The sequence below is a fragment of the Lutra lutra genome, chromosome 7, assembly GCF_902655055.1.
Source record: "Lutra lutra chromosome 7, mLutLut1.2, whole genome shotgun sequence".
Classification (NCBI taxonomy): domain Eukaryota; kingdom Metazoa; phylum Chordata; class Mammalia; order Carnivora; family Mustelidae; genus Lutra; species Lutra lutra.
This window is the reverse complement of record NC_062284.1, coordinates 76,561,402-76,849,759: the sequence shown is the minus strand read 5'-3', so window position 1 is coordinate 76,849,759 and position 288,358 is coordinate 76,561,402. Positions and strand designations below refer to the sequence as shown.

Sequence of the window (288,358 nt, the reverse complement as noted above, 5' to 3'; positions counted from 1 at the left end):
TGTTCATCAAGGATATTGGTCTGTAGTTCTCTTTTTTGTTGGGATCCTTGTCTGGTTTTGGGATCAAGGTGATGCTGGCCTCAAAAAATGAGTTTGGAAGTTTTCCTTCTATTTCTATATTTTGGAACAGTTTCAGGAGAATAGGAATTAGTTCTTCTTTAAATGTTTGGTAGAATTCCCCCGGGAAGCCATCTGGCCCTGGGCTTTTGTTTGTTTGGAGATTTTCGATGACTGTTTCAATCTCCTTACTGGTTATGGGTCTGTTCAGGCTTTCTATTTCTTCCTGGTTCAGTTGTGGTAGTTTATATGTCTCTAGGAATGCATCCATTTCTTCCAGATTGTCAAATTTGTTGGCGTAGAGTTGCTCATAGTATGTTCTTATAATTGTCTGTATTTCTTTGGTGTTCGTTGTGATCTCTCCTCTTTCATTCATGATTTTATTGATTTGGGTCCTCTCTCTTTTCTTTTTGATAAGTCTGGCCAGGGGTTTATCAATCTTATTAATTCTTTCAAAGAACCAGCTCCTAGTTTCGTTGATTTGTTCTATTGTTTTTTGGTTTCTATTTCATTGATTTCTGCTCTGATCTTTATGATTTCTCTTCTCCTGCTGGGTTTAGGGTTTCTTTCTTGTTCTTTCTCCAGCTCCTTTAAGTGTAGGGTTAGGTTGTGTACCTGAGACCTTTCTTGTTTCTTGAGAAAGGCTTGTACCGCTATATATTTTCCTCTCAGGACTGCCTTTGTTGTGTCCCACAGATTCTGAACCGTTGTGTTTTCATTATCATTTGTTTCCATAAATTTTTTCAATTCTTCTTTAATTTCCTGGTTGACCCATTCATTCTTTAGAAGGATGCTGTTTAGTCTCCATGTATTTGGGTTCTTTCCAAATTTCCTCTTGTTATTGAGTTCTAGCTTTAGAGCATTATGGTCTGAAATACGCAGGGAATGATCCCAATCTTTTGATACCGGTTGAGACTTGATTTAGGACCAAGAATGTGATCTATTCTGGAGAATGTTCCATGTGCACTAGAGAAGAATGTGTATTCTGTTGCTTTGGGATGAAATGTTCTGAATATATCTGTGATGTCCATCTGGTCCAGTGTGTCATTTAAGGCCCGTGATTTCCTTGTTGATCTTTTGCTTGGATGATCTGTCCATTTCAGTGAGGGGAGTGTTAAATCCCCTACTATTATTGTATTCTTGTCGATGTGTTTCTTTGATTTTGTTATTAATTGGTTTATATAGTTGGCTGCTCCCACGTTAGGGGCATAGATATTTAAAATTGTTAGATCTTCTTGTTGGACAGTTCCTTTGAGTATGATATAGTGTCCTTCCTCATCTCTTATTATAGTCTTTGGCTTAAAATCTAATTGATCTGATAGAAGGATTGCCACTCCTGCTTTCTTTCTGATGTCCATTAGCATGGTAAATTCTTTTCCACCCCCTCACTTTAAACCTGGAGGTGTCTTCGGGTGTAAGATGAGTTTCTTGTAGGCAACATATAGATGGGTTTTGTTTTTTATCCATTCTGATACCCTGTGTCTTTTGATTGGGGCATTTAGCCCATTAACATTCAGGGTAAGTATTGAGAGATATGATTTAGTGCCATTGTATTGCCTGTAAGGTGACTGTTATTGTATATTGTCTCTGTTTCTTTCTGATCTACTACTTTGAGGGTCTCTCTTTGCTTAGAGGACCCCTTTCAATATTTCCTGTAGAGCTGGTTTGGTATTTGCAAATTCTTTCAGTTTTTGTTTGTCCTGGAAGCTTTTAATCTCTCCGTCTATTTTCAATGATAGCCTAGCTGGATATAGTATTCTTGGCTGCATGTTTTCTCATTTAGTACTCTGAATATATCATGCCACCTCTTTCTGGCCTGCCAGGTCTCTGTGGATAAGTCTGCTGCCAATCTAATATTTTTACCATTGTACGTTACAGACTTCTTTTCCCCGGGCTGCTTTCAGGATCTTTTCTTTGTCACTAAGACTTATCAATTTTACTATTAGGTGACGGGGTGTAGACCTATTCTTATTGATTTTGAGGGGGGTTCTCTGAACCTCCTGGATTTTGATGCTTGTTCCCTTTGCCATATTGGGGAAATTCTCTCCAATAATTCTCTCCAATATACCTTCTGCTCCCCTCTCTGTTTCCTCTTCTTCTGGAATCCCAATTATTCTAATGTTGTGTTGTCTTATGGTGTCACTTATCTCTCGAATTCTCCCCTCATGGTCCAGTAGCTGTTTGTCCCTCTTTTGCTCAGCTTCTTTATTCTCTGTCATTTGGTCTTCTATATCGCTAATTCTTTCTTCTGCCTCATTTATCCTAGCAGCGAGAGCCTCCATTTTTGATTGCACCTCATTAATAGCTTTTTTGATTTCAACTTGGTTAGATTTTAGTTCTTTTATTTCTCCAGAAAGGGCTTTTATATCTCCCGAGAGGGTTGCTTTAATATCTTCCATGCCTTTTTCAAGCCCGGCTAGAACCTTGAGAATCATCATTCTGAACTCTATATCTGACATATTACCAATGTCTGTATTGATTAGGTCCCTAGCCTTTGGTATTGCCTCTTGTTCTTTTTTTTTGTTGTGAATTTTTCCGCCTTGTCATTTTGTCCAGATAGAGTTTATGAAGGAGCAAGTAAAATACTAAAAGGGTGGCAACAACCCCAGGAAATATGCTTTAGCCAAATCAGAATAGATCCCAAATTGTGAGGGGGGAGAAAGGGACAAAAAGGGGTTCAAAAAAGAAAAAAAAAAGAAAGAAACTATTTTAAAAAAGAAAGCCAATAAAGAAAAAATATAAAAAGAGGAAAAAATATATATATATATTAGATAAACTATTTAAAAAACGTTAAAAAAGAAAACGGTAAAAGTTAAAAAAATTTAGCAGAAGAAGAGAAAAGAAAAAAAAATTGAAAAAGAAAAAAAAATTAAATTAACTGCAAGGCTAAAAAATCATGGGGAGAAAGCCATGAGTTCCGTGCTTTGCTTTCTTCTCCTCTAGAATTCCGCCGCTCTCCTTGGTATTGAAACTGCACTCCTTGGTAGGTGAACTTGGTCCTGGCTGGGTTTCCCGTAGATCTTCTGGGGGAGGGGCCTGTTGTAGTGATTCTCAAGTGTCTTTGCCCCAGGCGGAGTTGCACCTCCCTTACCCGGGGCCGGGCTGAGTAATCCGCTCGAGTTCGCTTTCGGGAGCTTTTGTTCCCTGAGCGCTTTCCGTAGAGTCTGGAGGGCGGGAATGAAGATGGCGGCCTCCCGGTCTCCGGCCCGGAGGAGCCGAGAGCCCGGGGTCCCACTCCTCAGTGCGCCCTCAGAACAGCGCCCAATGACTCCCGTCACCCTGGCCTCCGGCCGCGCTCCGAGCTGACCGAGCCTGCAACCGGTTCAAGGCAACCCCGAGCTGAGAGTCACTCCTCGGCTCTGTCTCTGTAGCGGGCTTCCCCGCTCCAATACCGGTAAGCTCTGCGACACTCAGACACCCCCGATCCTTCTGCGATCCTGCGGGACCTGAGGCCGCGCTGACCCCGCCTGGGCTTCACCCCAGTTAAGCCTCTGGAGCAATGTCCCTCAGCGGAACAGACTTTTAAAAGTCCTGATTTTGCTCCATTGCTCGGCCGCTCGCGGGGAGCCGGCCCCTCCCTCCGCGGTCTATCTTCCAGTCGCTTTGGATTCACTTCTCCGCCAGTCCTAGCTTTCAGATAGTGGTTGATTTTCTGTTTCTAGAATTGCTGTTCTTCTTCTCTTCAATCTCCCGTTGGATTTGTAGGTGTTTGCAATCTTTAGATAAGCTATTTAGCTGATCTCCCGCTACCCGAAGTAGTCTCAGCCTGCTACTTCTCCGCCATCTTGACTCCCTCCCCGAAAATTGTATTTTTATTGGGAAATCCAGACATAATTATTTCTTAAGATAATCTAAAACCTGATAATGAAGATGTCCAGTACATTAGCCAATCAGATGACATCAAGTACTTCAGAAAGCATTTTCTTGAGGGGTGCCCGGGTGGCTCAGTTGGTTAACCCACTGCCTTTGGCTCAGGTCATGATCCAGAGTAGTGGAATCAAGCCCTGCATAGGGCTCCTGCTCAGCAGGGAGCCTGCTTCTCCCTCTGCCAATCCCCCTTGTCCTCTGTCTCTCTCACTCTCTCTCTCAAATAAAATCTTTTTTTTTAAAGCATTTTCTTAAAAACAAAATGGGCTAACATTGTCCTTTATTATTAACTATACCCTCCTGTCAAGATGAACTCCTTTTTTTTAAAAATTTCTTTAAAGATTTTATTTATTTGACAGATAGAGATCACAAGTAGGCAGAGAGGCAGGCAGATTGAGAAAGGAGGAAGCAGGCTCCCTGCTGAGCAGAGAGCCTGATGTGGGGCCTGGGATCATAACCTGAGCAGAAAGCAGAGGCTTTAACCCACTGAGCCAACCAGGCACCCCAAGATGACCTCCTTTTTGCACTGGTCTGTTTAGATTTTTTTAAAAAAATTTTTCACTTTGAGGCTATAATCAGTCTGTAGAGCTCTGAATGATTATTTACATGACAAGTGACTATGGATTAGATTTCAAAGTATTAACAGTATATTTGCATTAAAAATATTCTCCACATAAATAAAATTATTTTAACCTTACTTCTGAGATGAAACCAAAGTGAAATATTAAATGATTACCATACATTCCATGGATAATTCAGGTTTATAAAATTTTGTTTTCCACAATTGGATATCCTGGAGGTATGGAAGTTTGCCCCAATTTTTTTTTTCCCAAATTAATTAACATTCCTTGCCTTGTCTGACAGTCCAGAACTCAACATTATAGTAAATATTTACACATTAACAAAACCCTCATCTTCTTTAAAATAGCTATTTCAGATGGAGTTCCCTAGAGTTTTTCTTTCATAGAAATGTTGATTGCAATAGGCTTCCGATAGTGTCTGCTCTGTTCAATTAGATCTGACTGAACAAGAGAAGATGTAAAGTAAAATTAACCTTAAATTCAATGATTTCCCAAAGATCTGAAGAATACTGCTCCTCATAAATGCCTCCAAAATACTAATTCATAACTTAAGAAAACAAAGTGTTAAGTTTGTTCCCAGTAGCATTTCCATATCCGACCTCAGTAAAATTATAAACTCAGATAGCTCAGTGGCATCTCAAGTTCCAACAATGTCACCACTAACACAGCTCACAAATACCTTCCAATATCTTTCCACCCTGACTTTCCTGCAGTGCATTAACTATTCATGTATGAATACGGTAATGAGGTTTGGTAAAGAGTTTGGCAGTGGAGGAAGAGAGGAGATTTTAAAAGGATAATGCCTCTCATTATGTACAGTCTTTTAAAGTGCTTTTGGTAACAATGAAATAAGAGAGAATACCAACTGCAATCAACTAGGAGCCCACACAGAGAGACTGAATTTACACATCCCAGTTATTCAAAAACTGAATTGAATTCAATATCTCTTGGGTCTGGGATCATAAATAACATCTGAAGAAGGATTTTTCCAGTATGGGGGAAGAACATTTTTTCTGTAAGTCCCTTACCTTGACCTTGCTATCCTAGGCCCCCAGCGGTTTGACTCATTTCTGTTTACCTGATTGCCACTGTTAAATGCATTTTGCTTTCATCTGTTTTCACTTCAACTTCTTTGGTTACCTGGATGCAACTCCTACATTCTAGCCTGTGCCTGCATTTCTATATTTACTCTCCTTTTGATCCTGATTTCATTGGTTGAAATATACATATTTCAATCCTGATTGAAATATAACTGATATTAAAATGTGTTTGCCTTCCTTGAGTATACAACAACTAATGGCAATAGGAAGAATACAGGGAGAAAGGCATCCTTCAATTAAACATTCTCTGTGGAGAGCCTAAAAATGATACTAATACTGCTAGACAATCAAAAGCTGTTTTATTGAGGGGTTGACTAATTATACCTAATTATTCAATTCTTTTATTATCTGAAACATTTCTATTTCTTTTTTTTTTTTCCTGGTATCTACCTTTTTACCATTTCACTAAGTTGAAACATTAACATTCCTTAAATCAGTATCAACAATCAGATTTAGAATTTGTGAATTTCAGTGATTTGTGCACCACTGTCAAATCAAGAGTCAATGTTCTCTGAAAAAAATACCTAAACTCTAGATAGTTCTAAAAGGTTTAAATATTTTATCATTCTAAAACTCTGGTTTTCAGGGGGTGTAGCAAGGAGAAAGGGTATGCCAACTTTTTCTGAAAAATAGTGGGGAGCCAATTTATCAATGCCAGTGGCTAAAATATTTCTTTAGCATGATTTCCTTTTGGATAATTTGTACATTACATTTTCCATTCACCTATCTTTATCCTTATATGTGTTATTGTTTCTGGATGTTATTATATAAAATATCTGTTTCAGTGACTATTTAAAATTCAGGGCCATAATAATCAAAAACAATTTAATCCTTTAGCATTTTAACATTTCACTACACAACAAGAATACACAGCATTGAAAAAATGAGGATATCATTTTTATCCTGTTTTAATCTTATATCTTATCTATTCTTGTATCTTAACTCAGTTTTTTCTTATAGTTTAAGCTATTTGAGTTTGGCTGCTTTGTTAGGCAGGATTTTTTTCCAAGCTTCCTTTTTCAGTTGTTTTCCAAAGGTGCAAAAATAATCCTGTCACAACAGAGAAGAAGAGCTTATAAAGATGCTTTTAAAAACCTTATCACCAGGAAACAGTGCACAGTGTATTGTATAATATAGTGTCTTAAAATACTTCTGCTTACCTCCTCATTGATGCTGCTACAATATTTACATAACACTGCTAACTAATTCTTCATTATGTAGATTATTTATCCTTTCTCTTGGAGGCTGTCTTCCCAGCAACATTTAATATTATCGAAGTGAGGCATTGTTTTTATTCCTACCTGTTTAGCTGCAGTGTATCGCTTCTTAATTCTGGGCTCCATTGGTGGGTCAGGATTCATGTTTATTGCTCCTTGGGGTAAGAAATGAAAAAGTAGGAGAAGGTTTGTGGCAGGACAGAGTCTTGGCTAGCCATCAAGGCAAGTTGTTTATGGCTGCAGGATGGGTTATTTCAGAACCAGAAAAAAATAAAGGAACAGTTGTGGTTCAGAGGAACAGTTATCCTGGGAGCAGAAAAGTAAAAGTGGAAGCTAATATTTTATAAAATATTTCAACAAAAAGACATTTTAAGTACAAGGTATCTCAGAGGCTAGGGAAAATTATTTGAAATATTAAGTATTTTTGAGACTTTTGTGTGGAATACATTTTCAAACCCTAGGCTAGATGTTTTTGTTAACATTTCATGTTGAAGAGCTGATTCACAACAGAAACAAACAAAAAAATCATATTTCCATGTGACCAAGGAGAACTCCAAGGCAAATAGAATGTAGGCACTTGGGTCTACCTAGTTTCAATCTGAAGGTCAATCCAGATGGACAAGGTCTCTTAAGTTCCCTCTTTAACACTTCAATACTCTGTAAAGCCTAGTTTCCCATTAATCTTGCCACACATGTGTCTACCATTACAGCACAGTGCCTCAGGCTGAGATCACCTGGCTTCCAACACAGTTATTAGTCCCACTCCACCAATAAGTCACCTCAGCAAGCAGCAACCAACAATGTCTTGGGTCATACCCACACCCTAATCTCCTCGAGCTTAAATACACTGCTTCTCAAATACAGTCCTTCTCCAGCAGCTAGGGAAATGAAACCTAGAGGTCATTTCCAAGCTAGGTTTTTCCATGTGATTTCTACCAGTTCCCAAAACAGCCCCAAAGGCAGATGTCTACACTCATAGAGTTGCTGAACTGCCTTAGAGTTGCTAGAAAGAAAAAAAATCCAGGTTAACATTTTTTTTTCTTAGTGGAAACAATAAACATCTAAATTTTAGAGGTTCTATAAACCTGTATAGTTTTATGTACTAAACCTAGCTGTGTATATATAAAGTAGCCATGCACCCTTTTTCTCACCAAGTCAAACAATAAAATCAGGATCATTCTGCCAAATAAATGCAGTAGTCCTTCCAAAACAAAATTCATATGGTCATTTAATGAGCAAATTAGACCTCTTAATATGTGTAGCTAAACATTAAAGTTACATGATAATTAAGGCATTGACTATATATTACTAGAGTATGACATTTCCCTGTTTCTTATAAAAATAAAAAAACAAATATTTATTGACTAGTAGAAAATGACACTGAAATGTGGGGTTTCACAAAGTCACCTCTCAGTAACACTATGAGTTGGATTTTACCCTCCCTTTAGACTGAGAAGAAAAACAGCTTCACAGAGAACAAGTGATTTCCCAAGGTTACTCAACCCCCTTAATGAGCTCTGATTCAGTTCTTCTATGTCCAGCCCCAGTATTATTTCCACTACTTGATGCTACAACTCTTTATTTGAAAATTTAATCATAAAGAATACTACATCATTAATCTACAAACATGTTTTCATTCCACCTTATAAAATATGCTGAGTACAAAATGCTGTCCTCTGTTAAACTGCATAACCTTGGCCAGGGCTAAGGTAATTCTGATCTACTGAAATAGACCTGATTAAAAACCTAGATCAGAATACAGAACTAAGAATTTGAAAAATATATGTACATTTTAAAGCTCATGGTAAGTTCTGTTTTCAGTGAGAATGTTTTTCAATGATTTGTAATGGGAGTTTTTCAAATTACTTATTATAATAAAAATACTTGATTGTGCTTAGTAACTGTACATAAGCATATTTTAAAGCATTTTAAGAGGATGAACATGATTTAAGACTCCTTATACTAATTTCTGCCTGATGTAGAGGACTTATAACAGATGCATTAAGGAGATTTAATGAACTTCACAAGGATAAAACTTACAACAGAGCACTTTCTTTAATGCTGAATTTTAACTCTTATACAACACTAGTTTAAAAGTACATTAATGAGCTTTAAAAAAAAATCTAAGTAGATTTAACATGTTTAGGGTTTTACTTTTTTGTCTATCCATAATGCAGAAGGGTGTGTTGTCTCATATGAAATTTTGTTGAACTGTAGATAAGTCATTTTTATGATCCTGTCAATAGCACTACATATTATATTAAGTGTGTTCAGTATGTGTTGAATAATAATTTTCACTTAGTTCCACAACTTATATGCAATACATTAACTTCTGAACCAAAGAATGGTATGCCAAAATGCTATTTGACAATGGAACATAACTGAATGACTACTATTCTGTTAAAAATAAAATTAATGAAAGGTACAGCCATTTCATAGCTACTATATTCATCTCTGCTGTTTGAGATTCTTAAGTGATTTAGGCTGTAATATAAATACAATACCTTTCATCCTTCCTCTGTGATCCCCAGTGGGCATTCATTGGCCTTTCCTCTACTTAATATTAAGCAATCTACCATTGCTTATAAAGATCAAGGTAGGATGAGAAATGAAAGAGAAAGAAAAAAAAAAAAAAAAGACAAGCTATGTTTTATAGTGTTTGGCTTTTTTTTTTTAAATACAGAGTTAATCATTTTCCATAACTATCAGTTACTCTAATTAGCAGGTCAATTATTTAACCATAGCCCCCCTTTTTATCCTTTAAATTCTCATACTAGCTTCTTGGCTACCTGAGACAATGGAAGTTTCAGGACTTGTGACTACCTTGGTCTTCCACTTATTTTTAGTTTAAAAATCCTTTTCAAAATTTTTGTTTGCTAACAACTCGGTTCAGATAGAGCCTACACTCCCTGTATAATCCAATAAAAACAGCTTATGTGTGTTTAAAGTGCTTTTATACATATTAATACTCTTACCAATACATTTGATCTTCCAAGTCCAGAAAAATATTTAGAAAGTTTATATAACTTACATAAGTGCCGTCCATTTAACCACAGTCCTGACTCTAGAACTCTACCTTCCAATGGGAAGAACCCTAGTAGAAACATACATTAATTAAAAAAAAAAAAAAAAAAAAAAAAAACCTTGGAACTGTAGAAAAACAAAAAGGAACAAATGTACAAATGGCTTAGAATTAAGAAACGTTCCCAAGGCTGGCTGCTGACTTCCAGGAAACAAATTCCTAAAGAGTTTAACAGTTGGGGCGCCTGGGTGGCTCAGTGGGTTAAAGCCTCTGCCTTTGGCTCGGGTCGTGGTCCCAGGGTCCTGGAATCGAGCCCCGCATAGGGCTCTCTGCTCAGCGGGGAGCCTGCTTCCTCCTCTCTCTCTGCCTGCCTCTCTGCCTACTTGTGATCTCTGTCAAACAAATAAATAAAATCTTTAAAAAAAAAAAAGAGTTTAACAGTTACCCTACTCAAATGGACAAATTAGTCTCTAAATATTCTGAGCCTTGACGTCTTACCTGTATAAGGAAAATAATACCTGATATAGCTAAATCTACTTCGGTGTGCTTCCATTTCATTAAATCCAGATCTTCCTGAGCAATATGGAATTCTATGTAGTTTTCTATTTAATTACTATCATAAAAATATTGTCTTTATGCCATCTGGAGGATAATGAACAAAATCCAGTCCAATTTTAGAACCATAATCAAAACCTGCATTATTGGAATAAGTTACATAAAATACGAAAAAAAAAGCAAAAACTTTGTTTTTAAGATGGCAAAAGAAGGGTGTCTGAGTGACTTGAGTTGTTAAGCGTATGCCTTCGGCTCAAGGTCGTGATCCCAGAGTCCTGGGATAGAGCCCTGCATCTGGTTCCCTGCTCAGCAGGATGCCTGCTTCTCCTTCTCCCATTCCTCCTGCTTGTGTTCCCTTTCTCCCTGTCTGTCAAATAAATAAATGAAATCTTAAAAAAAAAAAAAAAAGATGGCAAAAGAAATATATGAGGTTATTTCCATAAAGAATATGATTTTTAAATGAAGAAAAACTAGGATGAAGAGAGATATTCAGAAATACACTGACATAACAGATTTTAATGACAAAGATCTCTTTCTCTTTCTTTCTCTGTCCTCTAATTTTCCATAAGAACCCAGGAGCACAGAATTGATGATAACTCAAATCTCATGGCCACACTAATCAATGGGTTGTGAAAAGGAAAAAGATCATTGAACTCACCTATAAAAAAGAACAAATACAAAAGAGAGGAAAAAGGGGTATAACCAACAACAAATATGTAAGTAGCTAAGAAGTATAAGAGTGATTTTTAAAACATCAATAACAAGAATGCAGTGAGGCTTGCCAAAAATTCTAAAGACACAGAAAGTAGGGTTTTGAAGTTATGTTCAGAGAAAATGAACATGTTGCTTTAGAGTAACATTTTTATAATACATGACAAAGAAAAAGCTATACCACTCAACTTTTATTTTATTTCCATCTTCTCTGTCAAAGATAGCAAAAATAATGTTAGTGAGAGGAAACTGAAACCCAAGAAATATGACTGTGTAAGAAAGCAATTCTTTCCCTAAATGACTTTATGTCTTTTGTCCCAGGCAAATTATATCCCAGGTTAAAAAAGTTACTTTCAAATAAAATATACCATTGAACTATTTCTTGAGGCATTGTGAATAATCATAAAGAGATAACCACAATACTAAAGAAGGAAAAAAATGTTGTGATTTCTTTTTAAATTAAAAATTAAGGACTCAGCCATTAAAAAGGAATGAAATCTTGCCCATTTGCAACATGGAGGTATCTAGAGGGTATAATGCTAAATGAAGTGACTCGGAGAAAGACAAAGATAGGATTTCACTCAGATGTGGAACCTAAAAAACAAAACAAACAAAAAACCAGACTCAAATATAGTAAACTCGTGGTTCCTTGGGGGAGGTGGGTGGCAGGATTGGTCAAAGAGTGAAGGGGATTAAGAGTACACTTACCCTGATAACCACCGAGTAATGTATAGAACTGTTAAATTGTTATATTATACATCTGCAACTAATATAACATTGTGTGTTAATTATACTTGAATAAAAAAATAAGTCAAAAAATTTAAAAATGGAAAAAAATCAAAGAATTCTGTGCTTTACTGGAGAGTCTGAAATTAATTCCACAGAAAGATTCAGGAATTATTATTAAAATACGGTTTATGAACAATTGAAAACAAATGATCATTAGGAATTAACATGGGTTCACTAAACACAAATCATGCGTGTCTCATTTCATTTTTTTGTTGACAGATTTAGCCCATTTATTTACCAGGTGATTTCTGGACACATATTCCAATACAAGCAAATTATCAATTAGATATGACCTTAGATGATGTACTCATGAACAAGAGAAAGAAATTATTCAATTCCATTATAATTTGCTACTGGTTTGAATGGTTGCACTAGAAATACATTATACATAACAATCTGGATTGACATTTTTAGTAGAACAGGATTTTGTTTTAGGTTCCATTCTCATCAGATGTATCTGAGAAAAATATTACGTAAGACTGGATTAAACAGAGAATAGCAGTAGTGGCTAGAGGCCATGAGAATGTACCTCAAAGACTAACTACGGAAAGCCTAATAGACCGAGCACTTCTGATGCTGTGCTAAAATCCAACTGTGTGTTTGTGCTAAAGGTACATCTGCCAAGGGCTGCTCCCAATCAACCACTGAGCCTCGCAGAGATACTGAAGCAAGTCTGTCACTGGAAGTGGGACTCCCTGACAGGGATTTTGGCTCAAGGGCTCCCTAATGGCCTTGCTGAATCTTCCTTGTAATCCAGAATTAGATCTCCAATCATATTGAGGAAAAGACTACTTAGATCGGCACCAAGGTTATACACATAGATCACTGGATTTCAGGTCTTGGCTCCAAAAGAAAATTACAGTTGGAGCTCCAGATTCTAAATATGAGAGTTTGACATAATTCCAAGCTCTATTCAACGGAAAATGATAGTAAGACTATATATGTAACTTCCACAGAAATGAAGGGCATCAGTAGATTCAATGGGAAAGACAAAAGCTAATAAATGAGGGAAATTTCAACATCTTTGACACTGTATTAATCTAAAAGTAGTTCATGTTTCTTCAAAAGACATCAATTTATAAGTAAAATAGGATACATAAAAATAGTTTGGTACAGCTTTTGAGAAAACACACATGCCCACACACTCCAATGATTGAAAGAAACTAGCCTTCCTTTCTTCTGTCAGGAAATCTCAAGTTTCCCTTCCCCTTCCTCTCCTGTGTTGCATATAATGGATGGCTCCTTCTATTGAAGGCAACCCTTCTTAAATGTGTGTTAGTGTGGCTTACCATCTGATCTGTAGAGGTCTTTACCTTATTTTTTTTTTTTTAACCAATCTGGTGGAATGTGACTTTCCATTATGTTTTTAGGAAGGACCAAATGATGCTTTATTTTCTCATTCACGGATAGTCCTAGTGGGCTTGACCTGCCAGCTCTTGAGATATATGTCGATAGCCCTGAATGCAGTTTAAGCTCTCAGGCTAGGAGCCAGAAAACATAATAAAAAATATTTTCAAAAAAACTGCTCAGCAAGCATTTGAAATTGGAATTCAGGAGAAACCATGCCAATGGATATAGATTAAAGAATTATTTGCATTAAAATAATAACTGAAGAATCAGAAGAGATATATTTAATGAGGCAGGAAGTGTAAGAGAACACAGGGCCAAGACTGAATCTTAGAAAATGCCAGTGTAACTTAGGTTTGGGGACCTATTTGAGCTTCTCTACAGTACAGCCCTTAAACCTTCCCATGGTCCCTACTAGTTCTCTGTGTTCTTCATTTCCTTCCATCTTTGCAGAAGCTCCCACAGACTCAGCCTTCTCCATTTGGTAGTTTCCACCACCATACCAACTCTCAGGATTCTGTTCATGTCAGCTACACAGTAGCACAGTCTTCCCAACTTTCCTAATTTCCTTTGAAAATTATACGGACCCTTATCTTTCTTCTCGGAGTCTTTCTCAGTGGCCACTATAATAAACCACAAACACACACAGAAATATAAACAACTGTGCATGTGCACATATGCACACATAAGGGATATCAAAAATACAAAGGACAAGAAACACAAGCCATTAAATGCAGTTTTTAATCTTTAATTGAACAAGTAGGGGTAAATATGTGACTGATTATCTTCATTTAGCCCTTTTCTCATTTTTCCCAGAGATTAGAGCTCATTACACATTCCTTCTTGCTTCATTGTTTTGGTTTTTGAGGGTTTTTGTTGTTGTTGTTGTTGTTGTTTGGGTTTTTTTTGCGAGAGAGGGAAAGAGCATGCGCACAAACAGGGGAGAGGGGCAGAGAGAGAGAAGCAAGCTCCCCACTCAGCAGGGAACCCCAAGGATGTAGAGCTTGATCCCAGGACATGGGACTTGATCACAAGACCCTGGGATCATAACCTGAGCTGAGGGAGATGCTTAACTGAGACACCCAGGCACCCCACATGGTTTACCGTCTTAATTCCTCTTTAGGAGACACCATTTCAGAAGTTCTCTTATACTCAGCATAGTATTTTTCAAAGTCTTTTATCCATGATGCATATTAAGAAATACATTTTATATCATTGCCCAGCAAGCACATAGCTGAGTATGTATACATGTGTTTGAAATAATTCCTATCCTTACTGCAACAAATATTTTTTCTTCTACTTTTTGTTTCTTGTTATTGGTTGTTACTTGCTAAACTAATCTCATAGTCATCTACTAAACCTAAGAGTAGAGCCATGTTTTGAAAAATCCTGAGCCAAAGACCACAATCATGCTTGAAGATAAAATACATGGAGAAGTAAAAGTGTTTGTTCTCTTTGTCTCAAAGGGGTCAGGGGCACTTCCCCGGGCAGGCCTCATCCACAAGTCTTCTGCCCTGTTTAGTATTTTCATATATTTGTTTGTAACTGAGTCTATGAAAAAAGGGTTGAAACTTCTGGTAAGAGGTATTCCTAATTACAAGAACACAGGATGAGGCCACAGAATAATAGCCCTTCCTTCATATCTTTTCTCAAATGTCAGTTTCTCTATGAGGTCTTTCTTCTGTGGCCATTCCATCTAAAATCCAAAACTTTATAATGTGTATATTCCCATTCTCCTCCAATAGTTCTTTTTCCTTAGCAGTTGACACTATCTAATATTCTACACATTTAAAATACATACTTTACTTAATCTCACAAAACAAACTGAGGGTTGATGGGGGGAGGGGGGTTGAGAGGGGAGTGGGATTATGGACACTGGGGAGGGTATGTGCTATGGTGAGTGCTGTGAAGTGTGTAAACCTGGTGATTCACAGACCTGTACCCCTGGGGATAAAAATATATTATATGTTTATAAAAAATAAAATTAATAAAAAAAAATTTAAAAAAATAAAATACTTTATTTATGATCTGCTTCTCTAATACATTAGTAACTCTAGAGGGACAGATGCAAAGAACAAGAATTTTTTTTTTTTAATTTATTTATTTGTCAGAGAGAGAGCAGAAGCACAGAGGGCTGCAGGCAGAACAGGCAGATTGAGAAGCAGGCTCCCTCCTGAGCAGGGAGCACAATGTGGGACTCGATCCCAGGACCCTGGGATCATGACCTGAACCAAAGGCAGATGCTTAACCAACTGAGCCACCCAGGCGTCCCCAAGAATGTTTTTTTTGAGAAAAACTTAGAAGCAAAGAAAGAATAAAACAAACATTTTTCCTGAACTCTCAATTATCCAGGAGAGGTATGTCTAGGCCAGGTGTGGCTAGACTGCATACCCTATAGTAAACATGCAGAAGAGAGGAACCCTTATCCCCATAGTGCTCTATACGTTTACAGAGACAAGGAGAGAAAACAGCTTTGAATGTAACAATGGAAAATTCTGTTCAAGAAAGTAGCCTTCTAACTTTCTCTTAAAACCTACTAAACAGGGGCACCTGGGTGGCTCAGTGGGTTAAAGCCTCTGCTTTCGGCTCAGGTCATGATCTCAAGGTCCTGGGATCGAGTCCCGCATCGGGCTCTCTGCTCAGCGGAGAACCTGCTTCCTCCTCTATCTCTCTCTCTGCCTGCCTCTCTGCCTACTTGTGATCTCTCTCTGTGAAATAAATAAATAAAATCTTTAAAAAAAAAAAAAAAAAAACCGGGGCACCTGGGTGCTCAGTGGGTTAAGCCTCTGCCTTCAGCTCAGGTCGTGATCTCAGGGTCCTGGGATCGAGTCCCGCATCAGGCTCTCTGCTTGGCAGGGAGCCTGCCTCCTCCTCTCTCTCTGCCTGCCTCTCTGCCTACTTGTGATCTTGCTCTGTCAAATAAATAAATAAAATCTTTAAAAAAAAAAAAACCTACTAAACATTTTTTTTTTTAAAGATTATTTATTTATTTATTTGACAGAGAGAGAGATCACAAGTAGACGGAGAGGCAGGCAGAGAGAGAGAGAGAGAGGGAAGCAGGCTTCCTGCCGAGCAGAGAGCCCGATGTGGGACTCGATCCCAGGACCCTGAGATCATGACCTGAGCCGAAGGCAGCGGCTTAACCCACTGAGCCACCCAGGCGCCCCTACTAAACATTTCAAAGGAAAATTTTAAGGGAAAAGACACAATCAGACTTGCCTTTCAGAAAGTATACTTTATTATAGTATGAAGTTGGTCAGACTAGCTATTAGCAGTTCCTCTTGTCACTCTCTGTACCTTCTGAGAAACTGGCTAAGTCTTCTCTAGGTTAAGGAATATGGCTGGTCAAAACCTCAATAAATCTTAGGTAGTTCACAGAGACACTTGGCTCCATTTACTGTAAAGAATATGTGCTTGAGGGGCACCTGGGTGGCTCAGTGGGTTAAGGCCTCTGCCTTCGGCTCAGGTCATGATCCCAGAGTCCTGGGATCGAACCCCTCATCGGGCTCTCTGCTCCCCGGGGAGCCTGCTTCCTCCTCTCTCTCTGCCTTCTTCTCTCTCTGCCTGCCTCTCTGCCTACTTGTGATCTCTGTCTGTCAAATAAATAAATAAAATCTTAAAAAAAAAAAAAAAAAGAATATGTGCTTGAGTGTTGCCGATGCAGTCATTATGCACAAGACAGACAGAAAGAAAAAGGATTACAACATAATTTTGTTTACTTTACTCCAATTTTTAAAATTATAGTAGACAAATCAGGAAAACTACTTTTACCTTGTAACTCTAAGAAGACTAATCAAAAATGTTTGCTATTTGGTATAGTTTGTTTTTTACAGGATTTTAATACAATATGATTCCTTTCTACAAGGACTCTATTAAAACACCGAAAAACCTTTCCTTCTCTTACACCAATTAGGAATTTTATGAGAACCTTGAATTTCTTAAATCTTCTCATTTGTAGATCAGCACTATTCAATATAGAATGTGAGGCACAAGTATATATGTTGTTTAAGACTTTTGTATACTACATTAAAAAAGAAACAAGTAAAATTAATTTAATAATATATCTTATGCATGCTAACATATCTGAAATATATCAGCATGTAATAAACATAAATAACTAAATGAGATATTTTGTTTTTTTTAATAGTCTTTAAAATCTTCTGTGTATTTAATATCTATAGCACATCTCAATTCAGAATAGACACATTTTAAGTGTTCAATTTGTCTCATAATGCTTGTCATTACCATATTGGACAGACACATTTCTAGATCTTTTTTTGAGAGAAAACATTGATAAAACGAAAGCAGGAAAGCAACGTGTACTAAGTACCTACTGACAGCCAGACTATACCAGCAATTTTACATAGATTTAAAATTTAATACTCATAAGACCATGTGAGGTAGTTCTTAATATACTCACTTCAAATGAAAAAACTACCACTCAGGTTTAACAAATTTGTCGAAAGTCATCCAGCTTATAATAAGTCTATCTGGCCCCAAGATATCCTCAGGCCACTCTTTTTTCCTTTCTCAAAGCAGATTTCCCTACTAAACATTTTATTATTAATAAATACTTAAGCTAGAGTAATATTACCAAATGCCTAAATTGTTAACTATTAAGGCAGGGAAAGAGGAAACTGTATTCATCTTCTTTATTATTTCAAAGGAGCTACATACATTACCATTATATCATTCCAAAAATTTAATTTTGGATTCACTGATTTGTGTATTTCAAGATATGTTTCTCACAGAGATCATAAATTTGGAATCTCTAAAATGATATTTAAAGACGGTGCTTGTCAGCTTCAGTCATTATCAAATCAGTCCTTTTACAAACTGAACTTCTTGGTCTTGATTGTGAACGGCATGTGAATATGGTCTGACATGGCTGAAGAAAATATGTTTGTTCTGATTTGCTGTACATGAAAAATATTAATCTCACAACATGTAGGGCTATATTTACAAGGCATTGCAAATTGATGCTCTGCATATTTTGGTCACAGATAATTCTAACATAGCTGAATGTGAAATTGGCCATGCAGTATTAAGAAGAAAAAAGATAATTGTACTTATTTTGTTGTTTGAATTTGATATATACTACTAGTTAAGAATTGCTTTATTTTGATAACCTGTCACTGATTAAGAAAACAGAAGTTTTTATGAATTTATAAAATGTTCTATGCTCTGATTGAAAAACAAGAAAATAATTTCTTTCAAAAGTGTAAAATTCCAGATACTATTATTGTGAAAGAATAGATTTCAGAAAAAAGCTATTTTTGAAATAGAAATTGATTTAGTCCTACAGAAAAATGACACATGCATAAGAGATATAAAGATAATTTCATAAAAATATTCTATTTGAGGGGCGCCTGGGTGGCTCAGTGGGTTAAGCCGCTGCCTTCGGCTCAGGTCATGATCCCAGGTCCTGGGTTCAAGCCCCACATCGGGCTCTCTGCTCGGCGGGGAGCCTGCTTCCCTCTCTCTCTCTCTCTCTCTGCCTGCCTCTCCGTCTACTTGTGATCTCTCTCTGTCAAATAAATAAATAAAATCTTAAAAAAAAAATATTCTATTTGAAATATTTTTAAGTTCTATCTATGATTTTAGCAAAACTGAAATGTAGTATGTATGTGTGTGTATATATATATATGTGTGTGTGTGTATATATGTGTGTGTGAGTATACATATTAGATAGACAATTAAAATAAAAACCAAAAATAATGATCTTTACTTTTGATAACTTAATAAATCACTGACTAATGAAGAATTCATAAATTATTGGTGGACAGGAGTTCACTTTTTCTTGAAACACTACTGTCTTTGGTTTCTTTTTAAATTTTTGATTATTTAAATATTTTTTTTTTTTAGATTTTATTTATTTATTTGACAGAGAGAGATCACAAGCAGACCAAGAGGAAGGCAGAGAGAGAGAGAGAGAGAGGGAAGCAGGCTTCTTGCCGAGCAGAGAGCCCGATGTGGGACTCGATCCCAGGACCCTGAGATCATGACCTGAGCCAAAGGCAGCGGCTTAACCCACTGAGCCACCCAGGCGCCCCTTAAATATTTTCAATGTGTTGAGATAATGTTATCTCTAAACAGCATGGTTTATTGATAAGAATATAGGATTTAATCTGAAGCCCTGAATTTGAAATGATTTTTGGTTGTATACCAGTTTTTGTCATGAAAATTAGATAATACAGAATTCAACCACTATGTTTGTTTTACAAAAATGTGATTTTTTTCAAATCAAATCACAATGCAGATGAAAGTGTTTAAATATTATTTTGAAATTTCATTTACTTTGGTTTGTATTTATAAGAAAATCCTGATTCACACAGAAAATCAGTTTCTAAAAGCAACAGTTTTGAATGGCATGCCTTGCAAATTCATGACCCATTTGATCATAACTGATACACAAACATGAAAGAGGATTCCTAAGAAATTATATCAAAGTTCAATTATTACAAATTATAATATAATAATGGTTAAGAATATAACTTTTGAAGTCTGAAAGACCTGAGATTACAGTTCTGCCTCCTTCATATAATTATTGTTTGACCTTGACCTCTTTAAACCATTTTTTGAGCTGAAAATTAGACATACTAATCAGACCTACCCCATACGATATTAAGTAAGATGGTATTTACAAATGGATTAGTTTAAGTACGGCATATAATTAGAGTCATGTTAATTTTGAAAAACCATGGATAAATGGGCTCAAACAAATTTAAAGCTTCATAATGAAATACTCAGTTGTGTCATTTTTAAAAATTTGGTTAAATGCTAATTTTTTTAAAGTTTGCCCTCAAAATTTCAAAAAAATTTCTTCTTTCTATGGCAAGTGACTTAGAAAGTAATAAATGTCCTTATATTCACATACAGTATAAAAACAAGTAAATGGAGAGCTCTGAAATATTTTTTCTCTTGTCCAATTGAATTGTAAAGATTTCTATGTATGTCAGCCTATGAACTAGTCAAGTAACTCGTATGGACATTCCTGTAGTCTCTTAGCTTTATTTTCATACAATGTACTAATTGTATTTTCCTAGCTGCCTGTTAATCTAATACAATTGTTTCAATATAATAGAATGTCATTTAATAAGTTCATTCTTAGCATCAGATTCAAATTGTTTGCATACATTTTTTATAGCATTAAGCTGTTTCATTTATTCTGAAAGAATCTGAAAGCTTTGTTTTTATGCTTATTTTGTTTTGTTTCAAATAATGTAACTTGGCAGAGATTATAGAACTCTTTTCAAAATTTCACTGCATAAACACACTGAGGATTTGAGTAATTTTTATTGCCATAAAAATGAACCCCAACAAAAATAATTTTAACTTTCTTGTCATGTTTTTTCTTTAAATTTCTAGTGATTTTGTAGAAGAATTTCTGGAATAATGTTTTATATAATAGCATAATGTTAATAAAGTACACGTTATTTCATCTTAAACCAAATCAAACTCACCATTAGTTTCTTTCCTTTTTTTCAATTTTTTACCAATAGTTTTAGTTTCAAGAGCAATTATATTTTATTTGAAAAAAGGTAATAAATTTATGAAAGAATACAAAGATTATAACACTATCATAAACAAAGAAGAATCCAAAATTTAAAGTGCTAAAACTATTTTAACACTATGTGTATGAGTCAGAGTGCTCCAAAAAATGCAATTTATAGGATGATTTATAGACATGTGCAGTCAAATGCTCTACCACTGAGCTATACCCCCTGATTTATAGACATGTTGAGAAAAAGAGAGATCACAATGAACTGGCTCCATGTTTATGGAGACTGACAAGTTCAAGTGTCTACAGGGAAAACCAGCAAGCTCAGACTCAGAAGAGGGTACAGTATAGTTCCAGTGTGAAGGCAGGCAGGAGACCCAGGAAGAGTCTATGTATAAATCAGGCTTTCAATTAAAAGATGAGATCCCATTCACATTACATAGGATAATCTGCTTTCCTCAGTTGGCCCTTTTAAATGCAATCGCATCCAAAAACACCCTCACACAAACACTCAAGATAATGTTTGACCAAGTATCTGCGCACCCCATGGCCCAATCAAGTTGACAGAAGATTAAACATCACGCCATATTATACACAGAGTTTGTTATATCATTATTCACCAGTCCACAACAAAATATTACCCTATGATTTGATCCTGCACTCACAGATTTGCCTGATCCTCGCCTGGCATTAAATTGAGTGCAAAGACATACATACATGCTATAATAGTTTTCTCCCTTTCACAGTTTACAATTCTTGGCATGCAAAAGTCTGAAACTTTTTGGTACCAGTGTAGCATTAAATTATGTTGCAATGACTCAATGAAAAGTTTCAAATATATGCACAGAGATGACAAACAAGCTTTTTCTGATACACGTGAAAAATGAGTTAACCTGGCAAAGCAAGTTAACTGATGATCTCTCATGTTTTAAATTCAGCATACAACATCCTTGATAGATTGTACTCCTTTACTTTATAGTCAAAGTTATTTTCTATTAAATTTTTACTAACTTTCACAGAATCTGAGTCCTCTTTGTATTAATCCCTAGCAGCCATTTTTTGTTCTTATTTTTGGGTCACAGATCATTACTCTGAAAAAGTAGCACATTGAACATCAACTCTCTAAAGTTCTGTAAAACATCCATGAGCCCATCCGGAAAGGAAGAATTTTCCACTTAATTTTCTACTTAGTTTAGAATAAGCGTATTCTAAATTCTGGTAAGAATTTAAATAATCCTCCATTGACAGTTTGGGATTAAAAATAAGTACCTGTCTGGAATTCTTTCCTTTCTACCTATTTCCTGTTTTCCCTCCAGTAGTTGGGTTTCTGGGTATATTTGGTAAAATCATTGTGCCAAATCAACTGTTATACAGGAGCCCTCTCTGTCCCATAAATTTCCAGCTTCACACCCTATACTGGCAAGCAAAGTGCGTCTGGACATATATACATTTTGCCATTTTAGTGTCCTTCAAAAGCACATCAATAGAAACATTTTTTTTTTGTCTCCCTTTAGAACACAAATTATATTCTTACCTGCTCAGCGTATTTTTTGGCCTTTGATTCTTACCTACAGCGTGAGTGAAATTCAATGAGACCTCTGACCTAGAAGGTCTCACTGTATTTTACTTAGAAGCAAATCAATTTGACATCTAAACCCAGAAGAGTTTTTATCCCTGGGCACCTTGTATGTGTATGTATGCAAAATTCTATAGGTATATGCATGTATACACATTTTCCTGGGTAGAGTCTGTACCGTTCACTGAATCTTAACTATGTTCTTCATCCCAAATAGTAAAGCCCTGAACCATTAGGAAGAACCAAGGTTCACCAATTTCCTTTTGTATTATGGTTCTCCAGCATTCTCCAGTAAAACAGAAACTGTGTGTGTGTGTGTGTGTGTGTGTGTGTGTGTGTGTGTGTGTGTGTGTGTGTAAAAGAGTGAGTGAAAGAGGGATTTTAAGCAATTGGCTCATGCAATACAGAAGATAGTAAGTCTGAAATTCACAGGGCAGGCTATGAGGCTGGGAATTCTGGCAAGAGCTGACATTGCAATCATGAGTTCAAAGGTAGTCTTTTTCTTTGGGAGACCTCAGTCTTTTCCCTTAAAGCCTTCAACTGATTGGATAAAGCCCACCCACATTATAAGAGTGATTTGCTTTACTAAAAGTCTACTGATCTAAATGTTAATCAAATCTAAAAAATGCCTTCATAGCACATCTAAGCAGGCATTTGATTTAAAAAAAAAATTGGGTACCACGGCCTACTCAAGTTGACATATAAAATTAATCATGATACCTTTTATGCCCAAGGGCACCTTTCTGGACACTGTCTTTTGATAGTAGTATCCTGACTCACAATAAACATTCAATAAATATTAGCTTTGTATTTGCACATTTCAGCCTGCTCTTTGGCTTCAGATCTGCGAGGGGTCATCTACCATACCTTGGCTAAGAGTAGAATGGATTACAATTCTTTACCCGAACTGTCCTCCAAAAGCTTGTCTGAACCTCTTGACCTCTGTCCAAGAAGGATATCACACATGCTATAAAACCTGTTTCCTATTGTGTAATGTCAATAAGATGAACTACTCAAGTTGAGAGATAAGTAGACAGAAAAAGACAAACAAATAAAGATAGTCCATAATGAAAAACAGGAGTATAAGCAAAAAACAAAGAAACAAAATAAGGGGCAAATCCTTGCCTCTGTCCACCAAGTTACTCATTGATTTGCTTCCTGAAATAGGACAAAGTCATAGAACCATGAAGACCCAGCTTCCTAAAAAATTTACTGCCTAAATTTAAACTGGCTGATCACTGCTATTTAACAATTCTGTTTTTAATTTACTGTTTATTCCGTATGAAAATAATTCTTAAGGTCAGGAAGGAGATTAGGAGGAGAGAGATTACAGTTGAAACCATTTTCTTTAAGATGAATACATGCTATCTTTGGAGGACTTGCCCAACCTGGGGGAAATACTTGTAGTAATCACAGTTACAGGTAAGGGTACATCATATTCCTCAGAGATGATATGCTGATAAATGTTTGAGACTACTTTTGTAGAAGAATCATACAAGTGTTGGGTGCCCAGGTGGCTTAGCCAGTTAAGCGTCTGAATCTTGATTTTGGCTCAGGTCACGATTTCAGGGTCCCCAAGTTGGGCTCTGTGCCCAGTGCAGTCTGCTTGTTCCCCCCCACCACCATTTGGAATAGATTAAATAAAATTTAAAAATAAAAAATAATCATAAAAATGTTTGTAGTTGGAAAGGGCCTCCAAGTTCATGATGTCCAATCTCATCATTTAACAATGAAATTATGACGTCCCAGAGAAATTCAGTCTTGCCATTGTCACTCAGCTATAAGAGCTATTTCAAGCCTTTTCCATGTTTTTCAAGCTTCTTCTGGCTGCTATCCACTCCCTGTCCTTGTCTCCTGAAAAATCATCTTACAGTTTTCAAATTAGAACTACTATCTTCATTCTACCTTACCTCAGCTTTTTCTTGATATTCATTCTTTATCTTCCCTTACTCCTCAGAAAAAAACCTCTCCCTGTTCCTTGTCACAGCTAACCCCAATGAATAATCTTGGTCTTTCTCTCACCTCTCCACCCTCAAGACCTGAGAAGTTAAATATATGATCTGAGGATACCAGCACTTAAAACATCTTTTACTTATTTAAAGTTCTCTTTTCTGGTGTCTACTTTGATATTACTGAATCAGAATTTCTGAAATGAGGCCCAGAATTGTCATCTTTATCTAAATTCTCCAGATACTTCTTATGCACACTGAAGATTTGAGAAACATTGCTCTCTACTCTCTATTAATAATCACCTCTTTCTCTAACACATCCAGAAGCTTCCTCTTAACTGTCTTTGAAATGTGATGCTCATTCCTCAATATGGTCTACAAATTTCTCTCAGAGATTACTTATAACCCCCTAATGGGGCACTAAAATGACCTTTTCCCAATCTCTATTCTTCCTGACCTCTTTACAACATAAAAGAATATTCACATCGTAAAGCACTGAACTTCCGAAATTTCAAAAGTTGGCCAAAGACAAAGGAAAGAAAATATAACATAACCACATGATTTATGTTATTCCAGATGATGAACCTCTTCTACTCCAAAAGAGGAATCATATGGGCTATATCAAACCACCATGATCTCAGTAGGTCTCACGCAGTGTGAGCTACTTGCTCACTGAGGATAAGTCCAGTATTGAAAATTATCTTCTACAGGAAATGTGGTTTCTACATGAAATTCAACTATGTCTTATGGTGCTGGAAGGAAGGATCTATTTCAATTTGTGGAAGAAAATAATTACTTGTGTTGAATTTTTAGAGAAAAACTACGTGTCAACATCTAACATGACACTTATATGAAATAATTTTGACTTTATGTCATTTTCAACCTACGTCATGAAGAATTAAGTAGATACCATAGATAAGATAGAAATTCACTATATAACTAACTATACTCTTTATTAAACCATTTTATTCCTTAGCCTCAACAAGGTATTCTCATCGGGTTTTCTCAGTTCTTTCTTGGATATTCCTGATTCCTTTCCCTGAATATGAAGGCATGCTTAACCCCATCTTTCTTCCTTTTGCCTTCACTTTCTCTAGCTTCTTCCACTTCCACTTGTTCCAATTGTAGAACAAGGCCATCACTTAGTTTCTGAATTAACTCCAACCAAGGGTAGAAGTCTTCTAGTAGCACCAATTCCACTAACTTAAGTAGATTTAATGCATTATAGAAATGATCCCTGAAAGTATAGTCTTTTAAGTAGATTTTAAATAAAGTTCAAGTTCCTAGGTAATGGATTCAAGTGACAAATGTCATAAATGCCAAGATGCTGTGTTGCTACCCCAAGTTTCCTTGGTATCTTTGAGATCCATTACTTTTTTACTGGAGGATAAACTGCTAGTGCCTACATCATCTAGAAATGATAGAAAGTCTCTGTTCTCTCTTATGCTCACCTTGTCCATAGGTTTAAGTTTCTGCCTTGAACTTCACTTGGTGGGCTGATTTGTTGGTCTAAGCTCTCCATTAGACACTATAAGCTTCTCTAACTTGAAGTTCTGTCAAATACTAAAGCTGAGAAACTGACCAAATGGCTGGTGAGACAGACCAAAGTCTAGAGATAGAGTTCCAGTGGATCCAGATATGGAGACTATGGTAGCTGAAAGTAAAAGAAATGGAGGGGCAGGGAAACTTACAGAAAGCTCTTATTTTACAAGAGGTTAGCCTTGAAGGCATTTCTCATTTCAACACTACTACCCAATATTAGACTGAACTTTAATAGTAACTTTTACAATTTATGATATGTTCTCACTTTTATTCAGAAAAGCACACATTTCTATGTTTGAAAATGTCAAAGAATCACTATGAAATTAGTTCTAATCGGATCCTTGCCATTAGTGAAGTGTGAATTCAGCAGCATTCAGAGGAAATGGTCTTCTGAACATAAAAGTTAATCTATCATGCTAAAAGATCATTGAAAACACTATTTTATAAGCCAAATTGGTGGCAGCTATATTAACCAAAATATATTTGCAAAGGAAATTTTTAAGGAGTATAGCTTTATTTCTACTAGATGAAAGCGCATGTATGTCTCCACTCATACATAAGCAGAAAAAAATTACAGAATATTTTATAGTTGGGAAGGACTTAATTATGAAGGCTAGAACTTTTATTTTATAGGTAAAAATACCAAGGCTTAGCAAAGGCAGACTAAATAACAAATCTAACATCTAGTTACTGGCATTACCAACTTTAGACCTCTTCTCCAATGCTATTTCATTTATGCAACAGCTATCTGTTGAATACCTTCTCTGTGTTCTGGAACAATGATCAGTGGAAGGATCCTGTATACCAAAAGCCCACAGTGCAAGAGGAAAATCATAAATGCAAATAATACAAACAAAACAGCAACTCCTTCAGCCATGAATTACTATTCTCCCCATAATATTTAAATTAATTCACTTAAGCTCCTATCTTGTGTATGTTGGAAATCATAGCCTTCTTTCCCATCTATTGGCTTCTCAGAAAGTTTGTATTTCTCCCCCTGAACTTTTGCTGCAATTTCCTGCTTTTGATGAATTGTCATTTTTATGTTTCATCTTTCCCAAAGCACGCATAAATGCAAGATCTTCATATTTATCTTACTTTCTAAAAAGTTGGGAACAGTGAAAGGGTATTAAGTGAGAACTACAGTTGTTAGGATCTGTTGGTTGTAATCAATAAAAGAAAAAAATAAACTCAAATAGTACTAAACTATTCATTAATTCAATAAACAGTGTATTGATCAATAAAAGAAAAAAATAAACTCAAATAGTACTAAACTATTCATTAATTCAATAAACAGTGTATTGATCCAGACACTGGGGAATTAGTAATGAAAAAACAGTAAAAAAAATCCCTGTTCTTGGGGAGATTTTTCTTGGGGGACGAAGATAAGCCAGCAAATAAATAAATATGTATATGCAGTGATCACACTAGAGATAAATTAGAGGAGAAAAGGGCACAGGCATCGCTTATTTATTTATTTATTTTAGTTTATCTGTTAAATAGGGGAGTCAAGGAAGAACTCGTTGAAAGTGACATTTCAAGAGAAACTTGAAGGAACTGAGAAGCAAGCCATGGGAACATCTGAAAGACAGGAGTTTTAAGCAGAGGAAACAGCAACACAGAAACACTGAACATGGCAGGTTTGAAGAAAAATAAGGAAGACAGTGTGACAGACCAGGAAAGTAGTATATAAGTCTGGAATATAACTGAGGTCCATATCAGAAAGAGCTTCTTAGACCAATGAATGGACTTCGGCTCTTATAGATAGTGGAAGTTTATGACTGAAGACTGGCTTGGTTTAGCTTACAATTATCAAATATATGTTTACTGAATAGAGAAAAGGATGTCAAGAATAGAATCAGACAGGCATTTGGGAGGCATGGTTATAATGCAGGAGAGAGATAATGTGGATTTAGATTAGGGTAGTAGTAACAAAAATAATGAAATGGTGAGATTCTGGATATATTTTATGGAAAAGTTGACAAAATTTGCTAATGGATTACATGTGGGTTGTAAGAGGAAAAGGGGAATAAGTGGGAGGACAAAGGTGCCTTTTAACAAAATTACAAAAAAATAGTAAAATCAATAGAAAAATTAGCAACAGAATCAACATACAGAAATCTGTTTTCTCTATACACTGATAATGAACTATCACAAAAAGAAAACTAAGAAAACAATCCCATTTACAAATGCATCAAAAAGAATAAAATATCTAGGAATAAATTTAACCAAGGAGGTGAAAAACCTGTACTTTTAACACCTGTAAGACATTGTTGAAAAACTGAAGACAGCGCACCTGGGTGGCTCAGTCGTTAAGTATCTGCCTTCGGCTCATGTCATGATCCCAAGGTCCTGGGATGGAGCCCCATTTCGGGCTCCCTGCTCAGTGGAAAGCCTGCTTCTCCCTTTCCCACCCCGCCCCCGCTTGTATTCCTGCCTTGCTGTCTCTCTCTCTGTCAAATAAATAAAATCTTAAAAAAAAACATACTGAAGACAACACACTAGATGGAAAGACACACCATGCTCATGGATTGGGAGAATCCTGTTAAAATGTTCATACTACCCCAAATCTACAGATTCAATACAATATCTAGAACTAAAACAAACAATTCCCAAATTTGTATGAAACCACAAAAGACCCCAAACAGCCAAAGCAATCTTGAGAAAGATTAAAGCTACAGGTATCATATTCCTGGATTCCAAACTATAGCATAATGTATAATCATACTAATACCATAATAGTAATCAAATCAGTATAGTTCTGGCACAAAAAGAGACACATAGATCAATGGAACAGAATACGGAGCTCAGAAATAAACCTATAATTATATGGTCAATTAATCTGTAACAAAGGAGGAAAAAATATACAATGAGGAAAATACAGTCTCTTCAATAAATGGTGTTGGGAAAACTGGGTAGCTATACGCAAAAGAATGAAAGTGAACTACTTTCTTATACCATATACGAAAATAAATTTAAAATGAATTAACAACTTAAATCTAACACCTGAGGTCATAAAACTCCTAAAAGAAAATATAGGCAGTAAGCCCTTTGACATTGGCCTTACTGATATTTTTTGGATTTGTCTCCTCAGACAAAAACAACAAAAGCAAAAATAAATAAATGGGACTATATCAAACCAAAAAACCTTCACACAGCAAAGGAAACCATCAATAAAACAGGCAACCAACTAAATGGGAGAAGATATTTACCAATGACAGAGCCAAAAGGGGATTAACATCTAAATTACATAAAAAACTCCTAAAAGTCAATATCAAAATAAACAAACAAACAAAAAAATCTGAGTAAAAAAATGGGGAGAGAACCTGAAGAGACATTTTCCCAAAGAAGACATACAGATGACCAAGAAGCACATGAAGCACATGCTCGTCATCACTAATCATCAGGTAGATGCAAATCAAAGCTACAATGAAGTATCACCTTATACCTGTCAAAATGGGTATTATCAAAAAGACAAGAAATAACAAGTGTTGGCAAGGATGTAGACAAAAGGGAGCCCTCTTCACTGCTGGTTGGGATGACTGGGATAGCCACTGCAGAAAACAATATGGAGGTTCCTAAAAAAAATTAAAGACAGAACTACCAAATGATCCACCAATGCCACTGCTGAGTGTTTATCTGAAGAAAATAAAAACACTAATTTGAAAAGACATATGCATTCTCTATTCATCACAACATTATTTTCAATAGCCAAGACATGGAAACAACCTAAATATCCATCGATAGATGAACAGATAAAGAAGATATGGTATATATGCACAATGGAATATTATTCAGTCATAAAAAGAATGAAATCTTGCCATTTCTGACAACATGGATCAACCTAGAGGATATAATGCAAAGTGAAAGAAGTCAGAAAAAGACAAATACCGTACTTTTCTCATTTATGGAATCTAAAAAAACAAAAAACAAAACAAATGAATATACAAAACAAAACAGAAACAGACTGATAGATGCAGAAAACAAACTGATGGTTGCCAGAAGAGCAGTGAGGTAGGGGGATGGACGAAATAAGTGAAAGGTATGAAGAGCTACAATCTTCCAATTATAAAATAAATAAGACACACAGATGTAATATACAGCAGGGAATATAGTCAATAATATTGTAACAACTTTGCATGGTGACAGCTGGTAAATGCATTTACTATAGTGACCAATTCATAGTTCATATAAATATTGAATCACTATGCTGTACACTTGAAACTAATACAATATAGCATGTCAATTATTCAATCAAATAAATCAATTAATGAATAAATAAAATTAGTAATCCTATGGGAGTTTACTTGGAAGGTGTAGAATCAAGAGTTCAGTTTTATTCAATAAATGAGGTTCACTGGGTCATCTAACTAGAAATCTATACCAGAGGTTTGGAAGGCTTCAAGGTGAGTTTACATAGGTCATTTCATATTAGTGACTAAACCAAATCATCAAAGACTCATTTTTTTCTTTCCATTTTTCCATCTCTGTTATTCACAGTCACTGTCTCCCTAAGGATGACCTCCCATATGATCAAAGGATAACTGCCATCAGAAATTGGAACTATGTCTCCACATGCAGTAGGACAGGCAGGGCAATTCTGACAACTCAAAGACAAAAAGCCTTGAGGCGCTGCTGTATAGACCTTTCCTAAACGAACCCCCCTGCTCAGAAAAGTCCGTAAATGTTAACTGGATTAGGCCTACTTTACCTTTCAAACTAATCACCATCTAAATGGTATCATGGGATTACATGACTGTTTAGACCAATCTGCTGTCAGTATTAGAGTAAGAGGAAATCTTACCTAAATTACCTAAAATTACCTTAATCTTACCTAAAACCAAAGGGTTGCTACATAATCAAGGAAGAGTGGAAGAGATGTAAAGACAGGCACAATGCCCATTTTAAATTAACAAAAGAGCAAATGACTTAATATTAAATACTAGATGCAACCATTCTTACAAACCCTTTGGCAATTCCTATTCTGGGGAAATCTCACTGGCTGGGTTTTTGTTGTTGTTGTTGTTGCTGTTGTTTGGTTTTTGTTTGTTTTTTACCTAGGTTCCCCAAAACAAAGAGTCCAAAAATCTTTCTCGTATTTCCTCTTCATATAATTTCTCGGGCTCCCTAAACCCCTCTCCCTAGTGTTACCACCAGAATATTAAAAATCCCAATAACCTGTCACTTCATAATGTGAGAAATTAGTTTCATGCCAGTTGTGCATACATACCAATTCATCAAGGTGGCTGTTAAATGAAAGACTGTTCACTCCATGTATGAACTCCTTAGCACAACAGAAAAAATCTACAGAGGTTTTGAAAGTGGGTCTTTTCCTTTGAACACATGCAGGTTTTTATTTCATCCCCTATTAAGCTCTATGGGTGAGAGGAAGCGATATGGATCTTTTAAATAGATATGAATTGCCTTTAGAAAACAGAATTAACATAACAGATAGGATTATTTATGTGTGTTTATCTGAGAATTTATTGTATTTACTGTTTTAAATAGTTTACCCCTTTTTCACAATAATTATTCAGTGAATCAAGATCTCTAAGTAAGGTATGTACAAAGTGCTACAATAGCTAAGTAAAACGGGCATCTAATTCTGTCCAACATGGTGGTAAGAATGGGTATTAAGTATCTTTTAACAGTACTGAAGCTATACAGTTTCCAAAAGACAAACTGTATTCTAGAAAGATACTCCTAACAGTTACGGAGGAGCAATTAAGAGGATGATGAATAAAACGAGATGCCATACAGTCAGTTAGGAAGCTCCAACAACAGCCTAGTAAAGACAGAATAAGGAACTGGTCCACAACACTGACAGATTGGAAAGAGGCCCCAGTTCAAAGACAGCTCTGAAATTGAATTATTATTATGCTGTCTCCCTAATATTTCATATAAAACCCAGTATAGCAATATGGGGTGATAACTTTGGAAGCATAAAGACTGAATAAACAATGTGTTATTTTGCCACAATCTTTTGGAATTTGTTATTTTATCAATATTCTTTTTTTCCTTCATTAACAACACCTGAATTTTGCTTCTAGAGAAATACTCTTTTCCCATCAGATACAATCTGGTTAGAGAAATCAAGAGGATCTGTTTTCTTTTATTCTCCAGTTTAGACTAGTAAGATAGAGCTTCTCTGAAATTTGTGAGAGTGGGAGTGGAAAGGAAGGAATAATGATGATCAGCTGATGATGCAACACCTGATAAGACAGTCTATCTGTTGTTACTACTAGAATTCAAAAAGCTGCCCTGGTTCTGATGGTTTCGATTTTTCAGATTTTAAGTAAGATATCCTTGTATCCCCCTCCCTAGAAATTATTTTCTGCCTATGTAAGCTAGGATGACTTTCTTCTATTCCTTACAACAAAAGCAGTTAAAACAAAAGTATGGTAAAAACAAATAAGCCAAAACATAACAGGGCTAATAATCCCAACCCCCTAGTACTTGGTCCAGTAGCTTTTACACCATGCCATGCTGCCTTTCAATATTCAACAAGAGGAAATGTTCTTCAGACATAAAAAATATAGTACCTAATGGAAATGTATTCTTTAACTCCAGAATAAATTACAAAGAAGGATATAATAACCGATTTAGATCCCATGAGACAATGGCAAAGAACAAACTGGATATTACACATGCTAGGACTTTATGACAGCACATCCTATCTTAGCCATTTCTGGAAAGTATATAAAAGTACTCAGTAAATATAACATAGTCCTGGGGGTCTGGAAGTAATGAACCACATACCAAGTGCTTGAACCTTATCATCAAAACAATCTGAGAATTTCTGTACTCTCGTTGTTGCCGCTACTGCAAAATTCTATCTTGTGGTTTGCGGGGGAATTCAGGAACCTTCAATCAAGACTTTAAACTGGAAGTTTTGCAAATAATAAGAAGCCTAGTTGAATAAATTGAAAATCATCTTCTTGGTTCACTGAATGTGCAAGAATAAAATTCAGTGGAACCAGGAAGCTCCTTTCTGCTCAGTTTGCCCCCAATTTCAGGTGATGATCAAACTCCTGTGACCATACCTTGATCTTTCTGACTTTTCCAAGATGAAGGAATTCTCTAATTTATCTTATAAGTGGGAATATGGCTCTTCCACAGTAAAATTCAAGCTGAAATTTATAATACAAAGCTATTAGGAGGGGGGAAAAGAGGAATCAAAGAGAAATGAACCAACAGGCTGAACAATCCTGAAAGCTGACACATATCCGTGCTGAAAACATTGGCAGATTGCCAGAAAGTTCGGAGGAAGATATTCAAGTTTAGAAGAGCTAACTGGAATGAGAAAAGTAGAGAAAAATCACAACAAAATGGGTAAAGGGAAAAAAATGTAAAATAATCATAGTTCAATTCAAGAAGACACTGACAGTATCTCTGCATTAATAAGAAAAATACCAACAACAAAAAAGTAAAAGTTCTTCTTTTTCTGCTTGAAGAATTACTAAAAATGAAAATCTATTATAACTATGCAACAACACTGACGATTTATCTTATTTAGTAGACCGTGGTCTAATCAACAAGACAAATTAAGAATATTGGTAAATAAAGTATAATTTCCCTAAGCCTCGCCATATATACATTTGAAACTACAGGCCGTGACCTTCCATTGATCTATTCTTCAAAGTTCCACCGGTAGAGGTGACCCTTTTGTTTTTCCGTGTAAAGTCATGTCATTTAGATTCCAAACAAACTGCAGAAAGGGTGACCACAATTTAATTCGTCCACTCATGAGCTGGGAACCCAAAGTTCTGATAACTGCCAGCAGGAGCTACAGACAACGAGGGTCTGTGTTCTCTGGCTGTCACAGTTCGCTCACGGACCCGCGGGCCTGGCAAGCTCAACGCAGGCGCCCAGCACAAGTAGGACTCCGAGGGACCACCGAACAGTGGGTGGTCCCTCCCCTCAAAGCGAGGAAAACCCAGCGCCAATATGCAAAAGGAAAGTGAGAGCTAAAAACAAACCCAAGGAGAGGGGCAGTACAAACCTTCTCCGTGAGGTAGTCTCCACGTCAGTGCATGCCCCAAGAGCCCGCGCACTGGGCCTGAGTAGGCAAAACTGGCAAGGTTATTCGGCAGAGGCCGCAAGTGTCAGGACTCCTTGCGGCTGGAGTTGGCCTTGGCTTGGGTCTCGCTGTCCCCATATATTCTTCCAAGAGGTCCAAGCCCTCAGGGCTGTGGGGCACTCAGCGTTTACGAAGTACTTGTCCAGCATGATAGGCAGCTTTGCGCAGTCCCGCTCTGCATCTACCACAGTCGCCGGACTTGCTTCCGGGTCTGCGCATTCCCGGCCCTTGCCTTTGTTCTTTCCACTTCCGATACACCGAGGCATCCACCATGGTTCTGACAAGACGCTGGGCTCGATAAGGAGGGAAGTGACGCCCAGAAGGACAATCCTGGCGTTCTGGGTGGAGTTTCACCGCCCTGTCGGTGGCTCCCTGTTCTGAGCACCAACGGTGGAGGATGGAGGTGCAAATATCCTCCATCAGGTAAATGTTGGGGTGCCACATCTTGGTCAGGAACCAAAAGGTCGGAGGGGAGAAAAGGCAGTCGATGGGAAACTGGAGGCATGTCTTGAAGTAGCCACCGTCGTAGTTGATATTCCAGGGCCCAGAGGTGGCCACTTCTCAGCTGTACATCTTCAACCAAAAGGTCACCCAGAAACCCTCGACCTCCTGAAGGCCCTTGAAGCAGCTGTGCCTTCTGCGAGCTGGGCGCTAGCAGTCTTAGCAGAGAATTGCGTGTCTTAACAACGAACGCACGGTGTCGGGACAGCAGAGCAGCATTTCTAGATTTTTTTTCTTCGTACAGCTAATGTATTTGAAAATTTTTATTGTTACAGAATAAATAATTTGACAAGGGATTTTGAATTAGTTGTGAAAAGCATCGAACAAAAGATAGCATTTATACACAGTAGATTGACCTAATAGTATAAAAAGCGGAAGATGAAGGAAACGTCCTTGATGACCAACTGGAAAGCAATTTGATTCCCTATGTACTGAATTTTCTCCATCTGTGAAAGAGAATTCTGTTTGTATGTTGCTCATCTGGATGACCATCTATCTGTACAGAGGTGTAATGGTATGTTATAGATACAGCTTCACATTCTTTTGGCTTTCATTCCTTAAAACATTATTTTATAAGCTATGTAAAGTTACTTTAATAATTAAGCTATGTAAACTATAATACATATTCAGTTTATCGGTGCATTCAAAGTAGCAATAGTCTGAATGATCAAAATGGGATAGTAAAAATAACTTCTACATGAGAGAACTTTAAAAAAATTCTTAGTTTGAAAACCTGAACTGACATGTGTTTCTTTTGTTAGACATTTAGACTTCTTATGACCTAGTTCTAAATTTTTTGAACCTTTGCTTCAACGGCACATTTTTTTTTTTAAGATTTTATTTATTTATTTGACAGAGAGAGATCACAAGTAGACAGAGAGGCAGGCAGAGAGAGAGAGAGAGAGAGGGAAGCAGGCTTCTTGCTGAGCAGAGAGCCTGATGCGGGACTCGATCCCAGGACCCTGAGATCATGACCTGAGCCGAAGGCAGCAGCTTAACCCACTGAGCCACCCAGGCGCCCCCAACGGCACATTTTGAATTGATCTTCTTTTTAAAGCATACTTCTATTCCCAAATACTCTCTAACATTGTTCTATCATATAAATGAATCTGCACGCAGTACTTAATAACTACTATCATCTGTGTAAGCATATGTCAGCGATCAGAAAAATGTGGGGTAACTAGGATTTACCATCCCTGCCAATTATATTTCTACAAGATATTGATGCCCCATGCATCAAATCTATTCTTGTTGCATAAGAGGATCAATTTATTAGATAATTAAAATTATCTAATTTTAATTGAAAATTAGTTAGTTCCTTTGCAGTTTTTATTTTTATCATTGTTTGAAATGTGACATCTACTTAAGAAGATACTGTTTTAACATTTAGACCTATTTCTAACCTGGATAGAAAAGGTGTGATAAAATGGAGCAAAGTTCCTAGACTTAATTGAGCTTTTCCTGTTATAAAATATTAAAAAGACTACATTATTTTAATGACCAAAGCTTAATAAAGATACGTAACATTAAATATTTAAATAAATAACAACACCTTAATACCGCAGATACCTCCATCTGCAAGCAATCAGGGCTTAGTTCAACCATATAGGTGAGGAGACTCATTCAGGTGTTAGGGATTTCTCCTGGTCCATAATCATTCCATACTTTGGATTTATGAAGGAAAAACCTTTCACTAACTATAGGCTTATCAGAGAAATGCTTTTTTTTTTTTCCTCAGTTCTTCTAATGAATCCTATAGTAATTCCACCAAATGACGGTTTTCCAAGGTCGTAACAGAATATTGCAACATGTAAAATATGTGTTTTTTCAATGCTGTTTTTTTCCTCATTCATGGAATTACCTGAAACCATGCTTCTGTATATTTTTAATTCCGTCCCAAAAGCTCCTTCAATTTGCAGTTATTTAATAATTAGTTTACATTGAGAGGGTCGTCTTTTCTAAAATCTACAGTTGTATAACCAGATTGTCTTAAAGGTCCTTCACTAAATTGCCTGTGGGTCCCCTTTTTCCTTTTGATATGTTAAAATTACTCAAATTAGAAAGGATAGCTTGTTACACAGGTTTACAGACAAATACTCCAATAACCTGGGGTCTTATTAGCTGAGCAATACTGTTTGTGGAAAGCACCTACTTTTCCATTAATCCATGTGACTATGCAAGTCACTTAACGTCTATTGTTCTCATCTTCCTTCTTTTTTTTTTTTTAAAGATTTTATTTATTTGTCAGAGAGAGAGGAGAGCGAGTGAGCACAGGCAGACAGAATGGCAGGCAGAGGCAGAGGGAGAAGCAGGCTCCCCGCCAAGCAAGGAGCCCGATGTGGGACTCGATCCCAGGACGCTGGGATCATGACCTGAGCCGAAGGCAGCTGCTTAACCAACTGAGCCACCCAGGCGTCCCTCATCTTCCTTCTTTATATAGAAGTTGAACAAGATGGTCCTTTGGGTTATGTTAAGCTGTAACATTTTACTCTATTCTCCAAGAGCACAATTCTTGAATGCTGGAGGTATTCCTTTCCTAATCTTGCACCTACTATGTGTTAGGCTTTACAACAGATACCTTTTTCAAAATAGAGCTTATTTTTTAAAACAGTCTTAGATTTACAGTTAAAAAAAAAAAACTGAGATAATACAGAGTTTATTTTTACCCTGCATACAGTTTCATCATTAATACCTATATGACCATTGTAATTAAAGTTCATAGTTTATTCCAGTTTCCTTAGTTATTACCTTATATTCTTTTTCTGATCCAAGATCCCATCCAGGATACATGTATTTGAAGAATACATGTCAGGTAATTTGTGGGGTTTTTTTTCCCCCTTATAGCTAGACAGGGGTTGTGGATTTTAGCAAGGAAAACCATAGAGGTAAACTGCCATTTTATCACATCATATCAAGGAAACAAACTATCAACTTGATTTATAACCTAATACTGATGTTGATGTTGACCTTGATCACCTGGCTGAGGTAGTATTTGTCACGTTTTCTCATCCCATTATCCCCCCTTTCCATATTTTCTCCTTAGGAAAAAACTCACTATACATATCCCCCACTTAAGGAGTGGGGATTTATAGTCCTCCCTCCCCATGAAGGCAGCTTATCTACATAAGTTATTTATAATTCTTATACAAAGGATATTTGCCTCTTCTTTCCTATTTATTTATTTAATCATTTATATCATCATGGACTCATGGGAATTTATCTTATACTTTGGATTATAATATAATCCTATATTTATTTTATTGCTCAAATTTTTCCAGTTTTGGCCATTTGTAATTCTTTCAGTTGGCTCTTTTATCCTTTCAACATACCTTATCAATGTAGGTTTTTGTTTTGTGATTTTTGTTTTGAGCACTCCTTAGTTCAGGCTGCTACAATAAAGGCTACCATAGGCTAAGTAGCTTATAAACAACAGATATTTATTATTCACACTTCTCGAGGCTGGAAATCTAAGATCAGGGTACCAGCACTGTTGGGTTGTGGTGAGGAACCTCTTCTGGGTTGTAAACTGCCAAATTGTATTCTCACGTGGCAGAGAAAGATCGAGGGGGGTGCTGCTACCTCTCTTGCCTCTTTTTACAAGTGCACTAATCCCATTTATGAGGGCTTCACCCTCATGCCCTAATAACTTCCCAAAGTTAAATAACTTCCCAAACCTCTAAATACCATCACATTGAGGATTAGATTTCAAAATATAAATTTCGGAAGAGCACAAACATTCAGTCCATAACACTTCCTTACTTCCTAGTACTGCGTAATGCTCCAGACTCATATTAATTCCTGATCAGTCCTAAAATCAACCATTTATCCAAGAAGCCCTGGTTCCTCTTATTGGAGATAGTATAAGAAACCAAAATCTCGGTGCTAGATAATCCTTGTTGTTACTGGGGTGTGATTGTTTCTAGAACATCTCAATTGACAGATTAAGAAAATATAATTGTATATACTAATCTGTGTATATACACATATCTATAAATATTTCTGTATGTAGCCATTTATATCTATATTAAGCTAAACACGAGTTCATTCTGATGTTTCTGGTCTAATCTTTTACCACATGGATCATTCTTTTTATTTCTAACCTCCACTTAACAGTGAGAAACCTGGGGCGCCTGGGTGGCTCAGTGGTTTAAGCCTCTGCCTTCGGCTCAGGTCATGATCCCAGGGTCCTGGGATTGAGCCCTGCATCGGGCTCTCTGCTCAGCAGGGAGCCTACTTCCTCCTCTCTCTCTGCCTGCCTCTCTGCCTACTTCTGATTTCTCTCTGTCAAATAAATAAATAAAATCTTTAAAAAAAAAAAAAAAACAGTGAGAAACCTGACTTCCACCATCTTCTATTCATTTATTTAATTGTTCAATTTGAGTATATATATTATAGCTTTATCAGCATTGTTAATTCATACCTTCATGGAAAACAGCTAAAAGAACAGTTTTTTCCCTTAAGCATTACAGGCTCCACTCATTCCCAGCTATTACATTAGCACCTTTCCCCCACCTCCTTCTTAACGAAGTGTGTGTGTGTGTGTGTTTAATATATTTGTAATACAGTTAGTTTATTTCACCATAGTCTATTCCAATCTGGAATTCTCCAACCTTCTAGATAATTTTTAAAATATTTGCCTACATAAGGGTCACCTTGTGAAATAAAATTCTAAAGGTTTTTGACAGATGTTACTATTATGTATTCACCATTACAGTATCACACAGGATAATTTCAATCCCTCAAATAATAAACCATTTTTCACTTATTAGAACCTTCTCCCCACCTCCCAAACCTCCAGTAACAACTAGATTTTTAAAATTTGCTCTATATTTTAATCTTTATATGCCATTTTAGTAATGTCTTATAGTTGGAATCCTAATGTATGTAACCTTTCAGACTATCTTCTTTCACTTAGCAATATACATTTAAGGATGCTTCATGTCTTTACCTGGGTTGTTAGCTCATTTCCCTACCACCAAATAATATTCCATTGTATGGATGTACCACAATTTGTTTATCATTCACCTGTTGAAAGATAACTTTGTTGCTTCCAGTCTTTTATAATTATGAATAAACCTACTAAAAACACTTGAGGATTTTTTATGGACATAAGTTTTCAAATCAGTTAGGTAAATACTTAGTATTGGAACTGTTATATATAGCAAGACTATATTTAGCTTTGTTTAAAGAAAAAAAAAAACCTGCCAAAATGTCTTCGAAAGTGGGTGCACCATTTTACATTCCCACTAGCAATGAATGAGAGTTTCTGTTGCTCCATTTTCACAGTATTTAGTGTTGTCACCTCTTTGGATTTTGACCATTCTAATAGGTGTGTACTAGTATCTCATTGTATTTTTAATTTGCATTACTCTGATAACATATGAAATGGAACTACTTTTTTACATCTTATTTGCCATCGTATATATTCTTTGGTGAGGTATCCAAATCTTTTGCTCATTTTTAAAATGAGTTATTTGTTTTCTTTTGTTTGAGCTGTAAGAATTCGTTGTATATTTTGGATACCAGTCCTATCCCTCATATTCGGGGTAAGGAAGACTGTGTGGTATAGTTCATATGGATAAGACTTACAAAGTGAAGATCAAAGATAGATCTAAGTAAGGGTAGTGCTGGCAAGCATGATTCCAAAAGAGACAACAACCATCACAGAGATTTTTGTTCATGTAAGTTCATACAATCTCTTTCACTTTATATTACAAAAGAATGAAGCTGATGGAATAAAAAAGGTTAAAATTTAATTCTGAAAAACATCCTAATCTCTCATTCTACTATTTTGCTATTTCTCCCCACATTCAAACTTATATAGGGGCTGGGATACAGCACCAAAATTTACATGGCACATGTAAACTTAGAAACTGAAATAATATAAACATCATCTAAGTCTATAAACTTTATTTCAAAATCAATTTACATAATATGTAAACAAACAGGCTTTCAATCAAAGTTTAATCAACTTATTATTAAATATTAATATAAAACTGACATTCCCTTTAATTTATGTAACTACTGATCAAGAAAACCCTTAATTTACTTTATGGTTGCAAACCTCATTTGTCTTCTTCAAGTACGAGGATGATATTCCATAGACAAAAGTTATAAAAGTCAATTTTGGAACATAATTTTACCATTAAGCTTACCTCAACTAGAAAAAGTGCATTTTCAACCAATTAAACCTAAAATAATATAGGTTATTTTTAAAATTCATGTTAAAATTCATGTTAACCTTTTTAAAGATTTCAAATTCATTTAAAGATACTCTGACCCTATTATTTGGCAAAACAACAACAACAAAAAGCCTTTGAAATATTTAAACTAATATTATTTTCTGATATAAGCATACATATTTTTGTCTTAGAAATAACTACCACTAAGGTAGTTATAAGGTAACCAGTTATAAGGTAACAAGATAATTTATCATCCAAAGTACAGTTTGTGAGTAAGAAAGGACAGTAATAATGATAATAGTAGTAATGAGACAATGGGCATTAACTTTGTCTGGGCAAATATGGATAAAGGGCTAAGCCTAAACTCAATTTAAAAAATCTGAATCAGCGTTTCTTCAAGATGGCGGAGAAGTAGCAGGCTGAGACTACTTCGGGTAGCGGGAGATCAGCTAAATAGCTTATCTAAAGATTGCAAACACCTACAAATCCAACGGGAGATCGAAGAGAAGAAGAACAGCAACTCTAGAAACAGAAAATCAACCACTTTCTGCAAGGTAGGACTGGCGGAGAAGTGAATCCAAAGCGACTGGAAGATAGACCGCGGGGGGAGGGGCCGGCTCCCGGCGAGCGGCGGAACAACAGAGCACAAAATCAGGACTTTTAAAAGTCTGTTCCGCTGAGGGACATCGCTCCAGAGGCTTAACTGGGGTGAAGCCCAGGCGGGGTCAGCGCGGCCTCAAGTCCCGCAGGGTCGCAGAAGGATCGGGGGTGTCTGAGTGTCGCAGAGCTTACAGGTATTAGAACAGGGAAGCCGGCTACAGAGACAGAGCAGTGCAACTTCGCCTGGGGCAAAGACGCTTGAGAATCACTACAACAGGCCCCTCCCCCAGAAGATCAACGGGAAACCCAGCCAGGACCAAGTTCACCTACCAAGGAGTGCAGTTTCAATACCAAGGAGAGCGGCGGAATTCCAGAGGAGAAGAAAGCAAAGCATGGAACTCATGGCTTTCTCCCCATGATTTTTTAGCCTTGCAGTTAATTTAATTTTTTTTTCTTTTTCAATTTTTTTTTTCTTTTTCTCCTCTTCTGCTAAATTTTTTTAACTTTTACCGTTTTCTTTTTTAACGTTTTTTAAATAGTTTATCTAATATATATATATTTTTTCCTCTTTCTATATTTTTTCTTTATCGGCTTTCTTTTTTTTAATAGTTTTTTTTTTTCTTTCTGAACCCCTTTTTAGCCCCTTTCATCCCCTCACAATTTTGGATCTCTTCTGATTTGGCTAAAGCATATTTTCCTGGGGTTGTTGCCACCCTTTTAGGATTTTACTTGCTCCTTCATAAACTCTTATCTGGACAAAATGACAAGGCGGAAAAATTCACAACAAAAAAAAAGAACAAGAGGTAGTATCAAAGGCTAGGGACCTAATCAATACAGACATTGGTAATATGTCAGATATAGAGTTCAGAATGACGATTCTCAAGGTTCTAGCCAGGCTTGAAAAAGGCATGGAAGATATTAAAGCAACCCTCTCGGGAGATATAAAAGCCCTTTCTGGAGAAATAAAAGAACTAAAATCTAACCAAGTTGAAATCAAAAAAGCTATTAATGAGGTGCAATCAAAAATGGAGGCTCTCACTGCTAGGATAAATGAGGCAGAAGAAAGAATTAGCGATATAGAAGACCAAATGACAGAGAATAAAGAAGCTGAGCAAAAGAGGGACAAACAGCTACTGGACCACGAGGGGAGAATTCGAGAGATAAGTGACACCATAAGACGAAACAACATTAGAATAATTGGGATTCCAGAAGAAGAGGAAACAGAGAGGGGAGCAGAAGGTATATTGGAGAGAATTATTGGAGAGAATTTCCCCAATATGGCAAAGGGAACAAGCATCAAAATTCAAGAGGTTCAGAGAACCCCCCTCAAAATCAATAAGAATAGGTCCACACCCCGTCACCTAATAGTAAAATTGACAAGTCTTAGTGACAAAGAAAAGATCCTGAAAGCAGCCCGGGAAAAAAAGTCTGTAACGTACAATGGTAAAAATATTAGGTTGGCAGCAGACTTATCCACAGAGACCTGGCAGGCCAGAAAGAGCTGGCATGATATATTCAGAGTACTAAATGAGAAAAACATGCAGCCAAGAATACTATATCCAGCTAGGCTATCATTGAAAATAGAAGGAGAGATTAAAAGCTTCCAGGACAAACAAAAACTGAAAGAATTTGCAAATACCAAACCAGCTCTACAGGAAATATTAAAAGGGGTCCTCTAAGCAAAGAGAGACCCTAAAAGTAGTAGATCAGAAAGAAACAGAGACAATATACAATAACAGTCACCTTACAGGTAATACAATGGCACTAAATTCATATCTCTCAATACTTACCCTGAATGTTAATGGGCTAAATGCCCCAATCAAAAGACACAGGGTATCAGAATGGATCAAAAAACAAAACCCATCTATATGTTGCCTACAAGAAACTCATCTTAAACCCGAAGACACCTCCAGGTTTAAAGTGAGGGGGTGGAAAAGAATTTACCATGCTAATGGACATCAGAAGAAAGCAGGAGTGGCAATCCTTCTATCAGATCAATTAGATTTTAAGCCAAAGACTATAATAAGAGATGAGGAAGGACACTATATCATACTCAAAGGAACTGTCCAACAAGAAGATCTAACAATTTTAAATATCTATGCCCCTAACGTGGGAGCAGCCAACTATATAAACCAATTAATAACAAAATCAAAGAAACACATCGACAAGAATACAATAATAGTAGGGGATTTTAACACTCCCCTCACTGAAATGGACAGATCATCCAAGCAAAAGATCAACAAGGAAATCAAGGCCTTAAATGACACACTGGACCAGATGGACATCACAGATATATTCAGAACATTTCATCCCAAAGCAACAGAATACACATTCTTCTTTAGTGCACATGGAACATTCTCCAGAGTAGATCACATTCTTGATCCTAAATCAAGTCTCAACCGGTATCAAAAGATTGGGATCATTCCCTGCATATTTTCAGACCACAATGCTCTGAAGCTAGAACTCAATAACAAGAGGAAATTTGGAAAGAACCCAAATACATGGAGACTAAACAGCATCCTTCTAAAGAATGAATGGGTCAACCAGGAAATTAAAGAAGAATTGAAAAAATTTATGGAAACAAATGATAATGAAAACACAACAGTTCAGAATCTGTGGGACACAACAAAGGCAGTCCTGAGAGGAAAATATATAGCGGTACAAGCCTTTCTCAAGAAACAAGAAAGGTCTCAGGTACACAACCTAACCCTCCACCTAAAGGAGCTGGAGAAAGAACAAGAAAGAAACCCTAAAGCCAGCAGGAGAAGAGAAATCATAAAGATTAGAGCAGAAATCAATGAAATAGAAACCAAAAAAACAATAGAACAAATCAACGAAACTAGGAGCTGGTTCTTTGAAAGAATTAATAAGATTGATAAACCCCTGGCCAGACTTATCAAAAAGAAAAGAGAAAGGACCCAAATCAATAAAATCATGAATGAAAGAGGAGAGATCACAACGAACACCAAAGAAATACAGACAATTATAAGAACATACTATGAGCAACTCTACGCCAACAAATTTGACAATCTGGAAGAAATGGATGCATTCCTAGAGACATATAAACTACCACAACTGAACCAGGAAGAAATAGAAAGCCTGAACAGACCCATAACCAGTAAGGAGATTGAAACAGTCATCAAAAATCTCCAAACAAACAAAAGCCCAGGGCCAGACGGCTTCCCGGGGGAATTCTACCAAACATTTAAAGAAGAACTAATTCCTATTCTCCTGAAACTGTTCCAAAATATAGAAATAGAAGGAAAACTTCCAAACTCATTTTTTGAGGCCAGCATCACCTTGATCCCAAAACCAGACAAGGATCCCAACAAAAATGAGAACTACAGACCAATATCCTTGATGAACACAGATGCAAAAATTCTCGCCAAAATACTAGCCAATAGGATTCAACAGTACACTAAAAGGATTATTCACCACGACCAAGTGGGATTTATTCCAGGGCTGCAGGGTTGGTTCAACATCCGCAAATCAATCAATGTGATACAACACATTAATAAAAGAAAGAACAAGAACCATATGATACTCTCCATAGATGCTGAAAAAGCATTTGACAAAGTACAGCATCCCTTCCTGATCAAAACTCTTCAAAGTGTAGGGATAGACGGCACATACCTCAATATTATCAAAGCCATCTATGAAAAACCCACCGCAAGTATCATTCTCAATGGAGAAAAACTGAAAGCTTTTCCGCTAAGGTCAGGAACACGGCAGGGATGTCCGTTATCACCACTGCTATTCAACATAGTACTAGAAGTCCTAGCCTCAGCAATCAGACAACAAAAGGAAATTAAAGGCATCCAAATTGGCACAGAAGAAGTCAAACTCTCACTCTTTGCAGATGATTTGATACTATATGTGGAAAACCCAAAAGACTCCACTCCAAAACTGCTAGAACTTGTACAGGAATTCAGTCAAGTGTCAGGATATAAAATCAATGCACAGAAATCAGTTCCATTTCTCTACACCAACAACAAGACAGAAGAAAGAGAAATTAAGGAGTCCATCCCATTTACAATTGCACCCAAAACTATAAGATACCTAGGAACAAACCTAACCAAAGAGACTAAGAATCTATACTCAGAAAACTATAAAGTCCTCATGAAAGAAATTGAGGAAGACACAAAGAAATGGAAAAATGTTCCATGCTCCTGGATTGGAAGAATAAATATTGTGAAAATGTCTATGCTACCTAAAGCAATCTACACATTTAATGCAATTCCTATCAAAGTACCATCCATTTTTTCAAAGAAATGGAACAAATAATCCTAAAATTTATATGGAACCAGAAAAGATCTCGAATAGCCAAAGGAATATTGAAAAAGAAAGCCAAAGTTGGTGGCATCACAATTCCGGACTTCAAGCTCTATTACAAAGCTGTCATCATCAAGACAGCATGGTACTGGCACAAAAACAGACACATAGATCAATGGAACAGAATAGAGAGCCCAGAAATAGACCCTCAACTCTATGGTCAACTCATCTTCGACAAAGCAGGAAAGAATGTCCAATGGAAAAAAGACAGCCTCTTCAATAAATGGTATTGGGACAATTGGACAGCCACATGCAGAAAAATGAAATTGGATCATTTCCTTACACCACACAGGAAAATAGACTCAAAATGGATGAAGGATCTCAATGTGAGAAAGGAATCCATCAAAATCCTCGAGGAGAACACAGGCAGCAACCTCTTCGACCTCAGCCGCAGCAACATCTTCCTAGGAACATCACCAAAGGCAAGGGAAGCAAGGGCAATAATGAACTTTTGGGATTTTATCAAGATCAAAAGCTTTTGCACAGCAAAGGAAACAGTTAACAAAACCAAAAGAAAACTGACAGAATGGGAGAAGATATTTGCAAATGACATATCAGATAAAGGGCTAGTGTCCAAAATCTATAAAGAACTTAGCAAACTCAACACCCAAAGAACAAATAATCCAATCAAGAAATGGGCAGAGGACATGAACAGACATTTCTGCAAAGAAGGCATCCAGATGGCCAACAGACACATGAAAAAGTGCTCCATATCACTCGGCATCAGGGAAATACAAATCAAAACCACCATGAGATATCACCTCACACCAGTCAGAATGGCTAAAATTAACAAGTCAGGAAATGACAGATGCTGGCGAGGATGCGGAGAAAGGGGAACCCTCCTACACTGTTGGTGGGAATGCAAGCTGGTGCAACCACTCTGGAAAACAGCATGGAGGTTCCTCAAAATGTTGAAAATAGAACTACCCTATGATCCTGCAATTGCACTGCTGGGTATTTACCCTAAAGATACAAACGTAGTGATCCGAAGGGGCACGTGCATCCGAATGTTTATAGCAGCAATGTCCACAATAGCCAAACTATGGAAAGAACCTAGATGTCCATCTACAGACGAATGGATAAAGAAGATGTGGTATATATACACAATGGAATACTATGCAGCCATCAAAAGAAATGAAATCTTGCCATTTGCGACGATGTGGATGGAACTAGAGGGTATCATGCTTAGCGAAATAAGTCAATCGGAGAAAGACAACTATCATATGATCTCCCTGATATGAGGGAGAGGAGATGCAACATGGGGGGTTGAGGGGGTAGGTGAAGAGTAAATGAAACAAGATGGGATTGGGAGGGAGACAAACCATAAGTGACTCTTAATCTCACAAAACAAACTGAGGGTTGATGGGGGGAGGGGGTTGGGAGAGGGGGGTGTGTTTATGGATATCGGGGAGGGTATGTGCTATGGTGAGTGCTGTGAAGTGTGTAAACCTGGCGACTCGCAGACCTGTACCCCTGGGGATAAAAATATATGTTTATAAAGCTGTAAAAAAAAAAAAAAAAAAGAAAGGATGAATACCCAAGTTCTGTAGCAACATGGACGGGACTGGAAGAGATTATGCTGAGTGAAATAAGTCAAGCAGAGAGAGTCAATTATCATATGGTTTCACTTATTTGTGGAGCATAACAAATAGCATGGAGGACAAGGGGAGATGAAGAGGAGAAGGGAGTTGAGGGAAATTGGAAGGGGAGGTGAACCATGAGAGACTATGGACTCTGAAAAACGATCTGAGAATTTTGAAGGGGTGGGGGGTGGGAGGTTGGGGGCACCAGGTGGTGGGTATTGTAGAGGGCACGGATTGCATGGAGCACTGGGTGTGGGGCAAAAATAATGAATACTGTTATGCTGAAAAAATTAAAAAAAAATCTGAATCAAACATTAGCAAAAATACTCAAAAGTTTAAAAATACCTAATGTTAAATGGCACAAATATAATAATCTGTCATTGATAGTGAATACTTAAGAAGCAATTTATTTAACCAACTGCTGATATTCAGCTTAGTGTACCAATTAGACAATCAATTTAATTTTAGCTTGTTAATAAAAGGTAGGAGACTAAATATAAGATAGAAAAATTTTTGGTTTTTTTATGGAACTTTTTAAAACTATATTGAGGGGTGTCTGCCTGCTCAGTCAGTGCAGCATGTGACTCATGATCTCAGGGTCATGGATTCAAGTCCATATCAGGAGTACAATTTTTTAAAAAAAATAATAAATAAATAAATAGATAATTAAAAATATACTGAAAATCTTTTAAAATGCTTTCCTTCTCCAAACTTCCCCACCTAACAAGTTCCTTAAAAATCAGCATTAGGGCGCCTGGGTGGCTCAGTGGGTTAAGCCGCTGCCTTCGGCTCAGGTCATGATCTCAGAGTCCTGGGATCAAGTCCCGCATCGGGTTCTCTGCTCGGCAGAGATCCTGCTTCCCTCTCTCTCTCTCTCTGCCTGCCTCTCCATCTACTTGTGATCTCTGTCAAATAAATAAATAAAATCTTTAAAAAAAAATCAGCATTAAACATGATTTGCTTTTGTTTAAGGCCACATTTTTCAAAGTTGATTCAAAGCATATCAGACAGACTGTCAAACACTACTGGTTATGGCAGAACCCTAGGAACATGTCCTACTTTAGGGCTAAGACCTTTTGATACAGACATTTAACATTTGTTTTTCCTTTTATGGAAAGAAAATGAGATTAACAGACCATACTGCTTGCCTATTGTTTATAAGCAGGGGTAAGTCAAAGTACCTCTTTTCAGAAATAAGATAAATTTGAAAGAAGGAAGGAGAAAGAGCTATATTAGAAGATTTCTACTTAAACCTCCCATATTTATTTATTTATTAATATTTTTAAAGATTTTATTTATTTATTTTATTTTTATTTTTTTTAACTATTTTTTTAAAGATTTTATTTATTTATTTGTCAGAGAGAGAGAGAGAGAGAGCACAGGCAGACAGAGTGGCAGGCAGAGGCAGCGGGAGAAGCAGGCTCCTCACAGAACAAGGAGCCCGATGTGGGACTGGATCCCAGGACGCTGGGATCATGACCTGAGCCGAAGGCAGCTGCTTAACCAACTGAGCCACCCAGGTGTCCCTTATTTATTTATTTTAGACAGAGAGCACATGCATGCACAAGCAGGGAGAGGGGCAGAGGAAGAGGGAAAGAATCTCAAGTAAACTCTGTGCTGAGCAAGAAGCCTGACAGCAGCTCAGTCCCATGACCCTGAGATCAGACCTGAATCAAAACCAAGAGTTGGACGCTTAACATACTGAGCCACTCAGGCACCCCTATTTTCCAATTTTTTTAAGTAATCTTTACACCCAATGTGGGACTCAAACTCACAACCTCAAGATCGAGAGTTGCACGCTTTACTGACTGAGCTAGCCAGGTGTCCCTAAACCTCCTATATTTAGAAATCATGTCTGCTTGATTTCATAAAATGTGGGAGATACTTTCCCTTTTTATAGGAAATAAGGCAAAGGAATACTGATTTTCATAATAGATGCATGATAATCTGAGGATAGCAAGATAGAGATGTTACCAGTTAACAGAATCCAGAGGATGGAGCTGCAGGAGAAATTTTCCAGAGCGATGTAGCCCTCAATAGGGAAGAACAACTTGTATCTAGCAAGGAGAGAGCTGGGAAATGTTTTAATTAACTATTGCTGCATAACACAACACCCTAAAACTTAGTGGTTTAAAACAACTATTTTATTATTGTTCATATTTCCATGGTTTCACTGGATGGTTTTTCCAATCCACATGATGTCAGGAAGGGCTACAGTCATTTGGAAGTTCAACCGGGCTAGAAAGTCCAAGATGGCTCTTTCGCATAGTTTCCAGTTGGTAATGGCTATTAATAAGACACTCAGTTAGATTCATCCACCATAGTATTCTCCATCTGGCCTTTCCATATAGATATGGCTTCTCAAAACACGGCTACTGGATTTTAAGGGGTAGGTAGTAGAACCTACATGTCATAGGTTGAACTCTCCAGAAGAAGATTCTGAGAATTTTGGGGTACAGAATGTTTTGTTATTATTGATCCCGGGGGGGGGGATGTGGAAGTAGTGGGATTAGGCAAAGGAAAATATCCAACTGTGATGCAATTGGTTAACCATATGTAGCACATCAGAGCAAAATGTGTAGCCCTTTATACCCTCTCTTTGTTTAGTCTTCAGGATAGTCATGACCTCAGGTGAGGCAGGTCTCTACAGCTGAGATAGATGCTGAAGGAGCTACACTTGATGTCTGTCTGCTGTCTTCATTCCTCACTGCTGAATAGCAAGTTCCTCTCTAAAGTAGGATCTGAGTGGCTCATCTTAGATCTGTCATACTATCAGTCCTCTTAAAGCCTGGGCTTATAAGTCCCAAAACAGTAACTTTACCAATTTCATGGCCATTTGATTGATCAAAATTGGTTATAAGGGCAGCCCATATTCAAGGAAAGGGGAAATAAATTCCACCACTTGAATTAGGAATAAAATGCATATAGAAAGAAAGGAGGAATTTGGAAATGCACTCCAGATTCTGCCTTCTGACTGTAATAATTCATGTACAAAGTACACTTAACACCTCCCAATACTGCCACAAATTACCATTCCTTTATTGCATCAGCTCATAGACAAAACTCTTATCACCTATATCAGAAAAAAATGTAGATGAGGTAGACTCCTCAATCTTCTCAGGAGCACCTGTGAACTAAAAACTGAAACACCTACATAATCATCTGCCCCATACACTCCTAATGTACAACAATGAGGAAAGCACATGGTAGCCTACAATAGAAACCTTCATTCTAACAGTGTAAAACCTAAGGCATATAGCAGTTACTTGCCCAAAGCAATTCTGAAATATAGCAGGACACGTCACCATTTCCTCCATCTCCTGTGATAGAGAATGTTTTGGGTTTTGTTGTTGTTGTTGTTGTTGTTGTTTTAATGTTTCTTGATTAGGGACCATCTCTGCCCCCTGAGGATGGTTTTTCATGGCTATTCCTCCTGTCATACTTACTTTTCCATAAGAAGTGCAATGTGTTGCTGCTAAGTAATTTTCTTAGCTGTGTCCTATTCATATGAGATTAAAAACACTGAGGTCCCTTTCCATTTTCCATTTCCATTCTACATCTGTCCCTTTTAGTCTAAGCTCTTAAAATTTCCATTAAAATGTTTGGACTTCCTATGTACCTAACATATTTTATGATAGATTTTTAAAGAAATAATCCTGTCTACTTTGGATTTAAAATCAGAATGCTATAGGAATAACACCTTTAAGATACTTGAAAATCCTTTTTTCTAGCTGAATGGGCTTATGAAGCACTATCTGAAGATTCTTAAAAACTTTATTGTCTATCTGAGGTCAACAAGGCAAGCCCTTAAGATTCTCAAAAGCCCTATTGTCTAGGAAGGTCTAAGGGACAAATCCTTAATCTCTCTGAAGGTTAAACAGTCTTTCAACTGTACCATTGAACAGATCTTCATGCAGTGGCTGTTTTTCTGGCAGCACTCTGGACTTGATCTTTGTTCCTGGTTTTAATTTGCCCTGACAATCTCATATGGGCTGGAAAAGATGAATATGAGAATAATTTATGTTCTAACCCAGCAAATCCTTATTTGAAAGTCTTTCTTCTAGATCAGAGGTTGGTCATCTATGGCCCACAGGTCAAATACAAGCTGTCACCTACTTTGTCAATGAATTTTTTTGTTGTTGTTTGAGCACAATTACACCCATTCACTTAAAATTTTCTGGGTCCAGTATTGTGTTGTAACTGCAGAGTTAAGTAGTTGCTACAAATGCCATACAGCCTAAAAAGCCTAAAATATTTACTATCTGGCCCATTAAAGAAAATGTTTGCGGACTTATACTCTAGATACTGCTTGAAAATTAAATGGTTTCTTCTCTAATTCATTCCACCCCATTAATGGTCATGTATACCTGAAGAAATCAGTTGACTCTAACAACTTTCTGTCTGGAAACATTCTGAGCCAAATACACAAGGTCATTAGGTATATTTTCTCTCATATTACCACAATTGCAGCATTGTCAAACATTCTCCCTCTACAAAATAGGGCATAAATTCACCTTTGCTCCAGGCCAGATAGCAATTTCTGCACTGTCTTACAGCCTCCATTGACAATCTCTGTGACCTTTCTGACCCAAACCCACTACCTGGTCCCAAAGCCAATGCCACATGTTTTAGGCTTTTGTTACAGCAACACCTTACTTCTAGGTACCAATTTCTGTTTTGGTTATCTATTAACACAAAACAAACCATCCCAAAATTTAATGGCTTCAAATAACAACCATTTTATTATCTTTAATGATTGTATATGCTAACTTGGGTTAGATGGTTTCTTTTGCTCCTTAGGTCAGCTGGGGCTATAATCATCTGAGGGCTCAATTTAACCTATATGTCTAAGAAAGATGTATTAGTTATTTATTGTATGTAATCTATTACTCCAAAACTTATTATTTAAGATAATAAAAAAGTATATTGCACAGTTTTTGTGGGTCAGGAATCTGGGAGCAGCTTAGCTGGGTGGTTCTGATTCTGGGTGGTTCTGGGTGGTTGACTTGATTACAGTCAAGTTGTCGGCTGAATTGCAGTCATCTGAAGTCTGGTAGATCCACTTAAGTATTTGTAGGCAGGTTTCAGTTCCTCACCACAAAGGCCTCTCTTAGGCTGAAATGACAGCTGGCTTTTCCAACTGAGTGGTCTCTGAGAGGACTACCAATATGAAAAACACAGCGCAGTTTGTAATGTTGGAAATGACAGATCGCTTCTGTGATATTCAGTTGGGTCATATAAACCAGTACTGGTACAATGTGGGAGGGGTCTACATAAGAGTATGAATAACAGGAAAGCACCCTTATTGGGTGCCATCAGAGACTGGCTACCACAAAGATACACTCATATGGGTGTCAATTAGTGCCCAATATAACTAGAATGCCTTGGTTCTCATTTTTGTGATTCCTCCATCTATCTTGGGCTTCTCATACCATGGTCGCTGAGTTCCAGGAGGCAGCAAATAGAAGCTTCCAGTTCTCTTTGGTCTGAGTTTTGAAGTCTCAAATTGTCCTTCTGCTAAATTCTATTTGTAGAAGCTAGTCATAGGCCATCTCAATTTCAAGGAAAGCAGCAATAAGCTCTAACTCTTGATATGAAGAATGACATGTGTGTACAAGAAGGGGAGAAATTGTTGGGGAATATCTTTGAAGACTAGCTAACATAGAGAATGAATACCCAATCTTATTTCCCTCCTGCCCTCCAACCTATGCAGAAGCTTCCCACTGGCCAATCCCAAACAGAAGTCAGAGGATATGGTCATCTATAAAATCAATCCCTAGATATCAGCCTTCTGCAAGCACAGAGAAGATTCTGAAGGAGTGAAAATAAAACTAGAAGGGCAAGGAGAAAATACCCATTGCAATTTTACATACAGAAGTTGTCCCATGCAAATAATATTTTTCAATAAATGTTGATATTATTAAATAGGAAGTTTTCACTATCTGTAAGTAACTTAGTGGACAGGATGGCTTTTATAAACAATCCTTTCTCTTTGGTCTGGTTAATTGTAGGATCAGAAATCCTTCACCTTGAAAATTTAACTCTATGTGGCATAAAAATGGGGAATCACATGAGTTTGGCAGACTATTCAAATTTCCATTCCCAGTTAAGAAGGATTTAGAATGAAAATATAATATTCTTAGTGGGACTCCCCCCATAGTAGTTACATTGGTATCTTTTCCTTATGCTTATTAGTCTAATTTGTGTTCAGATTCACATTTTGCCTCCCTGCTTGCAAGCCCCATTCAGCCTTTCAGTCTCCCCAGTTCTAATTCTGCAAACTTTGTACTATACCTCATACACTTTTAAAAAAGGACAGCTGGTCATTTATCTGTGCTTTTGGTGCTGACAGTATTTTTCATGACCATTTGAAAAACTAATGTTGTGGGCGCCTGGGTGGCTCAGTGGGTTGAGCCACTGCCTTCGGCTCGGGTCATGATCTCAGGGTCCTGGGATCGAGTCCCGCATCGGGTTCTCTGCTCGGCGGAGATCCTGCTTCCCTCTCTCTCTCTCTGCCTGCCTCTCCATCTACTTGTGATCTCTCTCTGTCAAATAAATAAATAAAATCTTTAAAAAAAAAAAAAAACTAATGTTGTATGGATGGTTACCTGTCATCTTCAAGAATTAAAACCAAAAGTCAGCAGCATGGAATTTTGACATTCACTGCTAAAATCCAAGTAAGGAGATTTCATTTTTTTTACTCTGTTGAAGGCATCCTTCCTATGGATTTGTATGCCCCTGAAAAATTTTTCCATCATACAAAAAGCACTATTAAAGTGTTTTCATCATTTGTTATATGTCCAAACTTCCAGCTTTCAAAAATCTATCTAATTGTCATCATTTTTTACCTCTTTCATTTAGCTAAATGTTTCTTATCATCACTTATAACCAAGTAAGTGATGATCCAGATTGCCAATATATCCATTATTTACTAAAAAACCTCCATTAGTCAGAAGCTACAGTGTATTTTAATATATTATTATAATACAGTATATGGTACTATTGCAGGTACCAGGTGTTTTGTAAACATTAATCTTCAAATAAACTGGTATGTCACTGCTATTCTATAAACATAAAAATGGAAATAGAGCTAATAAGTTAATTTCCCAGCATCTTGCAAAAATCAAAGAATTAGTATATAATCAATTTCTATGTCCTTGGACAACAAAATCAGACTTTTCTTAAGGAGTTATATAAGCCATTTATCAAAATATGATTCAACCTATTTTGGGGTCATTGTTTGTCAGGATCATTACTGATTACTTTAAAAATCATTTTGTCTATGAAGTATCGAAGAAGTATATAAAATGTATAAGGACAGGTTACAATGTAATAATAACATGAACACCCATATTTAAATCACTCAGGTTAAGAAATAGAATATTACCAGTTAAAATCTCTCTATTGCACCTCACTAAGTACATTTTACTTTCTCCTCCACTACCCAGAGGAAAAACCAGTATCCTGAATTTTGTATTAATCATTTCCCAAGTTACCTTTATATTTTTACAACCTATACATGAGTTGTAATATGACTTCTTTGTGCACAAAGTCAATAGAGCAAATGGCTACTAAATACAAATGTGTTGAATATTAGTAATACTATAGTAACCATAATGGGCTAGAACAATCTCCTAGATCTTAGTGGTTTAAACATCAAAGATTTATTTGTTGCTGGTGTTTTGTTTTCATCTTAGTTGGGAGTTGGGTAAGGAGAGTCTCTCTTCCACATCATCTTCCTTCAAGGGAAGGAAGTACCATGGAAGAGGGGAAAAACTTGCTCACTCACTCATAGGTCTTAAAGCTTCCCACTTGAAAATGATACTGGTCTTATACACACACTTAACTTCAAGGGAGTGGTACAATTTTAATATACACCCAGGAAGAGAATAAGAAATATCTATGAACAGTCTGAATGCTATTAATGATGACTATAAACTATTTTTAAGGTGATTGCTTCAGTTAACAAACCTACAAGACAGGAGGAGAATTCTGTTGCTTCCATATTCTGCCAAGTGTGATATTGTCAGATATTAAGACTTTTCAATCTGATAGGTATGAACTCTCTCACTGCAGTTTTAATTTGCATCTTTTTGGTTAGTAAGGAGATTGAGCATTTCACAACTAGACATATGGCTTGCATTTATACAAAATTCTTGTTTTGTAAAATTATTCTTATTATTTTGTCCATTTTTCTAATAAGTAGTTCAAATTTTCTTCTTGTTTTTTATTCAATTATAATTAACACAGTGTTATATTAGATTCAAGTGTACAATATGATTCAACAATTCTATACATTAGTCAGTGCTCACTACAATAAATATACTAATCCCCTTTACTTATTTCACCCAACTCTATAGCCACCTTCCCTCTGATAATGACCAATTTATTTTCTATATTTAAGACTGTTACTTCATTTGTCCCTCTTTCTTTGTTTTGATTTTTAAATTCTATATATTAATGAAATCATTTGGTGTTTATTTTTCTCTGACTTATTTCATTTAGCATAATATTCTCTAGATCCATCCATGTTGTTGCAAATGGCAAGATTTCATTCTTTTTTATGGCTGAGTAATATTCTGTGTGTGCGCGCGTGCGCGCGCGTGTGTGTGTGTATCTCACATATTTTTCATCCATTTATCTATCAGTGGACACTTAGGTTTCTTACATATCTTAGCTATTGTAAATTATTCTGCAATAAAGGGGGGTGCATAAATCTTTTCAAATTAATGTTTTCATATTCTTTTGGTAAATACCCAGTGTGGAAATGGTGAATCATATGGTAATTCTGTTTTTAATTTTTTTTTAAGATTTTACTTATTTGTTTGAGAGAGAGAAAGAATAAGAGAGAGAGAGAGAGAGCATGAGAAGGAGGAAGGTCTGAGGGAGAAGCAAACTCCCTGCCGAGCAGGGAGCTGGTGCGGGACTTGATCCCAGAACTCCAAGATCATGACCTGAGCCAAAGGCAGTCACTTAACCAACTGAGCCACCCAGGCACCCCTATTTTTAATTTTTTGAGGTAACTTCATACTGTTTCCCACAATGGCTGCACCAGTTTGCACTCCTATCAATAATGCATGAGGGTACCTTTTTCTCCACATCATCGACAACACTTGCTAATCTCTTGTGTGTTTTTTATTTTAGCGATCCTGACAGGTATGATGTGATAGCTCATTGTTTTGATTTGCATTTTTCTGATGATTAGTGATGTTGAGCATCTTTTCATTTGTCTATTGGCCATCTGTATGTCTTGTTTGGGAATATGTCTATTCATGTCCTCTGCTCATTTTTTAATTGGGTTATTTGGTGTTTTTCAGTGTTAAGTTTTGTAAATTCTTTATATATTTTGGATACTAACCATTTATTGTATATGTTATTTGCAAGTATCTTCTCCCATTCATTTAGTTTTCTTTTTGTTTTATTGATGGTTTCCTTTATTGTGCAAAAGCTTTTTATTTTGATGGAGTCCCAAAAGCTTAATTTTGCTTTTTTTCCCCTTGCCTCAGGAGACATATTTGGAAATATGAACCCATACAGAAATATGATGCATTTCTATACACTAATAATGAAATAGTGGAAAGAGAAATTAAGAAAACAATCCCAGGGATGCCTGAGTGGCTCAATTGGTTAAATGTCTGCCTTTGGCTAAGGTCATGATCCCAGGGTTCTGGGATCGAGTCCTACATCAGGTTTCCAGCTCAATGGGAAGCCTGCTTCTCCTTCTGCCTCTGCTGCTCACCCTCCTTGTACTCTCTCTCTCTCTCTCACAAATAAAATAAAGCCTTTTTAAAAAATGAAGTCATTATCTTAAAAAAAAATCCCATTTACAATTTCAGCAATAAGAATAAAATACCGAGGAATAAATTTAATCAAGGAGGTAAAAAGCCTGTACTCTAAAAACCCTAAAACACTGATGAAAGAAATTGAAGATGACATGAATAAATGGAAAGACATTCCATGCTCATGGATTGGGAGAACAAACATTGCTAAAATGTCCATCCTACCCAAAGCGACCTATAGATTTAGTGCAATTCTGATAAAAAAAAAAACCACAGTATTTTTCACAGAACCAGAACAAATAATTGTAAAATTTGCATAAAGCCACAGAAGACTCTTAACTAGCCAAAGCAATCTTGAAGAGGACAAAAAAGGAGGTATCACAATCCCAGATTTCAAGATAATACTGCAAAGCTTAGTAATTAAAACAGTATGGCACTGGCAGAAAATAGACACATGGATCAATAGAACAGAGTAGAGAGTTCAGAAATAAACCCATGCATGTATGGTTAATCAATCTATGACAATGAGGCAAGAATATACAATGGAAAAAAGACAGTCTCTTAAATGGTGTTGGGAAAACTGGATTGCTACATGGAAAAGAACGAAATTAGACCACCTTCTTATACCATATACAATAATAAACTCAAAATGGAATAAAGACCTAAATATGAAACCTGAAACCATAAAGTTCCTAAAAGAAAACATAGGCCATAAACTCTTTGACACCAACCACAGAAACATTTTTCCAAAAATTTTTACATAGTGGTTTGGAGGAATATTTACATATTCTGGATGTTAATTATTTATTGGTTTTATGTGTTACAAATACTTCCTAAAACTCTCTGGCTTATGTTTTCCATCTCTTTAAAGTGTGTTTTCATGAGCAGACATTTTCTAAAATTAGGCAAATTTATTAATCCTTTATTTTATTATGTTTTTCATGTCTTATGTAAGAAATCTTCTCCTACCTGAAGAAATAAAGATATTCCACTATATTATCTCCTAAATGTTTCATAGCTTTGTCTCTTATCTATATGCATTTAATCCACCTAGAATTGGTTTTAGTGTATAGCATGATATAGAACTCCATTTTTACTTGGTTAGTTCCATATGTGTATGTATATGAGTCAGCCAGGTGGCTTTTAGTCTTCAGGGTGGGGGAGGGGGGGGATGGATTTTGCCACCTAGAAGACATCTGACAATGTCTGGAGACAATTATCTTTATCACAATAGGAAAGAGGATGCTTCTGACATCAAGTGGGTAGAGATCAGGGTTGCTAATTTAAAAATCCTGCAATTCACTGGAGAACCCCCACACCCCCCAACATCAAAAAATTATCCTATCCCATTGTTAACAGTGTTGATATTGAGAAATTCTGGATTAGATTATTCCAGGGTTTATAAACAACCCCAAATCTTTCGACAATAAAGATTATTTCTCTCTCACATTCATGTCATTTGAGGATTGGCCAATGATGTATTCCCCAGCATGGATAATTGCCAATCTCATAGCAGAGGGGAAAAGGGAATGCACTCATAGCATATGTGCAGTGGTTCTACCAGAGGTGTCGCACATCTCTTCCTCTCAAACTTTTTTGGGCAAAGTCAGTGGCCTAAGTATCCAATGTAAGGAGTTAGGAAACAGGGCCAATTAAACCCAAACTAAATATAAGAAAATGGAGACAATTAAAAATAAGAATGAAACTCAGTGAAACAGAAAATAGTCAAACAATATAAAAAATAACTGAAAAGCTGTATTTTGGAAAGATCAATAAAACTGATAAATCATAGACACAAAAGAAAAAAAAAAAGACACAAATTACTAACATCAACGATGAAAGAGGGAACACCACAATAGATCCTAAAGATATTAAGAGGACAGTAGACAGGAGTGCCTAGGTGGCTCAGTCAGTTAAGTGTCTGCCTTCAGCTCAGGTCATAACCCCAGAGTTCTGGGATCTATCCCAGTGTTAGACTCCCTGTTCAGTAGGGAATCTGCTTCTCCCTCTCCCTCTGCCCATCCCCCGCCCCCCACTCATGCTTGCTCTCTCTCTTTCTTAAATAAGTAAATAAAAATCATTAATAAAAAAAACAAAAAACAGGACAGTAAGTAAATATTATGAACAATTTCATGTCAATAAATTCAACAACGTAAAATGAGCAAACTCCTTGAAATTCTAAATGTAATATAACAATAAATTTCAAAAGTTGAACAGCTCAAGATTTCCCAAAAAAATTAATTCACAATCTTTTACAAAGAAACCTCCAGTTTTAGACAGCTTTAGAGATAGATTCTACCAAATATTCAAGGATAAAAGTATGCCAACCATATAAAAACTCCTTCAGAACACTGAAAAAATAGGTATACTTCCAACATATTTTATGAGGCAAGTATTACTCTGATACTAAAACTAAAGATATTTTAGATATCTATTACAGATATAACTGAAAGTTACAGGCCAATTTAATTTATGAATATAAACAAAAATATTATTAATATAATATTAGCAAATACATACATTATATATTTATATTCAACTTAGTAATAATTTTTTTCCTTTATAGTTACTACTTAGTTCTTCTATGGTTGTTAACTAAGATAAAGGTAACAGAGGAGGATTTGAGGCACTCAGTTGTTATTTGTGCCCCTGTGAATGCCTGGAAAAAATGAAGTCAGAAAGGGAGGAGGTCAGGCTAGAGAATATAGATTAAGCAAGTAAAACGAGAAATAGGGAAAAGAATGGCCCAAACAGCACAAAGAAGGTGGCAATGGACATTTTGTTGACTCCTTTCTTATGCCCCCCCAAATAAGTTCACCTTTTCCTCACAGATGAAATGTTAACTCTGGGGACATTATTGAGGATAAGGCACAACTGTAAAGTGTTGAGAGTTGTGACTTGTGTTTAGGCAATTTATTATTTTAGGAATACCGGTGGGTAGTGGTTTTGCAGTGGTTTATTGGCTTCTTTTTAAGACCCCACTTAATTAATTGTGATATTTAAAGACTAATATGGTTACTGATTAGAAAATTCATAAGGTATATTAGCAATTTGCTTATATGATAATCTCTCAATTTTGAAATCTCACAAACATATGATAATTCAGTGCTTTTCACTATTTTGACAGCATTGAAACTGATTAAAGACAATTTAGGTAATACAAACAAACACTTGGTGAAGCAGACTGTCTCATTTCAGAGAACTGCAAAATGGGGTGAAAGGCAAAAAGCTTTTATTGGTTAAAGAATGAAAAACAAGAGAAAAATAGAAAATGTCTGATTGGCTGGGGCCACATACTCAACCTTGTTTAGCATAAGAAGATCCAGAGTTGGCTTGGCATTTGGGGATTTGCTGACTGGATATACTGTGTTTTTGGTCAAGCAGAACATATATAGGGACAGAGAAGTTACATCAGTTTCAGTTTGCTTACGTGGCACTTCAGAGAGAAGCAGAAGAGGGATCATCTTGGGCCTCGAAATTTGTTTTAACAACAGTAACTGCATTTTTGAAATTTAAATTGTGTATTAAGTATACTACCTAAAATTTTTTTTAACTTCATCTTTCATCCTTTTTAATTACAAAGTAGTAGTAGCAACTGTGTGAATATAGTTTCTCATACTATATGGGCTATGGAACAAAACAGTAAATAGTACTTAAATCTAACCATTTAGCAAATGTGGAGGCTTGTGCATATTTAGCTTTAGGATGATTACAAGCACTGATCTTAAAATAGTAAAATAAGGGCTATCCATCATAATGTAGTTGGCTTAAATGTAGTATAAACTTGGGGCACCTGGGTGGCTCAGTGGGTTAAGCCTCTGCTCTGCCTTCAGCTCAGGTCATGATCTCAGGGTCCTGAGATCGAGTCCCACATCAGGCTGTCTGCTTGGCAGGGAGCCTGCTTCCCTTCTCTCTCTGCCTGTCTCTCTGGTACTTGTGATCTCTCTCTCTCTCTCTCTCTGTCAAATAAATAAAAAAAAAAAATCTTTAAAAAAAATATAGTATAAACTTTACAAATTTGACTCTCCCTTAATGGTTTGCATCTTCAACTGGTTCCAGATTTCTCTTTCAGAATTAAATATATTTTAAGAATAGAGAAAGAGAAAAGGAAAAGAAAAATGATCCCTGTTTTAATCCTTTAAAAATCCCAGTTTACTAATCCTCAAGTTTATTATCTTTTGCTAATTGGTTATTGAACAATATTTTGAAAACTGTATGCCTCCTATTATTTTCCTTAAGAGCTGAAACTCTGTATATACTTGATTTGAACTTTTGAGCTTTTAAATATTTTTATCATTTGAAAGTCATGTTAATAAAATGTGTCAGTCACTCAATTTTAATACATTGGTGACCAGCAATACTTGCATTTGTGTAGTCATATTAACTTTTTTTTGTGGCATTTACTTTAGTAAAAAGCTTTCCTGGGATTTCTGAGTTACAAATTTATAAAGTTGTAAAATAATAAAATTATAAATGTGTAAAGCTATACATTTACAAAATAAATATTATAAAAAGAATTATACTATTGGCAGGAAAAATGTATTTTTTTAAATCTATTAATACCAGTTGCAACTTGTCTGTGTAAATTGGGATTTTCTTGCTACTCTGCCACCAAATAATGAAATAAATCAGATGCTAAACCTGTTATTTACAACCTGTAATTTCAAATCTTTATATCACCGAATGGTTTAATTTTTCTCTATAATTAATTTTAAAATAAATTCTATAAATTTAATTCATATAGTAAATTTATATTACTAAAAGGCTCTTTCCTTCCATTTCATAAAAGGATTTTATATTTATTGGAAAAAGGATTCTATTTAAAATCACAACTTATATTATATATCTGTATATAGCTTAATTTTTATTTCCAGTGTTTGGATATCTGAACAGTTTTCTGTGTGTGAGGGTGGGATAGTTGAAGAATCATAATTATGATTTAATGCTGCTTACAAGGTTATAATGAAGATATTATGTTCATTTAATTGGCATTCAAATTCAAATTGAAAAATTATAGTGCTAATATTTTTCTGTATTATATCTGTGAAGAATATATAACTCAATGCCTGTCTGTTTGGACATATGCCAATAAAAGGTTGACATTCATTCACTTCAGAAGTCTTGAAGAAATCATACTAAATTTGGGTGATTAGAAATCCAAATTCTTAGTTATAAATCCAGAGGAAAAGTTTATTTGAATTCAATTATTATGAGTTCTAACAAATGGGAGTAAATATACTAGCTGAAATCCCAGGCAAGTAACATAATAAGTGAACTGGTCCTGTATGAGTGATGGCAACAAGGGCAAGGTCCCAAGTGCATGTCCTACCTAAAGGGACAATTGTTATTTAGCATTGGCCAATCATTGCTCCATGGAAATATGGGACCAGAATTATGAGAATATGTGATTTTTCAAAATGACACTGCAAAGCATATATTTTTTACAACATGAAATCTATTTTTTTATTTAAATTCAATTAGCCAACATATAGTAAATCATTAGTTGTAAATGTAGTGTTCAATGATTCATCAGAAGTCTTTATTTACTATAAGTGTTGGCTCCCAAATGGAAATATAGTGCTGGCAATATAAAATAAGGTAGTCAGTTTGTAACCTCTCAACTATATAAATCAAGCTCAATTATTTCAAATTTCAAAATCCATTTTGTATGAATTACAGGAATACATATAAGTCTGTATGACCAAAGAATACATTCACTATTTAAAACCACGTGAAGAATTCAGGCTCGCACATAATATGTAAAGCTGTAAAGCCACTTAAACATTTATACATTTTTTTTAAAATATCTATTTCAGTACATTTTATTCTTCTACTTTCGGCTACCGGTAATATATTACAAATCTATAAGTGAATATTCTCCCCAAAAGTAATAGATTTAAACTTAACTATTTAACTCCTTAGAAAATAGAGATGCATTTCCCTGACTTCTTAATCATATTTCATAGTGTTTTCAATGTAACCTTACAGAAAGTCAAAACTATAAGGATTCTTAAAAATAATTTAATAAAATCCTTTATGTTATGGATGAATAAGATCCAGAAAGGGGAAGTGCTTGTCCAATGTTACAGATCATTAATAGGAGAACCAACAATCCTTTCAAATAGCACAAAGTTAAGAAGTAATATTTAATATTCCAAACTGAGATTATGAAAAGACTGAAGCACAAAGAGAGCATGTGAGGAAATGTAGCATATGTAGTAAGTTAAAATATACAATAGATACACACATACCTGGGCAAATTTTACTAGGAGGTCTAACTAAATAAGCTGTCTTATTTTTAGTGGACATTCACTAATATCTTTATGGTTGGCAAAAAATAGTTTCCCAATTTTAACTTGGAAAAGAATTCTGGATGGATGCCATTTGTGAGCATCTGGGGGAATTTCAAAAAGACTTGTGGCAGTGGACAGAGCTGGTGTCCTGACCCTCACTAGTAATTAAACTTAGTATTTGTCATTTATCTCTGTTTTGCAAATAAGCTGGGAACTCAGAGGTTTCTCATTGACAGAAAAATAGAAATTTAGTGGGTAGTTCAATATATAAAGGGTTTTAGAAACCATAAAAGATGAGAACTCTGCTTCTGTCAGAAGAGCTGACAGGACTCAGACAGATTTCAGCAGGGAATGATGGCATTTTCTATCAAAACCAGGGAGCCACTTGAGAGACCGGGACTAGATATTAGTGTAGCCAGTATGAATTTGCTCCCCATACTAAGTATCACACTTTATTTGTTCTAAAACAAACGAAATTATATTCCAAATCCATAACATCTAGAGTTGTATGAGATCGTATTTGTTGCATTAAATGGAAGGATATATATATATATATATATATATATATATATATATATATATATATTTTGATGGGCAGCAAAGGAAGGTTTATTGAGTGATTTATTGAGCAATAGCAAAAGTGATAGTACAAAGCTCCCAAGGAGGGAGGGGACATGAAGAGGTTGCCCAAGGAGGTATTTTCTTTCCTAGGAATATCTAAGAATCTGGAGGATGTATAGTTAGTACTTGTCCAAGAACTGGGGACATGGGGATATGGGCTGGTCTTTACATTATGACAGTTATTATCTCCTTATGCTTCATGATGCTGTTATTGCAGTTCATCTTCTGCTGTATGCTGGACGCCGATTCACTGACAGGATCAATGCTTGCCATGATGACACCACTCATTGAGTGCAGGCTCAGCATCAAAGACCTACGGCACTGCCCTGAAGGCTGCAATGCTAAGTGGTTAGTCTTTTCACAGCATCACTTGGTCATTCTCCATTAAGAGAGCTGCATATAAAATGTCATTTTATAACTCTGTCTCTCAGATAGAGTCACTTTCTCCTCCTCCATTCTCAGTACTAACATCTCTCTTCTTTTGAATGGGCTCTCTTGCCAGTTACCCAGCAAGTGTTGTATTAGGGACCTGAAACACAGAAACCTTTACATCCCCCCACTTAAGGCAGAAATTTCAGATTCAGAATACTAAACCTTGATTATCTTCTGATAGGAAAAAAATCTTTCATCCTTAAGAGTATCCTAGAGTATGCAAGGTGATACAAAGTAGATAACAGCCCAATAAATTCCTAACACACCAATTCAGGTAAAGGAGCACAGTTTCAAGATAGAAGTAGCTTTATAGCTGGTCAGTAAAAATGATTCAGACAAAGACATGTGATTGGGTCAGGGATTGGGTGGAAGGTTGTGTTAATAAAATCAGCAATTGCAATCTTTGAAATTAGGGACAGGGAGCTGGAAATAAACCTGAATATTAAATTGAGAAATTTATTACCTAGCTGTGGGGATAATTCAAATCTATGTCGAGCTAATAACACCTGGATAAACATGCCACCATTGGCATATTTGAAGTAAGAAAAAGGGAAGCAAGCCCTGCTGTTCCATAAACATATACCAACTAAGCCAAACTTATGGATAAATTTCAGTTTACAGGGAACACATTAAACTTTTATTTTTCTATACTTTCTGATTTTTATCTTCTTAGTTTCCAAAAAGTTCTATTAGACAAAGTCCAGTTTTCCTCAGTTTAAGAGGCAAAATGTTTTGTGAGACCAAAGCCTAGGTATAAAGGAGATCTGAGTGTTCATGAAGTTTAGCATGATGGTAGTACCATTCATTGTGGCTTAGCACTATAAGATGAGTTAGTGGAACAAAGAGATGAAAATGTAGAATGGGAAACATTGGAACACTGAAATATGTATCCCTCATGTGGGATGATAGGGCTTCTGGAAAATTGAGGGTATAGAGAGTCATTTTGGAGGCTCTGAAATATACCATTGGTATGGATATTGATAATTCTGTTCAATCTAAAAGAGAATCTTACCATCTACTTCCTTATCTTTATCCTCCTATTTTATCTTCCTCCTTGGGTACAAATAAATAAGCTTTCCTAAATTTTAATAAAGAAAGAATTGCTAATATTTAGGTAATTAGGAAGTTATAACTGTGACCCTCTGGCTTCTCATGATTTCCATGATACATGACAAGAATAGTTAACATTGTGCTGGAACAACTGGATTTCCATATGTAAAAGAATGAATTTGGAACCCTACCTCACACCATATACAAAATTAACTCAAAATGAATCAGTGGCCTAAATATAAGGCATAAAATAAAAGAACTCTTAGAAGAAAACATAGGAGTAATCTTTATGACTTCAAATTTTGCAATTGAATCTTAGATATGACATCAAATAGCAGAAGCAAGAAAAGAAAAAAAATAGGTAAGTTGGATTTCATCAAAATTGAACACTTTTGCAAATTGAAGGACAGTGTCAAAAAACTGAAAAGACAACTTACAAAATGAGAGAAAATATTTATAAATCAAATAAATGCTAAGGGACTAGTATCCAGAATATATGAATTCCTACAACTCAACAAAAATTTAAAATCAGCAAAAGACTTGAATAGACATTTTTTTCAAATTAGATTATAAAGGATATTTGCACTATGAAATGCATAGTTTCTGAAAGGAAATGTAATATACTTTTCTTTAAATAGTATTTTTGACAGGAATTAAAAGCTAAACAGAAGCTATTGTGTGTGTGTAACCGGGGGGGGGGGGGGGGGTTATGTGTGTGTACCATATTCTTTGTTCTACCATTGTAGAATAGCCACATAAATATGATACATACGTTCTCATTTAGCAAGTAGACTATATACTTTATGTTCAATAAGCATGTACTTTATGTTCAATAAACAGCATGCATATTATATTTTTAGTATAATGTGTTTGGGGTTCATCCATATTGTGCTTAAATAATATTCCATTGTGGATGATATATAGTATATTTTACATGAGTATAACACATTTTTTAATCCCTTCATTAGTTGGAGATTTGGGTTGCTTCTACTTTCTAGCTATTGTGAATAATACTTCTATTAGAACTCATGTAAAATTATTTGTTCGAACCCTGTTTTCTTTTGGATAACTACACATCTAGGAGTGGAATATCTGGATCATATGGGATTTCTTTGTTTAGTTTTTTGAGGAACAACCAAACAGGGTGGCTAAAATTCATAGGTAACAGAGTACTAAGAGGAAAGAACTCCACAGAAATAGACCTTTGGAAATAGGAAAGGGTCTCCTTGGGTCTTCAACTGAGTACCAATCAGAAGACACATCAGAGGGAACAACCTAAGGAAATGAGGTAACAGTGCCTGGTGCTCACGCAGAGCTGGAAATAGTTCCTGCTCCCTCTACTTGGAATGGAAAACCTCATAATTCACTGTAAATTAGCTAGAGTTAAGAGGGTTTTGCCTCAGTTGCGGGGCAAGATTAGCACTAGATTAGATGATCTGGTCCCACCTCATAAAGCAAGACCACAAAATACTGGATTGTTTCCAATAACCACATTTAAGGACAAAGCTCAAGGATATTTGTAGTAACACAAAAATATCCAGCATACAACAAGGTAAAATTAATAATGCCTGATATCCCATAAAAATTAACAGACATGTAAAAAAGTAGGACAATATTCATATTGAAGAGAAAAAAAAATCAAAACAACTTCAGAAATGACACATAATGCAGCCAATAAACAAAGATAGTAAAATAATAATTGTAACTATATTCCATATGTTCAAGAATCTATAGGATTTATTCATCATATTAAGTGGATACTTAGTAGATATAAAAAAAAGACCTAAACTTAATTGCTAGAGATGAAAGTTACAATACCTGAGATGGGAAGCCTACTAAATTCTTACTCGATCATACAGGTGGAAAGTCTAAGTCTGGTGACCAGAAGTCTGACTTGAACCACCAAAACAAAGAGTCAGGGCTCTTCAGTCAAATTCTGGACCTGAGGCAATTTACAAATCCAAGAAGGAGACCTTGAGAAAGGATCCTGCTATACTATAAAATTTTTATATCATGTGACAATGAGCTCATACTCAATGGAATTCACTGGTCTTACGTCCTCCACCATTCTGAAGCAGCTGGCTTGATAGCACTGTGGATTGCCCTTTTAAAAACTCAGTCATGGTATCAGCTAGGTGGCAATACCTTGTAATACTTGTAATACAATGTCCCTCAGGCTGTGGTCCATGCTCTAAATCAGACTTAGCGTATAGTGCTATTTCTCCCATAACCAGGATTTATAGATCATTAAATTATAAATGCAAGGCGTGGAAAATGGGAGTGGCTCCTCTCACTATTGCCCTTGGTCTAGAGGTTTTAGTTTCAAAGCAAGGAAGGTATCCACCAGATGACACAATAATGAATGGATTGAACTAGAAGTTGAGACTGCCATCTGGCCACTTTGGGCAGCTCAAGCCCGTGAATCAACAGGATGAGAAAGTAGTACTATGCTGGCTGCAGTGACTGATCCTGGATATCAAGGAAAATTGGGTGCTATTATACAATGAGAGTAAAGAAGATTTTGTTTGAAATACAGATCCCCTAGGGCATCTCTTTCATTCTCATATCCTTTGATTAAAGTCAGTGGAAAACTACAACTCAATTCACATAGGATTTCTAATACCCCCAGATCCTTCAGGAATTAAGATTTTAGTCATCCCACTTGGCAAAGAGCCACAACCAGGTGAGGTGCTTGCTGAGGGCAAAGGGAATACTGAAAAGATAGAGGGAAAAGGAAAGGAAGAACGTTATGGAAAAGTAGAAATACCATCTATGATGATGTGACCATATGAGGAAGTGAGTACTATAATCATTATATTTATTTTCATGTGATTGTTTATATTATGTTTATGTTAATTAAATACTCATATTTCTCTCTTCTATCATGTAACTGTGTTAATAACAGTTACTATTTATATTTTCATATTTAATTTACAGGATACCACAGGACTGGAAACATCACCCAAAGATTTTGTATCATGTCCTGGGGAAAGGACTAGCATGTTTTTAGTCTTATGTGGGATAGTTCATTCTGTATATCATTATTTTTATTATGTTATAAGTATGATTTTGCTATTGTATTTCCTTGGTGATTAAAAATGCTTTAAGAAGCTGTGTATGGTTGCCAAGGAGAAAAGGAGTGGGCTATGATGGCTTTGTGATTTGTCAACTTAGTTAGGCTGAACTACATTTCTCAGAATTCCTTGCTAAGTTTCTAGCTAGGGTAGTCTGAGGGATATTCTTTTGTGAGAGTTGGAGGACAGAGAGGAAGTAACAGCCATTTTGCAGCATATACACAACTTCTCAGAGTTATTCAATCAAGCAATAGTCTAGGGCCTGATGTGAAGGGATTTTGGAGATATATTTAAGGTTTCAATTTTCAGTTAACCAAAAGGGAGATTACCATAGGTGAGTCTGGCTTATTAATCAGGTGGTAGGCATCAAAGCAACTAGGTCTCTGAAAATCAGAGACTTAAACAGCACAGTTGGGCCAAGCAGTTGCTCTTCTGTCCCCTTGTATCTTTTTTTCCTGAGCGCCCATCTGTGGACTTCGGGCTTCCTTGACAGAGCCCAAAATTGTGTGAGCCAATTCCCTTAACATCACTATCACTATGTATCTCTGTATGTGTGTGTGTGTGTATAAAATATAAATTTTAAAAATATATATCCTACTGGTCTGCTTCTCTGGTTGAAGCTTGACTTACATAGATTAAAAGCGATTTAAATAACATATGAACCCATCGTAATGTATTTATTTGGGTAGAGGTTTAAACGAAATGTAAAAATATTATAAGACCATTGAGAAAATTTTAAAGACCATGGAGACAATATAAACACAGACAAGATATCTGATAATAGTAAGGAGTTTTTGTCAATTATTTTCAATATAATAATGGTATTATATTGGATTTTTTAAGGTTTATAATGTTTTCAGAATAAAAACGTATTGACAGGATTTCTTCAAATTAGTCTGAGAAAAAGGTTAAATTGAAACAACACTGATCAGGAGTTTACAGTATTGAAGGTCAGTATACAGTACCTGGGGTCCATTATACTGTATTATCTCCTTTTGAATAAGAATTTTCCCTTATAAAAATGGAAATTAAAAAAAATTTTTTTCTTAAAGCCTACAAATATTTGACCCTGAGAAGAAAAGGTTATATGCATTTACTAAATTTTCTATCCCCACTACAGACATTAGATAGACCTGCCGTACCCAGTCTCCTATCTCCTTCTGTCACACACACACACACACACAAACACACACACCCCTCTTCTTTCTACACCATACACATCAAACATCCGTATGTAAAATGTAGGTTTTATTAAGTAAGCCCTATACTTTCTCAGTTATATGAAATGAAACATGGATAAAATAATTTAGAATTACATGAAGCCAATTAGACACCCCTGACCTACCAAAGAAATGCTTACCTAGTGAAACCAAAAGACTAAACAGCAAGGCAAAATCTAGCAAGGTAGAGTATGGTAATGTATTTTTGTTAATATATATGGATACCAATTTCTTCTTGTACTTATAAATCCATGTAATATTATTATAAGACAAATGGAACTTTTTATTATTTGACCTGTAATAAACAGTGGAAATAGCAGATAACATTAGAAATAAGCCTTGACTAGAGCCCATAAAACCTTGTCTGGAATTTAAGAAGGACTAAGGCTTATTTGAACAGCAGGAAGTAAACACATGGGAATCTGAATAATCCATAAAGTAAGCAATTCCCTGATGCCATTTGTGGGTCTAATGGTTTATCGTTTGAAAATATATTTCACTATATTTATAGTGTCTCATTTATTATTTCTTCAATTCACTTCATCTTGCCATAGTAATGAAGAATCATCTGATCAAAATGTTTTTTTTTCTACAGTAAAATGTGAAAAAATAAAATTTTAAATTCTATCCTACTACTTTTTACCTCTGTTCTTGAATTCTAGTCTTAGCTCTAGCTAAGAAAAATATAGGTACAGAATAAAACATCATGAAGAGTAGAGGATGCAGGGATGTACTAATTTATCATACCACAATGTAATATAAGAGTGAACAATAATAAACATTTCTACTATCACACATGGGGAAATTGCCATATAAAAGAATCTGATGAACAAAAAAATTTTATGGTTTATAATTGGCAGGCTAAAACAAAAAGTCAAAACTCTTGAGTATTATTAAAGTGACCATATAATTTACTGCTCAAATTGGGACAATTTTGAAAGTATTGATAATTGCCCAGTCATATGGCCTAAGCCAAGACCAGAGCAAATGGGAGACTCAGGATTACTCTAGGCATTACCAGAATAAAGTATGTGTAGATGAAGATAATCAAAAACAGAGAATAAATATATCAAATATATTCTTTACAATTTACAGTATCAAGATTGTTTTCCTTGGCGTATCATTTTCCACTGGGCCTACAGTACATCTTCAAATATGTGTACCATTAACAGATTTAAAGATCCTTGTAAAAGTACACAATATTCACCCTGATGTTCACAATTTTCTTTGTAAGATTCTATGGTAATAAGCATACTAAGATAGAAATTTGTTTTTAGAGATGTAGAAATATCTACCAACTCTCCCATTTACAGATTAAGAAAATGAAACTCAGAGCAGGTAAATGAGTTATTTAAAGCCACAAAATTAGTAGGTAGAAAAGTCACAACCAGATTATCAATTCAAGGTTCTTTTTATTTTAAACTTTTATTTTGAAATAATTTAAAGAAGAGTTCCAAAGATAAAAATTCCCCTGTTCCCCTCAGGCGGCTTCTCCTAATGTTTGCCTTTCACATAACCATGTATCAATTATCACAAGTTTCTTTTCATTGCATCATGTAAAGTGTTAGTTCAGATTTAGTGTCTTTAAGTGCCAAAAGATGTATTTCATAATATTTAGAAAAATGCTCAAAAAATTATTGATCTATTACAAACCAAGGAAATGTACTCAGTGCCAAAGAATTTAGGATTCTTTCTAATATTAACATATCTCTTTATGTATTGAGATGAATATTAAGGCTTGGGAACTTTTTGGAATAATGCTAAAAACACATTTATGTTTCCATATAAATTAGGGTGAGCTTTCATAGACTGTTTCATAAATATAGTCATCAACAATGAATTTATGTGATTAAATACATAAAAACTGAATTTTTAAGAAGAGAAAGTTTAATAAGTAATTTTTCTAAAAAGTGCAATCTTGGAAAGGCATTTCTAATCAATATGTCTATTTATAGAACTTGTTATACAAACCCAAGATGTGGGATTAGGTGATAAACTCTTCTGGTATATATTTGTTCCTGTTTTCTTTGTGCCTCATAGGATGAAAAAAATAATCAGAATATATACCATGTTTATATCTTAAAAAATTAGAAATGTGTTTTTTAATGTGTAGGGGCAGAATAGACTCCAGCTGTCAGAGAAAGTCAACAGAAAAAGATGCAGCTCTGGCAATTGGAAGACTAGCCAGCATGCATGCATTGAATTAATGCACCCTAGGAAAAGAACTCCATTAATGACTGAAGGGAGTTGGTGTATATATACCTGAGTTTTCTCACACTTTGAGTGGGCTAATTCTGAAACTACTGTTTTAAATGGTTTCCCAGGAATCCCAGTAAGATTAAGCTCTGTTTGCTCACAATGAAACTTGCTTGGTAATTCACCCTTCATTGCCTTCCTTCCATTCCCTGTCTCACTTCCCCAAATCCCTACTGTTTTCTGAAATCACTTTCTAAATACACTATTTGCACTTGAATACTTAAGTCAGGATCTGATTTTGGTAGAAGACAAACTCAGAAAAGTTTCCCAAAGCATAGGCTGAAGAGACACTCAAGTAGAGGGAGTATTATGTCCTATAGTTAGTAGGACTCATTGTAGGAAAGGCAGGAGGAAGGAGACAAATGGGTTTTGCAATATTCGTGGACATCGACTATCTGTGTTTTCTCTAGAAAGCCAATCATTATTACTGAAAATAGATTATCTTATGTCCATGTTACTCTGATTAAAACATAGGAAAGAAAAAAACCTCTACTGAAAGCCAATAAAGACTAGGGATTTTGTTCTTCAGATTAATATAATTTTCTATCAGAGTTGCTTATGTTCATAACTCATCAAGTAAGCAAGGAAGCACACACATTCTCTTGTATCTTATGGTGTTAGAAAATATTATTAAATTTGCACTGCCAATTGCTTGGTTAATTAAAAATAAAGTATTTCTTTTCAGAGAATTAAAAGGTCAAATATTTCTATTACATTTTTCAAAAAGTTCATTCAAACAGTTTATTTGTATCTTAAGAGGTATAGCATACTATAAACTGGGAAATGATTTTTAAAATTTGTTTCAGTTTTATTAGAATAGATAAAATGTTTTTGTCTATTTAATAAGAGATAAAATGTTTATGTCTATTTAATCAGAATGATAGAGGTACACATAGTATGAAATGGAGAAGTATGCTTTTTTAAAAAATAATAAAACATCATAGAGAATGGATAATAAACTGTACTCTCTGATAACCTTCATTGACCAAATCAGATCATAGCTAACTGACCCTTAGATGTCTGACCAGGTCTTAAGATAGTCTCTGAAATTCCTGGCATATCAGAGTTAAATAAATTATTGGTCAGCATGCTATCCACATTTAAAATCATACCTTCTGCTCCTAGGCCCCATGGAATGGTAGGTAGTATTTAAATATTAAGTCTGAAGAAGGAAATAAGAGAAGGGTCAAATAAAAATACAGTGTCATCTCTCAGGAAGCTTATGTCTCAGTAAGGCGATTTAACTTAGAAAGCTCATTTTCAATTTAACTTATACATGGCAATGACAGATATTTTCTAAAATATTTTAGAAATATTTTTAGAAATTTCTTAACATCAGTTTCCAACTCTCAGGCTTATCCCAATTCAGAAATACTTCATGCTGAATACTTTTGTCCGAGCTTTAATACAATACAGATTTGAACTATCTTCATTTTTGAATTATCTTTGCCCCTGGTCTTTTACTGTTTTAAAACAATTTAGTAGCAAATCCTAGTCCTCTTCTAATTTTTCATTTGAAAACATCCTTGCATATTTTTGGTACACTTCACAGAACACTTTGATTACACAATGTCTGCCATCAGCTTTTTCTATCTTGACTACCACATACTTATTCCAAACCCTGATTTTCTTTCATCACAGCTCCCTTGTGTTTTGTTTTTTTTAAATCCAATTCCGTGTATAAATCCTCTTTATTTTGGTCATGAAGGCCATATCAGGGTTTCCTATTACATCATATATCAGATAAAATTCTGGACTTTTTAAAGGTTCACAGACCTTTACCAATATGTCTAACTTACCGGCTTTCCCTTTCTTTGAGGTCTCAGCATATCTTCTTCTCTGACTTGAGGAAAAGTGTTTTTCAAACTCCAGATGAACTTTTATTCCCAAACCAAATGTTATTGTTTTCCCCTTGTTCAGTGGACTTTAATCTGTCTTTCATCACTTAAAAAGCGCCAGAAATCCCAATACCTCCTAGATGTTCCCTGCAATAAAGGATGCTATGAGAAAGGTTAGTATTCTTTTCCATTCCTTTCCCTGTCAGGAATTAAATTTTATTCTATTCTCTTTGGTTATTGCCTCAGATATCCAGGTATTCTTGGTTAGAATATCATGGAGTTACAGTTAAATTCTTTATTATGCTAGCTTTTACGGAAGCTATCATTCAGGTTGAAGTGCTCTAGTGAAAAGTTCGAGGAAGGAGCATCTTTGTTCTAGAAACCGAGCAACTATGTTTATACCTTTTCACATCTTAAAATACATTTCACATCTTACATTATCTCATTTGACTCATAAGACCTATGGGAAGTAGAGTTTCGGTCCCTGTTTTAAGTGCAAAGGAGATGAAACTCTAGTGTACTGCAGTATTTAAGAGGGCAGACTTTGGAATCGGGAAGACTTGAGTTTGAATTATTGGGACAATATTTATACCTATGTGACTCTGAATTATTAATATTGCTAAACCTAAACTGCCTCATAAAATAGGGACAGTAATAACTATACGATATACTACACATAAAGAGCACCACATGTAAAATGGATTGCTTGGCACATGGCAAGCACTTAATAAATAGCCAACATGTTAAAGGATTTTCCCTACACTTTTAGAACATGACTGCAAGGACTTCTAACCAAGACTTCGGGCTCCGAAGCCCATGTTTTTCCATTATTCCTAACTGCTAGCACCCTGACTAATTAAACAACTAACTTGGTAGATGACCTTGAGAAAATACTTCACTGAATCAGTTTAGTGATCTGTATGCTGAGTCTTTTCAGACTTTCAGAGTCTATCGTAGCTGTTATTCTTTTTCCGTAGCGTTGTACACTTGAGGTTCAGACTCCCTATATATCCAAGATCTGTATAGTCATAAGCCGTGCACATTGCAACTAGTTTTATTCCTATATTCATACTTTCTTCAATAATTAGTTTTGTGTACACTCATTCAGCTGTTGCCTGCCTTTAGTCTGCCTTTTAGCGCCTCGTGAAGGGAAGACCCATATACCTAGCTTTATTTATACCCTTGCTTGTTCCCGAAAGGATTAAAGGCAGCGAGTAACATTGAAAAGTTCCCTAACGATGTTACACTGTGCCACTAATACTCTTTTGATGAAACAACCCGTAGAAAACCGCCGATGAGTTGAGATGCTGTCTTTTACCTAACTCTTTAAAAATAAAAACTAATGTACCTAGCTAGTAGTCCTGGAAGCATAAAGTTAAAGGTTCTTCCTTCAGCCTTGACGCTGTCTCCCCCGTTGTCAACGGTCACTCGAATGCCCTTCTCAGACTAGCCAAAACTGTCGCCGCTCCAGCCCCGGCTTAACCGAGATCCCACCCCGCCCCTTCATTCCCTCTCATACCTAAGTTTCCTGATTGGGAAGGGGCCTGGAGAGCCTTTCTCACATTCCCATTTTATTGGCTAGCATGACTGTCAGTAATCTCTGCTTCCCGCCTTCTAGCCTAGTGCGTTTCTTAGACCCCTTGGTTTCTGCGACAAGCCGCTTACGTTTGCCTGAGCTGTGTTGCCGGGACCGGCGACCTTTCACCCCTCTCTTCCCACAGGAGCACCACAGCCTCCATCCCCGGCGCGCGCCCCCGGACACGCGCTTAGCCCGCGCACACACACGCACGCGCGTACACACTCATACACACACCCTCCCCCGCCTCCGGCGGGGCCCCCTCCGCCCCCGCAGGCTGAGGCAACAGCGCTGGGAGGCGGCGGCGGCGGCGGCGCTGCTGAGAGGCAGGGACCCGAGCGCGAAGTGTGTGGGAGTCTACGAACTCAACCCCTCTCTACCCTCCCCTCGCAGCCATCCCCCTCCCTCCCCGCCAGCCCCCCCTACAAGCGGGAGAAATAATGAGCGAGACCGGGCGGCAGCAGCAGCATCGCCGAGCAGCCCAGGCAACGGCAGAACCGCTCCGGCAGCGGCGGCGGCGGCAGTACCAGCAGCGGGAGCGAGCGCAGCGCTAGCGCGGCGCGGGGATTGCCGCGCTCCTTCCCGGCTCCTGCCCTCCTCCGCCGCTCGCTCCTCTCTCCGCATCCACCTCCTTCCCCTCCTCCTGCTCATTCACTCTTTCCCTCACTCTCCCCTCCTCCTCGGCTTCTCCCCGCGCCCCGCCAGCCCTCGCGCTCTCCCACTCCCTCTGCCCGTCCTCCCCGCTCCCCTCCTCCCGCTCATTCACTCGCCCCTCTCCCTTCACTCTCTCCCCCTCTCTCCTTTCTTCTCCTTCTTTCACCCTCCGTCTCTCACACCCCCTCCATTCCCCTGTCTCCTTTCTGACACTGCACTGCAGCTGCTCCTCAGCCCTGCCCCCTCCCCAGTGAGAACAAACCAGCAACATAGCTTTTTTTTCCTAAAGAGATTTCTATTGATTCGATTAAAGAAAAAAAAAAAAAAACCTCAAGAAACCCCAAACGCAAAAAAAAAAAAAAAAAGAAAGAAAGAAAGAAAAGAAAAGAAAAGAAAAAAAAAAGAGAGAAAAGAAAGAAAAAAAAAGCCAAAACAAAAGGGAGAACCTTCTCCCCGTAGCAGCGGCAGGAACTGCAAACATGATGGCGGCAGCTCCCATCCAGCAGAACGGGACCCACACTGGGGTTCCCATAGACCTGGACCCGCCGGACTCGCGGAAAAGGCCGCTGGAAGCCCCCCCTGAAGCCGGCAGCACCAAGAGGACCAATACGGGCGGTGGGTATCGCTTCCACCTCCCCGCTGGCCCCATCCCCCGCCGCCCGCCCCTGCCTCCCTCCCTCCCGCCGGCCTCCCTCCCTCCCGCGGCCCGGACACCTCTAGCCCGAACCCGGCGGCTCCCGCGCCCCTGCCCCGCGCCCCCTCCCCTGCACCTGCCCGGCACCTCGCTGTCCCGGACACATTTCCATTTCTCTGTTTATCATTCATCAAAATGGCGACCGGTTTTTCGGAATAGACCTATCTTTCCATTTAATCGGTCTAAAGACTGACCATTTAAATATCCTAGACCTGGGCAAGGGGGTCCGTTAAAGAGGAGGAGGATGACCCCCGAGTGAGGTGATGGCCGCCCGAAGATGCGCGCTGCATTTAACAGTCTGATAAAATAAATAAATAAATGGCACTTGGGTAGCGGATAGCAAATGATTGGGGCACCGGAGAGTTTTCCTCTCTTCGTCCCCTTGCTTTGGGCCACAAGTAGTATGCAAAATCTTGATGAGTGCATGCTCTTACCGCACTTATATTGTCGTTGCAAATATCTCATTGATTTGTCTTCAGAGGTGTGCATACGAGGGTGGGGGTGTCTGGTACTCTGACTTGTTAGTTTAACATCCTGCGCTTCCTGGGAAGATGAGTTATAACGGGACCGCTATCGCTTCTTCATTTGCACTGGAGTCATCTTAACAATGCACCCAATGCATCGAGGCAGAGGTGAATTTATCTACAGCATGTACATTAGAGACGGATGGGGGTCTTGCGAATGGCACACCCGCAAAATTTGGAACGTTTATTCACATAAGGAAGCTGGATTTACCGGGGTGTTTCCTATTTAAGACTAGATCAGTTTGTCGGAAATTAAAGTTTATGGAGTTGGCTTTATTTTCTAAAACATTTCATTTCACTCTTTTTTGGTTCATCCACCCCCTCTGCTTTAAAAATTGTGGCTATTTTGGAGAAGTAACATAATCTGTTTGGTCACTTTTAAGTGTGTTTGATATAAATGACTCCTAAGCTTTTTAGTATTGGCAGAATTCTTCTTAAGGTCCTTTAATTAATGAGCTTAAACGAGATCATGGTAGACTAAGAAGTGCTAAAGAAATACACCAGGATTAGTTAGATTTGCCAGTTCACATCACTTTGAGTTATTTCCTGGCAGTTATTACAGGCTTGGAATACACCCTACAGTTTGGGTGGATTATTTGGTAGGAGAAATGTTTGTTTTGCATACTTTAAGTAGGATATAGTCAATGGCTAATTGTAGTCCTTAGGTGTTTGCTAATGTCAAACAAATATAGCTCATCACTATTTACAGTCCTTTTACTTATTTATATTGGAATATGTTAAGCAAAGGTTTGTCATCATATAAATCTCTGAAGTTTTGTTAAAGGGTCAGTTCATTTCATTTTACCATAGTAACCACAGATAGAATTGGAAGACTTCCATGTTTGGAATAACAACTGGAATTTAGTCATCAGTTTCTACAGTGCTGCAAAATGATAGAACATGTTTAGTTTTTAATTCCAAGTTTGAAAGTATAAATCCTACAAAATGGGAAACATTTTGTATCTCTTTATTTTTCTTTGTAATTAGTTTATTTTTGTTCTTTAAAAAATTTAACCCCATATTTCCTGCAGCTGTATGCCCAATGTTTTAATTGCTGTTTTTCCCTCTTGAGGGTGGAGAGGGGATACAAAGTTTGAAATTATCATGTTAACCAAGTATATTTCTTTGCATTTTTCAGAAGACGGCCAGTATTTTCTAAAGGTTCTCATACCTAGTTATGCTGCTGGATCTATAATTGGGAAGGGAGGACAGACAATTGTTCAGTTGCAAAAAGAAACTGGAGCCACCATCAAGCTGTCTAAGTCCAAAGATTTTTACCCAGGTAGGTGCAATGGTGAAGAGATTGTTTGATAAATCCCCAAGGAAAAAAAAGAGAAGATCTACCTGTGCTGTATGTTGTACTGAAAGAAATTCTTAATAGTATGACTTTATTTATATATTGTATTTGTGGATAATTTTTAAAGTATATTTCTACTGTTGGTGTTATGTTTTGTTTCAATAATTGATATACTGTGTCTGATTTAGAACAATTATGAGATGAATCTTTTAGGTATTTCTAAATACTTCTTTCTAATTAGGAAAAAACTCTAAAATTTAAAGATAGAAACATGGACAGCTGGCATCAGGAAATAGGGTTCTTTTGAAGTTTTCAGACATCATTGTAATGACAATTAGTCTAGAGTGAATTCAGAAGAGGGGGTAGGAAGGCTTCTTAAAGAATGGACCATTTACTTCTAAATCCATTATGTACCTCTTTCTGCTTCACTGCTTTGTTTGTTGGCCCTGGAGTGAAGTAAAGAGGACAAGTGCTGCCTCTTCAGATTTTTAAAATACTGCGTTTTTAATGTAATTGTGATAAGGAAATATATTGTTATGTAAGAAGTAAAGTAATACTTCAAAATTTGTGTTATGAACAGCTGTATTAGACTAAAATATGTTAACAGTTGTGTGGTACTGTAACCTGCTGGAAAATGGCAAGTTTCCTAGGTGGTATAATTTTTTTTTTCAGTGTGCGTTTTTTATTTCAAGTGTTATATAGTTCTGCGTGTTTTATCTTTTTCTTTTTTATCATTTTGCTACTTAGTGTAAGGATTTTAAGTTTAACTAGAAAATCTGCATAATTGAATAGTATATCTCTTAGGTAAAACATTAACTGATTTGCTTTTACCCAGGTGTAGCTTCTGCCTTTTTTGTTTGTTTGTTTTTGGTTATTTTGTCTTTATGGCCATAAAAAATATTTATTCACTACTGAGGGGACTGATACTGCTTTTTTTTTTTTTCCTGGTAGAAAAGAAAAGCTTATTTGCTTTCAATGATCTAATTTCAGTAAGAGTTCTTTAATAGAGGATTTCTTTTTCATAGCCAATTGATTGGTGGTAGAACATGGACTATTATGCTAGATAAGGTTTTAGAATGGTCGACAGTATCATTTAGTTATACAAATTAAACGTAGTATATTTGGTAAACACTACAAATAGTAAACTAAAATGTAATGTATTAGATATGCTGCCCTTCGGAAGTTTGCTCCTGTGAGTGTAGTTTTGTAGATGGCTTTCCTTGTCTCTAAAACTTTCCTTATGCATTAAGAAAGTTTACTAACATATTCACATTTATGTATTTAAAAGGTATATTATGATGAAAAAAATCAATGTGGAATTGTGAAAACCTTTTACAAATAAAAGCCCTCAAAAGAGCTTGATTGCAGAATTAATAACGTGATAGTTCTAGGAAAAGAGCTGCAATGGTAAATTAAATTCACTGTCAATAGATGAAAATGAAATAGCTTTTTTGCATTAAACATGAGGTGGTATCAGATGTGCAGGGGTGTTACAGAAAATTGGTGTTTATCAAGGATATTCCAAATAGTAAATTAAATGCCTTTTCATTTGAATATAGTTTATTTTCAGTGGGTTGGAAAGGGTGCACCGAGAATTGGATCTTTTGTTTTTAGTCCACTTAGTTATGCATATTTTTCTTATTACATTGAAATTGCTTATTTTATTTATAGTTAGTTCTGAGACACGTTATTCATATACAGCAAGAATATCCGTTGGAAAAAATGGAAAACTGGAATGCGTTGAACAAAATTTTGTGTGTGTAGTGACGTAACCTGATCAAATGTGATTTGAAATGTCTGGATAAAAGAAGGCATATACGCTCTGCCTGTAACAGGTGGAAACCAAGCACACACTGGAATCAATTTTAAGGATAAAATAAAGCCTTATAATTAAGAAGAAGCTGTATTAATTCTAAACACTTTTTATTTAAATATGATATTAACTAGGTTATTACCTGTTCAGACAGATATATCTCTCTTCTTCTGATAGACTTCAATTTTAATAGTCTTTCTGTTCACACTTGACCACAAGCCTGTGGAATTATCTAAGGTCCTGGTATTCTTCAAATAGAGCTACTTTCAACTTCTCGTACTCAGATATATTTAAGCAATACTTACCTGCTCATCTCAGACAAAGTAAAATATAGAACTGTGATTCATATCGCCGAGTTATAAGGACTTTCTTGTAGGATTATGCAGTAATTTATTTGGAAGCCCATTTTTGTGTTTCGTTTATGTATTTATGACTCCTATTTGATTAGAATGAGTATGTTGATGTTTATTTCATGAAGAAATTTTCTGTTTCTCATTTGGTAAGACAGTTTATTTGGGGAAAAGTATACTTTAGTTGTATAACCTAATGGATTTTCTCAAATTACCTAAGTTTTGAAACAGAATGTAATTGTATTACAAAGGTTTAGTTAACATACTGATGTATCTAAGACAGATTTCCTTTAGGATATATAATGCAGAGTACAGACACACTTTGGGGCTATTTTAATGAATTTCAACTCAAATGTATGTTCATTGTTTTTATTGTAGCCAATATAGTCTACTCATATTTATCACATTTGTCTGTTTTTTGGTTTTTTTTGTTTGTTTTGTGCTCAGCTGTGTCGTTAAAATATCTTAAGCAACCTTGCTTTTTTGAGTAATTTTTAATACTTATGGTTGAAACCTAGAAAATATTTCGTGCACATTAACTGGTATGATTTAGAATTTGTAGAACTGTATTTTATATTGTGTATTTCAACATGTCAGCATAAATAAAATAATTTGGGGAAATTGTATGGTGAGGATTGTAAAGTGCACTTTTAAATTACTGTAATCAGAAAGAAAAGATCTACGAGTGGACATGCTTTATTTTTTGCTGTGCTTTGTAACTCATTTTATCTTTTCAAAAATCTAAATCTTACAGAATACTACTTACTACCTGTGATTTATGAATATATCTTTTTTTCTTACTTGATTAAAACAGCTTATTTATTTGTATATCTTTTTTACAAATAGGTTGCCTAAAGTTGTTGCCTTGTAGTAAAAAACAGCTTTCTCGTTTTGGGGAATATATTAATGAATGCATTTTCAGAATGGTGATAGTGTTCTCTTATTCTTTTATTTGGCATCTGAAGGTGTGTTTAGTTTTCATTAATAGATAGATTGATTTTATTTATTATAAATAATACATGGTTCAGGTAGATAATCCAAAAAACTTATTGAATACATTGTTGGGAATAGTAAAGCATTTATAAAATGTATTTTTTCATATGTGTTTTAGGTTTTAGAACATTTCATAATGTACCTATTGTTATTCCATTGTATGACAGTAGAGATATTCATTATATCAAACAAATAATTCACTGTAATCTTAGCATATATTAATCTGTATCTTACATTGTTTCCATATTCATGGTTATAAAACTGGATCACAGTTGATGTAAAGCATTTACTTTTATGGTCCGTAAGTTAAAATTTGAATTTATATTCCTAGATTTATTATATCGTAATCTTAGCATTGTCCAACTTGGGTGATTTTTTTTTTTTTTAATCACAAGCCATTTATGTAGTAAAATTTTAAAACTCATGAAAAAGCAGACTGTAACTCAAATACCCAACACTGCCTTAATTTTGACATGGGAAGAATTCAGTGTCCCCCTTAATCCTTTAAGCTCAGTACCGTATAGCATAAGACTGATCATTTTTTTGGGAAATCAGATGAGTTGATAAAGTTTTAAAATAGATCACTTCTTTTTGTTTATATTGTTGAAGGAAGAATATTACGCTATTGGTGGTACAACAGGAATATTTTAGTTACAGCTTTTAAAAGTTGCAGTCTAAACACTTTGATCTAGATGCAAAGCATCTTCAAAATTTATTTATACATATTTTAAGGCAAAATTAGTAGATAAATAGAGTTGTAAAAAGGAAAAATAAAGTAGTATAATTTCTAATATTGAGTTTAATACGATGGTTATCATTACACTGTGTTGTACCTTTGATTTTAGTGTGATCAAAGAGTTGCTGACACAGAATGTGTCTTCCTTTAAATCTTAAACTTGTAATATTTGTCACATTGCCTGTTGTGGGTTACTTTATATTTTGTCTCTTTATACCCTTAGTTGGTGGAGGAACCATAATCTTTCACTTAGACATTAATGTCTCTGAAAATTTACTGTTTTTTTAATATTTTGTTTCTCATTTGAAGCAATAGGAAATCTTAACATATGAAGGAATGTTACTGGCAAAGCACAATCTATGTTAAAATTGTAAACTCCAAAAGATACAATTTTGATACTTAATCATGTAAGCAAATATTTTGTACCATGGGACTTTTAGAAAAATTGAATTAGCATTAGAAATCTTAGGTATTCAATTTACTTGATTCTTTTTTATTTCATTCTGATGTTGTATCTTCTATCATTGACTTAGTAAGTTGTGGAACATTATTTACACTGTTGGTATTTTCATGAATTATAATGTACAATGTCACTTTGATATTTGCTATTTCAAGCCTTCTGGATTTTGGAAAAATAGCTCATTTAAATTTGTGACGTTGTGAGGCAATCCAATACGTCTAACAACATTGCCTTGCAAATATCCTCCCTAAAGGTTTCAGGAATAGTTTAGAAATAGTGAACACAATTGGTGACATAGTTCAATATTTATATATGAGAGATGTTTTGTGTAATATACAAGAGGAAAAACAATCTGTGTCTTGGGAACTCTGAGGAGTATGTGGTGTCACTAAAAACCTGAGCAATAAACCACCCATTGAAAACTTGCTACTTTATAGCTCTTTTGTTTTGTTTTGTTTTGCTCTGGCTTAAGAGAAATTTTAAACTTTTCAATAACACGAATAACACTTATTGAACACAATTATGCCACTTGTTACCTAAAATTCAGTACCTAATAAACTACTTTTTACCATGGAATTTAGTTTTAGTTGTTTTCAGTTTAGTGGAGCTGTTTTAAACCACTTTTATGAGCAAGTGCAGCTTTTTTTAAATAAAATTGGGGGGACAAGGGTGGGAGATTTATGCTTGATTGCCATCTCATTTCCATCTTTGGATACAGCTCTAGCATAAAGTTAAACAACATCTGCAGAGATCTGACTGACAAACATCTCTCTGGGACTCATCATTGCAGCCTGCAGCAGGTGCATTCAGCTTGCAGTCCTTTCCAAAAGGAGGTTAGTTTGTTCTAACATTTATCAGTAGACCTGTGGGAGCAAGTGACTAGAGAGAAGAAGTTGGTTGTCACTTGTCCAGTGCTGGAATACTACAGGTAATTGGACTGGACTGGTGGGAACCGCAGCAGTGTGTGTCTCACATTGCACTGCAGCTGCTATGGAGCTTAATTAACCTGACCCTCAGAGACTGAAGTGTCATGGTATAAAACACAACATGCAAGAAATGAAGCAATACTTTTCAGTACTTCCTGATGCTTGGGTTGGTGAAATTTCCATTTTCTTCATCTTGTTCTTAAAAGATATGGCATCGGCTTTTCTACTTTTCTATATGGAGATATTTGAAACTAATATGATTTCTATGAATGTGATAGAATACACACACACATACACACAGATGATGTTTGTATAGAAATAGAAAGAAAATAATCTTAAGTCAGCAGTATCTAAATTTCCTTGTCCCACAAGTACATTTTCAAATCATGAGTGAGCAAAAATAAATGGAAGTATACTGTAATTTTTTATTAGTGTTACCGTAGCTTAACATGTGTTTATTCTTATATGAGAAATAATCCATGTAAAATTAAGTTGTATCTTTTTAGCAAGCAAACTCTGCCGAATCCTTTGAAGTATTTCAACAAACAAGACAGGTATAGCATAAACACTATAAAAAAATTAATCTGTCGTGTATTTCTCTTGTTTTAAATTTCTTAATCTATTTGAAAGGCTGACTTCAGTATGCTTCCAAGACATACGTAGAAGTTTCGTATGTCTTCTAATAGTGTTTCCACTTATTTAGGGGTCTTGTGACAGTGCTATTTTATTAATTGCCCTTGAAGGAAACTAATTCCTAGCACAAAAATGTCTTTATATTAAATCTGGGAAGGTGCTATACTATTTTAAAATAATTCTTAATTTAAAAGTATCATTTGGAATCTTGTGAAGGAGTTTTGTAGTTTTGACTTCTTTTTTACTAATTTGAATTTTTTGGTCTTTATTGAATATAACCTGTCAATTACCAAAGAGTAATTAAGTTCTGGAGTTTGTACAGGTTTTTTTTTGCAACCTATATGCTTTTCTTGAAAGAATTTTTACCATTATTGCCAGTAACTATTTGATTCTGAAGTTACTGTTTGCAAGAAGTCTGTTAAAGCTTATTTTAATTAAATTATGAATAGTTAATAATTTACTGGTAATTACAGTAATCCTGGGAAATGAGATTAAAATAATCATCTCTGAAAGTTAAGAGAATAATTCCCATACTTTTAAACATTTTTCATTTTTGACACCTTGAATAATTATTTTCTTATCAATTCTTATCAATATAGAAATGATTCTTCAAAATTCCACATACATACTGCACTGTCATTTTTAAATTTTTGATAAAGAAAATAATTGAATGAAAATAAACATTTAAGACTAGAAAGTACAAAAAAGGAATATTACATACACTGATAAACTTTATGTACACTGACAAACTTTCTGAGATATTTTCAATATTCCCTGAGTTTCAAGCTACTATATGGATATCCTTTTCCATAACAAAACTTGATCATGAAAACACATCATAGCTACACTCCATCATTGATCTTTTGCTGCTTCCTGCAGGGCCTGTCATAGCATCGTTGACAGGACCAGATGAAAAATGAAATCAGTATCTTGAGTTTTTTAACAGCAAAATGATTCAGGTAAGATTATTTGGTGTGGAAAATAAACCTTTTTTTTTTTTTAACCATTCCTAAACTAATTTTATTTAATAATTGATATTTAAAATTAATGTATTTTTTCTCTTTTCAAGACCTGTGTCCTACTGATGTTCAGTGGATTTGTAATTTACAATGAATTATATTCTGAACTCAGTAATTTTTAAAATTATAGGCTATAGTGTTTTTTACTTTCCTTGTAAAACTGAACCAACCTTTTGAGGTTTTGAGGAATAGTTTTTCTGTTTTAAAGGTTTTTGAGAACGTTTTTCCACTGAAGATTCCATAATTCCTTTGCAGGAGAAATTTTCACATAATGTCATAATGTACTTATTAATTAAATAGGCCTTCAAATCCTGTATTGCCTGTAGGAAATAATAAATGCTCTCAGTTGATTCAATTTTAAAAATCATTCTTATCTTAAAGAAGAAAGTTGTTTTCATTTAAATTGTTAATATTTTGCTATTCTAGGAATTAGATTCAGTGACTTTTTTTAAGTTCTGTAATTTGGGGGAAGGGCAGAAAGAAAGGAATTGGGGTACATTTTGTTAACACTGAACATAGTGGGAATATGGTACAAGTTTTTGTTATATATTACTAAATATTTTAGAAGAATTATAACTTTTCAATTTTGGTTATATTCATTCTTGAAATGATGTTTTTAAAGGATTTAGTATTAGGAGCAATTGAGTTTACTTGGAGACTGTTCATTCACATATTTAGTCTTAATTCTTTATATAACTGTGTTTTTGTTTTAAAAACAAAGACTATGTTTTTGTTTTAAAGTCATGGAAGTGCTTTTTAAAAAAAACTGGTGTGAAATCTGTTCGGAAGCTTTTTCTTGTTAATTATTATGTGTATTTATCAGATGCTTCCTATGAGCACAGGTGTAGGCAGCTCTTTGCTCGTCAAGACTTAGAGATATTACAAAGCATCTTTTTCTTTGTTAAAGGAATATGGGCATGTTTTACTTTTCCCTAAAAAGTTGTGCTTTAATTGTTGCTGTCTTCTTAAGTTTTAAGTTTTCCCTGTTATATGGCATCTCTGTCAAAGTCTTAATAAGGACACTTAGAAGTAGCAAAGAGGCTTTCCATTTGAAGAGATTGGAAAAATCATGGAATTGTGGTACTAGATGAAAAAAATGGGTAGTAGATTTGATCTCTTCCAGAATCCCTATTTAACTGTTGAGAAAACCAAGATACCAGAGATTAAGTGATGTAACTTAATCCTATAATTTTTAAATATGTTTTCTGAATTCGGGGTACAATTTTAATAGGTAATCCATTCTCTTCTTGTTTTGCTTCACTCTTTTTTTCCTCCCTCCCTTTTTGGTTATGACCCTCAGAGGAAATAGAGCTTTAGTTTTTCTCTTTCCTAGTTTTAAAATGAATGTGCCCCCCCCTCATTTTGAAAATTAAGTTGAAAGCTCATTATGTATTTTAGGACAATTTTGTTTGTTGATTTGCTGTACTGTAGGGCCAAAGACAGGTTCTCTTTATCATTACCATACATTAAAAAAAAAAAAAAAGGATATGATAGATTATATTTGTTTAGAATGTAGCCTGGTCATTTTCTGGTTTTCCATAATTATAGTTTGAAAATGTCAGTATTTTCAGGGTGATTTGATTTCTGCACTTCGTTATTTTTTTTTTCATTTGCAAAGTTTGAAGTTTGTTTTCTCTTTCTTTTTGTCTTTTTTTTTCTTTCTTTTTTTTTTTTTTTTTGCTTGCTTCCATTGTTCCTTAGCTCAGTTTTTAAAAATTTCTTTATTTTGGTTTAACAGATTATTGACCTTAATTTTTAAAAAATGTGTAGACTTTCTAATTCAAATTCTGTTTTCAAGGATATATGTATTTTCCATATTTTTATGACTTCTATAACAATTTCCTTATGTATTACTTATTTGCCTGGGTATTCATAACAGTTGATTTAAAAGGACAAAATATTATGGTTAAAAAATATGCAACAGGCTAGTTGTAAGGCAGTCTAAGTAAAAATGAAGATACACAATAGTTATTAATTTTAAAACGTTACCATTTTCTCTTTTTTTAAATTCATTTCACTGAATTGGTCTGCTTCTCAGTTAATTAGAGTTCTGATGATGTTTGCGTTATATTGTAAACTTATGGACTACTTTTTAACATGATTATAAAAGTAATTAATGTGATTTCTGAGGATATATTTTTCCTCACAGCTTTAAAGTAAAAAAAATCTTTTGTGATAGTCGTTACTCACATTGATTGCGTAACTAAGCTCCATTGGTGTGAAGGAATTTATGTCATCCTTCATGCCTGTTGTTGAATGTTCAGTCTACAGCTCAGTGTTATAAAGATAGGTGGTAATTAAATTTAAATGAATGTATGTATGAATGAATTAATGACTGATTTGAGGCTTCTTCTGTGACGTGCTCATGCAATGTCAATACAATGGTTGGAGAAGGCGTTTTGTTTTTAGTTTTTCATTGTATTTCTAATTTACCTTAATTGGGGGGTGGTGTGAATATATAAAGTCTGTATTTTAGATGAGTGAACTAATGAGTTCAAATATTGAAACAAACCAGAAATGGTCATAGAATTGTTAAAACAAGTATGGGCCAGGTATTAAGGAAGAAGAGTGTAGTGTGAGAAAGGAGTTTTGCTTTGTATTTAGCGTATTGGGAAACTCAAAATCCAGTATTGTGGAGAATATGTCAAGCCATCTTCAACAATGAAGATAAGTTTTAAAATATTCTGACTTAAGCAACAAGAGCTTAATTAATATTTAGTAATCTTTGATTTTCAGGGTATTTCAAGAAAAGTCATCAGCCAGCAGACTGTTCCTTACTTGCACAAGTAGCCACATAGCAGTAAATAAACTATAATGTAACATAACTGTAAAATCTTAAAATGTAGGTATTTCAGAGTACTCTTAGCAATAAAAATAAGTTCATGTCACCTAAGTCAGAATAAATATAACTCAAGTTACATAATTAAAAATATGATAAATAAATGTTTTATTTTTAATGTATTTTAATGTCTTTTCCACCACCTATAGTGGTGAAGTTAACATGTATGAATACATTATGATTTTAGAAGCTAGGCTATTTAATTTTCTTATTTGTGAAGGAAAAGAGTATATACAGCTGCATAGTAGCTTAGATTTTTTTTTTTTTAAAGATTTTATTTATTTATTTGACAGAGAGAGATCACAAGTAGACAGAGAGGCAAGCAGAGAGAGAGAGAGAGGGAAGCAGGCTCCCTGCTGAGCAGAGAGCCTGATGCGGGACTCGATCCCAGGACCCTGAGATCATGACCTGAGCCGAAGGCAGCGGCTTAACCCACTGAGCCACCCAGGCGCCCAGTAGCTTAGATTTTGATTGACTTAAATATCAAAGTGTTAGTATGTGTTGCTTTATTTGAAACTAGAATTTTAGGAAAGTTACTAAATTCAGGCTTCTTTAGTCTTTAAATACTTTTAAAACACTTTTTAAGCATTTAAAACTTAGAGAAATGCACAAAATATTAATGATCCTGTATTAGTACATTGAGTTCTGCTACAATAAACCAATGAAAACATCTAAGATTTGGTAGATAAACCTATTTAGTCTTATGTTTAGTCCCCTACATTTTTATAAATTCTATTTTTTTAAAAGCTGGTGGAGAACAGTTAAAATAACTCTATTATAGTGTTTCTTTGCCTGGCTGCTTCCCCTGCTACTACCATGGCCAGATTTTAACATTTTGTTCAATGTTTATGTGCACCTTTCGGGTTAGAACTAGGCATAGAATGCTCTGAAGATCTTATTCTCAAGCAAGGAAGCAATAAGAAACAAGAGATGTAAATACCGGTTATAAAAAGGTTTAAAAAATGTGTAATGATAGAATTGTGTCTTGAAGTTGAAACTCAATCTGTGACCAGATCTTAAGAGGAGAGGGTAGACTTCAAAGAAGACTTCAAAGAGGAGGGGTGTTTTGAGGGTTGGATTTAATTGGCTGGATGGACAAGAGTAGAAGGTCATTTGAGGCTGAGAGACAAAAATATATATCTATGTAGATATGAAAAATTCCTTTTCTATTCAGGGGTCCAAAAGTAGTTTGGTATTACTGGGTTAAAAAGTGGATTATTTTGGGGCGCCTGGGTGGCTCAGTGGGTTAAGCCGCTGCCTTCGGCTCAGGTCATGATCTCGGTGTCCTGGGATCGAGTCCCACATCGGGCTCTCTGCTCAGCAGGGAGCCTGCTTCCCTCTCTCTCTGCCTGCTTCTCTGTCTACTTGTGATCTCTCTCTGTCAAATAAATAAATAAAATCTTTAAAAAAAAAAGTGGATTATTTTGGGGCGGGGGGGGATGGATGGGGATAAGAAGATACTATAGATATTTGTACAGATGAGATAAAGTGTATTACATGTGAAAAAGATAAAAGTTTGATTGAAAAATACTCAACTTGGATACATTTATTAGTAAAAATTATTTTAAAGAAGAAATATGTGTTGCATCTATAATATGACTGGCAGTGGTACTGTAATTAAAATTTAGGTACCTATTTGTTTAAATGTAAACAGTGATTCTTGTATTTTGGAGAAGGATTACCTTAATTATCTATAAGCGAGCAATAGGTTGAGGAGTATGACTTTCATCTTAGGCAATATAAGTAGAATTAAAAAGAAGACTAATTTGTTTAGGAAGGAAAAGACTAAGGGAAAGGTGAGGCAAGTAGGAATTCAGAAAAAAAGAGACATTAAGAAATATGATTGTTGTCTTTTATGAAGCGATTATGTGCCAAGGGTAGAAGAAAAAAGGTATGGTGACCTAGTGAAGGACAATTGCCAGTGAAGAATGTTGCTGTATTCAGGACCAGTATGGATAGAAATTTGTTTTTGACGTTTGTTCACTTTGACGTATCTTGTCTGTGCGGGTGCATTTGAAGTTAGTGACTTGAATGGCTTCTTTTACTGGTTTGCTTTTGAATCAAAGCTGTTTAGAATCCTATATCTGATAAAACTTCTCTCATTTCTTAAACTTACATGAATATGTAGGCCTTTTTAGCTCTCTTGGCACGTGAATAGATGTATTCACTTTTAATCTGATAAAAATTTGTGATTTACACAATGTATACTTTTTTTTAATGTGTGAATTTGATGTCATTGGAACACTAAAGTTTTGGTATGTGAGAGAGCATTGGTATGCATCAGGTCAATGAAAATGAAAATTGAAACTTCTTATTCATTGTTAGTGGATTCTCTGTTACGTAATTAGTTTATTTAGGATTTCATTTGATTATTGAGATTCAACAGGATTCTCCATCATTGATAAATATTTATTTCATATAGGAATCAGTCTTTTTTTTTTTTTCTTTAAGATTTTATTTATTTATTTGACAGAGAGGGAGGGAACACAAGCAGGGGGAGTGGAAGAAGGAGAAGGAGGCTTCCTGATGTGGGGCTCAATCCCAGGACCCTGGGATCATGACCTGAGCCAAAGGTAGACACTTAACAGCTGAGCCACCCAGGTGCCCATATAGGAATCAGTCTTAATCCGTAGTCTATCAAAATCAGATTAATTTTAAAAAGGCTGAAAAATATGGCACTGTTTTTCCATTTAGAAAATGAGATTAAAAATCTATCTAGCATTTTATACTGATTTGTGAAATTATTGGCTAGTTGTGTAGAGAAACATTTAAAAATTGAACAGCTGAAGTGACATTAAGCACCAGATGGGAATTTCAAATAAAAATATTCACTGTGTAATCTTTATTTAAGTGCTATTCATAATTCAATAATACCAGTTGTGTAACTCAAAGTTGAATTCAGTACAAAAAGGAAGCACAAGCAAAGTCTCATAGCCTTCAAACTGATGTGCATATCATGGTATGATAGGACTCGTTCTTAAAAGGGATAAATAATATAGGTAAGAAAGATAACTGCATACATTTTTTTTTTTTTTTTTTGCAGAGGCAGTATAATTCTCTTTGAGAAAAATATTGAAGAAATTTTGGGTTTGTGAATTGTTTCAAAGTAGTGTTTATTTAAATTTAACATCTTTTATGAATTCTGCCTTTAAAATGATACTCTATTTTGTATTTACTCACATCTTCTATACTAGAAATTTCCATTCAGATTTTCTTTATGGTAATAATTTAAATTTCTTCTGAAGACTATACCTATTTTGTTTAAGAAAAGGTATGTTCTTCTGGAAGCTTTATCACATTTTTAGCCACACTGGTGTATTTGACATCTTGTTTAAGAACTAGAATGACTCTGGATATGAAAACACAAACTGTGATAATAAGCTAGATATGCCATATGTGGCAGTTTAGGTTGGCATATATCTCAAATGGCATGTTTAATGTACTGTATTACTAAGATTAGTAATTTTACAGTGGAAGGCTGCTACTTTTATTGTATAGTTTCATGCTGGTGGGCTTAGAATGCTGATAGACTCTTTACTTGATAAATCCCTGTTTTCAGCCCTTGTAGAAGTCTTTTCACTGTTGAAATGATCTACATGGGATCTGTATTAGTAACTTACTTTTTGAAGTTTATGAAAGTTAATGAAAATATTGCAAATAGTATGTAGTTTGACAGATGATTATGAATGTGAATAGCTATCCTTATGTTGTATTTTGTTAAAGAATAATAATGCTATATGACAAAAAATGGTTTAGTAAAATAAATAGTTAAGAATTGAAAACAGTGTTTTTGTTTTTAGGAAATGTACATATGTTGATAGAGAAGGTTTGAGGTTCTCTAGAGTCTTGGCAGTGAAGCTATTTGAAGCAAACTGCAATAAATATTGCCCCTTTATGACAAAATACCCAACTTTCAAATCTTATTACAGCTTTTCTGAACATAATGTTTTTATTTGATTTTTTAAAATATTGATTTTATCAAAGATTTTTCTCAAGGCCCTTCAAATAATTTAGCAGACTGCATTAAAAATAAGTAGAAACTGCAATGTGATGGGGATAATTTAAATTTAGAGAGATAAATAATATAGGTAAATAATATGTGCAATTTTTGGCCACTCAAAATATGCAGGACAAATGCAGTTCTGCTTGAGGAAAATTTTAAGTTGGGGAAATGTTTCAAGTAACAGTTATCTAAATGCAGTATCTTTTAAAGTGCCTGGCTCTGAATTTCTTTATGTGAGTATTTAAACTCTCTCTATTATTGTTAATGGGAAAAGTGATGATCCTGTTTTTAAAAGTCTAAAACCTTATAGCTAAAACTTATTTAATAAAAGTAAGTAGTACATAAAAGTAGTTTGTTAATCATGGCTTAGTTACATCTTACATTCTATCACTTATTTCAATTCTTAAAATCTCAGGGTAGGTTCCTGTTTTTTTTTTTTTTTTTTAAAGATTTTATTTATTTATTTGACAGAGAGAGATCACAAGTAGACACAAAGGCAGGCAGAGAGAGAGAGAGAGAGGGAAGCAGGCTCCTTGCTGAGCAGAGAGCCCGATGCGGGACTCGATCCCAGGACCCTGAGATCATGACCTGAGCTGAAGGCAGCGGCTTAACCCACTGAGCCACCCAGGCGCCTCAGGTTCCTGTTTTTAACAAGACTTTTTGTCTCTGTTTTATAGTTCAGGAAAAATAAGACGGTGAAACTTAAAATGATTTGTGATGTAACAAGTTAATGAGGAACCTGTTTGTCTGCTGTTTGTTCTATAACTCTTTACATCATATTACTTACAAACTTGAGTTCAGAAATACAGTATTCAAAATTTAGGTAAGAGTCACCCAACTGCCACATTGGTCCATCACTGGGAAATAACATATTTTTGATGACATAATAATTTTCCCTGTTCATCTAATAGGGAAATCTTACAAATTTGAATTTTGCCATCAAAAGAAAAACTGTAATCAGCAAAATGGAGACATAAAAACAAGTTTTCTGGGGGCACCTGGATGGCTCAGATGGTTAAACATCTGCCTTTGGCTCAGGTCATGATCTCCAGGTCCTGGGATCAAGCTCCACATCTGGTTCCCAGCTCAGCCGGTATTCTACTTCTCCTTTTCCCTCTGCCTCTCCCCCTGCTTGTGCTTTCTCTGTCTCTGTGTCTGTATCTCTCTCAAATGAATAAATTAGAAGATAAAAGACCACAGGTTTTCTGTCCTGACCAGACCTCTGTAAACATTGAATTTTGATATATTTTATGTACTTCCCCATCTACATATTTATATAAGATCTTTAATATAGTTTGAAATTTCACTTTATCTATGAGATTATTTATGTGAAGTTATATAATTCTTAGTTTAACACTTTTTAAATCACATAAGCAACATAGAGAACATAGGAACATAGGAAGGTGTGGTCAAATAACTATGACAATAGTTACTATAATCAAAATTTTTGTGAGGAAAATATGTTTTGGACATCACATGGTGAAGTTTATTAAGAAATTATCAAATCAGTTCAGTGCTTTTTAATGCCTTCTGGGTATGTAGGGTGGAGACCCCAAGGGAACATGTGGTAGAAGAACAGAGTTTATATCTGGCCTCTGACACTATAGCTATATGATTTTTGTCAAATCATTTAATATTCTTGGACCTATAATTTTCTCTAATTTTCTCATCTGTGTGATGGAGATATTAGTACTCCTCACATGATTATAAGTTTTTGGTCCACGCACCACAAAAGGGAAGATGTAAAAGTATGTCACATATTACTTGACATAATAAACATTTTATGATTATCTTTTTTAATCTCTTCCTTCCCATGTTTGTTACATTTGATAATACTAAACATACAGCAGATATTTTAATGTAAAATAAATTACAAAAATATGGCCCTAAAAAGGAAGACATTGCTATAAGGATTTTTTCTTTCAAAAAATCGTTTTCATAATAACTGTTATTAAAATGCAGGCAATACAGAGAAAGTTAAAGCTAATTTCTCATCCCACTCTTTTAAGATAATTAATATAAATAACTTGGTATATATTCATTTAGACTTTATAAATGATTTTTTATATTTTTATACATTCAGTTCAATTTTTATATATATTCAGTTTTCACACATGCATATTTTAATAGATAATTACAAGTGATATTCATTGCTACATATAGGAATGAGTTTTTAAACACATCACTTCTGTTGATTAATAGAATGTAGAACTTGTAAATACTCTGTTAGTTTCCTTCTATTTGTGACTGTGTTGGTATTTTATGTGAATACTTTTATATGCATAGCTTAAAAACGTGTTCTATGATACCCCTGAAGATACACAGAGCTTTATTGTTTGTTTTTTACCCATATCACTGACCTGAAAACTAAGGATATGAATCTATAATATTGAAGCATATCAAAATCTCATATAAAACATATAGGCTTCTTTGTATTTAAGGCTCTTGAAAATTAACATAATTTGTTAATCTTTCCTTTCTTCATCTTTGCACAAATATAAAACATTTAAAATATTGATCAGAGCTTTAATAAGAAATTAAGTAGCATATAGAATATTAAATACTTCTGTCATGATTTTTTCAAGATAACAAGATTTCTGAAAATCCTTTCCCTATTAGTCAAAAAGAAAGTCATAGTGTATTAAATGATGAAACTAGGTGTTTAATAATATAGGTGATTATTCATAAGACTTATTTTTTAGCTTTTTTTTAAGCTTAAAAATTGTTTTAATTGTTTCTATAAAACACTTTAGTTCATGTTCCTGCAACTTCCATGAATCACCCAATAAAATTTAGTGGTATAGTTTTACTTAGAGTGTGTTTTGGGGTCATGGTTTATTACTTTCCATTTCTTAACAAGTATTCATATTTTCCATGACTCATCACAAAAATTCTTGATTGCCATTATGGCGAAAATTTTTTTATGATATGTCTATTTTGTTATAATCGGTGTATAAATTTAATGTATTCAAATGCCCATATTAAATATTTAAGATTTATTTAATGTCATAGCACGAACAACTGTATATACGATTTTTGTGTCTGTGAATGCACCTTTAAGGACAATAAATGTATTTAAAATCATACTGATTCTTATTGCTTTGTGGGAAATATAAAATCTTAGTGAATATCTGCCATAGTATAGAGTAAATTCAATTTTATATTTAGAATATTACACCTTTGAATATGTAAGAATATTAAATGTTTTAGGAAAAGATAAAGTGAGAAACTTTTCTAAAGGTCATTTAATTCCAGAATAATTAAATATTGTGGGCCTAATCTTTAGAGTGATGGATTTATTCTTACTTAGGACATGAGTGTCTAAAGTCTGATTAGATTGAGAGTAATACTGAATGTTGGCAGTTTATAGAAGAGGAAGCTGAATTAGTGTAGGATAGAGATGACTGGGGCTTATCTTTGATTATATTAGCATACAGTTTTGGAAATTAGAGAAATTTGAGATAGTTTGTGAAAGCTGAAAATAGCCCAACTTCCTTGTCATTTAGAACATTTTCACTCTTCTTTGGAACTAAAGCAGCAGGCTACATAATATAAGATGAATTTAAGTATTAAATCTGAAATTTCCTCTGTCATCCTGAGTGATGATCTGATGTCCTGTGTAACTGAGAAAATAAAGGTAATTAAAAGAAATTTCATGAGCTCCTACTGCCAGATCTGCCTAACTACATCAGTACCTACATAGTCTGTATTTTCTCTTATTCTGATAAACTGTCCCTGCACCTAGCAAAGGCTAATCCTCCACTTTTATTCTAGATTTCATTCCCTCATAGCTATTCAGGCATGTTTTAGCAATTCTTTTCCTTTCTTACATTATCACTATACCAGTCAACAGCTGTTGATAGCGATCACTGTCTCCTCTTTGGAGCATTTCATTTTGCTTCCAGCATACCTCTGCCTCACTGATTGCAGCCTCAAATTTCCTTGGCTGCTTTCTTCTTCTTTTCCTGAGCTCAGTCCTTGGATTGCTCTCTACTTTTTTCTATACATATTTATTTACTCCCTTGGTGATCCTATTCAGTGTCATGGCTTTAAATAACCATCTGTTCTTCCACGACTACCATTTTGGACCTTTCACCTGATCTATAGACTAGTGATGTAGTTACCTACTTGATATCACTTGTATGTCTAATAAATATGTTAAAATTAAATACTCTCATTTTTCAAATACCTAAATTTAGCTCTCCTACTATTTTCTCCCTCCCTCTTAATTATAACTTCATCCTTACAGTTTCTAAGGCCAAAAATCTTGGAGTTATCCTTCATTTTCTTTCTTTCTGTCAAACTTTACATTTAATCCATTCTAATTTTGTTCAATATATGAAAGCCAACAACACATATTAGAAACACAAACAAATGTTGCAAAAACGCATTCTGCTCTGATTAGCCAGGATATGGATATTCTAAAAATCTCCAAACTCTGGAGATTGGCAGAATGTAGCCAGTCCCAATTACTAGATTAACTAGACTGAAATTGTTTATAATTTCAAAAGATAAAGCAATGGGAAATCTAGATTCATGTTTCATTTTTTGTTACAGAGAAGTCTGTAGGAAAGAATCTGAATTCTAAGGAATATCAGTATCAGTATATCCATTATAGTAGCATTAATATATTATACCTGCAAAAATTGATTTTCAAAGAATAAATATGAAGCAGTAGAATTAAGAAAACTCTAAATAATTCCAGTTCACTGGATTGTATCAAATTGAAATGTATTGATCCTTGAGGGCACAGTTAGCTTAAAATGCAAACTGTTAGGTGGCATATATACACATTGTGAATGTATACTGAACTACTTGGAATCTTGTGCTAAATCAAAATTTCATCTTTTTTGATGGTTATACATTAAATCGTACACCTAAATAATAAATTATCTTAGTGGTAATTGTTTTTCTATAAAATATTTTGAGATATCTTTATGCTTGTCAACTGGGAATTTCCTTATTTTACTGTCCATGAAAAATTATTCTAGTTAATGGACTTCATTTCCCTTCCTAATTTAAATCAATTAGTTTTTCCTTTACTATTTTGTGTTTTTTTTGTTCTGAACTAAGTTATTAAAGGAAATTGCATTGTCTCACACACAAGGAGAAAAAATAATTGAGTTTTTATAGCACCAATATATTTTTAATGAATAATTATGTAATCACAATTTTGACTTATTTTCTAATTATACATTTCATTGGTATATCTTACTGGCAAACGATACTCGATCTATGGAAATAATCTGCCAGAATAAAGCAAAATCAATCTGGATACCTGTAAAATATATAGATGATTCAGTAGAGGAAGTTGTTTAGTCACTGTTGTAAAAAAGGAAAACCGGTGGATTACAGGGGCAAGGACGTGTCTATGCAGTTGATTTCATTTTTAAGTTGAACATTAAAATTTAATTTTGTGACTCAAAATTATACCTTAAGATTTATGACTTAAAACATTTTATTTTGGCATGCATATTAATTACATGTTTCTTTCTTAAATCATCCCTTTTAGTGTTCATTTATGTGGGATGTGAGTTTGCACATCATTGTTACATACTATTTTGGAAATATCTATATTATGCTATTTTCACGCAGCTGATGGGGATTTTATACAGGTTTTTCCTGATTCAAAAATCCCATTTTCTTTTTACCATATCCTTTCATGATGTCAAAAAATCCTTTCAATGAAAGCAATTTTCCCATAGTTGACTTGTTTTTAAAGTTTTTTTATTGAGGGGCGCCTGGGTGGCTCAGCGGGTTAAGCCGCTGCCTTCGGCTCGGGTCGTGATCTCAGGGTCCTGGGATCGAGCCCCGCATCGGGCTCTCTGCTCAGAAGCCTGCTTCTTCCTCTCTCTCTGCCTGCCTCTCTGCCTACTTGTGATCTCTCTCTGTCAAATGAATAAATAAAATCTTAAAAAAAAAAAAAAGTTTTTTTATTGAAATTTTATTTTTAAAGTGTTACTGCCTGATTGGCTTCAGCATACTCAGATCATGCTTTTAATTTTCATCCTTGCAAAATAGTTTTAAGGTTTGTCTCAGTATTGTGCAAATAAAGCATATTTAGACTATGGTTATGGTCATATTTATTAAGTTATATATGAGTAGGAAGTATAACTTCAGAATTTTAACATAATTCCTGATTCATAATTTTTCATATTTCTTTAAATTTGTTAAGTTAAAAAAATTGTTAAATAAGTTAAAGATCTAAAGATTTATTTATTTATCCATGTGTTTAAGTAACAAATGTTTATTAAGTGTAGATTATGTAGTAGATATTTTGCTATGTACAGATATATTTAAGACTAGATCTCTTCTCAAGAGAGAAGATACACAGTGAATCTGGAGTGTCAGGAAAGGACATCTTAGTCTATCAAATAATAAATAGAGGGCATCTTAGTCTATCAAATAATTTGGACTTTTATTGATTTTAAATCAGATTACGTACAATGTGTTAAAACAACGTTCTAAATCACTAGTTATTACATATTCAAACCTACACTGATGATCAGAACTCCAAAATGGTAGGGGTATTTGCAGTTTTCAGAGAATTATTTAGTTAGAATTTACCTAGAAGGTACTTGATAATACAGTTAGGATTTTTTAATATAAAAAGTCATTTTGAAATTATTAAGTAACTATCTTCTGATAACACTTTTCAGTTTTAAGTAGCCACTAATTCCTGTGGCATTTAAAGCTGGAATCCAAAGTTGTTTGCTGCAAGATACAGTTTTATATTAAGACTGTTAAAGAGAAGGTTGTGTGTGAAAACTAACAGAATGAAATGATTTGAAATTAAAACTGGATGACATTTCCAAGGAAGCAATGAATGTGCTACACTCTACACTAATCATTATCATTGCTGTTCTACCCTTTCCAATTTTATGGTATCCATTTCTGTTCTTGAAAATCTTTAAAAACGTGCAATCCTTGTTTTCTTGAACTGTCAGTATTTAAGATATAAGTGATGTAGGGGCGCCTGGGTGGCTCACTGGGTTAAAGCCTTTGCCTCCAGCTCAGGTCATGATTCCAGGATCCTGGGATCGAGCCCCGTGTTAGGCTTTCTGCTTGGCGGGGAGCCTGCTTCCCACCCTCCGCCCCCGCCTGCCTCTCTGCCTACTTGTGATCTCTGCCTGTCAAATATATAAATAAAATATTTAAAAAGAACAAAAAAAGATATCAGTGATGTAGCTTAGCCTCATACTTTTATTGTCATCCACTTTATGTACTTTTGCCTGGAGTTGCTGAGCATCCCTACATAAAAGACTAAAATTGGACCAATTATTTCTCCTATTCAGTCTGACGTATTTCCAATTGAGCCAACTCTTGTTTTTATCCTTTCAGCTATCTCTGTTTAGCTTTCTATCCTGTGCCTACTTTTCAAACTTTTCATTTTTGTCAACCTAGAAATTCATCCCAGCACCTTCCTACTCTGTAAATGAACTTGCTTCAGGTTCCTTAGATCATCTTCAAGGACCTCCATCAGCTTCTTTTATACTTCTTATTACCCTATAACTTTGCCTTTAATCTTTGCCTGCACTTATCTCTTGAGCAGGAATTCTCTCTTCATCTGTGAGGCTGTATTTTATCCTGTTTCTTTTTACCTTTTTTAGACTCTTGTTATATTATCTCATTCTTTGGATCTTTTTATTTTTTCATTAGATCCTTCTTTCTGACTTAAAAATATGCTCAGTTCTTATCTTAAATTATAGAAGACTAAATCCTTTCTTTGATTCTGATAATTCTCTTATGATTACTGCTTCCCTCCCCTCTGCAGATTTCTTGAAAGCATAATCTGTATGTTGAGTTTCAGTTTCCTCCTGACAGTTACTCCGTTCTCTTAAAATTTTGTTATCTCTTGGTTCTTTGACTCACTGGACTAACTTTTTCAGTCATCTAGTCATCACCCTCTTAATCTAGTTAAGGGACCCTTCTTTTGTGCTCAGGAAGCATTCTGTACTTCTCATGTTCATTGTAATTGCAAATCTTGTCTAGCCCTAGTAGATTACTAGCTCAATGACAATACGATCATATCACCTTTATTTAAAGTTTTTCCCTAATATTTTAACATGGGTTCTTAAGTGAAAGTGTAGTTTCTTTTATCTGATTACCCACAGTATGTAGAGATCATTTCGTTGTTCTGCAACACCATGGGGGTCAAGGTACTCCCAAAAGAGGAACTGTCTGACCTTAGTTGTTTTCTATCCTCTTTAGAATGGAAAGTTACTTATTTTCTCCTTGTTCCCTTCTTTGAGTCCTAGTTTCCAAATTGCAGGCAATAGGAAAGGTATCATTAATCATTCTATTACATATATACCGAAGTCTTTTAATCCATATTCGTCTCTAAACCAAAATAACACATCACCAATCATTGCTTTTTACTTCACCAGTCTGTAAGTCAAGTCTGTGGGTTGACAGAGAAGAAGGGAGATAACAAATTCTGTGACCCATCCAGTTCTACATATATGTGGACATTAGACAATATTTTTGTTATCCATATTTATAATTTGTGAAAGGAACACTTGCACAGAATTTAAGAGGATTAAACAAGGAAGAACATAAATGATACATGGAGGGGTACCTGGGTAACTCAGTTGGTTAAGCATCTGCCTTTGGCTCAGGTCATGATCCCAGGGTCCTGAGATTGAGTCCCCACATCAGGCTCCCTGCTCAGTGAGGAGCCTAGTTCTTCCCCTTCTCCACACTTGTGCTCTATCTCTCAAATAAATAAATAAAATCTTTAAAAAAGGAAATAATAATTTGTGTCTTTATTTTAGTGAAGTAGGAAAGTATTTCTTCCTGTTATCTTTTCTGGCATTTACATCCATAGATCCTTTAAGGTGAAGAACCAAGAATGGAAGGTATAAAATCATTAAGTAATGAAAACACTAGACTCTTGTTTAAGTATGTATTGAATCAGAATGTCAAAATTATTTGGGCTTGTTGAAAGGGAAGATCCACACAAAGAAATAGTATACTATTAAAAGAAGTAAAGATTTGAAACAATCTGGGACTAATTCTTTTCAGCTAGAAAATTGCTTCAGGCTATGCTCTCAAGTATTACAGTAATTGAAATTGGGTGTGGTAATTATTTGTTATTAATGGACAAGTTTTACATCTTCATTTTTGTCACTTTGAACTTTCTGATAGTGTGTAGATCTAGATCTGAGACTTACTCAGTTACTTTCCGTAATAAATAGAATTGTCTAGATAAAGCAAGTAAGATTGAGAGGCACATGGAATTTTTAGAAACTACATTGGAAATGTTCTTTAACACTCAAATATATCAGTCTTACCCACTTCTTGGTCTTTGTTAATATTTTAATCATCTGGTTTTTTGTCAAGAAATATGATTTAATAAACTGCATGCGAATGCAAACTATAATTCAAGTCTTTAAATAATTCAGATTTCTTGCTCATGTAATCAAAATGTTTGTGTTTTGGGGAGGAAAATGGGGAAGAAATGAATTAAAATATGGTATGATATTCTATGTACAAGATACTTAGCTCAGTTCTTTAATTTCAGTTATTTTTCATTTCTAGAAGTGCTGTTTGATTCTTTTTCAGATCTCTTTGCTCGTATGTTTGTAAGACTGAATACTTATTTTAAATTCTGTGATAATTCTGCTGTCTCTAGTTTCTGCTGGCTCTCTGTCATGTAGCTGTGCTTCCTTGTGCACTTTGTAAATTTTTTATTGTTAATTTTTCTTAATCATTTATCTGGGAATTTTTTGAAACCTTGCATAAAGGTGGTACCCTTCAGAGTGGCTTTGCATGTACTTTCGTAAGATGCCTGTGGTCACTCCTACTTGGAACAACTTGACACTGAATTCAGGCTGAGACCTACTTGAAGGTATAAGTTCAGACTGAAAACTAGCTTGAAGGTGGACTTGTAGTTATGAATTCCTAGAGATTTTTATTTCCCTCTTTTCAAGCATGTATGTTGGGGGAATTGTCATAGTGAAGAGATGATTCTGTTTAACACTTACAATGATGGCACGACATATTGGTGTCAGAGTTATTGGGGACCCTCTTAGTAATCTTCCCACCTTGAACATACTCTATACTTTTTATCCTAATCTTCGTATTCAGAAAGATAAAAAGACAGAAGCTCGGGTTACATTGGTTCATCAAATGTTTTCAAGATAAATATTCTCTCAAATGCTCTACTTTTTCCTCTGGGTTCCCACATTCATTTAGGTCTTGACTTCAATATTTATTACTTTCTTGCCAGCAAAAAATGCCACTGAATGATGTGTTAATATTTTTTCCCAATATATTTAGATGTTTCAGGCAGAAAGACTGGTCTGGCTATCTAACATATTATATTGCCAAACATAAAAGTATGCTAGATTTTTTTTTTACAAGATTATTTTACCTGTTTCCCTCAGGTACTCTGGTAGTCTGTACATGTATTCTAACCATTTCAGAAATGAGGTTGCCTGACCTGAGTCATGCAGCTGGTAGCTGAAGATTACTCTACACAGATGGATCTGTCTGACTCCATAGTCCATGCTCTACATTGTACAGCACTGCCTACATATGGGTTTAGATTCTTCATCTACAAATATTTGTTCTACATAGCATTTATTTTGTTGATCATTGGTATTGTATATAAGGAAATAAAATCCTGAATTATTATCTACAAGGAGTTTTGAGAAAGAAAATTTAATAACGGTTACTGTACTGTACTGTAGAGTTAGCAATATGTGTCAAAACCAGGTAATTAGTACACTGTGATTCCCTTAGAAAAAAAAAAATCTTTTCTATTTTCCCTAAATCTCTCCTGTTATTTCAATATTGTCTGCTTAGTTTTTTTCCAACATCCCAGCAGATCCTTTCCTTATTGCCACCTTTTTCTTGACTTTCTGCTTTAGCAGTCCTATGAGTATTTTTGTTAGGATGTGTCACATAGTAAATATCAAGAGAGTCTTCTGGTGTTACAAATACAGGCAGAAATAAACATAATACGGTATTTGTTAAGCCTTTCTCAGTAAACACACAGTAGTGCAGAAAGCTGTATTGATTACCAAATGGAAAACTTAAATTAAAAAAAGAAGCATTACTAGTTAAGAAAAAAATTGCCTAAAATGTTATCAGATGTTTTGCATTTTGAGATAGCTACTTCAGATTTAATAGATTTGAGAAAATGGAAAGTTAATGAAGCAGAAGAGTGGAAGTGAAACAGGTATAAAATAACCGTCTACAAAATACAAGTGATCTTATTAACAGTTGTCCAGATTAGGTTACTCTAACCACTAGAAAACTATTCAAATCAAGCAAGACCTATGAATGTCATAGGATAATCCAAATAAGAGAAACTATAAATAAATTTTTCTGAAGGCATTCTTTACAACTTACATTTAAATGGATTACACTTATTTTAAATTAGATTTTTAAATTTAAATAAAAAATATATAGACTTTGGGGCACCTGCATAGCTCAGAATTCAAGCATCTGCCTTCAGCTCAGGTCATGATTCCAGGACTCCTGCTCAGCGAGGAGTCTCCTTCCCCTTCTCCCTGGCTTTTGTTCCTTCCTTTCTGTCTCTCTCTGTGTGTCAAATAAATAAATAAAATCTTTTTAAAAAGGTATATAGACTTTAATATATTAGTTTTTAAATAATAACTTAGCATCTTTTGTGAAGTTTATTAAAAGTGGGCTGGATTGATGGCAACTTTTTGTAGGAAATTAAACGGATTTTTTTTTTTTTTCATTTTCTAGTTATTGAGCTCATCCTATGATTTCTAAGTACTGTTGAAGATTACTTTTGGGAGAGTGAAAGGAAAAAAATAGAATGTTTGTCTAAGGATTGGACTGGTTTCTTAGGGAAGACTTTAAAGGAGTATTTAGCCCTTTAAAAAGTATGTAAATGGATTTATTCTTTTTGCTTTTCTCATCTCTTATAATGTTTTCTATTTTCTTATAATTTATATTGATAATGGAAATTACTAGTGTCAATAAGAAATACGAAGTAAGAAAGAATAAATGCAGTGAGTCCTCTTTCTCAGTATCTGTTATTTACAGAACTATAATTTTTGTGTCCATTGTCTTGGTCATATTATGGGATTAACTTTCTTATTAGTTAAAAGGAGAAATATTAGATGATAAAGGACAAAGTATAGCAAAATAATAACAATAGTAGTAATACAGCTGACTTTTCTTGAATGTTTACTGTTTATAAGGCCATATTCAGCATACTATGTACATAGTATTTGTTTTGCCCAATAACTTTTTGAAGTAGGGTCTATTCTTATAAATAGAAAACTGAAGCACAAAAGTTAAATCACTTTCCCTGGATAGTTAGCTATAACCATTGGAGCCAGACTGGATAGCATATGTATATAGCACTCTACAAATAGTTGATTTTTAATGGTAATTCTTTTTCTGATGACGATGAGTTAGACCTGGAATTTGAAGCTGATAAGTAGAATAGTTCTATTAATAGTCTTCAAAATAGGTGTGATATTTTCTTAGAAATTGCAAATCTGTTAGTTACTCTGTGTCTAACCTTAAGCTCTGTTTAAATTCCTTAATCATGACATTTTTAAGATTTTGCTTAAATGCCCTGTAATGACCATAGAGCACTTTCTAAGTTATGTTTTTTTTCCTATATGGATGTCCCTTTTGTAATGTCTTTATTTAAGAACTTTACCTTAGGTTTGCATTCTCACGCTCATTTTTTCCTCTGTCAAATTTTCTGCACCAATCAGGGATTAGATAAGAGTAAAAAGAAAACTAGTAAAAGAGACAATATGGTGGTCCTGGTTTTAAGTTAATTAATTTCATTTGTTAGTGATTCATTTTTATTATGTAGTTAGTTCATTTCCACACAGTATCATTTGGTCCTTACTATAAAGAGTACTCAATGCTAGATTACAAAAATGAATGAGCATGGTCTACCTTTTGTCTTTCCTGTCTCTCCAGTCTCTTATCATGTCTTGACCTTATATCACACTGAATTTTTGGTCTTTTATATGTGGAAGACAAGAAGTAATAAGATAGATATTGAATAAGTAGACAAGAAAGAAAAAAGTTGGGGGAAAAGAAGAGGGGAGACCATGGTGGACTGTGGGAGCAGGTGTGCAAGCTCTGTTGTGCTAGGACCACAGCAGAGACAGCAGCACAGAAGGAAGCCACTGGAGGACAGAAAATAGAATGTCTTTGTAATCCTGGAAGAAGAGAGGGTCTTAACAGACCTCAAGGGCAGCACTATAAAATAGTAAAACTCCCAGTAACAGGGTGATTCCACATCATCTTCTTTGGGGGTAGAGGATAAGTCAAATAGCTACCTTGATACTAAAAAGGATAACATTTGATTATTACAAAACTGTAGAGTCTAGGTACAGTGGGTATGGATGGAGAGCAAAGTCAAACAACTGTTGTGTTTTTTTCAAAACAGAGAGACCAAAGACAGATGTGAATTCTCTCAGCATGGACTTCTTAACAAAGTTGCAGAATTCTTACGGATTTCAGTAGCTCTTAAGTTTTACGTTGTACTATTTACACTAACTACCTTGCCACACAGTATAATTACTGACACTTGCAGTGTTGACCCTAATGCATCAGGAAATGTTTAAATTGTGTACCTCACATTTTAAGAAGTTAGGGATATGTGTGATATGCTTTAGAAAATTTTCCATAAATGCATTTAAAATTCAGGTATAGTACTTAAAGGTTTAACTTTTTTAAAAGTACTGTGATGAAAAAAACACAGTCCCTACCTGAAATCAGCCTTGCATATCTCATGTGTAATGGAGAGACCTTCAAGTAAATTTCCTTGTGAGGGTTTTTAAATAATTTTGTCAAAAGGGACTTTAAGGCATTTTACATAAATACAAATTGTTCATTAATGTAATTTTTTTTGTTGAGGCGTAAATGACATATAACATGCGTATGAAAGGTTTAGCATTCTTATCCAGCAGAAACACTAAACCAGACATACGTATTGGACGTATTTTAATAACTAAAATAATCTTTTACCATATTGTTTATATATTACTAATAGGAGTAGTTATGGTCAGTTTTTTGTTAAACTTTTCACCTATTTAACTAACTTACTTATTCAATATATGAAAGAACAAGGGCTTTGAAATAAGGCATAACTGAGTATGAATTTCTGCCTTATCATTTGCCAACACTGTGATCTTTAAGCAAGTTGCTTGATCTCTTTGTTTTACAGTTTCCCAGTGTATACATGGATATGGTAGTACTTGTTGCAAGGAGCCATACTGAGTGATGGTGTATGTAAAAAAACTTTATCAGAATGCAGACTAAGCCCTCAGTAACTGGTATGGTCTTAGTATAAAGCAGCATGTGGTTACAAAATGATGTAGGAATGGCTTCTTGATTTTTACATTACTTAGCTGTGCTTGAGGTTCTCCTTATTTACCAAAGAAGAATGACTTGGATCCACATAAAAATTATTGGTAAAGTTAATTGTAATCAAAATCGTGCAGCATTTCCTCCTTCAATACTCTGTTAATTAAAGTAGCCATTGTAGGGGCGCCTGGGTGGCTCAGTCGATTAAAGCCTCTGCCTTCGACTCAGGTCATGGTCCCAGGGTCCTGGGATCGAGTCCCGCATCAGGCTCTCTGCTCGGCGGGGAGCCTACTTCCCCCTCTCTCTCTGCCTGCCTCTCTGCCTACTTGAAATCTCTGTCAAATAAATTTAAAAAAAAATCTTTTTTTTTTTTTAAGATTTTATTTATTTATTTGAGAGAGAGGCAGTGAGAGAGAGCATGAGCGAGGAGAAGGTCAGAGGGAGAAGCAGACTCCCCATGGAGCTGGGAGCCCGATGCGGGACTCGATCCCGGGACTCCGGGACCATGACCTGAGCCGAAGGCAGTCGTCCAAACAACTGAGCCACCCAGGCGTCCCCCAAAAAAAAAAATCTTAAAAAAAAAAGCCATTGTACATCATTTCTTCAGGCATGAATTTGAAATTGTGTAGTGAAAAACTTTGGGACTTTTGTTTTTAGAAAAGAATTATTATTCTACATCACATGTATGCCAATTCACTGCTTAAACATCTTCCATCAGAACTGAAAGTATATTACGGGTTTATATCCCAAGGGATTACAACAGAAAGGGTGAGAAGCAGCTGAGCAGGGAATTGAAGAATGAATGCTAATTGTCCCATTTAAGCTCCTTATTCACGGGCAACCAAATAGTTCTACTTTTAATTTTAGTCTTTATTCTTATACAACCAAAGAAACAGTAGGTTCTGTTTACAGAAAGTGCTCTACTTAAAAGCAGTTGCAGTTTCAGAGGAGAAAAAAGCATTAGAAGTTAGCAGTTCTTAGAGAAAGGGAGAAATTATGTGTAGTGATGTGACAGTACTATTAAATATTGAAAAACCTAGTCTCTGAAACTAAATTTCCTACTGAATTTGGAATTTTCTGTCTTGCATTCATTAGCCAGTCTATGCTCCAGCAATTTACTTAATCTGGGTTTGAGTTTTCTCATATGTAAAATAGTAATAGTAATAATACCCAGCTCACAGAATTGTTGTGAGGATTATTTTAGTAAATATGTATAAAGCAGTTGGAATGAGCTTGATGTATTGTAATGTTCGTTACCATATTTAGTTAGGTTTAAAGTACTACTGCTTATAAGATAAACTATTACTTTATGTACCAAGAAAGTAAACAAATGTGGAAGAAAATGTGTCTTAGAATCAATGCATTATAATACTGTTATTAGATAGGTAAATTTAATAAGCTTTTCATAATGTGATTCTTTCAAAGGCAATGTTTTTCTTCTTCCATGTTATATCGTTATATTCCATGTTATAAAGTTTTATTTCATAGACTTTACCAGATATAATAGTAGTACTACTATTTTTAGGGGCAAAATAGCAAATGACAAACAATGAATGGAAATACTTAGTTTATACATATATTGTTTTGTCAACTTAAAATTTTTGTAGGAGAATTTTTATTTTAAATTTATAAGGTGAATATTTTTGGTATCTGGCATTACATTAATTTTTAAAGTTTATTTATTTATTTATTTTTAGTTATCTCTGCACGCAATGTGAGGCTTGAACTCACAACCTTAAAATCAAGATCTGCATGCTCTTCTGACTGAGGCAGCCAGGCACCCCAAGCATTCTATTAATTTTGAATACACTTTCATGTATCTCTAATATGCTCATAATAATATTTTGTTGATATGTTCTTTAGATCCTACAAAATTCTAAAGTGTTTTCTAAGTAGTCAAAGACAATATATTTGTTCAGTAGATTTATAATGCTACGTTAGAACATAGCAGTAATGATAACAGCCTCTGGGATCAATTTTCCTGGATTCAGATCTGAACTCGTTCACTTACTAACTTCTCAAGTCACTTTGCCTCTCTGTGCCTTTATTTTCATATTTGTAAAATGGGAAAATTAATACTTCCTACCTCACAGAGTTGAAATGTATATGAAAAGTGCTTAGGACAGTAGCACTTCTAAGTACAATATACTTGCTAATGTTTTATGATAGTTTAATTTTGTGTTCTAAGTACTTTTTGAAGTTCTAATCAGTTTTCTCAACTAGAATCATTAGTAAACCATATTATTCTATATTTTGTTCTCTTTTATTCTTTTTCTTTAAAAAAAACTTTTATAATAAGGACAGACCGGGGGTATTCAGGACAGAGTATTCTGTCTACCCCAGAGGTCCTGGTGCAAGTATCATAATTGGTATATATAATAACACCTAATCATCAAGAAGGTGAGGAATGATATTTGATCACTCAAGAATATGTGTGGTAATTTTAAAAAAAAACTCTTTAACAAATTGTGAAAAAAGGAAAGTTTTGTCATTTGAAGGTATAAGCTTCAATTCATGTCTGGATGTTTTTATGTGAAACAGTCCTGGTGCTGGATAATTTAGGTATTACTATGTTAAAATTTAGAAATTGGTATCGATCCTGTATTATTTCACTTTTTAAGTAGGCAGTTTATCTAATTTACTTTCTTATGTTGATTTTAAAAACTTAACAACACGTGCACAAAGTTAAAAAGTAAAATAGTATTACATTACTTGAAACCAGATAAGGCACCCCGCTGTATCACTGCTTGCCATCTTCCATGGCCCTTTGCCCCAGAGGTAGTCACTCTGCACTCTTGGAGCTGTTTCTTACGGCATTTCCATATTTTTAAATACTACTTTTAAACTGTTGTTTATTGATTTGTCAATTTTTTCAGTATTAAATTCCTTTTTGATTAGTTGGAGATCATTCTCATATTTATGTCACTTCATTCTCTCATATACTTACGCAGTAATCACTCCATTTTCTCGACATACTTATCCAATAATTTACATTAAATTAGCACTAATATGTTTATAAATATTGCTCCTTTTTGAGTGAAGTGATACATTATAATTGTCTCCTTTCTCCTACAACTTTTCCTTTTTTCTGCAGTTAGTAATTACGTTGTTTTTATTTGCTCATTTTTTGTGTACCTACAGTTTTCCCCCTAAATATTTTGGCATGTTATATGCATATCAGTAATTTCTTTGAATGCTCAGATATGATTTGAAACACTGTATCAAATTTGTGTTTTTTTGTGGAGTCTTTTCCTTCCATAATGTTATGTTCTGGATCTAGATTGCTTGCTTTCTGCTCCTACTATATAGTGTACATCTTGAGACTTTCTCTAGCTCTTGTCCCATGCTAGATCCATTATTTCCTGAATCCCATGCTCCTTCTCCCCATTTTCCTCTCTTTTTCTGTCTGTCTCATTTTTTTAATTTTATTTTTTATTTTTTTTTTTATTTTTTTTTAAAGATTTTATTTATTTATTTGACAGAGAGAGATCACAAGTAGGCAGAGAGGCAGGCAGAGAGAGAGGAAGGGAAGCAGGCTTCCTGCTGAGCAGCGAGCCCGATGCGGGACTCGATCCCAGGACTCTGGGATCATGACCTGAGCCGAAGGCAGCGGCTTAACCCACTGAGCCACCCAGGCGCCCCTCATTTTTTTTAAATAGAAGTATATTTTATTTTTCAGATGCTTCTTGATAAAGGAGCCTTGGAAGTTTGCTCATTTAAAAAGATCTTCATCCCATCAACATTTTTGATTATTAGCTTACAATTACATAATTATAGCATAATTATAGTCTATAAAATAATTTTTCCTTAGAATTTTGAAGACACTGCTCCCATTCTCTTTTCTCTCCTTTTTTGTTTTCTCATTTCTTTGTATTCTACTTAGTAGGACATTTCCCAGACTTTCTGTTTAATTGAATATTTTATTTCAGCTATTTTTATTTTCTAAGTGTTCTCACTGTTTCTCTGATTATTCTTTTTTTTTTTTTTTACATAGCACATTGTTCTTATTTTATGGTATAATGATCACTTTTTTATGTGTATGAGGATAATTTTTTTAAGATTTCTTCTGCTCTTTGTATTGTATTTCCTTAGAGTACTTTATTTATATTGATTTAATCTTTCATGTTGAAGACTTTTCTGAAAGCCTTGACTTAATGAGGTCCTACAGATTTGGTTGGTAGCTGTATTTCTGGGGACAAGAATTCTTGCCTAGATGGCTTCATGAGGACGACTAAGCAAAGAGCCAGGATTTTTCTTGGAGGTGCCAGATTGTGGTATCTATATGTCTATTCTCTGGGGTCTTAAATGTTCCCCAGTGAATCTGCAAATATTCTTTCTGGTTGGTTTACATCTACCTACTGACATGTAGGAACCAGTTCAAATCCCACTGACCCTTGTTTCTTGATTCTTATCTATGTTGTGCTTGTTAGTTCTAAGTCAAGAACATCTCTGTTCAAAACATTCAAACATCTGATCTTCTAGAAGTGAAAGACATGTGGAATAGGGTAGTTAGTGTGTGAAAATGTTCTCTATATAGACTTCTAGAGAATCCCTCAGTATTCACTGCTAAAATTACCTCTGCCTTTCTGGGGTTCCATTAGGCAAATTATCTTGATTGTATTATCCTGTTTTTCTGCCATTTAGTTTTCAGCTTCCTCTGCTGTGCTGAATAACTAGTCTTCCCCCTGAGTTGTTCATTTTTCGGAACCATGTTTAATTTCTCGTTTGCTATTGTCTTTTCTGCCATTTTCTTTGTTCTTTTGTTTTGCACTTTTTTGTTATTTTAGTGGAATTTCAGAAGGGAGTGTGCTGAATCTGCCATTCTTAACCATAATAGTAATATTATTAGTAGTAATAGTAATATTATTAGTAGTAATAAAAATAACTAGCATTAATCAAAATACTTTACCATGTGCTAGACTTGTCCTAAGTATTTTAACGTAGATTTTCATTTAATCTTCAAACAAATCCCATTAGGAAGACACTATTATTATCCTCATTTTATAAATGAGGGGACAAAATGATAAGTAATTTGACTAATAACACATGTCTAGTAAATGGCAGAAAGACTTGAATCTGGGAACTTACCTCTAGAACCTGAGATTGCTACTTTAGCATTATAGACCAGAAGTCTACAATACCTTCATAACATTTAGAGTTATTTAAACTATCATACATCTTAAAAATCACTTTAAATAAGGCAAATCACTGGAGTATTTAGAGGAAACCCTAGTTGTTTATAAATATGCTGCATATAGATATGCTCACAAGTATACATATAGACTTACTTATTAAATGAAGAGTAATTTTTCTGGTAACACAAAATTAATATAAACTACTAATTTTCATTTACCACCATTTCTCCGAGTTTTTATTTACATTTTCTGTCTGAACACAATGTTCTACACACTAGGTATAACTAAATAAAATCAGAGGATCAATAAGTTTTATTGTATTAAAACTTTTCTTAAAAAAACTTTTCCTTTCTTTAAAATTTTCAGGAAAAGTAGAAATATGATATTTGCAGGATTTAAAGACTATGAATAAATAAAACTTTTATTTTTTAAAAAATATGATCAAGCACTTGAAATTTAAAATAAACTTAATTCTACTTATAGTGTCACCAGCTAAAAATAAACTTGATTCAATATAGTTTGTTTTTTCTTTTATAATAATAATGAACCATTTCTATTTGTGTAATTTTTCTATCCTTCTATTTCTTCAGTATAGACAGAAACCTATTGCCTTCCTGCTGAGGATATAATTTCTGAATCTAGGCGATGTACTGTCAGCACAGTGAAGCAGGAAATTATTCTCCTGTGTCAGCTGCTGCTGTTAAAGAATAAAGAAGGTTTGGGATAGGATGCAATTCTATTATCTCTACTCACAAATCTCATATGACATGCAAATTTTAAATTCAAGAGAGTTCAAAGTATTTTGTGACAAGAGATACTTCCTGTTCACACTTCTTCCTCTGCTTCCTCTAAAAATCCCAAGTATATTTCAAAATTCCATGCTTTTTTTCTGCTTCAGTGGCAGTAGTCTCCAAACTTATTCACCTTGTTCAAGTAATAGAATATATGTAAGTTATATTCTTCAGAACATTGGGAACATTGGTATATTAACATTAATAGAACAGCAGCAATAATAATAATAATAGCTAATAATTATATGAACTTTCTGTGAGCTAGGGACAGTTATAACTGCATGCTTTCTGTATATTAACTGAATTAATTCACATAATAATCATGTGAGATAAGGTGATTTCCCAAAGCATATATGTATGTATGGTACATATATATGTGTTTGTGTGTGTATGCATATATACATATCAATAAATATATAGAGACATACATTAATTATATTACTTAATATATACACATATACATGAAAGGTATATATGCATATATACATAGGCAAATATATACATATATGTGCAAAATATATATATATATATATTTTTGCTTATAAAATTAGAGGCAGAGATGGGATTTGCTCATAGTCTGCCCCCAAGGTCTCTCATAACTACCATGTTTTACTAATAGACTCTTCTAGGATAGGCACTTAGTGGGAGTTACCAAATACTAAAAATTAGATAAAATCTCAAAATTTGGCAACTTTATCCCTTATTCTAATTTTACTGTGAATTGGGTAAAGACTGTTATTGCTTGATTTTTATCTCCAGAAACCTCAGGAAGTTATAGATCATTACTTTAGTTCTAGTCTCTGTGCTGTGTCTTTACCTGGCTAGTTAACAAATTTATATTTTCTTATTCAATAAAGTTTTACTAAATTATCACAACAAATGATTTCAATATTATATTCTTTTAACTTTGTGATAGAGGAATCTGTAATACTCATTCTTTTTTATTTGGGGAAATTATTATTTAAGGACATGTATTATTAAATATGATAAAATATATTATAGACATTGTAAGGAGTTTTGAGAGATTCATGTACATTTTTGGCATCCTTAAATTAGGGGATGATCTTAGAGTCATGATAAAGTATAAATTCATTTTTAGTGTGACTATAAAATATAAATTTGGTATATGATCTCCCTTGAATATCATTCATGGATATTTAGATTTGGAAATGTCAATAGCAATTAATAATTAGAGTCTCAAATATAAACCTGTCTATATCATATAAAAATGGTATTAAAATTTATAGTTATCCCATATTTTTAAAAATTGTTTTCAGTATCCTTCCCAGAATTACAGGAACCAATAGAGTATTTAATAAATGATGAAGTAAGATTAATTCTACATTGTTGGATCCAAACCAGATTTTATCTAATTATTCCCTTTAACACAGCTTCCAGGGTATTTTATATTTTCCTAAACTTGATGGTTATTTCTCATCTTATGAAAGACACACTAGAGTCAGATGTTACTGAAGAGTTTTAAAAATAAATAGAATATTGATTGCACAGAAGTACAGATGGATCTACAGATCTATACACTTTAGAAAAATAACTTTTAAAAAAGAAATTTTAAAGGGTAGAGAACTATTTCTCTCATGGTGAAAATGCATGTCATGATTAATTTAAAATTCCCTTGTCCACTTAATTTTTCTGTTGTGTCCAAGTAAGACATGTAGTATGTAGCAGGGAGGAAAAACTTATTCTTGTGTTCTCTCTTTTTTTTTCTCTTTTGTAATTTTATTTTATTTTTCAGTGTTCCAAGATTCATTGTTTATGCACCACACCCAGTGCTCCATGCAATACATGCCTCCTTAATACCCACCACCAGACTCACTTATTCCCCCACCCCCATCCCCTCCAAAACCCTCAGTTTGTTTCTCAGAGTCCACAGTCTCTCATGGTTCATATTCTTTTAATCAGAAGTCTTCTATTTCATTTTGCTGAAACAATATCACCTAGTTCCATCCTCATAACATCAGGTAAGCTAGGTAATTTTAGAATGATTAAAGTAAGTATAGCATGGATATTTTTAAAAATATAACCTCAAACTCTTGATACTGTTCTATCCATGACATTATCTGGGTTTCTGAAATTAAAATAGCACATTAAACCTAACAAAATGTCTTGGCCTATTTAAACCTTGTTTCCCAGATAGAGCTTTCCTATATATAGATAACAATTTTATTGAATTTGTGGCATAAATTACCTTTATAAACATATAGCTTAATATGTGCTGAGATCCTACAAACTGGAAATATTACTTGTGTATGAAGAAAGCAAGTTTGGTTAGCCGTATGTTTAAATTATTTCTTACTTTGAATACATGAGATGCTTATTGTGCTCCTTCACTGTATTCCATTTCAAGTGAAATAACTTGAAAAAGAAGCTTCAGAATGAAAATGTTTTTTGTTAAGACTGTAAAAAATAGTTTTACAAAAAAATGTCAGTGGAAAAATGAGGAACAAAAAAGTTTTACCTTGGTAAGCTCATTTGCATATCAGCCATCATTACAGTGTTACCATTGTTTCTCTACCTGTATTGCACTCAAATCACATACTTTAAAATTAGATATAATGTATCTCTTGCATAATTTACTTTCATGGCAACTGCTGAAAAAATAATATTGTCATCATTTGCATGATGGAATTTTAGGCCTACTTCTATTTCCATGTAATTATCTTAAACCTTCCAATTCTTGATTGTCTTAATATAACAACCACTTTTTTTTTAAATTATCAGACTTCAATTTTTAAAATAGCTTTAGGCTTGCAGAAAAATTGAGTAGAAAGTCCAAGGAGTTGCCATTTACCCTTTTTTGCCCCATATCTTTCCTGTATCCCCAGAACACTGTTTCTCCTATAATTAAGATCTTGCTTTAATAGAGTAACAATTGTTACAATTTATGTACCAATTTGTACATTAGTAACTGAAGTCTATAGTTTCCATTAAAATTTGCTTTGTATTTTTACCAATATATAGTGGTATGTATCCACTATTACAGTATCATACAGAACAATTTCACTCTCCTAAATACCCTCTGTGTTCCACCTCTTCATCCCTCCCTCCCTCCCCATGCATTTCTGGCAGTCACTGATTGTTTTACTGGCTTTATAGTTTTGCCTTTTCCAAATATAAATGTCATATATTAGAAATATATTTTCTATATATTTATATATAGAATATAGAATATAGAATAGAATATAGAATATATTCTATATATATATTCTATATATGTAGAATATATATAAATATATATTCTATAGAATATATATTTATATATATTCTATATATATTTTCAATATAAATGTCATATATTAGAAATCATACGGATTGGCTTTTTTTTCATTTTGCAATATACATTTAAGGTTTATTTGTTTTTTATATCTTTTTTTAAATTTAATTTAATTTTATTTTTTATAAACATATAATATATTTTTATCCCCAGGGGTACAGGTCTGTGAATCGCCAGGTTTACACACTTCACAGCACTCACCATAGCACATACCCTCCCCAATGTCCATAACCCCACCCCCTCAACCCCCCTCCCCCCATCAACCCTCAGTTTGTTTTGTGAGATTAAGAGTCACTTATGGTTTGTCTCCCTCCCAATCCCATCCTGTTTCATTTTTTCTTCTCCTGCCTCCTTTGATGCCATGATAACTCATTTCTTTCTGTCACTGAATAATATTCCGTAATATGGTTATACCACAATTTATTAATTCATTCACCTGTTGAAGAACATTTTGGTTGCTTCTAAGTTTTGGCAATTATTTTTTTTAATATTTTATTTATTTAATTGACAGAGATCACAGGTAGGCAGAGAGGCAGGCAGAGAGAGAGGAAGGGAAGCAGGCTCCCTGCTGAGCAGAGAGCCCGACGCGGGGCTCGATCCCAGGACCCTGGGATCATGACCTGAGCCAAAGGCAGAGCCCTTAACCCACTGAGCCACCCAGGAGCCCCAGTTTTGGCAATTATGAAGAAGGCTTTTATAAACATTTGTGTGTAGATTTTTGTGTGGACATGAGTTTTCAACCCATTTGTGTAAATATCAAGGAGTGTGATTGCTCGCTTATGTGGTAAGAGTATGTTTAGTTTGAAAGAAACTGCCAAATGTTTTCCAAAATGACTGAACCACTTTTCATTGCACTAGCAATGAATAAGAGGTTCTGTTGTTCTACATCCTTGTTAGCATTTGCTGATATCAAGTGTTTTGGGTTTTAGCCATTCTAATAGGTATGTAGTAGTATCTCATTGTTTTTTTAATTTCTAATTCTCTAATGACATATTGTTCTGAGCTGAATTATGCCTGCCACCCCAAATTCATATTTTGAAGTCCTGACCCCAGTACCTCAAAATATGATCTTATTTGGAGATAGGGTCTTCACAGAATTAATAAAGATAAAGTGAAGTTATTATCATGGGTCCTAATACAGTATGACTGGTGTCCTTATAAATAGGGAAAATTTGCACACAGAGATATGCATACAGGAAGCATTCCATGGAAACATGAAGACTGCCATCTATAAACCAAGAATTGAGGCCTGGAATTTGATCCTTCCCTCACAGCCCTCAGAAGGAACCAACCCTGCTAACACCTTGATTTTGGACTTAGAGCCTCCAAAATTGTGAGACAAATTAATTTCTATTGCTTAAGCCATCCAGTTTGTGGTACATTGTTATGGCAGCCCTAACAAGCTAATACATATACAATGTTTAGCATCTTTCCATAAGCTTACATGCCATATGTAAGGTATCTTTAAGGAGATATCTGTTAAGATCTTTTGCCCATTTTTTTGTTGTTGTTTCCTCATTGGTGGATTTTAAGAGTTCTTTGTATTCATTCATTCATTCATTCATTTTTGTATATTTGAATGTGTGTTTTGCACACTCTCTTCCTAACTGTCTTGTTTTTTAATTCTCTTAACAGTGTTTTTTTTTGCAGAGAAGAAGTTTTAATTTGAATGAATTCCAATTTAGGTGTTTTTTTTTTTTTTTAAGATTTTATTTATTTATTTGACAGAGATCACAAGTAGGCAGAGAGGCAGGCAGAGAGAGAGGAGGAAGCAGTCTCCTGCTGAGCAGAGAGCCTGATGCGGGGCTTGATCCCAGGACCCTGGGATCACCACCTGAGCAGAAGGCAGAGGCTCTTACCCCCTGAGCCACCCAGGCGCCCCTAGTTTTTTTTTCTTCTATGGATTATGGTTTTGTATTGTGTCTAAAAAGTCATTGTCAATACCAAAGTCACCAAGATATTTTCCTATGTTACATTCTAGGAGTTTTATTGCTTTGTCTTGATTCATTTTGAGCTAATTTTTATGGAAGTTTTATTATCTGCATCCAGAATCTTTTTTTTTTCCATGTGTATATCCACTTGTGCCAGCATCCTTTATTGAAAATGTTATCGTTTCTTCATTGAATTTTGTTTGCTCCTTTGTCAAAGATTGGTTGATTATATTCATTTGCATTTTTTTCTGTTCTCTTCCAGTGATCAATTTGTTCTTTAACTAATACCATAGTATCCTAATTACTGTGGCTTTTTTAGTAAGTCTCGAATTTCGGTAGTAATGAGTCTTCCAATTGTATTCTTCCCCCTTAATATTGTATTGACAATCTGGCTAATATTATTTACTAACAGTGAACTAACATGTGAGTTTGGATGACTTGAGTTTGTATGATTTTTCTTACTTTGCAGTAATTAAATTTAATTTATAACCTATGATATTTATTCTTATATTCTGTTAAAAAGTAAACTAGAAAACAGGTACAAATATAGAACTTAGTTTTGTAATTTTGACTCACATTATTTTCTTTTCATTATGTTGTATCTCTGAGAAGGACTGACTGGTAAAATATATGTTGAAAATGCATGGCATAGTTGAGGAAGATGAAAGAGTATAAAATAAATGGGAACTTTACATAAATAACCTCAATGTAATGGGATCCTGAATTCTCTAAAAATGTGACATTTAAACAGAGATAAGGTTATGTATAATTTAGTCATGTAAAGTGCTGGTAATCCTTAATTTATTTTAAAGGATATATTTGAGTTTTTAGGAAATTCCCATTAAATTTTAAATACTAAATGACTGGAAAGAACATGATTCTGTTTAAGGGAAATTCCTAAGTTATTGAGCTATGAGTCAGAGCAGATTATTCTCTAAAACTGTGTTTTAAATTACTCCATTGTGAATGTTGAAAGTATTCCTTTAAAACAATAAACATTTTAAATTTTTGTTTTTTCTTTCCTTTTTGCTTTTTCCTTCACTAGAGCCTTTTTGTTCTACAAGCTTTTAAGTTTGGGGTCTTTTTTAGGAGATTTTTACTTTTTAGGCTTTACACAACCTAGTATTTGTTAGTTTTTGTAATAAGGTCTACAATTTTTTATAAATGTTCAAAGTATTTAATTTTTATATAAGGGGAAAATCTAAGGAAGTCCTCATAAAATGCATGTAGTTCTGTCATTACCAGGTGTTCTTAAAAATAAGAAGTAAAACTGATAACGGCAGGCATTTAGCCTGATATTGGTAGATATTTTAAAAAGTCAGAATCCCTTACTAGCTCATTGGTGCTGACTATTTCATAATACAATATGAATTGAGATGGAGAATTAAGTGGGGTTGGAATCATAGAATGGTTCTATTTTTTCTTCAGTAGCACCTTTGTTTATGATTGGTAAGTCACTTTGTTTCTTTACTCATCTCAAGAAAGTGTCATAACTTTTTGGGCACTTCAGAAAATTAGTTTACTCTGACTCTAATCTACTAAAGTCAGTTTAATCTGACTAGTTTGAATTTTAACCTCATAGCTCAACTTACAACTCAGATTTTCCCCCTTCTACTCAGTGCCACTTAGGCTTTTCTAGACATTGGAGTATAGAAAGAGTTGTATCTAGTCATTCAGTCTGTTCACAGACTGAAAAAGCAGATCACTTTCTGGAAACGGAATGGAAAGTAATCTGCTTTTTCATTTAAATTCCTATTTCTCCTCTGGGGTTCTGATACCTAGAGGAGAGAGCTGAAAAGGGGAGAACTTTTGTTCTTCTTTTTTCCTATTTCTGCCCCTCTGCTGAACACTGATTAGACGGTATGCCTTCTGTAGGAGAAGAGAGACAAATACTGACTTTCTGATGCAGCACATGTTTAAAACTTGCTTTGAGGGTAAGATATTTTTGGAGTGTCACACCATCCAGTTCTGGCTTGTCTTCTACTCTTTCTCAGTTTCTACATCTCCAGTGTACTCCCAGCCTCTGGCTGCTAGGATCCCCATTGTCTGGAGGCTCGCAGTTAAACATTTTTTGCTATTACAGACAGTGACTCTGGTGACTCTGGTTTGCCCTACCCTGCTTTCCAATTTGAGGGTTCCCCCCACTCCTCAAATAAGGCTGGGGAAAGGGAGTGGGCATGGGATGGTAAGCAAGTGTAAATGCAAGTAGTCCAACTGAGAGATAATATAACAGTCTTCCCTCTTGCCAGTCTTTTGAACCCCCCTCTTACTAGATTTGGATTCTTTGATAAAACACTGTCTGACAACATTAAGATAGTGAAGCAAACTCTAAAGCTGGTTGACTCACTCAAATGGAACAAAGGTAGGCAGTTCTGGGGTAAAAAGGAACTGAGGAAAGTAAACGTTTCAGTTATGGAGGAGCAGGTGGTTCTCACATGTTTGGTCGGAGTTCTGAATGTTAAATGTGATTGATGATTTTTTGTTCTTAGTGTTGAGTTCTGATTACCAATCGCACCTCATATTGTTATGTAAATTTTATCATAGTTTTGCTAGTATAGTTGAACCAACCAGGGGTCCAAGACCACCAGTGGATGCCTAAAACCACAGATAGTAGTGAACCCTATGTATACTGCTTTTTCCCATACATACACAGCTATGATAAAGTTTAATTTATAAATTAGACACAGCAAGAGATTAAAAAGAATAACTAATAATAAAATTGCATAATTATAATGGTATACTTGATAAAAATTATACGAATGTGGTCTATCTCAAAATATTTTACTGTACTGAGCTCAACTATCTTGTGATGTGAGATGATAAAACACCTGTGTGACGAGAAGTAAGGTTAGTGACAGGCATCGTGAGCAGCGTTAGGCTACTGTTGACCTTCTGATGATATTAGAAGGAGGATCATATGCTCCTGGAAAACAGTTCACCAAGGGTAACTGAAACTGCAGAAGGTGGAACTGTGGATAAGGGGGGACTGCTTTATTCCATTCTTGCTGGCTACCATCAGTTCTACCACAGCAGCTCTTGTGGCCCTTACAAAAGATTAAACAGGTTCTATCACTCCCCCAGTCAAAACACTCGGTTTTGTGGGGTTTTGTTGTTGTTTTTTTAACAATTCAAAGGCCTTATGTATGGTCTACAAGGTTCTTTGTGATCTGACACCAGGTTAAAAATTTAATCACTTGTTCCTGTCTCAGAACTTTGCTCTTAATTGTCTTTTCTGTGTAGTGTTCTTACCCCAGATAGTCTGTGGACTCATGTCATTTCATTCTTTGTTCGCATAATGCTGCTTCCTTAGGGTTTCTCTGACTAGTCTGTTAAAATAGTATGTTTGTCAGTCTGTTCCTATTACTTGCTTTTTTTTTTGTTTATACCTGAAGCATTTTTCAAACTTTTTATTATAATCTAATAGTTTATTTATTATCTGTCTCCTTCATTAGCAAGTAATCTTTGAAAGGGCAAGTTATTGGCTCCTTTGTTCAGTGCTTTACTTAGTGTCTTAAATGGAACCTGACTCCTAGGAAGACAATTTTTTTGTTGAGTGAGTAAACAAATGAAGGAATGCTAGTTTCCATACTCCAAGTTTAGAAATAGCTTTGATTTATCTCACAATTTTTACTCTCCTGGTGTTTTTACATAGTAAGACATTTTTGTTTTTTATAGGTTATTATTCCTAATTCTATATTCCCATTGTTGTCATCCCAGTTGAACCATCCACACCTCAGTTTATCTTCCATGCTGCTGCTAGAATGATTTTTGTAAAATGCTTCTCAAGATGCCACCCTTTGGAATAAACTACTCTAAAATTCTTTAGCCTAATTGGGCCTGTGCCTGTTGTCCTTCTCCTCACTGACGTCTGCATGTACTGCCTATTCTACTCCTATTCTTTGTGTTGCAGTACTCTAAATGCTTTAATATGCTTCTCTCTTACTCCTATACCTTTACGTAAAGGCTTTTCCCTTTTTATCTTACTGCTATATATTTTATTAGTGTGTGAATACATAAAATGTAACTCCTATTGTGAGAAGACTCTAGAAAATTTGAAATGATTGGGAACCAACTACATAGTTGCATTGTATCCTGCTAATTTGTACGTACGTAAGCAAACCTTTCCATTTCTTCACTGAGAATCTTTAATACATGGTAAAAGTTCCTTTGTCATTTTTGATGAGTATTTAAAAGTTGCTACAATCTTGAAGAGCTCCATAAACACTTTTTGTAATGCTCTTCTTAATACTGTGAACTTATTTTAAAGGTATGGCTAATCTACAGATGTCATAACTCAAAGATTCTTTTTAAAGGATATATATGTATGATTGTATATTGAATCATTTACCTTCAGAAAGACACACTGAAAGGAATAGGGAAGATGATTTATGAAAGTAAGTGTATTGTTTGTAAAACCTCTTCAGAAAATGTGATCCCTTGATAGGTTCTTCAAACTTAGAATTTTTTATTTGTATTTTTTTAAAGATTTTATTTATTTGACAGAGAGAGAGAGAGAGAGTGTAAGCACACACACAGGCAGTGGGGAGTGGCAGGTAGAGGGAGAAGCAGGCTCCCTGCTAAGCAATGAGCCTGAGATGCAGGATTCTATCCCAGGACTCTGGGATCATGACATGAGCTGAAGGCAGAGGCTTAACTGACTTAGCCACCCAGGCACCCCTGTTTGTATATTATTGTGAGAATGAGAGGAGATACTGATAAAGGAAATGAAATTATTTCATACAAACAAAGCTAAATATTTTCCATATCTGAACCTGTTCAAAGTAAGTACAATGTCATAGAACAGACCAGTGTGACTTTATGGGAAATGTAGACTATGGGAATAAAGAGCAGTGTTCCAAAACGTGTATTTAACATTTTTGTATCTAAGATAATATAGAAATACATAGCTTGTGACATTAGTTTCTTTTAGAAGATAGAGCTAAATATCAGTAGAAGACACATCTAAATAAAACTAGTATGAAGTTAAGTAGCAATAAACAAAGAGGGGACACTATAAGGAAGTTTTAGTTGTTTGAGATAGCTTTTTTGAATAATTATTACTATTACTGATAATAATAGGTCAGGTATTGTACCATCTATTTATGTGGATTACTTCATTTAGTTGTTGAAATATTCCTGTATCTGTTACTGATAATACAAAAAAAGAAACAGCTGCTCAGAGTTAGACATTTAGTTTAAATGATGACTGCTGCCTACTTCGTTGGATGTTTTCATTTCACTTATCAGTAGTTCTTAAATTTTAGAGGGGAAGTCACAGAACCTTTTGAGAACCTCACTGAAGCTTATGGCCCACTTGCCCTAGAAAAGTGTGCTTGTGGGCTCATATAATATGTCTTTATTTTAGCATGCTGTTTTGCAGGATTCCTAGATTATCTAAATCCCCTACTTGGACTCCAGATTAGGAATCTCTGATCGGTGCCTTCTTTTAATAAAGAGACTGACGAACGCTATATATTTTTTCTTCCTCTACTACCTCTTGTCACTTAAGGGAAGTGGTATTTATTTACACTATGCCTTATTCTGAGAGAATTTAAGGAAGCTGAGAGGAAACTATCAACTATAACTCTACTGAATATACGCCAAATTAAATACATAAATTCTGTTATGGCCATTGAGACTCAGAAGTTTGATGGATAGCATGCTTTTTAATCATCAGATTTGTTGGGCTTTTCTTCAGAGCACCCTCAGTCTGTTTCACGAATCTAAATGTGAATATTTTGAAGTAATGTAAACTGTTACTTCTTCAGAGTAGTATGAACATAATAGCTGAACCTAGAGATAAAAAAAAAAACTTGAAAGATAGTGCCTTCCAGCCTTGTGATTGATTCAATGATATTTCTCAGAAAATAATTTTTTAATTTGGGTGGTGTTGTAGTAAAAGTAGGGTGGTAATAATTTTCTGTGTTAATGAATTCAAGTTATTGTGCACTTAGTTAACTCATTAGTAGGACTGCATTTAGATTATAACTCTGTGTGACTCTGGAGAAGAAAAGTTGTCGTTTCATATTAGTTCACTTTTACAGCTCCAGTATATGAAAAATAAACTTAACCATTGCTAGTTATTGGAAGACTAGTTATTTCAAATAATTGTTTTTTTTTTATATAATGTAACTTAAAATTTCAGAATGGGGTTCCTTACATTTTTAAGATATTTATCTTAATATGCTTCACTTATGCTTCAATTCTGATATCTTACCTATTTTGTTTTTATCCCCATTGAATTGTCATCTAAAAAAAAAAAGCATTAAATTAGCTGACCAGAGTGAAGAATCTTATTGTATATATTTTCTTGGTTTTATTAGGTAAATTACTACAGAAATAATGTTATGAATCAGTATACAATGTTTGGGTTTAATTTTTCAACGTATGTGTTTTAACATTGACTTATAGTTACACTGTGAATTGAAAAATGTATTTCTACTTTTTTCTTCGATCATTCTTAACATCGAATTTTTAAATGAATGGTAGCCCATCTATGTAGGGCTCTTGTGACTGAATGATGTATTCTGTTTTGCTGTGGCACAGTTTTTGGACAGCCACTTTTGTTGTTAAATATTTTCATTTTCTATAGTACTTTTCATCCCTGTATATATGTACAGGAGTCACTTCACCCACCACCGAATTGCAGCCACTTCTGAGGTGGAACGCAGCAACTGTTTAACAGCGCACTTTCCCCTAGGTGCTGACAGCTGCAGAAGAAATTGTACATGGTCCTGTACAGAAGGTATTTCTCCACTGTGCCATCTGCAGAGTGAAACTGACTAGGAGTACTACATAGACTGTAAGTTTCTTGTGTACCCGTCCTAGACTGGAAAACCCAATAAGAGAATAACAAATAACTGGGAAGCATCATTTAAAAATGTATTGAGGTCACTTACACTTAGTGCTGCTCTCCCTGGCTCTAAATTTTATTTTAAGGTCATCTAATTTGTGATTGGTACTAAATTTAATAACAAACAAATGGATGCGCTCCTTGGCAATTATTTTATTCTAAAAGCATATGAAACTAAAGTGCTTTTATAAATACTTCACTTTTAATGAAGCTTAAAAGAATCAATTTATTTTTAAATATTTTCAAATAACTGAACCAATATTATCTAAGATTTTAGAGCTGTGTTCTTAAAGTAACAAATCTACTTAAAATTCAACAGGAACATCCTAATTAGCTTTGCTTACAATGTTTCGTGTCTTAGTCTTAATACTTTCATTCTTGGGTGAAAGCTTTGCAACAAAGCCAGTTTATAATGAACCTAGTTTTGATTCTTTATTTTAGAAGCACTAAAGAAAAGAATTTTTTTTTTTTTTAAATATTGAAACAAAGCTTGGGAGAGAAGAAACAGTAAATATTTAAACTTTCACTTAATGTATTTTAGTCTTTCTCTCCCATTTCATTTTTTAATGATTTTTTTTTCCTTTTGTAAAAGCATTTTAATTAGAGTGCCATCTTTAGTAACAGTTTGGCATGTTTATGCCTTATAGGATAAGGAAACTGCTATGTCTGTTGTTAAACAGTATGATATGGATTGTTATATTTCATTGTTTTGCTTTTCAGGTCAATAGTATGACTCACTATCTGGCTTTTTTTGTGTGTGTACATCTGTAGCCATTTCTATGGCAAGAAATTAGGATCTCTTAGTCTTTGCAGAGTCTTAATTATATGAAATACAGTGTCATTTGTTTTAGGTAACTTTAAATTATATCATAATTTAAATGATATTTTGTACATCTCTATGCCTATAGATTCTCAATGAAAGCAGATAAAAGCTTCTCTGGGCCACAGTTTACTTACTTGTAAAATGAGGTGGGTGGAAGAAATTATATCCACAGAGCCTTTCTTTATGTGTTTTCTGTTTTCTGTTTAACTCAGAGGCAGAATTCTGTGTATTCAGAATTGTACCTTATATTATGTAACTAAGATATTTTTGGTGCAAGTAACTTTGGTCTAGTTAGAATATTATTTGTGATAATTAAATGCCAAGTGGTGGTCATTTAAAGTCAAAAGAAGAGGTATGTTTTGTTACCAAGATTTTTAACTATCTCTAATTTTATAGTGGAGTTACCCTACTTTTTTTAAATAATTTTTTTGAGAGTAAACAAAATTCTCAATATCATTCATCTGGTAATTTTTTTAAAAACTAGGCTTTATTTGCTTCAAAGTAGAATTCAGTTAAATATTACCAAAATCTAACTTTTTAATGAGATTTTCCCTCTTACTTAGACTTGATACTTCATTTAGCAATTAAAGCACTAAAAAAGTAAAATTTACTATTTTGAAGACTATCATTTAGACATCATGTAATCTACTTGTTATATCTAGCAAGAAGGTATTTTGTCAGTATATGTAATATTTGATTTGCTATAATTGGTTCTTTTGCATTTTCGACAAACAGTGTAATTGTAAGTATTGCTTAGTCCCATTTATCTTATTAAATGAAGTTATTATATTTGACAGGATAGACCGTATGCTTTATATACTGAATAGATGAAAAAGTGCAATTCATACCTATTGTGCATATCTGAGTATATATTTTTCACTTACACAGAATTGTTACATATTATGCCTTTTGTGGATGATGTAAGTTTAACAACTTATAGATTAAATTTTTAACCATATGGATCTTACACTTTAATATACTTCCAACGTATGTTATTTGGAAAAGGGAATTAGATGGAAACTGCATTTTTATTGAATATACTTGTGTATTATATGAATTTAATGAACATGTACTACTTGTATAATCAAAAATAAAGGAAAATGTTGGTATTTCATTTAAATTGTATATTTGGAGCATTTGTTTATTTAGAAATTATCTTCATCACATAAAGTATCTTATAGATACTTACTATCTCTATTTGATTGTTCTTTTTCTCAAGGAGGGCTCTTCATCTTATTATGGAGGACCAGAATTGTGACTGGGCTTATTATATAATTTATATTCATTTAATAATTTTGGAATTGAGCAATATAGATCAAGAGTAATTAAATCTTAAATCTGTATTTTTTAATCTTTCCCTAGTATAATCATTTGATTGAAATAAGAAAAATGAAACAAATACATAGATAAAATGACTTTTTAATACTTAATAATATGTACTTAGACCTCTAGTAGTAATGTTCTGGCAATGCCTAGCCTTCAGTTGGAGGCTTTAAAAAGAAATATAGCACCAACTGAAGAAATAGTGAAATTGATGAGAAAATAAAAGATAAGGAAATGTATTTTAAGTGTAGATTTTACTTAATTAAAACTAATTTTAAGGAATGTATATTTTCATATAGAGTTTAAATCCATATTTTAAAATTCTCAATTACTCTTAGTTTTATAAAATATACACTCTTATCTTTTCAGTTAGAGGCATAGATTTATATTCATCCTGAACAGGTTTCTAAAAAACTATTTGTCTTGTCAAATTTGTCTGAACAGATTCTTGTCATGTGATAAGGAAATGAAACACTTTCAGATGTTTTATTGTGAATGATGGGGAGTTGATTTTGCAATTTAACATTAGGTGGACAATTACTTTTACACTAAATGGTTCATATTTGGGTTACTTTATTTAATGAACTTTAGTATTCAGGGATTATTTTCTAACATCCCAAACATAATTTATATCCATAGAACAATACTTGCAGTTTGAATTTATATACTTCAGATATAAATGTGAAGTTTTTTTTTTTTCAAATAACAGGCCAGTCATATGAAGATAATAAATTCATATAATTATGTCAGTGTTATTTTTGTTTTATGTACCAACTAATTCCTGCCATTTTTATGAATTCTATAGTATTTCCCATATAAATTTAATTACTTGAAAATTTTAAAAGTATTAGTCTGTATAAAGGACTACTTAATGCCACAAATCTCTTTATCTTTAATACTAAGTTAACATTTATTACTTACAATTTGCCTTTAACTCTGAAATTTCTGTGTGTTGTAGGTGAAGTGTGTGTGTGTGTGTGTGTGTGTGTGTGTGTGTGTGTGTGTGTAATGTTCCCAGTATATTTTCTGAAGCATGGCCTGGAATCCTGACTGCTACTTTATAGCTATTTCATAAAGTATAAATTTCTTAAGAACTATAAGGGTTTTTTTTTAATCTGTTAATAAGAAATCATTACACCTACCTCACAGGGTTGTTGTGAGGAAAACCAATAAAACATATGTGAAAGAGTGCTTTGCATATGTCAGATATGCAGTATATAAAAAGTGAGTGTTACTAAAACTTCAGTGGACCTCATTTTTATCTTATGATAAAATCTAAATTCTGTGCATGTGATCTGGCTCCCCACTTATGTCCTCAAACTTATTTCTATCCTTGCAAACTGCATGTATTGATTAATTAATATTCAACACTTTGCAGTTCCTAGAATATGTTGTTTTCTTTGGGCCATTGCCTGAAGCTGTCTTTCCAAACACTCACACACCCCTTTATCCATAGGCCACTGTCATCTGTATAATTCAACTTGATTCTTCAGGTCTAACTTTTTAGATTTCGCCTTAACCAAGATGTTTCTTCTATATTTATAGAAAAGATTTTAAACTCCACAATAATCATATTAAAATTATGGCCTTTTGGGACTCTTGGGTGGCTCAGTCAGTTAAGCATCAGACTCCTGATTTTGGCTCAGGTTGTGATCCTAGGGTAGTGAGATCGAGCCCCACATGTGGTTCAGCACTCAGTGGGGAGTCTGCTTGAGATTCTCTCTCTCTCTCTCTCTCTCTCTCAAATAAATAAATCTTTAAAAAAAAATTACAGCCTTTTAAAATCGACTAGTTTGCTCACCATCTATCATTCCTAATGTATTTTTTAGGAGGTGAACTCAACCAGGATACAAGTTGAAAGTTACTTTATTCTTCCCTGTCACTATACCTGAAATCCCACCCTGAATATTTCTTTTCTGCCCCTTGATACATGCTGCTCAAGTGATTTTTTTCTCTGCTCTTGCTCTTCTTCCTCCTCTTCCTCTCTTGTTCTTTGCATTCTCTCTTTAATTCTTTCTTTGCTCAGTCCCTGGCATTTCAAAACACACTTACTTTTCAGGTTATTTTTTTTTAAAAAGCTAAGAAATTAAAATTCTAAAACCTCATTCAATGTGAAAATTTTTCCTTATATCAGGTTTGTTCAAAGAAGCCTTAAAAACCAGAGTGGGGACATGCCAAGTAGTAGACATTTGTATTAATTTCTTTTGCTATAGTATTTCTCCTATTCCTTGTTCTACTCCTGGGTCTTTTAAAGTCTGAGGTTGGAAATAGAGAAGAACTAATTGGTAGTAAAGGAGTAAAGGTATAGTGAAAATGTAACTTTCTTTTGCTCTTCTGAGTTTATCAAAGACTCCCCAATTTTAGTTCCTGGTTGCAACTGATACTTCCTTTGTTTGTCTTCTTTTGACTATTATCCATAGTTTTCTGACTTTCTAGTCTGCTTCAAACCTCTCTCTTCTGGAATTATCTTGTTCCCTTTGCAGTCTGTGTAGAATTCCTTTAAAAATGGCTCAATGCTAGTTCCTTTCCCAGGGGTCCTAACCTGTCCCATTGGAAAATACAGTTCTTTACTTTACAAATTCTTAAGTGTTGACCATTTGTAATGTAGTAGCCCCAGACTAAAGGCAACTTAACCTCTTGCTTATAGATTATTTTTAGGCCAAAGTCCAGGTCCTGTGTCATTCCTTAAATGTCCTGTTCTAATGGTCATAGGGTAAACTCTGAGTGAATCACTCTTCTATTTCTTCCTTCAACAATATAAGCTCCTCTCCTCCAATATATACTTATATTTTTTTATGTGAATGATGGACCAAACAATGCCTGAGCAATTTTTGGCCACATTTTTCCAAATGTTGCATAGATGATCTGTTATCTCAGTTCTAGTACTTAGAACCTGTTGCTCTCAACTTTGGATCCTAACTGAAACAGAGAAAACAAACAAACAAAAAAATCCCTTTTTAATATCCTGCTACATGATCTAAACTGAGGCCATAATGGGCAGCTTGCATTTCTATAAATTTCTATGAACATTCATCCATTTCTATATTTCCATGCCTTGTGTTTGGCTATTCTGTGAGTTTGGATATACTTTTTCATCATGATGGAATTTTTTCCAGTCTTTGATGCCCAATTTAGGGGAAGTGTTATTGGTCTTTGCAGTTAAAATAAATCCTTTCTTACAGTATTCTCACAAATACTTTGTGTAAATTGTTATTGTATCACCTATAAATTTGTCACTCTGACTAGATTATGAGCATATTTGAGACAACCACTGACTTATTGGTGAACCCCTTACCACCTACTCTCTATGATGTGCTCCATACATTATTTGCTAAATAAATAAATCTCTTCCAAACACTGAGATTGAAGTTTGTAAAATTATTGTTGAATACTTATATTCTTAATTATTTCTGTCCCAATTTTTCAAAAAGTATTTGAGGGTGCAAGAATTATATTTTATGCCTCTAATTTTTTTTTTTTCCCAGTGACATTGCTCTTTATCTATTTTTAGACACGTTCCTTTTAGGTTTTAGTTCCATTTTGGACTCACGTTTGTCCATTTCTCCCTGCATTCTTTATTTTTCTTCCTTGTTTTATTACAGTTGATGGATATAACTATGGTAAGTGAAGATAACCAGGTATTCCAAGCAGGTTCAGTGTTCAGGTTGAAAGTTAAAAAAAAAAAAAAGTAAATACGGCAGATTTCAGGATTAGTTGAATTTCAAGCAGTATAGATACCAGGAATTGTAATCTGTGTGATTATTTGTTTGAAGTCATATTGCTTATACCAGTAGATTTTTGTGCATATGTTTTCATAAGAAGGAACAAAGTATAAAAGATGGCCAAGTGGTTGATTCTCAGTTTTAGGTATCCAGAAACACTGTTTATTCCTGTTAGTTACCCTATTCCTGAACCACTGTAGTTAATTTACCTCACAAAATTAGTAAAATTAATTATTATTGTATTTTTCACTTAGTTTAAGGTGAATATTGCTAAATACAGACGTTTGATATTAGGAAGAACAAAGTTCTATTTTTCTAAGTTTTTGTGAGTGTATTTGGGAAAACTTAAAATCCAGGAGAATTTCCAGGAAGCATCTGGTATGGACCAGTTATCAAATAGGAAAATTAATGTTAAAAAATAAAGTTTTCAAAATATATCATCTCAAATGTAGTTTGCTTTAAATATTTGCTAGTCCATTTTCTTTTCCTGTTAAGAGGCTCTTTCTGTTTTTTCAGTTGTGTTTTTGTGTAAGACTTTAATTTATAATCCCTCTTTTAGTGGTCAAGTAAAATGTTAAAAAAATAAATATTATAAACAGTAAAATTCATCAAAACCTAGTTCTTTATTTTATACTTAAACCTAGGTAGTGTTCCTATGCAAAATACATTACTTATATTACAGATATAAGTACACATAATAAGGCAATTGTCCAGGGGTGCCTGGTGGCTCAGTCGGTTAAATGCTGACTTGTGATTTTGGCTCAGGTCATAATCTCAGGGTCCTGGGATTCAGCCGGGTGTGGTCATTAGGTTCTGTGCTCAGTAGGGAGTATGCTTGAGGATTCTTTCTCTCTTTCTCTGGAATAAATAAATAAATCTTTAAAAAATGGAATTTGCTATGCAGCCATCAAAAAACCCGAAATCTTAATGTTTGCAACAATGTGGGTGGAACTAGAGGGTATTATGCCAAGTGAAATAAGTCAATCAGAGAAAGAAAATTATATGATCTGTCCGATGTGAGGAATTTGAGAGGCAAGGTTGGGGGTTGTGGGGGGTAGGGAGGAAAAAATGAAATAAGATAGGACCGGGGAGGGAGACAAACCATAAGACACTCTTAATCTCAGGAAACAAACTGAGGGTTGCTAGAGGGGAAGGGGGTGGGAGAGATAGGGTGACTGAGTGATGGACATTGGGGAGGGTATGTGCTATGGTGAGTGCTGTGAATTATGTAAGACTGATGATTCACAAATCTGTACCACTGAAACAAATAATACATTATATGGTAATAAAAAAATAAAAAATGGAAATTGGCCATTAATTGATATTTCTTTTTCTTTGCTTCTCTCTGAGATTCTAGCTCCACGTTTTCCCCCTATGCTGCAGGTTATGACAGATTCAGCATATCTGAAACCAAAATAAATCTTTATTTCTCAATTCTCATTCTGCCTCCCAGCTCAATCATTCTTGCTTAGGACTTCACCATATACCTTGTCACCCAGGGTCAAAATAATACCACTCTCTCCTCTCCTTTGACATGAATGTCATCCTACTTATTTCCAGATCTTAATTATTTTGCTTTCAATGTGTGTCTGGAATCAGTATGCTTCATTCTATATCCATTGATAAACTCTAGTTCATTATTTATCACTTGCCAAGATTCGTGTACTAGATTTATCTTTCTGTTTATATTAAATTTTCCTTGAAGATGGGAACGTCATTTTTATTCACCTTTGTGCTTTCCATGGAGTATAGTCTCAGTAAATCTTTTTTAGTTTTACTCAACTAATTGTGAAGTTGTTGATTCCTTGTATTTAAGCCTTAAAATTTTTGAATGGATTGCTAAAGCACAGAGCAGTGCCACAGTAAAAATTAATCATACATTATTCCAACTTGATGATACTCCTATTAGAGTTAACACTACCAGGAAAAGTGCTTTAAGTGAATTCTGAATAATCTATTGAGTACATTTGGCTTGGTCCTAATTATGTGAAAACAGATTTTCTTGACAATATGCTAGTATAGATGATGATTTGTGGGGTTTTGCTGTAACTAAACAAAGTTCAGGTTTCTTTCTTTTTGATCCCATTTTAAAAATATCGTTATATGCCATCTTGAGAATGTAATTTTAACAGAAGTCTTGGTTACTTCACTTTTTACATTAGTCCCTTTGTAGCTCTTTCAGAGGTATGTAATCCAAATGGGAAGCAAGCTTCTTTTGCAATCTTGCAAAAATCTTCAGCCTAACTACTAGTCCCACAGGTGGATCTGTTTGATCCTAGTATGCGAAAATGGCGACTCCTAAGAGGAATAACTGTGTTACAGACTGTTTTAGTGCTTCTTGTGCTAGAACTTTATAGAGAATTTATTTTTCCCTTTTGCCTCTTCTCATTGTAGTCTTTGAAAATAATCACTGGTTTCTGGAAATTTACATTATGAAGGTGCTGTTATTTCAGATTTGATTGAATTTGAATATGTGCTTATTCTGATTATTTTTAGAGTGTTTTGTAAAATTATTGGAATGAATGTTAGTGTTCTACAGAAATAAGATGACCTTTTAAATGTGTTCTCAAAAATATTTTCAGTTTATAATTTTGATTATTTTGATCAGTATGTTCCTATTTCTTCCTTATTCCTCTCCTGTTTCTTTTAGTGTGTGTGTGTGTGTGTGTGTGTGTGTAGCGTACACACCTTTATCCAGATCTATCATCTATCTATACACATATATGTGTGTACAAAGCACTTTTAATTTTGTAAATTCACCTTTTTATATTCTCATATCTCAATTATTTATTTGAAATGATAAATTTTCCAATTTAATTTTACTTTTGCTATATAAAAATAAAATTTGAAGCCTAGATAGATTTTTTTAATCTATTTTCAAGGTTTATGTATATATTAATTATAGCACAAGTTGCTTTTATACGTTATATATTATATGATACTTATGGTTTTCCTGACACTGAATAAGTTAGATATAATTAACATTTTGTTATTTGTATAATATTCAATTATTTTTACTCTTCCTTCATTCAGTAAGTGTTTATTTAGGGATACTGTGTGCTAGGCACTGTTCTGCATGCTGGAAATGTAGGAAGTCTTTGCTCTTAATGGAGATTTTATTTTGTTGCTGAAGAGGCAGAGAAACACTAAATAAATACATAATTTTAAATCGGCATAGGTACTGGGAAGGTAATAAATGCATATGATAAAAAATGTTGAGGTGGAATATACTTTAGCTAGGATAGCAAGACGAAGCATCAAAGATGGGACATTTGAGTTGAGCTCTAAATGATTAGAAGGAAGAAAATCACATTCCCAGAATCAGAAATAGCAAGGGCAAAGGTCTTTGGATCTGAGTGAGTTTGGCATGTTGAAAAAAAACAGAATGTTGTATGTGTTGAACGTTGTTGGGAGGGGAAGTGAGTGAGAGCGTGGCGGAGGTGAGATCTTTGAAATAATTCAGGGACCAGATCAAAGGGGCCATAGTAAGAAGTTGAAATTGTATTATAGTTACCATGTGTTGACATTGGGTACTAGAGTTTTATGATGATTCGCACAGAGGACATCTCTCTTCTTGCTGTGTGGAAGATAAACAAGGAAAAGGAGTTAGGGTCTAAGAGAGGTAATTATTAGGAGATTTATTGCAGTGGTCCCAGAAATTATGATGTCTAGGATTAGGGCTTTTGGCAGTAGAAATAATGACAGGATGTTTTAGAGGAGCACTGGTAGAATTTGTGAATAGATTAGAAATGGTGTAATCAACAATATCAGACATAATTAAACATGAAATATTTTTTGAAGATATAATTTAGTGGACTTGGACTTTGCTATGGTAAAAATGTACCATAATTTATTTAAATTATACTCTATTTTGATTATTTTTCTTACTTTTTGCTAGCATAAATAACATTGTTTCATCATTTTCTCACCTCACTGTCATTGTGTATAAATAATGATTTCTGATGACTTGTCAGTTTGAAAGGTAGAAAATTATATTTCTTACTAGCTAGATTGAAATTTTAATGTGTGTATTAACAGGTGATGGTTTTCTAGTTGTGAATTGTTTCTGGCCTTGTTTATTTTGAGATGTTATTTACCTTATTGATTTGAAAGGTCACATTAACTATAGAGATCTAAACATCCCAACATTATTGGGCCTTGAGGTTTTTAAATTTATCTTATGTTAGTCTCACCCATGTCCCTTATGCTCTAGACACTTCAGCGATTTCTCAAACATGCTAACCTCTTTCTTGCCTCATGGAATTTGCACTTGTGATTCTCTATTTTCTGAATCCCTCTTCTGCCAGTCTTCACATGGTTGACTGTCTTGTCATTCATGTTTCAGCTCAAATGTTACCTCCTTAGAGGAGCTGTTCCTAACATAATATTCCTTCTTACACCTTTCACATTCTGCCACATTACTGCCTCTGTTGTGCTGCTTTTTTAACCCCCAGGCTTTTTAGTCTTCATAGCACTTACCACTGTCTGAAGTTATTCATTACTTACTTATTACCTGTTGTTTCCAATGAGACTAGAAGATACATGAGGGCAAGTGTCTACTTATTGTTTACTGCTGTGCCCTCTAAGGCTAGAATATTGTTGGGCAGTAGTATGTAATTAGTATATATTGTCAAGTGGATGATATAAGGATGTTAGCTGTTTGTCCCATATAGTTGTGATTTTCCCCTTTTGTCAACTGCCTTCATTCTTGTTCATGGCACTTTTTATATGAAGAATTTTCTATTTTCACAGAGTCAAATCAATGGCTTTTTTTGTTTGTTTTTGTTTGCTTTTGTTTTTGTTTTTGTTTTGTATATGACCTTTTCATTGCTTTAGAAAGAAAAGAAAAACTTCCCAAGATGGAGACATTCCATTTTCCTGTATTCTAATTAAAATGTTTCTGGATATAAAGTTACTTACTTTCATGAATTAAGGAAGGTATTAAAGATAAAAATGGTCTTATAAATGTGTTTCTGTTACTTCTAATCTTTTTGCACATTTATTTATAAAATAAAGTTCAAACTATATAGAGAGCTTTTCATCTTTTTTCATTTAACATTGTATCCTATCCATTATTTAGATGATACATTTTCATTGTTCACAAGTGTAATTTTTTTTTTTTAAGATTTTATTTATTTGTCAGAGAGAGAGAGCAAGAGTGAGCACAGGCAGATAGAATGGCAGGCAGAGGCAAAGGCAGAAGCAGGCTCCCTGCTGAGCAAGGAGCCTGATGTGGGACTCCATCCCAGGACGCTAGGATCATGACCTGAGCCGAAGGCAGCCGCTTAACCAACTGAGCCACCCAGGAGTCCCTCAAGTGTAATTTTTTTAAGGTCTGTAGAGTATTCTGTCTTAGGCATTCATTATAATATATTTAATCAGTCTCTTATACTTGTTTCAATCGTTTTTTTGATATAAATAACAGTACATAGTATTGTATTTAAGTCTTTGTGTTCATTTATGATTGTGTTCATTATGATTCCTTTATGATTGTTCTCTTATAAATTGTTAAACATAGAATAATGGATTTACTGGGTCATAAGAGTACATGCAGTGTATTAAGACATTTAAAGATTCTGAGGACCCTGGGTGGCTCAGTCAGTTAAGCGTCTGCCTTTGGCTCAGGTCATAATCTCAGGGTCCTGGGATCCAGCCCCACAATGGGCTTCCTGCTCAGCAGGGAGTCTGCTTCTCTCTCTCCTTCTACCCCTACCCCACATTTGTGCTCTTGCTTTCTCTCTCTCAACTAAATAAATAAAATCTTAAAAAAAAAATTAGAAGCCAAATTAAGAGAAGCCAAATTAGAAGCCAAATTAAGAAAACTTAAGTAAGTTTACACTCCTAGTAGTAGTGTATGGTTGTGTCTTTCTTATCCGGTGTTCTGATTCCCAATATAATTATGTGCTTTTAAAATCTTGGCCCATTCCTCCCCATCTGTGCCCCCACCAAGTTATGTAAAACAATTATGGTGTTTTTCACATACAAAACTTAGTATTTTTTAATGGTCGTATCTATCATATTTTCCCTTTTCCTTTCAAAATCCTTAAAATAACTTTCTTCATTCTGTGGTTAAGTATATGATTACTTATGGTTTGATCTAATATTTTACTTTGTTATTCTCTAATTTATATAGAATTTATTTTAAGATATTTGAGAGAAAAAGTTCTCCCTGTATTTTCTCTAAGTAATAATTCAGTTATGCTAGCCATATAAATTAAAGTAATCACATATACTGTTTTGATGCAAAATTTCTATGTATTCCTGGGATTTGGGGGAACAGTTTATTTATTCTCATCCATTGTTATAATAATTCTTATGTTACTTATTATTGCTTTGTAGTATCTTTACATTTTGAGTTATCTACTGGGATAATAATTCCCTGATTCTATTATATTTTATTTTAACAACTATTCTAGGATATTATTCCGTTTCTTTTTACTTATGAATTTAAAATTCATTTTGCCAAGTATCCTTTCCAAGTAAGGTATTCTTGTTTTCTGTGTTAGTGAAATTGTGTTAAAACTATTAACTGGTCAAAAACAAAACAAAACAGGCAAACAAAAAATCTATTAGCTTGTTTGTGCAAGATAGTCTTACAATATCTAGGATTTCATATATGAACTGAGATTATTTTTTCTTTTCTGTCTCAGGAAAATTTTTCTGTATAGATGTCCAACTCATTTCATTTAAGATCATCCTTAGTTGTTTAATTTAAAGTCATTGCTATTTGCTATTTTATATCTTTATTTCTTTATTTATTTAACTGTTATTGTAGTTCATGTATTAGTTTTCTGTGGTCACATGACAGTTACCACAAATTTTGTGTCTTAAAGCAGCCCAGATTTGTTCTCTTACAGTTTTAGTTGCCAAAAGTCCAAAATCAATTTTACTGGGCTAAAGTTAAAGCATTGAAGGGCTGGTTCCTTTTGGAGGCTGCAGGGGAGAGCCCCTTTCTTCATTCTAGCTTCTGAAGCCTGCTTATTTTCCTTGGCTTGTGAGCCCCTCCTTGAACCGCTACAAAATTTTGGCTTCTGTCATCACATCTACTTCCTTCTTTGACCTTCTTGTCTCCCACTTATAAGAACCCTTTTGCTTATATTTACAACCATCTTGGGTACTCTAGGATAATCTCCCTGTCTGAAGATTTAACTGAATTACATCTGCAAGTTTCCTTTGCCATATAAGAGAACATTCACAAGTTCTAGGAATTAGCATATGGATATTATTTGAGAGGCCATTATTCAGCCTACCACATACAGGAAAATTATTAAATTTAAGTACCATTTTGCTTTTTTCTATTTTATTGAACTATTACATTAAGTATGGTGGCATTTAGTTCATTTTCTAAACAGTCATAAAATCATGAGTAATCATAACTTGTTTTACGTAGTAATCTTATGCCTCTTGTTTCTATTTCTGTCTTATTGCTGCTTTCAATTTTTAATGTAAATGCCTAAGATATTTTCCTCTTAACTATCATATTTGCTGTTGGTTTAGGGTAGATACATATTTTTTAACATAGGTCAGTAATTTGGTCATTGTTCATTATCTTCCTGCTCCCTGGTCTTTTGACATATTTGTGTTATATTTACGTACAGCTGAATATTAACCCACACTTGAATTTCTGGATTAAGGTACATTTGACTATAGTATATCAATTTTTCAATAGTGTTGGATCTAATTTACCAGTTCTTTATGATGTTTTCATTGTTTATATTAATAAATGTGATTTATTTATGTGTGGTTGGTTTTGTGTTTGTGTTGCTTTTCCATTTGGAATATGAGAGTTATGTTACTTAATAAAATTAATTTGAAGGTGCTCTATTTTTCTCTATCAATTGGAATAGTTTTTAAGTTTTTTTTTTAAGATTTTATTTATTTATTTGACAGACAGGGATCACAAGTAGGCAGAGAGGCAGGCAGAGAGAGAGGAGGAAACAGGCTGCTTGCGGAGCAGAGAGCCCGATGCGGGGCTCCGTCCCAGGACCCTGGGATCATGACCTGAGCCGAAGGCAGAGGCTTTAACCCACTGAGCCACCCAGGTGCCCCAGTTTTTAAGTTTTTATAGCATAAAAATTGCTTGAAGTTTGAAGTTTGAAGATCATTTAAAGTTTGAAAGATCACATAAAGCAATTTGAGCTCAGAGCTTATTTGATTGTAATTCTTGGACAGACTTTTAAGTTTCTTTGGTTATTTAATTTTTATTGGAGTCAATTTTGAAAATTTACATGGTTTCCAGTGACTTGTCCATTCTGTCAAGATTTTAAAGGAATATTTGTCATTCTTACTCTGTATTAAGCATTGTGCTAGGTTCTATACATGCAAAAATAAAGAATATAGAATTCTTAATCTCAGGAAGCATATCATAGTGAGAAGAAAGTTAATTTTGCTAGGAGGAAGCAAAAGAAATAATAAAGAAGAAATTAACACTTAAACAGAACTTCTGATAAAGATTTCATCATGAATGCAAGTAGCGGGAACCAGGGCCATAAAGAGTTGAATACAAGAAGGATTGAGAGAATTGCAAATAGATCATTACAGCTAAAATTTAGGTCTGGCCAGGAAGGAATAATGGATAGGAATTAGGAGCTATATTGTAGCTTATTCCTGAATTTGTACTTTTTCCTGTAGATAGTCTGTTAATAATGTTAATTCTAGGTTTTTCATCAACAGATCCATGTTTTTAAAAGATTAGTCCGCTGGCAACATGAAGGACTCTACTGAAGCCAGTGGGAAGGTTACAAACAGTTTAGCCATTGCATTACGACAAAAGAAACAAGTTCCTCCTGAAATAGTGATGTAAGTAGAGATGGAAAGGAAGAATATAGATGGGAAAACTGCTAATAGAATAGAATCATCAAAGACTTGTTTACTGGTGCATACAGTACATGAGAGAAAAGTTAAGATTGCACCCAGCTTTTGCCAAGTATATTTGGGTTGAAGAAGATGTTTGCCTTATCTTTATTTTAGAAGCTGTAGCTCTGATTTCATTTGAAAGGCTTCTTATATTATTGGTAGGCTAACTGTCACTAGTGTGAAAAGTTAGAATAGGAAAACCAATGTCTGAATCATAACATATTTTGTTAGAAACCAAGGTTATCCACTACAAACAGTATGTATTAGTAGTTAGCCAGGAGAAAAGAAATAGATATCCTAGTAAGATTTCTGAACCATATAGCATGAAGGGTGATCTAAAAAAATCACATCTTATTTAGTAATGTTTTCTGTAAATCTTTATCTGGAAAAATGAAATAAAGAATTCTATAGTGAGGGAGTTTAGACATAATATTAAAATTTGTTTGAAATAATTTCTTACCAGATGTATATAGACACATGAGATATGGACATCAAAATGAAATATCTTCTGCCTCAAAAGATATGAAAGGCTTATAAAATATGTTTTATAAGGATGATTTCAAGGTCACTGCCTATGTGCCATATTTATATAAGTAATACAAGTCCATGAAACTACCACCCTAGTCAAAATTTGGTATATTTCCATCATGCCCGATATTTCATTGTGTCCCTTGCCAAACCATCCTCCCCTTCCCCAGTCACCTCAACCCCTCCCACACCTATACCTACTCTTGCCACTGGTAATTAGTGATCTCTTTTCTGTTACTATAGATTTATTTGACTTTTCTAGGGTTTTAACTTAAATGAAATCTTACATTGTGTAGCCTTGTATCTGCTTTTGTTTTGCATGTTTTTTAAGTTCATCCCTGTTGTTGTATACATAAATAATTTATCCCTTCTTATTGTTGAGGAGTAGTTATTGTTTGAATATGTAGTGGGTTTTTTTCATTCAGGGGTTGATGGACATTTAAGTTGCTTTCAGTTTTTGGCTATTAGAATAAAAGTGCTATGAACATTTGAGTTCAAGTCTTTGTGCAGACAGATGTTTTCATTTCTCTTGGGTAAATACTTAAAAATAGAATATCTGGATTGTATAGAATATTAAACTTCATAAGAAACTGCCAGTATTCTAAGGAGGTCGTGCCATTTTACATTCCTACCGCCAATATATGAGCATTTTAGTTGGTCCATATCCTCACTAGTGCATGGTTGTGTCAGTCTTTTAAAATTTTTGCCATTATAAATTGTACGTAGTTGTATCACATTGTGGTTTTAATTTGCACTTCCCTAGTAGGTTTTCTCGTTTTATTGACCATTGATATATTTTCTTTTGTCAGCTGTCTCTTCGATTCTTTTGCCTGTGTTTATAGTATTATTTTCTTCTTCAAGTTACAAGAGTTCTTTATATATTCTGGATACAAGTTCTTTCTCAGATACATGTGTCATGAATAGTTTTTTCCACATATGGGTTATCTTTTCATTTATTTATTTGTGCCTTTCAAGGCACAAATTATTACAATTTTCATGAAGTTCAATTTATAAATGTCTTCTATATTTTTTGCTTTTTGTGTCTTAAGAAACTTTTGCAAATGTCAAGTTTTCGTCTGTGTTTTCTCCTAGCAGTCTTATTATTTAACTTTTTAGGAATGTTTTGAGTTAATAGTTGACCATGGTATGAAAACAAATTTGATTAGTAAGCATGTTTAATAGAAGGCTGGAAGAGTTATCTCCACACATGTGAGAAGCTTTGAATATAGAGAATTGAGTAGGCAGATTTTCTTTTGAATTTAAAGATAGATTTGGTATTGGTTCGTGTAAGAAATACTATTCTAGCTGCTGTGCCCATCCAACAAATAAAAGGGTGCTTTTTCTGTCTTGAATGAATTTGTACATATAAATACCTTATCATTGTTCTTATCAGATATAAAATATTCAGTAAATATTGTTGGGTGCCATTATTGCTAGTATTGTTATGGTTATATTCAAACTTAAGGAAGTTTAATGAGGATGGTAGATGTGGATTCTAATATCTATTTACTTAACACATAGTGGGCATACGTTTTTATGTTTTATGTTTTTGCTCCTCTGCCCCCAACAGAGAGCTTAATTATTAATGGGTACCAATAAATATATATAGGAATTATTTTAATCATCTCTTTCAATTGTATGGGTAATTCATGAATATTTTGTTTGAAAAGTTCAAATAATATTGATGTAGAATAAATAGTGAAATACCTTCTTAACTACTCCTTTGGTCTTCTCCCAGAGAACTGTTAAAGCTTCAATGTATTTCTTTTCTGATTATTTTTAATATATTTTTACTAACAAATACTTTACATAGGTATACACATTTGTAGGGTTTTTTTTTAAATACAAACTTGAAATAAGCATGCTATACTTGCTTTTTTTTAATCTAAGCAACATGTCTGATAAATCTTTTCATGCTGATACCTTCACTTATTTTTACTTCTGTATAGTATTTAACAGAAAGAATATACCATAGTTCATATTTCTTTGAGGCATGTAGCAGACAGAAAGGGCAAGGGCAACACTTGACTGCCAAATCTACTGGTAAACATAAAATGAGCTACTTTTAGATTCAGTTTATTACTAACATGGACAACAAAGGGAGATCCTTTTTACATTCCCAGGTTCTTGTCCCACACAATAAAAGGACAACATGAAAACAAAAGATGCTGGATGACCGCGGTATGAGTAATGGGATACCCCATTACTGAGGAGCCAATTCTAACTGCAGCTAAATACTTACTAGTCTATAGCTATCCCCTAAGGGGTTGAGGGTTGGGCAGGATGAGGTAGGAAACCTTATAACTAGCTCATCAGAACCTGCAAAGATATGAGAAATTATCTCATGATAGCGTCCCTGATGGATAGGAAGGTGAGTTGGGGGTGGCCTTAGAGCAGCTCCTCATAAGCCTCCCATTTTCCATGTTCCAAAAAGATTACAACACATTCTGGAAAGATGCGCTTTAGCTGCATTTAAAAACATTGCCAGCGTGACCTGTAAGTATACATTCACAGATTCCAGGGCATTATGATGGAGCCATTCCCCTACAACTCCTGCTCCCAGCCTTTCCACATTCAGATAACAAATCTCAAGAGCTTTAACCACATTATCAGACACTTCCCTTAATTGTCCTTATACGGGCTTAGGTTAAATGACTTCCAATGGGGCAATCAGCACTTTTTGGAAGATAGACCTCAGCCAGTCTCATCCATAGTCAAGCCAGTTAAATATGTCATTAATCCAAGTGCAGCAAGAGGTGTTGGCAATCACACATACCCCACTTTAGCCAGCAGGGAGTCCAGGGCATGGCAGTTTTTCATCACTGCTTGGCCTAGAGAGTTTAGAATAATCAGCGATAATCTGAGAAACATGCAAAGAGTTTGTCTTCTCTTAAGTAGCAGAAGGAGACCACAAGTTATCAACAATAATAGAATTAGGCTAAATAGAATCATAATAGTGTCCAGAAAGTTAATCTTATTCTACTCCCTGTTCACTCCTGAAGTCAGCAGTTTCTGGGAAGTTTCTGAGAGTTCATAATGTTCTCTGGTGGTCAAGTTAAAAGTGGTAGCTGTGAAAGTATGTGCTCTGTGGATAAAGGCTGAGGGAATGATTTCCCCTCTCTAGCCCTGGACCACTGCTGTCTAAGTTGTTCACTTTTCCATAGTCAAGGTTGTTGCTTTCCTTCCGTGGCCATGTGATTCAGTCTCTGCCGCGTGATTAGTCCCATCAGCAATTGCTTCACCCTTTATCTGATTCTCCCTTATGTCTTACTCACACTATAAGGTCTAGACTCAACGGTAGGTGGTTTACCAGGAAGGTGTCTAATACAGTCAGTGCTCTGCAGTATCCCCAACAGGAGAGGAGACCTTTATAGTGTATTTGGCAAGATTACACAGGTCTAGTGTCCCTGGCTATATGCATTAAAATTCCCTTTTTTACTTGACTGTGAAACCTCTCTGTCTGGACATATTTGCCAGGCTTCCTAAGCCTCATGTGCTAGAATCACAAGGCTTTGTTTTTTCAACCTGTTCTGAATTGTAGATGAATTACTATGCCCTGGACAATAGTATATCCGGGTGGCTGTGGTTCTTACCTGGGCAGTGCAGATCTGATCAGCTTGTTGATTTTATTTATGTTCATCCTCAAAGAGTTCTTTCCCAAGGGCATCCTCATAGATCATGAATAGGGAGTGTGGGTCTCGCACAATCTGCAACCGTAATATTGCACTCCACACAGACGGGGATTTGATTATCCAATTGTCCCACTGCCAGGCCCCAGAGCCATTGAAAATGTTACAAACATTGATGGCTATTTTCCAGGGTAAGCAACACAGCTCATGTCTTTACCCAGTGAATAGAATTCCCTTTTCCATGCTGAGTTTTAAATAATTTTCTATAGGACTTCACAGTTGCAACACTCAGTACCCTCCATTGGATTTTAACATATCTGATTCCTGTGTGAACCAGATCTAGGCATTCTTAGGAACCTCAAAGCACTTTAGCCTTCCCACGCTCTCTCAGGTTTAATACAGACTCTGCATCTGGGATAGCCGCATTCCAGCGATGAGTAGCCACTTTTTTATGTAGCTGGTGTATCTGATTTTCTTTATTTTTTTAGGCAAACAAGGAATTTATTTTATTTTATTTTTATTTACTTTTAAAAATTTTTTAATTTTTTAAATTTCTTTTCAGTGTACCAGAATTCAAAGTTTATGCACCACACCCAGTGCACATACAATATGTGCCCTCCATAATACCCACCACCAGGCTCACCCACCTTCGCACCTCCCACCCCTTCAAAACCCTCAGATTGTTTTTCAGAGTCCATAGTCTCTCATGGTTCATCTCCCCTCCAATTTCCCTCAATTCCCTTCTTGTCTCCATCTCCCCATGTGCTCCTTGTTATTTCTTATGCTCCACAAATAAGTGAAACCTTATGAAAATGGACTCTCTCTTCTTGACTTATTTCACTCAGCATAATCTCTTCCAGTCCCATCCATGTTGATACAAAAGTTGGGTATTCATCCTTTCTGATGGAGGCATAATACTCCATAGTGTATATGGACCACATCTTCCTTATCCATTTGTCCGTTGAAGGGCATCTTCGTTCCTTCCACAGTTTAGTGACTATAGCCATTGCTGCTATGAACATTGGGGGACAGACAGCCCTTCTTTTTACTACATCTGTATCTTTAGGGTAAATACCTAGTAGTGCAATTGCAGGGTCATAGAGAAGCTCTATTTTTAATTCCTTAAGGAATCTCCACACTATTTTCCTAAGTGGCTGCACCAACTTGCATTCCCACCAACAGTATAAGAGGGTTCCCCTTTCTCCACATCCTCTCCAATACCACGTTGTTTACTATCTTGTTAATTTTGGCCATTCTAACTGGTTTAAGGTGGTATCTCAATGTGGTTTTGATTTGAATCTCCCTGATGGCTAGTGATGATGAACATTTTTTCATGTGTTTGCTAGCCATTTATATGTCTTCATTGGAGAAGTGTCTGTTCAGAAACAAAGAATTTTTTATTTTATTTTATTTCATTTTATTTTAATTCCAGTATAGTTAACATACAGTGTTTTATTAGCTTCCGGTATACAATATGGTGTTTCAACAATTCCATACATCACTCAGTGCTCATCACAAGTGCACTCCTTAATCCCCATCACCTATTTCACCCATCCCCCCATCTACTTCCCTCTGGTAACCCTGAGTGTGTGCTCTGTAGTTAAGAGTCTCATTTTTAGTTTCTCTCTCTCTCTCTCTCTCTCTCTCGCTCTCTTTTATTTTTTTCCCTTTACTCATTTGTTTTGTTTCTTAAATTCCACATAGGAGTGAAATCATATGGTATTTGTCTGATTTTCTTTAGTAAGATAAAATCTGTGTTATTCATTTGCAAGAGCACTGTCTTGAAAGTAGGTTTGTCCATAAATTATTTTAGATCTTTTGAAGAGAGAAGGTATTGTTAAAAAATAAAGACAAATTGTTTTTAGTTCTCTTCCTCTAGACTGTAAATTCATTTGTATTTTTGTATGTAAATTTTTTGTATGTAAAATTTTGTATGTAAAAATTGTATGTAAACATACAATTTTCACCATCCAGTATTAGTGTTAGTTTCAGATACAGTGTAGCTAATTACAGAGGAATATGAGTAACTATATATAGTTCATTTGCTAATAAATTGAGTAAGCATGTATGTTTTTTCTAATCTTAAAAATGTAACAAATTATTCCCTCCTCACTATGAGAGGGACAGATACAAATTAACTTTGTCAGATTATCACAAGGGCTAAAGAAATGCATGACTATAAAGCACTTAGTATTTGTGTAGGCAGTAAATGCTCAGTAAGTGCTGACTGGAAAAAATATAACAAATTTTTGAATAATAAAAATGGTTTTTTTGGTTTTTTAAGAATATTTTAAATTGTACTAGAACTTTTAAATAAATTTAGGTGTTTTTGGTCTAGTTCTATAGTTATCTCAGTTTAAAAATTATGCCAAGAATTTTTTTATTTCTTCTTTGAAAAGACACGGAGTGTTTATATGGGTTTCTAAGCAACACCAGCTTTGAAATTGTAAGAAGGATGACTGAATACAAAAGTAACTGATCCAAATTTGTTATACTTTTGGTATTTAGTAATTGATGAAAAACAGAACCATGTTAGTCATCAATAAACCCCACCCAGTTTGCAGGGTTAAAAATATATTCTTATGTTGAACATTTCTCAAATTTGAGTTGTTTACTGAGCAATATTAGGATTGATTTCTCAATATTGTCAGTTAACTCATTTATTAGCATATTAAGAGGATTTCTTAAGTTAGAATGCAGTTTTGTTTTTTTTTTTTAAAGATTTTATTTATTTATTTGACAGAGAGATCACAAGCAGGCAGAGAGGCAGGCAGAGAGAGAGGAGGAAGCAGGCTCCCTGCTGAGCAGAGAGCCCGATGCGGGGCTCGATCCCAGGACCCTGAGATCATGACCTGAGCCGAAGGCAGCAGCTTAACCCACTGAGCCACCCAGGTGCCCCAGAATGCAGTTTTTTTTTTAAGATTTTATTTATTTGACAGACAGAGAGAGATCACAAGTAGGCAGAGGCAGGCAGAGAGAGAGAGGGGAGGTAGCAGGCTCCCTGCAGAGCAGAGAGCCTGACGTGGGGCTCGATCCCAGGACCCTGGGATCATGACCTGAGCCGAAGGCAGAGGCTTTAACCCACTGAGCCACCCCAGGTGCCCCTAGAATGCAGTTTTTTATTTAAACTGAACTTTTAACTTAAAAAAAAAAAAGTAAGAATTGTATAATTTCCAATACATATTACAATGTAAACTAAAACTACCAGGTGGAAAGAATGTCTTATAGTTTACATTATATTAGTAACACTTTGAATTTTAGAATCTGAATTTAAAGAACATTTATTATTGTCCATAATAATTCATGTCAAATGAATTTTGAGTCTCCCCAAGACAAATACATTAACATTTTTCTTTATGGGCTACTAAGCAGAAAAAGAGTGGAGGCAAAAATTCTGCAGAAACAAAGAAGGAGGCAGATTTAAGAGATGAAAAGGCTAAGGGACTTTTAACAGGAATATGCTATAAAGAACTTTAGAGAGAGAGCTTTGAATATTAGAGGTTGCTTACTGCATGTTAATCCAGTATTAAGAATTTGAAATTATTACAAGTGGAAGCCCATGGGACTGTAGTTTTTAGCAAAAAGCTTTTGATTGCTTTACATATATATTCCCATTAGTGATTTGTTTTGATGTTTATGAGAAGTATGGTTTTATGAATTAGGTATACTTTGATCCCAGGTGGTTGTTAATCAGATATACATTTACTGACGTAAATCATTAAGGTAGTAAGAGAAGAAAAGAGAAAATGAGGACTTATTATGATTATGAGGACTTATGAGCAGAAATGATACCATGGTGGGAGAATGTGATTTCATTTTCTAATAACTTTGCAAATAACTTTCAGACATGTAACTGTAATATGAAGTGTGTCATAGTCATTTAATGAAAGTGTGATAAGACAGAAGTGTTTTTACAAAGATTGTCACAGAACCTTTTCTAAATTTTGTTTTTTTCCTTCATTATAAATATAATAGTAGGGCATTTGAGTCTTAAGAAACTTCCTTTTTATATGAGAAATGGAGGAGAAGTTAGCAAAGTTATTTGTCGACTACAGGAAAAAGCTCTTGTAGGAATTGGCCACATCTATTTTAATGTTTGTAGCTGATACATCCTACAAAATAAGTTGGCTAATAATAAAAGTACAATAATTGCTAATGTAAAACAGACAAATGTTCTTCTCATTACATAGCACTGGACAGATGTATTTTGGTAAAAGAATGGAAATTTTTAACAAAACTAAGATGCTCATGAATGTGTTACTTTGAAATCATGTGTTAACTCATGTAAATATTTTATCTCTCCAAAAATGTATATGTGAAATGATTTTTTTCTTGTTGTTCTTTTATTTTTGCATTATATTTTCAAGTGCAGATGGGACTAATTGCAGCTTATTACATTTTCAGTAGTAATATTTCTGTTAAAAGAATTATTAATGTACTACTAAAATTGTAAAACATCCTCTACACTGTTAAAATATTCATTTTTCTGTTATTTTTTTTAATACTTCCTCTAACTTTAAAGTTTCACTTTTTATTTAATGATTACTTGAGTTATTCCCTTGGATGTCTTCTTGGGTCTTCCATATATATATACAAAACCACATTAAAGAAAGCATTTCACTTCATTGATTCCATCACATTTTGCATAGGAAAAAGTGTTCCAAATACACCTTGAAGAACTTATTGGATATTTGGAGATATTCTCTATTATTGCTCCAGAAGATGACCTATGACTACTAAGTCATTTTGGCTGCTTTAATAAGTTGACCAAAGAAGACCCTCTGCCTCTTCCTGTGATTTGACAGAAGTAAGATACGTGATGTCATTTTAATATTGAGTGATTAATATTATTTATATTAATGTTGAGTAAAATTATAGTGGCACATGTCCTTTGAGTCATTTTTATGGTGAACTTATGTTAGTTTATCTGAATTCATAAACCCCTTTAACAACACCAACAAATACAGGTGAAAGTCTTTCTGCAGTGTGACTTATAGTCACTGGTAAGAGGCAGTCTGTTTTATTCTCTGGAGATATTTGATCTTACAGGCATCAGATCCACAGACTGCTTTCCACCATGTTCAAACTAATTAAGCTGTGATCACTAGGTTTCAGAAACCCTTTTTTGGAGACTTGGTTTTATTTATACCAGGGGTTGGTAGACTTTGATCTGTGAGTCAAAACTGGCCCACCGTGTTATTTTCTCCAGTCTACAAGCTAAGAATGGTTTAAAATCTTAAGTGGTTGAGGTGCCTGGGTGGTACAGTTGGTTAAGCATCTGGCTCTTCGTTTGGCCTCAGGTCATGACATCAAGGTCAAGAGATTGAGCCCCACATTGAGCACCTCTTCTTCTGCCTCTCCACCCCCTCTAAAATAAATAAGTAAATCTTAAAAAAAAAAAAAAAACTCAAGTCGTTCAAAAAAACATTTTAAAGTGGTATTTCAAGAAACTGAAAATTATATGAAATTAAAATTTCAGTATTTTATTTTTTTTTTAAGATTTTATTTATTTATTTGACAGACAGAAATCACAAGTAGGCAGAGAGGCAGGCAGAGAGAGAGAGGGAGAAGCAGGCTTCCCGCTGAGGAGAGAGCCCGATGCGGGGCTCGATCCCAGGACCCTGGGATCATGACCTGAGCTGAAGGCAGAGGCTTTAACCCACTGAGCCACCCAGGCGCCCCATCAAATTTCAGTATTTTAAATACAAATTTATTAGAACATAACCACACTGCATTGTCTATGGCTGTTTTCATGCTACAATGGCAGTTGAGTAGTTGCAACAGAGATCACATATGGCACTCTCATCACTTCTCATTACTTCTCCATGCACTACAGATCATAGCAACACTGTAATAACTCAGCAGTGTTTGCTGTACTACAGCATTTTACTTGTTTGTTTTGACCAATGCATATCCATAATGTCAAAACAAGGAAAGAAGAAAAATGTGAACTTCAAGTGTTGTACTTTTAAGGCATCATGGGGTGTGAATTATTTTGTTACAAATTAGGTCACATAGCATTGTGTTATTATGCAATAACACAATAGCTGTGTTAAAAGAGTAAATGTCCACATTAACAGATAATGCACTTATTAGAACATTCCCAACACTCTAAAAAGCAATAGTTAGAAAAGTTTTAAATGGAATATCTTATTTATGAAAACTAAAAGTGAAATGAGGTTGCCACCAAAGTAAGTTTATGAGTAGTTAATTTGTTAGTCAAGCAAAGAAAACATTTCCCAATGGTAAGTAAATTAAAACATGTCCAGAGAAAATAAATTATTCAAGGAGTTAATTTCAGTTTTTTTTTTAAGAGTCTTTTTTTTTTTTAAGATTTTATTTATTTATTTGACAGAGAGAGATCACAAGTAGACAAAGAGGCAGGCGGAGAGGGAGAGAGGGAAGCAGACTCCCTGCTGAGCAGAAAGCCCGATGCGGGACTCATTCCCAGGACCCTGATATCATGACCTGAGCCGAAGGCATCGGCTTAACCCACTGAGCCACCCAGGCGCCCCTAACTTCAGTTTTTATTGAAGGAATTAATGTGGTTGATGAGTAATATTCTGTTAATAGTCTGTGAGACTATTTTGAGAGAAGTTGGGAAAACATCAGTTCATGACAACTTTAAGCACAACATGATAAGATGTATTATTACTGATGGTAGTAAAAAATATGTTTATAAATATACAAGGCTTATGGAAATGTGTTGAGAACCTGTGCTTATTCATTGTATTACTAAATCAGCAAATACCTTATAGAATATATTTGAATCTATTATGTGTTATCAAGCCAGTAATTTCAGTGGTCGACTTCCTTCACTCTCTTAGACTTCATCATTGTCCATTCTATGAATTTTATTAGAAATAAAAGATGACTATCCTACTTTGCCCTACCACATAGCATAGCTCAATAACTTAGTGATAAAGTTCATTGAGGTTTATTGAGTTCAGACCAATGTGGAAATCTTAGTGACTGAGAAAAATGACTTGACCCTCAACCACTGTTAGTGACATTAAATAGCTGTGAAAATTAGCTTTTGATGTAGACTTGATAATGTTTGTAATGAATTCAACCCAAGATTACATGGCAAAACAACAGTTCTGTGCAAGGCATAAAGTTGCAGTAAAGTTATTCCTACAGTAAGTTTTTGGATCGCAAGTATGTCTTTTCTGTGCTACTAACAATTAAAATAAGAAGTGAAATCTCGGGGCACCTGGGTGGCTCAGTGGGTTAAGCCGCTGCCTTCGGCTCAGGTCATGATCCCAGGTCCTGGGTTCGAGCCCCGCATCGGGCTTTCTGCTCAGCGGGGAGCCTGCTTCCTCCTCTCTCTCTGCCTGCCTCTCTGCTTACTTGTGATTTCTTTCTGTCAAATAAATAAAATCTTTAAAAAAAAAAAAAAAAAGAAGTGAAATCTCCATTCTCACACAGATTTGCAGCAAATGTATTTTCTGAGTTCAAACCATACTTTCCGCAACATCTTTCAGATCTCAATGCAATGTAGAGTAGATTTCCATATTTCAAAATCTATTTAACTGTGCAGTCGAGCTTCCACTTAATCTTTAATAGGCAATAATTAATCTGTAATGTAATGACATGCTCAAAGCAAATTTTAAGAGAAAAATCTATTAGAATTCTATAATTCCTCCTAAGTAATGGCCATGCCCCCCAAATATCATATGCTCCTGGATTGATATCAGTATTTGACAGTACCTATCTGTGTGAAAAGGCATTTCATTTTCCAAAACGAAGTATGTAAAATCTCATTCTAGATTGACATTAACAGATGAACATTTGCAAGTGATTTGATAGGAACCCTGAATTTAAACCTTAATTAAGAAAAATGTTATTCCCCTACCTCCCGACAAAGAATTTTATTAGATCTGTATGTTGTTCTCCACTGTGTTGCTGTTAGTAGTAGCAATATTGTTATAATTTGAATTTTGCCAATATAAATTGTGGAAATCTGTTCGCTCTTGTAGTAGTACCTACATAATATTCTTGATTTTACTCTCGACCTGCAAAGACTAAAATGTTTACTCCTTAACTCATTGTAGAAAAAATTTACCAATTCCTGCTCTAACATGCCTAAGTTCACTTACTAGGTTTTTCGTACTATATCTTGATTACTTACCTTTTAAGAGAAAGATAAAGAGTAAAATAAAAAAGAAAAATCATGATTTATAAAGAATGAAATATTTATGCAAACACTGACTACTTAAAAACCAGTCAAATCTGATACATAAGGAAAAGCAACAATCTACTAGAATCCTCATACCATTTAATGCCAACAAACAAAATCAAATGTGTGCAGCCCAGACCAAAGGAAAACATCTTCTGAGCTGTAGGTCATGGGTCTGTTTTGTTTCTTTCTGTTCCATAAGAGCAATTGGTTAAATAACTATTAAATCCTTATATCATTTTTTACTTTTTGATACTAATTTTGCTAACATTACTTCGAGTTTATGGATAATTTATGGGTTTTATGTGTTAGAATAATAAGTCCAGTAAACTGATTATAAGGCAAACTATATACAATCTTGGCAGTTTTTTTTTTTTTTAAGACTTTATTTGACAGAGAGATCACAAGTAGGCAGAGCAGAAGGCAGAGAGATAGAGGGAAGCAGGCTCCCTGCTGAGCAGAGAGCCCGATGCGGGGCTTGATGCGGGGCTCCATGTGGGGCTCCATGCAGGGCTCGATCCCAGGACCCTGGAATCATCTGAGATGAAGGCAGAGGCTTAACCCACTGAGCCACCCAGGAGCCCCAATCTTGGCAGTTTTGAAACTAATTCTAAATTTAGAAGGCCTGTCATTTTTCCTTTACACATTTTTCAGTTTGTGACCTGAAATTCTGAACTATCTCAAAGGGACATTGAATTTCAAATCGTATTCTTTGGAAAATCGGTATTTTTTACTACTTTTCTCAGAACTACTTTGGGATCAAACTTTTTTTAGTTTGTTTGTCTTTGTATATACATAAAATATACCAAATGTAGTGTTAGACTTTAGGGTTCTATACCAGGGAGCTCTAACCTTACCATTGTCAGAGCATGTTTGAAAATTTCATTAAGAGAATTGAGTTTTACATCAAAGAGTTATACATTGTTGGGGCTGGAAGTGTCTAGAGATCAATTTGGAAGGCTTTTCTGTTTCTTGGATGAGAAAATTTATTTCTTATTCCTGGTTCTGTATCTAATTATTTAAAGAATAGGAATTAAGTTTAAGTCATACAAGTCTTGATCCATTAAATACAGTTGATGCTCTTTATTCATGGATTCCATATTTGCAAATTTGCCCACCTGTTAAATTTTTGGTAAACCGAGCATTAATACTCACAGGGCTTTCAGTATCATTTGTAGACTTGCTGGGAGCGCTAAAAAATTAGGTCACCTGGCACACACATTCACAGCTTACGTCAAATAAGGCAACGCTTTGCCTTCTTGTTTCAGCTTTCATATTCTAAACAAGTGTACTTTTCACAGTTTAGTGCTACATCTTTCACAATTTTGTGCTTTTCGCTGGTGATTACACTGTTTAAAATGGCCTCAAGCACGGTGCTGAGTGCTGTCTAAGCTGTCTAGTGTTTCTCAGTGCAGGAGGTCTGTGTTGTACTTTGCAGAAAAAATACGCCATGATGGGTAATCTTTATCCAGGCATGACTTACAGGACCATTGATTCCAAGTTCAATGTTTATGAATCAACAATATATACTAAATAAGGTTTCCTAAGCAGAAACACTGATAAAACACAGTTATATATTGAAGGTTGATGAAAATGTGTGACCACAGGCTCTCAGAAACCTAAGCCTGTATTTGCCTGAAGAGTTCTAGTTCATTTTTCTCTGTTTTAATGTTTGGGGTGACTGTGTGGATAATAACTACAGCAAATAGTGAGAATTGACTCCATATGCATATCAAGAGAAATTTAACCCATTCATTAATTCATGAAGTTTACCATAATGTTTTTCTTCCCAAGACCATGCTGATGGGGAAGTAAATTAAGAAAAAACATTTCCCTTTCTGTTACTTATTTCAGAAAATAGTTTTCTTGTGTTGTTTTCCAGATAATTACTTGTTCCTCTTAAGGTCATATAGCTTTTGTTTTTATTAGCCATAGGGTGATGCTAGGAATCCAGGGGGAAAGAAACTGAGTCATACAAATCTGTTACCATCACTAGAAAAACAATTCAAAGTACCTATTAAGGAAGACATATTTTATTTTAGTCCATCATTTTTGGAGTTTGTTACCACTCCTCACCCTCCTTTAGTTATTTGGCTATTTTTTTTTCATATATGTTAACAGCCTAATTTTTCTAAAACAAATTTGAATGACATCATTGATCTCAGAACTCATACATCAAATCCAAAATCCTTGGGGCGCCTGGGTGGCTCAGTGGGTTAAGCCGCTGCCTTCGGCTCAGGTCATGATCTCAGGGTCCTGGGATCGAGCCCGGCATCGGGCTCTCTGCTCAGCAGGGAGCCTGCTTCCTCCTCTCTCTCTGCCTGCCTCTCTGCCTGCTTGTGATCTCTCTGTCAAATAAATAAATAAAATCTTAAAAAAAAAAAAAAATCCAAAATCCTTTGTCTGAACTTCACAGCCCCTTATAATCTAGTCCTGTTCTACCTATCCTTAATCCGTTCTATTTATTCTCTAATGCACATCATTTGCTACTATCTCAATAATCGTCTCACTGTTTATCTTCACTTGCGCTCTACACTCACATCTGCTTTCATTCCTGCCATCTTTTCTGATCCTTCAAAAGATTCACAGATTGTAAGATGATTGGTTCATGTATGAATGTAACTTAAAAATTCTAATCTGATTGCTTGGGCATTGACAATGTATTTTACTTTTTAAATTCTACATTATATAGTTGTTGGATGAACTATAATATATTCTAAGTATAGTATTAGAATATTTTACATGAAAAGATGAATAAATCATTTAGGTTAAAAATATGGTAATATCTTAAAAGGAGAAAATGTTTTCTTGTTAATGTATCCATTACAAAATTTTGATACTAATTTCAGTATTGAACATACCTATTTATTTCCATAGACAGCCCTATAGAAATACAAAATGTTAGATTTTAAACAAATATGAAAAAATATGAAATGTAGTACTCATATTTTACAAATGAGAAATTTTAGCAGTAGTTCCTTATTTTCAAATATAATTAAAAAAATGAGAGTTGATCTTCTTAACCAATATGTTTACTCTAAAGCAAGAAATAGAGTGAAATTTCAAAAAATTTGTTATGTCATAAAAGTGATAAAAACAGGTGGTTATTAATGAAGGAGGGCTTGTAAAATAAGCTGACACCTGCAATCTAATTTATAGAATAATGACAACTCCATTATTTTAAAATGCTTTTACCATAATTATTATAGTTGTTTGTAAGTGTACTTATTTATAGACAATTTGGACAACAGAAAACTATAGAAAGGAAAACAAAATTCTATAATCCCAACACAAATACTGGTAAAGTTTTAACTGTTTTCTTCTGTGTCAGATTTATCTTTTTATCCTTTTCTCTAAATAATTGTGATTCGCAGATTACTTTTTAATTCACATATCATAAGCTGCATAATATTCTACCTAACATAATTTGTCAACCATTGATCTGTTGTTGAAAATTAAAGTTCAGTATATTTTGTTACATTGTTTATGAACTCCTTCCCCCCATAAATATTTGCATTTCTGAATATTTCTTTGTAGAGATTCCCTTAAGGAGGATTAGAGAGCCAAATAATATGAAAACATAAAGCTCCTAACTTGTATTGTCAAATAACTTTCTAAAAGCATAGACCTTTAACTCTTGAATATACCTAGAATGTAAGGTGTTCTGTGGTAAAACTTGCAGATCCACTTTTTTTCTTTCTCAAATAGCTTTTCCTATTTCATTTTTACAGAAATAGTCTGAGTTCCTATTTGTTTACAACACCTTATCATATACATAATTTATTTTCCAGAGTATGTTTCAGGCTTTTTTTCTTCTGACTCATTTTTGTTGGTGATGATGGTGGATAAATACCAAAATATTCTAATTACTATAGATTTAGACTTGACAGGATAATGTATACTCTCATCTGTATCCTATTTCAAAAAACATGAAATTATGCCTTTTTTCTTAATGAGCATTAAAATCACCTTTTCAATTTCCAAGATCAAGTCCAATGGGAATTTTTTTTTTTTAATTTCTAAGCTTAACGAAATTGGGAATAAATGCAGTCAGAATATGAAATTGCAAAGAAAAACTCAGTTACTTAATTTTTATCACAAAACTATTTTAAGAAATCAATTACTTTATTTCGCAAAACATTGTTCATGAATTTTAATGTTTATTATCATTTATGATACTTGTTACTTGGGAAAATTGTGAATTTATTTATGGTAATAAGATTTTGTAAATGTCCGCATTTAGTTAAATAAGTAGTTTGGTGTTTTTTTTAAGTTCTTACTCTATTCACCACAATTGAAGTGAACCACTAATGAAAATTTTTATCAGAATTAAAATATCTTTACATAAAATGTTTCTTCACTTTGGAATAAGCATATTTAAGAATATTTCATTACAAAATAATATTATGATTTATTATTAATTTGAAATAAGTTATTAACATACAGTATTGGATTTATGCCATGTTTATAGTAGCGATTAAAACTTGGGAATGCATTTAACTGTTTAGTCTCATTTATAAGTGACATTTCATCAGAATAGTTGGTGTTTTTCCAGTCCTGTTTCCAGCCCAGATTTTGCATATTTGTTTCAACAGACATTTCCTGAGAATTAAAAAAAAAATGCATAGTATCTTTTTCTTTTTTTTTTAAGATTTTATTTACTTGACAGAGAGAGATACAGTGAGAGAGGGAACACAAGCTGGGGGAGTGGGAGAGGCAGAGGCAGGCCTTCTGCTGAACAGGGAGCCCAGTGCGAGGCTCGATTCCAGGACCCTGAGATCATGACTTGAGCCGAAGGCAGATACTTAACCACTGAGCCACCCAGACGCCCCCCAAAAATGCATAGTATCTTTATTCTGAAATTGAGGAAGAAGAAACTGGTAATAGTTTGTAAACTTATTTGAGTTCAAAGGATATACTTGTTGATACAGACTAGTGACTTACATACAACCATACAATATGGTATGTATAACCTATTTATGAGTACAATTTTCAGACATGTATTATTGATGGTAAAAGTAGCCTTTCAATTTTAGCTGGAAAGTGACAAAGAGTAAATTTGGTATTTATAATAAAATTGATTACAACTATTAAATTATCTTAATCAGCATTCTGAGGTACATATTCAATTTAGTCTTTTTTTTTTAATTGGCCTCCTTGCTAATCCTTGACTCCAATAGTGATTCTCCTACCCCAGAACATAAACAATAAATCTTGGAACACTCCATCAAAAACTATTTTACGTATTTCATGTATTTTATGGTGACTAACATAACACAATTAAAAAAAAAAAAAAAGGAACAGGCAGTACAAAAGTTCATTTAGTCTTTTCAACTTACAATTTTGTTTTCTTTCAACCATAGTATACAGCCTTTAGTAATTCTTACATTAAACAAATATTTAATGAGCACTTACATATCCAGGTACTTGAAATAAAGCAATAGGACAAGACCCGTAGGGAACCTGGGTGGCTTAGTCAGTTAAGCATCCACCTTCAGCTCAGGTCATGATTCCAAGGTCCTAAAATCCAGTCCTGCGTTGGGCTCCCTGCTCAGCAGGGAGCCTACTTATCTCTCTGCCTGCCCCACCCCTCATGCTTCCTCTGCTGCTATGAAACTTGCATTCTAGTGGCCAAGAAAACCAATAAACATCTAAATTACTAACATTATTTGAAATGGGGAAGGAAGATTTGTAGTTAAACTGAATAGCAAAGATCTGTCTCAGGACTGGTATTTTTGAAGAAATAAGCCATACAAAGATGATGATTGGGGAAAGAACATTCTTGCAAAAAGAACTAGGGTTTGCAAGAAGGCCAGTGTAGCTGCAGCATACAGGGCAAATGGTGGGGGGGGGGGGGGGGTGGAGATTAAGATATAAAATAAGATCTAAAATCAGAGAAGTAGACAGTGGCCAAAACATGAGCGGCATTGTAAACCCCAGTAAGGAGTTTGGATTTTATTCTGAATACACAAGGGCTTTGACCAGGAAAATGATGTGGGCTTCATTTTTTTTTAAACATAATAAAGGCACAGTTAAATGACTTACATTGCCAGATACCCAGACCCACTGAGACAGTGTGGTATGCGTCGGGATAGATGTAGCCCAAAAGAATAGAAAAATCTGTTTAATAAGGAGACCAGGTACAAACTCCAACTATATAGTTAGTTCATTTGTGACAAAGGTGACACTTTAGTGCAATTTTGGAAAATATAGTCTAGGTTAATTGAGTAACCAAATAGGAAAAAATATATATGTTGGCTCCCGCCTCACACTATTGTTAAAAATCAATTACAAATAGATTGCTGATATAAATGTCAATTTGAGAAGATAAGGGTGTTGGGGAAAAGCACAGAACATCTTTATGACCTTAAAGTAGGTAAATGTTTCTGAAATAGGACATAAGCTCTAACCATAAAGGAGGAAATGATATATTTGAACCTTTACTAAAATTAAGAATTTCTATTCATCAATAGGTATCCTTAACAGAAAACAGACAAGCCAAAAAAGGAGGACATATATTTGCAATACATATATCCGAAGAGGACTTATATTTAGAGCATGCAAAAAATGCTTTCAAGTCAAAAAGAAGAAGCTACAACCTAGTAAAAAAGGGCTAAACAATTGAATAGGAATTTCACAAAAGAGAATATCCTAATGGTCAATAAACTCCTTAAAAGAGGACAAATCCATTAGTTATGATACCACTGTACATCCACCAGAATGACTAAAGTGAAGAAGACTGACAATAGTATGTGTAGGCAAGCATATGGATTAACTGTAAGTTTTATAAACTGCTAAGAGTGTCAATTGGTACAACTCGTTGGAAAGTCATTTGAGACTATCTCATAAAGCTGAACATATACTTATCACATGACCTAGCACTTCTATCCCTACAGCAGAAATGCGTACCTATATTCACCAAAAAATATATAAAAATATTCACAATAACATTATTAGCAAAAGCCCTGAACTAGTACTTAAAACCTCTTCAACAGTAGAGTATAAAAATAAATTCTGTTAAACTCACACAATGGGATACATAACAGCAGTAAGAATGAGTTAACTACAAATACAATGTGACCGAATCTTACAAATGCAATATTGAAACAAACCAAACTAAAAGAGTTAATGCCATCTGATTCCATTTATATATAGCTCAAAATCAAACAACTAATCTCTGATAATAGCAGTCAGAGATAGTTAATGGTTAGTTTTGGGGAGAGCAGTTAGTGTTGGAGCAAGGTGCAGTGGGACAGCTTTTAATGCCCTATTTCTTGATCCGGATGCTGGTTACATGGATACATTTTTGAAAATTTAAGATGTATACTGGTGGCTTTTCACCTTATGTACACATATATACATATCCCAATAAGTGTTGAAATAGCAAATAATATAGGTAGACATTTATAAATGTGAGGAGAGAAACGTTCAGACTTTGCAAGGTGTTCCAAGGAACAACCATGATGTATTTTTCTTTACAGATAAAAGTATTGCAATAATTGTCATGGGAAAGTAAATAATTTAACCAACACTTGTTTTTTCTTTTGTCATTCATTCTTTATCATGCTTTTAATAGAAAGAGGATGCATGTTCATGATCTCATATTATTATAAAACTGTAAAATAACTTTGAGCGGCCCAGTCCATAAAACGTCTGGCACTTGTTTTTGGCTCAGGTCCTGATCTCCAGGTGGTGAGATCAAGCAGGCATCAGATTCTGTGCTCAGTGCAGAGTCTGCTTGAGTTTCTCTCTTCCTCTCTCTTTGTCCCTCCCCACTGTGAGTCATTCTGCATGCTCTCTCTCTAAAATAAATAAAAAATAAATAAATAAATAAATGTAGAGACATTGGAAAGAAGAGTTAAATAGATGGTGAAAATAAAGGGGAAAATTATTAGATGTAAGTAGAAGGATTGGTAACATGGAAACTTTTATTTTGATTTGATACTCTTTTTTTGTTTTAATTTAAATTCCAGTTAGCTAACATACAAGGTTATATTAGTTTCCAAGTGTATTATTTAGTGATTCAGCAATTCGATTCATCACCCAGTCCTCATGATTTGATACTCTTATGAAAGAAAAAGGCAAGGTAACTACTTATGTCAGCTGTCACATGAATATACACATTCCTTTATTAAGATTGAAAGAATGAACCTTAAATATTATCTATTTATAAATATACAGTGTCATAATTTTAAGCATTTTACCTAGTATTATATTAATAAGTCAATGCTTATCTGTTGGAGAATTCCATTCTTTTATTTAATCTAGATATTTTGTTGTAATTATGTAAAATAATAATCTGTGACAGTACATGTAAATCATAACTGTGAACATGTATGACAGTTTTCCCTCATGGATATCATGCATGAAAAACTGTGTTTAATAGAGTTGATATATAAAACTTGTATTTATTTATTTTAATATTGACAAAATTCAGATAATGTGAGAGATCTATATGTTGTTGCCTGTGTTTAAACTGATGACATAAACTTTTAGCTATATGATTTTGGTATAATTTGTTTAGGTATTTAGTGTTTAACTGATCCTGATTCCATGAATTTTTTTAATTTAAAGCTATTTTGTTTAGAATTTTAAAAATAAATGATTTATATTAATATTAATTTAGAGCTATCTTTTAAACATTTTAATTCTGTATTGAATATTATATTAATAAATTATTAGAATATTTGGCTTAAAGTAATGCAATAATATCATATTATACTATTTTAATAATGGCATTAGCTCTTCTGAGAGATTTACTAGTGGCAAATGCTATCTGTTGTGTCTATATTAAGTATAACTTAAGTGTGATTTATATATTAACATATTATGAACAGCCTGATAGTTTCAGATTTGAATTTATCAAGCACAAAAACTGATGAATTTGTAGTTTCTTTTAATAATAGTGTCATTTGCGGCACCTGGGTGGCTCAGTGGGTTAAAGCCTCTGCCTTTGGCTCAGGTCATGATCCCAGGGTCCTGGGATAGAGCTCCGCATCGGGCTCTCTGCTCACCAGGGAGCCTGCTTCCTCCTCTCTCTCTGCCTGTTTCTCTGCCTACTTGTGATCTCCGTCTGTCAAATAAATAAATAAAATCTTAAAAAAAAAAATAGTGTCATTTCCAGTTCCCCAATTGTTGTTTGAGAATACTTTTCATTTGTTTCAGTACAAGTATCAGTATTTTTACCCTGACTTCTTATTAACAAGTAATATTTGTAGAAGGGGAATGAAAATTTTAAAATATCTGTGTACTTTTCTTCCATTGTTGGTGTTTTATTTCACAAGCAGCATTTTGTGTTCATTCATTGTTCAGAAGCACTGACATTTTCTTCTGGATTTATTGCCATTTATACTGCCTGTTTCCATGACAACAGGTTTTCTCATGCATGCTTCCAGATGATTTTTTAAAAATCAGATTCCTTATTTTAATATGTTAATAATTTTTTAAAGTTTTGCCAAATAGTTAACTAAGTGTGTTCCTGCTTTGTTTCAAAAAATTAAATTTAATGCCAGTGGTAGCATTTGAGACCTTTTTATACTATCTTATTTCTAGAAAATTACTCATTCTGTGTTATTTTCTAACAAATTCCTTAAATAAAATCTTTAAATTGAACATCTTTCATTAGACTTCACCAGAAGTAATTTGAGTCTATTATCTTTTAAAACATAAAAGTAAAACGTCCTTCCTATTAAATGCTAAATCAATCTTGTAAGAGCATAAAGAGTCAGTTTCTGTTAATTGTTAAAATAGGGAAGGCAAAGTGCAATAGAACATTATATACAGTTCCCAGTGTCCTTTTTTGGTTTTACAGATGGAAAGTTTAGACCAATCTGTAATGTTTAGCCTTTGTATATACTTTTTTGGATGTTGAAAGCAGTAGACCTTATTGACTGGTGGACATTACATTAATGTAATGTAGACATTTTTTAAGTACTTTTTATGCACTTGAAAATTAGTTGTAGGTAAAATCATCCTGGAAGGATAAAGTATAAATCATTTTGTAATGATTTATAATGTAATTACATAATGTAATGTAATTTTATAATGTAACATTTCAATTACCATCCTATACTTTGTAAATTGGAAGTAAATAGTGTTTTTGATACCTCTTCAAATAAAATCTGCTAGTGAGAACTACACACACATACTATTCTGCTTTGTAAATCATGACATATCTAGAGAAAGTAAAACCACAATTTTAAGAACTTTGCTATTGGATACATACATTTATTATTATGTTGTATTGTGTGCGTACTATAGCTCTTATAATCTTGAAAGCTATTAATACAGACATTTAAAGAGTATGATGAAGTTTGATTGTAGTATCAATTTATGTAATTAATATTGCATAATTTAAAACACTAGAAATTTAATAATTTGATTTTTTAATATATGCGATTTATTTCCACTTTCAAAAATGTCATTATCTATGTAGTTTATCTCCTGCATAAACATTCATAATGCTAATATGTGAAGGTATACCAATTGCCTATATTTATTTTGCTTCTCTGATAACAGTTATGGTGAATGAGATATGGTGGCAGGCAAAATTTGCATTGCTTCATTCAAATTTTCCATAACTTCTGAGCACAAATTAGTCATTTGCAGTTGGAATAATCAGTTAATTATTGCACACAAAATATTACCTTTATTTAAATTTAAGGAAATATTGCAGAGTGAGAAATGTAGAACTTGTACTAATGCCTAGGCATCATCTCATAAATTCTGTGCAAAATATCATTTGATTTTCAGTCTCCTTTTTTGATTTTTATTTTAATTTTTAATTTATTTTTAAAAGTTAGGCATGTTTTACTTTGTAGCTTTACATTTTTCTTACTGTTTTGATATCTTAGTTAAAGTGTCATTTATCTTTTCACAACCTTCTAAAACAAAGGTTTTTAACCTGGTCTGTAAAAAATTACATCTTTAATTTTATTGACCTCCATCTGAAATTTAGGATTTCTGGCAATTATAAATTTAGGCCACAAGCCACCATATTATTGGTGATATCTGTGATATCAGTGCTGATAGAAAACCTGATACTTTAACATCATATTACAACTGTTGAAGGTAACTAGAAATGAACGTAATTCTCAGTTAATATTTATTAAACAAAAACAAAAACAAGCTAGGAGCTGAATTTGGCCTGCAGATTAGTCTACTGACCTCTGCTTTTGACTGTTTTTCCTCAGAATCACTTTCTCCCCCAGTATCCCAATTTTTGCTTTTTGCTCCTTTAGACTTAGAAGTACTTCTGTGAAAAAGTATGAAGAGCATTTCCTAAGTAATGCAAATAATAGAACTGACTTTGCTTGTTAATTCGTAAACTTGACCTTAAGTCTTAACTAAGTATTTTGTAGAATTCTGGAATAGTTTCCCAATGATATGAAGTAAAGTATATATTCAGATTTAAAGGTCATTGTATTCTTTTTTTTTTTTTGAGAGATTGAATCTTTTTTTATTTTTAATTTTTTTTTAATTTTATTTTTTATAAACATATAATATATTTTTATCCCCAGGGGTACAGGTCTGTGAATCGCCAGGTTTACACACTTCACAGCACTCACCATAGCACATACCCTCCCCAGTGTCCATAATCACACCCCCCCTCCCAACCCCCCTCCCCCCATCAACCCTCAGTTTGTTTTGTGAGATTAAGAGTCACTTATGGTTTGTCTCCCTCCCAATCCCATCTTGTTTCACTTACTCTTCTCCTACCCCCTCAACCCCCCATGTTGCATCTCCTCTCCCTCATATCAGGGAGATCATATGATAGTTGTCTTTCTCTGATTGACTTATTTCGCTAAGCATGATACCCTCTAGTTCCATCCACATCGTCGCAAATGGCAAGATTTCATTTCTTTTGATGGCTGCATAGTATTCCATTGTGTATATATACCACATCTTCTTTATCCATTCGTCTTTAGATGGACATCTAGGTTCTTTCCATAGTTTGGCTATTGTAGACATTGCTGCTATAAACATTCGGGTGCACGTTCCCCTTCGGATCACTACGTTTGTATCTTTAGGGTAAATACCCAGCAGTGCAATTGCTGGGTCATAGGGTAGTTCTATTTTCAACATTTTGAGGAACCTCCATGCTGTTTTCCAGAGTGGTTGCACCAGCTTGCATTCCCACCAACAGTGTAGGAGGGTTCCCCTTTCTCCGCATCCTCGCCAGCATCTGTCATTTCCTGACTTGTTAATTTTAGCCATTCTGACTGGTGTGAGGTGATATCGCATTGTGGTTTTGATTTGTATTTCCCTGATGCCGAGTGATGTGGAGCACGTTTTCATGTGTCTGTTGGCCATCTGGGTGTCTTCTTTGCAGAAATGTCTGTTCATGTCCTCTGCCCATTTCTTGATTGGATTATTTGTTCTTTGGGTGTTGAGTTTGCTAAATTCTTTATATATTTTGGACACTAGCCCTTTATCTCATATGTCATTTGCAAATATCTTCTCCCATTCTATCAGTTGTCTTTTAGTTTTTTTAACTATTTCCATGCTGTGCAAAAGCTTTTGATCTTGATAAAATCCCAATAGTTCATTTTTGCCCTTGCTTCCCTTGCCTTTGGCGATGTTCCTAGGAAGATGTTGCTGCGGCTGAGGTCGAAGAGGTTGCTGCCTGTGTTCTCCTCAAGGATTTTGATGGATTCCTTTCTCACATTGAGATCCTTCATCCATTTTGAGTCTATTTTCGTGTGTGGTGTAAGGAAATGATCCAATTTCATTTTTCTGCATGTGGCTGTCCAATTTTCCCAACACCATTTATTGAAGAGGCTGTCTTTTTTCCATTGGACATTCTTTCCTGCTTTGTCGAAGATGAGTTGACCATAGAGTTGAGGGTCTATTTCTGGGCTCTCTATTCTGTTCCATTGATCTATGTGTCTGTTTTTGTACCAGTACCATGCTGTCTTGATGATGACAGCTTTGTAATAGAGCTTGAAGTCCGGAATTGTGATGCCACCAACTTTGGCTTTCTTTTTCAATATTGCTTTGGCTATTCGAGGTCTTTTCTGGTTCCATATAAATTTTAGGATTATTTGTTCCATTTCTTTGAAAAAAATGGATGGTACTTTGATAGGAATTGCATTAAATGTGTAGATTGCTTTAGGTAGCATAGACATTTTCACAATATTTATTCTTCCAATCCAGGCGCATGGAATATTTTTCCATTTCTTTGTGTCTTCCTCAATTTCTTTCATGAGTACTTTATAGTTTTCTGAGTATAGATTCTTAGTCTCTTTGGTTAGGTTTGTTCCTAGGTATCTTATACTTTTGGGTGCAATTGTAAATGGGATGGACTCCTTAATTTCTCTTTCTTCTGTCTTGTTGTTGGTGTAGAGAAATGCAACTGATTTCTGTGCATTGATTTTATATCCTGACACTTTACTGAATTCCTGTACAAGTTCTAGCAGTTTTGGAGTGGAGTCTTTTGGGTTTTCCACATATAGTATCAAATCATCTGCAAAGAGTGAGAGTTTGACTTCTTCTTTGCCGATTTGGATGCCTTTAATTTCCTTTTGTTGTCTGATTGCTGAGGCTAGGACTTCTAGTACTATGTTGAATAGCAGTGGTGATAACGGACATCCCTGCCGTGTTCCTGACCTTAGCGGAAAAGCTTTCAGTTTTTCTCCATTGAGAATGATACTTGCGGTGGGTTTTTCATAGATGGCTTTGATAATATTGAGGTATGTGCCGTCTATCCCTACACTTTGAAGAGTTTTGATCAGGTAGGGATGCTGTACTTTGTCAAATGCTTTTTCAGCATCTATGGAGAGTATCATATGGTTCTTGTTCTTTCTTTTATTAATGTATTGTATCACATTGATTGATTTGCAGATGTTGAACCAACCTTGCAGCCCTGGAGTAAATCCCACTTGGTTGTGGTGAATAATCCTTTTAATATACTGTTGATCCTATTGGCTAGTATTTTGGCGAGAATTTTTGCATCTGTGTTCATGAAGGATATTGGTCTGTAGTTCTCTTTTTTGATGGGATCCTTGTCTGGTTTTGGGATCAAGGTGATGCTGGCCTCATAAATTGAGTTTGGAAGTTTTCCTTCTATTTCTATTTTTTGGAACAGTTTCAGGAGAATAGGAATTAGTTCTTTAAATGTTTGGTAGAATTCCCCCAGGAAGCCATCTGGCCCTGGGCTTTTGTTTGTTTGGAGATTTTTGATGACTGTTTCAATCTCCTTACTGCTTATGGGTCTGTTGAGGCTTTCTATTTCTTCCTGGTTCAGTTGTGGTAGTTTATATGTCTCTAGGAATGCATCCATTTCTTCCAGATTGTCAAATTTTTGGCATAGAGTTGCTCATAGTATGTTCTTATAATTGTCTGTATTTCTTTGGTGTTCGTTGTGATCTCTCCTCTTTCATTCATGATTTTATTATCTGGGTCCTTTCTCTTTTCCTTTTGATAAGTCTGGCCAGTGGTTTATCAATCTTATTAATTCTTTCAAAGAACCAGCTCCTAGTTTCGTTGATTTGTTCTATTGTTTTTTTGGTTTCTATTTCATTGATTTCTGCTCTGAGCTTTATGATTTCTCTTCTCCTGCTGGCTTTAGGGTTTCTTTCTTGTTCTTTCTCCAGCTCCTTTAGGTGTAGGGTTAGGTTGTGTACCTGAGACCTTTCTTATTTCTTGAGAAAGGCTTGTACCGCTATATATTTTCCTCTCAGGACTGACTTTGTTGTGTCCCACAGATTCTGAACCGTTGTGTTTTCATTATCATTTGTTTCCATAAATTTTTTCAATTCTTCTTTAATTTCCTGGTTGACCCATTCATTCTTTAGAAGGATGCTGTTTAGTCTCCATGTATTTGGGTTCTTTCCAAATTTCCTCTTGTTATTGAGTTCTAGCTTCAGAGCATTGTGGTCTGAAAATATGCAGGGAATGATCCCAATCTTTTGATACCGGTTGAGACTTGATTTAGGACCAAGAATGTGATCTATTCTGGAGAATGTTCCATGTGCACTAGAGAAGAATGTGTATTCTGTTGCTTTGGGATGAAATGTTCTGAATATATCTGTGATGTCCATCTGGTCCAGTGTGTCATTTAAGGCCTTGATTTCCTTGTTGATCTTTTGCTTGGATGATCTGTCCATTTCAGTGAGGGGAGTGTTTAAAATCCCCTACTATTATTGTATTCTTGTCGATGTGTTTCTTTGATTTTGTTATTAATTGGTTTATATAGTTGGCTGCTCCCACGTTAGGGGCATAGATATTTAAAATTGTTAGATCTTCTTGTTGGACAGTTCCTTTGAGTATGATATAGTGTCCTTCCTCATCTCTTATTATAGTCTTGGCTTAAAATCTAATTGATCTGATATAAGGATTGCCACTCCTGCTTTCTTCTGATGTCCATTCGCATGGTAATTTCTTTTCCACCCCCTCACTTTAAATCTGGAGGTGTCTTCAGGTTTAAGATGAGTTTCTTGTAGGCAGCATATAGATGGGTTTTGTTTTTTTATCCATTCTGATACGCTGTGTCTTTTGATTGGTGCATTTAGCCCATTAACATTCAGGGTAAGTATTGAGAGATATAAATTTAGTGCCCTTGTATTACCTGTAAGGTGACTGTTATTGTATATTGTCTCTGTTTCTTTCTGATCTACTACTTTTAGGGTCTCTCTTTGCTTAGAGGACCCCTTTCAATATTTCCTGTAGAGCTGGTTTGGTATTTGCAAATTCTTTCAGTTTTTGTTTGTCCTGGAAGCTTTTAATCTCTCCTTCTATTTTCAATGATAGCCTAGCTGGATATAGTATTCTTGGCTGCATGTTTTTCTCATTTCGTACTCTGAATATATCATGCCAGCTCTTTCTGGCCTGCCAGGTCTCTGTGGATAAGTCTGCTGCCAATCTAATATTTTTACCATTGTATGTTACAGACTTCTTTTCCTGGGCTGCTTTCAGGATCTTCTCTTTGTCACTAAGACTTGTAAATTTTACTATTAGGTGACGGGGTGTGGACCTGTTCTTATTGATTTTGAGGGGGGTTCTCTGAACCTCCTGGATTTTGTTGCTTGTTCCCTTTGCCATATTGGGGAAATTCTCTCCAATAATTCTCTCCAATATACCTTCTGCTCCCCTCTCTGTTTCCTCTTCTTTTGGAATCCCAGTGATTCTAATGTTGTTTCATCTTATGGTGTCACTTATCTCTCGAATTCTCCCCTCGTGGTCCAGTAGCTGTTTGTCCCTCTTTTGCTCAGCTTCTTTATTCTCTGTCATTTGGTCTTCTATATCGCTAATTCTTTCTTCTGCCTCATTTATCCTAGCAGTGAGAGCCTCCATTTTTTATTGCACCTCATTAATAGCTTTTTTAATTTCAACTTGGTTAGATTTTAGTTCTTTTATTTCTCCAGAAAGGGCTTTTATATCTCCCGAGATGGTTTCTCTCATATCTTCCATGCCTTTTTCGAGCCCGGCTAGAACCTTGAGAATCGTCATTCTGAACTCTGGATCTGACATATTACCAATGTCTGTATTGATTAGGTCCTTAGCCTTTGGTACTGCCTCTTATTCTTTTTTTTGTGGTGAATTTTTCCGCCTTGTCATTTTTGTCCAGATAAAAGTATATGAAGGAGCAAGTAAAATACTAAAAGGGTGGCAACAACCCCAGGAAAATATGCTTTAGACAAATCAGAAGAGATCCCAAATCGTGGCGGGGGAGAAAGGGGATAAAAAGAGGTTCAGAAAGAAAAAAAAATAATAAAGAAACAATTAGAAAAAGAAAACCAATAAAGAAAAAATATAAAAAGGAAAAAAATATATATATATTAGATAACCTAGTTAAAAAACATTAAAAAGAAAAGGGTAAAAGTTAAAAAAAAATTTAGCAGAAGAAGAGAAAAAAAATTGAAAAAGAAAAAAAAATTAAATTAACTGCAAGGCTAAAGAATCATGGGGAGAAAGCCATGAGTTCCGTGCTTTGCTTTCTCCTCCTCTGGAATTCTGCTGCTCTCCTTGGTATTGAAACTGCACTCCTTGGTAGGTGAACTTGGTCCTGGCTGGGTTTCTTGTTGATCTTCTGGGGGAGGGGCCTGTTTTAGTGATTCTCAAGTGTCTTTGCCCCAGGCGGAGTTGCACCACCCTTATCCGGGGCCCGCGCTGAGTAATCCGCTCTGGTGTGCTTTCGGGAGCTTTTGTTCCCTGAGAGCTTTCCATAGAGTTCCAGAGGACGGGAATGAAGATGGCGGCCTCCCAGTCTCCGGCCCGGAGGAGCCGAGCGCCCGGGGTCCCACTCCTCAGTGTGCCCTCAGAGAACAGCGCCCAATTACTCCCGTCACCCTGGCCTCCGGCTGCGCTCTGAGCTGACCGAGCCTGCAACCGGTTCAAGGTAACCCCGAGCTTAGCGCTTACTCCTCGGCTCTGTCTCTGTAGCCAGCTTCCCCGTTCTAATACCTGTAAGCTCTGTGACACTCAGACACCCCCGATCCTTCTGGGACCCTGCGGGACCTGAGGCCACGCTGACTCCGCGTGGGCTTCACCCCGGTTAAGCCTTTGGAGCGATGTCCCTCAGCGGAACAGACTTTTAAAAGTCCTGATTTTGTGCTCCGTTGCTCCGCCGCTTGCCGGGAGCCGGCCCCTCCCCCTGTGGTCTATCTTCCCGTCGCTTTGGATTCACTTCTCCGCCAGTCCTACCTTTCAGAAAGTGGTTGATTTTCTGTTTCTAGAGTTGCTCTTCTTCTTCTCTTCAATTTCCCGTTGGATTTGTAGGTGTTTGCAATCCTTAGATAAGCTATCTAGCTGATCTCCCGCTACCTGAAGTAGTCTCAGCCTGCTACTTCTCCGCCATCTTGACTCCTCCTCCTCGAGAGATTGAATCTTAAGGAGGCTCCCTGACACCGGGCTTAATCTCAACCACACCAAGATCATGACCTGAACTCAAATCAAGAGTTGGATGCTTAACCAACTGAGCCACACAGGCACCCCCAGTGTATTCTTTTTTTAAATGACTTTACATTATATAGGCAAGAATATAGACTGTGGAACAGAAGTTGGAGCAGAATGAAATCCTCCATGAAATGGTGTTCTTTAGTCAAGCAAGTTTGAAAATGCTAGAACTGTATTTCCAAGAATTCATAATGTGCAATATTGAGTTAAATGTGCAGAAAGCCAATAAACAATTCTGTTTAATGATGTTTACACCTGTCCTATATTTACTACACTGCTAAACTATGAAAGCTTCTGTCAGTCAAAATCTCAATCTTTATCTTCTTCCTTTCCTCCTTTCTCTCTCCCACACACCCTTAAAAAACCTATCGGTATAATTTGGGACACTCTTCTTTAAATAAATTAATACTCTATAAACTTGTATGAATGAATTAAAATATAAAATATACTTGAAAATGTATTAAGAATAGATGTATTTTATTTTAGTTATTGATTTTTATGTGGCTAGAAAATATACAAAGATATGTATTCTCTCTGACTTCATGAAATAATGTAAAATACCTTTTTTTGAGTATTAAGGATATTAGTTTGCCATACTTTTTGTACATCTGGGCAACTTAGCTATGCATGTTGCTCGGAATTGTTGATATTAGTAAATATTTGGTTAGGGCACCTGGGTGGCTCAGTTGGTTAAGCATCTGTCCTGGACTCAGGTTATGATCCCAGGGTCCTGCTCCTTGAGGAGCCTGCTTCTCCATCTCCCTCTGCCTGCCCTTCCCCCTGCTGGTGCTCTTTTTCTCTCCCTCAAATAAATAAATAAAATCTTAGAAAAGAAAAGAAAGAAAACATTCTGTTAGATAAAAATAAGTCCTAGTGCGAAATTCTTTACTCCTTGATTTATTTAACAGTATTAGTTGGACATTTTCAATATGCCAGATACTATGCTGGATGCTAGTTTCTTGAGACCTTTTTCTTAATGAGGACATTATCAAGATAGTTAAAAGTACATGTACAATGTAGTATGATGTTTTCTTACAGACTTTGTATTCTGAAAATATTATTTCCTTATATAATCTTGCCTATTGAATCACTGAACCAATGATAATCTGTGTGGTTTGTCTATTTATAATTATACATCAATGTGAAATGCTGTTTGAAAATTACATTTATTTAAAAAATACACTTATCATGGTGAACATTGAGTAATGTATGGATTGTTGAGTCATTATGCTGTGTGCCTGAAACTAATATAACACTATATGTCAACTATATTTCAATAAGTAGTAAAAAAAAAACTTTAACTGTAATTTTGTCAAAATGATTTGCAGTCTTATTAATGAAAATGTGAAATAAATCTGTAACTGACATGTAGTCTTATATTTTGTGTTTAATTCAGCATCAAGAAATGAAAGACTTTTAGTGAAATGTATATGAAACCTTTATGTCCACATATTCATTTTGCCATTAGTTTGTTCATGTTCAGATAAAGCAGATAAAGCATGCTGACTCTTGATTTAGACATTTCACTTTATCCTTAATTCATTTTTTCTTTTAAATACTACTCACTCTCTCCTCCAGTATTTTTTTTTCTTTCTGCCAAGTATGTGGGAGCTTTTTATTTTTATTTATTTATTTATTTATTTTTGTGGGAGCTTTTTAAAAGAAAATATGTTTCTTTGGCCTCTATAATTTTTAACTTTCCTTTTATTATTAGTTCACTTTACTCTTTATTTTTTTATTTGCACTTACATAGATAATTTTATATTACTAACTGAAATCTTTCAGAAGTTTCCTTGTATCCAGGAAATTAATATTCACAATGATATGAAAAGATTTGTGGTTACAAAGGCTCTAATTGCTGGTTTTATCTAAGAATATAACAATCCTATCCTACTTGTGTTCGATGAGCACCAAGATTCATCAACAGAAGTTTTTGTAACCTACATACAATTTGTAAATACTTAGGAAATTATATACTAATTCCTTAAGAATATTACACTTTATGTTCAATAAAAGAGCAAAATATTATTTTTAGAAAGAAGGTAAGAATGCTATATTCATCTTTGTAAGAGAAACCAAACAATAACCTTATTTCTTGCCAGTCAGTACCCTATTAGTTATTAATTAACATATTATTAAATTAATATGAACACATAGCTATTTGGTCTTATTTTATTTAGAATTTTATTTCTTTCACTAGCTTCATTTCTTTATCAAAGGAATGAATATTCATCATGGATGTTTTATGTGGTACTGTTAGGGCAGTACATTTCTGATGGTATACATTTATGTGTTGATTTTGTTTCTGGGTCTTCTGGTGTAGAGGTTAGCATGATGCCCCTGTGGTTGTAGTATAATGGAGAAACAGCAGAAAACATATTCTTTTGCTGGGGGGGGGCGGTTAATTAATTTATTTGACAGACAGATAGCACAAGTTAGGCAGAGAGGCAGGCAGAGAGAGAAAAGGAGGCAGGCTCCCCGCTGAGCAGAGAGCCTGATGTGGGGCTCGATCCCAGGACCCTGGGATCACCACCTGAGTGGAAGGCAGAGGCTTTAACCCGCTGAGCCACCCAGGCACCCCCAGATAACATATTTTTGTTGAATATGTTCCTTGGTTATTTAGAATATTAGTTTGACCTGACAATGCAATGAACATAGCATGATTTTAATATGAGATGAACCGAAGCTGTTTAAAAATGTATGTTTCCAAAGGATAGAATTCATGAAATTCAATAAAAATAATGAAATATGATGGTTAAGCAAAGATTTTGTAGCATCTGTTATTTTAGTTTCAAAATTTATTTTGGACAACTTGATGAAAAATGCTTTTTAAAAATTTGAATCAAGTCAGGATGGCTCTCTTTACCCATAATCTATAAAAAGTAACAGCCTAATGGTGAACAAAAGGCCGCATAGCTGGAAATGCTTCAGTTAGCCATTCAAATCTGTTAACCACTCTGACAGGATTTGCAGAAATCATCAGACATGCCTTTTAGAGCCTAGTTTTGCCATTAATCTATTTTTTCAAGTTGATAAAATATATATATTCCACTGAGGTATTCTTTTGCAGTCATCCCAGTTAAGTTGGTGTTCCCCTTATTTGAGTGTTAAATAGCTTTCTGAAACTTTGGAAATTGCACTAAACTCTTGTTTATTATAATATTAAAATAGATGTAACTTATGCTAAATCAATATTTAAGGGATTTCACATTTCTAATGGTATTCACTTTAGCACATAGCAACCAGGATACCTTCAGTTAAGACATCGGGAACTGCTAGTTGGGACATTCATCACAACACTGACTTGGAACTCTAAGGCATCTCAAATCAATGATACACACAAATAATCTCTTGCAACATGTCAAGTAATCTTTTTTTTTTTTTTTTTGCATAATGAAGTTTGTTTTTAGGGTTTTTTTATTTAAATTTTGTTAACACGCAGTTAAACAATATTGGTCTCTGGAGTAGAATTCAGTGATTCATCACTTACAACACCGAGTGCTCATCACAACAAATGGCCTCCTTAACGCCCATCACCCATTTAGCCCATCCTCCACCCACCTTCCTCCATCACCCCTCAGTTTGTTCTCTATCGTTAAGAGTCTCTTATGGTTTGTTTCCCTCGCTCCTTTTTTTCTTTTCCCCCTTTCTTAAATTCCACATTGAGTGAGATCATATGGTATTTGTCTTTCTCTAACTGACCTATTTCACTTAGCATAAAACACTGTAGCTCCATCCACGTCCTTGCAGATGGCAAGATTTCATTCTTGTTGATGACTGACTAATTCTCTATTGTGTATATATGTCACATCTTTATTTATTCATCAGTTAATGGACATGTTTGTTGTCTCTGTTGTTTCTCCCTCATTTGGCTATTGATACTGCTGCTATAAACATTGGGGTGTATATACCCCTTCTGTTTTTTTGTATCCTTGGGATAAATATCTAGTAGTGCAATTGCTGGATCATAATGTAGTTCTACTTTTAACTTTTTGAGGAACCTCCAAATTATTCTCCAGAGTGGCTGCACTGGTTTGCATTCCCACCAACAGTGCAAGAGGGTTCCCCTTTCTCCACATCCTTGCCGATACCTGTTGTTTCTTGTGTTGTTAATCTTTTTTTTTTTTTTTTTTTTTTTTAAGAGAGGGAAAGGAGTGGTGGAGTGGGGCAGAGGGAGAGGCAGGCTCCATGAACAGTGCTGAGTCCAACTTGGGTCACCCATCTCACAACCCAGAGATTGTGACCTGAGCAGAAATCAAGAGTGGACGCTTAACCAACTTAGCCACCCAGGTGCCCCTCTTGTGTTGTTATTTTAGCTATTCTGACAGGTGAGAAATGATATCTCATCATGGTTTTGATTTGTCGTTCCCTGACGATGAGTGATGTTCAAGTAGCCTTTTTATATGAATAATCGTTGGATTAGGACAAAAATGAATTCAGGAAATTTCAGATAACTATTGGCTGATTAACATATTCCAGATTTTTATTTTATTTAGTATTTAATATCTATCTAATACCAAATATGATTATGTTGACAGGCCTTAAAGGACAGTTGCTTATCTTTCTATCTGCAGAGACCATTCAGTTCAAGGTCAGCAACGGGTCAGGATTTTTTTTTTATCAGTGATGACTAGAGGACTCATGAGAGATGAAAGGAACTATGGTTTAAATCCAGCAATGCAGCAAACCTTACTTAAGCATGAAAAGTTCTTGGATTTCTTAAAGAAAATTTCTTCCCCAAGTCTATTTTGCTGATGTTGAATTTACTTCCCTTTATGAACTCCAGATCCAAATTATTCTTCTAAGGCCTACTGAAGTCATTTTAAGCTCTCAAAGATTACCTAGCCTAATTCAAAAATACCATAAATTCCTAACCTGTAAAAATGATTAGCTAATGAAACACTAGAGTTTATTCAGGTATTAGTAACACAGCTTTGGCCTGAGAGTGAGATTTCTAAGAATGAGATTTGTTTTCTGAGAAATGATAAATAACTTGGTGTTTTTTACTTTTTTTTTTTTAAGATTTTATTTATTTCCTTGACAGACAGAGATCACAAGTAGGCAGAGAGGCAGGCAGAGAGAGAGGAGGAAGCAGGCTCCCCTCTGAGCAGAGAGCCGGATGGCGGGGCTCGATCCTAGGACCCAGGACCCTCGGAACATGACCTGAGCTGAGGGCAGAGGCTTTAATCCACTGAGCCACCCAGGTGCCCCAACTTTGTGTTTTTTAGAAGACTGTAATTACTATAATGTAAATGTTATTTTCTCTCTAACTTTTTTTAATCTGATAGCATTATTTATTTATTTTATTAATATTGATTGCTTGGGCTAGTGTGTTTTAGATGGCCATCTATTTTTATGTACAACTGACTTAAAAAAATTTTTTTAAAAGATTTTATTTATTTATTTGACAGAGAGAGATCACAAGTAGGCAGAGAGGCAGGCAGAGAGAGAGGAAGGGAAGCAGGCTCCCTGCTGAGCAGCGAGCCGGATGCGGGACTCGATCCCAGGACCCCGGGATCATGACCTGAGCCGAAGGCAGCGGCTTAACCCACTGAGCCACCCAGGCGCCCCTAAAATTTTGTTTTTAATTTCACCAGATGTCTAATTTTTTTTAAGGTTTTATTTATTTATTTGACAGAGAGAGATCACAAGTAGACAGATAGGCAGCCGGGGGGGGGGGGGGGGGGGGGGGAGCAGGCTGCCCGCGGAGCAGAGAGCCCGATGCAGGGCTTGATCCCAGGACCCTGAGGTCATGACCCAAGCCGAAGGCAGAGGCTTAACCCACTGAACCACCCAGGCGGCCCCACTAGATGTTTAATTTTTAAGATCTTAAACTATTTTAATACAAATGAAACAAGGAAAAAGATTTTTCTTTTTTTTTTTTTTTTTATTTGACAGATCACAAGTAGGCAGAGAGGCAGGCAGAGAGAGACAGGAGGAGGAGGCAGGCGCCCTGCTGAACAGAGAGCCCGATGCGGGACTCAATCCCAGGACCCTGAGATCATGACCTGAGCCGAAGGCAGAGGCTTTAACCACTGAGCCACCCAGGCGCCCCGGAAAAAGATTTTTCAAAGATTGTTTAAACTTCAGTCCTATTTTTCTAAATGAATTATAAATTATAAAATCAAAGTATTTCTAACAGTATGTTTTAATTATTTACTATGGTGTCATTTTATTAATATGTAGTATGAATCTCAAAAACACTTGAATATTATGGGAAAATTTTAAGAAACAGTTGAGTAAAATAAGAAAAAATTAAACTAAATCATACTGTTGAGAGATTACTTTTTTTTTTTTAAGATTTTATTTATTTATTTGACAGACAGAGACCACAAGTAGGCAGAGAGGCAGGCAGAGAGTGAGAGGGAAGCAGGCTCCCGGCTGAAGAGAGAGCCTGATGCAGGGCTCCATCCCAGGACCCTGAGATCATGACCTGAGCCGAAGGCAGAGGCTTTAACCCACTGAGCCACCCAGTGCCCCAAGAGATTACTTTTAAAATTTGGTATCCAGTATATTATTTCATAACTTTACTCATGCATATATATGTGTGTATTTTACATATTTTTAATAAAATGAGATTGTGCTTGGTAGAAGTGAATTAAACCTATGTTCAGTTTACTCTTCAGCTCATTCGTAAATTTCATATCAACACAGTTCAGCTGTTGTTATTTTTCTCAAATATGTAGTGATCCCTACGTTCTATACTTTACATATGAGGTTGCCTATTAGCCTCTCAGAGTAGGATTTACTACAGACCTTCCTTCGGTATGTCTGTAGTCATCTCTTTTACTTGAGAATGTCTAGTCAAGCACTCCCTGCATCTCCAGCCAAAGTTTCTGTAGTCACTGGTACCACATAGCCTCTGAAGCCCATTTTTCTACTCCTTGGGACAAGTAGAGAAAGGGATTAATTCCCTCCTACGCGTATTTCAAAGAATTATGCTATCTCTTGCTCTACTAACCCTCCCGTACTTCTATTTGCTGCCTGAGAGTTTGAATAGCTTCTGTTTTCTGTGAGTCTGGGGCTGTGTTTTACTTTTTCTACTCCACTCATCATCATTTGCTCATTCAGCAGTTATTTGTTGGATATTGACTGTGTGTATAGGGCACACTGCAAAGCACTGAAGAGACAGTAGTGGAAAGTCGTACAAGACCATTGTCCTTAAGGGAAAAGAAGGAATTGAACAAATAATGAAAAGCATCGGTAATATTTTACAAAAACATAATGTAGTACTAGAGTGAAAAGGGGTATATACATAAGGATGAAGAGGACCTGCTTTGGTAAGAATGGCCATCTTCCTTACTCAGGAATTTTTCAGAAACTCTGGTCCAATAAGATAACTTTCTATGATTTTCTATGATTTTGAGACCAGGAAAAAAAGAATGCTGAAGTATCTCTCCTTAAGCTACATCTACCTTTGTTTAATATGCAAAGATAACTGAAAAAATTTGGAAATAAGTTTTTTGTTAACTTTGATTACCTTTTGTATATATAAATAATGTGTATGAAAACTGTAAGCAGTACCACCGCCACTAAAATAAATACCTATTGGGGCGCCTGGGTGGCTCAGTGCATTAAAGCCTCTCTACCTTCTGCTCAGGTCCTGATCCCAGGGTCCTGGGCTCCAGCCCTGCATCTGGGCTCTCTGCTCAGCGGAGAGCCTGCTTCCCTTCCTCCCTCTCTGCCTGGCTCTCCTACTTGTGATCTCTGTCTATCAAATAAAATAAATAAAATCTTTTAAAAATAAATAAATAAATACCTATTTAATGGAAATAAAATATTTTGAATATTTTTGTAATGTCCACATGTAAGCAACATGGTACAGTTTTAGGCTGTGTTATGGACCATGAGATAGTTAGTTGACATTGACCTGACATTAGAAAAGCCAACTGATATTCTACAAGTGAGTTATGCATAGTTTGTAAGTTATGAGTTGTTTATAGTAATGATTAACTTACTTTTATCTAGATATTAAATGGCTACTATGCCTTCCAAAAAGTTCTGGTGTAAAAAATTTCATGTTATGCAATCCCTTAATTCCATTAAAAGATCACTCTCACTAAACATTGAACAACTGTTTAAACGTATTATTAAAGAGGTACCAAACATGCCCAGGGCACTCCATGTTTTGGTTTGTTCCTGCTAATTATGTTGTCTGATTTTTTTTTTAAGATTTTATTTATTTATTTGACAGATAGAAATCACAAGTAGGCAGAGAGGCAGGCAGAGAGAGAGGAGGAAGCAGGCTCCCCGCGGAGCAGAGAGCCCCATATGGGGCTCTATCCCAGAACCCTGGGATCATGACCTGAGCTGAAGGCAGAGGCTTTAACCCACTGAGCCACCCAGGCGCCCCTGTCTGATTTTTTTTTTCTCATTTAATTCATCTTGAACCTCTTTCCATACAAGTAAATAAAATGTCTTGATTATAAATTTAATTATGGTTTATCATAATTAATCACAATTTACTTAACCAAATTCCTGTTGTTGAACTGTAATGTTTTTGCCATTAGAAAAATGTTGTTATGAACAACTCTGTATTTGCATCTGTGTATTTTTTCGGTTGTTTCATGTAAATTTAAAAATTCGTAAATGAGGGAGCCTGGGTGGCTCAGTGGGTTAAGCCGCTGCCTTCGGCTCAGGTCATGATCTCAGGGTCCTGGGATAGAGTCCCGCATCGGGCTCTCTGCTTAGCAGGGAGCCTGCTTCCCTCTCTCTCTCTCTCTCTCTCTCTCTGCCTGCCTCTCTGTCTACTTGTGATCTCTCTCTGTCAAATAAATAAATAAATAAAAATCTTTAAAAAAAAATTCGTAAATGAGATTATTAGGTCATAATATTCTTGATACTTGTTGCTAACCTGCCTTCCAGAGTGTACCAATCTGTAATTCCAGCAGGATTATTTATACTAGAGTACCCATTCCTACATATCTGTACCAAACCTTTATAATTATTTTGCCAATTAGAACTATATAGTAGGATGTGATTGCTTTGCTTTTTTGAATACAGTGAACTAAATATTTTTTTCATTTGATAAGCAAATCAGACTTTCCTCACTTCCTTCCTTTGGTTTCTCTTTCTCTGGCATGATTATAATATAAGCATATATTTGCATATGACTGAGTGTGCGTTATGTATGTGTGTATTTCAAGAGAGTAAATGAAATGGCCATTCGTGTACCTACTTCATTTTTCTGGTCGATGTTTATCTTTTCCTTAAGGATTTTCAAAATACTTCATATATTAAGGAATATTATATTATATATATATAAGGAATATTATATCAATCCAATATTATCACATGTTGCCGATTCCCCAGTTTGATCTTAGCCTTCTAAATTTGTTTCATATCTATAGAAGTAATAAATTATATGTTAAACTCTTTTGGAGAGAATGTATGGAAATAGGGACTTTTATACATTGTTGATGAGAGACTAAGGGAGACTAAGCAGACATGGAAAGAAATATGATTTATAATCCTTGATTGATGTTCAATTAAGGGGAGTAACAGCTAGGAAAAACATTGTTTAATGTAACACTTTATTTATATAGAACTAAATGATGTATCTTTGATTCTAAAATGTCATTGTAAGAACAATAGCACAAAACTTGAAGGCAGTATTATCATTGTATGTATCGTATTTCAAGTAAAGTGAAATGGTGAGTTTTTTTGGAATTTACTAGGAAACTATAGTTGTTACAACCATTTAATTAACAAAATATAATTATTTATATTTGAACTTTGCTGCACAGTAAATTTTAAATTTTTAACTCTCCAGTTTCTGCAATATAGCTAACTAACTGTACATAGTATTTTTTTTATTTTCTAGAAACATTACCTTCAAAATCAATTATGTTTATAACTTGTAATAAAATTTATACTTGGTAAATGATATTCTAAATTACTGTCTTCTTTTGAAAATATGGTCTTAGCAAGTTAAAAAATTGAGTATCATGTAATGCTGACTGTTTTGCACTGAAATACAATGGAAAGTGGTATAAAATGAATTTAAATTTTTTTTTTTTTTTGCTCTACTATGGCTTTAATAGCAGGGATGATTACTTGCAAATGAACAGCTGCATCTTTAGCACCACAAGCTTAAATTAAGGTCCCAAAGTCCCATAGGTTTTACATTCCATGACATGTTAGCAAGAAACTTACAAATATAGAAAGGCTCATATTCTAAGATAGAACACAATTCATATAATATCCATGATTAGCAAAGCATATAAAATTCAGATCAACAGTAAGCTGTCTGAGAGAAATAGGAAATGATGAAAGAGAAAAAAAGGAAGAAGAAACTATTTGGTTTCTGTTAAAGTTGAATAACAGTAAAAACAAACTTTTCATCACAGTAACAGTGTAGAAGAAATTGATTTAGTTTATATTTTTACTCTGAGCAACTGATTATTTTAAATTTCTCATTTTGTTCTAATCTGAAATATCTTCACATAGCTCTTGTAATACTTAATGATATAAACTAGGCCATGTGAATTTTCCCCTTATTTTCATTTTTATAAATGAGAAAAGAATGACTGAATGCTTTCAATTCATCATAAGCAAACACTTCAAGTTAAGGTTTGGTTATTTTAATAGCTGCAATCTTTTATAACAGCATAGTAAATATTTTGTTCTCAAATAATGACTAAACTTTAAAATCTGTTGTATCAAGTATAGTGTCAATTTTGCTTGAAGTTTACTGAAAAGGAGAATGAAGAACTCTCAATACAAAAAAAGGATTGTACCTGATTGTTTACCAATACCTATGTCTTTTTCTTAATAAGGTAATGATTAAAAAATGAACTTCCTAGTTGGATTAACAAGAAACTACAGTAATCTGGCCACTCTTTCCCTATACTTAAAAATTTTGTCAAAATTCAAAACAAATCTATTGATTATTTCAGTTAGGCATACTTCTAGTAAATTTTTCATTAAAATAACCTTAACAGTTGGCATTCATCAGCCCTTCATATTGGGTTGTACACAATATATGTATTTGCAATATGGGATTTGTATACCTGTTCATATGCTATTAAAGCAACATGTAGCTCCTCTTTCCTAGCACTTGTAAACTAGATGTCATTATATGGCCTCTTTATTTGCTCTAGCCCTAGATACACTAGCAAAATAAGATGATTATCTTAGCAATATCTAGACAATTGTAATGGAAATTATTTCCAATCTTAAATTGATGTTATATCTTCCTTTTTTAACGTCTTGTCTTTATTTTTACAAATAATAGTGAATGGCTTTTTTTAAATTATAAGGTGAGCCCTTCAAATATGAATTTGATTTGTGGCATTTTAGTGTTGGAGAGCATGTTCTGCAAAATATTGCTTGCTTGGATAGGATGTTAACAGGTGTTACAAGCATAAAGCTGTTATGGATAAATAAATTTATAAAAAGTTAAGTGGGGTTCTTTATTGTAGGATTTCATATTTTAATATGCTAACATGTATTATGAATCATTCAGAGAGGAGGTTATTATACGCAGTTTTTCCCCTTAAAAGTATTGGACTAGAAATTCCTGTTTTTCATGGAGCATATTGTAGGGCAAGTGTTATGTAAAATTTACTTAGAGAAGTGCTAGACTAGCATTTGGGGGTTTTAATGCTTTAAAAATCTTGTATCTTCCTCTTCAACTTATCTTTAAAAAAGGTGATTGTATAACACAATTATGTTTTTTTTTTTCTTTTAAGAAATACTTCTCACGATTCTGAATTTTCTTGAGGTGGCAACTTCAAAACTTTTACCAATGCAGTCATATTATTCAACTCATAATATCTGTTTTTCTTATAAATATTTTCTGTGATCACAGAAATATCTTTCTGTGATGGGTTCTTCCTTTCTTTCCATCTTCATCTCTTTTCATATTTCATTTGAACTTTTTTCCCAACTCCATGGAGCTACTTATATGGGACATCATGGTTCTGACAAACCTTTGGTTCTCAAACTTCTTTACCTTAACACATGTAGTTCTCTCTTTTGGAATAGCCCTTTCTTACTTCATATCTGCTGGTGAACTCTTCCTTGATATGACTTAGAACTCAGCTTGAGAATTACTCAGTAAAGCTTTACTGAGCTAATTAATACCTGCCATCTATTTACACCTCCATTTAGTCACTTATTAGAGCAGGAGTATTTATTAAGTATTTGACACACATACATGTATGCAGGATGCTGTGGGCAAGCTTGGAATGGATAAGTTGTGTATACCGCTTCTACTAACATGGTATCTGAGGAACATAGGAGTGCATAAAATCATGTGTATTTTCTCCAGACTAAGGGTATTCAAAGTCCTTGTAAATTTTTTTACAGCTACACACTATTGTACCCATGAAGTTTCTTTATCACTTTATTATCTTCCTTTTTTTGAGTTACAGGTAAAGAATAGTAGCCTAGCTTTAAAGTTTCCTATCAGTAGGGCCTTTCTCCCTTGTGTTATTAGAAATTGGACACAGAAGAAAAATTGGTCTGTGGTGTCTTACACATTCACATTGTTTTATGTATAGTTCTAGGTTGTTGGTCTCTAATTTTAAATATGCTGGAACAATTTGTAAGAAGACTATGTTTATTCCTTTTAAATGTTTATTCCTTTTAAATCAGTTCACAGAAAATTTCTTAATATTCCCAGGTTTAACCTGTCAGGGCTCTTTTGTAGATCTTATTCAGAAATAAGATTTTCATAAAGTATTCAGAAACATTTACTCCTAATGTCAAATTTGTATTGTGTTCATTTGTGTTTCTGTGATATTTCAGCTTGGTGTAATACACTATATTTGCTTAGAACATATGCAGACACCTATAATTTTGATTCAACAAAAGAAAAAGACCAGGGATAGTTTTACTCTAATAAAATTATTTTACTCTTAAGGTTAATACATGGGCATTTATTTTCAGAATATTTGGATTGATTATAGATGCTTATAAAATAATGATTCCATTGGGTCTGTTAGAGACTTATTGAATAAATAAATGTTTTTTTGGCCCTTAAATTTAAAGTCAGATGTTCTCAGATTTTTACATAGAAATGGTCATGATCAATACATTAAAACTTTAATTTAGCTTTCAAAAAATGTAGCATAATTTGATCGAATAGTTTAATTGAAAAAAAGACATTTTTTTTTTCCTAGTAGTGGGTAGTTTTGGTATTCTAGTAGGTGCCAAACTTAAAATGTCCTGCTTTGATATGCAACAGTATCATATGCCTTATTTTGCGGCCAGGATTTGATATTTTATCACTATAATTATCAAGTTTAATTGGAATGTTTCAACTATACTCTTTATTTGGCTAGTGCTGAGAATTGGTTTACTAGTATCTTTTTCCTTGGTAAAGCCCTTTATAAAATTACCTGTGGAAATGAGTGTCCCTTGGAAGGAATAATCATAAGACATTGAGCTGAGTTCCTATCCATTGATGTTTCTAAAAGGATGGGTAAGAAGAACGTATCTTTTGAAATAAAAATGTATGGTGGATGTATTTGTTTATAGATTTTAGTAGGAAACCATGTATGATAGTGACCCTCAGTAAATAGAAAATAGTCTAATAATGGTCCTTTATTATACTTGGTTCTGTTGGTAGTTCATTTGTTTAATACTTCTCTGTATATATTTTCCCTCTTTTGATATTTATAATAGAGTTTAATGTAATCAGTATGGATCAATAAAATCTTACTGTAATGTGGTTTATCAAAGGCCCCAATTTTAATTCATTAAATAAATAATTCTTTATTAATAGTCTGCTAAGTTTTGGGCTGGGGATATAAGCTGAGAACAAAACAGCCAGGGTTTCTGTCCTCTTTGACCTTTTGTTCTAATTGGGAGAGGCAACAATGAAGTAAACAAATAATAACAAACAAGAATTTCAGAAAGTGATAAGAATCATGGAGAAAGTAAAGAACTTAAAGTGAATGAGAGTGAGCTATTTCGTGGATGTTAAGTGAGAACTCTTTTTGATGTGGTGTCACTGAACCATGGTCTTAATGTGAGAAAGGGGCCGCTATAAGAAAAGACAGAGGAAAAATGCTCTTAAGGTAGAAGTCAGTAGGAAAAAAAGGCCTAAGTGAGAATAAGCCTTGGCATGTTCCAGTGACTAAAAAAGACCCAGCTCCCTGGAGGGAAGAAAAAGAGAGGGAAAGTAATATGAGATGAGGAGTGAGAACTAAGCGGAGGCCAAATCATGATTGGTTTTGAAAGCCAGAGTAAAATTTGGATTTAGCTCCAAGATGAGAATACACTGATTTTAAACTGGTAAATTACATATGATTTGCATATTTAAGAAATTACTTTGAGCAAGGAGTGGATTTATAGAGATGCAAGGAGTGAAACAGCCTGTCCTGTTTAGAGACAGTGATGGCTTGGACTAGGGAGGTGTCAGTAGAGAGTGAATTCATAATATATTTTTATGGTATTTACAACCATGGAACTAAAATAGTTAATGTAGCAAGAGTATAGCAACCAGAAAGCCAAAGGAAGAAAGTGTTTGCAAAAGGCAGGAATGGTTAACTGAGGCTACTGTATGGAGAGGAAAGATAAAATATCTTAATACTATACCATTTACTATTTGTCTTCATTGCTATAATTTACCAACATCCCTATCATTCATTCTGCCTTGTTGACTGAAAACTTTAGCATCTGATTTACTATCTACCTTCATACCTGTACTCCTGTTCAGTCTTTGTTTCCAAAAACTTTGAGAGAAAAATGTAATGGCAAAGACAGCAAAGGAGTGGCAAAGTGGAGCAAGGAAAAGATCTAAATAGTTTGTGGCCCTGACTAACCTGGGATTTGCCCCAGTTGAGAGTGTTCCGTGGGACCTAAAGAACTAAAGGAACAGACAAATTTAATCAAGGGGTGAAACTAGAAGGAACATTCATAGAGGTTTGGGATATGGAGCATGTGTTGAAACTGAAGTAACAGAGGGCACATTGAAGAGGTTTAGGGGACAGAGAAAGGTAGGGAATTGGGTCAGATTTAGAGACACAGAGAAGAGTATTAGTGTAGACTATTAGCAGAGACTTCTGCTGGTAACTTAGATATATAGGAAATGAGGAATGGAAATCTCTACTAGGAAGATGAACAGCTAAAAGTTTAGTCCTGTTTTTATTATTTTAAAGGTCTTATACCACTGACCATTCTTTTCTGCTCCTTAAAATGATATATTGTTCTTTAATGGGAGAGGAGCAGGAGTAGTGAGATGCTGAGGTGTGGTAGCCACTGGACAGGGAAACAGTTGACTCAAACTGAAGGAAACTCAAGGACTTATTTACAGGGGCAGGTTAATGAGTAAAAGCAGGAGACCAGAAACTACATAGAAAGTGAACAGGAAACCAAAGAACTGAATCCCTTCTAAAAGAAAGGAGGCCAGAGGAAAGAAAACCAGTCACATGGGTCAGAAGCCCGTGGGTGACCAGGAGTCCAAGGATCTGTCTTCAAGTGGATTAGAAGTCAAGAGGACTATCCCAAGAGTCAGGAGGTTTAAGTCTATGGAGACTTTAGCATTCCTATGATAGTGCATGAATATATCTTGACAAGGAATCACTCTTACATGCAGGTAATATCTAGCCTGAGATTTCTCCTGTTGACAAACCTTATTCATAACCTTTTAGTAATTCAGAGTAAGAGAGACAAAGATAGGAGATGGGCATATATGATACAGGAATTGGAATTACAGAAAATTATTCTTATAGAAATACAGTTTTGCCATTTTCTAGGACATTTTTTTGAAACTAAGAATATAATGGGTAAGTCAATTAATTTTAGTTCATCATGTCACAGAAACTCATCTGAACAGTAGCTTCCTGTTTTGAGCTACAGTCAAACTGGTGTTAGATGTAGTCTCTATTTTCATATCTCAACTTTAGCCCTTAAAACTCTAATATAGTCTGATATTCTTTAGTTTTTAATTCTTTAACACTCTGTCAAAAACATGAATTGACAACATACTCCATTGTCTTTTCACAACAGAGAATATGAAAGTAATTTTTAACAAATTGAAGAACTTTGAAAAACTTCTGAGCCTCACCTTCAGCCTCCAAATACATTGTGGCGTGCTGCAGGCGCTTATTTAAATAAGAGATTTGGCTACTTATTCTCAACATTATGGTCATAGCAAAACTATCATGCACAGTGAGAGCATATAGATTAGCAGGGTGTCTTAGTAGAAAGTTTGTATTTTCTTTCTTAATAACATATTGCCTTTTTTTTTCAACATGATAAAAGACATTTATGGAATCCAGAGCTAACATTACATTCAATAGTGAAACTCTGAAAGCTTTAATCCTGAGATCAAGAACAAGACAAGGATACCCATTTTCAGCACCATTATTCAACATTGTACTGGTAGTTCTAGCCAGAATGATTGAACAGGGAAAGATTTTAAAAGGCATCCAAATTGGAAAGGAGGAAGTAAAATTATCTCTTTTCACAGATGACATGATCCTATATATATATATATATATTCCAAAGAATCTGTAAAAAAATACTAGAACTAATAAATTCAGCAAAGTTATAGGGTGTAAAGATCAGCACACAAAAATCAATGTATTTGGGGGCACCTGGGTGGCTCAGTGGGTTAAGCCTCTGCCTTCAACTCAGGTCATGATCTCAGGGTCCTGGGATCGAGCCCCACATTGGGCTCTCCACTCAGCAGGGAGCCTAATTCCCCCTCCCTCTCTGCCTGACTCTCCGCCTACTTGTGATCTCTCTGTCAAATAAATAAATAAAATCTTTTTTAAAAAATCAGTGTATTTGTGTACAACAGCAATGAACAATTCCAAAAGGAAATTAAAAAAGCAATTTCAGGGGCGCCTGGGTGGCTCAGTGGGTTAAGCCGCTGCCTTCAGCTCAGGTCATGATCCCAGGTCCTGGGTTCGAGCCCCACATCGGGCTTTCTGCTCAGCAGGGAGCCTGCTTCCTCCTCTCTCTCTGCCTGCCTCTCTGCCTACTTGTGATTTCTCTCTGTCAAATAAATAAATAAAATCTTTAAAAAAAAAAAAGCAATTTCATGTGCTATAGCATCTAAAAGAATAAAATACCTGGAGATAAGTTTCTAAATAAGTGGAAAATCATCCAGTGTTTATTGGTACAAAGACTTAATATTGTTAGGATGCCAATACTACCCAAAGGAATCTACAAATTCAATTAACTCTCTATTAAAATTCCTACAGCCTTTTTTTACACATGGAAATCACAGTCTTCAAATTCATATGGAATTTCAAGGGGCCTTGAATATCTAAGACAATCTTGAAAAAGCACAAAGTTGGTAATTCACTCTTCCCAGTTTCAAACATTACTACAAAGCTACAGTAATCAGAACATTGTGATACTTACATAGGGATAGACATAAAGACTAATGGAATAGACCTATATACATGAAGGCATTTGTAAATCATATATATATATATATATATAATAAGGCTTAGGATATATAAAGAACTAAAACTCCACAACAAAAAGACAAAAACCATATTATGGGAAAAGGAGGTGAATAGGCATATCTCCACAGAGAATATACAAATGGTCATAAGCAATGACCATTTGTATATTTAGTAATGTTTAGTAATTACTAAACATTATTAATCATTAGAGGAATGCAAATCAATTATACAAGTGATGGCTAGTTATTAAAAATGAAAAAATAGATGTTAGTGAGGAGATGGAGAAATCGGAGTCCTTATACATCAATGGTGGGATCATCTGCTGCATCATGGTGCATCATCTATGGAAAACAGTTAAGCTCTTCTCAAAAATCTACATATAGAATTGCCATATTGCCCAGCAATTCCACTCCTAGATATATACCCCAAAGAACTGAAGACATAGACTCAAGCAGATACCTGTACATTAATGTTAATTGCAGTAATATTCACAATAGTCAAAAGATGGAAACAACCCAAGTGTCCATCAACAGATGAACAGATGAACAAAAGTGATATATAGACATAGGGGAAATTATTCATCCATAGAAAGGAATGAAGTTTTCATATATTCTATAGCATAACTGAAAAAAATATGTCAAGTGAAATAAGTAAGATAAAGGGGAAATAGTGTATGATTCTACTTATATCAAATATTTAGAATAGCAAATTCATAAAAACAACAAAGATTAGTGGTTACTAAGGAATGTGGGGAAGAAGTGATAGGGATTTATTTCTTAATGGTTACACACTTTCTGTTTGAAATGATAAAAAAAAATTAGAAATAGTAGCAATATTTGTACAGCCTTGTGGATCAATCAGTGCCACTGAATTGTATAATTAGAAGTGGTTTAAATGGCAAATTTTGTTATATGTAACTTACCACAATTTAAAATATTTTGCTGTTTTATATCATCTCAATACAAGTTAAACTGCTCAAAATTAATACCTTTTTAAGAAAATAATCCTCTTTAATGAAGGATTCCATATACTCTTGAAACTTGTATCATTTTCCCAAACTTTACAAATTTACCTTCCCATATTCCTTCCCCCAGCAAGTTAATGGGTCACAATTCTTCATGCTTCCTCTACATTCATTTGATATAGTGCATGTGAGCAACAGTATCTTTGTTATCTTTCACTAACTTGAATAATTTACTCCCTCTTAAAACCTATGCAAATGTGGACCTTGACTTTGTATTTGATTTATAAGCTCCTGATAAAGATGGGAATCCTTTTCAGAATAACTCTGTTTTTAAAGAAAATATGGAATAAGGTCACTGATTATACTTTGGTAATGCTTAAATCTATATTGCATCTCAAAGTGATAATTTATATGTTAGGAACAGGACTGTCGCCAGAGATGTTCATTTTGTTGCTCTCAGCTTGCATCAGCAACACTTCAATTTTTTAGGATGCTGCATGTCCACTGGTATGTTTCTTTCTTTACCTTCAAATGACTTTGATTAGCTATGCATGCTACCACTGGTCACGCCTCTGAGTTTCTAAGCTTAGTTTGATATCACATGTTTGTTCTAGCCTGTTTTTCCAGCTTCCAAGCATGGTCCACAAACTTCTGCAAGTGGATTCCTATTACTACATAAGGAATAGCTAAAAAAATTCTAAGTGCAATTTTTCTGATAGCAAAAATTTATGAATACAAAATAAATGTCAAAAATGGTGACAGTGATTGGTAATGGAAGGAAAATCAGGCAGTCTGTTTTACATATACATATAAAAACATAAACTTTTAATAGAACTTAGTCATGGCAGTTTTATATTCCTGTAATCATGATGGAAGTTAAAAAGTAGTAATACTAACCAAACTAGGACGCTAGGTCTGAATTTAAAAGCACAAACCTTTGCTAAGAATGAATGAACAACTAGTCATCATTATAACTGTTGGTAGGGCCTTTTGCGTAGCCTCAGAATTTAAAAACTACAGATGAATTACAATATTTATGAGAACAATTGCAATTGTTACTTTGAATTTTCAGGTATGTCTACTTTCCAAACTTGGGGTTCTTCAGAAGTTAGTGTCTCCTGTGCTCCTGATGCCACTTTATGGGAATGTCTGTAAATGACCATGCCATTTGCATGGATGGGACAGAGAATGAGTAAACAAGAAGCTGGAGATGTACTCTAATTCCCATTCATTCTCTTATCTTAAATTATTTGAAGAATAAGTATTTTCAGATTTTTCTTTAACATATACTTCATTCTTTGGCTTGACTGAGAATAAATCAGTGTTAAAGCATGTTCTGTAAACAGAATCAAGCCTTTGCTACATTGTAACTAAAGCATGTTATAATGGCCCTTTTCAAATCTTTACAGTTTAGAAGTAGAGACTTAATTGTATGGAGAGTTAATCACCTGAAGGAGAAAAGCAATTATTACTTTGTATCATAAGATGTCAATTCCTATGATTTCCTTTTTTAAAAAAAGCCTCTTCTTGAGATAGTATATTTTTTCCTTAGAATTGTAGGGTAGGAGGAAGCATTATCAAATGTGCTTTTATACCATTATACAATGGTATAAAAGCTGCAATTACAAATTGAACTTACTTTTTATAGCAATTTCCCTAGGTGCTTTTGTTGATTTGAAAAGTTGTTTTAAAAAATTTGCTAATAGTCCACACAGTTATTAACCATCTCCTGTGGTTTCTGTTCTCTGTAAGAAAGGTCAAATCAAATCACTTATTTCATTTTATGGAATAAATCTGTGAAGTGTTTCTAATGGTAAGACTCAGTGTATGTAAAAAAATTATCAGACTTGGATAAAAATTATTTTTCCATCATCACATTATAACATATGTGACTTTCTTAAACGGATGTAATTTGGTAGCTGGCCTAACATTACATTTTCAGAAGGTATATGGTATTTGACAAAACCTACGTCTCTCTGCATTTGTTAGTTATATGTCCTTGGCCCAACTACTTCAAGGTAGTATTATCTGCTTTGGTTATTGTGAATATTAAATGAGATAGTATATAATAAATAATATACAAGTATATTAAAAATATATTAAATACATGTATTATTACACATATTTTTATAAAAGTCATAAGATGGTTTGTAAATTTAACTAAGTATAATCAATATTTAAAGCACTCATCTTACAATAATAATCTGAGATACATATTGTAAAATTGCTTAAAATTTTAAGTTAGTTCTTCCCAGTGAGTACAGGGACATGGAAAAGAAAGCAAACCAAAGGAAAAGATGTATGGTTGTGAACTTCAGAGGAGACCATTGAATGGCTTCATTTCTTGAAATTGCTAAAGTATATATTTTCCCCTGAAAGAATGTAATACTACATTTCTATACCTACCAGACCTTTAAATATCCTTAAGTGGGGCTTTTGCTGGTGTAATTACCTTAAATACCCTTAAATAGGACTTTTCCTGATGTAATTACAGTAATAAATATGGAATGCATATAAGTCAACAATTTTTAAAAGCATTAATAGGAATAGATGTTGCTTATATATAGGTCATTGTAAAAGATACATATTAAAGACATGGCAACATTATCTGTTGAAAGGTATAATATTAAAAGCATGTATTTTCAAGTATTAAAATCTTTCAACAGTTTTAATTTGTTAAATTTATCATTACTATTACTGTTATTTACAACTTTTAAAATATTTTACATTTTGTTCTGTCTAACCTGAAATTTGTATAACATGTTAGTACAAGTGATGGGTAATCTGTAGTATATTATTAATATTTAAACTGAAGAAAAGGTAACAAGCTACTGCTTCTGCTTTTTTTTAACCACAAAAACATGCAAGTAATTAAATTACTATGATTATAGATTGAAAATAGTGAAATACTCCTTGAAATGGCTTTATTCATTTAAAAAAAATGATACACTCTGTTTCAGTTTTATTGAAGTGTAGTTGACATAATATGTTATATTAGTTTCAGGTGTAAAACGTAGTGATTCAGCAATTCTGTTCAATACCCAGTACTCATCACAATAAGTGTAGTCACCCTCTGTCACCATACAGTGTTATTATGGTAGTATTGACCATGTTCCCTATGCTGTACATTTCATCTCTGTGATTTATTTATTTTATAACTGGGAGTTTGTAACTTTTAATCCCCCCATTTCACCCATCCCCCACCCATTTCCTCTCAGGCAACCATCAGTTTGTTTTCTGTATTTATGATTCTATTTATGCTTTTTAAAAAGATTTTTTATTAAGAATAAATTGACTTACATAAATCTTGGGATTACCACTTTATTACTGCCCAGAACTATATAGTTGAGTCCAAGTTATTATGGAAGTGTTAAATATATTTGAATTATATAATAAATTGGGAGATATTTCTTAAAATGGTAAAGACTAAATGTTATGTTGAAAAAATTGAAACTTTATTCAGAATATATGCTGCCCAGAATAAGTAATTTCTCAGTCCTATAAGAAGCTCTTACCTTACTGTAAAAATTATCAAAACATGTCATGCTTTATTCTAAATATGTTTTTGCCTATTGCAAAGTTAATTGGCACTTCCACTTTCTCAAGTCCTTTTCAAGGCCAAAATCATTGTCAGTAGGTTATCCTAGAATTATTAATATTCTACTAGATTTTTATATTGGTTTTTCATTTTGAGATGTTTCTCTGTCATTCATCCAACCAGATCGCTTACTTTAGATTGATACTGGTATTTCCTAAAGAATTATATATTTGCATTCTTATCATAAAATACTAGGATATATCTCAGTAATAGTATAAACCAATACATTTTCTTAACAAACAAAATGTTCACTAATTTTCATTACAGTTGACAATAGGAAATATGTGGGTCAAATCATTAGTATATGCCCATTATTCTAGACTAGATTCATTCTAATGGACATAAAAATTTATAACTTACTATACTTTTTGAAATCATTTCAAAACAGATGTTTTATACACATTAACTGATCTTAGAAACCCAAAGAAGGTAACTGGTTTGTTAGACATTTTATGAATAAATAGTTCTTAAAACCAATCACATATGTTTTCAATATACAGATAAGAACATTTAGAGTCACTTTTTCATTTACTCAAAAAATCTTTTTTTTTTTATTTTTTTTTCAGTGTTCCAAAATTCATTGTTTATGCACCACACCCAGTGCTCCATGCAATACGTGCCCTCCATAATACTCACCACCAGGGTCACCCCACCCTCCACCCTCCTCCCCTCCAAAACCCTCAGTTTGTTTCTCAGAGTCCACAGTCTCTCATGATTTGTCTCCCCCTCCAATTCCCCCCAGCTCACTTCTCTTTTCCATCTCCCAATGTCTTCCATGTTATCCCTTATGCTCCACATGTAAGTGAAACCATGTGATAATTGACTCTCTCTGCTTGACTTATTTCACTCAGCATAATCTCCTCCAGTCCTGTCCATGTTGATACAAAAGTTGGATATTCATCCTTTCTGATGGAGACATAATACTCCATTGTATATATGGACCATATCTTCCTTATCCATTTGTCCATTGAAGGGCGTCTTGGTTCTTTCCACAGTTTGGCGACTGTGGCCATTGCTGCTATGACCATTGGGGTACAGATGGCCCTTCTTTTCACTCCATAAGTATCTTTGGGGTAAATACCCAGTGGTGCAATTGTAGGGTCATAGGGAAGCTCTATTTTTAATTTCTTAAGGAAATCTCCACACTGTTTTCCAAAGTGACTGCACCAACTTGCATTCCCACCAACAGTGTAAGCATCCACAGTATACCAGGCACTATTCTAGATACTTGAGGATGTAGTAGTGAACATACAGACAAGGTCCTTAATTTTTATCTTTACTCATACTGTTACTGTTCCCCAATTTTCTCCATAGCATGAATTCATTTTGTATTCTCTCTATATATTTTATATGTTCTATTTGTTTATATTTGTTTTATGTATAGTGTCTATATGAACTAGGATATGAACTTCATGAACACAGAAGGATTTGTCTGGTCACTCGGCTTCTAGTATAGTACCTAAAATTTAGTAGGTACTTAATAGATTTTTGTCAAATGAATGAATTGAATAAAATGAGGACAAGGAGTGTGTGATATCCTGAAAGCTAAGCAAAATGTTTTTAGAACCAAATGGACAACTGTGTCAAATGCTGCTGATGGGTTGAATAACATAAAGACATGAAGACTGGATTTACCCAGGTGTAGCTATGATGAGTGATTTGTATGGGGTGAGGGACAAAAGCCATATTAGAGTACATTCAAGAAAAATGGAAATGGTGAAGAAGCAAAAAGAAAATATTTTTTTATATATCTATATCTATAGATAGATGATAGATAGATAGATAGATAGATAGATAGATATCATTCAAGGAATTTGAGGGATAAGGAAATTAAGCTGTAACTGGAGAGATGAGTATGAGGCCAAGGAAGCCTTTGAAATGTTTTTCTTATATTTTGAAAATTCCAAATTTACAATAAAAGAGTATACAGTGAACCCCCTTATCCCTTCACATATACCAGCAATATCAAGATTTTTGTTGACTTATTTTATTTACTCATTTTTGTTGTTGCTGCAGAAATATTTTGAAGTGAATTACAGTCATTTTAGCTGTACATATTCCAGTATGCATCTAAAAAAAAAGAAAAGAAAAACAATAGTTTTTTACACAACCTGATGCCATAATCACACCTGCTAAAATTAACGGTAGTTCCTTGATACTATCTAATACCTAGTTCTTATCATATTGCCACAATTGTTTAAAATAAGAGTTTTTGATTCTAAGTCCAGTCAAATTCTAATTTACATTTGATCATTATATCTCTAAAGGTTCTTCTAGTCTAGAGTACCGTCCCTCTTTTATTGATGAAGCAAGATCAATTGATCTGTAGACTGTCTTACATTCTTGATTTGTATCTTGGCTTCTTCATTGTGTCATTTTATTTATTTTTCTGTTTGCAATTTTATTGTAAACTGTAATGTAGTGTAAATGTTTGATTAGACTTCTTCATCTACTTTGGGAAACATACTTCATAACCGGTGCCGTGTGTGTCATATTTCGACACATCAAGAGACATGTTGTTCACTCTCATTCTTTCTTATGCTAATGGTGATCAGTGAAGTCAATTGGTGACTGCCTTATGTTTCCATTCAAAATTACCCATTAACTTTTCATCTTATGAATTGATGATCTTGGCCTAATTCAGTTATTTCACTTACTTTGCCAGAGGGTAATTTCTTAATTCTGTCATAAAGGAGGGATCTTTAAAAATTGAATAAATTGCATTTCTGCTGATGGAAATGATCTAATAGATAAGGAAAAATCACAATGTTAGGAAGAACTCCAATACAGAAAAAAATGGCAAAGTTGGTAAGAAAGAATAGAGTCCACTGCATAAGTGATTAGGAAATACCTCAGGCAGGAGCAGGAACAGTCTAAGTGACTTACTTATTCAAGGTTACAGTAGCACAAATTAAGTATATTTTATAAATTTCTATCAGAATTTTTCTATAGAATCTTTTTGATAATTGTACTTAACTTTAGAAACATGCATTTTCAATTTATGATATTGTATGTGAAATTAATACTGAAACCATTTTAAATTTCACCGCCTATATTTGACATTGACCCTACTTGTTAGAGTTTTTCTAATTTCTTCCTCAAAAGTGCATTTTTAAATTAATGTGTCTTATACATCTATATCTTTACATCATAAAAAATGTGGGCATATACTTTTATGTAATTGTTTTTCAGCTTTTGTTGCTAGTCTGCTGCGAAGAGAAATAAATGCTGCTACTAAACAAATAAAATGATAAATAACTGGCAGTTTAGTTTAGCCACTAGTGGAGCCTAAAAGTCTTTAAAATGACAAAAACAGCAACTTTTATGATTTATAGATGCATTTTCGTTACACAGTTTTGTCATATACTTGACAGTTTTCTCTCTTGGTGACTTTCTCCTAAAAATTATAGTTTTGTGTCATCGGAGTGAAAAGGCCATTAGAGTTCAATAGAAGAATTTGACAGCATCTCTTCTGAGGCTTGCAACAATTCCCATTGGTGGATGTACAATCTCTTTCCCTTTTTTTAAATAGTAGTAGTTCTAATGATAGTGATATAATTTATTCTCAAAGAATACCTACTACAAATTTGAACCTATGAACTATCTCCAAATTGTCTCTTATATGCTATATGAAATTCAGTTTTAGACAATCATATTTCTTTATGGCTCAGTGATTTCCATTTACTACCTGTTGGTCTCTACACTCTGAAGAGTATTGTCACTTTTGGGGGGTTACTGTATTGTCTGCCATGATATGTACTGTATTAAATTAGAATTTTAAAAGCAGGAAGCATAATCTCCTTCAGTAGGTTATCCTAGAATTATTAATATTCTCTTCAGTTATGTAAAATGAAGAACTCTTAATAAACTAAAATGTTCACTTGAGCCAAACAGAATGAAAGAGATTACATATAATCTCTTCAGTTACATAGTGCCATGTTATTGTTTTTTCAGAATCCCTGTTGAGGTTGAGCTGATTTCCTTTCCTGTTTTGGCATCCCCAAAAGAGCACTCTGTATTTGTCTCCAAAAGCAGGAATGTAATATGATGTTTTATTTTGTCTCCTGACTTAGATAGAACATATTGCATGAGCTACATTGACCAATTATTATTATACTTTCTAATCATTTATTGGACAGTTAATACAACCTTGTATAGATTATCCCTGTAAACTAAATCATTTTACCCAAGAACCACAGAGATACAGCTAAATAGATAAGGATGAAGAAAAGCTGATTGGGAGAAACAGGAAATATTAAACCCTCAAACTCACACGATATTTTTCAGATTCTCTTCATCTTTACAAATGACATACTTGCTCTCTACTGAAATATATTGTACAATTTAAGAAACTAAGTTTTTCATTGACTTGAATCTGTTTAAAACATGAAGGTTGAATTTAGGTGTATCCGTATAATATTTATTACTCTTTAAAATTTTGTCCTTTTTGTAGAAGTAAGTATGAGAATCTTTTATTGTTCTTCTAAAAATTCTAAACTACTAGAAAAAATGGTTCCTTGAGGTAGTTAATCCTTAAGGCAATATAAACCCCTTATGGTTATTTTAATGTTGGTAGCTTTGCAAATTTGTCCTTCCAAATGTACTTGGAAAATGTTTTATAGAGTGGTTTAGAATTTTTAAACTGTATTACCAAAAAGAAATGTGTTAAGTACTTGGGAGTTTTCATATTAATTAAGAAGCAAATATTTTATAAATTTAGAAATAATCAATCTTTTGATTTTTTTTGATAACTGGTAAAGAAATACTTCTAAGAAGTGAGTTTATATGTTGTGTTGGGATGTTGAGTTTAATACCAAGCTGCTGTAATGAGGCTCAGGATAGTCTGAAAACTAATCTTTTTTTGCCTTAAAGTTTATCTATAATGTATAAAATGAGTTATAGGACCTCTGTATCAGATCCAACCAATTTCATTTTAGTCTTGTCAATTATCCATAAATTTCAAATTTCATAAGCTATTTTTTAAGATTTTATTTATTTATTTATTTGAGAGAGAGGGAGAGGGACAAGCTGGCTCCATGCTGAGCATAGAGCCTGACACGGGATTTGATCTCATTATCCTGACGACCTGACCCAAAACCAAGTCAGATGCTTGACTGACTGAGCTACCCAGGCACTCCATAAACTATTTTAAGATTTTGTTCTTAACTCTGATATTCTGTCTTACTATTAAAATTACAAAATAAAGGCAGTGTTTACTCATTTATCTAATAAATATTTATTGTGCACCTGTTATGTACCAGGGACTGTTAAAGACTTTGGGGAAACTATGGCACAAAACAAAACAAGTTAATCTACTATCCTCTGAGAGCTTGCATTCTAGTAAAAAAGTTAAAAATAAATATCCAATATCAGGTAGGGTTGTTGCTGTGATTAAGAGCACGGTACGTGACTAGAGGATGGTAGAAATGAAGAAATTTACCTACTATGTAAACTTTCCAAGACTTCCTCTACCCACAAATTTAAATGCTCTTTTCACTCAAGATCATTCATATGTGCCATTCATGTAGGTAGGTACAGCCATTATTTTTAATATCAGACAATTAAATAATTTCTGGCCTGATGTTAGTTTAGTTTTTCAACCTTAAGATCCCCTCTCTGAAAGCTAGGTCCATTGATCTTCATCTATGTTTTACCAGTTTTTAACCCTAAGTGTTTTTGTAAGTGCTCAGCAAATATTTTCTATGTCAATGAATGAACGATATGCTCAGAACATCTTAAGGTCTCTGGCTGTACTGGAAACCCAAGGCCATTTTTGAGACAATTAGAAAAGACGGAGTTAAAAAAAAAAAAAAGGTAGAAAGTAACATTTATGTATGTATTCATTCTGTTTGGCTCAAGTGAACATTTTAGTTTATTAAGAGTTCTACATTTTACATTATTTTATTGGCCTAATTCTATCATCCTTTTTCATAGTTTTTGGAAAAAAAAAAAGGAAAGTTTTCTGAAAATTAATCTTTTATCCACAGGTACTACTGAAAGAGTATGCTTGATCCAGGGAACAGTTGAAGCACTGAATGCAGTTCATGGATTCATTGCAGAAAAAATTCGAGAAATGCCCCAAAATGTGGCCAAGACAGAACCAGTCAGTATTCTACAACCCCAAACCACCGTTAATCCAGATCGCATCAAACAAGTGAGTGTTTAGTTGGGAAATCAAAGAGAAATATCCACAGCATAGTTTGAATTCCTTATAAAAGAAGCTTTAACGTCTTAGCATATAAAGTTTTTCTTTTCCTAAGCATACTTAATATATAACAAAGTTGTCATTTTATTTACTTAAAGACTATCAGAGTCTCTTTCTTAGATTGATCAGTTGATTTATTGATTGATTGAATATCTCATTTTTTTAGTGTTACACTAAGGAGCAATTATGTGGCTCATTTCTTTTGTCATTGCCTTTTAAAGAATTTATAGGCACAAATTTGATTAATTTATAGGAATTTAATCTATTTAAAATTATATTCAATTTTTAAATAAAGTATACAAATTGGGAAATGAAACTATATCCTCAAATTTCAAATACCATATTTTAGTAAAATTTGTAGTCTTTAGTATAGTTATTAGCCATATAAACTCCTGTTTTGTTAATTTGTTATATAACATTTTTTATATAAAATATGTATAAGTAAATTTTTGTACCTAGCAAATAGTCCTTTGTTACAAAACAGCTATTATGTTCTGTATAACATATACTACTTATATATATATGTCGTTAAGGGCCAATGTTCATTTTTAATGTGTGAGATTTTCTGTAACAAAACTTTTACTTGGTAAAAGACAATGTGAGTTTTTAAGATTGAATGATGGCTGACATGAGAAAAACGACATTCTTTAATGTTAAATTAGGTGAATTCTTCCCCATAAACTCTTTAGATTCTCAAATTTTTTGATACCTCATGAATGTGATTATTGTTTCTGCATTTACTCTTTTATGATTAGCTACTCAGTTTGTGATCATATTATCAATAGACTATGCCTACAAAAGAAATGTATTATTCTTCATTAATTCACAGAATATTTAATTTACAGAATTTTATGTTCATTGTAATAAATTTGAAATGTAGCTCAAAATCTTATTAATTTCATGTTTCTGAATTGAGAAAAAAATTTTATACTAAACAATATTATGAATATACTATAATTTTACCAATATATAGATAAAATAAGCCTAATTAATCATATACAAACATAAGAATTAATAAGTAGGTAGTATATTTCCAAATTATAGGTTAACAGTCAAATTTCTTTTAATTACCATTGAAATTTCTATTAATTACCATTAAAAATTTTTCCCATATTTTTTTATCAGACAGCTGTTATCCCATATAAGATTGTTCATTTTATACTCCTTGTCACTGTCAAGATGGTTCAATTTGTGTACCCTTCACAATTTTTCAAGGACATATCTTTTAATTTATGCATGACAGAATGTAAATAATTTAGAGGTCTAAACATCAGTAGCTTTTTTTAATTCTTCACAGCCATTTATAGTTTTGAAATGTTTAGTTTAGCTATGCTAACTGAATACAAGGAATATTTTTAAAACTGACCCCAGGACTCTCTGGAGGTGGTCAGATTCTAAAACTATGAGTTTAGTTAAAGACCTCTGTGTTAAAATCACCTGGGGCTGAGAATTTACAGAATTGGCACTAAAGTGTAGGATTTATTGACTTTCTACCTTACTCCAGCCTATTACTTCTCTCTTTTCTTTTATAACTTCTGTGAGAAAACTTCAAGCATTTAGAGATAAGAGCGAACATCTTGATTTTTTTTAAAAGTAAAATATACAGTATAGTTTGAGTAGTATGATATCACTGGTGGTATATTTAGGACAATGATATGAATTATTATTTATTATTTTTATAATAATAGGTAGCACCATCAAATAATGGAATATGAATAATTGTTATAATTCTGATTTTCTCTATGCAATATGAAATTTGAAGGCTACTTTATATCTAGTACCAATATAGATTGTTGAAAACCAGAATTTGAAAATGTTTGGTTTATTTTTACTTGCCTTATTCAGATAATGTTACTTAAATTTAAGATAAGTGTTAAAAAATAATAGTGATTGATTGACTTTGTGTATTTGCATTCTTTTGTAAGCCTTGTAGATATTGGCGGAATTAAATTTATTGTTGGTTTTAATATTTTCATGTAATAATAATGTATACAATTAGAGTATCATTTAAAATCATCAAATAAGTACACTAAATCTAGTAGGACAATATATTTAACCCTTAAAACCTTTATTTATAAATGTAAAAATTGAAAAATTTACTCAAAAAATCTGGAAAAAGATCAAAAATATTTCCAAGATATTATAGATCAACAGAGTTTTATATGTTCTAAGTTTTCTATTTTAACAATATAAGATTTTTTTTGTTGGGTTATTCTCCAAATAGTCAAGCATATAAATTTAAATGACCACAATTTTATTTCTGAAAATGCTGGTTGTCCATTATCAAATAATATGTCCAAACTTAAATTCTCTAGAATATATAAAAACATTTCATATGATATTTATATATGTTGTAGGCTATACTACATAAATTCACAGTAAGATTTCTTTTTAATGGTGGTCTTTCCTTTAACTGATAACATTTATCTCTACTTTTGGCTTTATTTAGTACTGAAGTTAATTTTAAAAACAATTTCTTTAAAACATCTTCTTAGAATTGTATTTTAGTTAAATTGTACAAAGAATAAAATTAGAATTTCAAAAAATGAGAGTGCTAGAAAATATAACTTCTGCATAGAAATGAATTCATGTTGAATATGAAATTACAGATTTTCTTAATGTTTATTACCACATGTCTGTTGTTTTTTATGATTGATAATATTAAGGTCTTGCTTCCTAAAAACATATAATTTATGTGTAACTTGGACTTAAAATAGGAAATCAAAGTTAGTTCTAAACAAATAAAAGTTGCTTTAAAAGTTATAATTTCAAATCATATATTATGGACTTTTAACAGAATGTTATATTCTGAATTATGTAATCTAGTTACCATTGGTAACTGAATAAATTGCATGAACCAGAACATTCTGCCCAAATGAAACCTACCCTATTGACTGAATGAGTGCTCAAACATAGTTTCTTAAGAAAATAATGCAAACTGGTCTTGCAGGTCTTTCATATAGTGGAATGATGAAATGTAGCATGACACCATTATACCCAACCTCAGATGTTAGATGTTGTTCCCTCTCAAATGTTTTTTGTTGTTATTTTTTTTTCAAAAATATTTATTTGCTAATAGAGGGATTCTAATACTTTATATATTCAAATGATAATAGTAATAATAATGAACAGGTATTGAATAATCAAAATATTGTAGTCTCTGTTCTATAACTCTAATTAGGATTACTAAGGTTGCTGATGTTATTATGATGATGATGATGATGAAATACGTAATACCATTGTGCTTATTTTACAAGTCAGTATGCTAAGAAATTGATATGCAGCAAAAGCCAAAAACCAAAGTTAAACATATTAATTACAACATAGAACATACTATTTCTTATTTTCAGGACACACAAATAGCAGAGACATTCAGTGATCTTCAAATGATTTAAACCCTGTTTGTAGGAGTTCTGAACTCATTCCTGGAGCATGTCTTCAGCCCAGATTATTTAGTACACACATCCATTTCCACCTTTTTATATTTTGACCATGATACTTTTGTCCCCACCTGGGATTACTGAAACTTTTCTTCTTTTAAGTCCCTCAAACCCTCCTCTAAATATGGTTGTCTGTACATAATGAGTCAATACAATAAACTCTAAAACAAGGTAGAAACCATAAATCAATGATATAGTTAGCATCTGTTAACTTCTTTTGTCTGTTACAGATTTTCAGCAGTGTTTTTCCCCTTTTGGCTCAAATGTATTTTTAAGAAAAGACACAGTAAGAGCAAAGCAGTTATAGGCATTTAGAGCATTCTCTTATGTTTAAAAAAGTCGAATGAAAATATCAGAAATGTTAACTTAGTCAAAGAATTTTGCTTCTGTCATAAAAAATTGGCAAAAATAGCACATAATGTGTTCATTATTCATCCATTCTGTCATGAATTTATTAAATTCCTTCTTACTGAATTGCAAGATATATTAACTTGTAGCCCTTGCTCTCTAAAACTAGTTTGGGAGAGATCATAAATGATTAAAATAATTTATAAAAATGTCAAACTGTATTATATACCAAAACTACAGTATAAATAATGTACTATAAAAGTTCAGAAGCGTGTGAAAGAAATGTAGGCTGGAATGACATTTGGTCTTATAAAATAGGTGAAGATTTGAACTGGGCTTTGAAGATTATATAGGAATTTCCTAATTAGAGGAGAAGCAAAAAGCTTATTATAGGCATGTGAAACAATTTGGATTTGAGGAGAAAGATATAATGGTTGAATAGTAAGGAGACTGTCGTGACAGAAATGAAACATGTGTGTTGGAATTTAGAGGAAACTAATGTTAGATAGGTAGGATGGGACCAGATAATAGAGAGCCTTGGGTGTCTGGCCAAGGGGCATTCTATAGACTATGGATACTTCCTAATATTTCCCAACAGAGCTCTTTTAATTTCTCTGGAAAGTTAGAACAAAAGGAGGCACCTCTGCATTTTGTTCCCTTCTGTGCTAAAAATCCAGACTGACTCTTAGGGTTCCTGTGAGTTCAACTGTTGGTAGGAGAAGAGAACTATGACAATTAGGTGAGTGATCTACTATACAGATCTTTAGGTTTGAAGGTTTGTAAGATAATATTTTCTAAACTTCTTTCATGTAACGCTCACAAGTCTAAGGAGTGTTAAGCCTTGTCAGGCTAAATAAATAAATAAAGGTTTGGTAGTCAAGAATGAAGGATGAGTAATGTAATAGCGCTATCTATGATGTTTATTCTGTTTCTGTGCCAGCCATTGTGCTATGCACTTTACACGTATTATCACATTTTTTCCAATTTCATAAAAACTTTAAGCAGGGAAAGAGTAAAGAATCCATATTATACTTATGGAAGCTGATGTTTAAAGGAATTGAGTAGCTTACCCAAGGAAATTTAACTGGTAATTGATCTTAAGACTGGGCTATAGAGCCTCCAATTCTGAGCAATGCTGATAAAACGAAATCCAAAAGATTTCTCTCTGGGGACTTCTCAATATCTGGAATAAGTTTTTCCGAGAAGGGAACCTCATTTAAAATAGAATGTCTTGGGTCAGGGTAAAGTTAAGAGACTAGGCAGTATTTTAAGCAGATGACAAACACCTAATCTCTTTTGGTACTGAAGTTGAGACAAATACCTGAAGCTGAAAGATATTTCAAAGTAAAATCTGTAAGGCCTTGAGACTGATTTGTTGTAGTTCCAAAATGGTGAGAAAAGAATGATAAATGATTATATATATAGGATTTGATCCAAGCAGAATGGTGAAGCCTAGAAAGCAGTAAGTGAATTTTAGTTAGGCGCTTATTTGAGATAGTATTTTTATGTGTTGCCGACAGATGGAGTAAGTTGTAAGTAGCATGCTTTTCTCTTGAAGTAGTCTTTTATAGAAATACAGGTAAGAATATAAAACTGAAAATGTAGATCCTTAATTACATTTGAGGAGATAATTCACTTACCATCTTCGTAGTAGGAGAGGGGGTAAAAAGAAGCAAAGAATGAGATAAAGAAGCAGTTACCAGAAAAAGTAAGTCAGAAGCATTATAGTATAGTAATTCAGTGCATGGGATCTGGAGCAGGACTGCTCAGGTTCAATTCCTGGCTTTTTAATTTACCAGCTATGTAACCTTGAGTGAGTTGTTTTGCTTCTCTGTACCTCAACTTCTTTACCTATAACATGGGACTAGTAATAATAATCTATTTCATAGGGATATTGTATTAACTGAGTAAAACTATACCTGGTTCTTAGTAAGTGCTCTTTATTAATCATAAAGATAAAAGGGAAATCAGTAATACTCTCTGTGATAAAATAAGGAAAGAAAGTTTAAGGAAAGACGCTAAAAAGTTTCAAATACCCAGAAAAAAAGAAAAGAATAATTTTTTTAAGTAGGAAATTATTGGAGAATTAAAGGCCACTGTTAATCACATGGTGAGAGCAAAATCATTATTTCGTACTAATATTATTTCCTAAAAGTGACCAGTCCAGTTAGGTAAAGAGAGAAAATGGTATGAAGGGAAAAAATGCGGATTTGGAATTTTGGATATACAAAGGAGTTAAATACAAGTTAGATAAGGGAGGCTCCCATAACCCCTGCTACTCAAGAGGGAATGGCTTGTGTTAAAGAATAAAAAGGAGCTTGAAAAGGTAGAGAAATTAGAGATGAGATTGCTATGAGGGAAGAAGATGTCTCAGGATTAGTAGAAAGTTAATATTTAAGGTGTTAAGGTCCTACTCTATGGCGGGTGGGAGGTCTAAGTATACAATTTTGTCTATAATGAAAAGAAAAGGAAGATGGAGAAAAAAAGTGTTTTGGAAAATGGAAAAAATTCAAATGTAGTCAATTGCAGTGAGTAAGGAAGTTCGTTCTGAAAAATCATGATTTCTTTCAGGTAATAAAGTTTATCTGTTGAAAGGTAAATAAAATACATGGGAATAGACAGTTGATGAAAAGGATAAAGGTACAAAATAGCAATTATGAGGAAAATAAGCTATAGAATACAAATAAATTCTGAAAAACCTGGGTAGATTGGACAACATGAGTTTCTATTAGTGCGGAGGGGTTTCAGATAGTTCAGACATTGGAAGAAGAGGAGGATACTTGTCACAATGAAAAACCTAAGATGTCAGTTACATATTAACATATTTTATCCTTTTTTAAAATAAAGCCCTATACTAATTTATTTAACAGAACTCGAAACACAGGTTTGGGAAGGTGATTACTTCACTAATATTACTCAGCTAATAATAGATTTTGAATTACAATTGAGAGTTGTTGTTTATTGCTGGTCTCACTATACCTATAAATATCAGAGGTTCTTGACAGTTTGTTACTGTAGATTTGCTTGGAGGTAAGCTGCATATATTATAGAGTTTATTTATAGCAATATTTTCTGGTCCAGCAAAACTGTCACTTGTTAACAAGAGTGCATTTTACAATTTGTAATTACTTTCTAGTTCTTATTCCCAGAAGCCTACTTATATCCACATTTAACTAAATGTCTATTGTCAAATCATTAATATTTTTTAACTATTTCAAAGGATCCACTATTTTGAAGTTGTAAAATACTTTAAATTTTTCTGCAATAAGTAATTCAGCCTTCAATCTTTAAAGCAGAATTCTTAAACAATGAATACGTGTAAATAAAAACATATTACACTTTTCCATTTGAAAGATAAAATCGTGCTAAAAAATGACTGTCCTTCACAATCACTATTTCATAAATGTAAAGAAAGCATTTTAAAGGAGAATGTACTTCATTCATTTTTTATAATAAATATTTTAATATACTGTTGCTTATATGGATATTCAGTTACCTCTTCATGATGCGTAACAGAAATTTTACTAAATGATTTTTAACCTGAAACCACAAATTTTTAATCGGTGTAGTAAGTAGGAGTAAATGCTTTGTTTATAAGATACAGGGAAACAAATCTATCATATACTTATATTGTACCTTGAACTATTTCTTATGGATTCTTTGGTTCTATTTCTGTTGTTAAGAAAACCATCAAGGCTGTTTCATTAATCTAATTAATAAACATTTTAAATTAAAGGTACTATTTTAATATATTTACATTTATCTGTTTTTTAGACCAATTTTTTGTAGCTAATACTTTAAAAAAATCAACCAAAATGAAAACTTTCTGGAATCCTTCTATTGTTATATTAGTTAAGGGAGAAGAAAATATTTTGTGTTTAAAGTATCTATAGAATAATAGCTTCAAAACTCATCATGTGTTTATTTCATTATATGTTCATTATTTTAGGAATTTAAATGAAGAAAATATATTTAGAGACAATTTATTGTGATATTTTGATAATCTTATCCCTTGAAGCTCAAGTTTATATAATTTTCACCAATTTATTTGAAATATTAAACTTTAATTTCTTATCAGATTATGATGTTTTAATAAGCAAATTTTTAATGATTTAAACTCTTACTACTTTGCCTGAAGTTTAAACTTACTGTTTTTTGTTTCTGTGAGGAATAAATAGCATCAGAATTATTAAGGGGATGTTGATGACTATGAGTTGTATCAGTTACTAATAATACATGTCCAGTATTTCATATATATGCCAAGCAAAAAGAAAGGGATTGAATAAATCAACAGAACATAATATTAATCTAGGTGACTACAAATTCTGAACCACTTGATATTGATACTTTTTCCACATCATTCTTTGCAGTGTTTTAATACCTTATTGAGAATTCATATCCAGGGCAATGTGGATGTCCTGGTGAACCTGTCATTCTTCAGGTGGATTTTACCTGATGGAAATACAAGAACCCAACACATACTTAGTGCTTCTGGAGGTTAATGAACTTAAATTCTAACCTGTTTGGGGAGAAATGACCTCTAGGTTTATTTCACATCTGTTTCATCCGCAACCTCATAATCTGAGATAAGTACAGAACAGATTTTTAAATGTATGTTAACTACTCCCAGGAATTCTCTGTAATAACGGTCGTAACCAGAGGTGGGAAAATAAAATCTTTACCGCTTATCATATAGTAGCATAAAGTCAATAATATATATTCCAGCATAGAATTGCATGAAAAGAAAATATTAGAGCAATTTTTAATAACTGAAAATGAAAGTCTCTCTGGAGAAATCATGGGAATTTATTACGAAGAGTGAAAATAGAAAACAAAGTTTTGAAGATTTTGTTTCTTCTTTTATGAGGTTTTTATTTCTGAATGTAGCTCCTGTCCCCTTTTTAAATACGATTTAATAAAAACCTTGGTATAACTCAACATTAAGTCTAGTTTTCCTCAAAGTATTTTAGGTTTTAACTTAGAAGAACCAGGAATCACTTGAGGAGTGGACTATGTATAACATGATTTGTTGTTAGAACCAATCTTACTTTGTTACGGGAGAACAGTAAGTTAAGTAGAAGCCTGTGAATTTCCTATCCTTTCGTTTATGCTTAACTGCTTTGTTCTACTCAAATAAGAACTTTTGAAATCTCAAATGAAGAAATGTGATTTTATAAAGTAATTTTATCTGCTTTTGCTCACATTGCTGAACCTTTAAAGTTATGCTTTTGCTCATATCTGAGTAATTTTGATGCATATTTATTAATATAAAACAAAATGTCCACACAGAATAGTGTCTATACTATAAAACTACCCCATTTCACCTATTAGGAAATATTATCTATTGAGGGTGCTACTTAAGCAATGCCATTTGCTAAGTGAAAATATATTTTAAAAAAAAGTTTAACTTCTTATACTTCAAGGTTATTTTATTGGACTTAAGAAGTTTTTTATCAGCACCACGCTCTAACCAACTGAGCTAACCGGCCACTGCTTTTGAGAAGTTTTTTAAAATATATTAATTGATTGTTCAACAAGTAGATTATGGTCTTGTACAACATATTTTATATATACATATATATTTTATATATAGTATGTAGAAGCATTTCAGAATGAAGTGGACAATAAATATGATTCCTAATTTTTTGTGCTTATTTTCAACACAGGCTGATAATGCTACAAAACATTTATATTAAATATTTAGTCTTCAACATAAATGATAAAAATATTATGGCAATTTGTTAAAATGCTGTTAGTTACTTGTTTATTAATATGAGGTTAATGTTTACATTTTCAGACGGGCTCTAATTTGTTAAAAATTAATATTTTAGAAGATAATGTGATTTAGTTAATCACATTAAGATAATGCAAATTTAGTTGCTTTTAAGTATGGATCCCTAAATTCATGTGGAATCAACTTGTTGGTGATGTTCAACATATTAAGTAGGTGGATGCTTTTATGCCAAAGTAAACTTCATTTCACCACTTCTTCCAATCCCCGACTGTATTCATTGATAGGAAAATGACTCTTTCAGTTTTACTCATTGAATTTCTTGAATTTTTGTTTGACATCTCTTTTCCCCCAAACAAAAAAGAGGAAAAGAAAAGAGACTACTATTCATGAATATGGTCAGGATACCTTTAATACTCATGTGAATTTTTATCAGTCACCATCATGATTTCAAGTCATGAATTTATTTTTACATGCTTATGCATGCATATTTACATGCATTAGTTACTTAATTGATCTTAAATTCCATTAAATTTGAATGAGTAGGAGAAAAATTTGTTCATAGGATTTTGTTCTCGTTATATTACATTTTATTTTATTTTGTTTTATTTAAATAATCAGTTTAAGGCTTTTAAAGGTTGATTTGCTCCTGAACTGCTTTGTTCCCAGACATTGCCATCTTCCCCAACTACCACCAAGTCCTCTCCATCTGATCCCATGACCACCTCCAGAGCTAATCAGGTACAGTATCATCCTGTCATCTACACCATACTTTTCACGGGTGATTGCCTGCACACTGGAGATAAAGATAATGGTGGGTTAAGGATGTATTCGTTCATTCACATATGTGCACCATAATCAGATTCCAAATAACCTGAAAAAGAAATATCAATTATTCCTGAAAATTTCTATGCATTTTTTAACTTTAGATAACAAAAATATATTCAGAAGGTAGACTACTTGAATTTGGGATTTTTCCCTTAAAATTATGACTTTATGGAGCTCTGTGGGTTATTCATTGAGTCACTGTTTATAATCTTCATTATTTAGTCTTCTTAGAATTATTGGTATATAAGTTAAAAGTATCATATATGTAAAAAAATGTATAAATACGACTTATTGAGCAAAGGTATATCTTTAAAAGTGAATGCATTTTCATTTGTTTTTTATTTCAGACATGCCTTACTATGTAAACAATTTTCAACTTTCAGTGAAAAACATTTCTAGCAATCCAAAAGTAACTGAAAATTGGTGTTTGTGATAATTTTATTTGTTTTACAAATTAGGAAATGATATATTCCTCTAATTTAGTATGACCATTTTCTTTGGTGGAGTGGCAGACTTTGCAATCAGAAATATATTAGTTTGATTTGATGATTGTTTTGGTACCGAATATTTGTAGGTCATTTTTCAAATATGTAGTTATTTTTGGCACATTTGAGTAAATCACCTAAAATATTTTATGTAATTCAGAGCCATACTGTATTTGACAAATGTTGAAAATATATTCATTAAAATGATTAAACACATTTTCATTTTGTCTGAGTTGAGATTCATTTAGGTGAGAGATGTTATTTTCTTTAATATTTCTACTTTTTCAGTTAATACAGGCCTTATGGGATTATTAAATTATTAAATAAAAGCTTATCTTTTTAAATATTTTTCATATAGTTGACCAATAAATTATTAACTTTGAACCATATTTGCTAACTACGTTAAATTTGCCTTTTGCATGTAATTCAATCTAAGACTGTCAGAATAATTTTGCTTATTTATTGAGTTTAATAGTTTACAACCTCAGGAAAAATGTTAAAATAATAACTAGAAGCAAAGTAGGAGATTGATTTTCATTTTATGCAGTAGCATTCCCTTTAGACAAAACTATAACACTCACATTTTAGTCCCAATAACTTGGTTAAAATACTACATTATCTCTAGTGATGAATCCCAGCACTTCTTGTTGAAGGAAATGATACAATGTAAAGTGAGAACAAAGCTTGTAATATTAATGCATGAGATTAAAAAGTGTTTATACATTTTCACTCTATATACCTTATCTCTTAAGTGAACCTTAATTACATGATATAGAAAACTATTGGGATAACAACTAACTTTATTTTTTAATTATTTCTCTTATACTTTATCATTCTTTACTTTCCAAACAAAAACAAGACAAATGAGTGCAGCAGCAATAAAAACAAATGATTTTTCTGAATGAACAACGTAAAAAATCCTAGATCTGGAAAGAAAAACTATCTCAGTAATTTTGTCTTTGAAATTAGATTTGTATTTTCTTTTGTTTATTTTTATGTGCATGTGAATTTCTGTTAAATCATTTCTTAAAAAGGCTAGTTTATAAAGTCTACTAATATTTTAACCCTCTAGATATGTTACTGTGTTCACCTCTGCCAATTCTTTTTCTAATATATGAAATAGTAATTCATTGTGGTTTTGTACTTCTTCCACTATATGCAGTTATAGTTGTTAAATATATTTTATTTATATTCTGGTTTCTTCTGTTTTTATACAAACAAACATAGTATCTCCTGGATAACATGAGGCAAGATATACAAGAAGAACAAAACAAGATTCTTAAATTTATTAAAGGAATTATAGTCATTGTCCATCATTTTATTAGTAGTTTGTGATCATTTTATTCCCTCAGTATTTCCCAGTGGATTCAGATTCACACTATATTAGCTTAGATCTGTAAAAGTAATCAAGATAGAAGAATGGGTTCTAATATAATCATCTTAAAGTCTCCACAGTTAAAATGAACTTTTAAACCCATAAGAAAATTATTTTTATGTGTTACAGCTAATATGATACCCTCTGCTGTTAAAACTATAAACTTTTTCCTTGTGAACTTTTATAAACCAATATAAAATACGTCCAGACAACTGTTTGTGTTATTTTCATCAATAACAGCTAAATGAGATATGATTGAGTTCTATTTCCAGAATAAATAGTTTGTCTATGTTATAGTGATGTCACATTATCACAGTAGTGTGATAAAAAGGTCTAAGGGACTATTATTTTTCAGAAAACCCAAAAGTAAAAAGCACGGAAAATATACCAAAGAGTAAGTTTTATTGCAGTTTCAACATTAAAACCTTTTCTATTCTTTTAAAAATGATTACATGTTTCAGTACATACTAAATTTTACTTTTTCTACCCTCATGTTTCTACAGATTAGACTATTTCCACAGGTCAGAGTGGTAGACTGTAAATACAGTAGTGTGGGTCTATAATAATTTCCCACTGAAAATTGAAGGACTCTCATAAAGAGAAGTCCTCCAGAATGGTGGTTATAAGTCAAGACTGGTGCCAAATTGCCTATGATCAAATCCTTGTTCTGGCACTTACTTGCTGAGTAAATTGGGTTTCAGTTTCTCCTTTTGGAAATTCTAATAATAGTAACATCTTCATAGGGTTGAAGAAGGAAATAAATTTATTGTTCTTGAACAGTACAGCATCTAGAATATAATGTTAACCATAAATGTTAGGCTATGTTTATTTTATTTTTTTCTGAAATATCTTTCAAGTGATTTGAAAAAGAAAGAGTATTCTTTAAGACGGTAAATGGCATAGCATAGAGCTTTTGAAAACTGAGTTTCCCCTCTAAGGAAGAATTCTAAGGTACTAGTGTTGCTGCTTTTTTAGCTCCAAAATATTTATGTAAGCAGAGTCTCTGTATTCTTTTTCTAGATAGTTTAAACTGCTCTACAGTTATTTTCTTCACTAGTGAGAGTACAAAGTTGTATGTTGTCTAATGATAAAGCAAACTGCTATTACTTCCCTAATAAGAAGGAAACATTAGTAGGACTAATAGTTTTACAACTTGGACTTTTTTTTTTTTTTTTGCATGTGTCACATATTGCAAGGTACAACTTTGAAATTTCTTACATATGGAATTTTAAGTATGAAGTAAATATAAAGATATAATAAATATAATTAGATTCTTTAAGCAATGTGTTTTCAAAAACCTTTAAAACAAAATAAAAAACATTGAGTTGGGTTTGATCATCAGTTCTAAGTTATTGATAGTAAATTTTTCAGTCACTTCCAAATTCAACAAAATGGTTTTGCTAATCAGTCAGTGGTGCTAAAAATTAAATTCCAGCTTTAATTTTAGGTTCCTGGTTGTTAGCTCTCCTGGAAGTCTACTCAAATTTCATGAAAAGAAAAAGAAAAAATAATGATTGCAAAAATATGTAATTTATAGACATTTGCTTATTTACTGATGAATTTGAAATTATTTACTAAGATGTAATAAAACATGAAAGTAGGTGACTCTTATTTAGCACCCTTGCTGTGGTTACAGAAGAACACAGGCAAAACTCAGCTGGTCTTTCTTTAAATTCATGACTGTAGATCTCAACTAGACCTTTAATTCTTTCAGTCATAAGCCCATTCACTTTTTTACTTTGTAGATGGCTATTTCGTTAGTTCTCTTAACCCCTGTGTTAGTTTACTTTTGCTGTGTAACAAATTATGCAGTGAATCAAACAGCACCCATTTATTATCTTATAGTTTCCATAGGTCAAGAATGCAGGCACTTCTTCACCGAGTTCTCTGTTCATGGTCTCACAAAACTGCAAAAAGTACTGGAAGAAGTGCATTCTCATCATCTAGAAGCTTGACTGGAGCCTAACCTAATTCCCTTTTAAGTGGTTCCAGGTTGATGGTAGCATTCAGTTCCCTGCAGTTGTATGGCTGAGGGTGCTGACTTCTTACTGTCTATTGGCAAGAGGCAACCTCAGATTCTAGAGGCTGCCCAAGTTCCCTGCAGTATGACACTCTCTCCAGGGGGCACTTTGACATGGCTGGTTGCATCTTGCAAAGCCAGCTGGAGAATCTTTCTTCAGTGTGTGCTACAAGATGGAGTCTTATATATTAAACCTAATTACAGGAGTGACTTCTCACCTCCTTTGCCATACAACATAACTTAATCACAGTACTGACCTTCCGTCTTTCTGACACATTCTGTTGATTAGAACCAAGTCACAATTTTCACCCACGTTCAAATGGAGAGAAATGCACAAAAAGCACCAAGGAGGCAGAGATCATGGGGCTATCTAAGAATTCCCATAACAGACCCTACAATATCTCTTACTCCATCCCCATTCCCAACTGATGACCTTACTTCCTACTTCACTGAGCCAGTATTTAAACCCACATATTCTACATTCTCTGCTATTATCTTATCATCTCCTACCAAAAGCCAGTAATTTCAGTTGCACGTTAAATCTCATCTTTCTTCCTTTACTCAAGGACATCCCTTCAGCAGTTCTTCCTTCTTCATCTTTCAAGTTTTTTGCCTCTGTGGAATCATTCCCATCAGCATACATATATGTTTTTTTCTCCCATCTTAAAAGACAAAACAAAACTTCTTTCAGTCCCACTTCCCCCACCAACTAATGCCCCATCCTTATACTCCTTTGTAGCAAAATTCACAAATTATTTTCTCTACTTTTTTCCAGTATCTCTCTTCCCGTTCTTTCTTAAATCCACTTCAGCAAGACTTTTTTCCTCCACCATTCCACCAACACTGTGTTTGCCAACAACATCAATGATGACCACACTGCTAATTCCAGTTGTCTATTCTCAGTCCACATGTTACTTGGCCTATCAGCAATATTTGTCATAATTTATCACTTCCGTTTCCTTGGTGTGCCTTCTTTACTTGGCTTCCAGGATACTGCACACTCATGATTTGTCTCCTGCATTATATCATGTGCTTTGTCTCAGCATCCTTTGCTAGTTCCTCCCCTCATCCCACTTAACGTTGGGAGTGCTCCACATCTTAATATTTGAAATGACATCTGGATTTATACTTTCCTTTCTCCTTGTCTAATACCATGGCTTTCATATGCTGACAACCTGTAAAATTTATGTCTTCAGTGTGAGATGGGTTTATTATGAACCAATGAAACTTAGCCCTTAAGATTTCTCACCTGCTCAAGCTTATGACAAGACACTGTATCTAGTTTTGTGTTCATAATTTTGAATGCATTTCCCAAAGATGTCTCTTAAAATTGTATGATTCAGGTTCCACATAACTTAGGTTCATACTTATCTCTAATCCAGGTCTCACAGTGAAACTATAGACTGTATTCAGTTTCCTGTGCAGCAGTTTTCACTTGCATATCTAATAGACTTCTAAAATTCAGCAATCCAAAAACTACCCCAAACCTGTTCCGTCTATATCAGCATTCACCATCTTAGTGGAAGACAGTGCCATACATCCACTTGCTCAGAACAGAAGTCTTGGATTCACCCTCATCTTTTTTCTTTTGTACTCCCAAGTCCAGTCCCTTTAAAAAATAATGGTGACTTTACCTTTAAAAAAGTGTGTAGAATCTTAATCACTTCTCATTACATCTGCTGTTACCCTAAATCAAGCCTGAATTATTGCAACAGCTTTCCTACCTTTATATATGGTTTCCTACCTTTCTACCTTTGCTCTCCATAAAGTCTGTATTCCTTCTAAAATGTGTCAGGTTTGTTTTTTTTTCTTTGCCTAAACCTGTAATAGTTTCCCATTTCACTCATTAAAACCCAAAATCCCTAATGACACCCATTAACTTGCAAGATCTGGCCCTCACCACAATACCTCTTTCACTTCATTTCCTACCTCGCCTCCTCACTCACTCTGCCCCAGGCCAAACTGACCTGCTTGCTTTTCATTGCAGGCATTAGGCATGCTCTCCCCTCAGCAGTTATCTCTTGCTTTTCTCTCCACATGAAGTCCTTCACCTTAGAGATCTCCTTGACTAACACCTTAATTGCCATCCAGTCTTAGTTCAAAATAAACCTACTTAATAAGGCCTATCTGACCACCCTATATAATACTGCAAACTGGCCCCCCTCTTCTCCCAGTACTCCTGTGGTTTTTCCCCATCACCTCATAGAACACCATATACTTTGTGTATTGTCATATTTGCTGTGTATCGTCTCTCTCACTTTCCTAGAAAGTAAGTTGCATGAGAACAGGGATCTTTGTTTTATTCTCTCATGTATCAAAAGCAGTAATCTGGAATTTAATGCGTTCTCAATAAATTATTTGTTGAATGACTAGTAATAGGAGGAGAGCAGGCTTACAGCCTGTATGTTTAAAACTTAATTTTCGAAAATCTCTTCAAATGAAATTTTGAATATAAGTTCTCCAAAAATATAAACCAACTGGATAAAGGGTGTTTTTAAAATTTTTATTACTTAAGTTTGGTTGACATACAGTGTTAAATTAGTTTAAGGTGTGCAACATGGTGAATTCAACAATTCTATGAAAAGTGTAGTTACTGTCTGTCACCACGTTATTACAATATGATTGACCCTATTCCCTATGCTGTGCTTTTCATCTCTGTGACTTATTTATTTTATAACTGGAGGTCTGTAACTCTTAATCCTCTTCACTTATTGCACCTATCCTTCCTCCCCTCCTTTCTGGCAACACCAGTTAGTTCTCTGTGTTTATGTGTTTCCGTATTGAATAAAGAGGTTAATAAGTTAAAGTGACAAAGCCTTCTTCATTAGACTTCTGTGTTACTCAGAACACAGTTTGAAAGCCAGTCTTGTCTCAAAATTTGTCATAATTCTCTACCAAAATATCAAAATTAATTTTCATTTCCTTCAGCATGTGTGTGTCTCTGAGATGTCAAGGTAGTGTTCTTTAGAAGTGTGTTTGAGAAAGTTCTAGAAAAATAGTGAAATCCAAATGTTCTTTTTAAGTGAACTTACTAATTTTATTATATACATTAAGAGTTTAAGTACTTTACTACTAGGAAGAGCTTTATGAAATGCTAGTATTTTAAAAAATTGCTAATATTTGAGGGCAATTTCTTGGTGTATATCATATACATATCTAAATCTTCAAAATTTCCCAAGAATAAACTGAACCAAAAAGGCATAGAATCCCTATTAAGAGAATGTACAATTTCCAGATAAGTACATAAAACACTTCCTTAATCAATAGACTTAAAAAAATTTTGGAAGAGATGATTAAAAATATCAATACTTTAAAATGCAAATGTATTGTAATTTTCATTTTCTTCTAAGTTTTTTTTAGTTTTGTAGGAGAGAGAAATAAAGGCAAGTGATTTTAATATCCATATGAAAAACAAGTGCCTAAGAATTACCATAAGGCTATTATTAATAAAAGAATTATCAAGAAAAATATTTTGTGGGATGACATACTTCACTCTATTAAAATTTACTATAAAACTATCATAATAAAAGGAATGGTATTAACACATAGATATAGTTAGTGAAACATAATAGATATTTCGGGAATCTAAGTACATACGGAAATTTACTGTATTTTATTATACATTAAGAAAGGTAGTATCATTTAGGCAGTAAGAGAACGGTGATCTGGAGTCATAATTCATGGCTTCAAATCAAATCTTTGCCACTTCCTAATTTTCTGATTTGAGGAAACATTCTTAACTTTGCCATTTGTGTTTCTCATTGTAAAATGTGGGTAACAACAGTGCCTAACTTGTAGAGTTGTCAAGATCCCTAAATTAAATGAATACATGAAAAGTGTTTAGAACGCTGTCTGGTCCTGGGTAATATTTAAGTGTCATTTTAATTCATTTTAGAAAAGGATGTTTTATTTAATAAATGGTGCTGGTATACTTGACTACTCACCTGAAAGAAAATAAATTTAGACCTCTACCCTGTACAATATGCAAAAATAAATTTCAATGAATTCAAGATTGAAACTGTAAATTATAGTGTTTGAAATAAAGTTGAGGATAGCTTTCTTAAGCAAGAAGAAAACCCAAAACAAAGGAATAAGTTAAGATTTGGGATATAAATACTTTATATTTTTGGTATAGCAGACTACACCATTAGTAAGCAAAAATAGCAGTATCTTTGGAAAAATATACATTGCACACATGTAACAATGAATTAATAACTCTACAGGGAACTCCTATATAGGGGGGGGGGAAGGGAGAAAAGTAGGCCGATTATGAAAAGGCACTTTATAGAAAAAGAAATAGAAATATCCAATGAACATATGAAAACGTATTTAACCTCACTAGGCATCAGGGAAATATGAATCAATATCACAACATTCTACTTTTTTTTTAACAAATAGAAAAATTCTATGTGTGTTAGTAATACACATACTTTGGGAAAACAACGTGTGTGTGTGTGTGTGTGTGTGCGTGTGTATTTATAAATTAAAAGTGCTGACACAGATATGGGAAATAATCATTCTTATACAATGTTGATATAAGTAAGAAATGCTACAAAATTGCAGTGTTTGAGAATTCATCCAGTAAAACTTAATGCACCAATATACAGGAATATAGAGACAAAAGATGTATATTACAATATTATTTGCAGTGGCAAAACTTAGGAAAAAGCCTGACCTCTTTAACAGGAGAGCGACTGAATAAATTACGGTATTGCAGAATATTATGTGGTAAAGCTATTAAAAATAATGAGTTAAAACCTCATACTTTGGCCTAGAATAGTGTTCATAATATATTACCTAAAGAATATTAAGCTTCTAAGAAACATATGGCCCTATGTTTAATAGTCAAAAAACATCTTGTGTGTGTGTATCATCAGGGTGATAAGGATTATGAACATTATTAACTTTTTTGTTTTCTCTCTACTTTGTTTTTAAAATGTTAACTAAGAGAATGTAAAACAAGATGGAGAAAATAATGCCTTCAGTTGTGATTTATACTGTGTTTTAAAGAATAGAAAGTGGGAATTTCCCAAAAGGAAGATTGGACCATCTTTGACATTATATATTTGTTTGAGCTACTTGGCTCCTTCTTTTGATAGTCGTGGAATGCTTTATTGAGGAGTTTCAAGAAGGATCACGAGAGAGGGTTCAGGCCTAGAGAAGGCACTTATTAACTAGCAAATGAAATGACAACTGTTTCATATTTTAAAGTTATGTCAAATTAAGTTGTATAATATTTACAATATTTTTCTTCATTCTTTCTTAATTAATCTGCCAAAGGTTCTCATTCCTAGCTTCACATCAAAACTACCTATGGAGGTATTTATTTAATAGGTCTAGCACAAGATTGGGCATGTATGTTTAAAAAATTAGAGAAATGTTTTCTGAAGTTGTTTACCATATGAAAACTGCATATTAGTTGACTAAAATGATTATGATTGTGTACAATATTAACACTGTTTCATCTCTCAAACTTTAATTATGAAAACTTTTTTCATGAAATAACACACTTTATTTGAAAAATATTAAAGAAAAGTATTTGATTTGTGCAGAAGCTGAAGGGTAGGTGTTAGGTTTAGCTTTGAGAACAGTAGAGTTTACTAACTAGTACAGTTTAAATCTATGAAAGGTTATTATACAAAGGATAGTTATCTTTTCAGATAGCATTAGTAGTCTTTGATGATTCCCAGGTTTGGTCAGAAGTTCTCTTACTTTGGATATCTTTATATACAGATTAAGTGGTATTCTTTTAAGATTGTTTAGCAATATTCTTGCCCAAAATTATGGAAAAGGGTTAAATCAGTTCTTCCTGACCATATTTGTTCCATTGCAAACTTCTAAGTTTGCTAATTTGCTATGCTATAGATAGTGTGTTCTTCACACCCAGTGATGAGAATCAGAGGATCTGCCTGAGGACAAGGATGGCTGCTGAAAGCACATAATTTATATTTTTATAACACGTCATATGGTAAATACCAGATTATATGACCTTCCAAAGTCACTTTTGATTTCATATGAAGATATATTCATGTTTATGGGAAATCTAGGGCTTTTCACCTATTTTAATTGAAGATAGTGGTACTCTTCAGGGGAAAAGAATGGATAGTCACTCTGTAACTTTGCTTATTTTACATACTGTAGATAAATCAGGCATTGGCTCCTAAGTAGGCAGGCATGCAATACTGTCTTTCTGGACTGCCTACTAGGTAAGGTGATTTGTGTATTTCATCAACATTTTCCTTGCAGTCTTGGTTTTAGTAGTTCTTATACCACAGTCTGTTCTCAAGACAGAACATTATACATGTGTTTATATAACCAAAACCCTGATTACTCTTTGCTCCAGATGTGTATTCGTCCTTCTGCTGTATGTGTGTTTGTGTGTGTGTACAGTTAAATAGATTTTTTCCTAATCTTTCAAATAAAGCCATTTAACCATATAAAAGGACTAGTTATCGTTTATTTTCAACATTTTAATTTTCTTTTTTAAAATGCTTAGAAATAGGAATCAATGTCTTTGCATTTTCTTTTAAAGAATAGTTTTGCCAGATGAGAGAATTTGACTCCTGCTCACTATAGAATAAAAAATTGTTTCTCATTGTTGACTTTTCTAATTTTTTTTTGTCTTTGATTAGGGAACATTCTAGGAAATAATAAGTTGATCTTATTAAAAACATCTTTTCTTCTGAACTTAATACCTTTATAATTCATTTTATTAAGTGTTTATTTACCTATTGGTTTTTTCCTTCAATTAGATGATGCAGTTTTTAAGTTACTCCTTAAAAATATTTCTGGAAAAGGAAGTCTTCTATCTCATTAACTAACTGTGAATTGTTTCTAGTCAAATAATGGAAGTTATAAAATTAATGTATTCTTATTTATGATTCATTAAATAGTAGAAGTAAACTACTTCAGTCTTATATAGGGAAAAAGCTTAGCTTTGTGACTAATAATACAGTTTGTTAAATTACAGACATTCTTCTGTAACCTTTTATTTAGTTAATATTTGTTTATCCCAAGTGTTAATTAAATAAGAATAATTTATGAGATTTTCATTTTCTTAACAATAGTCATTTGTGATAATAAATTATCAAATTTTACTAGTAAGATACTGAAATGCAAACTTATTTGTTTTTAAAAAATAAGTATTTTCTTCAGAAAAATTATTGGTAAAATTAAATATAAGAAATGTATTAGCAAGATTAGAAAATCTAAAATACCTACAAGCACCTATATTTGACTTCAGAGATATCTTTCAAAATATCTTAAGTCTTATAAAAATATGGCACATCATTCTTTTCACCTAAGTAATAATTTTAATGGTAAAAATGGCTTAATCAAAAATTTATAAAAACAAAATTTAAAACCCAAATTATAAAGGTTCCTTTTATATTATATTAATTATAATATAATATAATATAATAAATTAATAATATAATATAATATAAGGTAATATAATATATAATATAATAATATATAATAATATAATTATAATATAATATAATTATAACATAATTATATTAATTTTGATTAATTATCTAGTTACATAAGTTTAAGTAGAGATTGATTTTCAAAAATAGTTGAGACATTTACTTCTAAAAATATCTAATTAGTTTGGTTACATCATAGAGTGTCAAATAAATCCATGAATAAACTCAGAATTTTAAAAATCTTTGAATTCCAAAATTACCTTTGTGGTCTTCATAAACAAGCATTTATTTCAATTACATGAATCTTATTTAAAACTATGATTTTAAGTTTCCTTATTAAGATTTAAAAGTATATTCTAAATCCCCTGTCATCTCTCAACTAATATTATAATATAAATTTAAATATTTGGTAGTATTTATGATACCACCAGACTGTAAGTTTCATAAAGTGAGACCTTATCCTTTTTATTTACTTCTATAAAATCGCCAACATCTAGAACAGTACTTGGCACACAATAAACACTAAAAAAAAATTATGTAGTGAATACTGGAAATCTACTAAAACTATTTTAAACAAATTATTTATTCTGCTCTTGCAAGATTTATTTATTCAGCAGCCTAGTTTGGGAGTAATTTTTTTATTTCCTTTTGTTACACTGCTTTTAAAATATTAAAATAAGACAAAGTTTATATGGTAAGGTGAAAAAAGCTCACCTGAAATTCGATTTCTTTTATTACCTTCATTTCAGTTTTGCCCGCATATAATTTTACACTATTTAATCCAAGTCTATGTAACATATTTATATATATTTTAGAATTTTGTGTCATTTTCCACAATATTTTATAATTGCATGTAGTACCTGTGCACTGCTCTGTGTGTAAATTTTCTGTGTTTTGGGTTATTTCCCAGAAGGAGCCCAAAAGGAGAGAAACTAAAGATTATGTTCATTTTACAACTTAATGTGTACTACAATGTGATTCCTAAAAGGTAATACATACTGCCACACATTTTTTAAAAGAAAAAGATTAGCAGACCATTCGTAGTTCACTTTTTTTTAGTGATTGATTTTGCTGATCTACCTTGAATATCTTTGATTTTAGCAGCTTAATATTTTCTTGTCAAACACAGTTCTTTACTGTTCACTATTTAATGAATTGTTACTCACTTTTTTGGTACCCTAGGCTACCTTATCCATACCTGTTGCTTTAAATAACTATCTCTATGTTAACTCTCAAATTTCCTCTGATCTCCAGACCCATAGCCAATCATCTACTCAATATCAACATTTAAATGTCTGATGGTGATTTCAAACTTAAAATATCCAAAATAGAGTTCTTGATTCCTTCTGCCCTTATTTCTCATCCCTTTTCATCATCCATTTCCATGAACACAGCCTCTACTTTAATGTTCATAGCTATTTTTCACTTTTTGAATAGACATTAAAACCTTTAAAATATTAAATTAAAAACATTAGTTTTCATATTAAAACCTCAAATATTTCAAATACATTTTTTCACTAATCAGAATTAAGAACCCTAAACATTTATCCTATTATATATATTCTGAAAGAGATTGTCTAAGATGAGATGGCTTAAAATAATAACAGAAAAAAGACACAAAAAAAGAGGTGTACTGTCTGTCATTCTCTCTCATATCTAGCAGCCAAAAAGGCAAGTAAAATAAAGCCCTTTGAAAAAAGATACAAAATGAAGTACAATCTTCACAAAACTTTTAGAGTTAATTATTCTGAGGTAAAAATGTAATTGCTTGAAGCAAGGCAAAGGATAGGAGGTAATTGCATCAATTATAAATTGTGATTATGACTCAGTAGAAACTGTCATTTGAGTCATAGTATTGATCCAGTTCATAACTTAATCAAGTCAACACAGGTATATTTGTATTCTGGACTTTTACAACCAGTTTGGCTACACTTTTTTATAGTTAAGAAGCCACAAAACCTTAGTAAGAAACTACAAAATATCATAGGAAAAATATAGTACATCAATGAAAATTTAAGAAAAAGGCATATAGTGCATGTTTATTATTTAACTATTATAATATTAGTGGTTTTTTCTCATTTTTTACTATTTTCAAAGTATATCTTTTTTCTTGTGTTTTTTTTTAATGTTTCAAGGTTTATTTAAATTCCAGTTAGTTAACATTGGGTATAATATTCATTTCAGGTGTACAGTATAGTGATTAAACATCACTATAGTGATTCCCATACAACTTGCTTATCACAAGAGCACTCCTTAATCTCCATCTCCTATTTTACTCATCCCCCCTGCACCTAGCCACTTGCCCTCTGGTAACCATCAGTTTATTCTCCCTAGTTAAGAGTCTGTTAATTGGTTTGCTTCCTCTCTCTTTTTTTTCCCTTTGTTTGTTTTTGTTTCTTAAATTCCACATATGAGTGAGATCAGATTTGTTTTTCTCTGATTTTACTTCGCTTCACTCTAGCTCCATCCATGTCATTGCAAGTGGCAAAATTTCATTCTTTTTTATGGCTGAGTAGTATTCCATTGTATATCTATGCCACATCTTCTTTATTTTTCATCAGTTGATGGACCCATGGGCTGGTTCCATAATTTAGCCATTGTAGATAATGCTGTTATAAACATCAGGGTGCATGAGTCCTTTGAATTAGTATTTTTGTATTCTTTGCATAAATACCTAGTAGTGCAATTGCTGGATTGTAGGGTAATTCTATTTTTAACTCTTTGAGGAACCTCCGTACTGCTTTCCATAGTGGCTGCACCAGCTTAGCTTGCATTCCCACCAACAGTGTAGGAGGGTTCCCCTTTCTTTGCATTCTTGCCAACACCTGTTTTTTCTTGTGTTGTTGATTTTAGCCATTCCTGACAGGTGTGAGGTGATATCTTTTTGTAGTTTTGATTTGTAATTTCCTCATGGTCAGTGATGTTGACCATCTTTTCATGTGTCTGTTCATCTGTGTGTCTTCTTTGGAAACTTGTCTGTTCATGTCTTCTGCCCATTTTATAATTTGATTATTTGCTTTTAAAGTTTTGAGTTTGATAAGTACTTTATAGATTTTTGGATACTAACCCTTGGATATTTCATGTGCAAATATCTTCTCCCTTAGCTTGTCTTTTAGTTTTGTTGTTTCCTTTGCCATACAGAAGCTTTTTATTTTGATGAGGCCCCAGAGTTTATTTTTGCCTTTGTTCCCCTTGCCTGGAGAGATGTATCTAGAAAAAAATTGCTGTGGCCAATGTCAAAGAGGTTACTGCCTGTGTTCTCCTTTAGGATTTTTATGGTTTCTTGTCTCACATTTAGGCCTTTTTATCCATTTTTAATTCATTTTTGTGTATGGTGTAAGAAAGTGGAATAATTTCTTTCTTTCCATGTTGCTGTCCAGTTTTCCAACACCATATTTATAAACTACAAGAACAGGAAGAAATAGAAAACTTGGACAGACCAATAACCAACAAAGAAATTTAATCAGTAGTCAAAAAACTCCCGAACAAACAAAAATCGAGGGCCAGATGACTTCACAGGTGAATTCTACCAGGTATTTAAAGAAGAGTTAGTTCCTGTTCTTCTCAAACTATTCAAAAAAATAGAAAAGGAAGCAAAACTTCCAAATTCATTCTATAAGGCAATATCACCCCTATACCAAAACCAGATAAAGACTCCACTAAAAGAACAGGTCAATATCCCTGAGGAACATGGATGCAGAAATCCGCAACAAAATACTAGAAACCAAATCCAACAATGCATTAAAAAAATTCACCATGATCAAATGGGATTTATTCCTGGGTTGCGAGGGTGGATCAATATTCACAAATCAATCAACGTGATACACCACATTAATAAAAAGGATAAGAGCCATATCATTTTCAATAGATGCAGAAAAAGCACTTGACAAAGTACAACACCCATTCATAATGTTAGTGGTTTTTTAAATGACCATAAGTCTGTGTTACTGGTTTCAGTAATTTTATGATAAGATTAAAACATACATACATTTATCTTTTGTATTTTATTATGGTTGCAATATAACTTTGAGTTATTTTTTTACAGTCTTGAGTTTTGGGGGGTTTTTTGTTTTGTTTTGTTTTTGCTTTTTTTACGCTTACCCTGCCATAAATTGACAGGGAATGGGATCCAGCAGCTCATGGTCCTTTTGACTTGGTTCTCACAAAATGTGCTTCTCTGGGTTGGGCAGGCTGGCACTTCCAGTGAACCCAAGTACCTTTCTCTTTGGCTTCCCTCTTTTTCTGATCATTTTCCTTTACATGCTTGACAAAGCTATCTTGACTCTTTGAGTGTTTACTATGCTCAATACGTGCATTAATTCTCTTGGCAAGAGTCTTGTCCTTATTTGTTTACAGAAGTGCCAACAGCATGCTGGGTAACACTGTAGACTTACAATTTTGCCATGGTAACATTTGTGGGGCATTCCTTTTTGAACAATGCCCATTCCCTTGATGTCTACAATATCTCCTTTCTTGTACATTTACATATATGATGCCGAAGGATCAACTTCTTATTTTCTCAAAAGGCCTAGAGAACATATGGTTTCTCTCAGTGGGTACCTCTCCTCCTTCCTTTGTGTTGGTCATTTTGGCAAATTACTGGAAGACAGTGGCTCCAGCCTAAAGGATAGTCTGAATTTAGATTTTAGAGATGATAATAATTATTCCTCTTTTAAGCTATTGTTTTAAGAACCCAATGTCATATTTTACACACACTACACGCATGTGCACACATACACTACACACAACTGTATGGCGATGATGGAATCTTTTAAATAGTTATTTAGTTCTTATTAATCTACATTTTTGGATTTATTTTTTAAAGTTATCCAATTGATAACATCAACTAAGTGCAAATAATAAATACAAAATTAAATAAGATAATGCCCATCAGGAAGATAAAATTCTGTAAGAGAGGTAAATATCTGTTCTATGCCAATATAAGGCAGCATTGGATAAGTAATATAATAAATGCAGAAAGTATTTTGACACTTTGGTTTTTAGGAACCAGGATTGAGTTTCCAAACTATACTGCATTTGAACTCTTCTGGCAGGACATGTAAGATTTCACAAGGCAAAACTGTATGTATTTTCAGGGAAAGAACAGTGTGGGAATATAGGTAGATAACACTTCAGTCATTTGGACCAAATGTATAAATAACAAAGCAAAGACATGGAAAAATGACTAATATAGAGTAAATCCAAGAACTAGAAGGTAAAGTTTGGATTCAGCATGGTATACCAGTCTTAAAAGATGAAACTGGGAAGACAATTCAGGCACAGGATACAGAGAATTTGCAATGTCTATGTAAGGATTCTAGATACTTCAGTGGGTAACTGATTGGTGGAGTTGTCACTGACATCTGTTGAGCAGGGTTTTTTATGGTGCTAAAATAAAAACTCTTCATCCATAATCTTATCAAGTTTTCTGATTTTATAGATGATGCAACTGAAGTGGTGATTTTGACAAAGGTCACACAGCAGAGCCGGGGTGAGAGCCTGTATCTTCAAACTGCCTATTCTAGATTCTTTTTATAATACCATGCATTTCTTTGGATAGGATAAAGCAGTAGGTTTGGGCAAGAAGCATTTCAGGGAGAAAAAAATAAAATAGTACATAACAGGATGTAGAAATCTAGGGAGCAAAAAAAGGCACAGATGGCTTCCAGGTTTGAAACCTGGTGTTGGCAGTGGTGAGGGAAGGACTGGTGAAGATACATAAGAAAAGACAGCATGGTATTTTACAATAATATTATGCATGCTTATGAAAACTGTGTTGCCTTTGATTTGATTATCAAAAGTGAGTAGATTAATCAGACTAGTAGAGAGAGGAGTTGCTTTTTTGTTCTCTTTGTATACTTGTATTCATGTAGCAATCCTGTACATATTTTATCATATCAGTACTTTTCAGAAAGGAAGATATTTATGTATATAAAATCTATAATCAAAAGAAAAGTTTTCAATTTACTTTGGTCCTCAGTTCAATATAGATCCCCAAAATGACATATGCATCTTTGTTGGACACTACAAAATGGTGCCTCAGTAGCCTAAGTTGTAATACATTAGGGAAGTGATAGAGATTTATTTTGTTAGATCATGTTGGGTATATTTTGGTAAAAGGTAAATTAAGGAATCCGCTTGTGTTTCTTTACTGGAGCTATAATGTTTTGGCTTAGAGCATCAAGAGAAACAACAAAGTGTCCGTATTTCTTTTGGATAGGCAAATAATATAGGACAATAACAAGAATGTAAAACCTTTTTCTAATATACTACTTCCCTGGTTATAAATTACAGAAGTCCAATGCAAAGTGACTTAAAAAGGGAACTATATTGATCTGTGCTAGCTTTAGACGTGGTTAGATTCAGATGCCAAAATTCAGAATTTTTTCCATTTCTGTAGACTCCTTTTTTCTAGGTTAACTTTATTTTCAGGCAGGTTCTTCCTCTTCCCATAGGGTGGCAAGATAGTCACTAGGAATGTCAGGATTGTGCTCTTCTAGATTAGAAACACAGGTATCTCTGTCCCAATGGTTTTACCAAATTCTCAGGTTAACTCATTGGACCATCCTGGACCACATCCACATCCCAAGTCAGTAACTGCCAAAGGTGTGGAAATTGTGATGTGTCAGGCTCTGTTAGGTCTCCACTCCTAGAGCATTGGAAGGTTGTCGGCCTTATCTAAAGCACATGTACTAAGAGTGAGAGAGGGTGTTTGCCAAAGGAAAATTAGGGTCTGTTGCCAGAAGAAGGAAGATCAATATGGCTGAATAAATGACAGAATAAATGAAAGATATCCACTATTGCTAGGCATTGCTTTATAAAAGTCCCTGCATATGTGGTATATAATATAGCAGCCCTTAAATAGTCCATACTGTCAATTGAGATATCTTAAATTATAATGGAACTTATTTTGAATTTATATGAAAGTATGGATTTATGAAATAATTAAATAATTTTCCTGCTATGATGATGAAAAATTATGATTACAGACACTTTCATTGCTTTATAAGACCATAATGAGTTTTACTTCTTATTTGGAAAAGGAGTAAATTTGTTTTGCTTAATATTTATTTTTAATCAGAAACATGTCAACATTAAAGCCTACCTATTTGATATTTTTAATACTTTTCATAGGCTACCCATAGAGGTTCTTCTTTGGCTGCACATAGAGAAATAGTCATTTTACTACTTTTTTTCTGAAAAGCAGTTGATACTAGTAAAATTAGCATAATTGTTATTCTTATAATTATAAATCTAGGAATAGGGAAAATTTAAGTAAACATTTTTTTCTTTAAAACAGTACTTAAGCACATGATCACTATTAAAATGGGTTTAGGTGTGAAAGGAAACTCTCCAACATAGAGATAACAGGTCAAACTTACAGGAATGTCTGATAAATAAAGAACAGGATACTTAGAGAACAAAGATGTGAAAGATATTTAGACACATAATAATCATTGTCTTTCAAAGATTTTCTTACTTACCCCTTCTCCTTCCAGTTAGGCTTTGTGTCTACTTTGTTCTCTTCAACTACTTATACATCAGCACTTTTTTAAGACTTCACTGCACTGTTAAATTTACACATCTTTTTCTACAACTAATCTAAAAATTCCTTATAGGCAGGAGCAGTGTCATATATATCCTTTATTCCTAACTCCCAACACAGGGCCTGGACCACTCAGTAAGCATTCCTTAAATGACTGAACTGATGGTAGCAACTGAGAGCATAGTTCTGAAAACTGATTTGTAGCTGTCAACAGCTTATCTGATTTAGTTGGTGTGTGTTAACCAAATAATTTATATGCTGTTTAGGATAAAGGTTTTTTTAATTCCCTCAATTCCTTAGAAATAGTATACATATACTTATTTGAGTATGTGAATAGACTTCACCAATGAAAATGAAGCCATACATATAACTAAAATTTGCTATTTATCATCTCATTGGGAAAGCAAACATATTAGTGCACAGACTTTTTCTTTGGTAAATACCATATTCCTATGTCTAAGGAATAAACAAGTAGCCATCTTGTGTAATTTTCCACCCTTCCTTTCCCTCCCCTCCCCCACCCACTATTCAGTAGCCCATTATCTCCAAGCTTCCACACTGATGCCTCACTTCTTGGCTCTGACCTGATACAGAAGATGGAGATAGAACACTCCTTTTTCTAAGATACTATGCATATGGGTCAACTTTTTTTTTTGTCTCTGAAAACTTCAGAGAGTTTTCTTTCCTGATTTGCATCCGTCCATATTAGATTAAGTGAACAAATAGATACATATTTTTTTAAGTCTTCAAGAAAAAAAAGTATAAATATGAGAGGTTTTCATTTCCTTGGGTCAAAAATAAAAGTTAGGTGACGTGTTCCCTTGTCTAGACTATTAAGTTTTTACATTTAAAAAAATTTTTTATTTAATAACTTGTTATATTTGTATTTTCTTTAATTTTTTAATTTAATATCTGAGATCAGTAACCTTATGCAGAATTATTACTATCTAAAGTAAAGAAGTGCTACTGTAAATTTTAATATGCAGTCAGTAATGTTTTCTCTTAAATCGTAACCCACCTTTATGTGGACAAATGTAAATTCTATCAATAAAAATTGGGAACCACATCAGTATTTTGTAAAATAGCAATTATGGCTGACAGTAATTTATAGAAGATTATTTCAAATAGTTAAAAATAAAATCCAGCGAATAGTACTTATTACATGAAGATATCTTTTGTGTGTATATTCTGATGGTAATTCGAATTAGAAGCACATCTTTAATATAAAGATAGATGGCATGGTGTAGTTTTTCAGTTTTCAAAGTGACAGATTTTTTGGACGATGCTTACAGCTATGAGAAGTTCACACACCATTTCTGAACTATGTGTTATTTCAGAATTTTTTTTTGAATGTTGAAAAGAAAGGAAAAGGGAAAACAAGAAAAGAAAGGAGAAACTAATGTGCAATAATAGCAATGCTGTGCACACATCAGCAACTTCTTTTGGAAGAATAGAACTAGTACTAAGGTTTTTACAAAAAAGCTGTGTATGCAGTAAATATGGTATGAGACTGGTGTGCAGAGTAGTATAAATTAATATCATCTTCACACATCTCATAGAAACTTCAGGTGATTTTAGAATGGATGTTATAAATTTATATATGTCATTGCTTTTTATTGACAGTCTATAGGATAGTTCCCATAGTTGACCTTTCATGTGCTCTTCTCTTCTTGGGTTATAATCATGAGGTAATCATTACATTGGGCAAAACAATAGTGATATTAGAATTTAAAATAATTTAAAAACAGCTCTTAAGAAAGTTTTGGTCAATTAATGGAGACGTGAGTTGGGGAAAATCAGAAGTGGTAAGGAACCAGGAGAGACTGTGGACTCTGAGAAACAAACAGGGTTTTGGAGGGGAAGGGGGATTCGGAGGGTCTGGTGGTGGGTATTAAGGAGGGCACATATTGTATGGAGCACTGGGTGTGGTGCATAAACAATGAATCTTGGAACACTGAAAAAATAAAATAAAATAAAATAAAAACAAAAAAAGAAAAGTTATGAATTTCCCAATATTTTGTGGGAAATTAGTATTACTACATAAAAAATTAGTGTATTTTTCTTCATAAAAATTATGTTAAAACATAAAAATTATGTTAAAAACCACAGCTTGCCAATATATAAATGTTTTCAACTATATAAAAATGTTCTGATTTTGGAAAGAAGTACTTATTTATAAAATATAATCATATTTAGCATTCTGATATTTAAATCCTTAAAAGTAAATTTTCTCAATACTCATGTGTACAAGATAAAATGTAAAGATGATTCTAATTCATCTTTATAATTAGTGTAAGGAATAATCATGGTTTAAATTTCTAATTATAATACTTTAACATACTGCAGCATTTCAGACAAATAATTTTCTACAAAAAACTCTGTGAACAAAATTAATAAATTAACATGTTTTTAAAAATTATTTCTCATACTACTTAAAACTGAATGCACTTAATCGGGAGGAATATGAAGGATATATTTGATATTCCTAAAAAATGTTTCTAGAGGGGTGCCTGGGTGGCTCAGTGGGTTAAGCCTTTGCCTTCTGCTCAAGTCATGGTCTCAGGGTCCTGGGATCGAGCCCCGTGTCGGGCTCTCTGCTCAGTGGGGAGCATGCTTCCTCCTCTCTCTCTCTGCCTGCCTCTCTGCCTACTTGTGATCTCTGTCAAATAACTAAATAAAATCTTTAAAAAAAAAAGTTTCTAGAAAATTTAAATTGTTTTCAATAAAATGAAATTATTTTATAGACAAATTTGAATGAAAGAAAATCCTGTTCCTATAAATTATATATGTGGCAAGAAAACTTTGTGTGTGTGTGTGTACATGTGTGTTAATACATATAAATATATTTATGAGGTGACACAGTCTAGAATTCGAATTTATACTTCAAGTGGTTTCTACCTTGAAGAGCAAAATTGCCAGAAATGCATGGCTCTATTTCTTTAAAATATTTTTACCAAATCTCTGTTTTAAAGATAGCATGGCAATACGTGCTAAAAACTAGCTAATGAAATTTTCATAGAATATCTCATTTAAATTCCTGCTCAAATTTCAACAAGTTACTTCAGCCTGCCCATTTTAATATCCAGAACAAGGAAAGCAATTACTTTAGTGCTTTGTCAGTGACACAACCCTCCCAGTTTTTTATCTAGTGAGTCATAAAACAGTGCCATGTGTATCTTTGTGCTACCAAAATAAAATTTTTAATATTTATATTTTAATTTCAGGGGTTATGGAAAATACCTTACTGATTTTATCATTTTTACAATAGTATTTGACTGTAATTAAATAAATCCAAATAGTCTAGGTTTTGTGAATGGATATTTCAATACAAATTAGTTAAAATGCCTCTATTCATATGGTCACATTGTATTGTAATTATTCCTGTGACTCCAGTAAATTTTCAGTAACCTTTGATAATATGGTTATAAGCCCTATTTTTTAAAATGTAGCTACGGCTGCCAAAAAAGAGAATTATCTATCTAATTAAAATAGTCATTTTACAAATTTAAGTAGAACATCCCGGCAATATCATACTCAAATCATTGTTCACCTCTCTAAAGTGATGGGAAATTTTTTATATTAATTATTTAGAAATATCTGGTTTTTTTTTAAATATCTGTTATTTTTATAAAGTTATGTATTGTGTGTCAGTTTAGTCCAAAAATCAAAATACCACTAGTAATAATCTTTTTGCTCTCTGAAAATATTAGTCATGAAACAAGTAAGGTTTGAATAACACAAAAATTGCTAGGTGATAAGGAACATGAAATTAATTTTCTAAAGGGACTCGATCTAGAACTTTACTACTTTTATCTTTACTAACTTTGCGTCATAATCCTCTACTCTTTGTTTTTATACTTTTTAGACCAAAGGTATTCTTAAAGCTACACTAGGTGAAGAGTATCAACAGTATTTTTATTTTGGAGCTATATAAAAATGTTACCATTGGTGTATAGTTATGATATCCTTTCTTTAGAACATACTAATTTCTTAAAACTTCTATGGCGATGCACAAGGACTCCAGGAAAACTTTTAATATTTTAAATTGCAAATTGCTTTTGCTTTTGGACATTCTGCTTTTACAAGATAATTGTATTAAAATGCGATAAAAGTCACTTTAGAAGTTGTGATATTTCTATCTTTCATAACTTACGTTTAAACTAATTTTCAATTTGTTATTTTACTTTTTTAGGATAGCAAAGTAATATAATGTGTATGCGCAAAACAGAAGTATTATTTATACGTATTTTTTTTAATTACAGGTAAAGATTATAGTTCCCAACAGCACAGCAGGTCTGATAATAGGGAAGGGAGGTGCTACTGTGAAGGCTATAATGGAGCAGTCAGGGGCTTGGGTGCAGCTTTCCCAGAAACCTGATGGGATCAACTTGCAAGAGAGGGTTGTCACTGTGAGTGGAGAACCTGAACAAAACCGAAAAGCTGTTGAACTTATCATCCAGAAGATACAAGAGGATCCACAGAGTGGCAGCTGTCTCAATATCAGTTATGCCAATGTTACAGGTCCAGTGGCAAATTCCAATCCAACCGGATCTCCTTATGCAAACACTGCTGAAGTGTTACCAACTGCTGCCGCAGCCGCAGGGCTCTTAGGACATGCTAACCTTGCTGGCGTTGCAGCCTTTCCAGCAGTCTTATCTGGCTTCACAGGCAATGACCTGGTGGCCATCACCTCTGCACTTAATACTTTAGCCAGCTACGGATATAATCTCAACACATTAGGTTTAGGTCTCAGTCAAGCAGCAGCAACAGGGGCCTTGGCTGCAGCAGCTGCCAGTGCCAACCCAGCAGCAGCAGCAGCCAATTTGTTGGCCACCTATGCCAGTGAAGCCTCAGCCAGTGGCAGCACAGCTGGTGGTACGGCGGGGACATTTGCATTAGGTAGCCTGGCTGCTGCTACTGCTGCAACCAATGGATATTTTGGAGCTGCTTCTCCCCTAGCTGCCAGTGCCATTCTAGGAACAGAAAAATCCACAGATGGATCAAAGGATGTAGTTGAAATAGCAGTGCCAGAAAACTTAGTTGGTGCAATACTTGGCAAAGGAGGGAAAACATTAGTGGAATACCAGGAGTTGACTGGTGCAAGGATACAGATCTCCAAAAAAGGAGAATTCGTACCTGGCACAAGGAATCGGAAGGTAACCATTACTGGAACACCAGCTGCAACACAGGCTGCTCAGTATTTAATTACACAAAGGATCACATATGAGCAAGGAGTGCGGGCTGCCAATCCTCAGAAAGTGGGTTGAGTGCCCCAATTATACATCAGATTGTTTTAACCCCTCCTTTACCCCATTTTCAAGAAGGATGTACTGTACTTTGCAGAAGTGAAGTTTTTCTGTTATTAATATATAATTATGCAAATGAATGCGACTATGTTGACAATGTGTATATGTAAATAATATGTGTTTTACCAGATGTTTCATAGAATTTTTTCTTGATCTGTTTTGTTCTCTATACTTTGCTTGTGTATATTTGTCAGAGGTGTTTCTAGTGTAAGATTTAAGCCTGCCATTTTACCAGCATTATTGTAGTTTAATGATTGAATGTAGACAGGGATATGCGTATAGTTTTCAGTATTAGTTCTAGATAACACTAAATTAACTACTGTTAGGTTGAGTATGGTGGGGTCAGTGACCTAAAATGGAGTGAGGCCAAAGCACTGTCATGTAAGTCTTACTTCCTGCTTAGGGCACAGTGAAGTAGGAAACAATATTTTGAAAATAAGTTTTAAATTTAAAATGATCAAAAAGCAATATAGTTGCATAAAAGCACTGTAAAATATTTAAAAGGTTAAAACTGTGGAAAATTATATTGGTAAGTTTACAGATCAATAAAAGCACCTGTTCTCCATCTGAACTAGACAATGGAAATAATGCTGCATGCTGGCCATGGCCCATTCTTCATCATTTGTAAGTTCAACAAAAGTTCTCACATGGAGTCCCACCTCTTCAGAGGTTTGTACATTTGTTTTTAAGCACTGAATTCACTACTGATCCCATCGCCTGGCCAGTAGAACAGTCATTACTCCATTAACATCCTCACTGTTTAGACACATAACTGTGGTACAGTGTATTGGAAATTTTATAAACAAAAGTGAAAGTGCCAACAAATTATTGATAGCTGATAATGTTTCATTATCTGCAACTGCTTGATAAGTATGTTGCATTTTAAGAGCTTATAATTGTGTATAATTTGTTAACACTAGAAACCTATTAGTATTGTGAATGTAGATTTTACTGTGAAGCTATCTGTGATTTAGCTGTTTGCTCCCATGATGGAGTCTTTGCAGCATGGCGCTAGCAGCCAATGCAGTTTCTAATACTCGGTAATTTGCATGTTTTGTGGAGCATTTTTATGTCACCAACCAGACAGTATTTCCTGCATGCTTATTTAGAAGAGGCAGTTTATCTTGAGAGGTAGTGTGATCTACCTTTGTCAGGCTTTTTGACAGGTCATTTCAAAGTAAGCCTTTGTTCCCAAGACCCAACAACTGTCACCCTCTTCTGTACCTCTCCTGAGTGCCAACTGTCCAGGCCATTTGACACACCATCTGTTAACCTCTGAGTTTGCCCACTCAAGGCCACTCATAGGGGCATCCATCCCCAAGCACCTCCTCATGCTGTGCATGCAGTCTTAAATTCAATGGACAAAAATAAAATGCTGGCTACCTCTGGATCATCTGGCTGAGCAACTGAATTACAAAAGAGAATTACTTCCATCTCAACTTCAACCCATTGGTTACGTCCATCCTAGCAAGCTAAATGGCATCCCAGCTGCTCCTTTCTGTGCAACCAATTAAAGAACAATGAGTGTGATGCTCCATGTCTGAATTTCGTCCAGCCTCTCTCTGAACTGTGATCTTTGTCCTCATGAACTTTCCCTTTTGTTCATTGAACTATATGGACTCTTCATTTCATATTGATTTACTGTGCAATTTACTTTTGGACATTGAGAACTTGAAATTATTTCCTGATCCCTTCCCCTTCCACTATTAATAATTCATTTCTGTCAAACTGTAAGAGTAGATTCATTTTTTTTTTAGTTTTTAACATTGGACTGTTATTTCATTTAGAGTTCTCTATCTCTAAATATTTATTTAGAGAATGATTTTAAAAGGGAATGATATGCTTGTTTAAATGAAAGAGAAAAGCTGTAGTAAACTGTGTTAATTGGTAATGACTATTTATCGTCGATACTCTGTAGCTGTGTAAGTTTTGACAAATAGTGTATCTCGTGGAATCAGTGGTTAGCATTGCCGCTATTATATTTACTCATTTTATCATTATAAATGTGCTTAGTTCATCATGTAGCATCACTTGTCTCCCGTCTCATTTTTTCCTTGCATGTCACAAGTCTCAGATCATTTATAATACATTAACAGTAAATAATATCTATGTAAATTTCTTTCACCGTGCTGTCTCAGAGTCAGCAGTGAACAAAGGCAAAGATTGGGGCCCCACTTAGTTGGAAAAGAGAAAGGAAGTGATATAGGATGTGTATTAGAAGCATTTCAAATGTTGGGTCTTTAAAATGTTTTTGTTCAGTCGTAGCAAATCTTCAACCTTTTATTTCAAAATTCCAGTAGTCCACTGTGGACCCCATGCATTTCATCTGGAATTTAATGTTACTTTGAAGCCAAACCATTTAAAAAATTATGTGTATTTATTAGCTAGTATTGCTGAAAATGCACTCAGTTCAATTTTAATTGTAAATGGGAATTTTAAACTTTTGCTAGTTGGCATGGTATTATGTTAGTTAAATCTGAAAGCTAAATTGAAGATATTTACATTTTAATTTATGGTAACAGATAAGGGTTTGTGTGCATTATGTGTAAATCAGCTTTATGCTGTCTAAAAACTTATTCTCTGAAATTTATAGACCATGTAGAATTGATTTGTGATGTGATGCTTTAATTTACTGGAAGAAAATGAGTATGGCTTCAGACTGCCACAGGTAGGCATGTAACAATGGCTGTTCAGCTATACTGATCCAAAATGGAGAAAACTGATGATACAAGGGCCAAACATCTTATGAAATGCAACTATTTATAGACTTGTTTTGCTATAGGGAGGCTGGTGAACATGCTGAATACGAATTACCTCAGTTCTGCAGCTTTCTATGTCTTTTTAATGCATTCTGTTTCAGGGTCACTTTCAATCAATATTTCATTTACTTACTGAGATTGAATGGGCGCTCTGAGACACAGTGTGCTGTTTATCATACAGATTGGACACCTCATTCTAGATCCAAGATCTTTTCCTCAACACTGGGAGCTGTCCTTTCAGCACCACAAAATTACTGCTTGAAGTTGCATTGCAGTTTTTTTTTTTCCTTTATCACTGGGAGCTTTTCTTTCAGCACCACAACATTGCACCTAGACTTTTTAAACGGCTGCCTTCCTCTTTGCACTGAAGACCAATTTCGTCTGCACTTCCAGTTATTGCTATTACCTGTAGGACTTTCAATCCTACTTCACCTCACCCACCCCACTCCTGAAACAGTTAAATGTATCTATTTCTGTGGAAGTCATTTTCTCATTGAATGATCAGAAACAAAGATAAATTCTAACCTGTAACGGCTCATTTCGACTCATTGCTTACAATAGATCTAAGCTCTTTTTTCTGCTTATTCGACTCCTTCCAGCTTCCCATCACATCTGTAACAAACTTTTAAAATTATATTGCCACACCACCATGCACAGCCTACCTGCACAGTAGAGATAGATTATTCCATCGTATTCAGATGGTTAACAGAGGTTAGCAAGTCCTGTATTATATATTTATATCGCTTTCTAAGAAAGTGCATATTAATGTTTACTTTAAGAATGTGTAAATGGTGCTATCAAGAATCTGATAAATTTTATCCCAGTTTTTTGTGTACCACTTCTAATGTATGAGATTTATTTTTCTATTGGAAAAAAATAAACAGTATGAAAGCATTAAATTGGTAGATTTTAGTAATTTAACAATGAATGGAACCCCTATGTTACAGGCCCTATCTTTCCTTGGAAATTTTAATGGTGGTAATAGATTTCAACAAAGGTACTGATAATCACATTTTTTTAATCCATTCTTATATTGCATTCTTGATTCATGTGCTGATTCCTCACTGAGTCCTTAAGTAAATTTTACTTACTGTAAGTCTTCTCCAAGAAGGGAATTCTTGCTTTCCAAGGCAGCAATTGAAAGAGATAAAAATATAATTTAATACTCTTTACATCACAGACACGATTTGAGACCAGTTACTCTGTTAGTAGGAGAAATTCATCACTCATTAAATACAGGGCAAGCATGGCTATCCATAGTAATTTTGGGTGCAATGCAGTCTTAGAAATTTAATGTACACACATTATTTAAATGATGCAAACAGCCATATGATATTGCACATGATTAGAAAGCAGAATGAACTCATTTTGCCTCCTGCTTGGTTTCTCATAAACATGAATACATAATATTGTTATGCACTGTTGTTCATAGATGTCTTATTACATGAAGGGTAAGTATCATATTACTTTAACGGGTTATTTTTGGAATTCTGCATGTTATTTTTTGTTTCATCAGATATGTGCCCCAATAAAATAACATTTTTTCCAAAAAACTGAAAGTATTAGAAAACTTGTCATGTTAATTTTGAAAAAAAATGAAGTGTAGTACATATTACTAGATAGGATGTCATTCCACTGGTCTATATATTAAAAAAAAAACTGTTCTTGAAAATTGAAGCATTACCTTGTGTAATTAATAAAGTAATCAAATCAGATTTGTAAATAAAATATTGTTTAAATCTAAAGTATTCAATATTTTGATTAGATTATTTTTTTAAGGAAAAATATTTAACGTGTATGTGCCGAATTTTTTTTTAAATAGTTTTTTATAATTGCAATGGAAGGGCAATTGTCTCATTACAAGTGGTACAGAAGCCAATACTTGGGTTACCATAGATATATAAACAAGTAAAAACTGTGGAACAAGTTTTAAGTTCATTTTGGAAAAAAAAACAGTTCTGTAGAAATGCATATTTGTATTTGTTTCTCTAATAAATCTGCAAATAGCTTTAAACACAAATTAGTTTTAATTATTTAAATTATGAGTTCTGTTAAGTAATTTAACATCTGTTTTGCCTTACATTTGTGAAAACATTGTCTCATGGAAATTAATAGAGACTTATTGTGAAAAACAAGGTAGGTCTGCATTTATTTGAAAAGGTCAGGTATTTAGCATTCAAGTATGTTTACCTCTATGAAATGATTAAAGAATTTTTACAAAAAACACTTCTCAGCCCCTCCCCAATCACATCATTTTGACTACTCCCCAAAATTAAAAGGTCAATTTGTATCAGCTTTAATTCAGTACCAAAGAAAACAGCAAAAAATAAGAGATCACATGTTCAAATGGTTGATAATAAAAAAGATTATTTGATACAGATAATTGATTTCTTTATATTTAGCAATGAAGAAATTTGAACTCTTCTGAACTGCAGTGCCTCAATCTTCTTTAATGTGATTTACATATTGTGATTAAAATTGTTATATAAATTACATATATTTCCCTTGAATTGTGACCTTATAATAATTTATGTTGAAAATGTTTTAGGGTAAAATACAGTCTCTGTTTCTGTTTTAAATCATATAGAGTCCCCATTTTTGAAAAACTGTTTTGTAGATGATAAATATACTATCTGTATATGTAGTATACATATGTATACATATGTATAATATGTATCTATCTATCTATATATTTTTTTTAATTATTATTCTGCTTGAGCAGAAATGTCAAGCTTTTGATTAAGGACTCAATTGAGTATTCCAATTCTGCTCAAACTACAAAGAGCATTCAAATTATAATGACTTTACCAAATTAATTTTATTAGTAATAAAATGTTTATGGAGATCTGGCTTATGAAAACTTAAGGCATTTTCTAAGATTGTCATTCATTAGCTTATCCAATTTTATAGCTCTAGATCAATAACAAAAATAGTATTTCTGTCAATATTTAAGATGGTGGGTGATTATATCTTTTTTTCTTGTAAGAAATTATTGTAAACTAAATTTCAAAATGACTTCTCAAAATTTCCACACTTTTAATGTTAAGTCAGTTTTTGAAAATATTTATATATATCAAGTCTTTAATAGATAAAGTAATGTATTAACAATATTTCAATATGTTTACCAAAACAGATAGATTTTATCACTTTATGTTGTTTATATATTTTACATTGCCTATTTTACATTGCCTATTTATAAATGCTGAGAAAGTTTCTGATTACAGGAAACCCATATACTTGTAGTGAGACCAATTCATGCTGAACTTTTTTATTGTAAAATAAGCCATTACTTTTAGGACTTAAGGCAGAGATAAGAATCGAATTGTAATTTTTAAAAATATTAGCAGGGTACAAATTAACCTATCTCATTTTTAAAAATAAAGAGGAAACCAAACAAACCATTTTGAGTCCAATAAATCAAAGCCTAGCCACCATGTTTTCCAAAATATCTTAGAATAAAAACTCCCCCTAGTCAGTTCTGTACAGGATGTATTTGCGGGGTTCACGTTGTCAGTAAAAGTATTTGTTAGTAAATTCACCACTTAAGTGACACAACTCTTAGAAGTTTTTAACATTTCTATCTAACATCAAGATTATATGTGGGGTTTCTTTTCTCGGGGCAGGGGGAATGTTTATGCCTAGGCAGATAGAGAATAGAAGCAATTATCAGAACTGTTTGCATTCAAACTACTTGTTTTATAAAAAATTATTTGGAAGGCCAAATTCTCAATTAGCTAGTTTCAAGGAGATTTCCCCATTGCTTTGCCAATAGAGAGAAAACCTTTGAGGCTGAACTTTCTCTGAAGTTTGACTTCATGAATGCTAGAAAATGTTACTTCTGTATACACTAGAAAGGCTTAATCTAAATTAGAGAACTTTATAAAATTCATTTTTAATATTCAAACTCATGAGACATTTTACATATTCTAGCAGATAGCTAAATATAACCATTGTTCATTGTCTTAACATGATTATAATTTCAAAGCTTTAAATAATCACCGATGTTATTTTTGAACATAAAAATTCAGTGAAATTTTAAAATCCCTTTTTAGGACTTTTGAATTTTTCTTGTAACCTGTCTTATTTAGGAACTACTTCATTTAAGATAACTGAATAGCTTTAAAAAAATCACACATTTCTTTCATTGGCATCTCAATTTGTTTTTAGTTTATGCATTAACTTTTATTATTTAGAATAGTTTTCTCTTTCTATTAAAGATATTTGAAGATTGGTTAGAAGATTATAATGGTGTGCTTTTTTTTTTAACTTTCTGGGAAGAAAAATAGATACTGATGGAACAAGTCACCCTCAGTATGCCAACAAACATTGAATCTGTTAGGCGTTAGTTTTCATGTGCATTTTTTCACTGTGAACGAAGTCAAGTATTCTAAATACCTAGCTCATGCAAAAACGGGGGTAGGTGGTATAAGGAGGCAAAGCACTGGAAAACCAGTCTTTTGAAGAGTGGTAGAATAATCAAATTAGAGACTAGAGCCAACAAAGGATACCTCATTCGGAGACCTTGACATTGCTTAAGCATACAGAGGTTGATGACAATGTGAGGTTATCTCTGTTATACATTTTCATATTTGGTGGGTTTGTCATATTGAGTATTATTTTCAAATAATTGCTATAGTGAAAAGTAAAGATAAACACTGATTAAATTACCAATGAAGTTACATGTGAAATATAATGATACTGAAAAAAAGTTATTACATTATATTGGTACTACTGCCCAGGTATCTTCATTATATCAGATATTTACAGATTTACACACACTCTCTGGTTATTTTCTGTCTTCATTCATATCTGCATCACTTTTTTTCCTGACATGAAGAAATCATGGAGAAGAGAGACCTACACGAATTTTTAAATCTTAAACAGTGTTATATTTAAGAGTACGAAATTGATAACAAAAAGTGCAGATACAAAATTCCTATTTTTCTGAATAGTAAGTTATAACAATTGTGATTGTATACTCTGTATATACTGATTCTGATTTTGAAATTGAGAGTACATTATTTTTGCCAACAGTAAGAATGCCATCATTTGTCTGTGATAAAATAGCAAGAGTGGTATAATTAAGCTAATTATGCCTTTTTATATCATTTCAAACGTTTAAGACAAAGTTACAGTTAAAGTATAATATTAGTTATGATATTTTCCTTATTAGCACAAACTCTATTGCCATTAACCCTTAAGTATATTTCATAGGTTGAACTTTTAAAATTAAATGAAAAGGAGAAAAGAATTTTTCTCCCAAGTATTATTGGGACAAGTATTTTCAAAACAATTGCCCAATATAGTGACATTATAATAATTAATGTTTATATTATCTTCTTTTATATACATAACATACTTTTATTTTTTATTCTCACAATATTTTAAGGTATAGATATTAATCTCATCCTTATATCTTAGAAAATGGAATAATATAAACTGCTGAGTCTCAAGCCACTAAGATAAAATGAATAAATTGAGGTTTTATCCCATTTTACTGAGAACATAGATTTCAAATTTATAAATTAAAATTATGAAGAAAATGTATTAGAAAGTCATTGAACACTACATCAAAAACTAAGGGTGTACTATATGTTGGCTAATTGAATTTAAATTAAAAAAATAGTAACTTTAACACAAGTTATGTTTTTGTTTCCAAAAAGTTTCAATAGTCTGAAACTTTCAGAACCATAGCTTTCACATAAAGCAAAATACTCTAGTAAGTGTGTTTCCATTTAAATGTAGCTTTAGGGCTGTCACAGTATATGTTGCCTCTTGGGGATACCTTAAAAGTGGAGAAATAAAACCATAAGCTTTATGAGAACTAAAACATTTTATGGGAATAACACATTTAAGCAATTGGAATAACATTGTGGGGATATATGGAATTATTTGGGATAAATGTGTATCTCTTCATCTGTCCAATGCATGATTACTTTTGTGGCCTTAGAGAAAATTTATATTATTTCATTTTGAGTGCTCACAAGATGCAATTTACTACAGAGTTTCAAAGCTATTTCTAAGTACTATTGTTGGTCAACTTTGTTCTTAGAAGTTTTTTTAAAAAGTTTTCACTTAGTGTATTATTTCAATTAAGAAATATAAATTATTTCAAACTATCAAATAATACACATGATGTAGAAGAATCAAATGATGGAAAAATTAATAACATTTACATGGATAGTTTGTCTTCTAAATCTGTGGGGAGGAAAGTGAGTTAATAATATACATTCAGAAAGTGTTTTAATTTATTTAGGAAGTACACATTTTAAAGCCAAAAGAATTGATCCACATTAATATTGAATAAGTAACACATAATTGGAAAAATAAATGACTTCATTTGGAAGTTATATCTCAGTCTCTTTCAAGATGCATGAGGGTACTAGTTTCTTGACAATTCTGTCAGGAATCTATATTATCAAGTATTCATTTATAGGAAGCATTTTGTCATTTTTTTAGTTTATTAAATTCTTATGTACTAAATTATAAAGATTATTGTATAAAAATATATTATTAATGTGTTCTTATAAATAAAGTTAAGTGTTATAAAAATTTCAGAAATGACATTTTATGAGAGGCTAATTTTAAAATGGGTAAGATCTAAAGAAAATTTTTTAAAATTTTAGAATAACAATTCATGGTGTATTATTTGTTGTCCTTTCTCTTTCTGAGAGGCAGGAAAGTTAAAAATATGTGGCAATCTCCATAGCTGGTGTTAACTGATCATTAATAGTTCATCATTTTTTTCAAGTATCCTTAATGGTCAAATACATTCTTGATATATTTCATCTTATTTATTCAATTATCAAAATAGTTGTGAGAATCAAATTAACTCTATCATAGACAATTTTATCATCACAATTAACATACCCAGAGATACTTATTTCTTTGTTGAATAAGTACAACACTTAAAATTTCAAGTCCTAGAAATGGCTGAATTGTTTTAAAAGGATTATTTTGTTCACACATTCCTTATAGCAAGTTTTTTTTTAATTTCTGAAACAGAATTAAAGGATAAGAATTAATATTAAAGGAATAAAAAGATATTTCCTAACTTTTTCATTGAATGATGATGCTGTTTTCCAGTTAGAAAACAACCTTTGTATATTAGCTATTAAAAATATATTTATGTTCATTTTCATAGGTCTTCAGGAAAAGCAAAAGTATATACTCACTGAAAATGCTTTAGTAAAACATTCTGTTTGCCTTACATTTTAGAGTGATAGGAAAACGTTAGGATTAGTGTGGCCATTCTGTAAATGGATAATTATTTTCTCTAGAATAATAATTATTAATCAATAGCATGTCCTACTAGGAAAATTACCATTATTTAAATCTCAAAACAATTATTTCCTGAACCTTATTCTTCAAATGAAAAGTCAGATAAATTATTTTATTAGATCTTCCAATTTTTAGTCTACTCTAAAGCAGAATCTGTGCTGTCCTAAGCAAGAAGTTTGGTTTGTCTATCCTAGTAGGAATTGAAATTAATTCTCTAGAATAAATGATATCCAAAATGAAACATGGTAAAGAATTTAAGAGTTATAGATATGGTGTCTATAATTTAAAGTAAAAGCAGTAAATGCCAGTGCGCTTATTTTTATATTTTTATAATTAGTTTTGTGACTCTTCTTAAGAAGATAAGTTTTTATTATCAGAAGTTTTAACTGAAGAACATCAGCTAGAGGATATAAATCCAACAGAACTTGATATAGAGGAGAAAGGTCTTAGAGTAGACAAAAAGGGATTTGAATCTTAGTCTCACTCCTATTACTGAACATTTTGTAAATGCCAATATCATGTATAGAACATGGAGATCACAATTATTCCAGGATATAAAAATTAAATGAGATATTTCTCTTAAATACCTAATTCTCAGTGCCTAAATTCAGCCTCAAGGAGACAAGACAGTTGACAAATATCAGTTGCTTCTAAAACTACAGGGGAACAAATTTATAAGGTAGTAAAATTTAAATCAGAGCTTGGTAAAATTTGTGAATACACTTTACAAAATATATGAGCATGAAGGAAACTAAGATGAAGATCTAAATTTGAAAACTTAGATCTCATATAAACATGCCTACATACAATACAAACACAAAAGAGTCATATACTTGCTCATACCCATTTATTTTTTAAAATTCCATGTGCTCGCTTCGGCAGCACATATACTAAAATATTTGTTAAAATTCCATCTGGATGATCCCATATACATATTGTAACAGATTTTTATTATCATTGATAGAAATGCCCATATTGACTAAAAAAAACCCAACTGCAATATCCTAAATTAATCAAAGAGTAGAAAAAAATTATTATATAAAGATGTAGATTTTTTTATTCTGGATTATTAATTCAATAAAATTAGAATCCTAATTACAGGTACAAGGGAATGTTTATGAACACTCAAGGAAAACAGTTTTTATCTTATTTTTCTTTGCCTACGCATAAACTTCAATGAATAAATGGTAGGAAATTCACTCCTGTGATATTCTAAAAGCTTATTATAGAAAAAACTCACATTTGATAAAAAGACCTGCTGAAATGAGATGAACACTGACAGTTAATGACTTTGAGACAGTAAGTTCAGTGAACTGACAAGTTTATCAAATTGTTTATTAATAGTCTTATTTTAATTTAAATCTTTCATAAACCTCTCCCCCCCAAAAAACCTGCTGCTTTATCATGTCGTATAAATAAAATAATGAATAATGAAGAGCTAGAAATTCATCAATAATTGTACTATGTTTAATGTTAATAAAATCTGACTAGTAATATTTCAACAAAAGGTTTTATGTGCTTAGTACTTAGTGGTTTATATTTCAAATGAATAACTTCCCTATAAATTATTTTTATTTATTAATATTTTATCTTTAGTGAACTTAGTATACGATAAAATAAAAACCACCACCAACCTTTAATTTAAAATGTCTAGTGCACATGCCTTCCTAAAAGTAAAAGGAAATTTGGCTCAGAAAATTATTAAAATAATAAGTACCTATTTCTAAGAAAGAACTCTTTGAAAGCTAATGAAAGGATTCTGAGGTATAGAAGAATTGTAAGATAGCAGATAAAAATCAAGTCATTAAAAGATTGCAAATGGTCAAAGGTAAGTCACACAACAAGGAAAATGAGAGGAATTTTTGGCAGTCTTCGTGGGGTATATTTTGTGGAATAATTTTATCCATACTGCATTCCACAGAGTGTATTTACTGTTTACATAGATAATTTAGGGTTTTACTAAGTCAGGAGATTTCCACATTTTTACAATAAGATAAAAACTATCCCCTAAAATTTACAAAGTGCTTTGACACTGAATCAATTTTAATTTTTTTTTCTTTACAGTAACTCCTTGAAAATGGCAGAACTGGTATCAAGTTTAATGTTCTTTCCTTAAGCTATGATAATAATTTACCCAATTTCAATAATGGGGAGAAAGGCAGAGCAGGCATAACTGTTTATTCACTGCAGGAATTTTAATACACACCACTTTGTATGTTGAGGTATTCAAAGGTAGCTCTTGGGCAGTTAAAAATCCCATATTGGAATGTTAAAATTGTGGGCAGGTTCTTCACCAGCATAAAAACAGAAAGTGAGAGGTAATTAGGACAATCCCACAGGAAAAACTGGAGCTTCAATTAGTATTAAGCGGGCTTATAAATCCTCAAAATGTCCGTAATTTTAGTGATAGTTATTAGTTGTGGAATATTTAAAACTCTAATGGAAAAATATTTTTAAAACACTCATTGCCCCATCTAATTTAAACAATCAATACCTTTGCTGAAATTGGCTCTTAAGTTTAGTTACCATATTTGGGTAAGAAGCAATCATCATTATGCATATGATTTGGTATACAGGCAAAGATTTAAAACACAGTTCAGCGTCTTTTTTCCGCTAAAATGTGTTCAGTTTTATTATGGACATAATATGTTACTAGCTTTGTAGAAATTTGATTACAAAATTTACATGATGTAAAGATGTTTTTGAAAAGCATTCAAAATGGAAAGTCAAGGACACAGATTTGCTTTTCCACTCTGGCCAAGAATTATTCACTGTAAATGATGATGTCTCAAGCACTGTATAGAGGTTAACCAAAATGATATCCAGCATAACTTATTACATAAGAGCCTAGCTCTCCTGGGTAAAAGTAAAGTATATTTACTGCCATTAAAATGTTTCCTAAGACCAACGGTAATGGGAAAGAAGCAAACATTAGGAACATGAGAAAAGGACAAGATGTATAGCCAAGCATAAGCAAGGCATTGTTAATAACTCTTGATATGAAAGCAATGAGATTTTAATAATTAAGCAGTTTTTCATTCTTATTAAATTGAAATATGAGCCATAGTAATCTCAGAGAATTTTGCTTGCTATGGTCTTAAAAGCATTAAATTGAATATTGTGATAAATGTTCAAAATGCACTGTTTTTCAAATGGTAAGAAAGGGTTTCTGAATAAAAACAAGTCTATGAATATACAGTTAATGGAGAAAAAAAGAAATGAATTATTCTCAAATTAAACTATGAAGCCTAACTTATTTAAGCTTATTACTATTTTTGGTGTGTAAGAAGCAATGATAATCATCTTAATCATTTTGGATAGGTGATTATATTCATTAAGAAGACAGAAAAAGAAAATGAATATTCTACAACCTAGATATAAGAATTGACACTTCAGGGACGCCTGGGTGGCTCAGTTGGTTAAGCAGCTGCCTTCGGCTCAGGTCATGATCCCGGCGTCCTGGGATCGAGTCCCACATCGGGCTCCTTGCTTGGCGGGGAGCCTGCTTCTCCCTCTGCCTCTGCCTGCTATTCTGTCCGCCTGTGCTCGCTCTCTCTCCCTCTCTCTCTGACAAATAAATAAAATCTTTAAAAAAAAAAAAAGAATTGACACTTCAAAATTATTTCTCAATGACCTGAATGTAATATGGTGACCAGTTCTTATTATCATTGCCAACAAAGATAGTTCTAAAACATAATGTACTCTCAAAGGTGATTTATATAATACAATATGGAATTCTAAACAGTCTATAACGAGCGCAATAAAAATGAACTACAGATAGTGACCCAAATAAAGGATTACCATACCAAATATTATTAAGAGGCAACTTTGAAAGTAAAATATATTTTTTAACTCTATGAAATTTTAACCATGATTTTAAAGGGGGGAGGTGAATTTGAAGGAATTTCCTTATTTGTGACTCAGAACCCTTTGCTATCTCAGTCTTTGGGTATTTCAAATGGAAATTCTCAATGTAAAGCTTAGAGACACTTCCTTTGATTCATGAGAAATATTTTTCACTTCAAAAGCATAAGAGGATAATAGCATTTCAATCCAAAGACCTATGTTTACTGATCTAATTAAAGGGTTTTTAAAAATTTTCATTTACCAAATACATTAAAGTTATATGTCAAGTTGGTTACTACACAATATAAGGAAACCCCTTTTATTACACCTTTTGTTATTATAGCAGAAGAGCCATACATAGACACATACAGGAAAAGAATAATCCAACTTTATTTTTCTTGCTGTTAGTTTTTTCTAACTTCTCTGTCTGAACATGGTATGAACATTCACTAGAGAAAATTGCATGTACATGAAAAATATGAAATATGAGCCTGGCATATTGAGAGAAACAGCAGTTGCACACTGTGGGCAGTGAGAAGACTGAAGATAATCTTCGGGATCGTACAACAAAGAGGAAGATGACAATACCACCTCACATTTGCATTTTATTTCACGAAGTGCAGTTATCTTGTATCATCTCTCATAACACTCCTTTAAAGTAGCAAAATTCACCAAAATTAAACAATATGAAAATTTAAAGTGCATATCACATATCGTAGATTTTTTTAAAACATCAAACAAAAAAATTACACTTTCAAAATCTAGCTCAAATTTATGTACTGTTATCAGCTTTACACTGTTTTTAGAGAAAACTTTCCAGGAAAACCTTCAATAAGAAAATAATGAAATTTTCTTTTGTTTATAATATGTCTTGACTTTAGTACTATTGAAGTTAAAATATCAGAAGAACTAAATTAACAGATAGGAAAGCTTTACGCCAGCTAGTCTCTTCCCTTAGGATAAAGACTGAAGAATGTACCTGAAAAATAAACACAAACAATCCCATATAGCACATTCTTCCCCCCAATATTTAAGCCTACAATGGGTTGTGTATTGATGAAATTCAAGGAGTAATAGGTAAGCTTGTTTATTATCTTTTATCATTCCAAATTTTTAAACAAAGAATATTTCTCTTGACCTATTCACAAATTTCATTTCTAAATTGGTAAAGTTATTTGGAATTTGGAATTTTTGTGTCCTGGCTTTCAGCATAACCAAGAAAGGTAATAATAAAAACTAAGAAAAAAATTGCTTTTACCATTTTTATTTTTTATAAAATGTCATAAATTTTGTTTGATTGACTTTGAAATAAAAAGCAAAAAAAATTGCTTTGTGTAAATTCTTAATGTGAATATCAACATTTAAAATATACTGACTCTTATATATACCCTTACATTGTAGTATATAGTATCACTCAAGAATAAGTTTCCTTGTATTTCTGTCAAAGACAAAAAAAATCTAATCTTAAATATGAATCTTTACATATATATTTATGTAAAGTTCTGACAACATATATGCTGAATACCTGACAATTAAGGCCAAATCTTTGAGTGTCCGTTAACTTTTAGTGTGCATGAAGAATATGACACATTATTCAGGAACAATGGCATAACAATATTTAAATGTGTAATGTATTAAAATTTTAACCTGTTTGGTGCCTACTTAGATCAGCAGCTCCCAAAAATAATCCAGAATCTGAGAAGGTAAGTTAAAGTGTACTCGGATTATGTACTCTTTATGTCTTAGTGTTCTTTATGGAGGTCTGACTTTCAAGCAATGAGTAAATATATCCACCATTGACATAATAAAAATTTAAATGGCCATTTGATGTTACATATTTCATATAGTACAATTAAGTAAATGAAGACATAGAAAGTAGGAAATAGGCAGTGTAGCACCCAGTATAAACTTTAATTATACCTCTTTTAAGATGTTTTCCTTTTTGCATTAAATAAGCCCAGATTTGGGGGCATGGCAGCTGACTTCAAGAAGTGTGACTGGTTGAGGCCCAGCTCCACCCTTTTGACCCCACTGTGGTCTTAAATGTTTTTCCTGCTGAATGATATGGTGAAGCATAGTAGGATGATATCTCCTGCCTGGGTGTAAAGCAACTGACTGCTAATCAAATTTACACTTAAAACTTTCTAAGAGCTCTTACTTTCAGGGGAGGAGATGCTGGAGGTTGCTTATTGCTTATAGACTATACAGTGACTATATAAAATTAAACAATGCCACAAATAGAAAACTCCTGCCGCCTATAGACATAGTTCAAAATCCACATTATGCACAAACAGATACGGCTGTTCTCTTCCCAGACATGAAGATGATCAACTCTCTCATAAAAACTACATGAATATAATTGTGATATTATCCATATATTTCTCAACAACACTGTCATTGATTAGATGTGAAAATAAAATGAGAAATGACTGGATCAAATACTACTTGATGGCAGCATCAAACCAATGCACATCTATGATGGTAAGTTTTTACACTAACATTATTAAAACACCCAGGACACAAAAACCCAATACTAAAAATCTGCTTCTAGGACCAGACTACACAATTTTGATTCTACAAATTATGTAAGCATCCACATTCAGATTCAAAGTAAAAAAACCAACCCTAAGGAAACATGAAATCACCTTCACCTATGTGTCATTTCTGAAGCTACCTTCAAACCACAATCCAACATTATAATCAAGTTATTCAAGTTGAATTCTTCATACCAACTAAAAATGAACATATGTTTAGTTCCTGAAACAAGGGCTTACATTTTTTTCTCATATTAAATACTATCTTCCAACTTTGAAAAAAGACTTAAGGATTCAAGAAATATCCCTTTGTTTCCTGAAAAGGAATCAGAAATTTCAAGAAAATAAGAAGTTACATTTTAAAAGGTTCATATCTTTACAATGCTTTCCCCAAAAAAGATAGCTACAAAGCTAAGTATGATAAAAATTCGCACCAAATAAGATTTTTTTTCCTTTAGCGTATATTCTCTTGTTTAAAGAAGGTGAAGTCTCAGGGCAGGTTAATGATAATAAAAGCAGCTTGCATTTTAGTTGCAATTTTGTCACATCAAAATATAGGGCATTTACATTTATTGAGTAAGTCTTCCCAGTGTCACATAGGGAAGTCCCATTATTCACTCAAGTATTTTTTGAGCATCTACTGTGTGTCTCTCTATAAGGCACAACAGATTCTAGACGGAACAAGACAGATAAGTACCCTCATGACTGAGCTAACATTTCAGTGGGGAAATAAAAAACTAAACCATGAAGATAACAAAAGAGGGTAAAGGAAGAGAAAATCTTATGGGAAAGAGGTGGAGAGGGATTACTTTCTTATTTTTTATTTCTTTATTTATATGACAGAGAGAGAGAGAGAGAGCCAGAGAGGGAACACAAGCAGGGGGAGTGGGAGAGGGAGAAGCAGGCTTCCCGCCGAGCAGGGAGCCCAATGTGGGCCTCGATCTCAGGACCCTGGGATCACGACCTGAGCCTAACGACTGAGCCACCCAGGCACCCCGAGAGGGATTGCTTTAGACAGGGAGTTGGAGAAGGCCAAATGAAGAAAGCAAGACCTCCTTTATGGAGTCGTTCAATCTGTCTTATGAGTTAGAAAGAGCCAGAGGAGGTTAAATTTTTCCCTATCTTTAGATGAACACAGAAATGCATAGTAGAGACTGCTTATTTTATCTATTATCTTCATTCTTTAATTCAATAAACATTATGTGTCTGCAATATGCCCGGAATTGGGATAGGTTTTGGGTTTATTAAGATGAAAAAGAAATAGATACTGCCCTGACATTAGAGAAAACATAAAGGGAGACCAAAGATTGTAGTACACTATAACACTTGATATAATAGAAATTTCTGATAAGATCTTTACAAAATGCATGGGAAAACACAAAAGGAAGACCCTAGTAGGTGAAGTGACCATGTAGACTTCTATTTTATTTTATTTTATTTTATTTTATTTCATTTCATTTCATTTCATTATTTCATTTATTGCCGATTAGTTAGTGATCACATGGGCAAACACATGAGAGAGTCGTGACTTGAAATCAGGTTTTCTGTTCCTCAGTGAAGGAACAGAACCTTCTTAGTAATCCATTCCACATCCATAAATCTAATTGGGGAAAATTTCATGTTGATATAATGCCTCTATAAAAGGGAGCCTGTTTTTAACATTTATTAAGGCATATCGTAATCCAGAAATGACTGAAAAAGAATTTGCAAAGAAAAATTTAATGTTCTTATGTTAAGAGATCAGAATTTTAAAAAGAAAAATTTCCTGTACATTAATATATCAACTACTACATTTGAGGTATTTCCACAATCAGTCTTACAGTGGTATAACCTGATCTGTAGTCTGTTCTAATATTCATGAAACCCAGGTACACACTGAGAAGAATAATTACATTTTCTAAAGCTAGATAGAATGGGGAGTGGAGGCAGCTTTTACACATTGAAACAGATAGTTACAATTTAAATTATCTATGTTTTTAGAAAGAAATGTCTTACTTTCAAAAGCCAACAATACTATAACACATCAGCCATAAGACTGTGAACAATTAAACACAGACTCGGGGCTAGCAGGGACCTTAAATAAGAGCTTCGTTTAGGAGTATATGAAGTAGGCAGAGGCCTTTGAGTATGAATTAAAGAATCAATGGTCTACTGATCCAAAATACCTTTTTCTCCTTTTTCCCTATCACAGACCCCCCCCCCGCCACGTAACACAGTTTTGGGTAGGCTAAAATGCCATTGATGATCTCTGTTAACAATGCAAGTTTATTAGAAAAGGCTCATTAAGTCATTCTCATCATTATGGGAATTAATTCATTCTATTGGCCCTAATGAAGGCAGAGATTTGAATAAACAGAATCTGAAGAATTTAAACCAAGAGAAATGGCTAAAAAGTAAATAAGCATAGTATTGCCAAACAAAGATCTTGCAAAGGAACAACGAAATGTGGAGGCCGGCTATAATCTTTTTTAAAACTGGTCAGGGTTTCGAAATGTGAGGCCGGAGTGCCATTAGAGAAGGAGCAGTGTTTATTGGAGAGGCAACAGCACTGCTCACCTTCTTCATGGGATGCCTCCTCCTATGTTTCTCGATTCTTACTTCACTTCCTTCTTTCAAATCTTTCCCTTATCTGCTCCTTTCCTACTCTCCTACTTCCTGTTTACCATATATCTGTTCTTCCTTTATCTATCTCTTTTCATTCTCTTCAATCAAGAATGTTGCCAGTGAAAAGATGGAAGCTCAAGTTGGTGTCCTGTATCAGAACTCAGCTTAGCCTGATGACTGGCAAAGCAGAGGGCAATGCTGGTTGCCAGTCAGAACCCACTCAAATAATGAAACCGCCTATAATGAACCTTCCCCTCATTTCTCAGTAATAAATCTGGCTGCACACAAGAGGCCATTGCAGTTGGAAGGAAGAAAGAAACTATATTAACCAGTGACTATATAATTTATTTTCCATACCAGGCTGCAAGTCAAAGATGAGCTATTAATAATTAACAATGTTACAAAACACTTAACCAGTTCTAACAAACTGGAATACACATATAAAGTCACACCAGCCAGTAGCTGCCAAGAGTCAGCTTTGAATCACACTCACAGAGACAAAAGAGAACCACTCTGGTCCCCCAATGTGAAGGCCTAAGAATATAAAACAGACCATTGAGGTCAAATAAAAGAACGGAGAGAAAATGCTTGCCTTCTCTTTATTGTAGTAACAACAGTTTGCCTTTGCAAAATAGTATTTCATAATAGGATAAAGATTTGAACAAGTATATCTTAAAAACACTGATATGAAATATATCTACTTCATAAGAACATCTCCAAATGTAAAAACTGTCAGGTTCTGGATTTTTTAGATGGTGATTATTGTTTTGATAAATAAATCCTAAATAAAGGAACACCCTTCTAGCATCCATTGAGCTTATGTCACAGCCAACATCCATATTTGGGAATAGAAGGAATTTAAATTAGGATTCTACCATATTCTATTTTACTGCATTCCTGTTGACTTTGGAACAACTGGTGAGGAAACCCAATGAAAAAAATATTCCCACCCCTCTGAGTTACTCTTAGGATTATGGTGGTGAGACATGACTAATGAATTTACTCATAGTGAGGAGCCTGCACATAGCCTCTAGAATCTAGACGAAATTTCTAGCACACATGGACCCAATGGCTCCAGTTACCTTCTACAACTACCTCAGGTCCCCTGGTACATCCAGTCTTTTCTGACACTTAACCCCTGGAATATCTTATGAGAGAATGGCCTTTCTTTTCTTTTGTCCTACTATCCTCACCCACCCTTATTTATCTTGTCTTCAAATAACATGTTTTGGGGGGCACCTGGGTGGCACAGTCAGGTAAGAGTCAGACTATTGGTTTTGGCTCAGGTTGTGATTTCAGAGTCCTGAGATGAAGCCCCAGGTCAGGCTCCGCATTCAGTGGAGAGTCTGCAGGAGATTCTCTCTCTCTCCCTCTGCCCCTCCCCCTCATGCTGTCTTTCTTTCTTTCTAAAATAAATAAACAAATCTTTAAAAAAAATAACATATGTTTTTTGAAAAAACTCACCAGCATTGAAATGTGATATAGGAAATTTCCAAAAAAAAGTCTTCATAAAAATTAACTAATAATCCAGAATTAAAGTCTTAGTAAGGAAAGGTAAGGAGGCTTAGGTTGGAGGTGGGATGACTGGCAATATCTTGGTAACCAGCTCTAACTTTAAAAGGTCAGGCAGGTGAGTTCCTAAGCAATTGTATTCTATTTATCTTAAAATGGAACAAATTAGAATAGTTTTAAATTTTAAAAAGAAGTTACCTGGTCAAGGAAACGGATTCACTCAGAAATATGCAGTACTATGATTTTTATCATAAATTACTTCTTGTGGAGTATTTTAAGAATATAGAAGTCATATTTTCTTCTGAGTTATCATAAGGACAGATTTTCCATGGCAGCAAAATGGTGTAGTGGCTTTCTAAATTTTATTCTCAAGAAGATCTTCTGGCATCCTGATAATTTTTCAGTCTCCTCATATTGAATTTAACACAAAATTAAGAAATTAAAGTATCTGCAAAGAAGTCACTTCCAAACAAGTTTTCTTCTAGAGGATTATTTCCAACCATCAGTCTGTCACTCAACAAAAATCTCGTGAGCACATAAATATAGCAATATTTCTCCTTAAAGACAGCATCTGTTTCTCTGCTGAGTTTTGCACATAATAAGTATTCTATTAATATTTAATGAATGAAGTGTTGAGAAGTGTGAAGACATATCTAGAAGGAGAAAAGAGGCATATTTGTCTTAGGACAGATTAGACTCCATTGTGTGTTTTATAATCTTGGACTAAGTTTATCCACATGAGAGTATTTTATAGTTGACATTTCTTGTTGGCTTACATCTCTTATTATAATAATTCATTTATATTCACAACCAATCCTCTACTTAGAGTACAAATAATCCTGGAATCAGGTGTGACTGGTTTTTAGTGTTCTAATTATATAATGCAAAATTCTTGGCAAACACTATGGCAGAATTCAGGCTTATTCTAGTATTGCTAATGAGTACAACAGTATGTACTTCCTCTGTCCCATCAAGATTTTCCTGGTCCTTAAATTACCATTCTTTCATTAAAGAATTTTTTTTTTTAGTTAGAAAAATAACATAATGATATACAGCCACAAAATTTTAGAGTTAGAGAAGAACATTTTAAAACATATTATTAAAAGAACATATGTCAAAGGAGTGAATGATTTTGCAGATGAGGAAACTGATAACAGTTTGAGATAAAATAATTTGCCCAAGATGGCATGGCTTGTTCTAGAAATAGAAAAAAAAGGCAGATTACCTTTAGAATAGGGCTTAATACAAAATCTGGTGGTTCTTCCTACCATACTACTTTGTCCAAACTTGACTTCCAATTTCTATTATGTAGCTTTTGGCTCATAGACCTGAGAAAAAAACTTCAGGACAGCCGCTTCTTATATGTTACTGGAAGAAGTCACCAAAGTTTTGATTTATCTTAAAATGAAAGGTAATGTATACAATTAACTGCCTTTCAGGGATATCACCAAAATAAGTGAGGTAGAATTAGAAATATTTAATCTGTGTTAGTTGTGAAGAGGCCAGGAAGACAAAAACAACAACCAATCCAACCGTGTACAGTGTTGCATTTGCCTGTAACATGTTATATTTCTTTTTACATTGTGTTTAGGAGGATAACATTTTCTTGCAACTGATAGCAACAGAGCGCTAGAAGCCAGGTAGCAATTAAGCTGCTACTATAAACAAGTCAAAGAATGGCCAAGACTTGCACACACAGATTTTCAAAAGAGTGAATAGGCTGCTTCTGAATGCTTTTCCATGAACGCCAAGGCACTGACATTGTGAGTAGTAACTACAGGTACCTGTCTGACCTATGCACCAAAGTGGATCAGATTTGGGTACTCCCTAGCATTTAAATCTAACTTACCGGTTCATCAAATGTGATTGATTTCTTGTCAGCCTAACGAAGTATTAGCTTTCATTTTCCTTATTCATTAGCTTATGTAAACTCCTGCCAAAGACCTCTTATAGGCTGTACTTTGCTAATGCATGAAACTAAGAGGTCTCCTGATGCATTTTTTGCTTCCCAAGAGAGAGTCCACTTCTTGGTATTATAGTTCATTAACTTTTCAATCATATTGTCTTGTCTAGAATGCATGATTCACAGTGCAGGATCCAAGTTTTGGTGCAGACTTTATATATATGTGAAATATATATATGAAATATATATATACCTACCTGTTTATATAACATATATAATATATACATATACATATATACATACATACCTATTTGCTGGGAAATCAATCATACATAAAAATTACATGTTCGAACTCCTTTTATAGTCATTGAATTTCAAGCCAAAGTACATTTTACATAATGAAATACATGTCTCTCACTTCACTCCCTGCCTCCTTAAAATTGTAAGTCCCTTGATAACAAGTTTCTTCCCTCAAAACCTTAATTCCTGAATATCCTCAATCATATTTAGAATATAAATTATTATTAAGCCTCACTAAATTGCCCATAATGATTTTATTTTTTGTCATCAATTTAATCCATTAGATTTTGAATTTAATTTTTAAGAAATGTTGGAAGAATAACACTGTAAAAACAAACATAAGAAACCGACCATGTGTTGTAGGAATCATTCCTTTTTCTGTCCTCTCATGAATAAGAAAAGAAATGCAAACCTCATTGTGAATAACAACTAGTTTATCTGGTTGGTTGTCTGTCTGGCAATCTTTAGTTGCCATAGTATTTCAATCAGTGGAAAACTCCTTCTTCTCTCTATACACACATTATCACGATTGTGCATCTCTGGTGAGGCGTAGAACCTCAGAGAACAGCAGCACTTATTATGAGTTAATTTGTACCTCTCCCTACCCTTGAGCCTCTCAGTTTTGTCTTGTTCAGATCGATTATAAAGAATGAACTGTATTTTTAAAAAAACATATTTTTTAATGTCCTTTCTCGGCAAAATGGATTTCTTATCCAGACTACATCATGCATGTATCAACACCATACCAAAAAAAGTTAAGACAAGCTTCACCAAGTAAGACCTTCATAGTGTAATCAAATTCATATCATATATTTTCTTCTCATGCATGAAAGACCTGAGACCAATGCTCTGTGGACCTTGGGATCTTTTCATGAGAAAGTATAGGTATATTTTTCTTGGGCTAAGTAGTAAACTCATGGAAGAGCATCTATTCTGAGGATTACAGTCTAGAAATAAAAATAGGCTAAGAAGTGAAAAATATGGCTGATAAATCCTGATGACGAAGGGATGCTTAGAGTGCTTATAGTCTATGTCAGATCTTATGAGGTAAATCATATAAAAAACAATTACACACTCCCTTAAAATGACCTTTTGGCCACCAACTTTTGAACACCCTCAGGTAGGATACCCTATCTCATTCATCTCCCTAGCCCCAGAAATAATGGTGACCTTAACATGGAGCTAATGCTTAAATTAATAAATTAAACAGTCAAATGAATGAATAAATGAGTGACTGAATGGATGAACAAATAAAACTTATTTACTGGGGTTTTAAAAAAGAATAAAAGAATTTTACCGAATCTAGCCAGACGGCTAATTGGTCTGACAGCAACGGCAGTTATTTTGTTCTATGGCCAAGAACATGGAGTATACAACAGAAAGAATGAGTATGTTTAGAAATAAAAGAGACAAAACCCTAGAAACAAAAACAAAAGTTTAAAGGCATTTAAGCCAATTATGTCATATCAAAAGAGAAGTTAAAATATTCAAATTCACACTAACTACATGAAAATCTTCCCGTATGGGGGAGGAAACAGATCCAGGTTTCAGAATTCATGTTGGACTAATAGAACGCAAACAAAACCCACAATGGGACAACAGATTTTTTTTCCACCCCTATATGTGGCTTATAAAAAGCAAGTCACCCAAAAAGAGAAAGTGACATGCTTTCTGCAGTTTTAACTGCAGTTTAACTGCAGTTTTAAACTCCAGTTAGTGGTTTTACTTTATTATGTAACCATTCAGGAAAATAAATTGTATTGTTTACAAAATGTTTAGCATTCTCCAAGCAACACAATAAACAAGGGAATTAAAAAAAATAGATGTCAACAAGTAAATGTTAAATCTTACACCATGTAACATCTCAATAATTGTACATGTTGATGGGAGCAGCAATAAACACAGTCCATCTGTCACATTCCGCTTAATCTGTTCACAGAGTGGAAGCCTCTGTGAAAACCCACTTTCCTCTCAAAGCTGTCAGAAGGAAATTAGGCATATATTCCTGCCCCAACTCAGCCAGTGGCCACATGACAGTCACCAAATTATTTAGCTTCTCCAAGCTTTCAAAGCCTGGTCTCTATAAAATGAGAGTCTAATTGATTTCTAAGATGCCTTCCAGCTCTAGACAGTATTTCATGTTTTAGTTATAGAAATTAATTTTAAAGCCATAATGCTTACCTACAGATTTACATAGAGTTACCAAGAATGACTAGCCTTTTCTCTTCATTTTAAATTTCATCATGTAAATTTGTTACTAATTCATCTGTAGTCCAAATTTACCATTGAGCCATTCCCATCTCTCTTTTGGGCCTTTGAGTCCTGGATGAAGTAGCCTATCATTTATCTACTTCACCCTGAAATTTCCTCTCCTTCATTGATTCCAAGCCTAGTTTCTCAAGGGGAAGTTAAAAAAGAGAAAAAAGAGGGCGCCTGGGTGGCTCAGTGGGTTAAGCCGCTGCCTTCGGTTCAGATCATGATCTCAGGGTCCTGGGATCGAGTTCCGCATCAGGCTCTCTGCTCGGCAGGGAGCCTGCTTCTCTCTCTCTCTTTCTCTCTGCCTGCCTCTCTGTCTACTTGTGATCTCTCTCTGTCAAATAAATAAATAAAATCTTTAAAAAAAAAAGAAAAAAGAAAAAAAAGCTGGGATATTTTGAATTCCTACTAGCAAATTTTTATTAATTTGGTCCTAATATTTATCAGGGCTTCTGCCTGTAGAGCCATTGCTGCTTTTATTAACAGCATGTCTCAGAGATATAAACAATTGAGAATTCATATTTCAGAGGCTATACTATTATAATTCTGTTTCATTGATATTAACTTCAAAGTAGTAAGCATTATTATCCTCATAGACATCATCATCACCATCATCACTGTGGCCATCACTCTCTGAAAATCCCCCTTTATTTTCATTGATGTCTAAGAAGATATGCAGTTTGGGCAAAAGCCAGGGCTCTTTTCTTGTAACATCATTCCCTTTTTGGGAACCATGTGCCCTCTGAAAAATGAGTGGGAAATCAAATAATCATTTGTCTTTGGTTTTGGCATGTGACTGTCCTTAATCTGCTATGATACAAATATAAAAACAAACAAACAAACAAACAAACCTCATCTCAAACAAGTCAGGTCACATTATCCCACTTGGAGGACTTAACCCAGATATTTTCTTAAGTATTTGAATATGACAGTATATAACCCTCTCTTTCCACTAAAGGAAGAGCTACAGGGATTGGGATTGAGCCATACTGTTTCATGTAACTGCTTCCTGATTTTAAAGCATCAGGCAAATTGAGAAAAAAGAATAAGGAGAAGTTTATTAACTCATCCTTTCCCTTCTAATTGTACTGACTGTACTTTCAAACAGAACTACCTTTGGCAACACACCAAATTTAGACTTCATCTGATTCAGAAATTCACCAAGACCAGTCTTGGTTGAGTTTTTCCAAAACCATCTCAAAAGCCAACTTTAGAATTTACATCCCAGCTGTTGATCTGACTTCCAGTCTCACTCATTTTACCAAGGCCTCCATGATTATTATTGGAGATGTGACTGAGTGACATGATCTCAGGGACTCCATGGAAACCAGCCATTCAAAAGATCTCTCAGCCCCTGCTGATACTGTATGGAGTTTTGCTTCTTTAATAAGAGTGTTATCCTTATAAAAATACAGTGAAATAAGAAGAGAATATGAAACAAAAGGCATAAAGAATTGAAAGAGAACAATAATTCAGCCTCCTTTCTTCACTTTCCTTGGTCTCCTAATGGTTAATAATTCTAGAAGTTGTCAGTTATTTAATCCTTAGTGTACATATGTTTCCCAACTAGACAGCAACTTTCTTAAGGATAGAGAGCATGTCTCATTAATTGTACCAAGGCCTGACCCTTTCTTTTTCTAATTCTCTTTTCCTCGACTAACCAAGAGGTGTGTTGACATATACCTGGCATTCTGTAAATGATACAATTGGATCCAATTAAGTGCAATTCAGTTTTTGTTTCTATTCAGCCCAGATTTTCAGCCAGTACCTCAATAACAAAGAATGCAAAATGGTCTTAAACTTATTTCAGAGTTGAATAATTAAAGAGGTAATCTGATACACTTTGTTATTGCTAGCCAACCCTTGGCACTAACTCCAAAATTTCTTCTATGGCTAGTGAGAACTCTCTTCTTTATTCAACTATTAGTTTTCCCTGAGGCATAATCTATTCTGAGAAACTCTGAGTACTTTACAGTTCACAAAGTTTTCTTGGACACTGCTTTTAGGATTTCACTGATAGAAGAATATCAGGTCGTATATCTTCTGAGTGTGCCCACAGATGCCCTATAGAAAGAAAATAGCGTACCCCAATTTTATGTTATTGGCTAACAAATATAAATTTCCTTTAATTCGGGTTTAGATATTATTTCTTTCAAGGAAAAAAAGTCACTAAGAAGGAATACTGAAAATATAGTTTTTAAATATAAATATAGCTGTAAATTTATCACTCCCTTTAACATAAATGTGGGCATATTTTCAAACTAATATTAGAATCTGGCAAGACTCAATATCAAAAAGAGAGTCCATTTCTTTGACTTTCCTGCTCATATCTTTTTAATCTACATCTTTTACTTTTAGCATCCATTTCCATAATCCCCACTTAACATTGATCTGAGATGTCTGATCCTTTCTTTTTATATAATAAAGAAGACTTAATATAACCAACTTCACTCTTGCTGATAGAGTGAGGTTCTCACTAATTGGGCTCACCTAAACTTTTAACAATCTACTTGGAGAAAATTTAATTGATAATTAAGAGCAATTCAGATCATCACCCCAAAGGACTTTTAAAAAATACATGAAAAGCATATGGCTCTTTGCTTGGATTAAAAGAAAGACAAAAAGAGATTTTTTTTTTTTAAATTAGGTACAGAATTAGGTAGAAAGACAATCTTGATTACTTAAATCAAAGCTTACTGTGTTACCGAGATGAATGAAATCTATTACATGAAGGCCTCTTTCATGGTTAAATTAGCTTTTACACACTAATACTGATCATGCCACCTGCAGGAACAACATTACATGTGATTATTATTGTTTACCCAAACACTTAGTGCAAATACCACAGACTGTCCCCCTTAGAGGAAGGCCAATTAGACCCTCCTTGTTTTCCAACAGTAAATATACAACACACAACCAGGCACCTAAGCGAATAGATAAGTGATCCTTACCCTTCATATACTCTACTCCTCAAAGGGACTTATAGCAGTATCATTTGTCTCTTTGTAAACTTACTGCATTCTTCAGTTCACAAAACTACATGTAAAATATTATGTGTGTGTATTTATATTCACTTTCTTGAAAGAGGGTCTGAAGCTTTCACCAGATTCTCCAAGGAGTTGATGACCACAGATGTTGAAGAATCACTTCCCTCTGTGAGCACGTACCAGGAGTGGGTCAGAAGAGCGATACAGCTGCATCATGTTGGCCAGAACACAGTGGAAGTCCTTTTCCCTAAACTGTTGCTCCTCAGATTTTATAAATCACTGAAATTTTTAAAGCAGCATGTCCAAAATGGAGTCTAAGATTCCAAATTTCTAACGAGCTCCCATGGGTTACTAATGCTATTCGTCTGTGGATGGCACTTTGAGTAGCAAGGTCTGTGCTTTGTGTCACATACCCCCTTATTCAGTCATAGGCTAATCAAAGGCAAACACTTACTGGGCATGTGTTTATGCTTTATTGTGCTGGTGTTGTAGTAATAGAGAAGACATATAATCTTTGCATGAAAATGTTCACAATCTAAGTGCAAATTTAAGTGAAATGAACATAAATCAGCAATTTATATCAGATTGGATATAATTAAGCATGAAATTTTGTGGTGTAAATTGTACGTTCTTAAGGGTCTAAATTAAAGGAAAGAAGAGCATAACTTCTAGAGAGAAGAGTTAATGGGAGAGAGGTAGAATTTGATCTTGAACTTGAAGTTACATACAACTTATGGTCAGGAAAAGAAAGACAGTTCAAAGGAGACCAATAACTAGCTCCAGAAGTGAATTTGGGACAGTGAGAAGAGTAACCTAATTCAATTTAGTTTGGAGATGGAGTAGAACAGAAAGCTAGCTAATAAGAATAAAGTATTTAGGACTCGCTATAATTATGTACATTATTTCTCACATAAAAGTTGAGCCACATTGCGTAATATCTAGTTAATTTTTAACATATCAGTTCATGTGGAAAAGAATAAGGCAGTTTTTCAATTATGCATGTAATAGCCATGGCCCATTTGAAAGACGAAAGATAAAGCATTAACAATACAATCATATAGGGCATGATGACCTTGCTGTTGTCAACTACAGTAACTGTCTCCATTCATTGCTTTGCTTTATTTTACTCACACTATTTTCTAAAATGTGTCAGAAACATTTCAGAGAAATAAATTGTGAGCTCTACAACATTAATTTGCACAGACCTTTCTATTCAAAGGTTTAAAAATAATTTGGGGAGCTTATGAAAACTTTCACAAGAAGAGTTTGCATTCATGATTTCCTAAAGTGAGTGTGATACAGGGAATGAACACATCTTGGTTCTAGGCTTGCTTTTCCACTAAGTGGCTCATATTTCTTAAGCTGTAAAATAAACAGGCTGAATAGGTGGTCCCTGAGATACTATAAAAATCTAAAACCATGAGATGGTATCACTTAATGGTGTTTCTAATATTTTAAAGCATTATTGATGGGCTGTTCATACCAAAAACAGACACCAGAGGGTCTGCCGAGTAAACAAGGTAAAATTTCTATTTTTTTCCATCTCTACAACACAGCCAAGAAGAACATCCATGAATGAAAAATTCTAAGAAGAGTTTCCAGGAGTGGTGAGATCTCTGCTTCCACTCAAAAGGAGAAAATATATATATATATCAGGTCATGAGTAGACTTCAGATAAATGCCTGATTGCTTTCACAGGAAATCCAAATCTGGCAAGGTTCTAGATTATTTTGCTCACCATGTGTGGCTGTGTATACATGAGTTGCATTAGACGCAAAGGTGACCTTCCTGTCTAGGTGTGTCTAAGTGTGTCCCCTGCTTAAAACTAGGAACCAGAATTATCTCTCCAGTCTACAAAGTGTCTCACATAGAGGATGTTTTCCCAGGTAGCTCTCCTTAAACACAACCTCATCATCACCAATGATGACCCATCAATTGGTAAGGATGAGAAATACAGATTTTGGTGATTTTGAAAGATAGGTTTAGTAGCACAAGGCTTTGCTGTTTCTCACTAGTGGACCTAGAAAAATCAGGAGACAGCACATGCCAGTGGGCTCCTGAGCAAAATAAGGGAGAAATCCAAAATGTATAGGAATGTATCCACATGTGGGGAAATCCTGGACGCAGAAATTAAGGTCACTCACCTTATTTTTGCCAGCCTCAGATTTGCATCCATCTCTGAATGGAGGGGATGAAAGTAATCAAGTGTCTTTGCACAGATGTGTAGAATAAGTGCAAAGAAATATGCAGCTAAGGAATACAGGACTGTCAGGCACCTAGTTCTGCAGCCTGTGGGAAGATGGATTTTTTTTTTTTTTTACCAGAATCTCTGTTGTGCTATTAATTAACCTTTGTTAGGGTTGGCTTCGTATTCATTTGGGTTCAGGAGAAAGGAATGTACTCATGGGTGGCTTGCGCTTTGTAATCTGTTTACCGTTTTTATTGCTATTTCAAAGAACATTATGCAAAACGGAACTATAAAAAAAGCAAGATCCAAGAGGGTGGATCTGTTGCCCTGAGATTCTGCCCAGAACAGTCCAGCACCTGGCCACAAGCCAATTGACGTCAGCTATAATATTTGACCTCACTGGGAGCCCGGCCAGTGAAAAAAACTGTCAGATAAGCTCCAGAATTTACTAAGAATTTGGTCAGAGAAGTGTTCTCTGGGCAAGAGCTGTTTCTCCTCTTCCTCTGCATCCCACAGAGATGATCTGAGCCCAGAGCCTGCTTTGATGTCAGTAAGAACTTGGCAACCTGATCAGTTTCATGGGGAGCAGAATAAGACAAGCAAGAAGCATAGCGAGGAGCCCCTGCCAACTACGAAAATTTCTAAAACGTAACTGAAGCACACACAGAGATGCAATACACAGCACTCACACAATTTGCAGATGAGAAATGAGATCAATATAATATCAGTATCTTTGCCTCTTCCAATGCACAGATTCCATCTATTCTATAGCAGAATATGATTGGAAATGAATCCATTCTGCTTCACCAAAAAAAGAGAAAATAATTCTTACTTCAGGTAGACAGAGTGAAGGAGGAGTAAGAAAAAAAGGTGTTGTAAACCCATTAGGAATGCAGTGCCTGCTTTCATTCTTATTTAATATTTCTTAAAGCTATAAAATTGTATTACATTAATGAAACGTACAGGCCAAATTGTAACTGCAGCTAATGTGGTTACCTCTCACTGTGCAAGAACGCACTCAGAAAAGCTGCTGACCCATCACATGCCTTTCAGCCCAGCTTTTCATGACCCTGGGTGGTTTAGGAACACTGTACGTGTCACAAGGTGACTGGGGCCCCACTGTCTACAGAGAGTTCTTCAGTTGCACAGGAATGGCCCAGCCTCAGGCTTTAATGTTAATGTAGCGAGGCCTTGTTTAGAACCAGCCTCATAAGCACTAATTTGTTAAACAGAAATTAGGAATATCCATTTCATGTCTCTTTCAGCTGGGTCCCCCCTGTCCCTACCTCTCCCACAAAAGACACAGCCACTTCTATGGCACAGTAAAAGGATAAAATCATTGCAAATGGAAGTTTACAATGAGGCAAGGGGGAAACGCTGAGGGTCTTAAGTATCAGGCAGAAAGTAAACACTACCCTGGAGAAAGTGATTTTTTCGCTGAAAGAAGTGGAAAGTGGCATTTTGAAAAGATTAACAGGAAATCTGCATGGAAGATTGCTTCAGAAAGAGGAGGGAATGAGAGACCAGTTTTGAAGCAATTACCCTAGACGGATAGGTGAGGTGGTAAGGATCTGCAGGAGGTAAAAGCAGTGAGAATGGAAATGAGGTCAGCATTCAAAGGATGTTGTGTGAAGACTTACTGATGATAGTAACAGCTAACAGGAATGTGGCACTTACTATACTTCTAAGTATTTTATGCACATTATGCAGATTTAATTCTCTTACATCTGTGACATAAACGCTGTTAGAATGAAAGACAGGTACGGAAGGCTGAAGAAACCTGCCACCATCACACAGGTAGTTAGCAATGGAGATGAGAGCTGAACCCAGGTAGTCTAAGTCCACTGTCCCTGATGTTAACCCCTGTACCACACACACTTTACTGCCCTTCTTGGTAGTCACCCCCATGTGCTCTTTTAAGCTTTATGTGGTGGCATGAATAGGCAATATCAATTATTTCACAGAAAGTTGAGTGTTGAAGGGCAACATTTATCCTTACTATGGTAAAGCACTTGGCTCCCAGTTAGTGTATCATTCCCCCTGGAGAAATGCAGGGTAGAACAAGCACTTCCTGACTTTCTCATTTAATGGAGAAACCAATGTTTGCAGAGAATTGCTGATTTTCCAGAAGAGCCAGCTCCTTCTCCAGAGTTGAGAAATACTGACCACTTCCAAGACACTTTCTTTTCATCTGCACCCCTGCAGATGGTAAAGAGGAAATATCCACCAAAGACAAATTAAACATTTTATTTACTTGTGATGTGGCAGGTTCCCTGGAACCAGGACCGAATCATAATAGTTTACCCCTAAGGAATCCATTTCTATTCTTGCCCGATACTTGCATCCTAAAAACACTGTTATTAAGTTGATTTGTTAACTTCTATTTTATTTTTCATACAAAAAAATGAACAAACAAAGAAGCCTAAAGCAAAATTCCCCCTCTCTTTTGATAAGTGACTCTGGTCCATTGTGGTTTGCTGAGTATCTGGTTAAGTCTATAAGAAAGGCAGAAAAACCTGGGAATGAAATCACCAAAACCCCTAATTCATTCACTTTGGATGTTCCATGAAATTGGTGAATTTATAATATATTCCATTTCTGTCTTAACCTGGTTGGGATTTACTTGCAACCCAAAGAGCTAATTAATTCAGACTGGCTTACTGACATGACTCTCTTGACCTGACCCACATTTGCAAGAAGAGATTCTGACATATCTCATTCAGGTCAACAAGAACCTAGTGCCCTAGGTGCCCTCGTGCATTCTTGGGCCCAAAGCTTCGTCTATAGGGTAAAAATTCAGAACATGAAGACAGAGCTGTTCAGAGGCAGCCCTCACATAGTGAAGATACCGATGGGTGTGGCTTAAGAGCAGAGCAGAGTTCATTACTAAGGAAATGAAGTCATTCTTGGTTAATGAAGAGGCACATCAGGAACATAAAAGTTGTCCAGCTTTGGGACCCATGAAAAGCCAAGGGGCATGAACAAGTAGGGAAAGAGCAGTTTAGGCTTACTACTACTCAAAGCACATTTGCATAGTCTCTGCCCTCAAGGAGCATTTAACCCAGTTGAATTGGGGCAGAAAGGAATTTTTAAGAGTTACCTAGCCCTTCCCTCAGACTGTAGGCAGAGCTACTTATTCTGTTATACAGAGAAACCCTTTTTACCTCAGCACTGGGTAAGATCACTTCCACAGAGGAAAGATGAAAATGACACATATGTGTGTGTGTGTAAATGCACATACACCGGTGCTTAAATGTAAATACCCCTCACCTCTTCCAGAATAAATTTAAGTGGTTTACGAGGATATATAAAATATAAACACGATGATGTCACAGTTATCCTGTTAGAGTCTAGAGTTGAACTACCTGGGTTCATATCCTAGCTCTACCCTGACCTCGGATCTTAGAAAGTGACTTACTCTCTCTGCATCAGTTTCCTCATCAGTATAATGAAGATAATAATAGTCATTATTAATAACTAGTACTGATACTAGTACTTATTATAGCAGCTATGACATAGGGTTTTCCTCATTTTAATTAAGATAACCCATATAAGACACTTAGTACAGTGATTGGTACTTAGACTCTGCCCTCCACATGTTTGTTTTTACTATCAAGAGCCTATCTTTAAAAAAATGTCAATTCCACCCCCCCAATAGCTAGAGGAAATATTAATATGCACAGCCCTTTTGTTCCCTTATATATAAAAAAGGGGACAATTATTACTAGTATTTTGGAAGAATTAAATTAGTGCTACATATTGAGCTCTTAGCATATATCCTTGCAGATAGTAAGCACACAATAAATGGAAGTTGTTATTATTATAAACATTATTATTGTTATTATTATAAAATGGTACAATTTAAAAGCGGAGGTAAAAAATAAAGAATAATATGGATGGAGACATAAAACTAAGCTTGGAAATGTGCCGAAATGTATTTACAGTGTCTGCATATGAGTATACCATAAAACTGGATCTAAGTTTTCTGTTGTCACCATAAAAATGGGATTTACACAATCACTGTGTAAATCACAATTGTATTTATTCAACAAGAAGTAATCATTACAGAAGGTGGAAGCACCCTGGTTACTAAGACTTGGGAGTCATTTCTCTGAGGGGCCCTCATAAAGAGTAGACTGTGTAGAGCAGAACACACTTATCTTGACAGCATCCTTCCCATAGACATTTTCTTGTGCAGTGTGATAGCATCACACCAAAGCATAATTCAGCAAAATAATTCTATAGGGACAGAGGGTCGTGGCAATGGGCCATGCTTCAAGTACCTAGCTCCTTTTAAATCCTATTTAATCCCAAGGGAAACTGGATAATCTGGAAGAATTTATTCATAATGAGCTTCACATTCTATAGGCAAGCCTTCCTAAGTAGTGTCTTCCTCAATTGAACTTTTAATTACCATTGAGCAATAAGATTAAATAGGCAGACAGAGAGTGAGAGAGAGAGAGGAAGTAGTATTTTACAACCTATTGTGGAGACCATATAGTTAGTTTCCCTCATCAACTAATTCTAATAGTCAACAAGTCATCATGAAGAAAGTCTAAGTTGAATTCCTTTAAGAGAATATAAGCCCATTGCATACTTCTCCATCCTCAGAGAAGATGGAGAACATCTGGTCCATATTACCTAGAGAATGACATATTATGTACTTGGAGATAACTCAAAGTTTCTTTCTGGTCATTTTGATACATATGGCATCCATAAGTTGCTGTTGCTTGGATGGATCAAAAAAGCTGTGGCTCATCATAAATACTCATACTTTGGAAGATGAACTCATCCTATTAAATATGATTCACACAGATTGAGACAAAATATTTGCCTGAGAGTAAAGGCAAAAGCACACATACTCTCTCCCAGATAAAGTAATGAACAGTTTATTCAATCATAGGTACTGCATCTGGAAAGCAAAGCTCTAAAGAGTTGTAGCAAATACATTTCTGTAAGAAGAGCTAGAAATAATTCTTCTTAAGCAAACATTATAACTGAGCATGTTAAACTCTGTTAAGCTTAGTTCAAGCTTGCCTAACAGTATTTACCTTGGGGCTGAGATGCGACTCAAGTCAACAATTCAAATTCTAAAAGATCATGCTTAAAATCGATGTTATCTTTTTATAATACAGTTTTTCAAATTATTTTTGATTGTCTTGCAGATTTCTAGTAACCACTAGCTGAAAATGTGATGAACTTTAGGTGTTCACAGCTGAAAAAGAAAAAGTGAGATTTCAATACGCCTATCAATTTGCTATGTAATAAGGCAACATTGGGTGGACCTTTTCAATTTTAGAAAAATGAGTCTAATTTCCATGAGACAATTTGAAGCACTGTTTAATAGGCTTTTACCTGTCAGACATAAGTGCAGGGGGGAAATTGCTATTCTGGCTTGCCCCATGCAACGACAGTAAGGAACACACTTCACAGGTACCTCACTGACTACAAGCTTAGGTTTGTAGAGGTGTCCTACTCTTTCCAAGGCAAAGCAGAAGGCAACAATGATTGAGCTTCAAAATGAAAAAGAGACATAAACAGGAAAGAAGTCTCCAATATTTTAACCTACAGATAAAATAGCTTTACTACAGGTAAAAAATAGTTTTTTCTTCAGCATGGAAAGGATAGTTCTGATGCTTTCTCATGCTCCATCCACTCTGTCAAGTGCTCCAAAATGTGCAGATTCATTTCTGGCACAAACTCAGGTTGAAAGTGTTAGAGATGGTATCCCAAAATCTAATATTGTTTGCCTGCTTTGGAGACAGGGTCACAGTTACTTGGATTTCCTGGACCTGAGCATTTGTATGTATATTTTGAAGGACATGTGCAGAAAAGTGTTTTTTTGTTTTTGTGGGGTTTTTTGTATTTTTAATTTTTTTTCTTGTGTATTTGTGTGTGGTTGTCATGCAAATCATTTAGTGGGTCATAAAAACCCTTCTTTGTCAAACAAACATTTTAGCTTTTATTAAAATCCTAGTTTTTTATGGGTATTTGTGACTTGTGTTGGGTAAGGTAAAACGTGGATATACAAGCAGCCTTCACATTGTTAGAAATGAGACTCACAAGTATTTTTTCCAAGTAACATCTGAAATTATAATAATGTCTTTCTCAAGATTTTGTCCAATTCCATCTCTGTCTATATTCTTTCTTCCCTTGAATTACAATTATAGATAATTAGGAAAAATGAACATATAATTTTTTTCTCTAAATAGCTGTAAGAGACTATGAAAATCTATAATTATTTTCCAAGAAAAACAGGTAAATACAGAAAGAGAAAACAGGAATTTCCAGTACCATCTTAGTCAGAAATAGTTAATTTTATCAGGTAAGTGAATTCTACCCAATTTTGGGAAATGGCCAATAGATGAACATGAAGAAATGAGATCTGGGGCACCTGGTGGTTCAGTCGGTTAAGCATCTGCCCTCGGCTCAGGTCATGATGTCAGGGTCCTGGAATGAAGTCCCTGCTTGTCATCACTGTCCGGCGCCCTGCTCAGCTGGGAGTCTGCTTCTCCCGATCCTTTTGCTCCTCCTCCATGCTACTGTGTGCGTGTGCACACTCACTCTCTCTTCAATAAATAAACAAAATCTTAAACAGAACAAAAGAAAACAAAACAAAATAAAAAAAAAAAACAAAGAAATCAGATCTGGTCAGAGAATCTGAATCTAAGAATGGCACATTTAGTGCTAATGGGTATTTAACAAATTCTTCCCCTTCCAGTCATCTACTGCTGCTCAACAAACCATCCATATACTTAGCGACTAAAGACAACAATATTTCATTTTTTCTCGCAATTCTCTCACTCACATGGCTGCAGTCATTTGGCAGCTTCCCTGGGGCTGGAAGGTCCAAGATGGCCTCTCACAAGTCTGGCAGTTGGTGCTGGCTGTTGCCTGGGGCATGTCATTTGGCCTCCAAGTGGGCTAAACTGGTCTTCTTCATAGCCTGGTCTAGTCTTTGGGTTCTAAGATGGTGAAAAAAGAAGCAGTAAGGCTTATCAAGATCTGAGGTCTAGAATTTGCACCTCATCCTTTCTGCCACTTACTGGTCAAAGAAAAATAACATGTTTGGTTGATTTAAGGAGTTGGGAAATAGATCCTACCTCTTTTTTAACCCCGTAACCCTCTTCACCTATTTTGTCCTTCATCTTATCTCCCCTCCCTCTTGATGGAAGAAGGAACAACAACCATCATAATTAGAGGTCATTATTCTAACAATCTACAACACTTCTGAATCACATATTTGATCAAAATAAAATGGATTCTATAAAACAATTGTTTTGGAAGTTTTGCTTTCTCATCCCATAATATGAACACTAGTAGGTGCTCTGTCTACCCAATACTCAGCACTTAGCAGAAGCTCAATGAATTTTTGTTGAATAAATGAAAGAAGAAATAGTGATATATAGTCCAATTATAAATACAAAAAGTCAAGTCAAAGATACACCTGAAAAGCAGTTTTTAAATTCTTCACCAAGAGTTTCAATTAGACTTCTAGTATATCTATGAGTATACCCGTAAGATTTCCTAGGTTTTTAAATCTTGAGAGAATGATGTAAAAACATGTGGATAATTGAGAAAATATTTACAAAAATGGCAGTAATATTCCTTTGAGTCAGTCAGGGCAATGGGATGTGACTGGGAATAGTAGAGCCCGAGATGGTGTTTCTTCCTAGACAGCTATGATATTATGAAATTAGACTGTCCCTGATGCTCAGACTCCTACTCATTACCAAAGCCTGGTTTCTCAGGAGTCAAGTCTGTAAACCACCTACTATCCTCTCAGGAATTTCCTTTCCGACTTAATTTTGTTACTCCCTGATGCTTGCAACTGAGCGTTGGCTGATACAGGGAATCACATGTTTTTATGTTTTCTTCATTTAATTCAACCCTTCAAACTGATTTTAAAGTGAATCAAATGGATAAGTTCAATGAATAGCTGAAATTCTACCTAATTTTGAAATATTCACATCAGGAATTAATAGAATATAATGAGTTTTCTGAAGGATGAAGTATTTTCTGGAGGATTTCTTTTTACCAGAGTTGGCCAGCTTATGAAAAGGAGCTATTGCATCCATATGTACTTTTGGAGATTTGGGGGTACCAAGCACTAACATATCAGCCTCAGTAGGGCCCTTTAAATGAGAAGAGATAAAGGAAACCAGATGAGATCAAAGCATTTGCTACATTACTCAAAGAAGAAGGCCCAGTCATTAAAAAGTACTGCGTCTTCTTACACAAAATGCAACACAGGTTTGCACAGCAGAGAAAAGTCAGATTCTGAAGCTAGACCACTAGGGTGCAAATTTTTGTTTCTGCCACTTAATAGCTGTGTGACTTTGACAGCATCACTTCACGTCACTATACTTCACTTGTCTTATCTGAAACTCTATAGTCAATGGTTGCATAAAAGTTAAAGCACTTAATATTTGCAAAGCACATATGATCAGCACTCTGTTGTCACTACATGTGTTATGAAATAACTAATGCCGAAGTGAATGCTGCAGAACTGTACCGCATCTTATACAATTGTATCTAATCTCAAAACATGCCATAAATTACTACTATGACAAAAACCTCTCCCTTTTTTTCATAGGTATGAAAGTCAGGCATTAACATAGAATGAAGTCCTCGCTCAAAATCTATAGGGTAAAGCATTCATTCATTCATTCACTCAAACACAACACAGTGAGGGCCTGCTATGTGCCAATCACTATGCTACCCGTTGGCATGGAAAGCAAATTCAGAGTCACTATATTCAAGGAAGTTTCAGTTAGAATCACTTAAATGTCCTTACCCTCAAATAGTTGAGATAATAAAAAAAACACAAGTGAGAAATCTATCTACTCCCTGATGCCCATCTAAATCAGGGGTTGCGGGCGCCTGGGTGGCTCAGTGGGTTAAGCTGCTGCCTTCGGCTCAGGTCATGATCTCAGGGTCCTGGGATCGAGTCCCGCATCAGGCTCTCTGCTCAGGGGGGAGCCTGCTTCCCTCTCTCTCTCTCTGCCTGCCTCTCTGCCTACTTGTGATCTCTCTCTGTCAAATAAATAAATAAAATCTTTAATAAAAAAATAAATAAATCAGGGGTCAGCAAGTTGTTGATTTTTTCTGTAAGGAACCAGAGTAAACATTTTCATCTTTGTGGGACTTATGGTGTCTCTTTGCCATAACCATTCTACTCTGCCATGGTAGCACATAAGCAGCCACAGACAATACGTAAATGACAGACAAAGACAGAGAGAGGACCAGACTGGGCTCACAGGCCACCGTGTGCCAATTCCTAGTCTAAAGACTTATGATTGCCATTTTTATTAAAGAGTTAGTTACTCCTGAATCCTAGGAGCAAAAAAGCTCACCATCCACTTTTATTTATTGACACACTCTTCTTCAAGCCTTCGTCATTTAGAACAGCTACAAGAACAGAAGAAAGGAGAAAGAAGCAGAAACCTACGAATGCCCTTTCAAGGTTTCTACGGTACATACTGAGCAGGTGAAACTTCAGATTCTGAGTTGCACATTTCAATATGTTGCTAATCATGATTAATTCCTTGTGTATTCATTGTAGGAACATTAATCATGATTAATTAATTTGGTATGAATGTGGATATAACATTTAATTTCTCCCAAATTTCTGGGGAGACTATTTCAATGAATAATTGAACAAAAATGAGTTGCTGAAGAAAGGGAACAGAAAGTTTGCAGTGCCAACCACAAAATGCAAGATGAAACGGTATAATTGGCACTGTTTTAATGATATATTAATAAGTGATAGGTTCAGTAGGATATAAACACAGTATATGTGTCTCTTAGTAATACTTTATACTGAATGAATTTTTGTAGGAATACAAGAATTCCTTCCAGAGCTAGGGAATGACACATCTCAGGTTCAGGCAAAATTGTTGCTGACCCTCTACTCCTCACCTCTGATCCATTTTCCAGAATTTCTGACAGAGTGACATTTCTCAATCATAACAGAGAAATATTCTCAGTTGAAACTATTGATGTCTGAAATTGTTTCTCTATACTGTTTTTTTTTTTTAGCAAGGTCAAAACAACAATTTTTCATACTTTTTCTCTGTCTAATATGCATACATTAGTGTCTTGGCAGAGTATCAATTAGTGGAAAAATAATATCATTAATTGATCTTGCCTTCCCTTCCTGGTGCCAAATCAATGTTTCAGCTTTTAAAAAAGCATCCCTTTTTTTTCTAGGTGATATCACACATTATACCAAGAATTACCATATGGAAAAAATAAAATAAAGTAAAAAACAGAGACTGAGACAAACCATAAAAGACTCTTAAGAGTAGGAAGCAAACTGAGGATTGTTGGAGGGGAGAGAGATGGAGGGATGGGGTAACTGGGTAAAGGGCATTAAGGAGGGCACATGATGTAATGAGCACTGGGTATTATATGCAACTGATGAATCCCTAAATTCTAGCCCTGAAGCTAATAATACACTACATGTGAACTAAATTGAAATTAAATATAAAATTTAAAAAAAGAATGACCATATGGCACAGATTGAGGGTTGAAAAATATGAAATGGGTACAAACTAAATTCTATTACAATACCCCAAATCAACCACATTCTCTTGCTAACTTTAACTGTAAATGTTATTTTATTCCTTACCATTTTCTGCTCCCATTGGTGACATCTTAAGACTGAGCCTACTGAAAAGTTTAAAAACAGAAAATGAAAAGGTTTGGACTGTAAAATCACAGGACAAACAATTGTAATCAAGCAAGGAAAAAATTCTATTTTCTTCTCTGCCTCCCCTCCTCCCTCCCTCCCTTCCTCCTTCCTTCTTTCCTTCCTTCCTTCCATCTTGCATTCCTTCCTCCTTTCTCCCCCTCCTTCTTCTTCTTCTTCCTCTTCAAATAATCAACTTGCCTTCCCTGCGACATAGCTTCACTAGAACATACTGCTCACATTCTGAGGCCACCATGCAGCTTAGGCTATTGTCACCTCTATAAGAACCAGCCCAAGTGTGGACGCCTCAAATTTCTCTAGGTTGATTCAGTTGCTCTTGTGTACCCTTGGGTATATTTCTCTTATCTCCATATACTACCCGCCAGGTTGGATGGCAATTGATATTTACCTATTTACCTGCATTTTAAGACTGTGAGCTCCTTGAGGACAGGTTCGACACCTGATTCATTATCGCATCCCCTCTCCTAGTTTAGTGTCTAGTACACAGCCTGACACATGATCTAGTATGTGCTCAACATATGTTTTTTGAGATGATGTCCTCATATCCTGGGCACTGGTTTGACTTCCTTCCCTTTGTCTTCTCTTTACATTGATTATCTCCCCCCCCCCCCCAATCTATGGTATACAGAATGGAAGATTTCTCAAAAGCATTTCAATTTTCAGTTCAAAAATCTGCAGCAGTTTGACATTTTATATTATCAGAAAGCCTATGTTGCTCAGTCTTTTGCTATCTATCACTTAATCTCACCAAAAAACTCCTTACTGTTATACCCAAAAGAATAGGCACATGGTTCCTTCTCCCCCATTCCATCCCCAGATGATTGATTTCTCTGCTTTTACACTTTAGCTTTTCTCTTCCAATTCTGAGCTATTTCCTACTAAAAATACAAAATATAACAAACCAACAACAGGAATAAGAAAACTGCTCAAACTTTCTGTTCTGGGACTCTTCCATTCTTTATTTCTTATCTTACAAATAATTTTTGCTTACTATCCCTGCTTCAATTCTACCTTGTGTGTGCTCTTTTTGTAAAAAAAGATTTTGTTTGTATATTTGAGAGAGACAGAGCATCTGAGTCCGAGGTAGAGACAGAGGGAGAGGAGCAAGCAGACAGCTCTGAGCGCCGGGCTGGAGGAGGGGCTCAGATATGCACAGGGCTCCATCCCAGGACCCGCGGGAACGAAAGACCCTTAACCCGCTGAGCCACGCAGACGCCCCTGCCTTGTGTGTGCTCTTAAATCCACTGCATAGGTGTATCTTTTGCTTCCTTATCCCTATTACATATTCCTTAATTGACATACAAGCAAGAAACTTGTTGTTGCTAGTTCTTCTGAACTAGTTTTGGGGGCAAAACATCTATCTTCCTCATTCTCGTCCGGTGGTGTAGGGGAGATTGACCCACCCCCAGTTCCAGAAGTATATTCTGATTGGGCCACTTCCCTTGGCCAAGGGAGTGGCTCAAGGATGGGAATATAATCTTATCATACTCAAGGAGTTAATAGAATATATTTCTTGGGATTCAGGGAAAAGGAGCATCTCTCTTCTCTGAGAGTTAAAAATCAGTCTTTCTTTTCTGGATGACATGTTGAAGATGCCATCTAAAACCAGTGGGGGGGCATTCTGGTATTTTGTGAAACAGCTAGAGCTGTTGTGCCCAATGGAACCCCCATTTATGAAAGATAAGGGGTGGAAAAATTGCAAGAAATTATGCTCTTGGTGGTATCATTTAAACTGCAGGAGCAAGCTTCCACTGAAGCCAACCTCCGGCTTTTCCAGTATATGAGACAATATACTCTTTATTGTTTGAGCCATTTTGCATTGGGTTTGCTGCCACTGAAAACAAGGCTCCTTATCGATGTGGACAGCATGGACTGTGAGTCAGCACAGACCTGTATTTGAATCCTGACTGCATCCTATTATATCCTGAACATTCAGTTAAACTCAGAGTCTCTGTCCTGGTTTTCCCATCTGAAAATGGACATAATATCAGTTTTGCAGGTTTATATAACAATAAGATATCTATAAATCTCCTGGCTCATGAGGGGTTCAACCAATATCAGCTGCTGTTATCATCAGCTATCAATTTACACTAATCTACAAGTCCTAGTGTTTTACACATTTATGGGCAATGCAGTTGACAGCAATGATTGTTAAAAACACACACACACATTTGTACATCTATGACATATGTGTGCACGTATACACACACCTATCAGTATTCTGTACCACATGTGTGGAATGAGTCATGATTCACCAGAGGTAGGTGGCGAGTAGCTATTTGCAAAGCTGGATTATAAATCTCTGATTTAATAAACCTTTCTAGAGCCACAGAGTTTTATTCCCACTCGACGAAGATGTGTGGAGCTCTTACCAACTTGTGACAAGAGGCTATTTTTCCCCACTTTGATGAGCTCATACTATTGCTGGGCTGTATCTTGTAAATCAGGGGAAATAATCATACAAATTTTTCTGGAGGAATGGGATATGTCAGCTGATCTCTGCCCCATTAATTTCCAGTTGCTCATTTTACACAGATTATATTAGTTCCTCCCTGGGGTTGGAGCTGAAGGCAGAATGAAGGAGAATGTGGAAGGGAGGAGAGGTTAATGGAAAGCTATACTATGTTTTCTTGTTTTTTGCAGCTATGGTAGGAACAGAGGGAAACATCTTACCATGGATATGTGGTTCAGAAATATTACCACTGGGGAGGCTAGACTTTCATCTAGAAATCAAGAGACCCAACCTTGGTTTTTAGCTCTTAGTGGGAATATAGCAAAAACAAGCTTAATCCTCTGTTTCCAAAAGAGGGAAATGCAGCCACTGTTTTCCTAGTGATGGACCAGCACCTATGAGTGGAAAGCAGTATCCCAAGTGCTTAGGGGCAGATGGTTGATTGCACAATCATCTAGAACCAGGACCCGCTAAGTGTTTACCATCCAGAGATGTGAATGAGGACAAGGTGCTGGGGACATAACTCCAGGTTTATCTGATGGCTTGTCAGCAAATGCTGTAACATTTTCATCACCCCGGCTGACAAGTTTTGCCGAATCAGGAAATAACTTGTTTTGAGGCGTGCAGATGTCTGTGTGTGTCTTGTAAACAATCTCGGGGGTGGGGGAATGAGACAACAAAGGGCAGCTTTGCAGATCACAGCCCAGGATGATTGCTTGACAGGTCTGTGCCAACTCTGCTGGCGAACAAATAAAAATGAGCCATTCCCCTTCTCTGAGGACTCTGTATTTTTAAAGGGGGATAATAAATGCAAAGCTGTGTGAAGCCTGGCTGGGGGAAATGTGAAATCCATCTCCCACCATTTGCATAACATAATCAGCAGTGCTCTGATAATCGGACAGGGGGAGGTAGTCGGAACATGTGTTCCATAGAGAGGTCCTGGAGCAGACCCCAAAGTGCCTGCTGCACATTCCTGAGCTTGACCCCAGGGCACTAGCACCTTAAGACACTCACCCTCTCTAGGATTGAAGATCCCTGGAGCTGGCATCCTGTCCTCACAGGTGCCTCCACTATAAGCAATGACCACACAACAGTGAGTTCTGCCTCTATTACCCATTCTGTCCCTTGAAAGAAGCTGACATTTGTCCAACTCATAACCATGTGCATGGTGACATGACTGAGTGGGAGCATTTCACACTATTTCTTGCTTTGTGCATGAATGACTCATTTTTCAGGGATGTAGCTCTGGCCATTTCAGAAGGTGTCTCGAGACTGAGGTAATTCATATCATTGTAATTCTCCAGCACAAAGTGCTACAGGGTCCACTTTGCATTAATGTTTCCATGGCAATCAGATACTTGACATTTTATTTAAACTATTAATCTAGAATGGCTCACCAGCCTATGAAAGGAAAATCAAAACCCACGATTTCACTTCTGGAACCAATACTAAACCAATAGGTAAGGTGCATAATAAACTTTCAGTTTCAGAAATCTATAGTTGCTACAGGTACTAAACACATCACGAAATATAAGCTCACCCGTGTTGTTCCCTTTGAGGCTCTCCTTTTGTTACTTACATTCAAAAGAAATCACCAGGGCAGGGCTTCTGAAGGTCTGCATTCCCCCGCCCCTTGCCAAGGCCCTCCCTACCAGCCTCTGCACATTGCAACTCTAGAGTCAATTCAAACTGCATATGATTAAAAGATGGAAATATTCCCCATGGACATTGGGCAATTTATTTGTGAAAAAGATTTAATGAAGAATTTCAAAGCAGCCAGTGCCCTACAAAGAAAGCTCATTTGTGAATCTCTATGTTCTCTCTGCTGCCCTGAGAGCATCTGAGGGGAGGAGGAGGAACTGGGGCCCCGCAGCTATTGCCAAGTGTATCACATGTGAGTGTCTCAAGATATAAATATTCCCAGGCAGCCAAAGGCATTAGAACAGGCTGTTTTTAGATGGTCACCTCTAGTCTGGGCCTCCGTTGGCCAATTTGGGAGAAAGGCTGTCTGCCTTCAGTTTCCAGAAGGTCCTTCCTGCTCACTTCAGGATCCCAGCCTCTAATGGTATCCTCCAAACCTGAATATCCCAAGACAAAGCCCCATCGGTCCTGCAAGATCTCTGCTTTTTTGCACTATCACCAAATCACCTTGTCTCACCTTACGATCATTTAGTATTTGGATCCCAGTACACTCATAGGAAAATGGGTAAGAAAGGAGAGTAAAATCCAGTTTCCTGGAACATTTAGGCTTCAGAGTAAAAGGAATCTGAATTCAAAGCCTCCCTTACCAGCTGTCTGATCTTGGACATATTATTTAAACTCCTTGAGCCTCAGGCATCTCGCATGTAATGTGGAAAAAATAATTTCTCACTTAGGGGGCTCTTTGGTATGTGTGGCCTTAATAAGATTATGAATATAATACTCTTAAGTGCACTTAAAAATACCGGTTATTATTTGTAGCAGAGGAAATCCAATGACACAACAGCTTAATCCAAACAAATAAATTCTAATGGAGAATTGACTGGACCCACCTTCTCACATACAAGGGAGGACTGGTCAAGGGGATGTCTTCCAGGGATCTCACAAACACATCAAAGAAATGTTATCCACAATTCAATGTAATTCCAATCAAAATCCCTGCAGAATTTTTGTAGAAATTGATAAACTGACTCTAAAATTGATACAGAAATGCAAATGACCTAGAATAATCAAAGCAGTCTCAAGGGAAAAAAAAAAAGAGCAAAGCAAGACTTAAACTGTCTGATTTCAAGATTTACTATAAAGCTACAGTAATCGAGAATGGTACTGGCATCAACATGTAGATCAATAGCAGAGAATAGAGCACCCACCAATTAACCCATACCTAGTCATTTGACTTTTGACAAAGATGCCAAAGCAAGACAATGGGAAAAGTCTTTTTAATAAATGTTCCTGGAACAATTGGATATCCATATGGAAAAACCAACAAAAAAACCATGAACCCCCATCCTACTTTAAAGCATACACAAAGATTAATTCAAAATAGAACATAGCTAAAGTAAGAGCTTTTAGAGAAAACACAGAGGAATATCTTCATGAGTTGGGGATAAAAAAAGGTTTCTTAGGTCACAGAAAAGAATAAAAAGTGGGTAAATTTGACTACATCAAAATTAACAACTTCTCATCTGCTTATTAAGGAATTCATTAAAGAAAATAAATAGGTAAGGCACAGACAGGGAGAAAGTGTTTGCAAAACATATCTGACAAAGGACTATCCAGGGTATATAGAAAAATCATATGCTTCAATAATAAAAACACCAACAACTCAATGGAAAATAAACAGAATATTTGAAAACTTATCCGAAGGAGATACACAAGTGGCCCATAAGCACATTAAAAAGTGCTCAACATGATTAGACATTAGGGAAATAAAAATTAAAGCCACAAGGAGATACTAGTAAACATCCATGAGAATGGCTAAAATTGAAAACACCGACGGCAGCAAGTGTTGGCAAGGCTATAAAGGAACTCATATATTGTGGGTAGGAAAATTATGCAATCACTTCCGTAAAAATTCTGTAAATTTCACATACCACCAAACATATGTTCAACTTACCCATAATCCATGATTCCATGACTGGGTATTCCCCTAAGAGAAATGAAAACTATGTTCACAAAAATACCTGTACAAGAATGTTCAAGGAAGCTTCATTCGTAAAAACCCCAAACTGGGACTAACCCGGGTATCTATCAACAGGAGAATGGGTAATCAAACTATGGTGTATTCATGTAATGGAAAGGTACTCAGCAGGAAGAAGAGATAATAACTTGTATATGCAACAACATCGACAAATCTCAAAAACATCATTTTGAGGGGAAGAAGCCATACACAAAAGAAAAATACTGTATGATTCCATTCACATGAAATTCTGGAATAAATAAAACTAATCTATGGTAGAAAATACTATAATAGGGGTGTCCGGGTGCCTCAGTCAGTTAAGCGTCTGCCTTTGGCTGAGGTCATGATCCCGGGATCCTGGGATTGAGTCCCTTGTAGGGCTCCCTCCTCAGGGGGGAGCCTGCTTCTTCCTCTCCCTGTGCTTCTGCCTCCCACCCCTCACCACCCACTTGTGTTCTCTCTCACTCACTCTCTCTCTCTCAAATAAATAAATAAAATCTAATAAAAAAAGAGAAAATACTATAATAGTTATTGGAGCTGAGGATTAACTATTAAGAGGCATGGATACTATTTTTATCTGGATAGCAATTTGGATAATGTGTACATTTATTAAAAATTCATGAAAGTCTCTTAAAAGTCATACATTTCATGAGCAATGAGCTTTACAACAAAAGAAAAACTTTAAACAAATATAAAATTTTAGTTAATAATAAACATGCTGAAATGTCTGGAGGAAGTTTATTGCTATCTGCAGTTTGCTTTGAAAGGTGACAAAAATCTCGTGGTTGTAAGTATATCCAGAGCAATGGCTAAAATAATACCTATGTGATGAAGTAAGCACAATGAAGTGTGAATGGTAGAATCTGGAGGGTGATCACGATAAAATTCCTTCATGTGTATGTTTCAAATTTTCCAAAATAAAATGCAGGGGAAAGTATTACTGCTTCAGTTCACTTGCAGTTACTCAAAGAACTCTCAAAAGGCAGTTTCTACATTATGTGCTTTGGTCTTTAGATGGATTAAATTCTATTTATCTTTTATTCGACAAAGAATTGGGGAGGGGTGCTCTGCTCTACTGCGGGCACTAAGCTTGACACTGGAGTTCCAGGTGTGAATGGGATAGTTGTAGACTTTGCCCATGGAGCTCACATTCTAGTAGGTACCAATATTTAAGGAGCAGTTAAAAAGACTATAACAAATGGTGATCTGTCATGAAAAGAATCAACCACAGGGCTGAGACTGAGGAGGCCAAGGGGACAATCCTTCTTGCAGAGGATGGTCACGGAGGCTCTTTGCAGAGGTAGGAGAAGACCAATCCAGTAGAAGGTATGAGGTGTGCATGACCCCGGCCATCCTCAAACAGCTGAAAGACTACTGAGACTGACGAGGGAGTGGAATACAAAAGGAAGAGGGGGAGTCAGACAGGAATAGGATCAGGGGGACTCATAGCTCATTGAAAGGAGTCTTAGTCTAACGCAAGGGGAAGGCACTGGAGATTTTTAAATCAGAGGATGATGTAATCAGATTCATGGTTTAAAATCATTGTCCTGGTTATGGTGAGTAAGCACTAGACAGAGTGCTAGAGTCCAGATGGAGAGACCAGTTGGAGAGACTGGCTGAGAGACGACAGGGGCCTGGGCTGAGACGGTGGCTGTGGGAATGGAAGGAAGTGGATTGACTAGCAATGTGCTCTGGTTGGGGGCTGAACATCCCTATTTTTGTCCTCTGTTTCTCTGCTGAGTTATACATACATACCTGTATAAAAGCAGAAAGCAGTTTCTTAACTAAATGCCATAACTGTGCCCTGAAGTCAGGATGGAAATGAGTTGGTAAAAAGTTTCTCAGTCCTTTCAGGAAGCAGAACAGAAAAGTGCAGGTGAGGCATCTTCCACTCATTTTCCAAATCCACAGTGCTGGTGTGTTTTTTTGTCATACTATTACCACGTTAGTGGACTGTACGTTAAGATCTTTTAAAAATTAGTTGAAGTCTTGTTTGTGTCTATGTGGGCTAAATTAAGAGGAGTTTCTAAAATCCTCAATATTATTTCAGTGAGGCTCTGCTAAAGACCACTGCCACTGGAGAAAATAGGAGTCTTTTTGGGTTGTGTTTAAACTAATCCTCCAGATTGCTTGTCAGTCTGGATTAATCAAAATCATCAGATAACTACTTAGTAGCGTTCCACTGCGCACACACAGAAGTAGTCATAGTATTTCATCTTTAAAAAATTATAAAATAAAACATCATGGCAATCTGGCTCACACATCTGTCACCACACTGTTTGCCAGGGCTAATTTGGCTCATTTGGTTAAGTTAGCTGGCCAGGCAGCACCCCTACATCGTTCATATTTCATCTTCTACTCTTGGGAACCGCTCTGAGGACAATCTTCTCTGATGGAGAGGCTCATGTAGGTGTTCTTCCCTTTGAGACCTCTAAATAGTATTTCTAAAACTGACTTTATGGGGCACCTGGTGTCTCAGTGGGTTAAGCACCTGCCTTTTGGCTCGGGTCATCATCCCAGGGTCCTGAGATCGAGCCCCACATCGGGCTCCCTGCTCAGAGGGGAGTTTGCTTCTCCCTCTGTCCTTCCCCCTGCTCATGCTCTTTCTCTCTCTCTCTCTCAAATAATTAAATAAAATCTTTTAATAAATAAATAAATAAAAATAAATAAAACTGGCTTTGTCATAGTTCAAATCAAAGGTTGACTAGTGTTTACATACAAGGAACTGAACTGCAATTCTGTTTACCCTTCTGTTGTAAGAAGTATTCATGTTTGGTTGAAGTGAAAAACCTCTGTCCTAATTGGGTATGTCAGAGGGGCGCCTGGGTGGCTCAGTGGGTTAAGCCGCTGCCTTCGGCTCAGGTCATGATCCCAGGTCCTGGGTTCGAGCCCCACATCGGGCTTTCTAATTGGGTATGTCAGGAAAGGAAAATGTCCCCAGGCTAGATATGCAAACTTGTTTTCATTAGGTAATTGGCGCTGGAGTCTTAACAAAGGTAAAATAACCTTTTCTCAAACACGCAAATGATCACTCTTAATATAACATGCAAACAAAAGTCTAATCCATGGATGTACATACTAAACCTTTATGCCTCACTATTCCTTTCTATGGGCCCAATGTACTTTTATGCAAAGCACAGCCTGATATCTCAAGGCATGCCTCATATTAAATTTCTTATAGAGAAAGAAGCTAGCTACCAAGTCCTGTTGTCTACATAGCAGGACACTATTAGCCCTCCCTGGGAAGGGTCTGTTCAGGAGAGTTGTTCCTCTGACAAAATACACTAGATTTGCTTTGAAACATCTGGTCTCCCTTGTACCCAGGACACCTATAGGCTGGATGGTTTAGCTGGGGTTTGGAGAAAACTGGTCCATGCCGGGACTGGACAAAAGTCTTTGGTTTCCTCTTTCTTGTGGTCCAGATGAGCCAGCAAAGGTCATCCCTCCTCCACTGTGCTTGTGTTCAAGGAAACTGCCAAGTTAAGAAAGAACGGGGACCATCAAGCAGGACTTCCGGGACTTTCATTTTTAACCTAAGTCGAAAACACGGGGACTTTCAGACCTTACTGGTAACCCTTTAAACTGAAGTCAAAGGGTTCAAAAAGAAAAGGAGAGTCTATGAAATATATACTAAAGGCAGAAACCACAGTGAGAAAGGGAAGTAATATGTGATTTGGGATAGATGCTTTTGACATATTCATTGATCTCGGTGACTTGCAGAGTGCTGATAGCACTCTGGCCCCAGGGTGAGGCGCCTTGCCAGCTTCCAGATCAAAGGAGCGCCTAGGTGCTGAATCCCTGGCGTACTCCCAAGCAAAAGTGCCTGGAGCCACATTTGCTAATTACAGGTTGTGTTCTGCTGTTTCCAAACAGGGTGAAAGTGACAGAAGTTTAACTGTGAATAATTACACACTTGAATAAGTATGTGATTAGCACTATTTGTTGTGGTTGGGACTGGAGTGACGGGACAAGAATGGAGTGATTGCATTATTTACAGCTTAATTGTAGACAAGTAATTACTTATGTAAGCTGGTGGTGTGGGGTCAGAGAGGACCTGCAGAAGAATGTAGATGATCTGAAATTCAGCTTCTCAAACCAGTCACCCTGCCCCCATCCCTTCCGAGTGCGATAAAGAGAATGAACTATGCATTTCTTGAATGAAATGCTTTGGAATGTTAAATGTCTTGTTCAGTCTAAGCAAAGGAGCAACAGAGACATTTTAAAATCTCAGCTTTGAAAGCAATAAATCACAAATGCCACCTAGTGGTTCTTAGTATCCAGTGGCTGCCTTATCTGTAGAGTGTAGCCATACTCGTGTTCCGGGGGTGATTTTTCTAGTGGAGGAGGTGGGCGTTCCTGGTGTGGGGACCGAGGTGAATGCACCAGGGCTCAAAGGCCGTCACTCCATCCCCAGGCTCTCTGCCTACCCCTGCCTGCCTCTCCCCGTGCAGCCTTAAAACCTCCCTACCCAGATCAAATGTTGCCCTCCCTTACTCCATTGTAACTTCTAGAGGTACAGTGGAAATCTGACTGCAAATCACTTTATAGTTTTACTTTCCCCAAGCCACTAAAATAATAAATGAGAAGTCAATAGTTTTCCTGATTTGGGAGTAGACTCATGGTTATGTTTCCTTGGCTGCCACTTCTCATTCACCAGGTGGTTGAAAGCCACTTTTCCAACTGCAACACTCAAGTGTTCGCATCTAGATTTGCATCTGGAGGGATCCTGTTGCCACACTCACACGGGAGTGTGCCTGTCGGAGGAGAGGAGCAGAGAGAATTTTTTTTTTTTTTTTGTTAAGCCTTACTCATTTTCATATACTCCCTCCCCCTGAGCGGCTTCTCACGATTTTCTCAAACAATAAATAGAAAAGTCCATTTTCCTTAACAGCTCAACACTGTACAAGTAAAATTCCTTGAACAGGGCCCACAGAATATTACTGTAAACCCAGTGATATAAACTGAGTGGTAAGCAGCCCTGTTGTGTGGCTCGAGCAGATGCCACCTTCCCCAAGCAGCAAGGTTGCCTTTGGAGGCTCTGCTGCTCTGGCTGGAACACCAGGGGGAAGGGAGTGGCAATGATCTTACCTATCCTAAGCCAGATTTCAAGGCTGCTGCTTGTAGAGGGTGGCCACTTTCTGTCTGAGCTACAATCTCATATATAGTTTGTCGTGTCCTACTGTGGTCCTATTTTCCTCTGTACTCACGACATTCAGCAGAATATCCACGCACATCTTTTGGGGGACGACATTCTCCTACAGATGACCACTCCTACCCCACCTCGGGCAACCTCTTTCATTCTCAGGATTGCCTTCCCACTCTCAGATACTTTCACCCCTCAAAACAGATCAAACAGTTTCTTTCCACAGAGATACCACTTACCGGTATGTCACCAGAAATCTCTTTCCTTCTTTAAATTAGGGAAATCATCCTTAGATATATATATATATATATATATATATATATATATATATTTTAAAATTTTCTGGATATCTGATGCTCTGACATCTGGGGCTTTGCTAACCCTGCAGGCAATTCCTACAGATAGTAAATAAATCACTTGCTAAAGGACCTTTCTCCCATGCCTCTTAATCAGGTTAACTCCAGGCCACTATTCTCCACTCCAGGGCCCCGGGCCATGGAACAGATAACTGGAGACAAACCCTCCACCCCAGAGCCCACTAAAACTCATCATACTACCCATGCTTACCCTCCTGCCTTGCACATTTCTACCCTCAGAAACCACAATAAAGGCTCATGCCCATTCTTTTCCCTTGCTCACTCTGTCTGCTGGCTGACTCTGTGCATCCTGGAGTGACCTTCCACGGTACAGCCTGCCTTCTTCATGGGAACCGTAAGTAACAAACTGTCTTTTCAATGGTACCCCGATCCCCTGATCTGTAGGCCTTACCATGCCAGAATAATAACAAAACCCACATTTAAAATTGGATAGCCCTTTTCTTTTTTTTTTTTTTAAGATTTTTTATTTTTTTTTTGACAGAGAGAGAAATCACCAGTAGGCAGAGAGGCAGGTAGAGAAGGAGAAGCAGGTTCTCTGCTGAGCAGAGAGCCCGATGTGGGGCTCAATCCCAGGACACTGAGATCATGACCCGAGCTGAAGGCAGAGGCTTAACCCACTGAGCCACCCAGGCGCCCCTGGATAGCCCTTTTCTAAAGCAAGCCAGGCTTACTCCAGTGTGCTTACTTCAAGAAATTATCACGTTCTCCTTCTTCCTTAGAGTTCTCATCCCAACGTTCTCAACTCTTCCTCAGAGTTCTCATCCCAGTGTTCTATGCCCATTGAACAACACACCCATCTTGTAGCAGGAAAGCCTCGTTTGCTGTCTTGGGCTGTCACACACTAACTTACTCTTTACTGCTCTCCTCAGTCTGTCACAGACCCCACTCTGTCCACCAAAGGGCTTAACTCTTTCTTAGAAATGGTTGACCCTCCCTGCCCCATACTCTTAAATCCCTGCCCATTTAGGAATCATCCTTTTGGAATTCTCCTTAATCTCCTTCACTTCCCCATTCTGATTTTCTGGTTATGTTTACCTCAAAACACCTAAAATGGGCTGCACATTTTGCAAAACAGAGATTGGCCTTTAGCCAAACAGCACAGGGCTGACACGGAAATGTCATTATCAAAGGGGAACTTCGCTGCATGGTCGGCTTGGGGCTTGGCCCCAACTCTGCAGAAGACCCACTGAGTAATTTTGGCCAAATCACAACTGACCAAAACCTTATGTTTTTCAACATAAACCAAGAAGCTGAGTTAGACGATCTCCCAAGAATCGTCCTTGGAAGGGACACGGCACATCCTTAGGAAGTGTCCTCTCCTGGGACACCAACTTCTCGGGATAGTTCCAAATGAGTCAAAAAGATACACACACCTGCACTAAATAAAATGCCTCTTTCCAACATCCTCTTTGTCTTTTATGTGGTGATGTCTTCAGATTTTCAACTTTTATAACCTCTATGCTATTGATTCTACTTCCTTTTCCATTACTGCACTTTCTGACAAATCCAATAAATGCTGGTGGCCCAGGAGTGATTGGCATGAAGAAAACTCATATCCAGCTGAATGACATAGCTGCTCTCAAGGACCCATCTTAGGCAGGAAGTCTCCAGCCATTTCCACAGGGAGCTGCTCCCTTTGGATTCTGTATCCTTCAGAGGACAGGAGACCCTGCCATTCACGTAAGGGCCCGTTCAGACCGCTCTTTACAAATAAGTCAGTGAGCAGTGCTTCTGATCTCTTCTGCCCTCGCAGATCTTCTTCAGTCAGCATTTTTCTGTGATTCAAACACTGGCTGCATTTTATATGTTGCTGCTGGTAAGAAAATCCCGTTCTGACCACGGTGCTTTCCCTCAGAGCCATGCTTTCTAAAACCACGGAGCAAGTGTGCTTTGACTGAAAGCCCGTTGAAGGTTGCTGAACATCAGCATAAGCTTCGGCATTGCCCCAAAAGTTCATCAAGGAAAGAGAGGGTGTTTTCACTTTCTCCTCTTTGCTTTCTCAGCTCTACTTACAGTAGTGAAATAAATCTATCCTGAAGGAACTGAGAGTATGGTATCTCTAAAATTAATGTAAGTTAGCTTTTTGTGGAAAGGTATGGGGTGGGAACAGCAAGCAGCTTTGGGGTGTCTGTTACTTTCCTTTCGTAGCCATGAGTATAAGATGCCTGCCATTAAACATTCTCAGAAGAGAATGCCAGATTGCTGCTGACTGCAATGCATAAACTATGTTTCATCATTTACTTTGGATCTCTTTAAGACGATAATACCCTAGCCTATAAGAGAATCGATATATTGCATTAAAACAGGATTTGATGTCGCATAATACAATATGTAAAAGCGCCATGGAGAAAGATTCTCGAAAGAACAGTTCAGCCCTGAGTAGAAAATGGATAATGACTGATGTAATTTCCACTCTCCTGTTTTTAAAGAAGTGACCTTTCTTTCTTTCTGAAAGGCGTATTTTTGACAATATTCTGTTCTATCAAAAGCTGTAAACTGTATGAGGCCATTGAGTTTAAATGCTTGTAGATTAGTCTTTAAGTAACCACAGAATATGCCTCGGAGGCAGGACAGTGTGGTCATAATCCCCACTGTAGAGAAGTGGAAGCTCAGGATGTCAGGAGGTGCCACACCGAAGCCACAGCTGAACGTCCCCAGTACTTGTTGATAGGAATTGTCAGGCTTCCTTATTCATTTTCTGCCTCCAGTAAAAATAGCAGGGTCTCTGGCTTGGAACCAGGTTAAAAGGAGCAGGAACAGTTCAGGAGAGGATAGAAGAAAGGGGAGTAGAGTGCCGACGGGGTCATTTTTCTGAGAGCTTTTAGATGGTGAGTCAAATGGCTTTGGACCAAGAAAACTGGGGATGTGACAGAGCTCATTGGGGGAGTTTCTAAAGCAGGCACCATCCAAGATCCCTCTAGGTCCTTCTCTGATAGAGCCAAGTATTCGGGTTTAGAAAAAAAAAAGACTTCACTGGGATTTAGGCTTGGCCACTAACTTGCTGACTTTAAGGCTTCAGATCTTTTAAAATTGTATACAAAACCATTTCTTATCCCACAAGGACTTCTTGGTGTTAGTGAATCAATGACTCAGATGTGCCCTGAGTTCCTTGGCAGGGTTCAAATATCCCAAGGTGTTACTCTGTGCAAGATTTCCTGACTCCAGTTCGTTCGACAGCAGTTATATCTAATGCCAGTGTCTCTGAGCCGGGACAGGTAGAAGACTGGGATTTCCTTTGTTCAACCACCCTATGACCTAAGGCAGTCTGGCACAGAACGGTTTTGTGGCTGGATGAGCATCTGTTCTTATTTACAACAATGCTAGAGAGTACTGCCACGCTCGCTTCCTACCTCCTGGGACGTTTGTGAGGTTTATCATGATTATGCCAGCAGTGCATGAGAGAAGACAAGAGCTTTGGAGGTATAAAATATATTTAGTGTTTGTGGTGACTAACAGCGCTTTCGGTTTGCTACTTCCTTTAAAGTTCTGATTTTCGTCATCATGGCGCTCATGACAAATGTGCTTAGGAGTTGAAAGTTGGCAAGGCAAAACATCTCAAAAGTATTTTGGTGATTCTTTTTAAAAAAATTATATTATTAACTTGTAAGTGCACAAGGAGCTTGTATATACTATTGGTAGACACAGTTTTACTGGGCTTTTTCTCAGATAGGATGCTGTCATGTCCCTGATCGCCACTTTCTTTTCTCTCTTTGTCTGCCTGGCCTGGGGTGATGTCAGCATCCACGGCCTG

General features: G+C 34.6%; 1 protein-coding gene and 1 long non-coding RNA gene across 8 annotated transcripts; one reads left to right on the top strand and one right to left on the bottom strand.

Annotated features, from left to right (window-relative positions):
• Window positions 1-72,704: 72,704 nt before the first annotated feature.
• LOC125104714 (uncharacterized) lies at window positions 72,705-75,437 on the bottom strand. Of its 3 annotated transcripts, none has more exons than XR_007128709.1 (3): window positions 75,175-75,437; window positions 73,617-73,802; window positions 72,705-72,979 (listed from the first exon to the last, which is right to left on the bottom strand). It is a non-coding gene; the product is annotated as an uncharacterized LOC125104714 (long non-coding RNA). The 3 variants fall into 3 exon arrangements; XR_007128708.1 differs by lacking the exon at window positions 75,175-75,437 and adding an exon at window positions 75,004-75,149 and having other exon boundaries at window positions 73,617-73,817; XR_007128707.1 differs by lacking the exon at window positions 75,175-75,437 and adding an exon at window positions 75,004-75,149.
• NOVA1 (NOVA alternative splicing regulator 1) lies at window positions 75,350-234,120 on the top strand. Of its 5 annotated transcripts, XM_047737491.1 has the most exons (6): window positions 83,560-83,585; window positions 85,191-85,270; window positions 124,341-124,442; window positions 197,370-197,536; window positions 207,776-207,847; window positions 231,050-234,120. In XM_047737491.1, exons 4-6 carry the CDS (start codon window positions 197,456-197,458, stop codon window positions 232,052-232,054), a joined length of 1,158 nt encoding a protein of 385 aa, XP_047593447.1. In that variant the 5' UTR covers window positions 83,560-83,585; window positions 85,191-85,270; window positions 124,341-124,442; window positions 197,370-197,455; the 3' UTR covers window positions 232,055-234,120. The 5 variants fall into 5 exon arrangements, with proteins under 5 accessions (XP_047593446.1, XP_047593445.1, XP_047593449.1 ...); XM_047737489.1 differs by lacking the exons at window positions 83,560-83,585; window positions 85,191-85,270; window positions 124,341-124,442 and adding exons at window positions 75,353-76,500; window positions 78,242-78,385; XM_047737493.1 differs by lacking the exons at window positions 83,560-83,585; window positions 85,191-85,270; window positions 124,341-124,442; window positions 231,050-234,120 and adding exons at window positions 75,376-76,500; window positions 78,242-78,385; window positions 208,282-208,635.
• Window positions 234,121-288,358: the final 54,238 nt, after the last annotated feature.

What these genes read in the sequence shown, in the direction of transcription:
- NOVA1 (XM_047737489.1), top strand. Translation starts at nt 76,365, where the DNA reads ATGATGGCGGCAGCTCCCATCCAGCAGAACGGGACCCACACTGGGGTT. An exon ending in GTCCAAAGATTTTTACCCAG is followed by an intron (nt 78,386 to 197,369) that starts GTAGGTGCAATG and finishes TTTTATCCACAG; the next exon opens with GTACTACTGAAAGAGTATGC. An exon ending in ATCCAGATCGCATCAAACAA is followed by an intron (nt 197,537 to 207,775) that starts GTGAGTGTTTAG and finishes CTTTGTTCCCAG; the next exon opens with ACATTGCCATCTTCCCCAAC.